Source organism: Euleptes europaea, chromosome 6 (assembly GCF_029931775.1).
Source record: "Euleptes europaea isolate rEulEur1 chromosome 6, rEulEur1.hap1, whole genome shotgun sequence".
NCBI lineage: Eukaryota > Metazoa > Chordata > Lepidosauria > Squamata > Sphaerodactylidae > Euleptes > Euleptes europaea.
The window spans coordinates 19,592,791-19,808,667 of record NC_079317.1 but is presented as its reverse complement, the minus strand read 5'-3'; the positions used below and the strand labels follow the sequence as shown (position 1 = coordinate 19,808,667).

Here is a 215,877-nt window from a genome sequence, read left to right as displayed (position 1 = left end):
GGAGGTCAGACAGGCTATATAGGTTCCTTCCCCTTAGTTTTGTCCTTAAAATAATAGAGTTGGAAGGGGCCATACAGGCCATCTAGTCCAACCCACTGCTCAGTGCAGGATCAGCCTAAAACATCCCTGACAAGTGTTTGTCCAGCCGCTGCTTGAAGACTGCCCGTGAGGGGGAGCTCACCACCTCCCTAGGCAGCCAATTCCACTGCTGAACTACTCTCACTGTAAAAAATATTTTCCTAATGTCCAGCTGGTACTTTTCTGCCTGTAATTTATACCCATTATTACAGGTCCTATCCTCTGCTGCCAACAGGAACAGCTCCCTGCCCTCTAAGTGACAGCCTTTCAAGTACTTAAAAAGAGCAATCAAGTCCCCACTCAATCACAGTCCTGTGAAGTAGGAATTCCAGAAGGGGTTGGGCCTAAAATGAAAGAGTACCTTGACCAAGATCCCTCACAGAGCTTCAAGAGTGATCAGGAATTTTAAACCTGGTCATTAAAACCCAGCCATTGGTGCTTCTCAAAAGATCTCCATAAGTTTTCTTGAGGATGTTCTCCTTTGATAATGACATTTTTCTTATCTTGGACACACGCATGAAGCTGCTGTATACTGAATCAGACCATTGGTCCATCAAAGTCAGTACTGTCAACTCAAATTGGCATCAGCTCTCCCAGGTCTCTGGTGGATGTCTTTCACATCACCGACTACCTCATCCTTTGAACTGGATATGCCAGGGATTGAACCTGGGACCTTCTGCATAGCAAGCAGATGCTCTACCAGTGAGCCATTCTTGACAACTGTTGTGGTCTGAGGACCTGGATCGGACTCAGATGTCAACAATTTATCTGCAACCAGAAACTCTTCAAGGACTATATTCAAGTCCAGTAACACCTTAGAGACCAAGAAGATTTTTGGGGTATAAGCTTTTGTAAGTCAATGCTCCCTTCATCAGGAGTTTTGACTCTTAAAAGCTCATATCCCAAAAATCTTCTTGGTCTCTAAACTGCTACTGGGGTCTAATCTAGCTCTTTTACTGCAGACTAACAGCCACCCTTCCCAAACCATCTTCAAGGACTGATTAACCAGGAGCCAGAGGCAATATTATTGTGGCATTGTCTTTCTATTTCCAGTTACAGGACATTTGTGGGCTGTTGGGATGAAGGCAGCTGCTGTGACTTGCTAAATGTGAGCAAAGGCAAAGGCCTCCCTTGCATTGCTGGATTTAATAAAGTACAAAGAGGGACACTTGGTCTGCTCTGGTTAGAACTTGGAGAACACTAAGGAAGACCAGGGTCACTATGCAAAGTCAGGCAATGGCAAGCCACCTCTGAAGTCTCTTGCCCTGAAAACTCCTGAAAAGTGCCATAAGTAGGGTTGCCAATCTCCAGGTACTAGCTGGAGATTTGTTATTACAACTGACCTCCACCTGATAGAGATCAGTTCACCTGGAGAAAAGGGCAGCTTTGGCAATTGGACTCTATGACATTGAAGTTCCTCCCCCCCAAACCACGCCCTTCTCAGGCTCTGCCGGTGGCGAAGAGGGACCTGGCAACCCTACCCATAAGCCAGCTGCAACTTGACGGCACCTCACACACACACATACACACATAGCATACACACATGCAGGGACCAATTAATTCATTACAGCACATCTCTTTTTAAGTTCAAATTTTTAAACATCTTTCCTAATAACCACTGCACCAGTTGCCTTAGAAGAATTTGGTGCAGTCTTTCACTGTCTCAGGCACAGCCATATAAGCAGTTCCTCTTTTGAAACTGGTTTTGTTACTTTGAGAAGGAGTCTTTTAACTCTGATCATATCTGAGCTTATTAGGTATACACACATAACACATATCCTTGATCAAGATTTCCTCTTCCTCGTTCTAAGCCATGCCGTGTTTGCACAAATGGGGTTGATGGTGCCGCCGAGTCAGCGATACACCAAATGTTTCTTAGGATAAGAAGGATCTGGCAAAATCCCTGGTCTTCATGAGACCTCACCAGACAAATATGGAAGACTTTTGATTGATGGCCCACAGTGTAATTGAACCCAGGGGCTCTCTTGCACACACACACATATGTAGGGTTGCCAACAACCTGGAGGGGAAAAAAATGTCCTGTCCGTTTAATACAGGTTTCATGTGTGGAAATGGGCAGCTGAAGCTTTTCATGACATGGAGGTAAGCAAGATCCCAATGAGCCTATGTTAAGAGAGCAGGACAGCTTTTTCTCAAGGTGTTTGTAACCCTACACACTTGCATGTTCTAGTGCAGTCCCCAACATGGTGCCCGCAGGCACCGACTGATGTGAGCCTGAGGAGGGAGGGGTTTGGGGAGGGGAGGGGCTTCCATGCCATAGAGTCCAATGGCCAAAGCGGCCATTTTCTCCAGGGGAAATGATCTCTATCAGCTGGAGATCTCCAGCTAGGATCTGGAGGTTGGCAACCCTATGTGCAAAACAAGGAGCCATTCCTGCTGAGAGCCAGCTTGGTGTAGTGGTTAAGAGAAGTGGTTTGGAGCGTTGGAGTCTGATCTGGAGAAACGGGTTTGATTCCCCACTTTTCCACACAAAGCCAGCTGGGTGACCTTGGGCAAGTCACACTCTCTCAGCTCCACCTACCTGACAGGGTGCCTGTTGTGGGGAGGGGAAGGGAAGGTGATTGTAAGCCGGTTAGAGTCTCCCTTAAGTGATAGAGAAAGTAGGCATATAAAAACCAACTCTTCTTCTTGTTGATAGGGAAAATGAGTTAATTTCGAGCTTACATAGAAGAGCGTAGTGTGCAGTAGTGGACGGTGGCTTGGCAAGGCTTTGGCCAGAGTTATATAAGTGGACAATAATAATTTTAAAACTGTTCTGTTTCTTCTCTGTGTGTGACAAATTGTGGAAAGTATCAAGAACAGCTTCACAGAATAAAGCTTAACCACAAGAACATAGGTGCAATCTAGCGTTCCATGCAAAACCACAAGGCAGGTTGCTTAGCGTTACCAAGAATCAGCAGGATGCTTGCTGAACCACAAGTGCTGAACCAATGCAAGTAAGAAAATTCTAAGAAGTGATTGCACTTTGCTTATGCTTAAAGTAAAAATAACCTCGCTTAATACTTATACTGGTGGGAGGGAGATACGTGGGGTTAAATGTGATAAGTTCTATCTTTGCGTCGTGATAGGTAGATTGTAAGCCTTTCGCGTGGCCTGATTGGCCAAAGGGAGAGAGAGGGAACCCGCGTCGGAAGCCTTAAAAATGAGCTGTCTGCGTACAGACTCTTCAGAAAGAGACACCTAGGTGTTTCTTTCTCCATCTCTGCAGACATGTTTAAATAAAATCACTTGCTGCTTAGCTGCCTTGGTCTGAGTGGTCTATTGATCGTTCATATCATTGTTGTTCTGATGGATTGCTGGATCTAACCCATTGTTTTTCACACCCTTGACTTCCCTCTATCAGTGGATATCCCTTTAAGAGTTTGCACCAAACTAGTCCATTTAATTTCCCTACTTTGCAGTGGACATTACTGCTAGCATCTGCTGAAAGCCCCTGCACCCCAGATAAACAGTAAGTCTAAAAGAGGCCATTGGGTTTCTTTGAAAAATTATTTTTTGCCAAGATTGCACACAGCCATACTTGAACAAGTCCCCCCCACCCGAAACTCTCACACTAAAGGTGCTTCCAAAACAGCCCCCAAACAGCCCCACCAACATGTTAATTTGTCTTCTTCCTGATTCTGAAGCCTTTGAATGTTAAGATGCTGTAGGGTTGAGATGCTGGTAGACCTATGACTGGATCTTCCCAGAAAATTTTTAAGGAAGTTACATAGCAAGAGGCATGTAGGCATGGCATGGGCGGGGGAGGAGATTACATGAATCCTGCCATCTTGTCACAGCTTTGCCAATATATTATAATAGGGCTTGTTGATGCTCTGACCTGCATAGCCCAGGCTAGCCTGATCTTGTCCGATCTGGGAAGATAAGCAGTGTCAGCCCTGGTTAGTATTTGGATAGGAGATCACCAAGGAAGCCCAGGGTTTCTATACCGAGGCAGGCAATGGCAAACCAGCTCTGAATGGCCCATGCCTTGAAAACCCCATGCCCCCCCCCATAAGTCAGCTGTGGCTTGACGGTACTTTAGACACACACATAGGCTTGTTGATAGCTTTGAAGAGGAAAAGACAAGCACCCTTGCTGTCTTTCTTTTTCCCCCTTCTTGGTAGGTTTGCCAACTTCCACCTGGGGCTTGGAAATCTGGAATTACAGTTTGTCTCCAGACCACAGAGATCAGTGCCCCTGGAGAAAATGGCAGCTTTGGAGGGTGGATTCTATGGTATTATACCCCACTGAGGTCCCTCCCCAAAACCTGCCCTCTCCAGGCTCCACCTGGGGATCTCCAGGAATTTCCCAACTCAAAGTTGGAGACCCTGGTTCTAGGGCTACCCTAATAACCTGGAAAGAGGGAGGTCAGTTTCAATTAGCAAAGACCTGCAAGAATGGCACAGAAGAATATAATCAGGGATCCTGATTCCTAGCTTGTTTTGTACATCTTGGTAATCCAGACATTGACTGGCTGGTGAGGAACTCTGACGTTGGTTCTACCATAGAAAGTCCAGGATCCCCAAAATGATGATGCAGAAACTGCTCAAAAAAGGAGACACAAAACTTCATTCCTTTTCTTCTTTAAAGATCATAGAGAAAGTTTACTAGCAGCCTGAAGAACTAGATTTATGGAGTTCAAAGTACCTAGTTATTAAAATGTGATTAAAGTTTTCTATTCCTTCAAATGCATCAATATGCAGATGAAAGGAGGCACATGGCTTGGCAGGAGGCCATCCTTGCTACAGGCCTCTGGCTTAATTATATGTTGCCAGATCTGCTGTTTTTGTGGCGGTGAGAATGATTGAAGGGGTGAGGGCAAAAGGAGGAAAACACAGCGGGTCAGTTTCATAGAAGGGATCTCTGCTACCAGTTTGCTTGGCCTGGCGAGGCCTAACAAAGAATAAATGTGAAGAAGGAAGAGGAGTAGTAGTTGGTTTTTATACCCCACTTTTCCTCTACCTTTAAGAGTTGGGGTTGGGGAGGGACTTCAATGCCATAGAGTCCAAATGCCAAAGTGGCCATTTTCTCCAGGTGAACTGATCTCTATTGGCTGGAGATCAGTTGTAATAGCAAGAGATCTCCAGCTAGTGCCTGGAGGTTGGCAACCCTGTCCTTGGGGGTTCTTGCTTTTCCACCTCTTGCCTTTTCCTTTCAAACTGTGGGCAATGTTAAGTCTGCTCTGAATTTAATGTCGTATTCACAGACAGATTTAAACAGGAGTCTGGAGTAACTCCATTTTTTAAACTATCTGTGGGTAGCTGTCAAACTAGAGCAGACAAAAACCCTTAGCCTAGTTAACACTGAAAAGGAAAAGGAAATTTTGAGAAAGAAGGGGAGACGTCTGTGAGCCCGGGGAAGGGGGGGGGGGAGGAAAAAAACATGCAATGTTGAGGGGCATTCCTGATGGTTGAGAGGTCAGCCTGAATCAGAAATAATGCAGATGGGAGTTCATCTGCCAGTTGGACCCGTTTTACTGGTTGAAAAGCAGAATTGCACTGGTAACAAATCAGACAGCTTCACTTTAATGGCCTCTGAATTTGGAGTCTGGTGTCTGTGAATGGCTTTACCCTTTAGGCTTGGGCTAAAAGAGAGGGTAGAGAATTTGGGGATTGTAACAAAAGAATGGTAACCTTTCTTAATGATTGTAGATATGTCTTCAATGGCCCTTAATTGTTAGGAAGTGGCTCTGTCCATTTACTCATCAAAGTTTGGAAGAGATGACCTCCCAGCTGAAGGTAGGGGTGTGTGTCTGTGTGTGAACAAAAAGAAGATTGTGGAGGGGAGAGAGAGAAGCAGTCCACCACTGATAGTGAGTTGGCTGACACCTTGGGAAGGTTGCAGGATCTCTCTCTCCGGGGATCTGCTGCCCTGTACGTTTGTGCCTCTGCTTGTACACAACTGTATATTTGTAAATAAAGCAAATTTTGCCACACACACACACAAAAAAACCCTCTACAAGACATCAGTGCTCTCTGCCTAGGGTTGCCAGCTCCATGTTGGGAAATACCTGGAGATTTTGGGGGTGGAGCCTGAGGAGGGCAGGGTTTGGAGAGGAGAGGGACTTCAATGCCATAGAGTCCAGTTACCAAAGCAGTCATTTTCTCCAGGGGAACTGATCTCTGTTGCTTGAAGATCAGTAGTAATAGCCGAAGATCTCCAGTCACCACCTGGAGGTTGGCAACCATATCTCTGTCTCAGAAGGAACTCAACACAGGGTGGGGACTCCAACTGGACCTGCGTATTTTGTAACATATGTAGATGGGTGTCAGATGTTCATACAAGGTGGAAGAACACGGCATATAAGTATCACACCATTAATGTACATGGTGCATTATAAGCAAAAAAGAAGACGAAGAAAAAGGCAGGTCCCTGCCCCAAGAAACAGGCAAACTAAATACAGACTACAGTGTAAACCACAAATGTGGAGAGGGGAAGAACACCAAGGAAGAGCAAGATAGTAAGGTATGAAGGAGTAAAATGTAGTTACCACACTTTAGCCACAAAGCTGAGGTGGATCCTTTTCACTTCTTATGTCCAAACGCTAATTCCCTCGCTTAGTTTCAAGTAAAAAATTCCTAAACAACTCAAGGGATAAACTGCTGAGTTGGAACTTATGTGCACATTTGATACTATCAGTCTTAGACTGAACGGGGACTTGGCATGACTAGCTCATTAGAAAAAGAAATGGTTCCTCCTTACAGATTTATGTACATGATTTAGATTCATCCTACTTTGTCAATTAATCAACAGCCGTGAGTGGTCCCTACTACCTCTGAGTTGCTTGTCTGCTCTTTAGTGGATCTTGTTGAATGGGTCTGAGGAACTGGACCTTCTGAACTCTCTTTGTAATAGCTTTCTCCCCCCGCCCCCAATTCTGCTGTTTGTTACTGGGGCTTAGAAAATTCTCTGCCACCTGAATGTAACACTTCTGACTTTTACAGACTTTTATGCAGCAATGAGTGTGTTGGTTTGTGAGGTGCCAGAAGAGAATCTCAATTGTAACAAAGGTGAAGAGCCTTGCCTCTGGTCTCATCCTGCCGTTGCCCTGTGCTTGTTTACTGTAGCATTCAGCTGAGGGGAGGGGCTGTGGCTCAGTGGTAGAGCATCTGCTTGGCATGCAGAAGGTCCCAGGTTCAATCCCCGGCATCTCCAGTTAAAGGGACCAGGCAAGTAGGTGATGTTAAAGACCTCTGCCTAAAGGACCAAGGGTCTGATTCAGTACAAGGCAGCTTCATGTGTCATGTGGCAGAATCTCATAGGAGGGCTGAAGGGCAAAATCCTGGCAGTGAGGAAAAGGAGGGAGAAAAAAATCCAGTTAGCATTTAATTTTGAAGCAGACCTGCAGATAGGCCTGGAGAAAAATGTAATGTCCCTATCTCCTCAGTTGTTTATATACTCATCCTGTCTCAGTGATCTCAATAATCTCCTTGTGCACCACAAAACTTACCTTATGGCAGCAAACCCAAAGCCTATACATTTGCTACCTTTAGAAGACCTGGTAACTAGGGTTGCCAACCTCCAGGTACTAGCTGGAGATCTTCTGCTATTTCAACTGATCTCCACTTGATAGAGATCAGTTCAAAGGGTTGCCAACCCTGCCCCCCTCAGGCTCTGGCCCCAAAAACCTCCCACCGGTGGCGAAGAGGGACCTGGCAACCCTACTGGTAACTGAGGGGGAGATTTATAGTTTAAAACAAGTATGGCAGAGTGGAGCTGTGGACCTGGTTCTCCTAGATCCAAGTCCAGCACTCTTAACTATTTCACCACACACTGTGCAAGAAGGGGATGGGGGAAACCTACTGTGTTTGCATTCTCAGTTTGGCTGGCATCGATTTCCTGCTTCTTCTTCCCAGAAGACAAACTGGGTGCAATCTGATACCAACCACACCCTGCACCTATGAGAGGGTTGCCAGGCATGGAGATCCCCTGCCTTTAGCAAGAAGATGGCACCCTTAACCTGTTGGAGTCAGCAGCGCATTCTGTCCAGGGTGCAAACAATGCCTTAGGATCATGGCCTGAGATATCTCTCTCCCTGCCCCTGCCCCTTTTGGCCTTTATATAATTCATTACATTGTTTTCAGATTTTGCTAGACCAACAGGGTAATCTACATCTTTTGCATGGTACTTGTGTGTTTTTTCCCTACTAGAGCAAATAAGCTTGGCGTGGTTTCTGTTGGGGAAACAGCCTTGAAGAAACATCACCCCAGCCCCAAAGCTCTGTCCCTGATCATTAAAGTAAAAATTGGGAGATCCACTTATGAATCTCTTACCTATGGTGTCTTTTGACCCACAATGCTCAGCCATTATAACAGCAGGCTCTCACATTAACAAACGCATACCCTTGGTGTCCATAAACAATAATTCTTGAGTTTTAGACATGCACCTCCGGAGTGATATCAGAAACTCCTTTCCTGAACATAACCACAGGTTACTGATCAGAAATTTCTCTTTGATTTTTTTTCCAGCAGCGACACTCCTCTCTATGTAAATCTATTTCATAAGACTGTATTTATTTCCCATAGCAAAGCTAAGAAGAAGAGTTGGTTTTTTTATGCTGACTTTCTCTACCACTTAAGGGAAACTCAACCCAGCTTACAATCACCTTCCCCTCCCTACAACAGACACCCTGTGAGGTAGGTGGGGCTGAGAGAGCTGCGACTAGCCCAAGGTCACCCAGCTGGCTTCATGTATAGGAGTGGGGAAACAAATCCAGTTCACCAGATTAGCCTCCGCTGCTCATGTGGAGGAGTGGGGAAATCAAACCCGGTTCTCCAGAGTCCACCGCTCCAAACTACCACTCTTAACCACTACACCACTCTGGGAGCAGCTTTGGGGAGGGGGCAGTGGTTCACACTGGGAAACAAGTTGAGGAAGAAGAGGGTTTAACGCCGCTGCCACCCCTTTCCAAGGCTGCCTCTATGATCTCATTTGCTGCTCCCAGCGGCTGCTTTTAAGATAAAAATCAAAAGATCCTGTTCACCTGCATCTTGTCTGTGTGCAATCCCAGCAACAGCCGATTGTCAGGGCATGCCTTCTGTTTATCCATTACATGGATCTCTTGCCTTTCATCTGCAGAGTTCAAGTACGTAGGATTTCTGGGCAGGCTCCCATCAAAGCAGTGGCCAGTTCCAAACCTGCTTGAATTCAAGAGGGGGGATTGCACCATTTCATACCTTCAAACTGTGCCTTCCTTCCAAAAGTTAATTTATTAGGGCAGCTCCACAGCCTCCTTTCCTGATGCTTGTTCACAGAATCTGGTATTTAGAGGCTGTGCTTGAATTATTGGGAGAGGGAGGTAAAGGGAAGACCTGGCCCCCATTCTGCAGATGAGACTCTTGGACATGGTATAGGGCCAAGGTGGCTTGACCTCCCACTTCCTTCCTCCATGTATTCATTTGTCCCGAGGATCAAAAATCCCTGGACTGGGCTAGGTAGAACTGGTGGCAAGAAGTGCCATCAAGTCACAGACAACTTAGGCCCAACTCCATAGTGGTTGCCAGGTAGGGTTTCCAGGTCCCTCTTCTCCACTGGCAGAAGGTTTTTGGGAAGAACCTGAAAAGGGTGGGGTTTGGGGAAGGGAGGGACTTCAATGCCATAGAGTTCAATTGCCAAAGCGGCCATTTTCTCCAGGTGAACTGATCTCTATCAGCTGGAGATCGTAATAGCAGGCGATCTCCAGCTACTACCTGCATATTGTGAGGCAAGAATAATAGTAGTTAGCAATCCAGTGTGGTGCAGTGGTTAGAGGGTCAGATGAGGATCTGGGAGAACCAGGTTCAAATCCCTGCTCTGCCATGGAAGCTCTCTGGCTGACCTTGGGGCTGCCAATCCTCCATGGGGGCAGGGCACCCCCCACCCTGGCCCCTTTTCCACCTCTGATCAGCTGGCCAGAAGGGGGACTTATGTGCAACAGGGGAAGGTCTAAGCTGGCAACACAGCAGCCTCGCCAACATCACCAGCCCCCTCTGCTCCCTGCTGGTTGCCAGGAAGGACCTGGCAACTCTAGGCCAGCCACTCTTTCTCTTTCTTGGCGACCCCGGTTCAAATCCCAAGTCTGCCATGGAATAATGTTGTAAGTCACTTTGGGCCCTCACTGGAGTAGGGTTGCCAGCTCCAGTTTGGAAAATACCTGGAGATTTTGGGGGCGGAGCCTGAGGAGGGCAGGGTTTGGAGAAGGGATGGACTTCAATGCCATGGAGTTTTATATTACCTTGTAGTGCTGTTTGGATCTTTTCCACCACCTGGAGGTTGGCAATCCTACACTGGGAAGAAATGTAGGGTATAAATATCTAAATAATAAATGTAAGTGGTGTCGAGTGAGTTATCTGAGGAAGGGAGCTTTGACTCTTGAAAGCTTATACCCTGGATATCTTATTGGTCTTCAAAGTGCTAGTGGTTTCTAATCTTGCTCTTCTACTGTAGACTAACACAGCCACCCATCTGAAATTATTTTCACATTTTTTGTCACTTATCTGTGTATGGTTTTTATGTAGATAGGTGGATGGATTGCTTTACCCCTGTGAATTATTCACTACCAGCGTGTTGTAGAGGTTAGGAAAGGTGGACTTTGATCTGGAGAACCAGGTTTGATTCCCTGCTCCTCCAAATGAGCTGCAGACTGGTGAACCCAGCTGGTTTCCCCACTCCTACACATGAAGCCAGCTGGGTGACCTTGAGCTAGTCACAGTTCTCTTCAAGCTCTCTCAGCCTCACCTACCTCACAAGGTCTCTGTTGTGCAGAGAGGAAGGGAAAGAGATTGTAAGCTGGTTTGATTCTCCTTAAAAGGTAGAGAAAATCGGCATATAAAAACCAACTCTTCTTCTTCTACTTTAGTGGAAATGTATTGCCATTTTATGCGTGTTATCTTTTTGTGCCAAACACAAACACTATATATATATGTGAATGATAGATGGCTTTAACCGCGTGAGGTATTCATCATTTGAATTGAAATGTGTTCATTTCCCCCCTTTGGTAAAATTATTATATGAACGGATTTTCTCATTGCAGTCGTGTCAAATAGATTAAGATTCACATCTTTATTTTAAATTAGACCTGTGCAATAGATGAGATAAGGTATTGTAACAGCGGGGCTTATCAGTCCACTGAAATGTATTAATCATGGAAACAAGACAAGCTTCTGCCCAGGGAGCGCTGCAAATTGGGCGTTTGCTGAGTGACAGGAGGTGAGACGGATGGCCCTCCTGTTTAGCATCACTATTGACAATTACTCTGCAGGCAGCCGTCAAATATCTACATTCATTTCTCACCACCCATCACTCATAGAGCTTTCTGAATTCAGAGGCAGGAGCTGATCAATGCCATTTTCAATTAAGATAATTGTGCATTGACTTGTGTCCCTTCCAGCTGAAGTCCTGCATTGCTGTAGGCCTCACTGTGCCATGATGAAATGGGGGGTTTGGACCATTCCCAGAAATGAGGAGTGTTCTACAAGCGACCAATCCATGCATTGTAGAGTTGCGATATTGTACATAGTTAACAGCACAATAATTTTGATGGCGTGTGAGAGGGTTACTTTAAGTTTTTGAGAATTTCCTACCCTTTTGCTTATCAGTAAATGGGTTAGGAGAGGGAATGTGTCCTGATTTCAGCAGATCTCAGAAGCTAAGCATGGTTGGTACTTTGTTGAGGAAGACGCTGCAGAGGAAGGCAATGGCAAACCTGCTCTGCTTCTCCCTTGCCTTAAAAGCCCCTAGCTGGCATCTCCATAAGTCGGTTGCAACTTGGCAGAACGTATGTAAGCATATAGGTTGGATCCAGCCAGATCCTCCACTCAGTCTTGCACAATTTGCCTTACTGCAGCCTCTGTCCCATGCAGGGAGGGTTGCCAACAGCTTGGAGAAATCATCCTATCCCTGTAATAGAGGCTTAATGGGATATTGTTTGCCAGGTGATGTTACTTGACTGCATTCCATGAACAGCTTCACCGGCCCATTTCCACACATTAAGCATCTGTTAAAGAGACAGGGGGATGTATAGCCTGATCTTGTCAGATCTAGAAAGCTAAGCAGTGTCAGTACTTGGATGAGAGACCACCAAGGCTGTGAGGAGGCAGGCAATGGCAAACCATCTTTGCTTGCCTTGAAAACCCTATGAAGCCGCCATTAGTCAGCTGCAACTTGACAGCATTCTACAAACACAATGAGACAGGCCGTCCTTTTATCCTGCTTGTTTGCAACCCTACAAGCAGGTCCTACAATTTCTAGCATGGCCTTTTTGGGTTGCCGAGGCAGGACCCTTCCTTTCTTCCTTTTTCACCATCGGGAAAGCCACCTCTGTCTACATATTGATAATAAGGTAATAGGTAAGTGATAATTCAAACATCACTGGAATTATCCTTGGGGAGTTGGGTCAATAGTTGAAAAACATGGGGGGTGAGATGCTGTGCACCTCTTCAGCCTCTAAATTCAGTTTTTTTGGAGGAGGAGGGAACTCTGAATCAGTCCACTGACCCTCTGTTAATGTTGTGAAAACATACAAAGTTTTAGATGTCTCTGGTATATGGCAGACTCACACCTATGGTCCATCTTTCTCAATCTTATCTACTCTGATTAACAGCAGCTCTCCAGGGTCTTAAAATAGAGAAAGGTTTTTCCAAACTCCTGTTATCTGAGGTGTTTTAAGTCAAGGTGCCAATTTTTGAGTTTCCCCCAAGGCATATGCAAAGTGCCCTGACCTGGATAGCCCAGGCTAGCCTGATCTCATCAGATCTCTGAAGCTAAGCAGGGTCATCCCCCCAAAATACTTGGATGGGAGACCACCAAGGAAGATGGGGGTTGCTACGTAGAGGCAAGCAATGGCAAGCCACCTCCGTTTGTCTCTTGCCTTGAAAACCCTACTGGGGTCGCTATAAGCTGGCTACGGCTTAATGGCACTTTCTACCACCATGTGTAAGGCTAAGGGTGCAATCCTAAACAGGTTTACTCAGAAGTCAGTCCCATTTTATCCATTGGGTCTTACTCCCAGTGTTACTAGGCTTGCAGTTTAAATTAATGTAATCTGCCAGATCTGCTTTAGCATGATCATTCTCAATGGATTCTGGTTTTACATTTTATCTAAACTAAAAATAAGAAATAGTAAGAATAATCTTGCCTCTCAGGCCCTGAGTCAGAGAACATGCAGGCAGACAGGGAGGCAGAGGTCAGTTTCACAGCAGGCGGTCAGTTTCAGCCTGATCTAACAGGGGTTTTTTTGTTGGCCAGTAGCAAGAATGCTGAAATAATCACAAATTACCTATTTGGTCAGTTTCACAGCGAGTGTTGGTCAGTTTCAGCTCCCTGTGCAGAGTGATTTTAACATTCAACTGCAAATACTGTGCATCAAGAGAGCAGCATATCCAATGGAAACAACCCCTGCATAGGAATTCAACAGCTAGTTAAAGGTTTCATGGAAAATAAATCAAGACTGTCAATTTCCTTTCAACTTGCTTTATTTTATAAAGCGCAAAGTAGCTTTTTTATCTCCTTAAATTTAATGCGCTAAAATGATGCTTAAAGTGATCTATGGGCAGCAGTTGGATGCTCGCATAGATTCGGCAACAATAGGCTCAATCAGACCCAGATAATGAGGATTAATGAAGCACTACAGTTCTTGTTTAGGCACAGAAAATACTGCTTGGTCAGATCATTGGGGCATAAATGACGTTGCTGAAAACGGTTCATGGGCAAGCCCTTCAACTCAAGGAGCGTCCCTGATCAGTCAGTCTTAATGAACATAACATTTGCAGGGAAGGGAAAAGGCAGCCCTGCTCAGCCACTCATCTGGCTGGCTCAGGTAGCTTTGCAAAATTGTATTATCTAATAAGCCTCTCACCTGCTGCCGAATAGTGGTTGGCCATGAGAAAATGAAATGGCTGTGTTATCATTTATGCTTTTCTTTTCACCTTGATATTCACCGACAGGGTTGTCAACAAACTGGAGCAAAAAGTCTTCCTGCCCCTTGAATAGAGGCTGAATGTGAAATGGGTCGCTGAAGCTCTCCCTGTCATGGAAGTAAATAACATTACTTGGTAAATAACATCCCATCCAGTTTCCAAGGGGCCGGGCATTTTTTCCCCTCCAGGTTGCTGGTGACTCTACAGCTTTGAATGCATGAATATTTATTTATTTATTCATTCATTTAATCAAATTTCTGCCCCACCCTCCCTGGCAAAAGCAGGGCTCAGAGTGGCTGACAGGACAATAAATAAGGATACAATTTAAACAACATAGAAGCATTTAAAACAGCAATTTAAAACCAGCCCTATAAAATCAATAAATGGATCACAACATGTGTCCAATGGCACCTTAAGTGCAATATATGGCTACAGCAGGGCCTACCGGGGAACGGAACCCCATAAGATGACATAGAGTGGGGGGTGAGTAGGGAGGCCAGCATTTATATTAGGATACCATTGCAGGCCTCAATCACAAATGGGATTTAGACTTTCTCATTCACAATCATCCACATTAAATAGTTGCTTTCCCGTGCTTCTAGTCCACATGGTTGCATGGTTTTTTATGTGCATACTGCAGCTACATGGGCAGGGCTAACCACATGGGTCTTTCAGCAACCTCAGTCATGGTAGGAGACACAATGGTACTGTTGCTAACTGTGAGTTGGGAGTTGGGAAATTCCTGGAGATTTGGGAGCGAAGCTTGGGGGGGGTGTTTGAGGAGGGGAGAAACCTCAGGGGGGTATAATGCCATAGAGTACGCCCTCCAAAGCAGCCATTTCCTCCAGGGGAACTGATCTCTGTAGTCTGGAGGTCTGTTGTAATTCCAGGGGATTGCCAGAGTCCCACCCGAAGGTTGGCAACCCATTGCCTAAGAAGGAATCATGTTCTAACCCCACTTAGATGGCTGCAGGAAAGACCCAAGCATTATGGGATAACACTCCTCCATCGCAATCCCATCCTATCTATATAATTTCATGAGTCATGAAATAACTTAAATAGACCATATGATAGAAATGGATTTGCAGCTCAGGTCAGGATCCCCTGGAACCCCAGTAAATTGTACCTATTTCCCCCTCACCTTGGTTGCAGTATTTACATGTACATTTACATTTGTATGGAATAGAAGTGGCAGAGGTTCCCATGTAATTCCATGCATTTATGCTTATGAAGGGCCTTGCATAAACCACTGGAAACAGGATGCTGGACTAGCTGGACCATTGGTCCGATACCACGTGGTTGCTTTTATTTTTATTGAGTGAAAGGGCCTTTAAGTTGCTGCTAATTTTTGCAGAGTTGCATCTAGCATCAGATCAGAGCGTTATGAGGTAAGAACATTTGTCTTCTCTGAACATAACACACACACACACACACAAATGTAGGAAACAATGTAATGGTTGTTCCAAGGGAGATGAATCCAAATCCGATTTTAGTGTATCATTTTCCTGGCTGAGAAAAGAAGCCATTTCCTTCACTGCCCCCTAGTGCATTTATGAGGAACACTCCCAATAGAAAAGAAGCTTGTTTATGCAAGGCCCTACATAAGCAAATCCAGGCAGGGGAGGGGCATTGTATGTGGTCTTGTGTTGGGGGGGGGGTGTAATCTGCATTTCATTCCATGATCTATATCAGTGGTACTCACCTTGTGGCTCGCGGAGAACTACACAAGCAATTTCCATCAACCAAAAGAGTAGGGCTGCCAACCTCCAGGTATTAGCAGGAGATCTCCTGCTATTACAACTGATCTCCAGCCGATAGAGATCAGTTCACCTGGAGAAAATGGCTGCTTTGGCAATTGGACTCTATGGCATTGAAGTCCCTCCCCTCCCCAAACCCCTCCCTCCTCAGGCTCCACCCCCCAAATCCCCAGGTAATTCCCAACCCGGAGCTGGCAATCCTAGAAGAGCCAAAGGTGTCATGTCAAAGTAGGGTTGCCAGACTCCAGGCGGTGGCTGGAGATCTCCCATTATTACAACTGATCTTCAGGTGACAGAGATCAGTTTACCTGGAGAAAATGGCTGCTTTGGAAGGTGGACTCTGTAGCCTTTATACCCCATTGAAGTCCCTCCCCTTCCCAAACCCCACCCTCCTCAGGTTCCACCCCCCACCCCCCAATCTCCAGGTATTTCCCAACCCGGAGCTGGCAACCCTAGTCTGATGCTATCCCCCTTCCCCAACCCCTGCTTTCCCACCTCCTCCTGCATCATTGGTGCCTTCAAATAAGAGTTGAATCTAAATGTGTGCCATTACCTGCATGTATCCGTTCAATGGTTTCTCTTAACAGAAGTTAAACCTGCATTTACCATGTTGTCATTTAACAGGGAAGGATGCAATCATCTAAATACGCCCTCTGTTGTATGTATCCTTTCATTTCATGCCTGAGGTATCCACCATAGCCCTGTAGAATACAAGGCAGTGATGAGATGAGTAATGTAAGAGTAGAAACAGGACCTTCCCACAGGGATCAGTTCACTCGAAGACCAACCCTCTAAATGATTCATGGCTTGCTTTATTATTCATGTCTGTGTCCTTTGGCTCCTTGGAAAGCACTCCAGAGGGCTAGCTGTCGTTAGTCTGTTGCAAGGAAAACAAACTGGAGTCTCGGGGCACCGTGTAGACCAGGGATGGGGAACCTCAGGCCCGGGGGCCGTATGCGGCCCCCAAGGACATTTTTTGTGGCCCTCGGGAGCTCTGGGTCCCCGCCGCGGAGGCTTGGCATAGGGCGGCCCTCCCTGAGGGTGTTCCTGGGGCCATGGCTTGCAGGGGTGCTGTGGTGCCCTTTGGACCTCCTCTCGCCGTCTGACAGCTGTTGGCCGGCGAGAGGAGGGAGAGGGACGCTTCCCCCAAGGTTGCCCCCTATAGCCGCAGCGTGCAGGAACGCAGTGGCACACTGTAAGCCCCTCTTGCTGTCTGTCGGCTGTTGAGCAGCGAGGGGGGGGGGAAGAGGCCCGCGGCTCCCAGCGGCAGAGCATGCACGCAGGAGCCGATCGGGCTTCAGGGGGCCTTTTGTGGACTCTGGGGTGGGGATGGCATGGAGCCTGGGGCCAGGTTGCGTGGGGCCGGCGGGTGTGTGTGTGTGTGGGGAAGCTTTTCTCTCCCCTCTCTTTCTGTCTCTTTCTTTGTCTGTCTCCCTCCGTCCTTTTCTTTCTCCCCCTCTTTCCATTTCTTTCTCCCTCTCTCCCTTTTCCTCTTTCTCTGTTTTCCTTCCTTCCTCCCTTGCCGATCGACCGTGGGCTGCGCCTCCCTGGCGCCTCGTTTGTTTGGGCCCACCTTCCAGCCCATCTGTGTTTACATCTAGCTGGACCAATCAGTAGGGTTGCCAACCTCCAGGTACTAGCTGGAGATCTGCTATTACAACTGATCTCCAGCCGAATAAGATCAGTTCACCTGAAGAAAATGGACGCTTTGGCAATTGGACTCTATGGCATTGAAGTCCCTCTCCTCCCCAAACCCCTCCCTCCTCAGGCTCCGCCCCAAAAAATACATTGGCAGCACCATTCGCCCCGTGAGGACCAGGAACTCTGAACATTCCTCTAGAATTCGCTCCAGAAATTTTGAAGCCCCGCTCACGGCCCATTTTTTAGAAAAAGGACATGGAGACAGGGATTTCTCCTTTTGTGTGTTATGGCAATTCCGCGGTCGACCCTATGACTCGCAAAATATCCAAAAAACACTGCACCAAATGGAGACCAAACTTATTTTCCTTATGGGAACATTGTCTCCCAATGGTCTAAACAATGAACTAGATTATTCCTGTTTTTTAGGATAGTATCACTTTAAGAGCCCTTTTTTTCTGAGTCTGTCTGCTACAGCTGCGATCATTTAAGAGCCAAATCCTTTTACTTTTAAATTCCATCCTTATCCTTCCTTGACTATTCCGTCCTTTTGGAGACCTGGATACAAATCTTTGCGGTCCCTATGAGACAACACCTACTAAGGCACTTATACATATATTTATTATTGGTAAGAATATTTATGCTTGCATAGTCTTTTTATTATTAAATAATGTTTTAATGTATATTATAAATGTTGATTTATTAGTTGAATACATGCATTTGTGATACACAGATACAGGTCACCGAAGAAGCCATATGCGAAACGTGGTCCCGATCTAGACGACACGTCTGACATCTTTTTCCTGTGGCTTTGTTCCAATAACTGCAACCTAAAAAGAATTTGAAAGACTCAAAAAAATTCTAATATCAAATGATACCTTAATTGGTTGAATACTTGAACTTACCTGTTGAATTAGGATCTTTGGCATCCTCTTGATAAGTCATATTTATTGGATTGTTAGTGTAAATTTTGTATCTGTTTGTACTCCCTTTGTATATGCTGTATATATTTATTCACTTTGCACTTTATAAAATTCACTTATTTGCTTTATAGTGTTATAGTGCTGTTTTGGGTTGCTCCAACCTCCAGGTACTAGCTGGAGATCTGCTATTACAACTGATCTCCAGCCGAATAAGATCAGTTCACCTGAAGAAAATGGATGCTTTGGCAATTGGACTCTATGGCATTGAAGTCCCTCTCCTCCCCAAACCCCTCCCTCCTCAGGCTCCGCCCCAAAAACCGGTGGCGAAAAGTGTCCGGTTTTCGGATCAGTCTGAATATGGGATGTCCAGATAAGGGATACTCTACTGTATATATTCTGCTGTCAGCCCTGTCCAGGTGGATAAAAATGAAATAAAATTTAAAGAAGAAATGATGTATCCATCTTGCACCATGTTTTGGCATGAAATGTGTTGCCCCAGAATATCCTTTTTTAAAAAAATATATTTTTATTATTTTTCAACAATTATAACATATTCAATTGACATTACCTTACCTATAATGTAAAGAAAGGACTTTAACAAAATCTTAGGCATTTGTCTTCAACATTAAATCAAATATAATATAATGAACTTCCCCACCGACCACCTCTATCCCATCATTAAACTGGTATCTCCTTTGTAGTAATATCTTCTAATCCTGATACTTTGTTATTTTAATATTATAATTTCCCCTTATATTATTCTTCTTCGTAAATGATAATAACACAATAATATTAATAAACAGGGGGAAAAGCTAAAAAACCATTAAAAAAACTACACATAGTATATTTAGTACAATACAATATTTTCCAAGCCTTCATCTCTGTCAGTTATAGTGGATTAGATTTTATAAAACTTTATAATCTAAGAAAAAAACTAATTTAATATTGTAATGGTTTTACTCCCCCCCCTTCCCTTTATAGAAAAACAAGTTAGTATTCTTCCGGCTTTCTAGCCCTTCTTTTTGAACTTTTTCTTCTGACTGGAATTTCTGCTGTTGTTTGCAGACTTTCTCAAGTTGGTGTCTTGTCTATGGCAATCTTTACCCCTTGGTCCTTGGGCTGTCTGTTCTTCTTTTTGTAATCCTGTAGTAAGGTCCATCATCTCATTGTTTCTTGTTAAGAAGTTTTTTGCATCTTCAGTTGAGTTGATAGAATGTTTAATCTGTAGGTGAAGGTGAGTCCTTTTGGCAGCAACCAGGAGTATTTTATTCCTCTTTTCCTCAAAATCTCAGTGAAATCTTTGTAGATGCTTCTCTTTTCAATCAAATGGCGTGGAATGTCTTTAAGAATTATTAGTGGTGTACCATCTACAGAGAACTGGTTTTCCATTTGGAGTTTCATGATGTTATTTTTCATCCTGATGTCATAAAAGGAGATCAGGATCTCTCTGGCTTTTGCATTCTGTACTTGAGTTGATTCTGTATGTATTATTTATTGCATAGTCCAATTCTGATTCATTTAGTTGAAATATATTAGCAAGTGACTTGATGATAGTCTGTCTGGTACCCCCCCAGTCTTTCAGGTAAATTTTGTATGCGTAAATTAGATTGTCTCTGTTGCAAGTCCAAAACTGCCAGTTGGTCCTTCACTTGCTTTTCCTGGGATTGTAAATCTTCAATTTGTTGAGCCTGAAGTTTCATATTGGTTTAACTTCTTCCAAATCTTCAGTGATATTTTTGACTGTAAATTCCATCTTATTCATGCCATTTTTTATTGCTGTGATTTGGTCTTTTGTTTCCTTAATTTCATTTATCAATCCATCTAGTTTTTGAGTGATAAACAAAGTCATTTGATTAGCTGATTGCTCCTGTTGCTTTAAAATCCTTTCAAAGTGCTCCTGAATTAGTTGAGTCTAATTAGCAAACATTTCTTGTGTCCTTTGGCAGTTAGTTTCCATGTTGTCGTATTCTGGTATTTTCCAGACTAATGAGTCAAGTACAAGCAGGCAATACAGTGTAGAATAGTTACTGAGTGGTTGGAAGTCTCTGGTTTGGCTTTAAATCTTTTTTCAGGAAGCTTACAGGGAGCTATAGGGCAGTGGACTTTCTGTCGCTCCGACTCTATGATCCAAGTAGGTAGGATTTATTTTGAAGCTACACCGAGTAAGGCACATCTGGTCCATCCACCCACTGCAATTTCCTGTATTCCTGGAAGGATATCTTCCTGGTTAAAAGCGCAGCTGGAGGCCACCTCATATTGGGATAAGTTGGCAAAAATGGACTTTACTTTATTAATTAATGAGATATAGAAATCAATTTTTTAACAATTGTGATTTATAATATTAATGGATAAAATAAAACTGTTAAGACACTTCTGCAGAGGTCGGGTGAAGGGTTACTCTTTAGGTGGGTGGGGGGGAAAGGGTATCTTTGCTTAACATTATAAATTAGTAATTATGAATGTATTAATTATGGTATATGAATACCCTTTTATAATTTCTTGTATTCTTTTTTGTAATTTTTTTTAAAAAATTCTTGTTGTATTTGTTTGTTTTTCATGTTTTTCTTAAAGAAAAAAAATCTAATAAAAATTAAAAAAAACGCAGCTGGAGGGCTATCTTGAGGCAAAAGAACAGAGAAACGAAAGTGAAGAGCTCCTCCTCCTCCCCTCTACGCCACAACCTCCGGTTGGTAGCTTTTCATGTCAATCAATTCTTTAAGGTTGTTTTGTTTGCCTGCTAATTCGCTTTAAAAGTTAATTAAGTAACTTTTTTAGTTGGAAGATCAATTACAGTCCTAGGCGGAGGGGTATAGAATCCTCAGTCTTTCCAAATTTCAGTAGTTGAGAATAGATTTGTAAACAAAGAGAGTTCTTGTAAGTTACACAGGTTTCGGAGGTCGGGGTTCTTTGTAATTATCTTGTTCAATATTCGGCATTAGATAGAAGAGATCAGAGCCTGGTCCCGCGAGGCGTTCATGGAGATGGAGTCCTCCTCAGCCGGCGGGGCTGCGACCAGCCCTCCCCCGTGCAAGCAGCTCTTGTGGGGGAAGGATTGAGAGTCAACCGCTCTTCTTCGGCAGCAGGGGGTTGCCTGCTTCCCGATCCACTGTTCAGGATCGGTATTGGGGCTACCTGACGGGCACCCCGGCTCAAAACGCCTCTCGGTTCCCCCGAGCGAGCTCGAGGGACATCTTACTCGGATCAGCTTCTACCGGAAGTTTCTTGCCCCAGAATATCCTTGAGGGGAGACTATAATTCTACCACTATCGAATACCAGATACAATCTCCCATTTCCCACATACATTTTATTTTTTACAGGCTCAGGTTTGTGCTTTCATTCCTGTCGTGATTATATGCCTGAGGTTTGTGGGGGAAAGAACACACTCACGTACCCTAAAATATTACATTTAATTACTCCTCTCATGATGCCCTCCCACAGTGATGGAGAAGGTATGCATGAGGGAATCGAAGACAAGGCCTCTCTAGGAGTATTCATTTTATTGTAGGACAAGGTAATTATTCTTGCCATCAAACAAGGGAGAGACTAATAAGATGCTGAAGGGTGTTTCATCTCTCCTCCATTCTGTGGCTTCAAAAGCAACTTTAAAAAAAAAGGAAAATTAAAGAGCTTCAGTGATAAACCTGCCTTTTGTTTTTTAAAAAAAACTAATTTCTTTCTAATAGGAAGGCATAAAGTGGACAATAATCTCCCAGCAGCCATACATATTTTTCTCCAATTAGGTAATAGAATGTAGCTTCTATGTCCTCTTAATGTCCTCGCAAGCTTCACATTTACCTTATGGCAAAGCAGCGATAAAAACCTTGTGGTTAATGATGCATTCCCTTTAATTACGAAACTAACAGAGTCTTATAGAGTGTGGCTAATGAGGAAATTCAACTTGGATTGAGACTCCAGAGAGGCTGTTATACATTAATGTGACCAAATAAAAACACCCTCCCAACCAAATCGGCCACACTTTAACAATAGCAGGATACAAGCAGAGGACCACATTCAAGTGAGAGTTGCTTCATTCACACATCGCTCCTGGTTCAATCTCCAGCTAAAAGGATCAGGTAGTAATGGATGAGAAAGACCTCTTCCTAAGACCCTGAGACAAGGCCGGAACTTGGGGGGGGGGTCTGGAGGGGGTAGTTGCCCCGGGCTCAAGGAGAGGGAGGGAGCCAGCACAGGCATGGGGAGTGCAGGCATGGGGAGAAGGAGCAATGCTCACCGGCCCACCGCTGGTACCGGCTGCTGCTCTCCCTCTCTTTTTTTCTGTGGGGGCGGCCACCACGTGCCCCACCTGGTGTGTTTCTCTCCACCCCTGGGGCCATCCGTGCCTGGCACCAGTGTGCACGGCCCACCCCCTTCCTCCCCCCCTGCCTCAAGCGCTCCTTCCTCCAGTTCTGTGCCTGCTCTGAGAACTGCTGCCAGTTTGAGTAAACAAGACCGACGGTGATAGACCAATGGTCTATAGTGGCAGCCTACCCACTAGGCAGACCTCGGCAACTGCCTAGGCGCCAGAGAGCAGGGGTGTGCTGGGGCACGAAAATACGCTTTTTGGTGGCATCTCCTGTCTTTTGGAATGGCGTATCTCAGGCAGTACGACCCAGCCCATTTTATTGTCATCCTTTTGTACAGCTGGTTCGATAATCAGTGCACACATTTGGTTTTAGTTGTATATTCTGAGTTGTGATTTTCACGTTCTGATTCAGACAACAACAACAAAATGCAGTTAGCAGATCCAAAACTGAAAGCCACAGAAAACCTTTAATTAAGACCAGCTATGATTATTGTGCTTGGTCTAAATATTTGGAAAAAAGTATTAGATTGTTTTTGTTTTGGGAAATCTGATTTTTGTTTGATTTGGACTATAATTGATCTACAGTAAAAGTTTTGTTATCCGGCACTTGATTATCCAGAACGTTTAGGTAACTAGCATTGCTCAGAGGCCAACATCCAACCCTTCAGCCACCCAGCATCTTGAAGCATGCACACACCCCACTTCCACCCCCCAGCTGGCCAGCTTGATGCCCCCTGACATTGCTTGACTCTTTCCCACTATGCTTGACTCGAGCTCTTGGAATCCAGCTCCCAGGCAGCTGTCCTGCTTGTCTGCTTGCTGCATAGGTAGAGTTGCCAACCTCCAGGTCCTAGCTGGAGATCTCCTGCTATTACAACTGATCTCCAGCCGATAGAGGTCAGTTCACCTGGAGAAAATGGCTGCTTTGGCAATTGGACTCTATGGCATTGAAGTCCCTCCCCTCCCCAAACCCTGCCCTCCTCAGGCTCTGCCCCAAAAATCTCCAGGTATTTCCCAGCCCGGAGCTGGCAACCCTATGCATAGGATGGCTCTGTAGCTGGAGAGGGTCCTACCAGACACAGAGGCTGTTGCCATGCTGTTTATAATGGGCATGGTTTGGTTGCTGTGGATTCTTCTGGGCAGGGGGCTAGGCAGAGCAATAAACTTGAGTGTCCAGCACATTTGGTTAACCATCAACCCCCATTCCCCATGAGTGCTGGATCACAAAAAATTTAGTGTATATGGTCCCTTTAATGAACTGTATGCCCAAGTGGTGCTATAGAAGAAGCAGTGTAGATTTTAAAACAAATAGATACTTCTGCTCACGATTATGGGCACACAATTGACTTGAATTCCAAAGTGACTCTCATACGCAGAGGTTTGCGCTGGATCGCTATTTCTCTGAAAAAGCACTGTATATGTCCCTAGAGCATGCAAAATCAGAAAGAACATCTATGGGAGGAGAAATCAAATGGAATGAAAGACACAATCTGCATTTGATAGCAGATGGTTTATGTCATTATAATAATATGAAGATCATTACTGAAAATGTAGTTAATTGAAAGTGCTTTAGGATGTTTGCTGCAATCATGTAATTCTTTAGCTCCCCTAGAAATCATTAAGGTTCTTGAATTCTTACATTCTCCACAAAATGATTTCAGTTTGTTGAAGTGGAAAATTCTGTGCAGGGGCAGCACCCGCAGTATCTCCAGGATATGCCGGTATAGAGCTTTGTCATCACCTCAACGTCGGCCAGGGCTTAGAGAGGGCCTTCAGACACATTTATGGAGAAATTAAGGGAGGGAATAGGTTTGAAAGGTCATGGTGCAACTCTGTTCTTCTTCAGGCCCCATTTTTCGTTTCCACCTCTTCCTCCTGGAACCATTCTTGGAGCTGAAGAAAAAGGAACTTGTGAAGTCATGAAGAAGTAGGGTTCCATCAGTGGAGGATAAGAATAGAAAAGGACTTTTATCTGGGGTTTTGATTTGTTAATCTCGTGTTGAAATGTTTTGTAACACCTAGAGACAGATTCATAGATATTAATGGGTGTCTGTAAGTGTGTGCTTACACACATGAACACCCGAAGCTGCCTTATACTGAATGAGACCCTTGGTTCATCAGGGTCAGTATTGTCTACTCAGACTGGCAGTGGCTCTACAGGGTCTCAGGCAGAAGTCTTTCACATCAACTACCACCTAGTAATTTTAAGTGGAGATGCCAGGAATTGAACCTGGGACCTCCTGCATACCAAGCAGATGCTCCACCACTGAGCCGTAGCACCACATGATAGCCAGTATGGTGCAGTGGCAGAGGTGTAGGGCTAGAATCTGGAAGACATCCAACTTGGAATACCTGGTCTACCGTGGAAGCTTGCTGGGTGACCTTGGGTCAGTCACACACTCTCAGCCTAACCTACCTTACAGGGCTGCTGTTAGGATAACATGGGGGAGAGGAGAATGATGTAAGTCACTTTGGGTCCCCATTGGGAACAATGGTGGAGTACAATTAAGTAAATAAAATGCATTTTATAGTATATTAATCAAAACACTAAAGAATCCAACAGCTATGCCTTTTTCTATTATGGTATAAACAGTACACACACACACACAAGATTTATACTGACTCTCGGTGAGAAAGACGAACTATAAAGCAAACAAATTATTAATATTTATGGCTTATGTTTCCATTACGGTTTTTAAAGGACTAGAGAGCAATAGAATAGGATTTCAGAAGAGATTTTCATGACCATTGGATTTTTATGTTGCAGGAGATGTTTTTGAAATGCAAGTTGACCCCAGCCTGCCAAGTTAAGGTTGGAGTATATGATATGATAAATAAACTGTTGTCAGTAGCGAATCTGTTTATTATTCCCCTTTGAACAGCAGCTTCTCCTGCCATGCCATAACCGACTTTTGAAAAATCCCTGGTGATTTCAGATGTAGTTCGCCAGGCAATTAGGGTGAGAGGGAAAGTGGGAGCTTGTATTCTAAAAAAAAGAATAGTTTGAGCCCCGTAGGGCTTTGCACTTTCATGCAGTTCTCTGAACTGTGGCTTCTGTCTGCAAATGTAATAACGGGGAGGGGAGTAAATCCACTGAATTTATGTTTAAGTACATGCCTTCTTTCCCTTACACAAGAGACTCATTATCCCAGTCAGATATCTTCATTCTGCAGTCAGAACTAGGGCACAATTTTTTTTTTTAAATCACGTGGCTCTACCCTGCCTTTGGATATAACTTAAGAAGCGGAGGAACTCTTCGCAGCTCTGGCGTTGCTTGGTGCGCTTAGCTGTGGGGGCTTGCAAGCATCCTTGTAATATAAACGAGATTCTTCAGTTTTGAATTCTTCAGAGACCAAAACGGCAAGACTGCTGCAGCTGAAGTAAAACCTGGATTGATTTACCACTTTGCCTTTATATGCAGTGGTGGATCTACTGTAAAACTAATGAAGATTAAGCTTCAGGGCCCCTAATCCTGGAGGGGGCCCCCTGAAGCAACCTTTTTTTTTTTTAATGAGTGAATTTTTCAACAAAAATTGATGGAGTTTTTTAAAGGGTTTGTTATTAAAAATAAGGCTATTTTAGTGATAGAATCATAAGCCAATGGGTTGAAGTACTTAATATTGACCTTAGAATATGCCATAATACCCATTTTGTATGGCTTCAAAATGTCCTTATAATTGGTCAAATTTCAAAATTTTCTTGGGGGCTTGCAGTGCCCGAACCCCGAGCTTGCTGAGCTCACCAGAATCTATTCATAACCTACTTTTTGGCAGCTGGATCCTCAAATCCTTCATTGGTGCACGGATTAATAGTTCTATAGCTCAGCCCTTAGGCTAGAGTCAATCGGAACCCTAAAAAGATATCTGAATTCTCAATTCAGGCTGCACTCATCTCGCTTGTGCATTTTAACACCAAAAATCAGATTTTCACCTATTTTATCCTAACGAGCCCCCTCTGATGACCTTCTACCTCTCTATTAGAGAATGAACCAATACATCTGCCATAGAACAACCCCAATGAAGAAGATAACGGGGGTTACCCAGACCTCGTTGCTGGTTGTGAAGAGGCCCCCATAAAAGTTCAAACTTCAGAGTCCCAAAAATGTAGGTCCACCACTGTTTATATGAGAGAACTGGAGGGTATAAATGAAAAGCTCATGTTGTTATTTCAGGTTTTTGTGGTGCTTAAAAAAAATTTTTTTTTACAAGGTGATTATATAGTCAACAAAATTTATTGCCAATCCAAGACTAAAAATACAAGTCTCATAAGGGTTAGATGAATTAATTAGACTAGTTTTTGCCATTTAATCAAATGCTCCAGAGAAACAAGAACTGCACCCTTGTGATAGGTGATGTCAGGTCTTGCTTGTGTGTCCGTGTCCTGTTCTTTTTTTCCTCCTGAAAGGAATATGCTGTAGTTTGTGAATAGCAAATTATTCTGCTCATAGGAAAGAATGGGGAAACCCCTCCATTTACAGAGTCCAGTGCTGAATGCACAGTGAAGATACATCTGTTCTTGAACTATGAAGGTTTGCTTTTAGACCCAGTTTATGCAACTGCTTAAGAACATAAGAGGTGCTATGCTGGATCAGACCAGTGGGCGATCTAGTACAGCATTACAAAGTGACCACCCAGTAGTCCTGGAGATCTTACAAACAGGGCATAGAGACCATGGTCTTCTTCTGATGTTGCCCGCTGGTTTTGGTATTCAGAGGCTTACTACTTCTGAATATGAAGTGCCCTTTAGCCATCATGGCTAGTAGCCACCAATGGGCCTACCTTCCATTACTGTCTTCCCCTTTAAAAACTATCTAGGCTCATGGCCATCATTATATGAACTGGGAGTGCATTCCAGAATTCAATTCCTTGTTGAGTGTAATAGTGCTTCCCTTTGTCTGTCCTGAATCTATTGCACATTCTATTTATTTGTTGAACCTATCCAGCTGTCCTATACTGCCTCAGACCATTGGTTCATCTGCTTCAGTATTGTCCTCTCTGGCTAGCAGTGACTATCCAGGGTCTCCAGCAGAGACATGTCTTTTCTGCTTCCTGAGATTTTTTCAAATTATAGATGCCAGGGACTGAACATGAGACTTTCTTCATGCAAAGCATAATCACTGTATTTGATACATAAGTCCTGGGTTCCGTGCGGACAGGAAATCCAAACAATAAGGCCAGACTCAGAGGGGAGAGGGGATTCTACTAATCCAGGGGAATCCTAGTTATGTCGAAAAACCCAACTGCCCACCTTTCCAAAAATTGGAGCAAAATACTCCCCCCCCCGGAGTTAGTCTTCACATGTGCCTAGAATGTATCACAGACCCAAAAAGTGATGTTCTCAAGATGCCAGGTTCCCTTTGAGGGTGCTTCAGCAACCCTGCTGTAAGCCAAGGCTTCTCTCCAAAAATAGAACAAAGGAGAGGGAAATGATTCTGTAAACTCTTTTGGGTCCCCATTGGGGAGAAAAGCAAGGTGCAGAAATCTAAATTAATAAAGGCATAATACTTTCTTTAATATTCCATCATCACCAATACATCAAATTCTCAATGTAGCCAAATCTGTGGCTGGAACCAAGCAGAGTGTTCCAGTAGGAGGCTGCCAGGGAGAGGGAAGGCTAGAAAGCTGAAGACAAGGAGGCGGATAAATGTAGGTTGGCCTGTGGGTGGGAAGGAGAGAAGGAGGCAGGGATAGGGTTGCCAACTGCCAGGTAGTAGTAGATCTCCTGCTAATTCAACTGATCTCCAGCCGATAGAGATCAGATCACCTGGAGAAAAATGGCCACTTTGGCAATTGAACTCTATGGCATTGAAACCCCTCCCCTCCCCTCCCCAAACCCCTCCCTCTTCAGGCTCCGCCCCCAAAATCTCCCACCGGTTGAGAAGAGGGATCTGGCAACCCTGGGCAGGGAAAGGGGAGAGGAAAAGGAAAAAATGGGGGATAAATGAGATGCCCCCGTGAGTCCCTGCATGTCCTCCACTAATTTCTTATAATAGTAGCATACCAAAACCAAAATGGCCTCAACAGTTTCTTAATGTGCAGATCTGAAGCTGGCTTTCATCTGTCGAACCTGGGGGGACTGTATGAAATACCATAGTATCTATGAAAGCCCTAGAGCTCCCTGCTGAGCTTCCTCCCCTCTCCAAACTCCACCCCCCCCAGGATCCACCCCCAAATCTCCAGGCATTTTCCAACCCAGAGTTGGCAATAGGATTGCCAGCTCCGGGTTGGGAAATACCTGGAGAGTTTTGAGGCGGATCCTGAGGAGGGTGGGGTTTGGGGAGGGGAGGGACTTCAATGCCATAGATTCCAATTGCTAAAGCAGCCATTTTCTCCAGGGGAACTGATCTCTATCGGCTGGAGATCAGTTGTAATAGCAGGAGATCTCCAGCTAGGGCCTGGAGATTGGCAACCATAGGGCCACAACAGAAAAACTGTGACAAGCAGCAATGGGGAAATCTGTAGCCATGCTAGTGCAGCCAGATAACTAGTAGGGGAATCTTGGTTCCAATTATAAAATCACTGTACATTGCAGAAATGTAATAACAGCAAATGCATGATTCTGTTGCTCCAGCTGAGCTTGATAGGAAGAAACCAATGGTAGTTCTTGCATATTCCAACAGAGGGCAGTCATATGCGTGGATAAGGCCTCTAGACTTATAAAAACTTTATTTATATGTATATGTGGGTACGTAAAATAACTGATTAGAGCAGATAGAGAAAAGAGTATTTAAATAAACCATAAGAAACTATAAGAAAACTTTACGACTTTCTTGTGGCTATAGCTTCAGACATAAAATGTTTTATTTCAACAATATTTTATTTGTAAAACCAGGATTTGACTTGCAAACAATCCTCCAACTCCTGGTTTTCAATACTTTGGCGCCTGCCCTGGCTTTTGATCAGCTTCCAGTGCCAATTCAAAGTGCTAGTTTTGATCTATAAAGCCCTAAAATGGTCTGGGACCGTCTTACCTACATGACCGCCTCTCCCAATGTGATCCCCCATCGCCTCCTTCAATCATCATCATAGGGCCTTCTACAGGTGCCTGGCCTGTGAATTACCCGCCTGTCAACCACCAGGGGAAGGGCCTTTTCGGTGGCTGCCCCCTCTCTCTGGAGCCAGCTCCCTGGGGAAGTTCATGCCCTGCTGGAACTTTCAGCATTCCGTAGGACATGCAAGGTTGGTTTGTTTTGTGCGGCTTTGGGTTAGTGCTATGAACCGGGGAGATGTTTTAATCCTTCAGATTGGCTTGTTGTTTTAAATTGATGTTTTAATTGGGTTTTTTATACTTATCGTATTTATTTGTATTGTATTTCTATTTATTGTATTTCAGATCTAAGCCGCCCTGAGTCTATTGTGGGGAGAGGGTGTGGGGTATAAATTAAATAGATAAATTCAACATCTGAACTGAGCCTATATATTATAATTAAGGGGATAAATAAATGTCTAATTTTAGATTACAGGAACCTGTACTCCAACTGTCCCTATTTGTCAGAGATGATCTATTTTCTCTGGCGCCTGTTCCTGCTAACACACTGTGGCCATTTATGCCTGGGAGTTTTACCTGAGGTTCGTTGCTCACTGGACCCACTCAATTTATTTCTCTGGGATAATTATCTTATTCTCTTCCCCGCATTGTAGAGTGCATGGTTGCTCCAGATTTGGTTATAAGTTATTTTGTTATTGCTCTAGTACTGAGCTAGAAGACTACCTTTTCAGCGGGTCAGTATAGATGTTCTCAGGAGGTCCTGAGTGGTGGCAGCTGGTTACCAAGGTACTGTTCAGGGAACCCTTTGTCTAAGGATGTTTCCCAGCAAAGAAAGTCTTTGTTATCCTTTTCCTAATGTAATACACACAAGGGTCGCTTATGCTTGGGAGTTTTACCTGAGGTTCATTGCTCGCCGGAGCCACACTTTCTTCTCGCAAAGCTGTGCACCAGCAGTCTCCAAGCTCAAAACAAGAAGATTGTGAGTCCCCGCCCCTTGAAATACTGCTTTGTAATTCGCTGTAGTGCTTAGAAGTCCCCCGCCCCCCAGAAAGCCAAGTGCCAGGTCAAAAAGCATTTTAAAAACCAAAAACAAAATGGAGCTTCCTAAAAGGAATGGGGCGGGGGGGGGGGAACCCAAGCTTTGTTTCTAAATGCCTCTCTTCAGCTCAGAAAGAACTCCCAGGAAGCAGGAAGCATTTGAATCCCCACCTCTTGACACACTTGGTAATTGGCCATAGTTCTTTCTGTGAGAGAAACGTCCCTCCCACAAGCTTCTTCATCCCACGCTTTGCCTTATGCAAATTTCGAGTGGGCTGAGCTCAGGGGAGATGGAAGAATTGGGTTAATGGAGGACCAGGAAGTCCCAGGATTTGTGAGGGCTGGCAGCGAGGTCATCTCTAATGGAGGGAAAACTCACGCATAACTCCAAGGAACAACCAAGACAAACTGGGGGCGAACGTGAGTGAAAGTACCCATGCATAAATGACCAATCTCTAAGTTGTTCCTGTCTTTGAAGGAAAACGTTTAAGTATGCCTTCTCATAATGTTCTTAGGGCCCATTCCTGAAAATTTGGCCCAAAGCCCTTAGGAGGCCGACTACAGCCTCCGCCGGTGCAGGGGCCCACATCAACGGCGCCTGGAAGGTGCACGTCGGCGTTAGTGGCCCCAGCGCCAGCGTGCAGGGCAGGGCGCTGCTCCCCAACCGCTGCTACCGACCGCCGGCTTCTGGCCACCGGCAGAGGCCGCGGCGGCAAGCCAGGAGATGTTCCGGCGCCCCGGGAAGCATTCCCGGGGTGTAACAGCGCCGGTCGCGGGGCAGGGCCGACATTAGTTGGCCTCCCGAGCACTTTCGGCTCGGGAATGCCCCCCCCTTTTTTTTTGCAAAGATACGCCAGCTGGCAAAGATATGCCAGCTGGCGTATCTCCCGTGCAACCCTATGAGGGTTGCACGGGTTTTTGGCGCCAGGCAGTGGTTTCGGCTGTGCCGAAACCTCTTTAGGAGGCAACGCCGGCAGTTTGCCTCCTAAACCCGTCGCGGGCATTCCTTAAGGAATGCGTTGTCTGTGTATGTTAATATACACTAGAATTCTTAGGCTGTGAGACACATATACTGAACATAAATTTCAGTCTAGTAGCACCTTCAAGACCAAGAAGATTTCCAGGGTACAAGCTTTCGAGAGTCAAAACTCCCTGGAGCCAGCACTGTGTAGAGATTAAGAGCAGCGGACTCTAATCTGGGGAACCAAGTTTGATTCCCCACTCCTCCACATGAGCGACGGACTCTAATCTGGTGAAGTGGGTTGGTTTCCCCACTCCTCCACATGCAGCCTGCTGGGTGACCTTGGGCCAGTCACAGTTCTGTCCGTACTCTCTCACCCCCACCTACCTCACAAGGTGTCTGTTGTGAGGAGGGGAAGGGAAGGTGATTGTAAACTGCTTTGAGACTCCTTAAAGGTAGAGAAAGGCAGGGTATAAAAACCAACTCTTCTCTTCTTCTTTGTCTTCATCTTTAATTGCTACTGGACTCCAGTCTTGCTCTTCTATTACTGACCAACATGGCTACCCACCTGAAACTATGAACATAAATTTGTTCTGTTTGCAGAGGTACTATTTTCCCTGCGCACATCCTATCTTCTTCAAATATTCTTGTGGCAAAAACCAGTGCGACTGGGGTACGACTGCATTTGCATCACTTAGAATAATTTGAAAAGGTGTTTATGACTTTCTTTTGTCATGCTAATCAGAGGTGAAAGTTAACACAAATATTAATTGCAGACCCATTTAGCAGACTTGCATTGAACTGAGCAATCATCCGGCTTCATCTTCCATATGCACCACAAAAGATTAATTAATGCCACAAGATAGGGAATTTAAATTAAATGTTTTCAGTCTTGATTCCCAATGATAATCAGCACCTAATTATCTTTAATGACACTCACATTATTATTTGTCTTCTCCTTTATTATGATTGTTTTCCAGGGATACAAGCTCATGCATGATGTGGCATCCCTGAAGAGAACATATGACCTGCTGTGTTGACTGAGAAAAACAGTAATGCTGCCTCTTCATGCTGTCATTCCAGGGTAGGGTTGCCAACTCCAGGTTGGGAAACTCCTGGAGATTTGGGGTGGAACCTCAGTAGAGTACAATGCCATTGAGTCCACCCTCCAAAGCAGCCATTTTTCCCCAGAGAATCTGACCTCTGTAGCCTGGAGATCACTAGGAATTCTGGGAGATCTCCAGGCTCCACCTTGAAGTTGGCGACCCTATCCATAGCTATCTACAAATTACTTGCCACTATATGTAACGGTGCTCCAGTTCTTTATAATTTGTATTTGTTTGTTTGTTTATTGCGCTTGTATCCCACCCTCTCTCCGCATAGCAGGGCTCAGAGCGGCTGTCAACAAAATATATAATCAACACTTAAAACAGCCTTTGTTAAAATACCGCAGTTGAAAACATTATATCTAAAAGCAAACATAGTGATGGTGCTTAAAATCGGAAATCAAAACAAACCTCCCTGGCGAAAAATATAATATTAACAGAGACCAAGGAACATAGCAACCAGCAACAACCAGGTCACAATTGGGAAGAGCTGGTGTGGGGTAGTGCGGGGGGGAGATTGGGTGACAGAAACGGTGTGTGTGTGACCACAGTCCAGGCCAGCAGTTGGTTTTAGCCAATTTAAATAGTAGCTTCCCTCTGCTATAGGTCTGGCAGAACAACTCTGTCTTGCAGGCCTGGCGAAACTGATCCATATCTTTTATGGGCTGGGCCTCCTTTGACAGAGAGTTCCACCAGGTAGCCAGTTTGGCCTTGGCCCTGGCGTAGTGGCAGCAGAACCCTCCTCCGAAGGCCAACAGCGAAGCAATCCGAGTCGGCAGCCGAGAAGGCATTTTGGAAGCTGAGGAGACACGTTGGCCTTGGCTCCCTACTCCTCCTCCGCTGCTGCTGCTGTGTCTGCTGCCGCCTCTCACTGATTCGTTCTTGGGGCATTTGGATGTAGGGTTGCCAGGTCCCTCTTCGCGACCAGCAGGAGGCCTAAAGAGGTTGGGATTTGGGGAGGGGAGGAACTTCAATGCCATAAATTGCCAAAGCAGCCATTTTTTCCAGGTAAACTGATCTTTATCGGCTGGAGATCAATTCTAATAGCAGGAGATCTCCAGCTGGTACCTGGAGGTTGGCTGCATGAATGGAGGTTGAAGTGCGGCGACTCTGAGTCCTTCACTGAGCCCATCTCAGCGGAGTGTCTATGGTGTGAGACAGACAAGAGGCAGTGGCAGCATTGCCAGCTCTGCCTCTGAGGTAAAACGAGCGAGGGCAATGCTGTCTTTTTAGGTGAATTTAGAGCACAGAAACAGCAGAAACAGAAAATCCCCAGCATCTCCAGTTAAAAGGATCAGGTAGTAGATGATGTGAAAGACCTCGGGTTAAGACCTTAGAGAGCCGCTGCCCGTCAAAGTAGACAATACTGCCCTTGATAGGCCAATGGTCTGATTCAGTATAAGGCAGCTTAATTTATTCCAGATCACATCCAATTTTGGAGTTGGTAATATCTCACAATACTTGTTTACGGATATTTTGTGGTTGCCAACATAACATAACTGTGGCCCAAGCCCCATAGATCCTCTAAAATTATATGTATTGCAATGCGCTGTGAAAGCAACATGAGCTGTGTTCCAGTTCAGGTGGTGTTCAGCGCTCTCCAATAAACTACGTTTGATATCATGGGGTTTTTGCAGCCCCTGATTGAATCGGCCCCCGTTGTTTAATTCAGGTGCCATTCCGTTTGCATTAGTGCTGGTGATTTCACACAGCATGGCTTAGATATGGAAACAGAAGCGCTCTGTTCACGCCATGCTGCGAGTGTCCCGTTGCATCACCTTCTTCCGTCTCAGAGAAATTACACACTTCAGCAGTAGCCGAGCAGAAGATTTGTCGATGGAGGGAGAATGTAAAGAAAGCCTGGCATCTGTTCTTTCATGTCAAGAACTGATTGAAGAGCAGAAGGGGACTTTCCTTGAAGAAGTTGTAATCAAGAGCTTCACGCAGAAGCACGAACCCTGCCTTGGGGACAACATGTCAAAGGGATCTCTGACTGTCATTAATCACGTTTTCAACAAAGTGAAGATAGAATGCATTAACATTGGCTTTCCGCTTACACCCTTCCCTGGGTTGGTCATGATTGAGATCCAGTGAGGTATGGTACAGAAGAAGGATAACTTCAGACTTGTGTGGTTTCACTTTAAAAAAAAAATAGAATTCTTGTGGTCATCTGATGGGTGTTTAACTCACAAGCCAAAACTGTGTACCAGAGATCTCTTAACAAATGAATCACAACTGATTCAGGCGGTGTACTTATGCTTAAGAATATCAGTATCACCTTGCTGGATCAAGCCAAGATCCACCTTTCCCATCATTCTTTGCAAGAATCCCAATACTCAGCAGGCTCTAGGAGATCCACCAGAAATTAGCCTGTGATCTAGTATTTGACTGCAGTCTACCTTCTGCTTACCTATGGTGGTAGAACACTAGGCAGAACATAAGAATGTAAGAAGACCCCGGCTGGATCAGACCAGTGGTTCATCCAGTCCAGCATACCATCTCACACATTGGCTAACTAGTTCCTCTGGAGGTCCAACAACAGAGTATAGAGACCGAGGCCTTCCCCTAATGTTGTCTCTTGGCCCTGGTATTTAGAGGTTGACCACCTCTGAAAGTGGAGATTCCCTTTAGTCATTATGGCTAGTAGCCACTGATAGACCTATCCTCTATGAATCTGTCTAATCCCCTATTAAAGCTATCTATGTCTGTGGCCATCACAACATTTTATGGCAGTGAATTCCACATTTAAATCACTCATGGTCTTTTATGCATGACAGTTTTACCTGGGTTTTGATGCACACTCGACCCACACTTTTCTCTTGTGAATCCTAAAAATGCTATGCACCAGAAAAATCACCAGCAAAAACCAGGAAGCGTCTGAGTCCCCGCCCCTTGAAAATGCTGTTTTGTAATTGGCTGTAGTGTTTACTGTGAGAAAAAATGTCCAGTTCCCCTCTTCCCTCGGCAGAAACCCAAGTACTATTTTAAAAACCATTTCAAAAAATGGATCTCTTTAAAAGGAATGTGGGGGGGGGGAGAAACCCAAGCATCGTTTTAAAACCCATTTTTATGTGAGACAAATGTCTGCCCAGAAAGAACTCCGGGTGGGAGACAAAAATAAGGAAGCATTTGAGTCCCCGCCCCCTGAAACACTGCTTTGTAATTGGCTGTAGTGCTTAGTATGTGAAAACCATCAACCCCTCCCCCGCAAGCTCTCCTGTCTTGCGCTTTGTCTTATGCATGGAGATGAGGACGATTTGACCCAAGCTGATCTCAGGGGAGATCAAAGAATGGGCATTTAACAGGATCGGGAAGACCTGAACATTGCGAAGGCTGGGTGTAAGGTCATCTTTAAGGGACGGAAAACTCATGCGTAACCCCAACGAAAAACCGAGTCAGACCAGCAGAAAAAGTAGGTCAAAGTGCCCATGCGTAAAAGACCATTGTGTAAAGAAGTATTTCCTTTTGTCTGTCCTGAATCTACTGCCCAAAAGCTTCACTGGATGCCCTCAAGTTCTAGTATTTTGGGAGAGAGATAAAAAGTTCTCTTTTTCAACTGCTTCCACCCTGTGCATAGTTTTATAAACCCATATCATGTCTCCCTTTAGTGGTCTCTTTTCTGAAAAGTTGCAGACTCCTCAGCCTTTCTTCATAGGAAATGACAGACATGAAATTCCCTCAGTGACTTTGAACCAGCCAGTAACCCAATCTACCTCACTGGAGTGATGTCAAGATAAAATGGGAACATTTCCCTGTGAACCACCGTGAAGTGTTTTCTTAACGAAAAATCACCTATAAATTGTGCACACACCTGCACAGATGCACGCACACTAGACTGGGCTGGGTCGAGTCATAAAACATTGGTAGATTCAACAAACTATTAAGAGATTCAAAACCAAATATTTTAGAATGGGGATAAGATAGTCAAAAGTCTGTAAGACTTTCTCTGCCAGTGACAGCTGGCTGAAAATAGTTTGTATCCTTGCTTCTAAAAGCCCAGATGTTGCTTAATCCACTTCCCAATCATATACAGTCTCTAGAATTCATGAGAAACTAAAATTTAAGAAGTTTGCTTTCCTGTTTGCCTCGGGACCCTGAGGAACAGAGTTTCAGAGGACATGTCAGGCTATTGCAGGAGGAGGAGGTGGGAAAATTGTGCTCCATGGGCGTAAATCCTTTCATCCGCAAAAATATCTACTCTAGATCCAAACCAATGTCTGAATCTTTGGGTCAGCATTTTTGGGGGTTTTTTTGGGCCACACACAATGAATTGCCTTTGGCTTGAAAATGAAAACAGCATCTTCTCATCACAGGTCTGTTTGCAGAAAGAAGTACAATTTAATAGATGGAAGAACGACAGTGCAGTAACAGCAGAAAAGAAATAGCAGCCCTTCTGAAACGAAGATCAGATCTTTGCACTACTAGGTATTCCTGCATTGAAGCTCTCTTTTTAAAAAACCTACCAGCCTTATTGTAAGGAATGCTCTAATGCAGCAGGGAAATGCAACTGGCACATTTTTTTATTGATTGATTTAGTTCCTTTATTTATAGTCTGACATTCTCACTGAGACTCAAGGCAGATTATAAAATTCAGCAGGGCAGTAGACATTGTGGAAGAATGCTGAAGAATTAGCATGTCACATTTCTATCAATTGATGGGTGATCTCTTGCTGCTTTCTCCATTGTTCTTCTCTGCAGTTTACCAAAATAGGTTGATGGAAATACTGTCCTTGATTGCTCTTTCAGTTTTTTATTTAAACCTCTCCATGACATTTTAGAGTGCTTTCATGCATCTCCCTAGAGATTTTAGCTCCGGCACACTGGGGTTGCAACCTGACATATGTCACTGCTTTATTCTAAACCAAGTCATCAATCTTCTGATTCAGTACTGCCTACCCATACTAGTAGCAGCTCTCCAGGAAATCATGCAGATGGCTTTACCAGCCATGACATCTAAGATTCTTTAACTGTAGAGGTTAGCATGCTAGCTCTGGGAAACGCAGCTTCGAATCCCCACTCCGCCATAGAAGCTTGCTAGGTCACCTTGGGCCAGTCACACCCTCCCAGTCTAACTCAGGGGTGTCAAACATAAGGCCTGCGGGCTGGATCCGGCCCCTTGAGAGCTCTTATCTGCCCCGCAAGTCAATCGAGGCAGCCACCCCTCCCACTCTCGATCTGGGTTGGCAAAGCATGGCCTGGCCCAACCAAGTGGCATTTATGTCATATCAGCCCTCATAACAATTGAGTTAGACACCCCTGGTCTAACTTACCTCACAGGGTTGCTGAGGGGATGTAATGGAAGAGAGAAGAATAATGTAAGCTGCTTTGGGGGGAATGGTGGGGTGTGAATTAAATACAAATTTAAAAATAACTGGAAATGCAAGGAATCAAATCTGGGAGCTTCTAGAAGCAACACATTTATTTATTTTGAAAAAAAATGTATATACCATTTCTCCAGAGAGCTGCTCAAGACGGCTTACAACTAAAACAATAAAACAAAACCATTAAATAACAGACAGGGGAAAAACAAAGGCATTCAGATGAGCTAAAAGCCATTAAAAACAAGCTAGGGAATAAAACCAGCATGAATAAAACTTAAGCAGCCTAAAATGATATTGATAAAATAGTCCTCCGGCTAGAGAAGCAAGACCAAAAAACAGTTAAAAGAGATTTTAAAACAGCTTATTGAAAAGCCTAGATAAAAAGGAATGTTTTGGCCTAGTGCCTGAAGTGGTGCCGTCAGTGAAGAATCCCTTTCTCTACTGAACACCCATCTCACTGCTGCAGGCGGAGGCAAAGAGAGTAGAACTTGTGAGGTCTTTACTGGCAAGCTGGACAACACAGGTGTGGTCCTTCAAAACGACCACTGTAAATAAGGCATGCACGGCACACTAATAGATGAGGTGGAAAAGTAAGAGACATCTCTGGCGCCTACATGTGGCCTGGCCAGTTTGAAAAAGGATCCATTCTGCTCGCATCTGGCAATGTTCAAAGGGTGACATGAGCAGAGGTGCTGCTGCCAAAATCAGCTTTGAAATAAGGAGTGCTGAGACAGGGGGAAAAGAGAGGGAAAAGTGTCCACAGAAACTTCAGCATCTTTTTTAAAAAAGTATCTGCGATACACTGGAAATCTAATACAGTTCCTGATACTACAGAGTGTTTCAACAAACTTTTAGACTTTGCTGTGATGGCCAAATTAATGCAACTGGTTAATATGAAACCAACGGAAGAATTCGAGTCGAAATGGCAGCCTTTTGTTGACTATTATTTAGGTGGTTAATAAACAATTTCATAAGAACATAAGAACATAAGAAAGGCCCTGCTGGATCAGACCAAGGCCCATCAAGTCCAGCAGTCTGTTCACACAGTGGCCAACCAGGTGCCTCTAGGAAGCCACTAACAAGATGAGTGCAGCAGCACCATCCTGCCTGTGTTCCACCGCACCCAAAATAATAGACATGCTCCTCTGATACTAGAGAGAATAGGTATGCAGCATGACTAGTATCCATTCTAACTAACAGCCATGAATACCCCTCTCCTCCATGAATATGTCCACTCCCCTCTTAAAGCCCTCCAGGCTGGCAGCCATCACCACATCCTGGGGCAAAGAGTTCCACAATTTAACTATGTGTTGTGTGAAAAAATACTTCCTTCACCCTCCAGCTTTAGCAGATGACCCCATGTTCTAGTATTATGGGAGAGGGAGAAAAACTTCTCCCTGTCCACTCTCTCCAACCATGCATAATTTTATAGACCTCTATCATTTCTCCCCTCAGCCGCCTTCTTTCCAAGCTAAACAGCCCCAAGCGTCTTAACCGCTCCCCATAGGACAGTTGCTCCAGTCCCCTAATCATTTTGGTTGCTCTTTTTTGCACCTTCTCAAGCTCTGCAATATCCTTTTTTAGGTGTGGTGACCAGAACTGTACACAGTATTCCAAGTGTGGTCTCACCATAGATTTGTACAAGGGCAGTATGATATCAGCAGTTTTATTCTCTATTCCTTGTCTAATTATGGCCAGCATGGAATTTGCCTTTTTTACAGCAGCCGCACACTGGGTTGACATCTTCATTGAGCTATCCACTACCACCCCAAGATCCCTTTCTTGGTCTGTTGCTGCCAGCACAGATCCCATCAGTGTATATGTGAAGTTGGGATTTTTTGTCCCAATATGCATCACTTTACACTTACTCACATTGAATCTCATTTGCCATTTTAATGCCCATTCTTCCAGTATGCAGAGATCCTTCTGGAGCTCTTCACAGTCCGATTTTGTTTTAACCACCCTAAATAATTTGGTGTCATCTGCAAACTTGGCTACTTCACTGTTTAACCCCAACTCCAGGTCATTGATGAACAGGTTGAAAAGCACCGGTCCCAACACAGATCCCTGAGGGACCCCACTGCTCACATCCTGCCATTGGGAGAACTGACCATTGATTCCTACTCTCTGCTTCCTATTTTTCAGCCAGCTCTCAATCCATAAGAGGACTTGTCCTCTTATCCCGTGACTATGAAGTTTGCTTAGCAGTCTTTGGTGGGGGACTTTGTCAAAAGCTTTTTGGAAATCCAAATACACAATATCCACAGGCTCATTCCTGTCCACATGCTTATTGACGCTTTCAAAAAACTCTAATAGGTTAGTGAGTCAGGACCTACCCTTCCAGAAGCCATGTTGGGTTTTGCCCAGCAGACCTTGCCCTTCTATATGCTATTAGAACTAGATTTAATGTACTAGAACTAGATAGTATCTGAGTAGAGAATTTGCAGTGATACACAAAGTGCAGGTATGTTTAAGATACTTGATAGAGAGGATGTATTGTGATTTTTAAGATGTTCTGGAGTTTAGGATTATGGATAGAATATCTGGTAATATTCCTTTCTTTCCTTTTAAATATAAACTATGTTAAGGCTCGGAGGATGAAACATGTTCTATTTTATTTCTCCCTTTCCCCTTTCCTTTTCTCTTTGGTACCCCAATATATAAAATAAAAAATAAAATAAAAAAAGTATCTGGGACAGGAGGTTAATAAGGTTGAGCCTGAGGGTCTCCTCCCCAACCAATATTTTTTGTTGTAACCCAGACGGCATCCAAAGCAGACCTGTGCCTGCAGCTATCTTCTTGGATTTAACAGTCAATCCATTTCTTGCCCATTTTTCTGACCTCTAACTCTGGTTAGGATTATTAATAAGGATTATTAATAAAAGTAGAGACAGGAGACAAACTCTTAAGATTGAAAACAGTGGTCTGAACTGCTTGGTGCCAGTGGGAAAATGCAGAATAACTGTGTATTCAGATGGCGAGGATTCTCTGTTTCCCTCTCATTGCTACACAAATGCAGAGGCTTTTGCACATGCTTTGTCAGCTGCCATTTTTATGCATATTTCCTCTGCTTCACCGCCAGAAGACTTTTTGAGGGCTTTATGGATTTTATAGCCTGGATAGCCCAGGCTAGCCCGATCTCTTCAGATCTCAGAAGCTAAGCAGGGTCGGCCCTGGTCAGTATTTGGATGGAAGACGCCAAGGAAGTCCAGGGTCTCTACGCAGAGGCAGGCAATGGCAAACCACCTCTGAATATCTCTTGCCTTGAAAACCCTATGGGGTTTCTGTAAGTCAGCTTTTATCAATAATTGCTATTGCGCTATATCTAGCTGTAGCACAATAATATTATAAAGTTATACTGTCATGACCACGTCTTCCTCCCAGTGTCCTGAGGACCAGTCACACCACCCAGGGACATGCCCTCCCTCGGTGATACTCCCTTGTTTTCTATCCTTATGCCTTCAAAATTACAATTTCTGCTGGAAAATGCTGGCTTCGTTAGAATCATGACCTGATTGTGTTTTCAGCAGACTCACAAAAGAATTAACCCTTAGTAAAATTAACCCTTAGTATCTTGGCAGCTTTTCCTTTCCATGTGCATTTTTTTCTTTTCTCTCTCTTCATTATTGAACTTTCTGTCATTATTACGGTAACCAGAAAAAAAATGCACATGAAAAATACCCACATGAAAATTGCCCACAGGAAAAAAAACCACGGTCATAAATGCGCACAAGAAAAAAGTCCACATGGAAAAAAGCCCACACAGGCTTTTTTCCATGTGGGCTTTTTTCTTGTGTGCATTTATGACCATGGTTTTTTTTTTTCCTGTGGGCAATTTTCTTGTGGGCTTTTTTCATGTGCGTTTTTTTCATAGAACCCATTATTACTTATCAATGTATGGAAGAGTGTATTTTTTTTCTTATTTGGAAGCGGGAAGGCTAATGGCTATCTTGCTGAATAAAACTACTTTTTAAAAACGACAATAACATGGAGTCTTGCTCATGCAACGGGATTTGCATTATCCTATTTGGCCTCAGATATAATTGTTCTGATTCAACGGGTGTCAGAAGGTGGTGCTGCAAGGAAATCCTTTAACCCACTGCAAGGACAGGGATATGATGTTCCTCATCCAAGTTTTAATTTATCCTGTTTGGGCCCATAATTCATGGATGCTGTATCTCACTTCCTTTTATTACCAAATGGAAATGCTTGGTCAGAGTCACCGGCAATTACCCTCTGACTTACAGTCTGTAACCAAAGCTGTGTCTGAAGGCTGCTGAAAGAATAACATCTTAATTCCTCTAAGGAATTCCTGCTCTTCAGCCCTTTGCCTGTTAACCTTGCTGATCCAAGCTATCTAGAGGGGTTATTGATTCTTTCCCTGGTCCCCGCCTTTCTGTCCATTCTGGCTGATTTACAGGATTTTTGGCAAAGGTTAGTGACAAACCTTGCAGAGTTCACTCTCTTTGGAATCTGCTGAACTGCACTAAGCATCCTGCAAATGCAATCTTATCCCTCCCCTAGGCTGCCGGTCAGGGTTGCCAACTTTTTAAATAGACACTGGCCCTTACACCTATGTCTTTAACCAAAGCTTAAACTCAGACAAAGTTTTTTGGGGGAAGGGGGAGGGAGAGAAAAGGCAGGCTGGAGATATTCTTATTTATTTATAAGAGCTAGCGTGGTGTAGTGGTTGAGAGCGGTGGTTTGGAGCAGTGGAGTCTGATCTGGAGAACCGGGTTTGATTCCCCACTCCTCCACATGAGCGGCGGAGGCTAATCTGGTGAACTGGATTGGTTTCCCCACTCCTACACACAAAGCCAGCTGGGTGTCCTTGGGCTAGTCACAGCTCTTAGTTCTCTCTCAGCCCCACCTACCTCACAGGGTGTCTGTTGTGGGGAGGGGAAGGTAAGGTGATTGTAAGCCTGTGTGATTCTCCCTTAAGTGGTAGAGAAAGTCGGCATATAAAAACCAACTTTTTTTCTTCTTCTTCATTTATTGCCTGCCTTTCTCTCTTGAGACTCAAGGCACCTCACAGAGGAAGACAATGTAGTCAAATAACACGAGACATCCAACAAATAGGAATGGAAAGACAAGATGCTCAAATATGCAAATATAGCCAAAATGACTTTTACAATGAATCCAATTAACAATGAGTCCTCCGTGGAACAGTTTAATGAGAAATGGCAGCCATTCTATACTTATATATCAGCCAACCTATATATAAATATAGTATAAGAAATTAGAAATCAGACAATATAGACAGTTATATGATAATGCAAAATGTTTTTGTTCTTTTTCTTTTTTGACAAATAAGAAAGCTTGTCTATTGTTGTATGAAAATCTAAAATGTTAAATGTTTTTTAATTTTTCTGACCAACAAGAATGTTTGCCTATTATATATCAGCCAACTTATAGATAAATATAGTATAAGAAATTAGAAACTAGACAATGTAACCAGTTATATGATAATGCAAAATGGTTTTGTCTTTTTCTCTTCTCCGACTAATAAGAAAGTTTGTCTATTGTTGTATGAAAATGTAAAATGTTTTTGAACTCTTTTGACCAATCAGAAGGCCCGTCTATTGCAGATGGATTGCCTTTACCCCTCCCTCTTTTTCCTTTTCTGTACCCCATACTTACAATAAAAAAATTATTTTTAAAAAAAAACAAAAACAAAACATTGCAAAAGGACTAGGATCACAAACATTAGAAAGAATTTTTTTTTTAAGTATCAGACATGATACATCATACAAAAGAGAATGGACCAAACACCTCCTGCTAGAAACCCAGCCTGTCTTTTGAAATATTGGTTGCATGGATACTTCATTTCACCATGAAACATGATTCCACTTCAGAAGGAACAATGAGCAGTAAACAGATAATGCCCCTGCATCTCTCTGATGAGACACTTGTTCCTTTTAACAGACAAATCTCCTTCCGAGTCTTTGATCTCATTTGATTTGCCGCACATCAACCCACTTAAATGTTTGCATGAAATATTTTGTTTGTGATCCCGCTGCATGACTCGTGAGATAAACTGTTCCTTGAGGTGGCTGGCGTTTCTGTTGTCTCTCTCTCTTTGAATGGGCATATTTAAATCCTATGCGATGGAATTGTCATATGGAAAAGATAATCTTCCCTTAAGCATGGGACATCAGAGGAACGGATGCTAAAGTGCTGCCTGTCTTATTCGGAAGCTATTAGCGTGGTTCTGAAAAGCAAAAGTGATATGTTCCTTTCCTCCACCACCACCCCTCCCCGGCATATCTAATGCTTTGATTTTGCAGTCACAAAAGAGCAATGAACTCTTCTTTCTCTATCTTGTGAGATATTTGTTACACTTCAGTTTCCTAAGGCAAAAAAAAAAAGCTTATGCACAAAGTGAGGACATGATCCCATAAACATAGCCTCTGAGTAACACCCCCTCGCGCGCATTTTAAGGAACAATATTAGGTATTAGGCAGGAATTAGGGTTGTGCATATCGATATACCCGAACCAAAAATAAACCCGAAATTAACTGTTTCAGCAATATTCGAGTTTCAGGTTGACTTACCAAAACCTGGGAATCTGCCCGGCTTTTTCTGATTTAGTTATTCGCAATATATTGTCGAAGGCTTTCACGGTCAGAGTTCATTGGTTCTTGTAGGTTATCCGGGCTGTGTAACCGTGGTCTTGGAATTTTCTTTCCTGACGTTTCGCCAGCAACTGTGGCAGACATCTTCAGAGTAGTAACACTGAAGGACAGTGTCTCTCAGTGTCAAGGGTGTAGGAAGAGTAATATATAGTCAGAAAGGGGTTGGGTTTGAGCTGAGTATTGTCCTGCAAAAGTAATGTGCTAATCATTGTCCTGTAAGTATCAAGATAATGTGCTAATGATGGTATGGTATGTTAATATGGAACCATTGTATCCTGAAGTGATCTGTTAATGTGTGTAATCCAAAGCTAATCTGCATGGCTATTGTTGAATGTTGTCTTTGTTAGTCTGGAGGTTTTTTAGAACAGGAAGCCAAGCCTTATTCATTCTTAAACTCTCCTCTTTTCTGTTAAAGTTGTGCTGATGTTTATGAATTTCATTGGCTTCTCTGTGCAATCTGACAAAATAGTTGGTAGAATTGTCCAGTCTTTCAGTGTCTTGGAATAAGACCCTGTGTCCTGTTTGTGTCAGTCCATGTTCAGCCACTGCTGATTTCTCAGGTTGGCCAAGTCTGCAGTATCTTTCATGTTCTTTTATCCTTGTTTGTATGCTGCGTTTTGTGGTCCCGATGTAAACTTCTCCACAGCTGCAAGGTATACGATATACTCCTGCAGAGGTGAGGGGGTCTCTTTTGTCTTTTGCTGATCGTAGCATTTGTTGTATTTTCTTGGTGGGTTTAAACACTGTTTGTAGGTTATGTTTTTTCAAAAGTTTCTCCATCCTATCAGTGACTCCTTTAATAAATGGCAAGAATACCTTTCCTATGGGAGACTGTTTTTCCTGAGTTTTCTGATTTTTGTTTGGTTTAATGGCCCTTCTGATTTCATTCTTGGAGTAGCCGTTTGCTAGCAGTGCGTGATTTAGATGGTTAGTTTCTTCCTTGAGAAACTGTGGTTCACAGATCCGTCTTGCACGGTCCATTAATGTTTTGATTATTCCTCTTTTCTGTCGGGGGTGGTGGTTGGAGTTTTTGTGTAAGTAGCGATCTGTGTGAGTTGGTTTCCGGTAGACCTTGTGACCTAACTGAAAGTTTGTTTTACGGATGACAAGGGTATCAAGAAATGGGAGTTTACCCTCAATTTCCTTTTCCATGGTAAACTGAATGTTTGGATGGATATTATTAAGATGGTTTAGAAAGTCCATTAATTTTTCTTCACCATGGCTCCAAATAGTAAATGTATCATCTACGAACCTGAACCAGACTGTAGGTTTGTAAGGTGCTGATTCTAATGCTGTCTTTTCAAAATATTCCATGTAAAAGTTTGCTATTACTGGACTGAGTGGACTTCCCATAGCTACTCCATCAATCTGTTCAATCTTCCTATTCAATCAATCTTCCTATGGGATCAAGAATTTTATGAACAGATTGATGGAGTAGCTATGGGAAGTCCAGGACAATAAGCTCAAACCCAACCCCTTTCTGACTATATATTACTCTTCCTACATCCTTGACACTGAGAGACACTGTCCTTCAGTGTTACTACTCTGAAGATGCCTGCCACAGTTGCTGGCGAAACGTCAGGAAAGAAAATTCCAAGACCACGGTTAGTTATTCGCCTTTGCTCAAATGTACGGCTCTGTGCTTTCTTCCATTTTTCTATCTTTTGACTGGTTTTGTTAGGTCCCTTTTGAGGTTGGGGCCGTGTAATGGGAGCCAACTTGGTCTGACCAACCATCATCTTTCAGTGGATTAATTTGGATCAAGGATAAGGGTTATTTAAAAGATGGGGCTCACCCAGTCCTGTCTGGAGGGATATACCATCCAATTAAAAAGAACCACCTTCAACAGCTGCTCACACCACCAGGCTTCCAAAGGAGACTTCCTCATCTGCGCAGATGAACAGTCTTCTTCAGAACAGCCCCCATGGTCGAGATTTTGGCTGGCTCCGATATCACCCAGCCAAAAAACCTGCTCTCAAACTGCAAGTCACCCTGAGTAGAAATGTTTTCTGTGCCTTATTTTTCTTGCATTTAAGCCATTTTCCTCAGATTGGAAGCTAATTTTCATGGACATCATGCTATGCCCCCCAGATATGAGGGGAGCCACCAGACCTTGAGGCACCAGCCTGCCAATCGGCTCTTTCCATCAGTCCTCGGCAATGCTGAACTTTTGAACCTGAAAACCGATAGACAGCTCAGCTTGCAAATGCCTAGAGGATGGGGGTGATCCCTTTGCTGGCCCATAAAATTGGACCTCCTATCTCAAAGTTCACCAAACTTCAGTGACCATCTAAGGAGAGTCCCTTGCAGCCACGCTGCAAATTTGGTGACTCTACCTCCAAAAATGTCCCCACAGGAGCTTCAAAAAATCCCCATAGACTATAACGGACCCAATTTTTTTCAGTAAACCTGGAAATAAGCCGAATACCCATATTTACTGCTATGGGTATTCGGCTTATTCCAGGTTTACTGAAAAAAATCAGGCCCAATAAAATCTGAACCCAAAATTTACTGATTTTTTTTCCCACGACCCTAGGCAGGATGCTGCTGCAGTAGTCTTGTTTGTGGGCTTCCTAGAGGCACCTGGTTGGCCAATGGGTGAACAGACTGCTAGACTTGATGGGCCTTGGTCTGATCCAGCATGGCTTTTCTTATGTTCTCATGTTCTTAATATTCAGTAGGCTATTTCATTTTATTATTTAAAATTTGTCTAGGTTATAGCATGGCAACAGTGCTTGCTGCCGAGGAGTTCAGGGGTTTTAATTTTTTGCAGCATTCATCTCATCTAGAGCACAGAAAGATGGATAGAAATGCAGTGCATACTTTAATTGAACAACCTGCATATGCTTCTCTGATTTGATATGAACTATTCATCTTTAAAAAATACTAATGTGCATGTGATAATATGTACCAGGTTGAAGAGTGGCAGTTTTTCAAACTTCATCAGAACAAAACAAAAAAAACAGTACCTGGGGTAGGGCTATGCAAATGAAAGGGTGGGGTTATGCAGACAGGATCAGCCTTGGTTATTACAAGGTATAATCATCAGGAGCAGAGATTGGGCGTAGCAACTGCCTTTCTCCTCTTTTTTGTTGTTGTCAAGTTCACAGCTGACTTATGGCGATCCCGTAGGGGTTTCAAGGCAAGAGACATTCAGAGGTGGTTTGCCATTGCCTGCCTCCATGTCACACCACTGGTAGTCCTTGGAGGTCATCCATCCAGCTACTAACCAGGGCTGACCCTACTTAGCTTCTGAGATCTGACGAGATCAGGCTAGCCTGGGGCTATCCAGGTCAGGGCACCTAAACTTAGGGTATCTATAAAAAGACATTTACAACATTATGTCATTGTGTCTATCATTTTCCTGCCCTCATGCAGGAAACAATCAGTTGGTACAAGGGTGGGTAAATGCGGAGTGAGATGACATTAGGGTATGTGGGAAGTTGTTTGTTTGTTTAGATTGTTTATTTATTTATTTCGCTAGACATTATGTGCAGGGGTGGCCTGACCATATAGGCAAAGTAGGCAGTTGCCTAGGGCAGCGGGCCAAATTATACTAGGATTAATGAACAGTAAAGCAAAATCAATACAAATATCGATTTTTTAATTTTTACATTATTCTTTTTGAATGCCAAGTCAATAAAGGTTCATTCATTTCACTTTTTTTCTCTATATTGAATGTGTGTGCAGGGAGTTATGCAGTCATAGTTTGCCTAGGGCACCAGAGTCCTTGGGCCAGGGATGCCAGCATCCAGGTGGGACCTGGGGATCACCTGGAATGACACAGCTCATCTCTGGACTACAGAGGTCAGTTCCCCTGCAGAAAATGGATGCTTTGGAGGATGGACTCTATGGCATTGTACCCCGCTGAGGTCCCGGTCGTCCCCAGGTTCCATCCCCAAATCTCCAGGAGTTTCCCAAGCTGGATCTGGCAACTCTATCCCCCATCCCCCACAGGTGGCCAGGGGAGACCTGGCAACCCTAAGGACATGGAAGCAGGGAGATGTGAGATAACAGCACCTAACTATCTCATGTAATATGTACTTAAAACCCTTAGTTAGTTCTCAGAAGAATTCTCAGATATTCTCCTTGTAACCAGGATAGCCCAATAATGTTGCCCCCAGGTCACATGAACACATGAAGCTGCTTTAAACTGAATCAGATCATCAAGGTCCATCAAAGTCAGTATTGTCTACTCAGACCAGCACTGGCTCTCCAGGGTCTCAGGCATAGGTCTCCCTTTAACTGGAGTTGCTGGGGATTGAACCTGGGACCTTCTGCCTGCCAAGCAGATGGTCTACAAACTGAGCCACAATCCCTCCCCAGGTCTCTGCACATTCAGTCAGGGATGTGACCAAGCAATAATGATGCTTCACAGATTCTCAGGCACAAGTCAAGAGAAGTTCAAGGAATCATGGCGTGTCCTTTCCATCTGCCCTCTTTCCCTCTTTTGAGATAGCATTACTGCCTATTGGTGCATGTATGTTTTAAGAGTGGTTTAGAAGTGGCGGTAAAGGTAAGCCAGCTGTAGAAGTGATGAAATAGCATAACTATAGGTTGTTAGAAGAACAATTACATTAATGCATGTTAAAGGGATTGTGTTTATGTAATTAGAGTACAAATTGTAAGGAAGGAGGAGTTTATACATACAGCAATTTGTTGGCTGAGAGGTACCAGGAAAAAACTTCAGCAGGGGAGAAGGAAAGCCCCAGGCCAGCCGGACCAACTAGTCACAAGCCTTCTTTGAATTTTGGGGTGGTGTTCAAGCATACAGCCTGAAAGAGATTGATGTTGATATGCTGTCTGAGGAGTTAGGCATTGTGGAAAGACTTACATCCTCTGAGATGAAAGACAGCCAGAGAGGTACTAGAAACCTTTCACCAAAGACAAGAGAAAATGGAAGGACATGAAGAACATGAGGAAAGTCAGCTCCTACCTATTTTCTGTGCCATGCAGCAAAGTTCACACAGGCCCCATCCTCGGAAATCTTGTGTCAATCTTGTGTTAGGATTATGAGTTTGTACAGCTTTATCCAAGCAGCCAACTGGGCACATAGAAGGAAAAAGATACATGTTTTAAGAATACATTGTGATTATAAGAAGAAACATCCTGAGGCTTTTGGCTGAGGAAGCTGTCTTTTGACAGTGAAAACTTTGAAACCATCCAGAGGGTGCTTCCAGCTTTGATGTGTCTCTATCTGCTCCAGGCTCCATCTTCTTCCCTGGAAAGAAATATATAGAATAAGTCATTGTACTTACCTTTGAAAGACAATTGTTGAAACTGTTGAAATTGTTGAAACTGACCATCTTGTTTGGTAGCTTGCTAGCTACATTCTATTTTTGTATATATGTTCATGTATGTATCCTTATCATTGTTGGCTCCTTGCACATGTAAATAATATAATCACACTTTTGCATATAACTTAGTGAGCTTGATACTATTATTTTACACAGCTTGTCTATTTAGTATCGGTGCTTTATTTTTGCTAAGTACCTGGAGGTTGGCAACCCTAAACACGCGCTACCGGTATGTGTGTGATTCTAACATCTGAAAAGGACGTGTTTGTGATATGTAAAGATGAAAAGACTTCTGGTCTTATGGAGGCAAATAGGTGCATATACTGGACTTACCTGATGTACAAGCTTCCTTCACAGCAAGCAAAGATATTAACTGTACTTTTTATTTTCATTATAGCCCTGAGTGCTGCTTATACATTTATGTAAATAGGGTCATTTGAAGCAGATGCCGGCTCTCCTCTCCTCTCCGCACCGTCTTTTGATTTACTATCTGCTCCTAATGGCTTCCAGCGGCTAACATCTTACTATCCCTTAGCCTCAAGGAATGGGGAAGAGCAGCAACCCACAGCAACTGAATTTGCATACATTTCTTTATTGACTTAGGACATTTTATGTCAGGGAAAAGAAAATAGATTCCAATCAAATTCTGCTTAAGCGTGCAGCATTTCCAATTGGGCAAGATGATGATACCACTCGAACCGGACAGCCGAGCACTCGCTCTAATCAAAGCAAAAATGACACACAATAATCGGGCCCCGGCTGATTAAAAAAGGCAATCATTTCTGGGCGCCCTCTTCTCCAGCAGATAAATGGAGGTGGAATGAGAACAATTCAGCTGTACTGTTAGGTCGGTGACGGCTGTATTCTAAAACGAATCTCACTCTCACATCCTAATCAGAGCCAAGAAAATGGCAGGCCCATCCTCGGAAATCTTGTGTCAATCTTGTGTTAGGATTATGAGTTTGTACCGCTCCATTGCCTTAGGCGGTAGGGCGGGGGAGGGGTGGACAAACCGTGGCCTATCTTTACCGTACTGCTGCTAGACCCCTGGTGTGTTTAATTATTTTCATGAAGTCTTACTTGACCCATTGCAACAGCAGTACCAGTCGGCAGTTGTTCAAACGATGGAGCAAAATGCAGCACCTGTGTTTATACTGCCAAAGCAACGCAATTTAAAACAATCGCTCACAAGGCAAATGAGACTATACATGAGGGGGGAAAGGTAAGGTTGCCAAATTCCAGGTGGTGGCTGGAGATCTGCTATTACAGCTGATCTCCAGCCAATAGAGATCAGTTCCACTGCAGAAAATGGCCACTTTGGCAATTGGACTCTATGGCATTGAAGTCCCGCCCTTCCCCAAACCCCACCTTCCTCAGTCTCCGCCCCAAAAATCTCCAGGTATTTCCCAACCTGAAGCTGGCAACCCTATGCATGCAAAGCTAATTTCATATTTACATCATAGAACAGGCATGTAAGGAAAGGTTTAAACTTCTTCTTTTCCCCTGAGCATTCTTTCCCTGATGTTCAAAACCTTCACCTGGGACAGATCATAAACTTGGAGCTTTTATGAGCTGCTACAAAGACTTGTAAACAGAACCTTTCCTATGACCCTTGGTTAGCAATAACCATAGATAGCATTGATGTGCACATAATAATTAACCATGGGCAAAGGCATTGTGTGTGGGGGGGGGAGGTGTAATTGGGGCAGGAAGCAGGAAGGGCTGGGGGGCAGGTGACCCCATGGCTTTCTCCCAGTCCTTGGGAAGGCACCAAGGAGTGTGATGTCTCTACCAGCCCTGACCTGGCTGGATCCAGTATAGGAACTGAACAGGTATGATTGGCTAGTGTTACATGCTGGACGGTGGGTTGGTTTTGGCTACAGGAGACCTAAGTCAAAAATCCCGTTTAGTCTTGTAGAAGTCATGGACCATTATAATCCAGCACACAGTGAAATGCAATAAAATCAATGAACCCAAACCTGTTTCACTTTGGTGTTGGCTCATCGCCATTAACCTTCTATCTATCAGCCATGAAGTGCTGTAGGAAGGATAAATGAGATGAGAATCGTAAAGCACTTTGGATGCTGGGCAGTGCTAAATAAATTACCCCTTATTAATCACAGGTCTATTCTACCTTGTCTCTAAGGAGCTGAAGGCAGCCTACAAACACGCCGTTGTTCCTGTTCCCCCCCATTCACAGAAATCCTGTCAGATTATTGATTGGTTTGAGGATTTGTGCCCTTTCTTTCCTTGCACCCAAATGGCTTGTATCATAGCAGAACAATACATGCTGTTGTTTTATTACTTTATTGATATTCTAATTTACTTTTGTTTTAATTGTGCTATGGCCTTTGTCTAAAAGTGTCAAAAAGTGTCACCATAAGTCAGATGGGACTTGACGGCAAAAACACACACGAGTGTAATCCTCCTGGTTAGGAGGCACAACTATTTCCCCCCCACCAACCAAGGTCCTATCATTTCTTCCTTCAACTGGGATCGGACTCATGAAATTAGCCATTAATCTATATGGGAGGGGGGAAAGGGGTATATTTGGGCACTCTGTTGGCATTCTTCTTTATTCGTGTGTGTGTAAAGCGCCTTCAAGTCGCAGCCGACTTATGGCAATCCTTTTGGGGGTTTTCATGGCAAGAGACTAACAGAGGTGGTTTGCCAGTGCCTTCCTCTGCACAGCGACCCTGGTATTCCTTGGTGGTCTCCCAACCAAATACTAACCAGGGCTAACCCTGCTTAGCTTCTGAGATCTGACGAGATCAGGCTAGCCTGGGCCATCCAGGTCAGGGCTTATTCTAGTATAAGGGGCTTAAATTGTGTCCCAAACTGCCACCATTTGCTTTGTCCCACAGAATTCAATGGGAGCCATGAACATCTAAGAAATAAAATAACCAGGCTGCATTAAAGATGCGGAAAAAGTCTTGGGTTGCCAACCTCCATGTGGAGCCTGGAGATTTCCCAGAATTCTAACTGATCTCCAGACTACAGAGATCAGTTCCCCTGGAGAAAATGGCTGCTTTGGAGAGCGAAGCATGCTATTGACTTTTCATCTCTGCATCAAAGCTGCTATTTGCCTCTTCTAGAGAAAGGATAGAGGTTACTGTTTTCCCTGACAGGTCAAGTTACAATTATGGGTGATGCTTAGGGTTGTCATCTGCCAGGTGGGGACTAGAGATCTTCCAGCTTTACAATTGATCTCCAGGCAACATAAATCAATTCCCCTGAAGAAAATGGCTGCTTTGGAGGGTGGCATCTATACTCCACTGAGGTCCCCTCCTCCCCAAACCTCATCTGTCCCAAGCTCCTCCCCAAATCTCCAGGAATTTGCCAACTCGAAATTGGCAACCGTAGAATTAGGGTTGCCAACTTCCAGGTAGCGGCTGGTATTACAACTGACCTCCAGCCAATAGAGATCAGTTCACCTGGAGAAAATGGCCGCTTGGGCAATTGGATTCTATGGCATTGAAGTCCCTCCCCTCCCCAAACCCCATCCTCCTCAGGCTCCATCCCAAAAACCTCCTGCCGGTGGTGAAGAAGGACCTGGCAACCCTACATAGAATGCTGGTAATTTGCACTAGGGAAAGATTTCCCTACCTGAGCACTGCAGACCTGCTCTGAAATGCTGTAATGTTAGTACAAGCTGCCATTTTGTGACTGGCTCCACCTACAAAGCTGCCATGTTGTAGCTGGTTTCTCCCACTTAGCTACCCCTTTGCTCCCAAATCTCTTGAAAACATTAAGTAGCTGCCAGAAATTTAAACCATCCCCTCCCTTGCTTGAGAAGTAAATTGGCTCCATTCACTTTTATGGCAGAAATTACAAGTCAGGTTAAGAAAACCAGCTACCCTGTTATGAAAGGCCTCCTGTTTCCCCACAAAGAGGTTTTTAAGCAGAGGCTAGATAGCCATCTGATAGCAAGGCTGATTCTGTGAATTTAGCCAGATCATGAGAGGGAGGGCAGGAACAGGAAGGAATAAGTCAGCATTCAGTTCTCGTGGCCCTTTCTTCCATGCCCAGAGTAGTGCCGATTGCCATGTTGGGATCAGGAAGCAATTTTCCACCAGGCCAGATTGGCCAGGGATCCTGGAGGTTTTTTGCCTTCCTCTGGGCATAGAGCAGTGGTCACTGGTGAGTGAGGGGGGGAGGTAGTTGTGAATTTCCTGTGTTGTGCCGGGGAGCTGGACTAGATGACCCTTGAGGTCCCTTCCAGCTCTATGTTTCTGTTTCTATGGTGTTCTCTTTACAACTTTTGTGAGAAGCCCTGCTTCCCACCCTTTGAGGGTGCTTGGATTTTCTGCATTTGACAGCTTTCAAGCTGCTCAGCTGCTGAATGGAGGGACATAAGTCAGGGAGACTCAAGACCAGTCTGAAGAAAATCTTCCTCTCTCAAGGACAGTAAGAGCCTTTGGACAGAGTACCCCCTCACACAAATCTAACTGTTGAGAGAGAACGGACCTGGGGTGGAATTTCCCCTGCTTTAGGGAGGGTGTTGAGACCAGTAGTTCATTCATGAGCACGAAAAGAATTAGCTGCTCTCACCTCTCTAAATAACTGTGCATATCTTTTGGTCACACTGGAGTGTGACTACACTGGGTTTTTGTTTCTATATGATTTTTGTATGTATGGCAGCTGGTAGAATGGCTAGAAGAATAATTTTTGGACCTTTAGTGAGAACACATGTTGAAAAGTGGCCCTCAGTTTGTTTGTTTTTGAAAGTCCCTCCCCATATCAGATATGTCCGCAAGCCACAAATGGCTTAATTTCTCTCAAGTACAGAAATACCGACAAGCTCTTGTGACATAACCAGGAATGCCCTGGGACTGCGATCCCTGTGGCAAACTTTACCACATCATAATTATTTCAGTGGACATCTGAGTACGGATTCCCAGCGTAATTCTTAAAAGCTTTTTTCATAAATATTCCATGGCCTTTCCGAGAGTGTAATGTGTCTGCTGTGACATTAAATGAGGAAGCTGTTGGAAGGGGTGGGATGTCAACAATTTTATCCACCAATAGCACGCTCCTTTGGCACAAAAGCACATTCTTATCTTTACATCCCATAATGAGAAGGCAGAGCCAGGATTTGTTCCTGTAACTCCCTGGGTGGGTAGATGTACAGTTGCGAAGAAGAGGAGGAGGAAGAGGAAGGAGAGCCATTCATGCTTTCCTTACATTTCTTCTGCTTTCCCTGCCAGAGAAACTTGAGTTCTGTATTTTTCCCCCTGTGGTTTTCCTAAGCAGCGTTAAAGGAAACTTCTTTTTGCATGATGTCAGACTGCGAAGGAATGGCTGTGGGTAAGTGCCAGATTTATATTTACCGCACTGTCCAGAAATCCAGTTCACATTCTAAGATTGCAAAGGCGACGCATGAGAAACCTGCTTAGTTTTGAAGCAAATGTTCACTTGGAGTAGAGGAAGAAACAGCATTTAATGAGATTTTCCCTCTGTATTTTGCATAGCCATTATTGAAAATAGGTTTCAGAGGTTACTTGTTTATATTTTTCTTTATGTAAAGCTAAGGGTAATAGATGTATTTAAAAATTTAGCCTCTCTGGCACTGAAGTTTCTGGGTATGTAGTGATGATTATAAATGGAAAGATGGCTTCTCCTGCATAGAAAAATGGCAGTGCCCAAATTTGTCCTTTGGAGCACTCAGAAAAGAATGTCTGGGAATGGGACCAGAAACAAGCATCTTGCTGTAACCTACTTAGATCGCTTCGCAGTTACAAAACGCGTGCAGAGAAGGTGGCACAAAGTAATATTAAAAATAGATGCATTGCAGAAAATAGATGTACTAAATATATTTCTGCTTGAAAATGGCTCATTTGTTTCATTCCATTGTGGGACCCAGTGTATTGGGTGGGGGGTGGCTCTGGGCTAGAATATCTGCCTGGCATTCAGAAGATCCCTGGTTCAAGGCCTGGAATCTTCAGTTAAAAAAGGAATATTGAGTAATGATGTGAAAAACTCATGTCTGTAGGGTTGCCAGTTCTCTCTTCACCACTGGCGGGAGGTTTTTGAGGTGGAGCCTGAGGAGGGTGGGGTGTGGAGAGGGGAGGGACTTCAATGCCATAGAGTCCAATTGCCAAAGCGGCCATTTTCTCCAGGTGAACTTATCTCTATCGGCTGGAGATCAGTTGTAATAGCAGGAGATCTCCAGCTACTACCTGGAGGTTGGCAACCCTATGTGCCTGAGACCCTGGAAAGACCCTGCCAGCCAGAGTAGACAATATTGAATTTTATAGACCAATGATCTGACTCAGTGTAAGGCAGCTTCGTACACACATGGTTTTCCTATGAAGGGTCCCATCAAGGCACTGACTAGCAAGGTTGCTGCATCTTGTGCCTTTTAATAATGGCTCTGGACCAGAATACCAAAGTGTACTCCTTTACCACATCCTCATCTGTATAAGAGGTCAAGCCCTTTGATGTCCAGTACACACTTTCCAAGCCTAGGGTTGCCATCCTCCTGGGATTACAACTGATCTCCGGGTGACAGAGATCAGTTCAGCCTTAGAAAATGGCTGCTTTAGAAGGTGGACTCTATGGCATTATACCCTGCTGAAGTCCCTCCCTGCCCCAAACCCCACCCTCCTCAGGCTCCACCCCCAAAATCTTCAGGTATTTCCCAACCCAGAGCTGGCAACCCTATCCAAGCCCCTTAAGACAGCTTAGTAGGGTTGCCAACCTCCAGGTGGTGTAGGGTTGCCAACCTCCAGGTAGTTGAGATAAATATGCACAAGTACTAACAAAGTATGGCTGAGTAAACAATAGTACAAGGCTCAAACACTCAAATAGCAAAGATGTATATTTGAAGGTTACAATAGTGAAAGTGCAGGAAGTGACAAAAAGGAAACTTAACACAAAATCTATACACTAAGATCTAAAGGTCGATAAATATGATAAAGTCGAGACATAATTATTGACTTTATCATATTTATCGACCTTTAGATCTTAGTGTATAGATTTTGTGTTAAGTTTCCTTTTTGTCACTTCCTGCACTTTCACTATTGTAACCTTCAAATATACATCTTTGCTATTTGAGTGTTTGAGCCTTGTACTATTGTTTACTCAACCTCCAGGTAGTAGCTGGAGAGCTCCCACTATTACAACTGATCTCCAGCCGATAGAGATCACTTCACCTGGAGAAAATGGCTAGTTTGGTTATTGCACTCTATGGCATCGAAGTCCCTCCCCTCTCCAAACCCCGCCCTCCTCAGGCTCTGCCCCCAAAACCTCCCGCCGGTGGTGAAGAGGGACCTGGCAAGCCTAAGGTGGTGGCTAGAGATCTCCTGGGATTACAACTGATCTCCATCCAACAGAGATAAGTTCATCTGGAGAAAATGGCCACTTTGGAAGGTGGACTCTATGGCATTATATCCCATTGAAATCGCTCCCCTCCCCAAACCCCACCCTCCTCAGGCTTCACCCCCAACATCTCCAGGTATTTCCCAGCCTGGAGCTGGCAACCCTATTTAAGCTTGGGGGGGGGCAGATCTGCAGTAACAGACAACTAAAACTGAAAAAGACCATAACAACACAATGATGCAACTTTCTCTGCAAATAATACCCTGTTTATGATATCAGTTGCAAAATGCCCACCTAAAGAGAACGGCCTCGCGCTTCTCACAGAAGGTGAGTCCTGTACCACACTAACTTAGGGTGGCATTCCTTAATGGAGGAGCCACGCAGGGGGGGAAAAAAAGGCAGGCCCATACTGTGGCCAGATGTCCAACTGCTGTGGCAGGGGGGGATATAAATTTAAAGAATAAATAAACTTGAAGGGAGGTGCTGAAAAACCTCGTGACAATAAACAAGTAAAAATGTAGTACACAAAAAGCACCGTTCCAGATAAATCAATTGTATTTACATAGATTTCATGCCTTTATCCAATAAAACCATTGTGCTACTAGCTATAGAGGTTTAGAAACTGCAGCCTCTGTTTAATGCTAGTTTCCCCCCTCTTTGGTTAATTGTTCTGACAGGGAAAGGAATGAAACTGCAAAGTTAGCCTTTTTTTCTGCAGTTATGAATGGTTCTGTGCTTCAGAACACTTCACTCCCACTATAAAGAAATGCAAATAGGTATTTATATTTTTCTCTTTTCTAATGCAAAGATTGCCAGTGCTCAGATCTACGATAAAACCAGGTCTATTCTGTATCACAGAAAAGCAGATTCTGAGTTCAGAATACATTGTGCAAGTTAAGTTTATATTTGTGCATCGTTGCAGTAGAAAAGAAGAGGAAAATAGAAAGGGATATTTCTGCATGCCCCATCAAAAACACATCCTATGCTACAGCAGATTGTCTTGCCAGCAGAACCAGCCTCACTTTACAAGCTGGAACCATGGTCACTTATTAAGTACAGTGAACTATACCAAGGATGTAGGAGAGGACAGCCCGGTGGGAATCCAGTGACAGAGCCAGTATTTAGTCATATCTGGATGGCCGTTTTTATGTTCCATTTCCTTTTCCGGAAGGAAATGGCTTTGGATATAAACTTGAAAACAATTGGTGATGTGAATGTCTGTTTTACAGTGGGCGAAACTGCATCAGAAACTAATTTAACTACCACAAATTCTCCTGAATTTGGGGAGGGGCCATGGCTCAGTAGTAGAGCATCTGCTTTGCCTGTAGAAGGTTGCTAGTCCAATCCTCGACATATCCAATTTAAAGGAACAGACTGTAGGTGATGTGACAAACTTCCACCCGAGACCCTGGAGAGCCGTTGACAGTCAGAGTAAACAACATTGATAAGGCAGATTCAAGTGTATTCCTTTATTTTGATAATGTATTTAAATTCTAGGTATCCTTGCAAAACCACAATTCCAGGTTTGTTTGGAAGGAACTAAATATTAAACATGGAGCAAACCAAATAATACGTTGAATAAAGTTATTATATGCAGTCTTTCTGTTTAGGGGCTTCCTAGAGGCACCTGGTTGGCCACTGTGTGAACAGAATGCTGGACTTGATGGACCTTGGTCTGATCCAGCATGGCTCTTCTTATGTTCTTACCAAATTCCTTGCAAAAGCAAGAGTACATTTTCTCATATATTGTGGTAAGAGATAATGGAAATATTCCTATACTGTAAATGTATTTTATCAGAGCATTGGATGAAAGCCTTGCTCAGGTCAAAGGTTGCACTTCCTATTCAAGATCATTCTGTCCTTTCTTCCTAAACATGCTCAGTGGTACAAAAACTCTTGTACCCTCTTCCTTCCCTTTTGGCTGAGTATTGAGCTGCTGTTATGCCATCCATGATGATGGCTTCTAGAATAGAATAATAGAATCATAGAGTTGGAAGGGACCACCAGGGCCATCAAGTCCAACCCCCTGCACAATGCAGGAAATTCACAACTACCTCCCCCCTCCACACCCCTAGTGACCAGAAGATGGCCAAGATGCCCTCCCTCTCATCATCTGCCTAAGGTCACAGAATCAGCATTGCTGACAGATGGCCATCTAACCTCTTCTTAAAAACCTCCAGGGAAGGAGAGCTTGCTTACCACCTCCCGAGGAAGCCTGTTCCACTGAGGAACCGCTCTAACTGTTAGAAAATTCTTCCTAAGGTGGCTAATTACATTCTTGGCTAGGGTTGCTAAGCCCCCTCCCCACCCCCGCAGCTTCCAGAAGGGCACAGGGGGAGGTAGGGTTGCCAGATCGAGGTTGGGAAACTCCTGGTGATTTGGGTGAAGGAGCCTGAGGAGGACAGGGACATCAGTTGGGTTCAATGCCATAGAATCCAGCCATTTGGCATAATGCATTCCTGGGAAGAGTATTATTGTACATCCTTTTAAGCAACTTCTGATGCAACTGATGAAGAAGCATGAAACGGTCTTTACTGGAACACCGTTTCACGTTTATTTTAGTTGCATACCTTCTATTATTTGGGTGCTCGCTTTTTGAAGCCTCAGGCTAATTGCTCCACAGCATGTTTCAGTGAAGCTGCCAGCTTATCAGATGGCACAATGGCATCCTTTCTGCTGCTACTCCCACACTCTAAAGTTTGGGCAAACCATCGACCTTTCATCATAATCAAGGACTCTAGCTGTGTTTGGGGAAAGCTGCAGCTGTATTTCTTACTTTGGGCTGCTGTGTTGTATTGTTGTTCTCTGTATTGTATCTCTAGCGAGTGCTCTTTGTTAGAAGTATAACATACACTATTACAATTTATTTACAACATTTACATAATATCAGTTTATGTTATTATTTTGGCTATACGTGCTGTGATTTCTGTTGTTGATCAGTCTACAGCATTGTCCCTTCGTTGTTTAGCATACAGTTTCACAAACAACAGAAATGCAGTATAAAATAATTTTCCAAAAAATGGAGGAAGAGAGTGCCGAAATGAAAACCATAATAATTATGGTCATGTGCTTATATGCTTCCCTTTCAGATGTTTAAAAAATGTGTTATTATTTTGTTACATGTGAAGCGGCTCTCAGAGCAACAAGCGTTAATGCTGCAATCCTATGTAACGTTTACCTGGGAGTAAGTCCTATTGAACAAAGTTGGACTTCTGAATAAACATGCATAGGATTGCACCATGGACCACTCAAAACCAAGTATGCATCTTGACAGATGTCAAGTAACCTTATTCTGAAATATCACTGTTCTGATTGGAGAATTAGGATCTGGTGTATGCTGTGTTTTTGGTATGGACTTCTCAAGGCCTTGTTTGTACGTTGACCAATTTCCGTGTGTTTATGTGGATGTGGCTACATATATTTGTTTGGATTCAGCAAAGCGCAAGCAGAGGCTGGGATTCAGTTCAGTTCCTCTTATGCAAGCAATAGCGCTAGACGTATGGCACCAGAAACCAGGAGGAACCAGTCGATAATTACTTGGACAATTGTGCAAATAGAAATGCAAGCTTGGATACAATATCTTAGCGCAGTGGTTCCCAACCTGGGAATATTTCAAGGGGTCTGCGCATCCATATGTTCATTAAGCATTGTTATCTTGATCTTTTTGTCATTATGCATTTTTTCAATTGCCCTGACCTGGATGGCCCAGGCTAACCTGATCTCGTCAGAATCTTGGAAACTAAGCTGGGTTGGCCATAGTTAGTATTTATATGGGAGACCATCAAGGAAGTCCAGGGTCCCTGTGCCTAGGCAGGCAATGGCAAACCACCTCTGAACATCTCTTGCCTTGAAGAACTCTAGGAGGTTAAGGTCATCATAAGTCAACTGCAACTTGACAGCACTTTCCTCCACCACCATCATTTTCTCCATCAATAGATACTAGGGGTACTAGGTTTTTTTTTTTTTACCTTATCAGCTTTTTAAATGGTCTTCTTCTGTTTTATAGATAGTTTTTAAGCTGCTTACATACAATGGCTTGTGCTTTAATGGCTTGTGGTTTTTAACTGCAAGCCGCCTCAAGCAAGGCTCTGAAGAGATGGCATGGAAATAATTCAATCAAACAAACAAATACTAATAGTACAGCTTCTAACATGTGGGGAGGGGCTGCAAAATTTCTTGATGTTAAAAAGAGGTCCTCATATTTGACAGGCTTCCTCAGGAGGTGGTGAGCACGTTTTCCCTGGAGGTTTTTAAGAAGAGGTTAGATGGCCATCTGTCAGCAATGCTGATTTTATGACCTTAAGCAGATGATGAGAGGGAGGGCATCTTGGTCATCTTCTGGGCATGGAGTAGGGGTCACTGGGTGTGTGTGTGGGGGGAGGTAGTCGTGAATTTCCTGCATTGTGTAGGGGGTTGGACTAGATGACCCTGGTGGTCCCTTACAACTCTATGATTCTATGATCCTTCATCACTCCAGGAAAATAAGTATGAAAGAACCGTACAGGCAGATACAGTTATGTAGCTATGTCCCATAGGAATGTTGTCTGACCAAACAGGAAAGCTGTGTTTACTGAACCAGAAGGCCAACCCATCGAGCTCAGTGTTCTCTCCTCTGGCTAGCTGTGCCTCTCCAATGTCCCTTCGAGAAGCCTGCTTACCAATGATGAGACTCTGGATGTTGAAGGTGGGACATTGTATCTGCTTTCTATGAGCTTCAACCATTGTGCAGGGGCTTCTGCATCAAGCCTTAAATATAACAAGGTTTTTCAGAGTTCGGGAAACTGTACCAACGCACAAATCTGGCACCAATATAAGTAAAGCAAGGGCAAGCGTAATGTGATCGCAGCTGCACAAAACAACCGGTATACAAACATGCTGCGGCATTCAAAATAAGTTGCAAGCAAAGGGGAAAGACTGTACTACTGTCGGTAACATAGACCTTAGCATTAGCAGGGAAGGGGATACGGCGGCAAGGTCAGGCCAAGGCAGACATAGGCTTAATTCACTCTTTTTAGCCCCAGGTTCTTGGCTTCAGTAATGAAAGTGGAATATATTTTCCCTCCTGGGATTCCCATAGTGTTATACCAATATTTCAAGATAAGTGAAGCATGCACATGAAAGGTTTTGCCTGTTCTCCATTTGTTTTCCAGTATTCTGCATGCATGAAGAGCCAGCAGGGTGTAATGGTTAAGAGCAGCAGACTCTAATCTGGAGAACCCGGTTCAATTCCCGCTCTTCCACATGAGGAATGCTAGGTGACCTTGGTCTAGTCACAGTTCTCTCAGAGCTCTCTCACCCCACGCGGAGGCAGGCAATGGCAAGCCACCTCCGAATGTCTCTTGCCTTGAAAACCCTTCGGGGTCACCCCAAGTCAGAGGCTTGCAGTCTCTGTCTCTCTTTCTCACTCTCTTTGAATGGTGTGTTGAGCCTCGCACGTGCTCTCTCTGTTGCTCGCTGTCTGTCTGTCTCTCTCTGGGCAGCTCACGTGGAGCAAGTCCAGGCAGGTGCACTGAGCTTTCCCCCACACCCTCCTTCTTGGTGGCAACAGGGAACACCGAGACCCCTGCCGGGAGCCACCACCAACAGGCTGGGGTAAGTGCATTCTCTGCACTTGCGCAGAGAACGCTTTTTTATTGGGGGAGAATTTACCCCCCTATTTAAAAAAAATGTCAGATTTTTCTACAGAAACATCTGTTTGGGGTGAATGAGCCCCTTATCTGTGGATTTAAGTATCCGCTGGCATGGGGTACATGTGAGAATTAGATATATATTAGATATATGTGTCGGTCCTCTAAAAATCACAGCAATTTCCCCTCCTTGTTTCTCCTTCCAAAATCCAAATGATCCTAGAGGTAAAGAGAATTTTAAAAATCCCCAGCATCCATTTGCCAGGAACACCCGTGACACTAGTTGATGATTGAAAAAGAATTATCAGTCTCTTTGGGAGAAGGGGCTTGCTTTGGCTGTCTTCCTCAGTAGCAATTAGATTGGCACGCTGGTGCTATCCATTAGCTGTAAGTACATAGATGTTCCGCCATCTCTACAAGTAGATAAAAGCATAACACATCAATTATTTAAGTGCTTTCCCCACTGTGTATTATTTCCTTTTGTAAAGCTGTGATGTTCAGTCCCTACAGGGCCAACACTGCCTTTTATGCAGTCGGCATTTTGATTAGACGTGAGCTGCGCAATCATTACCATTCCGATGGCCGCCTCTTTGACAAACCTGTGAAGTTGAGCAAAAGGGTCTGGAAGTGTTGTTTTCCTTTCCCCCTTTCCTCTACCTCCTCTTCCAGGAAAATAAATGATAATTGGACTCTTTGAATGGCACGATGAGGAATATTTGTTCATAGACCTTTCCTTGCGCTACAGGGTATGGTGAATTCAGACGTGACAAGATACAGATTACTTTGCTGAAAAGGGCACTACGTTCTTGTTCATTTAGTGAGATGCTGTTGAAAAACTGAACGTTGAATTGGATTTTTAGCTTTGTGCCAGGTTGGGTATGGCTTGCTGGTATTTCTTTAAGTATTTGAACAGCTGTCACTTAGAGGAGGGCAAGGAGCTGTTCCTGGTGGCAGCAGAGGATAGGACTCGTGTGACGGATAAGGGGTCAATCTGCAGCAAGAGCTGACAGACCAAGAGTGGGCGGAGCCAGAGAGCTGACACTCTGAGCTCTGAGAAACAGAAAAGCATTCAAAGCTTGGGACCCAGCCTGAGAGGAGGCTGTGAAAGTAGTCAAAGCTTGGGACCAGCCAGAGAAGGCTGTGATAGATTGGAAGCTTGGTAGCGAGACTGAGCGGAGGCCAGACTGTACTCTGTGAACCTGAGGGGTTCTGTTAAAGCCAAAGCTATTGAAACACACAACCTGTGGGAGTGACAGGAGTGAGAATTGGGTTAGAGAGGGCCCATTCTCAAGTCACAAAGGGGAATTAGTCTCTGAGTTAGAGCTATTCCGGTAGCAGGGAGGTGTGGAGGATTAAAGCCACTAAGGTGGGGTAGTCAGAGAGAGCTAGGCTGGGGACAGAGTCCGAGAGTCTGCGTCTGAATCATAGTTCTGAGGGATAGAACTAAGCTTGAAACTAAGAACGAAAGGAACTTGAGTGAATAAAACATCTAAGCTATTTCTCTGAAGTAATCTTGCGTATATAAATCTGTCTCTGAGTTTTCCCTCCAAATTCTACCTTTTTCTTGAAAATCAACCTCTGTGAGTTCTGTTCAATAAACTTCCCTGTTTTGTCTGTTTAAGTTAAAAAGCCTCTTGTCTCCTATTTCTCATTGAGGTACCGTATTTTTCACTCCATAGGACGCACCTGACCATAAGACACACCTAGTTTTTAGAGGAGGAAAACAAGAAAAAATCCTCTAAAAACTTGTCTTATGGAGTGAATGCTGGCTGGGCGCATGCGTGTCTGGACGGTGCGAGCCGGCCTTCCCTGCCCTGACAACCAGCTGGGAGGCGGGCGGGGCCGCACAGAGCCGGCTGGGTGCATGCGCGTTGGGACGGCGCAAGCCAGCGCACGTGCCGAGCCGGCTCTGTGCGGCCCCACCCGCTCCCAGCTGGCCATCAGGGGGGAACGCCGGCTCGCGCCGTCCATGGTACAGAAAGTCGGCATATAAAAACCAACTCTTCTTCTAATTAGAATTGGGCCTCTGCACTTCTCATAAGTGATTTTAAAAACAAAACAATAAAAGCTCCTATCATGGAAAGAAGGCCAGAGTTCATCTGGCTTGGCCCTGCTACAGCGTCAGAATTTGGGGTGCTGAAGATGTGGCAACCCTAAACAGGTATAAAACACATGTGACTTTTTAGCGAGAGAGCACTGAGCACCACTTCTTTCGCAGCTAAAGGCAGTTTCATCAGAAGTGGTGAGTTCTTTCGCATTTCCCTCCCTTACCGCACCAAGACAGAATTCTGTAAGGCACTGGTCACCCAACCTCGCCTTTTAAAATTGCCAGGAATTTAAAGTGACAGCGACCCCCTGGGCAGCAGGCCTGTGGATGATTTTAAAAAAATCAGGTAAGAATGCTTGGACAAAGGAATGTGTGTGCAGGAATAACGTTATCCAAATGGGGCTTGCAACAGTGTTAAGAATGATCTTGCTGAGACACATCAATGAGAGCTTGTCAGGAAATATACCCTGGCTGTGCACAAAGCATTTTCAAGAGCAACCTCCCCCCCACCCATGAGCCATGGATGTTGCAAACAACAAAAGATCACAGCGCATCCAGATTCATGCTATGTTGCCTACATCTACCCCAGGAGGCCTTACATGTTGCCTACATCTTCCTCCCAGGAGGAGTTAATACACACACACACACACACACACAAGTAAAGCAGCTCCATAGTGCTACCTGATTGAAGATTTCCAAACACTGGATGTTCAAAGATACGAAGCTGCTGGAGTTCCTTTCTTTAACCGTAGGGAAAGGGTAACGTTTCGGGTCATGTGAAAATCCGAGAGCATCTTGATCAATGAAAAGGCCGTCTCCTAAGAAGTTTTCAGCTGGAATAAATTTTGTTAGTCTTTAAAGTGCCACCGGAGTCCTGTTTTCTTTTTCTCTTAAGAAAGGAAAGGAGATTGGGGGGTTGAAATCCATCCCAGAGTTTTGCGACACAGCATCATAGAGGGGCACATAAGTTTTAGTGGGGTTGGATCCACTCATAGTAGTGGCTGAAACACTGTTGGGACAGTTGGGGGCAGGAAGGACTGAAACAGCACACCTGACCTCTGAAATTACAGCTGTCTGTCCATATCCTTAATGGTACATAATGTACACGCACGTCCATCCATAATACCATAAAGGATTTGGGCTTATTTCAGATGCTGGATTAAGAGAAACCTGGCATCAGATTCTCTTTTGAGTCAGAGCCAAGCCACGCTGAGTGATTTTGTAAAAGCGTGATTGCTTTTTTTTTTAATGGTAGCAATCACATTTGTGCTCCAGCATCTTTAACAATCAAGACAGGGAGGGTTACTTGGGAAAATACACCAGCATAATTTTTTGCATCAATAACTCTACAGGCTCTGTGCCTTAAGTTCAGAGATTCCTTATGAAGATTTTGCTGTCTTGAGCTAAGAAAAAAATGGCATTAAAATAAAATAGCAACAAGAGACCCAAGTCTGTCATAATAACTGAAAAACAGAATTCGATCACTATGAAAGCAATGGAAAGAAGAAGAGTTGGTTTTTATATGCCGACTTTCTCTACCACTTAAGGGAGACTCAAACCGGCTTACAATCACCTTCCCCCCCCCCACAACAGACACCCTGTGAGGTAAGCGAGGCTGAGAGAAGGTGACTTGCCCAAGGTCACCCAGCTGGCCTTATGTGTAGGAGTGGGGAAACAAATCCAGTTCACCAGATTAGTCTCCGCCGCTCATGTGGAGGAGTGGGGAATCAAACCTGGTTCTCTAGATCAGACTCCACAGCTCCACAACTAGTATTAGAAGTTACTTGGTGTGCTTTATTCAGCCACTAGATGTCTCTGCATGCTACAATGACATTCAAAGCAGGGTGAGGTCCTGGTGTGGACCCCAGTGAGAGATGGAGACCATGCCAGCGATTGAGCTGAGTGGCATATTTTTGAGTGGTTATTCCTTGTAGAGGTTTGCTTTGTTTTGGTAAGCCATGTCCTCTTTCTCAATTGCATTCTGCAAAGCAGCCCGTCCTTATATACCAGCTGTGGTGAATGAGTCACTGCGCTGTTTCTTTCCATTCTCTTGGGTGACTGTAGTGTGTGAAACCGACTGGTTTAAGACAGCAAGGAGTCCTGACAATCCCTTCGAGAAATGAGACCTTGTTTACACTCATGAGAACTTGTTTCTGCGAGGTGTGGTGGTTTGCAGTTTCTGTTTTGATAGTAAATTTGCAGTGCAGGCTCATCTGCTACATAACATAATGGAATTGTATCTTGCGCCTGCAAACACAGTTGGGTGGTTCATAGACCAATGAGTTCTCCTTCTTTCTCTCTATGCATCAATGTGCATGGTACTTACAAAATACAAGAAGACAGGTCTGCGTCCTGAGTTGTAATAGTGGGAGATCTCCAGCCACCACCTAGAGGTTGGCAACCCTATATATGAACTGGATCTGGGTTGGCCAGGAGTACCTGATGAGTTCAATTCATAATTAAGCAGAGACTTGTGCCCAGGCGGTTGAGACCCATGCTCAGTGTTGTGGCTACCAAGCCGTAGTCTGTACATTCCCTGAAGACCATCAAGGTTGGTGGTCCTCAGGGTCTTGGGTAGAGGTCTGTCGCACCATATACTACCTGACCCTTTTAAAGTGGAGATGGCAGGGATTGAACCTGGGACCATCTGCGTGCAAAGCAGATGCTCTGCCAATAACTCAGGACCCATCCCCCAAGGCAGACAGGCCGTCACAGCCTAAGAGCAGCTTGCCTGGCTTGCAGAACAAGGTGCTGGCAATGGCCATTTATGTGTGGGAGCTTTTGCCTTGGATTTGCCGCTTTCTAGACGCACATTTTTCCCATCTGAGTTCTCAAAACTCAAAAATAACCCCTCAGGCAGAGTTTTGAGAATTCTGATGGGGAAAATGTGCATCTAGAGAGCGGCAAATCCAAGGCAAAAGCTCCCACGCATAAATGGCCACTGAGACGACGTGCCCAAATCTGAGCCAACTCCATTGGCTTGCTGTGTCAGCTGACAGTTGCTGAACTAGTTGCTGCACTGCCCCTTTCTGGCCACAAATAGTGCCAGACCCTCAATTCAACAGCCCAGCAGGTTATTCTTCTGGCAGGCTTCAAAAGGGGAGGTTTTTTTCCCCTGCACCCCAATTGTATGGTTGCCAGCCTCCAGGTGGGGTCCGAGGATCCCTCAGAATTGTACACCACATGAAGCTGCCTTATACTGAGAGCCAGTGTGGTGTAGTGGTTAAGAGCCATGTTTTGGAGCGGTGGACTCTGATCTGGAGAACCAGGTTTGATTCCTCACTCCTACACACACAGCCAGCTGGATGACCTTGGGCTAGTCACACTCCCTCAGCCTCACCTACCTCACAGGATGTCTGTTGTGGGGAGGGGAAGGGAAGGTGATTGTAAGCCGGTTTGATTCTTCCTTAAGTGGTAGAGAAAGTTGGAGTATAAAAGACTTCTTCTTGTTCACGATAGAATCTGGTGCTTGGATCACTACTATCAAATACTGGTTACGCTCTCATTTTCGATCCCCCCCAAGTAGTTTATTGGCAGCTTTACATACTGACTCAACTGTTTCTAGATGGTCTCGGCTTATCTTAAATAGGATCAGATCACTAGGGATTGATCTTGATTCCTTGTCCAATTCCAGTGAATTATATATTTTTAGGTCAATCCAAAAAAGGATATGGGACAGTGATTCCCAAATAATAAAAGCCGGTGCTGAAGGTATCTGCTCCCCTCGTTTTTTAGGCCTTTCTTATCAAACAAACTCTATGGCCCAGTATTTTTTTAACTTAACTATACCCTCTCACCGTAGAGCATTTTTTATGGCCAGATTTAATATATTCCCTTCAGCTGTTGTTAGTGGTAGATACAAGGGAATACCACGCGAAGCAAGATATTGTAGGTGTCAATGCAAAGAACCTGACACAATACAACATATTCTCTTGTACTGTCCACTTTTCACACAGCTTCGATGCAGCTTAATTAGCTCCCTTCCTCAATTTACTATTGCAATGACTACTGGAAACATAGCCCATTTATTGGATGACAAAAGCTTTGAAGTTACCACTCAAGTAGCCGAGTTCCTGGCCAAGGTCCTAAAGGAGGGAGAAAGAAGGAGGGGAACCCTCATTTAATTGTTTATTATAATATTTACCGATGAACTGTGTATTTATTCTTTTTTAGATCCATATCTAGCTGCTTTACATGTTTGTTTTGTTACTGTTAATGCCAATAAAGGTTCTGTTTTCTGTTTTCTGAAACCAGTCAACTTTCAACACCATTGGTCCATCAAGGTCAGTGTTATCTACTCAAACTGGTCGTGTCCCTCCAGAATCTCAGTTATAATTGATCTCCAGACAACAAACATCAGTTCCCCTAAAAAAAAGAGGCTGCTTTGGAGGAAGGATGCTATGACATTATACCTTACTGAGGTCCCTCCCCTCCCCAAACCCTGTCCTCCTCAGGCTCTACCCCCAAGTCTCCAGAAATGTTCCAATGTGGAGTTGGCAACCCTAAGTAATTGTTAGTGTCCCGGGTTCAACACCCTGCCTATCTCTTACAGAAAAGCCCTGGGTTGTAAGAGGGACTTTTGTAACAGACAATGGGCAAAAAAATGTGATATTTCTTGATGCCTTTATGAATGAGCACAATGTAACACAATGGCAAGTATTAGAACACAGAAGCTTAATAGTAACCTTGCTGATTGTATCCAGACTGAGATGTCTGAACATTCATGAGAAGTGAGTGCAAAAATAGCTTTCAGCTGTGAATGAATACCAGAGAAAAAATTTCCACCCATTACAGTCTTTCTCGACTATTAACTCTGCTCCTAGAGGAGCTAATGTTTCTCTGACGGTATATTATAAACCTATAATTCTATCAAGGGATCTGGTGACAACCGAAAAACCCACAATAGTGAAATGAAAGTGGGTTCTTTATTTCACTCGTACTTCCCAAGAGGGAAACGGAGCTCTCTAATTATGCTCATTTAAGGTATATTATTTAATGTTATTGGGAGGAGAACTCTCATTAGGCCTAATTTCCAAGCTCTATCAATTGTGGGTTCAAAAGTCCACCTGGAAGTGTATAATTTAGAACAGAGTCTGTGGGAAAAGAAATGGAAAGAAAAGAGTTTGTGACGGGGAAAAGCTCAAGTGTGTATAATAAGCGCCCGGTTGGATCAGCTTGCCTTGACAGAAAGGTTCCTCTCTCTGACAGGCTTGTGTATGAAATGAATCACACTTTGACTCATCTGTGTATGTATTTTATGTATTTCAGGAACATGTACATGCTTTTCTGCTAGCTCAGGGCAGTCTGAAGTAATGCCTCAACAAAAGAAAAGCATAAATAAAGAAACAAACAAATAAATAAATACATTAAGCAGGAATTGTGTCACGTTCTGCTAATTGCTTCACAGCCAGCTCAAGTCCACACTGTGACAAGATCCCCTCATGAAAAAGCCCTTAAAGAGAGGGGTGGCTGTCTATCCGTCTACCCATCCATTAATTTTTTATCCCATCCTTCTTCCAAGGGGTTCATGATGGCATACATAAGTTCTATTTATTCTCATAACCCAGTGAGATAGGGTGAGCTCTGAAAGAGAGCGAGAGAAGCCTGTTCACGTGGTACTGTGAACGAGGGTTGCCAACTGCCAGGTACTAGCTGGAGATCTCCAGCTGTTACTACTGATCTCCAACCAATAGAGATCAGTTCACCTGGAGAAAATGGCCGCTTTGGCAATTGGACTCTATGGCTTTGAAGCCCCTCCCCTCCCCAAACCCTGCCCTCCTCAGGCTCCACCCCAAAAAACTCCCGCCGGTGGCAAAGAGGGACCTGGCAACCCTACTGTGAACACATGTACAACTTGCATAGCGTACTCTTGATTTTTCTTTACACATGCACGGAGTGATTCTCACATTCCATTCCATTGTAACTGGGGGGGGGGCGTTTGCCCACCACTGCTTGAAGTGGTGTTGGGAGAATTTTCTTTTAATGCAGCATCACATACTTACCAGAAGTGACAAAGGCTAGCTCTTGGAATTAGTAGAAACTCTGTGGTTTTACCTAGAGCTACCCTTTGTCACTTCAAGTAAGTACATAAGGCTGCATTTAAATATATATATATATCCCGTGATGCTGTCCTCCCAACTCTCCCACTGGTTGTCAGGCAGTGTTTGGCAACTCTGTGCAACATGTACAGCTGGATGTGTGAGTCAAACCCCACATTTATCCAGATACTTGTCCCCAGTGGAAGCAGCAGCCCTCAGTTTTAAAGTTATCGATAAACAACAATAAAAACCACCAGAGATAAAACACAGACTGGACCTGGATGGCCCAGGCTAGCCTGATCTTGTCAGATCTTGGAAGCTCAGCAGGGTTGGCTGTGGTTAGTACTTGGATGGAAGACCACCAAGGATGTCCAGGGTTGTGACACAGAGGCAGGCAAAGGCTAAGCCACCTCTGAATGTATTTTGCCTTGGTGGTGGGGAGATGCACTTGCCACTGCATCATGTTTAAAAAGTGTTTTATGGGATGTTCAAAAGATGTTTTATGGGATCAGCTGTGGGGCTTTTTCATGCCATGCGACTGGAGGGTTGCCAGATAAATCCTTGGCCCTGCTCCTATGCCTGAAATAAACACTGAAAATCCTATGGGGTTGCCATAAGTCAGCTGTGACTTGACAGCAGTTTCCACCACCACCAGAAAAATACTTTTGTCCTTGTGTGGCCCTGATATGAAAATTGTATTTCCTTCCTTCCTTATTTTATGGGTAGTCATCTTTCTCGCAGAAAGTTACATACGAAAGGCCCTGCTGAATCAGACAAAGGTCCAGCAGTCTGTTCACCCAGTGGCCAACCAGGTGCCTCCAGGAAGCCCACAAACAAGATGACTGCAGCAGCACCATCCTGCCCGTGTTCCAAAGCACCTAATAGTTTAAATGCATTACAAAAATTAAAGCGAACAATAAATATAATAAAGCATTTACAGACTTTCAACAAACATAAAAAATTATAGTAATATCTCCTTCACAGCAATGGCCTCCTGGAAAGTTCATTTTTATACATTCCATGGAATGAATTTAGTGAGGCAGCCTTCCTAACCTTGTCGGGTGAGGCCCCCAACAGTGAATTCTGAGGTATGGACTGCTGCTGATTGCCAGTGTGGTGTAGTGGTTAAGAGTGTAGACTAATATTTGGAGGACCCAGGTTTGAATCCCCACTCATGCCATGGAAGCTTGCTGGGTGACCTTGGGCCAGCAGCCACACTCTCTCAGCCTAAACTACCACGCAGGGTTGCTGTGAGGGTAAAATGGAGGAGGGGAGAATGATGTAAGATGCTTTGGATCTTCATTGGGGAGAAAGGTGGGGTACAAATGAATTAAAAGATAAATAAATAATAAACCTGCTGGCACGTTAGGACCGTGCACATTTGCACAGTTTGCCTTTTACAAGAAGAAGAAGAAGAAGAAGAAGAAAGAAGAAGAAGAAGAAGAAGAGTTGGTTTTTATATGCCGACTTTGTCTGCCACTTAAGGGAGACTCAAGCCAACTTACAATCACCTTCCCTTCCCCTCCCCACAACAGACACCCTTTGAGGTAGATGAGGCTGAGAGAGAGTGACTAGCCCAAGGTCACCCAGCTGGCTTCATGTGTAGGAGTGGGGAAGCCTCCGCCGCTCATGTGGAGGAGTGGGGAATCAAACCCTGTTCTCCAGAGTCCACTGCTCCAAACCACAGCTGTTAACCACTACACCACACTGTTGTGACTTTTTCAGGCTTGTTCTGGCCCTCAAACTCAGGTTGCTCTGCTCCAAATGTGCAGAGCCCACAGAGAGGGTTTCACGACAGTTAGCAATATGGTGATAGATTCGCAAATCTATATTTACAAGTGTAAAATTGATGGCAGAGTGGTTTGACTGGTGTCTCTTGCGAGCAAGTAGAAAAACAGTAGTTTTGTCAAGTTGCAAAAAGAAAACTTTCAGATTGGGATGTTTAGAATGTCTGGGAATGATGTTCAGTTACAGTTAGTAGACATGCCCTAAGATGGTTATAAAAGAGAGGGATACATTCCTAGTCTAATTCAAATAATAACTGGCCAAAGTGGAGTTAAAGAACTTACACCGGCAGCAGGCATGAAAAATCAATTTGTTTTCATAAGGATTTATACAGAATTTTTCAGGTCATTTGGATAAATTCTTTTGCAGACTGACAATGTCCTTTAAAACCTGTATAAGCCTGTTAGAAGCCTCTGAGTCTTAGCAGATTGATTACAATTGCCAAATGTCAGTAGTTAGGGACTGTTTGAAGACATTTGTTCCCTATATTCCTTTCTGGTGCACTTAAAGGTACCTACACTGCTTCTTCCACAGCAACAATGCTGGGATCGAAGAAAAGGAAAGGAGCCAAAGCAAGTAGTTTTGGTCGCAACTCTGAAACAAATGTTATCTCCAAACGTTTGTAACTGCAGATCATAGCTAAAACAAAACAAAACAAAACCCTCTCCCTGACATTTTGCCTTTTTGCAATGTCTCTAAAACTTCTGATGGCTGAGATACATTTTGGGTGAAATCAAGCAAGGCTCTTTGCTGTCTTTCCCCAGCAGGCCCAATGGCACCTTGGCAAACCCACTTTGGAAAATGGTGCAGAAAGCTAATATTAAATCCTCCCTCTTGTGTTGGGGCTGCGCTTCTGTTCACAGATTTCCCAGCATCTTGTTCAGCTTGAATTAAAACTGTAGGCAGATTTTTCTTGGATACCTCATACTTTGAAAGCTGCAGTACTGCAGTCGAAGCTCCGCTCACAACCTGAGTTTGATCGTGAAGGTTTCAGGTAGCCGGCTCAAGGCTGACTTCCGAGGTCGGTAAAATGAGTTCCCAGCTTGCTGGGGGTAAAGCGTAGACGACTGGGGAAGGCAGTGGCAAAACACCCCATAAACATAGTCTGACCAGTAGACGTGATGATGTGATGTCACCCCATGGGCCAGTAATGACCCGGTGCTTGCACAGGGGACTACCTTTACATTAATAATAATTATTTAAGGAGGGGCCACCTTAGCTCATCTGCTTTGCATACAGAAGGTCTCAATTTCAATCCCTACCACCTGCAGTTAAAAAGGGATCAGATGGTAGGTGATATGAAAGATCTCCACCTGAGACCTGGGAGAGCTGCTGCCAGTCAGAGTAGACAAGACTGACCTTGTTAGACCACTGCTCTGACTCAATACAAGGCAGCTTCTTGTACGTGCTCAGAGAACTCCACCCCCTGTGTTTCAAAGAGTTATACCCTTCTAAGCCTATTGACTTCAGTGGAATTAGGAGGATGCTGTGGATTGCACTGTATGTGAAGCACTGATCTGGACATTCCTGTTGACTGGAAAGGGGGAAAGCTTTCAGTAGTGACTCATACAGGGATGCAATGGGCTGCCTCCTCAGTGAGCTGCTCTGTAGCAGGTTGATTTAAAGATCCAATCTCACCCAGCAGAGAGACGTGACAGAATTATTTGCTCCAGAGGAGGCCAATTGGAGGAAGGCATGCCAAAGCAATGAATCAGGCAGAGATACATTGGGCAGCCTGCTTTGTGGTCCTCTCTAGAGCCTTTCCTCGTTTAGTTTGCCCCTTTTTCACAGTGCTTGCTGTTTGGGAACGTCTGCCGTGAGTCTTCTCTTTGCAGGTAGAGTGCTCCCCTTCCACATGCACTGTACAGCACAATGTCCGGCATTTAGCAATAATTCAGAAAGATGAGAGGAAGATGGGTTATTCACCCACCCATCCATTATGTATGGTTTGGATGCTTTGTCTATTGCCTTTTGAACTGGGACTTGCAGGGCTATTCCACAGAGTCTGAAATGCGGGAGAGGGGGATGTTTTGAACTGAACGAGCTGGGCTTTGTAGCGGGGAGCTTTCAAGGGTTCGCTCCAGTGCTTTGCATTTAAGGCTGTGCTTCCGAATAAGGATGTCAGAGGCTGACTGTGAAATATGCCAAGCTTGTCTATGATTTTATCATGAGGCCCGTATTAAATTCATTGCTCCCCTGATCAGTGGATTCCCCGATAAGCCAGTAGAGTTCCTGATTAAGCGGTTCCTGATGGGTGAAACTCCACACTTTTGCTCCCAACTGCCAAATTTTGTGCCATCACAATTAAAACTTGCAAAAATAAGATGGGGAAAATTATTAAACGTTGCTATACTTTTAGAAATATTAAGATGTTACGTTAATTCCTGTGACATGTTTTAACATTCAACATTTTAATATCCTTAGTCTTTTATCTAATTTTGTGATTTATATTAGTTTTGCAGTTCTGTTAAGTCAGATAATTTTATGTATGAACATTTGGCTGGTCAAACAGACCATATCAATAAATACATACAAGTCTGTCTACGAATCAGTAACAGTCAGGTTCATGTAAATAAAAAAAATTGTCATTTTCCATGAGCCAAAAAAAGAAGCAATCTTCTTACATATGATACACTTTTAAATAGGGCCAGCCCAAGGGCTTTTCATGCCCTAAGCAAATTATGGCTTGGGTGCCCTCTACCGCATTTAATATAGAGGGAAAAATGAAAAGTCTCATAATAACACACAAATAAAGACACATACATAGAGGCCATTTATGCAGGGCTGTTTCCCCGCGGTCACCCCTGCTGACTGCTCCGGTGGTTCGCTTTGATTATGCATGACTACACAGATCTCAGGCATGTATTTGATGAGTTCCTTGTATCTGATGCTCCCCTTGCAGCTATTAAGTATAATCTTTTTGTTATGCATAGCTTTTTATTGTGTTGAATAAATATGGAAGGAAGGAAGGAAGGAAGGAAGGAAGGAAGGAAGGAAGGAAGGAAGGAAGGAAGGAAGGAAGGAAGGAAGGAAGGAAGGAAGGAGAAGGTCTAAAATCCCCAGTGTCCCCTATGTTCTCCTGAACATTCTGAATACTTGCCATGATTTGTTGATGGTTTCCTGTAGGGTTGCCAGCCTCCAGGTGAGGCCCAAAGATCTCCTGGAATTATACCTGATCTCCAGACTGCACTTATCAGTTCCCTTGCAAAAAATGGCTGCTTTGAAGGGTGGATGCTCTGCTGAGGTTTTTTCCCCCACCCTCCCCAAGCTCCACTTCCAGATATCCAGAAATTGGCCAACCCAAAATGGGGCAGCAATCCTAGTTTCCTGGCTGGTCTCGTGGCTCTAATTAAGAAACAATGCTCTGGCCACTACACCATACTGTCTTTCATGTTGCAGAACCACTCCACATGTCTAGCTTGTTTGTGAACTGAGCTTCAGAGCTGAAAACATTTGCACCTCCTTCATTTAAAGCATAACAACTGGCCAGTGAAATAAAAGTCTTGATGCAGCAGGAAAGCAGTGTTTCCTCATTCGGTTCTGGAAAACAGGCTACAGAAATACCTTGGAATTACTGTGGCTATTGCTACGGTAAGTATTATGAACAGAGAATGAAACTTAATCAATCTTCCTTGCAAGGTGTTTTTTTAAAAAAACTGCATCCAGAAGAGGATACTTGCCAATTTACATACAATATTTGCTAAGAACGTCATTTTATCTTACAACACAGGTGTTTCTGTTTGGAGGGAGGGAGCTTATGGGACAAATCTCAAATGAATTCTTGTTCTTGCTATGCAAAGAAATGTCTTTGTCTTGAACGTGCACCTGGCATCAGTAATCCAGAAGTATTTGAATGCACACACGGTACTCTTTCCAGCCACTAGGTAGTACAGTTTAACATTTACAAACCCAATAAACCTTGTTTGTTTAGGGTATTTTTATGCTACCACCTCCCATGAGAAAAGTTCTCAAGATGGCATGCAAGAAGAACAAAAATACAATGAAAACAATCCTATAAGAGATGTTAAAGGCCAAGCAGCCATTTAAAAACTAAGAACATAGAAAACAATAATGATGGGAGCACATCCATCAAGAAGGTGACAGCAGAAGAGGAATCAGAAGCAATCTAGTTTCATCACATATGAGAGGAGAATGACACATGGAATGAATGGTTGCTGCCAGAACTGACAGCCTGGTCTTTTTTCTTCCCACTCACTCTGATGACCTGACATCATTATAGGATGCAACGGTAAAGAGCTGGACCCCCTCCCCCGGTGATACAGCCCTGATCAAATAACTTCATAGCTGCTTCTAAATAAAGTCAAACATGTTGGGAACCCCACCTGCAGATCTCCTGCATCTTGCCCAGTTGTGCCCTGAATCTAGGATTGCCAACCTCCAGATACTAGCTGGAGATCTCCTGCTATTACAACTGATCTCCAGCCGATAGAGATCAGTTCCCCTGGAGAAAAGGGCTGCATTGGCAATTGGACTCTATGGCATTGAAGTCCCTCCCCTCCCCAAGCCCCACCCTTCTCACACTCTACCCCAAAAGCCTCCTGCCTGTGGCGAAGAGAGACCTGGCAACCCTACCTGAATCTCTCACTGTTTATGGTGGGACTTCCTTCCAAGTTTAGGTTTATATGGTGAGCAGTGAAGTACAGGCAGCGGATGATAGATTTCAAGTCTTTTACTGTTCACTGCTTTGGGATGAAAGTAAGAGTAAAAAAAAGGTAAATAAAGTTGAAGAGAGAAGGTTGAACAACTAAGAAGTATTCAAGGTTGAGCCCAAATAACAACAGCAGGGCAGAAGAGCAGCTCAGAAGTTCACTTTAACTTCTGAACAGAATAGAGATGGATTCTTTTATCTTAAGGGGAAAGTAGCCATCCATGGGCCAAAGAACATGTCATGGTGTGGCCATGTGAAACTGCCTGATGGCTGCTTCGCTCCTCTAGAGAATCCTTGGGATCCACTTTGAATCCCACTGGGGTTACATGCCCATGCTTGCCTTGCCAAAATAGGTCGTAAGAAGAGTCTAGCTGTGTTAGGCCAGTGGACTCTCTAGCATCCTGTCTCACACATTGGCCAACCAGTCACTCTGGAGGACCAACAGCAGGGCTATAGAGGTCAAGTCCTTCCCCGATATTGTCTCCTGGCTCTGGGATTCAAAGGCTGACTGACTCTGAACGTGGAGGTTCCCTTTAGTCACCATGGCTAGTAGCCACTGATAGATCTATCCTCCATGAATCTGTCTAGTCCCCTTTTAAAGCTGTGTATGCCTGTGGCCATCACTACATCCTCCGGCAGTGAATCCCACATTTTAATCACTCATTGTGTAAAGAAGTATTTCCTTTTGTCTGTCTGGAATCTACTACCCATCAGCTTCATTGGATGCCCTCAAGTTCTAGTATTTTGGGACAGAAGAAAAAAGTACTCAGTATTCATCACCTCATGAATAATTTTATAAATCTCTGTCATGTCCGTCCACCCCCTCAACTTTGACATCACTTTGATATGCAGACCTTTACAGGAAATAATGTGTGTTTCCATGCTGTGAAAAGGTTAATCTGTTGATTCCTATCCATCAAGCTGTACAAGGGTAGGCCAGATTATTTCCCCCCCCTTGTGGTTGGGCAACCTACTAATCTAGCAGGAAAAAAACCAAATGCCTTTTATGCATGGCTGTTTCCCTCGCGGTCACCCCTCTTTGTTTTGATTATGCATGCCGTTTCTGACCATCAGAAGTTGCCTCGCTCTCCCCCTACGTGTCCACGCATTTTGTCCGCGTTTTCAAATTCGTGATAAAATAAGTCCTTGGAAATGTGAGCAAAACACGTGAGAACTCGGGGAGAGCGAGGCGACCTCTGACAGTCGGAAATGGCATGCATAATCAAAACAAAGACCTGAAGTCATTGGAGGGGTGACCGCGAGGGAAACAGCCATGCATAAAAGTCCAAAGTGGCATGATAGCTTTTTGTTAACCATTTGCTCTTTCATTGTGAGAATGAATGAGATCAAAGATTCCAAAGGTGCTGTGCCCTGTTACTGAAAGTAGAATGTTCCAAATGGGGAAACTGGGATCTGTCATCACTAGGAACCGGTATGTCCTGTAAAATGAAAGATCCCATTGTAGACCTTTTCTCGGCATTGGCGAACATGATACGGCTCACTCAAATTACCCTATTTAGCTACCCCTACTATTACAGATTGTTGGGGCTTACTCATTTGCTCTAATAGAAGGAGAAGATGGAGGGATAAAGCTTCTTTTCTTAAAGCTTTTTATCCCCGTGGAATGTTTGGACTTGCATCATGTCACATGGGACTGATTCCTTCGGAAAAACCCATCTCACCATCTTTTCTCTGCCCCCTACTCTCAACCACCCATACCTCCGTAGGATATGCACAGTATGACTCATGCCAGCTGACTCGGCTCAGGCTGAAACCACAGAGGCTTAAGATTTATTCCCTGCTAGTGTTGCTCAGTGGGCCTTTACTGAAAGTTCATAGACTAGCTCAGATGTTCAGAGCTGGTGGTGGAAATCCTCCACTTATAAATGAACCTTTTGCATTTCTTTCTTTTCTTTTCTTTTTTCTTTCTTTTTTCTTTTTTTGGCAAAGCTGAGCATTTGTGGGATGAAATTCTCATTAGTCTCTGAGGTATCACTATATTCCTGTTTCTTCTTGTTGTTGCAATAGCAGATTGTTTAACTATTTCTTGTGATTTAGTAAAGGTTTTTTCCCCCGCCCCTGACTTCCCTCTGGAACATCTGGGACAATCATGAAAATGTCAGCCCCTAGAGAAGATTCAGGATTCCTCCAGATGGTGTGCACGGGTATGCAGTGGCAAAACCAACCAGATGAAGCACTGCCATAGTCACTGTTAACCAGCTGTGTAAAAAAAAATCCTGGAAAAGAATGATTCTTCCTTGTTATTAGTAAATAGGGTTGCCAGCATACCTGCAGAATAATGTCCTGTCCCATTAATAGAGGCTTAATGTGTGGAAATCAACAGTTACAGCTTTTCATGGCATGGAGGTAAATCACCTGGTAAATAATATCCCATTAAGCCTCTAGAAAAAAAGATAGGACATTTTTCTGCAGGCTTGTTGGCAACCCCACTTAAAATTGTATGGGCTTGGGGGTTTTATGGGAGAGGAGGAGGAAATGATGTAGCACCAGTCTGTCTATGTTCCTGAAATACTTAGAACCGCATGAAAGTTTTTGATCAGATGCTTATTCGTGCACTTTTCTGAAAGATAATTCTGAGAAGCAGATATACTTGGGAACCAGTGTCTGCTCGTGGGGGTCTCTGACGAGCCAGCTCCTGTGAAATGTAACCACACAGCCTTCCAAAAACATACCGATCTGTTAAATCTGCACACAGAGAGCATTAGGGCTGCAACTGGCAGCTCCTAAGAAGATGATATCATTCTACTTCCACTATAAACACCACTGACAGCTTTTCCTGCTGTACCAAAAATGGTATCCTCATGTTAGAGATGGCAATGAGTAAAGTCTGATTCATCTGTTCTAACTGGCCCATTTTTGATAATTTAACAGCTAGCAGTAATCGTCTGCTCATGGAAACAATGTAAGATAGGAGAAGATAATTCACATAATGCTCCAGCAACACCTTCTATTAATACGAGAGATTAGGGTTGTGCATATCAATAAACCTGATCTGAAAACAAACCCAAAATTAGCCGTTTCGGCAATATTTGGGTTTCAGTTTTACCGAATACTGAACCTGGGAATAAAGCCAAAGTTGGATAGCCGATAGGTATTCGGATTTTTTTTTTTTTTTTTGCTATCCCCAGGCTATTATCTAAGGGATTTTTTTTTAATGAGCTCTGAGGGAGGCATTTTTGGAGGTATGCATGAACCCCAAAGTTTGGTGAAGATTGGGTCAGGGAGTCTGATTTTATGGGGTCCAGAAGGGGTCCTCCATAGAGAAGCATTGTAAACTTTACCATACTGCTCGATGGAGGAGGGGGCGACCTCTTCCAGACCCCATAAAATCGAACTCCCTGTCCCAGTCTTCACCAAACTTTGGGGTCCATGCAAGGAGAGTCCCTTGAAGCTACCCTGAAAATTTGGGAACTCTACCTCCAAAAATGCCCCCACAGGAGCTTCAAAAAAAATCCTCATAGAGTATAATGGACCCAGATTTTTTTGGTAAACCCAGAAATAAAGCCGAAATACCCCTTTAACGGTATGGGTTATTCTGGGTTTACTGGAAAAATCGGGCCAAATAAACCGAAATCCAAAATTTACTGATTTGGGAGGGGGCACAACCCTACAAGTGATTCTTGGTATTCAAGTTCCCAATGCTCAAGGAGATTCCTCCTGTGATTCTGCTGGGTTCCATCCCCTCAGACAGGCCATCTAGTCCAACCCCCTGCTCAGTGCAGGATCATCCTAGAGCATAGTGCAAGGTTAGTTTGAACCAACACAATGTTGCACGAAACAACAGCTAGCATTCTGGGGAAGGGAGCGTAATCCAGAACTGGCATTGTCTACATTCTCAGTGTTTTGTGGGCTGCCTTATTTATAGCTAATGGGTAACATTCTGGTTCTCAGTGCAAGCAGTCCTATGTAAAGTTACTCCAGTCTAAACGCATTGATTTCAATGTGTGTAGAGTGCAGTAAATGTGCAGAGGGTTTCACTGTTAATCACACTACATTAAAGAGGGCAAAAACCACATCTTAGAGTCAAGCAAAAAAGGCTGTGATCTAGAAGACCTCCGTATGTGCTGTAATTTGCATGCCAGATTTCCCCCCCCAAAAAAAATTCTAGTCTGCAGCAGCTTCCCTCACACAAACACACAAAACCATCTTTTGAACTAGAGAGAGAGATAAAAGGAAGCAGCTTTGGGACTAATTGCCAGCAACGCGTAGGAAAAAAAAAAGCTGTGTCCCTATAATAAAGGCTGAATGTGTGGAAATTGAAGCTTTTCATGGCATGGAGGCAAATATCATCACTAGGTAAATAGCATGCTGTTAAGACTCTAGTAGTGTGGTGTAGTGGTTAAGGCATCAGATTAAGATCTGGGAAACCCAAGTACAAATCCCCACCACTATGCCATGGAAACTTGCTGGGTAACCTTGAGCCAGTCACACACTCTCAGCCTCGACCCTGGAAATTATTTGGATGGGAGACCTCCAAAGAATACCATGGAGACATGACATGGAGGCACCTCTGAACATCTCTTGCCTTGAAAACCCTATGGGGTTGCCATAAATCAGCTGTGGCTTGATGGCAAAAATATATATAAAAGTACTAGGACATTGTTTTTCTCCAAGCAGTTGGCAACCTGACAATTTGGGACATAGAAAGGGGGAGTCTGCAAAATAGGAGAAGAAGAAGAGTTGGTTTTTATATGCCAACTTTCTCTACCACTTAAGAGAAAATCAAACCAGTTTACAATCATCTTCCCTTCCCCTCCCCACAACAGACACCCTGTGAGGTAGGTGGGGCTGAGAGAGCTGTGGCTTGCCCAAGGTCACCCAGCTGGCTTCATGGGTAGGAGTGGGGAAACAAATCCAGTTCACCAGATTAGCCTCTGCCACTCATGTGGAGGAGTGGGGTATCAAACGCGGTTCTCCAGATCAGAGTCCACCACTCCAAACCACTGCTCCAAACCACCACTGCCCCCCAGTGCAGTATGTAGAGTTGCCCAGAGGAAACAGAAGTCCTGTTCCTTTATTAGAAGCTTAATTGGATGTTGTTTATCTGGTGATGTTATTTACCTCTATGTCGTGAAAAGCTTCATCTGCTCATTTCTACACATTCAGACTCTAGTAAATGGACAGGATTTGTTTTTTTCTCCAGGCCTGTTGGCAACCCTAGGTGAAATCTGTAATTCGAGAAAAAGATGCTGGGAATGTAGCTATGTCTGGAAACAACCATTTCCACCACTCATCTGGGAGTTGTGGGGATTCTCTGTAATTGCTCAACAGTGAGGGGAATTTATTTTATGTATGTATTTCACTTTATTTTTTTTTTTAACCCTGCCTTTTGGCTTTTATAAGAGCCACCAAGGCAGCTAACGAATTAAAATATACAAAATAAAATATCTTCTTAAATACAGAGAAAAGCCTTGAATCCCGCCAGCAGTTTTAAGAGTTAAGTACCTAGAGGTCAAGCAAAAAACAGCTAACGATGCCAACAATATCATTAAAAGCTAAACCATTAAAAAGTTGTCTAAGTACATATAAATTTAATACACGTTAAAACCAAATGATGCTAATGACTCCTATACGGCCTTGCAAGGAGCCTTACAAACACATGTATTAAAAAACAAAATTGGCATAATATACAATAAGACATCCAGTCATACACAAACCATAACATACAATCACATGTAGACCATATGTGTTTCGGTGTATTTGCCTTCTTCAGGGGGTCTAAAAGAAACTAGCACACCAAACTGTAAATTATATATCAAATTTCTACAAATCTTTGTGACTTTTGGGCGTAGTACTAGCAAGGTCTCAATAAATATAGAACTGCAGAGCTTCTTTGTCTGTTAAAGGCATCCTTACAAATGAAACGTACAGCCTATCTTTTAAGAGTTAACCAAGGCAGGCCAGCCAATGAAATGTCCTTGAGCCTACAAATTGGTTTATGGTAGGAGGGCTATGAGGATAAGTGTTCTCCCTTTCCAATGACCTTGGCATCCTAAGCTCTTCTTACGACATCTACTTAACGCTGTGGCTTAAAGAAGGCTCAGTTAATCTAGAGTGTGCATGTTTTCAGCCTGTTATCATCGCTACCTTTACATAACTATCACGAAGGAAAAGGGAGCCGCTGGTCTCTCATGCAAACTTCTTCAGATCTTGAGCAACCCCCACCTCCAGCCTCGGAAGTGTTGGGAATGAATATGAGATCCATTCCTGAAGAGCCGGTCCAGGTGGATCACGCTGGAGCTCCTGAATTCTGCCCAGGTCTCTCTTTTCTTAGTTTTGCTGTTATTTCAACTCTCCATGAATGTGTTAGTTGTGACTCATAGCCATGGGATAAGAGGACAAAAGAGGACATAGTCGTGGGATAAGAGGCACCTGTTTGGCCACTGTGTGATGAACAGACTGCTGGACTTGATGGACCTTGGTCTGATCCAGCATGTTCTTTCTTATGTTCGTATGAATCTTTGGGAGCAAGCCTTAGCTGGTCTACTCAGAAGGAAGTCTCATTTTAGACTATGGTGCTTACTCCCAGGAAAGTGTTCTGAGGATTGCAGCCTTCAGACTCTTAATTAGGATGCTTTTTAAGTTTGGTAATGCTTGGATGATAACATTGTGTAGTTCAGATCCTGCATGGGAAGTTTGTTTCCAAGTGAATGTCTTGCAGCATTTGAATATAGAGTGAACTGAAGAGAGAGACATAAAATAGGATTGTGTGTGTGTAAAGTGCAAGCTGCAGCCAATTTATGGTGACTCCATAGTGTTTTCAAGGCAAGATGCATTCGGAGGTGATTTGCCATGGCCAGCCTCTGCATAGTGACCCTAGACTTCCTTGTTGATCTCCCATCGAAGTACTAACTAGGGCTGTCCCTGCTTAGCTTCTGAGACCTGGTGAGATCGAGCTAGACGGGGCCATCCAGGTCAAGGAAAACAGGATTGTAGGGTACTTTAAAGTTGGAAAAACCCATTATTTTAGCATAGGTTCAGAGAGTGTCTGTTGCTATCGAACAATTATTTCCATATGTCAAAATACATACAAAAAAGTTTTGCTTGAATGGGTCACCTGTGCCATTTGCTCAAGGATAATCTCCAGAACTAGAACTCTCTACGAATTAGGGTTGTCAGGTCCCCCCTGGCCACCAGCACGGGGGTGGGGATGGGGGGTTGGGTTGCCATATCCAGGTTGGGAAGCTCTTTGAGATTTGGGGATGGAGTCTGGGGAGGACAGGGAACTCAGTGAGGTACAATGCCATAGAGTCTACCCTCCAAAGCAGTGGTTCCCAAAGTGGGCAGTACCACCCCCTGGGGGATGGGATTACCTGGGGGGCACTAAGAGGCAAGAGGGCAGCAGGGGGGCACTAGAGGTGGGCCCCTTCAACTGTGTTGTTCACTACAATAGATCAAGCTATGGCACCATGCTGGCAAATTTGGTGGAAACTATCATAATTTTTTCCCCCAGACTTTGAAGAGCTGTTACCACTGGATCAAATTCATCAGTTTTGTTGAATACATTTCAACTAAAAAGTTTAAATTTGATTTTGAATTAATGTGCAATTAATTGTTACTGTTTAGAAATTTTATTGTTCTTCTTTAGCGTGTCATGCAACCCCCTATTTTGAATAATGCTTTTTATAGGATAGGGTAGGGGGTGCTTGGGTTGAGTTTGTGGAACCAAGGGAGCGGTGGCCCAAAATGTTTGGGAACCACTGCTCCAAAGCATACTTTTTTTTTTTTACCAAAGTACAGACTTTATTTGTAGTCATAGACCATCAAATATCTCAAAAAATAATTAAATATATACATAAATAGTTATGAACTGATAATACAAAAGGTAAAGATGTAGAGGAGATTAAAAACTGGAATAAAGGGATAAAATCCTCCAAAGTCCTCTACATAAAACAGTAGAAATTCTAATCATAGATTGGTTATTCCAGAGCCTTAAGTACATCTTGTCTTATTTTAGTTGCAGGCAAATCTAGCCATACTAACAGATAAATTTGGTATTGTGTCTGACAAAAGGAGCTCTAGACGATGTTTTCTGAGAGGTCTGGGACAAACCACTAACAAGTTTTTCCAGGGGAAATGATCTCTATAGTCTGGAGTTGAACTGTAATCCCTGGGGATCTCCAGGTCCCACCTGGAGGATGGCATCCCTATTAGAAATCCAGCCGCAGCTCACAGGATCCTCCTGGAGCAAGCAGTGTGGATGAAAACATCCTTTAAAACGACTGTGCATGCAGGCATCTGTGGGAATCGTTCCAAATTCCACCCCCGGACTGCAAACCATCACATCAGAGCTGACTTAGATGCGGAGAGGGAGAGCCGGAAAGGGGGTGGGGAGGTATTTAATACCATTTTCTAATCTTTACCATTATGTTGAGGCCTGAATGCTCTTTCCTTTCAAGTATTATCATTTCAGTTGAAGGAGCCCCCCCCCCCCCTTTTAAGCTGGAACTAAAGACAAGAAGCAGCTTTCCCGCTCCTTCAGGATAATTAGAAAAGTTGGACAGGTGGCTTGTAGGGAAAAAAAGGGCAGATAAATCCCAGCTGAGCTCTAATGCCATTAAATGGCTTTAATGCTGCTTAATAAGATGGACTTGTTTCAGTACTGGCAGGGTTGTAAACAGCTGTAACTTTAAGCGGGAACAAACAGAGCGCCAGTTGTCCTCTTTTCTTTAGAGCGCACCTGATTTCTGTTTGACCCGTGAGTGTGCCATTTTGGAAAGCTCCTGTGTGTGTTTGAGCGGTTAGTTAAAGAAATCTAATCTTGAGCCTTCAGTCTGGACAACCCTAAAGGCAGGGGTTTCGTGCAGGGAGCGATCTGTGCAAATTAAAGAGCTTCATTGTCTCCCCCTCTACCCTATAAACCGATAGGCATGGAAAGGTAAAAGCCCCCACGACCCTGTCTGTAATACAGGAGCAGATTTCCAAGGCAGAGCTTACGGCCATCACCTTGCTGTTGCTATTTTGGCAATGCTAGACTTTCCTTGCAAGCAACGTGGGGGGGGGGTTTGATTTGGACATGGAAAGTTAGTGTGATTGATGAAGACGAGCTAATACGACGAGCAGTCGTCTTGTTTGTGGCTTCCTAGAGGCATCTGGTTGGCCATTGTGTGAACAGACTCCTGGACTTGATGGGCCTTGGTCTGATCCAGCAGGGCCTTTCTTATGTTCTTATGTTCAAAGGGTTCTTATGTTCTAAGGGTCAGGTAAAAGTAAAGGTCTTCTGTGCAAGCACCAGGTCATTCCTGACCCATGGGGTGACATCACATCCCGACGTTTACTAGGCAGACGTTGTTTACGGGGTGGTTTGCCAGTGCCTTCCCCAGTCATCTTCCCTTTACCCCCAGCAAGCTGGGTACTCATTTGACCGACCTCGGAAGGATGGAAGGCTGAGTCAACCTTGAGCCGGCTACCTGAAACTGACTTCTGTTGGGATCGAACTCAGGCCGGGAGCAGAGCTTGGACTGCAGTACTGCAGCTTACCACTCTGCGCCACGGGGCTCCTCCTAAGGGTCAGAGCAGGTGACATTTTGTTCAGCCTTACGGCAGTCCTGCAACCAAAATTATTTCTTCTATGGAGGTGGGGAATGTCTTTCCAGAGGAAAACAAGGAGTCCTGTGGCACCGTAAACACTAACAAAAGTTTATCTCGGCATAACCTTTAGTGGACTAGAGCTCACTTCTTCGGAGGCTATGAATCGATTCTGTCCTCAGTCCACTCAGCGGACCAAATGCTGTTTCCTTCTGTTTCGAATCTTGCTGGGTTTGTATTTAAATATTTAAAGTAGCGAGCGGCACCGAGGGCATAGCTAGATTTGACAGTAATATATAACTCTTGGTGATATAAATGTGTGATGGAGACATATTTACAGACGATTGTGCTCATTGGGCAATTGAGGGCCTTGTAGCTTTCCTGCCTTTTCTTTACACCACGTACTATTCGTGAATACATGAATTCTCCCAAGGAATTCCGCTGAAGAAGTAATTCAGAGAGTGCTGACTCATAAGCTGGCAGAGGTTTCTTGAAACTCATATGTCAGCAGATCCTGTCTGAGTTTGGAGCAAAATCCCAAACCAGGGCTGCTTCCACATGGAGATGATTCTCTGTGTAACTCTCAATGGCTACTGAGAATGCAGAGGCATTCACAGAGGCAACAGAACATCCACACAAGAGTTTTCTCCATGCTGTGGTGGCCACCGCCCTGGAGGTGAAAGTCCTGCCTTTTTAATAGAGGATTAATGTGTGGAAATGGACAGCTGCTTTTTTTAAGGGATGGAGGTAAATAACATCACGCCTGATAAATGACATCCCATTAAGCCTCTATTAAAGGAACAGGACCTTTTCTATTTGAGTGGAAAGGCTCTGTGTGTTTGTGTGTGTGTGTATAAAGGGTATGTCTCTAGTTATTTTTGTTGTGGAGTTATAAGGGGAAAGGTGCAGGCTGCACATTTGCTGCCCCCTACCATGCATGGATTTTTGGCTCCAGAAAAATCTCTGTGGGGGGGGGGCTGTGAGGTGGGGAGGGGGATGTAAGGAAAATCTGTGTCTGGCATCACCTTCTGCTGGCAGTTGGTTGGATCTGAGTAATTACCTGGTGGCCAAAGGCCTCTTGCTGCTGCTGCTCCTCCATAAGTATATCTGCTAAAGTCTACTAATAAAAATGCATAATATGGTGTCATTATGAAATATTTCCCCTTCCTTCAATAAGTTGGCAGCTTTTTGTTTCCATTCAGCATTTTCCATCATATTTCAATGTGACTCTTTTAATAGGAGTTCATGTATGTGGGGGAGGCACATGGGAATGATGAGGGTCATTGAGGGTTGTTGTTGTTTTTGCCATCTTCTGGGCATAGAGTAGAGGTCACTGGGGCTGTAGCGGGAGGTAGTTGTGAATCTCCTGCATTGTGCAGGGGGTTGGACTAGATGACCCTGGTGAACCTTTTCAACTCTATGATTCTATGATAGCTGCATGTGCATAGTCACAGTGATTAGATGATCCTTAGTAGACAGCTCGTATATCTATAGTCTCTGTCTGTTAGTGTGTTATGCTTTTGGGTCACGGAGGTCACGCATGCGCCACAAGTTCCATGCTTGGAACTCAGTTCTTAAGCACACAAGAGCTACTGTGGGGCAGGACTGTGGTACGTGTGAAGATGGGGCTTGATCCTCCCCCCTGCACAGTTTTCCAATCTTCAGTGGGCCCTGGTGGGGCACTCTTGGCCCCATTGGGGAAACTACTGTTATTGATAGACTGTAGTAATTTTCACAGTGAAGACAATGAAGAAATGGACAATAAAGAAAGCTCATAGGAAGAAAGTAGATTCCTTTGAAAGGTGGTGTTGGAGGAGAGTGTAACGATACCGTGGACAGCCAAAAAAACCAAATCAGTGGGTTATAGATCAAATCAAGCCTTAACTGACCCTAGAAGCTAAAATGACTAAACTGAGGCTATCGTATTTTGGTCACATTATAAGAAGACAAGAGTCACTGGAAAAGACAGTCATGCTAGGAAAAGGTGAGGGCAGCAGGAAAAGAGGAAGACCCAACAAGAGATGGATTGAATCTATGAAGGAAGCCATGGCCCTCAGTCTGAAAGACCTGAGCAAGGCTGTTAAAGACAGGACATTTTGGAGGACATTGATTCATATGGTCGCCATGAGTCGGAAGCGACTTGACGGCACTTAACACACACACACACAATTTTCACCTATGGGACAAACATCACTCTCCTTCCCAGGACTGTTTCAGGGGGAGAAAACAATGTGTGAGGGAGCTTAAGCGCCCTCTCCCCTCACACTGGTTAAGGTTGCGAGCTCTGGATTAGGAAATACATGGAGATTTTGGGGGTGGAGCCTGAGTAGATTAGATCTTTATTACAGTCAATGATCAGCACAGGTAAACATATAAATGGGGGTGGAGCCTGAGTAGGGTGTGGTTTGGAGAGGAGAGGGACTTCAGTGGGGTATAATGCCATAGAGTTAGGGTTGCCAACTGCCAGGTAGTCATTGTAAATACTATAATCTGGAGGTGTACTGATACAAAGCTAGTAAATCCCTAAGGAAATAATTTCAGTACACAGCCACTGATCATTTTAACTTATGCAAATTTACTTATATTTTTTCACAATATGCACATGTATATGCGTAGCACTCTTCTCACTAAAGTTCTGAGCTGCAAATAGCCTAAACGTGTTGAAAATTATAGGCTTAAAACTCTATGTACATAAACAATTTTCTTCAAATAATACATTCATCTCAGAACATACAAACCCCCGGGGGAATCATTCTTACAACCAGCAGTCGGGTCGCAAAGTCTTATTGGATATATTTCAGTTCGCCACAACTCAGGCAGTATAAATCAAGATTGTTTCCAATCGCGGTCAGCTGATCCCGCGTAAACCAATCCGGTGGCTCCAATCCCGTTCCTGCTGGTAAGCCGGTTTCAAACGCTAGCTTCTGTAACTTTGCGTTGTTGTTGTTATGGTAATTATGGCACAAAATATGGTTACAAGTTCCCGGTTGTCTTATCCTTGTTTCGCAGAGTAAACTTCGCTTCATCAGACTGTGCCCTTATTCATTTCTAAAACATTAACAACATATGAGTATATACTATTGCCTAACACCCCCACCCTTGTGTAAATACAATTGTGAATAATAGTGAACTTATCCTACCTGACTGCAGCCTTGCAGTTCACAGGCATGACCCATAGTCTCTATTTCTTAGTAACATGCACTGTGGCCTTTCTTTAAATAACATCTACCAGGTGTTGATACTCAAGTCTGCTGGGATAAGTATCCTGTGTAAACTTCTATGACAATGTAATTAATTGTATAAATATTTTTTTTTATTTTTAAGATATAAATATTTTAAACAGACTTTTAAGACAAATTACAGAACATGATTCCTATAAATACATAAAAGGATGTCAAGACCAAGTTTAATGGGTAAATGTGATGAATTAAAATGCAATAAATATGATTAATAATTTAATTGTAATTAATTTTATAAATAACTAGACAGATCCAAAGCTGAATTTAACCCATAGGGATGGATAGAGTGAAACAAATGAATGAACCTTGCCTCTTGCTGGCATAGGATTCTTTCAGCATTGACATAGGGGCCTTTTTGTATTTGCCAAATGGCAAAAAATTGTAAATCAATATCTCTATGTCCTTTTTCTATGAAGTGGGGTACCATGGGAGCCTCTAATACCTTGTTGCGAATTCTAGACCGATGTTCCCCTATCCTATACTTTAATGATCTAAGGGTTTTACCAATGTAAATTAAATTACAAACACATTTGATGATATAAATTATTCCCTTTGAATCACAATTAGTAAAAGATTTAAGTACAAAACGAAATCCTGTTTGTTGGCAAACAAATTCTTTCACTGGTAGTGATAGATGACATTGAACACATCTTCCACATGAAAAATGGCCTCTAATAATAGGCTGGACCTGCTTTTTTGCACTAAAATCCGATCGTATAAGGTGGTCCCTAATCGCTTGATTTTTTTTTAAACCTATTTTAGGTAAAGAATTGCACCCAGGGATATCCCCAATTATGTGCCAATTATTGTAAATTATTGCTTTTATTGCTGGAGCTAAGTGTGTATAAGTTAAAGAAAAGGATAATGATTTACTCTCATTGATTTTTTTATCTTTTAATAGCTGTTCTCGATTCATGTTCCTAGCCCTATGAAATGCTCTTTCCACTATGCATTCAGGATAACCCCTAGTTACTAAAGATCCCCTTAGTTCACTGGCTGCTGTCAAAAAGTCTTGTTCTCTTGTGGAATTTCTTTTAAGGCAGATGAATTGGCTGTAGGGGAGGCTATTTTTTAAATGAGAAGGATGGAAGGAACCATAATTAAGAAGTGAATTTTTATCAGTATTTTTCTTATACGCACGTACAGCTATTTTACCTTCTGCATTGATGAAAACTTCTGTGTCCAAAAATGGAATCATAATGGGTGAAATCTTACCTGTAAATTTAATGTTGTTGTGGCTATTATTAATGCTTTGTATGAACTGTGTGTATGTTTCTTGATTGCGTACTATAATAAAAATGTCATCGATAAATCTAATAAATGTGTGAATGTGCTGTGTGTATATGGAATTGCTGTAAATAAACTGCTTTTCAAAATAAATCATAAATATATTGCCTATAGAAGGGGCACATGCTGAGCCCATGGACACTCCCCTGGTTTGTAAATAATACTGCTGGTCAAATCTGAAATAATTCCTTTCAAAAATTAAATCTAATAATTCCAACAGAAAATGGGTAGGTGGTACATCAGTCTCTCTTGTAAATAACAATTCTGCAATTATTGCCCGCACCTCTTCTAAAGGGATGCTAGTGTACAGGGCACTGACATCTATAGAAGCTACCATAAACCCCTTGGGGACTGGGATGCCTTCTACTTTTTGAATAAAATGTTTAGTATCTTGTATATAGAGATATTGATTTACAATTTTTTGCCATTTGGCAAATACAAAAAGGCCCCTATGTCAATGCTGAAAGAATCCTATGCCAGCAAGAGGCAAGGTTCATTCATTTGTTTCACTCTATCCATCCCTATGGGTTAAATTCAGCTTTGGATCTGTCTAGTTATTTATAAAATTAATTACAATTAAATTATTAATCATATTTATTGCATTTTAATTCATCACATTTACCCATTAAACTTGGTCTTGACATCCTTTTATGTATTTATAGGAATCATGTTCTGTAATTTGTCTTAAAAGTCTGTTTAAAATATTTATATCTTAAAAATAAAAAAAAATATTTATACAATTAATTACATTGTCATAGAAGTTTACACAGGATACTTATCCCAGCAGACTTGAGTATCAACACCTGGTAGATGTTATTTAAAGAAAGGCCACAGTGCATGTTACTAAGAAATAGAGACTATGGGTCATGCCTGTGAACTGCAAGGCTGCAGTCAGGTAGGATAAGTTCACTATTATTCACAATTGTATTTACACAAGGGTGGGGGTGTTAGGCAATAGTATATACTCATATGTTGTTAATGTTTTAGAAATGAATAAGGGCACAGTCTGATGAAGCGAAGTTTACTCTGCGAAACAAGGATAAGACAACCGGGAACTTGTAACCATATTTTGTGCCATAATTACCATAACAACAACAACGCAAAGTTACAGAAGCTAGCGTTTGAAACCGGCTTACCAGCAGGAACGGGATTGGAGCCACCGGATTGGTTTACGCGGGATCAGCTGACCGCGATTGGAAACAATCTTGATTTATACTGCCTGAGTTGTGGCGAATTGAAATATATCCAATAAGACTTTGCGACCCAACTGCTGGTTGTAAGAATGATTCCCCTGGGGGTTTGTATGTTCTGAGATGAATGTATTATTTGAAGAAAATTGTTTATGTACATAGAGTTTTAAGCCTATAATTTTCAACACGTTTAGGCTATTTGCAGCTCAGAACTTTAGTGAGAAGAGTGCTACGCATATACATGTACATATTGTGAAAAAATATAAGTAAATTTGCATAAGTTAAAATGATCAGTGGCTGTGTACTGAAATTATTTCCTTAGGGATTTACTAACTGCCAGGTAGTAGCAGGAGATCTCCTGCTAATTCAACTGATCTCCAGCTGATAGAGATCAGATCACCTGGAGAAAAATGGCTGCTTTGGCACTTGAACTCTATGGCATTGAAGTCCCTCCCCTCCCCAAAACCCGCCCATCTTAGGCTCCGCCCCCAAAATCTCCCACAGGTGGTGAAGAGGGACCTGGCAACCCTATATAGAGTCCACCTTCCAAAAGCAGCCATTTTCTCCTGGGGAACTGATCTTTATCGGCTGGAGATCAGTTGTAATCCCAGGAGATCTCCAGCCATCACCTGGAGGTTGGCAACCCTAACTGCCATTCCAATCTGAATTGGACCCCACATTCCTGAGAATTGCATGCAGAATTTGCAACGTGCATCTGACTGCCGTGGCCCTAGGAGGAATGAGGTAACCATAACGTACCGTTAAGTTCCCCCACCCTCCCTGTGTAGATAAAGAGTACATCTATGTTCCTCTCAATGCTGTTATCCTCTGCCGTTCGTTTTCGCCACCTTCTGAATATTCTCCTTCAGCAGTGCTGTTCCGGGACTGCCTTGCCAAGCAGCAAAGATGATGAATATGCATAACTGCCTTGCCTCATCCATTATTTACAAGACCTTCAAATATTTTAAGAAGTAGGCCAACCTGCTTGCAGATTTGAAAGGCAGAGAACGGGGAAGCGAATCTGGCAAACCAGACTTTCGGAAGGCAAATCAGGTTTGATCTGAACATGCCCCCTCTAGACTCTCACACGCACTTCCATAGGAGCAGTTGCCTGTGTAAAGTCCCCTATTTTTCTTTCCTTCTGCAAATGAAATGGCCTGATTTCTTGGCTATGTTTCTCCCAGTTATCTGCCTCGTTTTTCAGACACTGTACTTTGGCTTCTCTAACATCAGTTGCTATGTTGTTTCAACAACAAGCGATAATCGCAGAGGGAGAAGAGGAACTACCTGCATGCAGCGGCTGCCGATGGTTATAACCTAGCTGTGAGCCTGAATTACCTTACATTAATTGGTACCTGTGCCTGCAGTGCAATTCTCTAGGTGCATAATAACACACTGGACTGCTACCTGATTTCCCCCCAAACATCACAAAAAGAAAACTGAGCCCTTTTAAAAATTGGAATAGGAAAGTCCCCCAGTTTAAAAGCAACCACTGAGCTTGAATGGCATCAGAATGACTTTCTCTGCCATGAATATGATAATTCAGATTAATGAAAATGAGTGTTCTTGTGACAATTACATTCTCCAGCTAATTGACTCCAGAAGATTGCCTGAAAAAAGAAATCTAATGAGAAATGACAGGCTGTTTTGCATTTTTCATTGTGAGATTATCCAGATCCTAAAAATAGTTCGGGGGCATTCCTGGAAATGTGATTCACTCTTTGCTGCAATCAAAGCAAGTTACCTCTGTCTGCATGAAAGAGCTATCTCTTTGAAATTTAAAGTTCTAGTAAATATTGGCATCCATTGTGAGTTGGGGGATGGGGAAGAGAAATAAGCATCTGGAGGTAGTTGACGGAGCCACTTAGGGGGCTTAGACTCCCCCCCCCCGTGCCATTTTCCCAACCTGAAACAGTCCTGGTGGGTGCTACATGTAGGGCTGCCAGGTCCCTCTTCACCACAGATGGGAGGTTTTTGGGGCAGAGCCTGAAGAGGGCAGGGTTTGGGGAGGGGAGGGACTTCAGTGCCATAGAGTCCTATTGCCAATGTGGCCATTTTCTCCAGCTGAACTGATCTCTATCGGCTGGAGATCAGTTGTAATAGCAGGAGATCTCCAGCTAGTACCTGGAGGTTGGCAACCCTAGCTACATGAGGAAACCCACATGTTCCCTGGGATATATTTGGAGTTGCCCAGTAATACCTCTTGAGACTGCTTCAGGCTGGGCAAATGGCACCAGGGGGTGGTGGAGAATGATGGAGCTACTTCTCCACCTGTGCTGTGGCCTGGATCTAATCGGGCACCACACATGTGGGAATTGACGAGAACCCACAGATAACATGTGATTGTATTTAATTGGCTGACACAAGGTGGGAACCTCAGACCCAACCCTTGTTCTTCTAATGTCTGAAGAAGCATTTATAGATAGGTACTGTGGCACAGATTCTCTGGGATGATCAGGGAAAAAAACCAAACACATTTCCAGCTGTGATACTTTTGATTGTTGAGGATTGCACTTATCATCCAAGGGATTCTTCTTGCCAGATCTCAGAGAGACCGAAGAGAAACTCCTACTCTATTACAGTCTTAGCCCTCTGTCTTGGACTCTGATCTGGAGAACCAGGTTTGAGTCCCCACTCCTCCACATGAGTGGCGGATGCTAACCTGGTGAACTGGATTTGTGTCCCCACTCCTCCACATGAACTGACCCTAGAAGCTAAAATGACTAAACTGAGGCTGTCATACTGGTCACATTATGAGAAGACAAGAGTCACTGGAAAAGACCATCATGCTAGGAAAAGCTGAGGGCAGCAGGAAAAGAGGAAGACCCAACAAGAGATGGATGGACTCAATAAAGGAAGTCACAGCCCTCAATTTGCAAGATCTGAGCAAGGCTGTCAAGATAGGACATTTTGGAGGACTTTGATTCATAAGGTCGCCATGAGTCAGAAGCGACTTGATGGCATTTAACACACACACACACACACACACACACACACACGAAGTCAGCTGGGTGACCTTGGGCTAGTCACACTCTCTCAGCCCCACCTACCTCACAGGGTGTCTGTTGTGGGGAGGGGAAGGGAAGGTGATTGTAAGTTAGTTTGATTCTTCCTTAAGTGGCAGAAAAAGTCAGCATATAAAAACCAACCCTTCTTCTTCTCTTCCAGGAAGTGGGCATTTGAGGGCATTTGGCAATTCCAGAGGTCAGACTGAAGGGCAGAGCAGACAATGAATAAGTTCCACAGAAAATTGTCTCCACCTATAAGCAATATTTGTTTATGTTCCACTTTGTTTCTTTAGGCTCAAGGCAGCCTGAACAATACGACTTCACTATTTAATCAATAAAGGACTGTTGCCTTTTTGGAGGGACCTTAAAATGTCCCATTTCCCCCCATATTTCATTTTCACCCACTTATTTACCAAATAAATAAATGGGTTATTTATAAGTGGGTTCAAAGTGAAGCTGCCAAATTGAAGTCAAAACTCGGGTTTTACCCATTAAATTGAAACGCCAGGGGACATACTAGACGTATGCCCAAATTGGCCTTCATTATTTATGAGTTAGCAAGGCAAACTATTTTGAAAGATTAATGAAGTTGTGCTAGAGTTTCATGTTGCCGGGTAACTATCCTGATGACTGCATGTTTTTCGGTGGAAGAATATCGTATAATCATTTGGATGCTAAAGGGCCCTGTGTTATACCTTCTGCCATCAAGCCATGCAGGAGAGGGGAACAGAGACTCCAGGAGGGTCTCTTGGTGACTGTCTGATGAAAGACTTCTCTAGGGAGAAAGAAACGTATACTTGCTGGGGTTGGAGAGCTCCCAGGTTCTCCACAGGAGAAACATGCGAAGTCTCACCTTTCCAACAGGGAGTGTTTCTTGTGCATGACAGGAGGAGGAGGAGGAGGAGGAGGAGGAGGAGAAGTAGAAGAAGAGTTGGTTTTTATATGCCAACTTTCTCTACCACTTAAGGAAGAATCAAACCAGCCTACAATCACCTTCCCTCTCCCTCCCCACAACAGATACCCTGTGAGGTTGGTGGGGCTGATAGAGCTCTAAAAGACTAGACAGGAGGCACAAAGATGAGAAACACACACACACACACACTTTCTCCCAGGAGTTCAGGGTGACATACACAGCTAACTCATCCCATTCCATCCTAGGGATGCCAGTCTCCAGATAGGGCCTGGGGATCCCCCAGAATTACAGCTCATCTCCAGACTACAGGGATCAGTTTCTCTCGAGAAAATTGATGCTTTGGAGGGTGGACTCTGTGTCAGACGTCCCTGACCTCCCCAGGCTCCATCCCCAAATTTCCAAGAGTTTCTCAACCTGGATCTGGCGAACCTATCCCTCATCCCCCACAGGTGACCAGGGGGGACCTGGCAACCCTGTTCCATCCTTACAACAAGACTGTGAGGTAGCTTAGGCTGAAAGTTGGTAGCTGCTCAGAGTTTACCCTGTGAACTTCATGGTAGAGTAAATGTTTGAACTCAGGTCTCCCTCTCTCATAATATTGGAGCACGGGATCAGCTGCTGAAGCAGGAGGGTGAGAGATTCAAAACAGATAAAAGGAAGTATTTCTTCACACAACACATAGTTAAACTGTGGGACTCCCTGCCCCAGGATGTGGTGATGGCTGCCAACCTGGAAGGCTTTAAGAGGGGAGTGGACATGTTCATGGAGAAGAAGGGTATTCATGGCTACTAGAAAAAATGGATACTAGTCATGATGCCTATTCTCTCCAGGATCAGAGGAGCATGCCTAATATATTAGGTGCTTTGGAACACAGGCAGAATAATGCTGCTGCAATCATCTTGCTTTTGGGCTTCCCAGAGGCACCTGGTTGGCCACTGTGTGAACAGACTGCTGGACTTGATGGGCCTTGGCCTGATCTAGTATGGCCTTTCTTATGTTCTTATGTTCCCTGAATCTAATCCAACACTGTGACCACTATGATACAAACTGCTGTGTCTTTAAGTATAAATCTTACATTTTGATCAAAACAGGGAATTAATGTTTTTATGGCTTTAGATGCCATATTTGTTAGCTGTAGGTTCTTATGTTCCTTGCTTTCCTATCTGACATCAACATTGAAAATACGAATGCCTTAATTTTGGGACTAAATTATATTGCTACTGGGCTTCAGAGAACATGTAGACAGTTGTGTACTTTTATAGCATCTTCTTTTCTCTCTCTAGAGGAACAAGAGGAAGAGTGATTGATGCTGTAGAGCTCCCAGTTAAAGGGTTCTCGAGTATCCCAAAGACAGTACTGAACTAGGAGGACACATGAAGCTGCCTTATACTGAATCAGACCCTTTGTCCACCAAAGTCAGTATTGTCTACTCAGTCTGGCAGCGGCTCTCCAGGGTCTCAGGCAGAGGTCTTTCACATCACCTACTTGCCTAGTCCCTTTAAATGGAGATGCCAGGGGTTGATCCTGGGACCTTCTGCATGCCAAGCAGATGCTCTACCGCTGAGCCACAGCCCCTCCCAGGACCCATGGTCTCTCTCACTGTAAAGCAGCTTTATATAGATAGTCATCCTCTTTGAACTGTATGCACCTCCTTTCATTACCAATGAAGCATACTTATGCATATATGTTTAATAGGGGAGGGGCCGTGGCTCAGTGGTAGAGCATCTGCTTGGCATGCAGAAGGTCCCAGGTTCAACCCCCGGCATCTCCAGTTAAAGGGACTAGGCAAGTAGGTGATGTGAAAGACCTCAGCTTGAGATCCCGGAGAGCCGCTGCCGGTCTGAGTAGACAATACCGACTTCGGTGGACCAAGGGTCTGATTCAGTAGAAGTCAGCTTCATGTGTTCATGTGTTCAAAAGCATACTATTTGCCCAATGGGAATTAAGGTTTTAAATGCCCTCTTTCTGTTCTTTCTGAGTCATGGTTCCATCATTCTTAAACATCACAATATTTTTTCATTGCCATAGTGACTGCTTGGTTTTAAAAAAAGAAGAGGTGAAGTGGAGTTTCAGTGAAGCCAGATCATCTACTTCCAAGGGCTGGAGTCTGGCTAATTTTATTTTTATTTATGCCAAGCTATGATTCTCAGCCATAGCGCTTCTTCCATCACCTTTCTTAACGAGTCTGATAGTTTATTGGAGCACTCTCAGCAAGCTTCACATCAGTCACTTTTCAAAGGATTTCTCTCACTCACTGGAACTAGAAGAAGAAGAGCTGGTTTTTATATGCCGACTTTCTCTGCCAATTAAGGGAGACTCAAACCGGCTTACAATCACCTTCCCTTCCCCTCCCCACAACAGACACCCTGTGAGGTAGGTGGGGCTGAGAGAGCTCTAACAGAGCTGTAACTTGCCCAAGGTCACCCAGCTGGCTTCATATGTAGGAGTGGGGAAACAAATCCGGTTCACCAGATTAGCCTCCGCCGCTCATGTGGAGGAGGGGGGAATCAAACCCGGTTCTCCAGATCAGACTCCACCGCTCCAAACCACTGCTCTTAACCACTACACCATGCTGGCTCTCTAAGAGGAATGTTTTTGCCATCCTAATGTTTTGGCTATGTACTCTAGATAGGGCTGCTAAACAAGAAACGGTGTGTGTGTGTGGGGGAAGAAACCCAACCTGAAAAACCAAAACCTGGGTACCGAAGGTTGGGGGGAGAAAAGTAAAATGATGTAATAGAGAAACATAGTCATTTTAAGGTGCTTATATCAGGGTTCAAAACATTAAAAATGACAAAACAAAGCACAATTGCAATTGATAAGGTTGATAAACTTTAACCACACACCAAACGCATTTCGGCCAACAGGCCTTCATCAGTGGTCAGATAAAAACCTATACAATGCGCACAAAACAATATACAAATGTAACTCAATATATAAACAAAATTATAAAAGTCCAGGTATGTAGGTAGGGTGTCTGAAAAGAATGAAAGATAATGGCTAGTTAGTCTTAATTCAATATAGGCGGATTTTATAATTCTTAATAGAGTTATTAGGATTACTCACATAACAAATTCCAACTTTGAAAGCCCACTAGATGAAAAACCTGCAAGTTGTTCTACTCTGTAAAACAAGGTCAAATAATAGGTTGGCATACCTAATTCATACCTAATTCACTATCAATTTATCTAAGACAATGTATTAAACGTACAAATATAAGGTCTACATACCTGGGCTATATTAGTCTGCCATACAGAGTGTGCCTGCTAATGTCAACCTGGTAAAACGGTGCTAGCTGATGATCCACACAGCCTCTAGATAGGGCTGCCCATGGCCCGTTTTGTACCGCTGTGGCCAGCAGGAGAAAAATAATCTTGAAAAATGACTGTCAGGTGACATATGTTCCCTCTTCGAATCACTGGAAACTCTATGGAATTCTGGTGATTGCTAGAAAAGTGTAACATAACCTCCAAGTTTTTTTCCTGGAAATGACGTCATGCCATCCCAGATCACACCCCCCACCATGACCCCACCCTATGTTCTGGGCCTCGAACGACAGCCCCCAGAGTGGAATGATGGTCCCTAAGAGTAGCAGAAGTGTTCTGGGACTGGCATGATGGTCCCCACAGTAGAATGACAGCCCCTGGCAGTAGCAGAAGTGCTCCGGGACTGGAATGACAGCCTCCAGATTGGAATTGTGGCCCCTGTGATTCAAATCAGTGTAAGGTGCTTCATTCCAATCTAAGGTTTGTGATTACAGGTGCAGAGCACTGATTTCAGTCACAGAAACTGCCGTTCCACCCTTAGACTTGTCATTCCAGTCCCACAACACTTCTCCTACTCCCAGGGGCTTCCATTCCTCTCTAGGTCTTGTCATTCCAGTTGCAGAACACTTCTGCTGCTCCCAGGGTTTTTAAAAAGAATGAATCCCCTCCACAATCACATACACTTTCCTCTTTCTTCCTCCTCACATTTTCTCCGGTATTTAGAGTTGCCAATCTCCAGGTACTGAGACGTCTTATCCAGCCGTCCGTATATATATTGGAAAGGTACATTCCTTTGTCTTTTGAATGAAGCTACATGCACATGGAGGAATTTAAAGCTTGAAAAAAATCTCTCTATGAAATGGGAATTTTACCGGAAGCCCATTGCGCTATATTCTCGCCCTGTGCTTTTTGTTCTATATATGGACTTTCATGATTTGTGAGCATTTTTACGCCTTTAATACTAATTGACGCCTCACGTTTCTATTTATTGTAGAGTTTGGACTTGTATCCTCTTGTTCTTAACAACTGCGGTTGTCGTTTTGAGGTTTTCCTCACAATATATTTATTATCAGCATCTCTACTGTGAATATTATTTATTTGCCTATTGGGGCTTGTTTGTACTGGTGCTTTGCTTTGATTTCTAACCTCCTATTTAAGCACTTGTGGCCAATTTTTGATTACTAACCTCCAGGTACTAGCTGGAGATCTCCTGCTATTACAACTGATCTCCAACCGATAGAGATCAGTTCATCTGGAGAAAATGGCCACTTTGGCAATTGGACTCTATGGTATTGAAGTCCCTTCCCTCCCCAAACCCCCCCTTCTCAGGCTCCGCGTCAAAAACCTCCCACCAGTGGCAAAGAGGGATCTGGCAACTCTAGCTATATTCCATTTCATGGCTCTTCTTTCGCTCTCTTTTTGATTCTACCTATTGCTAAGATAAAACATTTCTTTCAAGAATATTAAACAAGCCCCATAGCCAACCATTATACGACAAATTGAGAATAAGCTTATCTGTGAAAATAAATGGCGAATCCTTTGAGGCTTCCAAATCAGCTCTTTTGATGGATGCAGTAAGGATCCCGGTGCAGTTTCAGGGAAGGTAGGGGCGAGAAGCTCTGAATACAAATGGGCAAGATTGACAACAAGGTTCAAAGGCCTTCTTATGGATGTATTCAAGACTGCAATTGCAAAAGAAAAAAAATAATCCCAGTGTATTTGAATTGCATTAGTTATGGATACTTTTGAAATCTCATTATAAGTAGGGCAGTGTTATCAACTACAGGCCAGTCACTTAATTTTGTGTTGTGTTTTTTAAAGCAAAGGCATCTGTGTCTTTGGCATGCGTAGCTAGTGCACATGCTTATTGTTTGGTTGTGTGTAAAACTGGTGAGCTAGCAGGAAAGATAGATGCTCAGTGGAATCATGGTATGTTGTCTGAAATTTAAGAAAGGCATAGGATGGTATCTTGTTCTCTCTTTACATCACCCATGTTTTAAGATGGTGTCAGTTGAATAAGTTACTACACATGACATTTTAGAAGTCCAAACCCTGTAATTTATCTGATTCTGAAACTATGTGTGTTTTCCACTAACAACTAAAGAACCAGTTTTTCTTGAAAGCCTTCCCAATTGGTCCTAGATTAATTCCACTGATGTGTGTGTGTGTGTGTATGTGCACCGTCAAGTCACAGCTGACTTATGGTGACTTATGACTTAAGGCAAGAGACGTTCGGAGGTGGTTATCCATTGCCTTCCTCTGCATGGGCTGAGAGAGTTCTGAAAGTACTGTGACTGGCCCAAGGTCACCCCACAGGCTTCATGTGGAGGAGGGGGAAATCGAACCCGGTATGACAGATTAGAGTCTGCCGCTCCTAACCACTACACCATGCTGGCTCTCGATTCCATTGATACTGCATTTTTATTGTTTAACCTCCCTCAGGCCATAAAGGGCTAGGGCAGGCCTAGTGCCATCTCTCATAGGCCATGTGGGCTCTGGCGAGCTGGGTGCAGCCCTTAGTCTACCGGGCTGGCCCAGCCTAGGTACCAGGGTTGGGTTGCCAGCTCTGGGTTGAGAAATACTTGGCAATTTTGTGGGTGGAGCTTGAGGAGGGTGGGGTTTGGGGAGGGGAGGAACTTCAATGCCGTAGAGTCCAATTGCCAAAGTGGCCATTTTCTCCAGGATAACTGATTTATATCACAAGTTCACACACACAAGGTTGGAAGAGACCACAAGGGCCATCCAGTCCAACCACCTGCCATGCAGGATCCCACAATCAAAGCACTCTTGACAGATGGCCATCCAGCCTCTGCTTAAAGACCTCCAAAGACGGGGACTCCACCACCCTCTGAGGCAGCACATTCCACCATCAAACAGCCCTGGGGATCAGTTGTAATAGTGGGAGATCTCCAGCCACCACCTGGAGGTTAGCAACCCTATACAGGGGAGGCCTTTAACTCACCGGGAGAAGTCCAGGCGGCCATAATGGCCAATCCACCCTTGAATACATGTTTGATAACTAATTACTGATAATGTAGCTCTTTCAGTCCTCCCTCTCATCTTTTGACTTTATCTGTTCAAGGCCTGCTTTGAAAGGCAAGTTGTTTTTCATGTCCAATGCCTTCACATTCAGCTTGCGCTTCCCTTTCTTCCACTGTTCTGCTGCCCGAGCTACATGTTGTTCTCCGCTCCTGGCATTTCGAGCACCCCCTCCTGTGAATTAACACACCGTTTCTGTTCTTCTGCTTGTGTTTAGCTCGTTTTCCTGCCTAATTGTATTTATTACTGCTTATATTCATATATTCCTGAAACCTGTTTTGGGAGATCACAGCAGGCCTATGCAAACACCTGTTTGCAAATTATTACGGTTACTCATTAAACATTAATGAGTGGGATATTTTCTGTAAACTTCCTAATTTGTGTCGTCAGAAATGAGCGTAAAGTGTATGTTGTGTTGCTCCACTCCCCCTAATTGTATCGTTTCCGTCAAGGTCACGGGCTGTGACATTTGCAGATTGTGACTTGTGTTGCCGCTTCCTCATACGAGTTTACTCTAGTCCTCATTTTTGGACAGCAGCCAAGTGGAATGAAAAACAGCGTGACTGGGGGAAAATGTCTTTCACTGGAGTCCTCTGATGGATGACCTTTGAGACCTAACGGGGTGGATCCAACAGGCTTTTCCACTGATGAAAAAGGGAGGTCCCCGTTGATCACACAAAAAGGTTTTGCTGAGAGTCATGAGACCTGTGTAGGTAAAAAACATGTGAGACGCTGGGTTGTCAGGTCCCTCTTCACCACTGGCGGGAGATTTTGGGGGCAGAGCTTGAGGAGGGCAGGGCTTGGGGAGGGGAGGGACTTCAGTGCCATAGAGTCCAATTGTCAAAGCAGCCATTTTCTCCAGGGGAACTGATCTCCATTCGCTGGAGATCAGTTGTAATATCAGGAGATCTCCTGCTACTACCTGCAGGTTGGCAATCCTAGGCTGAAGTTAAGAGTGGAGTGGTTGAGACTGAGTGGGAAAGTTGGTTAGATCCAACCAGTAGTTGGGGAGCTGGGATGGGTGGAAAATTGGAGTTATCTCCTTGTCCGAAAACAGATTTATGCTTATTACTCTAGTGATGTATATTTCTGTTTGTTGCCGTCTGGTTTGTTTTGTGCTGAATGGCTTGGAAGTATGAAAAGCAATATTCACTGTTGGGTGACTGAAAGAAAAAAATTGGACCAGAGATGGGACCAGGGTGGAAAAGGAACAGATGAGATCATTAAGACTACTTTCAGATTGCTACAAGGTCCAATCTGCACCAGTGTTTGAAAGTGTTATTCAGATCCAGCTGAATTTCTTATCCTGGTTTAAATGCATGCATGGTATCTTATGCGTACATTTGTTTCATGTTCAAAGACCAGAAGAGCCCAGTAAGCATATGGGTGTAATAATTTACTGCACATTTTAAAACTCAGGTTTGGTTCTCTTGCATAAAGTTGGGGATTGGAATGATCCCTTTCTGTTCTTTGCTAGAACTCTGGAGTGGACTCCATAATCCTCTCCAGAATTTTGGCAGCTCTCCCTTCCTGCATCTGAACCTTCAGCCATGCAAATACTCCATGGCCCAGAAACATTGGTATTTTATGCATGGCTGTTTCACTTGCCATCACCCCTCTGAGGACTTTGGGTCTTTGTTTTGATGATGCATGCCGTTTCCAATTGTCAGAGGTCACCTCGCTCTCCCCCTGCATTTCCACGCATTTTGCCCACGTGGGGAAAGGCAGGGGGAGAGCGAGGAGACCTCTGACTGTCAGGAAATGGCACGCATAATCAAAACACAGCCCTGAAGTCCTCAGAGCGGTGAACTTGAGGGAAACAGCCATGCACAAAAGGCCAATCTCATTCTGTATTAGACTCACATGTCATGTAGTGGTTTAAAGTGGGAGACCCATATTAGGGTCTACATGTGTAAATTTCTTCACATGTGCAGGTCTCAGGCCCTGGCTTCAGCGATCTTTTAGTCTTTACATGCACAGACTTGATACCCCTCCTGGAAAGAAAGAGGCATAGATACCGAACCAGTTTAAATTTATTGACTTAACAGAGAGTATAAAGCAGGAATGAAGATCAAAAGCAGGAATAATTTCAAAGTCAGTTCTAATCAAGCAAAATGGGAGTGCATTTATTGAAAAGGCCAATCCTGAGCCACCCAACAGTAAAACACGAAAGCAGTATACTCATAGCAGTTCTGAGAATGCAGCAGCATTGTTCAATTACAAAATCCCTAGAGTCCAATTTACTTTAAAGTGCCCAGATGTGTTCTACCTCTGGCTGGTTCAGCAGAACCCACCCTGGGGAAGGGAGATCTTGTATGCACATCCCAAATGGAATAGGGATGATTGGACGGTAATATGAAGAGGAGGAGAAGACTAAGAAGACTTTGAGTGGGCAGAGAGGAAGTGAAATGGAAGATGAGGCTGAAATGAGAGAAATATTGTGAGGGAAAGGCGGGGGGAGGAAAGGAGCAAAGAGTATAAAGGGGAGCATGCCTGTTGGGTGACAGCATAGGCAGGTTTGGACACATGGGCACATGAAGCTGCCTTATATCTTAAAAATCTCATTGGTCACTAAAGTGTTACTGGATTCACATCTTGGTCTTCTAATACACGTCAAAGTGGCTACTCACCTGAAACAGTTGAATAATAAAATCCTTTGCAAATGTCATTTTGTAAAAAATAACTCAAGTTTAGAGCTGTCTCATTGTTTTAATTTTCCCTTTCTTTACACTATAAATTCTCAGTTGTGCAATAGAATTTAAGACAATATACCACAAGCAATATTCTGAACAATGCAGCCAATGTTTGTCAACGTTTTGGTTTTTGTTTCAGTTCAATGGATCACTGTTTTGGTTTTGGTTCAGTTGCTACAAGGCAGATATCAGAGTCTGGACAGCTGTACAGTGTTTTGAATTGCCATTGTCACAAGCTCTGTTACTTTTTCAGATCAGCAGATGCCCTCTTTCTATTTTGTCATTGTTCCATGGGGTGTTGGCTCTCGCCTGTGTTTGACTCTGCTTGCCTCCCAGTTTAAACCTGGTAAATTTTGAAACTGCTCCCACTTTCAGTTCAGGTCCTTTTTTTTTGTCTTACAAGTTACCAATGTGCACAAGTACAAAAGCATATGGATTAAAACACTGCACAAAAAGGAATGTGAATGAGAATGCATGACTGCACCAAGGTTCCTTTTCAGTGAGGTGCTAGAATAAATGCACATATGCAGCCTGAGCAAAATGCAGCAATTAAACAAAATGAATGAACGGCACACTTGGCAATGCATTACCTGATTCTACACAAACAGCGGTTCCCCAATGGAGCAGGCTTCCTCGGAAGGTGGTGAGCTCGCCTTCCCTGGAGGTTTTTAAGAAGAGGCTAGATGGCCATCTGTCAGCAGTGCTGATTCTATGATCTTAGGCAGATCATGAGAGGGAGGGCACCTTGGCCATCTTCTGGGCATGGAGTAGGGGTCACCGGGGGTGCGGGGGGTAAGGTAGTTTGGAATTTCCTGCACTGTGCAGAGGGTTGGACTAAATGACCCTGGTGGTCCCTTCCAACGCTATGATTCTATTATTCTATGATTCTAGGTAATGGAGGATCCCCAAAATGTGGGAAGAGATTTGGATGGAGATAATTTCATAAACTTCTATAGTCAAATCTGCACTGGTTCACCCTAGAGCAAATGACATCTCTGGGAAATAAAGAAAGTGATTCATTTTATACTCCTAATCCAAGTCCCTTGAAAGAAATTGGGGGACCCGGTGGCACAGGATCTGCTTTGCAAGCAGAAGGTCTCAGGTTCAATCCCTGGCATCTCCAGTGAAACAACCAACCAAAAAAGTATCAGACAGTAGGTGATGTGAAGGATCTCTCCCTGAGACTCTAGAGAGCCACTGCCCGTTACAGTAGGCAAGAATGATCTTGATGGGCTGATGGGCTGCATTCACGAGAAGCGGCATTCATACTCAGGAAGCGATATGCACTGCTGCTGTTTTTCTTTGTTGGTGGTACCCCAGCAATCCCTTTTGCCGAAGGAAACTGCTGTTCAGTGCACAAGCTCTTCTTTGGCAGGGAGACCAGCTGCGGGCACAACATCAAACAAAGCTCTGGCTTGTGTGTGCACATTGCTTCTCTGGACTTCAGCCAAAGTGTGAAAGAAATCCATTCCTTGGCCACATGTTAACCACCCCGACAGAGTGAGTAAAACAGTGGCTGAAGTACAAGAGAGGGTTAACTAATCCACATTAATTCATTTTGCAAATGCATGCTAATGCAGGGGAAGACTGATTCTAATCCTTGTTTATAAATTGCAAAGGTAGAGAGGAAAGGAAGATGGCATCCTTTCTGGAATCATTTAATTATGAGTAAATAAAATCTAAAAGGTGGGGTGCTTTCAACAGCTGTACCGGCGCAACATTACAAAATGTGGCAAGCAAGGCAGTGTATGTGTGCAATTCCAGCTTTGCAGGCAGATGCATAAATATTTAGGATTTGGGTGCCAGTAAAGAGGGAGAACTCAGTTAATGTTCCTGGCACAAGTTACTGAAATCAAACACAATATTGGGATTTTTTCTTCTTCTTAACAGTTCCCCAAATGACAGAAAGCTTCAAGAGGACAGCCTTTTACAGGGTCTGTTAGCTTAGAAGGAGAAATTAAAGGAATCTGATTTTGTGATACATTTATTTATTCACATACAAGGGACCAGATATGCACTCAGACAGACAATAGTGGTGGTATGTAAAACTGTGCCAATTCTTCCCAAAGCAGTGATCGTTCTCTTGGAGGTCCTTCTCTAACACGGATTCAACAAATCAAATCTGTCTCCTTCTGTGGCTTGTAACTTGTGTTGTTTGGTTTTGAAAAGCAGCTGGGGGGAAAGGGACTCTAGATCAGGGCCACACAAAATGGGGAAAGGGTGGGTTAATAATAATGTCCTCGTGCTGTTTTCCCTGATAGAAAACCCCCCTCCCCTGTTGCCCTGGGCTGCTTTTACTCCACCAGTAAAGAAAATTATGGCCCTGACGTGGATGGCCCAGGCTAGTCTGATCTCATCAGATCTCAGAAGCTAAGCAGGGCTGCCCTTGGTTACTACTTGGTAGGGTTTCCCGGTCCCTCTTCACCATTGGCAGGAGATTTTGGGGGTGGGGCCTGAGGAGGGCAGGGTTTGGGGAGGGGAGGGATTTCAATGGCATTGAGTTCGATTGCCAAAGCGGCCATTTTCTTCAGGTGAACTGATCTCTATTGACTGGAGATCAGTTGTAATAGCAGGAGATCTCAGCTACTACCTGGAGGTTGGCAACCCTACTACTTGGATGGGAGACCACCAGGGAATACCAGGGTCATTATGCAGAGGAAGGCAATGACAAACCACCTCTGTTCATCTCTTGCCTTGAAAAACCTATAGGGTCATCATAAGTCAGCAACTTGACGGCACTTTACATACACGCAAAGAAAATTGTAGATGCATTCTTAAAGGCCCGATTACACAACTGGACTCATAGTATTGAACCCCACATGAGATTTGTCCGACAGTGGCGACACACTGGTCTCAGCCAATGCAACACAGGCTTCATTTCTTTCTGCCTTGATGGTGTCTACGACAGCAGTAGTAGACAGCAGAGGAAGTATCAAAGAAAGGGATGAAGAAGAAAAAGAAGGAGAGTTGGTTTTTATATACTGACGTTCTCTGCCCTTTTAAAAGGAGAATCAAACCTGCTTATAATCTCCTTCCCTTCCTCTTCCCACAACAGACACCTTGTGAGGTAGGTGGGGCTGAGAGAGTTCTGAGAGAACTGTGACTGGCTCAAAGTCACCCAGCTGGCTTCATGTGTAGGAGCGGGGAAACCAACTGGGTGCACCAGATTAGCAGCCATCGCTCATGTGGAGGAGTGAGGAATCAAACCCGGTTCTCCAGATTAGAGTCCACCGCTCTTAACCACTACACCACACTGGATCTGGTAGGCACCAAGGGAATCAAAGGGTGAACTCTCAGGAGCCATTTGTCTTGTAACTTTTTGTGTGTGACATAGAAGCAATGACATGTTTTGGGGGTACACCCGCAGTACACATCTGTTTCCTTGTAGCAATTCCCAAGACATGACTTAATCCAGTGACTGTATTTTATGGGTTGCCTTTAGGGGAGTCTATGCCCATGGAAGAAGTATCTGATGTTCTCATTCCTCCAAAGTTGGAGGGAACCATCGAGAAGCAGCTGGATACCCATTGGCATATTATACAATTCTTGGAATACTAACAACAAAGAGCCCTGTGGCACCTTAGAAGCCATGCAGATGAGTCTCTCTCCAAGAGCAGTTGCAGGTCTTTCTGCTGTGCAGTTTGCTTCCATCTCCCTGCCTCCATTTCTCTACTTTTGCACATGGGCAGTTCCAATTTAGCCCTGGTTAGTACTTGGATGGGAGACCACCAAGGAAGTCCAGGGTTGCTATGCAGAGGCAGTCAATGGCAAACCACCTCTTGCCTTAAAAACTCTATGGAGTTGCCACAGGTCACCTTTGACTTGACGGCACTCTCTACCACCACCAAGCCTACTGACTTAGATAGCACACAGATGAGCTCTGCATTATGGTAGACACTTAATTCTTCTTCTTCCATCATCATCATCATCATCACCACCACCACCACCACCACCACTACCACCACCACCACCATATTATTATCATTGACCAGTATTACAGAAAAAAAGGAAAACAGCAGTTCAGTCAGTCATTTATTAATACGGCACATAGCCAGTCATATACAAAAGAACAGAACTGTCAACAGTTGACTAAAATCCCATCGATATTAAAAGCAGAAATTCCAAATATAAAAATATAAAATACATAAATACAAGTATAAAAAGTATAAAATACATAAAATCCTAAGAGGGTGCTACTATATAGACAGGTAGTAAGGCATGTCATCCCAGCAATTTATGCCTAATTTTGGACGCGGCAGTACAAAATTTAGCAGTGTCTGTGATAACCCTTGGATTTTCATCCAAGAGGAGCTTCCTTGCCCTCTCTGCCTCCGAATTATCAGCAGTTCAATCCAATGACAACATAATTCGAGACTTAAAACTTTTTAAAATGCAACCTTCAATCCTTTAAGACCGTTTAACCTACAATGGTTTTATTTTCTCCCCCCCCACCCGAATCCTGCTTATCAAAAGCAGAATTTGGCTACTTGGTGACACTTAACTCAAACAGCAAAGCTAAACACTTCCTAGCAAGGATAACACGCTTCTGGTTCTCAAATGGGGTCTTCCTCATTGACAATCATAAATCACTGGTAGACATCCCTGATTTCCACGAGAAAATCTACTAAATGTTGGATTCCACACCATATGGCTGTATGTGCTGCCAATTTAGAACTGGAGACTGAATAGATAAAATAAGATTGGATAGGTTTTTTTTCTATAAAAATAATAGCTTGCTGTCATGAAGAGGTGAATTTACAGCTTCCAAATGTATTCATGTTGTGTTATTTATGGGGAAGGGGGCAACTGCTAATTTAACCCAATGTACAGCTTAGTCCTTAGGGATGTCCCTATTTTCCTTAATTGTGTTATCTTCTGATGAGAGAAATTATTTCACAATAATTCAAGGAAGATGAAAAAAAGTACTCGTCGGGGAGTGTAAGACTTTATATTGAGCTTCTGGTGCCTGATAGTCAGGCTTAATCACTGGTCACGGGCATGTCATTCTAGTTTTATTTTGTCGTTTAGTTTCGGATGGAATGGAGCCACATAAAACATTTTCTTGAGGTTACCAGCACAGCCACACAATTACGGTAGCCCTGAAAAATCAGCCACGCGGCCAAGGTGACTGTACTGTGACTGTTAATTTCATTAGTGGGTCAACTACATCCACAGTAGTAACAGAATGATGCGTTTGCAGAGTGCTGAGGAAACAGAGTTAGGAGTATACAGCTGCTTTTCAGCATGCCGACACCCCCTGTAACGTATTGATGTGGTGCGTGTTTTTTGCTCCCAGTGCAAATATTTAGGGAATATGATTTGAATGAATGCAAATTTCAAAATACGATTCATGCACTTTAGCAGAGGCCAGTGAATGATCCATGTGACAGTGTGGCAATTGTCTAGGATCCTGACACTGCTGTTGTTTCGGTAGTTGAGTTTCATTTTTTAAAGGGCTACACTGCATTTCTGTTTTATTTTAAAAGCTCTAAGTGAAGGATGAAATTTAAAAATAAAATACGAAGAAGAAGAGGAAGAGGAAGAGGAAGAAGAAGAAGAAGAAGAAGAGCTGGTTTTTATATGCCAACTTTCTCTACCACTTAAGAGAGACTCAAACAGGCTTACAATCACCTTCCCTTCCCCTCCCCACAACAGACACCCTGTGAGGTCAGTGGGGCTGAGAGAGCTTTAACAGAGCTGTAACTTGCCCAAGGTCACCCAGATGGCTTCGTGTGTAGGAGTTGGGAAACCAACCCGGTTCACCAGATTAGCTTCCGCTGCTCATGTGGAGGAGTGGGGAATCAAACCCAGTTCTCCAGATCAGACTCCACTGCTCCAAACCACTTCTGTTAACCACTACACCACGCCAAGAATGAAGCAGCAAAACCAAATAAACACAGCCTGCTCTATACACAGACAAGTTTTTCACTTTGAAAGCCAGTGTGGTGCAGCGGTTAAGAGCGGCGGACTCTAATCTAGAAAACCGGGTTTGATTCCCCACTCCTCCACATGAAGCCTGCTATGTGACCTTGGGTTATTCACAGTTCTCTCAGAACTCTCTCTGCCTCATCTACCTCACACTGTGCCTGTTGTGGTGAGGGGAAGGGAAGGTGATAGTAAGCCACTTTGAGCCTCTTTAAAGGTAGAGAAAAGTGAAGTATAAAAACCAACTCTTCTTCAACTGTGAGCATTTTTTAAAAAATTAAATAATGGCGGTGTATTAGATGATTTAACCCAGTCATTGCAATTGGTGAGAAAGGTGCAATAAAAATAGTTTAAATGCAGACATGTGACCAACCCAGACTGGTTTTTACAAATGAGTTGCAATGCTATTAATTATGAGTGATATAATATTAACTGCATGCATTTAAGCATTTTTTTTTAAAAAAAAATATTCAACTCGCACTTACAACATCCTACATCATTAATGGAGCTCCCTGCTCTTGAACTGAAATTACATATTTGTCACAATTTCACATTACAATGCCTATAGGGGGCTCCGTGGTTACGAATTACCATGCTTTTGATGTGGGAAATGCTAAAAGTGTATCTTTTGATATGCAAGGCGTAGTAGTTTTGATAATCAGTCATCTTGCAACAAGGTTAGGAATAATGAGGGGAAGCTGCACGCTCCCCAATGATGCGGGGTGGGGGGTGGAATAGCAGGAGGAAAATCTCTTTGCCTTAAAATCAGAATCAATTATGCGCTCGCGCTAAGCCACGGAGACAATTCTTAATCACGCTGCTACAGACTTTGTGGGCCGCTCTTTGTATGGAGAAAACAGCATCTGCGTTATTCACATTCCGGCACTATGCACTCCAAAGATATTCAAACTTTTAAGCTGTGATACTGTACTGCTCTTTATTGGAGAGGTTTCAATCAGAGACACAGGCTGGAGACGTATTGGAGCTCTAGGACAAAGAGGGTATTCCTAAGCAGGTCTGTTTAGAATCCTATTCAAGTCTATTCACTGGGGCTCATTCCCAGGTTCTCAGGACTGCATGGAGATTTCTCAAAATGCATTATTTCTTGGAGGTAATGAATTGGATCCAGTGAGCTTTTCCAGTCAATTCTGCCCAATTCACCTCCTCACCACAGCCAAATTTATCTCATATAAATTTTGTCCACGTGGGTCTCATGGTCCCAAGCACAGGGGACCTTTTTCACCAACAAAAGAGCCGGCTGGATCCGACCCAATAACCTCACATTTTATATTATCCTGAAGTACATATTTCCAGTGAAGTGGTTTACGTTTTTTTCCCCAGAATGATTAATTTCGGTTTGTAAAAATCTGTCTGCTGTGTAGTTTATTGAACAATGAGTCATTCAAAGGTGTCATTACCATCCCTTTCCCAGTTCTGAGAAATCCATTGCAGAAACTTTTAAATCTATTTATTCTGCTGGGCACACTGGCAAAGCATATAATTTTCTTTTTTCATTTTGTGCTTCAGTAGCCTAACAAGATTGTAATGCATCAAGCAATCCCTGCAATGAAATCATAAGAGAGTTTCTCCTTTTCTAACCTTTGATCCCAGAATATAATATCATCAAGGACCAGCATTCAGAGACTTAAACCAAAATTGTTCCGTGATTTGCACAACATAGCTGATAGGTCTCTTTCAGGTTTCCTTTCCTCTACACAAAGCTTCTAAGGTAATTGGTTTAATTTTTTCCACCTCAGACTGGTCTCATTCAATAGAATAGCCTTGACTGAAATGCTGTTTTTTCTTGAAGCCATCTGGTATTCTGCCTGGGCCCCGGTAGCCCTATTAAATTTTAACTGAAGGAAAAGTTTCACTCCTAAAACAAAATATTTTAAAGGTGGTAATAATAGAGATCAAGGGCCTTTGATGTTATATTTTGCTTCTTTATTTTATATGAAACATCGGCAAATTTGTTATGAACATTATTATTTACTTCATTTATAGTCCACCTTTCTCTTTGACACTCAAGTCAGATTACACAAACAGATGTTCAGAGGTGGTTTGCCATTCATATCACAACCCTGATATTCCTTAGAGGTCTCCCATCCAAATACTTGCCAGGGTCAACCCTGCTTAGCTTCTGAGATCTGACGAGATCAGGCTATCCAGGTCAAGGCAAGAGTACACATGAACACATGAAGCTGCTTTATACTGAATCAGATCCTTGGTCCATCCAAGTCAGTATTGTCTACTCAGACCGGCAGCAGCTCTCCAGGGTTTCAGGCTGAGTTCTTTCATATCACCTACTTGCCTAGTCCCTTTAACTGGAGATGCCAGGGGTTGAACCTGGGACCTTCTGAATGCCAAGCAGATGCTCTACCACTGAGCCACAGCCCCTCCCTGCATTTAAGCCACATGCTTAAATGTTCAGGCCTTATTGCTGGGTGGTACCAACTTATGGGCTCTGTACACTTATGAAAGCCCTCACCAGTCTGTGCAACAAAACCAGGTTTCTGGACCAGGTTTGAAGAACTGAGTGGCCCTTCAAAATACAGAACCTGGGCATCCTTGTTCTATCAGGTTTCTAATTATCCTTCTCTGAGCTGGAGCCATGCTGTGTTATCCCCGTTTCTGTGTTTCAAGATATTGTGAAAGGTGCTGTGATCTTATTTGCAAAGCTTCTGTAACCCTGGGATTTTATTGTGGGATATCTCATTACCAAAAAGGTAATGTCTTTAGATGTACTGACTCTTTAACCTCACACTGTAGCGGGATCTTCACTGGCATATACAGAAAATTGTGTTGGCATCAGAATTAGACATGATAATTAGATTTTCATGGATTTATACAGAAAGTGTTTGACGTCTTCATGAAGTATAGATTACACATGCATCGACACCTCACAGAGCGTGCTATAATTATATTAAATCTTGCTCTACTTAGTGAGAAATTATCCCACTTAACCATTTTGCAGGTCATCAGAAATCCCCCTCATCCAGATATAGTTATGTTTTTTTGTAAAGGTGCTTACATTTTTCTAGTTGCTCCAGAATGTGGACGTGCATCCAAATGTGCATTTGAATATGCATCACATTGCAGCCAATGTGCAGGTAGATGGTATTCACGTGCAGATGCACATCTGATCTGCACATGCCACTTCTGATCCAGCAAGTGATAGGATTCAGCAGGAAGTCTGCTTTTTCATGAAGGCATCCTTAGCTGGATTGGGGCACACATTTTCAAACGAGGTGTTTCCAAAGAACTACATTGTCAAAACTTTGTATATACGGTGCAATTCAGAAAATTTATAGCAAATTAAATAATTGGTCCATCTAGACTGGCAGTATCTCTACAACGACTGGCAGTGTCTCTAACAGTCCTATGATGAGGTTTTTCCTGCCCTGCTATTTAAATAGAATCTTTCATTTTGATCAACAGGTCAAGTCCCTCCCCTCCCCAAAGCCTGCCCTCCTCAGGCTATGCCCAAAAATGTCCAGGAATTTCCTAACCTGGAGCTGGTCACCCTATACAACAATTACCATTGTTGTTGTTTTTAATTTCAAAAAGCCCTGCTTTGCAGGCAGAAGATCCCAGGTTCAGTAAAGGGAACCATCTAATTCAGAGGCAGTAAACCTCTGAATACCGGTGCCAGGAGGCAACATGAATGGAAGGCCTTGGCCTCTATGCCCTGTTGTTGGCTCTCCGTAGTAACTGGTTGGCCGTGGTGTCTGATCCAGAGGGCCCTTCATATGTTCCTATGAGACCCTGGTGAGCTACTGCCAGTCATAGTAGACAACTGTGAACTAGAGAGTCTAACTCAGTATCAGGCAGATTTGTGTGTTCAAAATACGGCCCGTTTCCTCAATGAGTAAAAAATCATGGCGTGCATATTGTACTTTGGCAAGAATCATATGACTAAACAAAACAGTGGGGAAATTTGTCTGCACCTATTTGCACTTGCAAATATTATGTTGTTTGCAAAGTCCAGAAACCAACTGATTAGAATAAGGAGCAAACGGGAATTGTATTCACTGACATGCTTTCTAGCTGAATCCTAAGCATATGTCCCAGCAGTGTTACAAAAATAGTCACGACACCATGTCGGTATATCAGTGTTGTCCACACTAAGAGCGTATTTACAAGTCTAGCAAAACTTCAAGAACGTAAGAAGAGCCCTGTTGGATCAGACCACTGTTCTGTATAGTCCAGCATCCTGTTTCTAATATTTATTTATTTATTTGCTTGCTTGCTTACTTACTTACTTATTTGCATGTTTACCCAGCCCACAGGCTGGGCTCAGGGCAGCTCACAGAAGATCAGATCTAATAAAAACAGAATAAAACATTAAAAATACAGTTAAAATAGCCCAGTCCAATCTAATAAATGAGAGCAGTAATGCCCAATGATGCCAAAAAACAAAATATCTGGCTGCAGCCAGGCGAATTTGATTGACAGCACCAGGATGGTATAAAAGGAGACTCAGCAGCAGGGGAGGGAAGGGATTAGGGAGGCCAGTATTTATAGGGAGGGCCGTAGCTGGCCTCAACCATAAGCCTGGCGGAATAGTTTCGTCTTGCAGGCTCTGTGGAATTCTTTGGGATCCCACAGGGCCCTGATATCAGTAGGGAGACTATTCCACCAGGCAGGGGCCAGGGTAGAGAAAGCTCTGACCCTGGTCAAGGCAAGCCGGATGCTCCTTGGGCTGGGAACCACCAGTAGATTGTTGTTACATGAATGCAAATTTCTCTGGGGAACATACCAGGAGAGGCTGTCCCATAGACACGAAGGCCCCGTAGATACAAATAAGACAAGAATGATCAGGGGCCTGGAGGCCAAGTCCTACGAGGAAAGGCTGAGGGAGTTGGGAATGTTTAGTCTGGAGAAGAGGAGCTTGATGGGGGACATGATTGCTCTCTTTAAGTATTTGAAGGGCTGTTACTGAGAGGAGGGCAGGGAGCTGTTCCTGTTGGCAGCAGAGGATAGGACTTGCAATGATGGGTTTAAATTGCGGGAGGAAAGGTACCAGATGGATATTAGGAAAAACATTTTTACAGTAAGAGTTGTTCGACAGTGGAATTGGCTACCTAGGGAGGTGTGAGCTCCCTTGCGACGCGGTACTTCTAGGTATAAATAGATACCCACGTTGCGATGCAGCACTTCTGGGTGTAAACTGGAAGTGCCGCGATCACGTCTGCACGTCTGCATGCGCAAGCGATTGCACCTCACCCCCACCCCAAAAACCTCCCGCTGGAGGAGAGGAGGGACCTGGTAAGCCTAGTCTGGGCCATGCCTCGTCAGCCCAGATTGAGAGTGGTGGGGGGGGGGGCGCTGCCTTGGCTGGCTCGAGGGCTGGATAAGAGCTCTCAAGGGGGCAGATCCAGCCTCTAGGCCTTATGTTTGACACCCCTGCTTTAAGCATTTCTTGTACTATTTGCAATACATGCGAACAGTAATACAGGACAGAACTTAGAAAGTTTTCAGATGTGAATTGTAAGCAAGGTTTTACATTCACACCATGCAGAGAGAAATCTGCTTTAGCCTCCCCTTCCCCTCCACCAAAAAAAAGTCTCAGCTGATTAATGGTGAGCCCTGGTGGAATTTTCAAGGCAAGAGATGTTCAGAGGTGGTTTGCCATTCACAACATGACCCTCATATCCCTTAGAGCAGGGGTCGGCAAACTCATTAGTCAAAAGAGCCAAATATTAACAGTACAACGATTGAGATTTCTTTTGAGAGCCAAATTTCTTAAACTTAAACTATATAGGTAGGTACACTGTTTATTAACTTAATAAACTTTAATTAAAGTTTTAAGTCTTAATTAAACTATAGGTACACTGAATAAAACTTGATATCATACTTAATAGTGATCTTATTTATTGATAAAAATTAAATTGTAAGTCCTTGCCATTTCCCCCTCGTCTGGAGGCCTGGTCTACCGCCATAAAAGCCTATTGGTAGACCTGGCCTCCGGCTGAGTCCCATTGGGAGGCCAGGTCTACCCAGTGGCTTTCTTGGCAGTAGACCTGGCCTCCGGAGGCCCATAGAAGCCAATTGGTAGACCTGGCCTCTGAAGGGGGACTTTTTCCCCTCCTCGGAGTCCAGGTCTACCGCCAAGAAAGCCAGTGGGTAGACATGACCTCCCAATGGGACTCAGCCGAAGGCCAGGTTTACCAAAGGAAGCCCGCCCCGCCCAACAGCTGATAGGGGGGGCAGGAACTGCCGAGCCGCCCGCCCAGCAATCGCACGGCTAGAGGGCATTGGGAAACCATTGAGGGCAAGGGAAAGGGGGACCCGGCCATTCTCCATGGCGGGGGGGTGGGGGGGAGACAGCGTGCCTGCTCGCCTGCTCTCTCTCGCTCTCGCTCTCTCTCTCTCAGGCGCGCCAGCTACGCAGCCGGCTGCCGGCGCAAGAGCAGGGGCTCCGAACCAAGTTCGGAGAGCCGCACTCAACGGGCCAAAGAGCTGCATGTGGCTCGGGAGCCGCAGTTTGCAGACCCCTGCCTTAGAGGTCTCCCATCCAAATACTTGCAAGAGTCGACCCTGTTTAGCTTCTTAGATCTGATGAAATCAGGCTAGCCTAGGCTATCCAGGTCAGGGCTTCAGCCCTTACCTGTTGGGGAAAATGTATTTATTTTATTGACTTTATTTATAGTCCGCCTTTCTTGCTGATACTCAGGGCGGGTTATGAAATATAACTACAATGCCCTCAAACAGCATAAGACACTGTTTTCAATAGATTCTATTCCCTCCTGTTCACTTTATAGAAGCAACCTCATGAACCATTACATTAAAGTACAGCCTTATTCCCTTTATAAAAATATCCTTTGATGAAAGATCTAGTGAGTACCTGTAGGAACTACAGTGTGGTTGATTATTATTCTTGGGAGGTGCAACCTGAGTTAAGTCACCACCTCTCTGCCATTTTCTCTTCCTGTAAGATGGATTTTCTGACATCAGTCAACCAGATGGCCTCTATTTGCATTCAAAGTTTTGTTACCCAAATGCCAAACTTCCCCGAACTTCCTCCTCTGAAACACATGAACATATGAAGCTACCTTATACTGAATCAGATCCTTGGTCCATCAAAGTCAGTACTGTCTATTCAGATCAGCCGCGGCTCTCCAGGGTCTCATCACCTACTTGCTTAGTTCCTTTAACAGGAGATGCTGGGGATTGAACCTGGGACCTTCTGCATGCCAAGCAGATGCTCTGCCATTGAACCACGGCCCCTCCCCAAAAACTAGAGTAGCTCTGCTCTGTGTCACAGGTGCTTTATGGAATTAACATTTCATGAATTTTGACATGTACAAACCCTATCTTGTCATGGACTGTCATATTATTTATTTAATCAAACTTATATATCCCGCCTTCCCCTGCCAGGCGGGTTTCAGGGCGGCTTCCATCATAAAATTCAACAATAATTAATAAAATACCAGGGACACAGCACAATTTAAACATCCCAGTAAGGTCCCATGAAAACTGATCTAAAAACAACCAAGAGACTGAAGGATGATGGCATCTCAAAAAGACTTCCATCCCGTACTGAAGATGTCATACAATTAAAATTCCAATGCAAATTATTTCCCTGCAATACTGTTCACACTGCAGAAGGAAACCTACAGGGCAATTTGCATCAGAAAAGAGAGTTAAACTCCTTTTCCCTTCATGGCCCTAATCTGAACTGGATCCCCAGGGCCACTTTTTTTTTTAGCAAAAACATGAGAGATTCTGATCCTAGACCTCTCATGCTATGTTGACCTTGAATGGTCTGTGCAAGCACATGATTTCATCTCCCTGTGCAGCTATAGTTTTTCAATCATTCTACTAAGAATGGAGGAGCTAAAAACCTAATGAAAGTTTGCTTCTTTTGAAGCTAGCCACTCAGGCATAAGGCTGAGAACCGGGTATATAAATATACTGTGAATCAGATGGAAATCTAATACTTGTAACAAATGGGAGCCTAGAAAATTTCACAGACTTGTTTGCATTGGTGAAGCAGGTTTATGAATCAATGTGTTACGTTTATGAATCAACCTCATAAAGAGATTTCTACCCACCTCTCCTGTCGAGAAATGTTAACTGCTTACTCAGAAACACCTGCATTGTGGCTGACATTATCTGTGGTGTAGGAAGGTGAAGTAGTAGTCCTAGCCCCAGAGTAGCCTGATATTGTCAGAGCTTGGAAGCTAAGCAGGGTCGGCCATGGAAAGTACCTGGATGGGAGACCACCAAGGAAGGCTGAGACTGCTATGCAAAGGAAGGAAATGGAAAACCATGTCTTTCCTTGAAAACCCGTAAGCTGGAATTTCATGGGGTTGCCATGAGTTGATTGGAACTCAACGGCACGCTTTACCTGTAGGAAGGAGCAACTGTGATGGTTGCCACAAAGGTAATCTTAACTGTTGACAGTGGCAGAGCCAAACTGGATCAGGCTGAATTTTTGAGAGACCCTGAAACAAGATTTACGGGGCAATCCTATGGAGAATGACTTCAGTCTTTAGATGGGAGAACTCTGCATAGGATTGCACCTTTCATTGCTGAATGACTTTGCAGTGCTTTGGGATGTTATGTGTTCTGGCAGTGTTTGATCCAGAGGCAGAGCTGCTGAAGAGCAGTAGAAAATTTTGTTTTGCTTGTGTTAGTAAGGGAAAGCATGCACACTTAATTCTTCCATCAGAATCAATGGAGCTAAATTTGTGTAATATAAGCTTGTGGGCATACATTGTCAGATCTGGAATAGTAGCACTTGTGTAGGGTCGCCAGCTCTGGGTTGGAAATACCTGGAGATTTTGGGGGTGGAGCCTCAGGAGGGTGGGGTTTGGGGACCTCAGCAGGGTATAATGCCATAGAGCCACCCTCCAAAAGTGCCATTTTCTCCAGGGGAACTGATCTTGGTCACTTGGATATCAATTGTAATAGTGGGAGATCTCCAGGTGCCACCTGGAGGTTGGCAACCCTGCATTTGTGGGAATTGTTAGTTGCTGAGTTGAGGCATCCTAATGTAGAGTCTATGAGACATTTTTGGGCATCAGAAGCAGCTTTCTCATTACGCTCCCATGTGAGTGACCTCTGTGTATCTCTAGTAAAGTATATGAACAGGTTGACTGTGTAGAAATCAAAATTTCCCACTAGGTCACATTCAGTGCAATACAGAAAAAAAAGTTCACCAGCCTCTTATCTGAAGTAATGTATTTTAGTGGGGCTGTGGGGAAAACATGCCCCCTGGAATCAGGATTATCTCATCCATTTGTCTTAAATGTACTCAGAATTGTAGGATCAGCATAACTTGTGAACTGTTTTGGCTGCCATCATTACAAAAGACACTGATCTTACAAGAGTTTATCATTCTCTTCTCATACAGATTTCTGTCTTTTATTAAAAATGAATGTTGCTCTTGCTTTTCCATTAAAATATTGCCTTCGGGCAGCAGCCCAATGTTTTGACTAAGGTCAGCATTAGCACACACTGGCTGGCTTAAACGGTTTCTGGATTGTGTTGTTCAGCTTTGCAATGTACTGCAAATATTCATTTGGATGAAGTAACAAGGCCAGTCATGAATTTTGTGAGAGAAAGGCAGGAAAGCTCCAAGTGGCCTAAAGGTTTTATTTGGAGTCCAGTCTTTTAATCCCAGAGGACTGGGAGCCCACTAGAACAGGGGTTTTAATCCTTTTCAGACCCAGGATCCATTGAACTGCAAACATGTAATATCAGAGTCATGTGACAGGAAGAGGGGATGATCAGTTACGACTTCAAGGACGGCCAAGGCCAGGATGGTGGGCAACAGACCAGGAGAGCGGGACAGGAAGTACAGACCAAACGGCAGGATGTGTACTGTTGTGAGGCCCAAGTCAAGGGGTCAGACGCCCTCCAGATTTGGGTGACTTTAGCTGGCTGTTGTCTGTTTTTCTCCACATCTGTGCAAAGAGAAGTCGAAGTATTTCTTCACGCAACGCATAGTTAAATTGTGGAACTCCCTGCCCCAGGATGTGGTGATGGCTGCCAACTTGGAAGGCTTTAAGAAGGGAGTGGACATGTTCATGGAGGAGACTATCCATGGCTACTAGTAAAAATGGATACTAGTCATGATGCATACCTATTCTCTCCAGGATCAAAGGAGCAGGCCTATTATATTAGGTGCTGTGGAACACAGGCAGGATAATGCTGCTGCAGTCATCTTGTTTGGGGGCTTCCTTAGAGGCACCTGGTTGGCCACTGTGTAAACGGACTGCTGGACTTGATGGGCCTTGGTCTGATCCAGCATGGCCTTTCTTATGTTCTTATGAGGCTGTGGCATCCTTTCACTTTCTGCTCATGCTTACTATCAGCAGATCCTTCCAAAAGGGAGAAATTGTGGCTCTAGAGGGGCTGTGTGATCCACCTATTGGTTCCGACCCATGGACTGAAGACCACTGTATTAAAAGTCAAGGAAATGCTTAGTGCATGTTTGGAAGCATTCTTAATTATTGTTACATATCCCAATGTCAAGACTGGCATTCAAAAGAAGATAAGGGCTTTGCTGTGTCCAGGGCTTCGGTTAGCCCCTGCCTCACATGCAGTGTGGCATGCATAAAACCACATCTTCCTATCTGTCCTTACTGTGGAATAACTGCCACACCTTGATCCTCTCCCATGGATCAGTCTACCTTCGACTCAACGTGTCAACTATCACACGCTGCAAAGATGGAATTATTCCTCTCTTCTAATTGTTCCATTGTTGTCAATGTGAGTTGAACAGAGAAATTAAAGTGTATTTGGTGGTAATGAATTCATATAGTATGGGATCCTGTGTCCATACTGAGTTTTAAGTCCTTGCATAAACCAGTGGGGCCAACATCCAAGTAAACATGCATAGGAGGATCCCTGTATATGCGCCTTTTGAAGCTGTGAAGCTCTGGTCCTATGCATTTTGTTCAGTGTGGCTTACACCCCACAGTAAGACTGCTTCCAAAGATTTTCAAAGGTGCTTTCAGCAGTACTGTGAATGAAGAGACGCATGCGAATACAGCTTCCATACTGAGTTTTTTGTGCACTTTCCTCTGTCTTTTTTCTGACTTTTACTCTCCACAAGTGCTTTGCAGTGACTCCGCATTGGCTTTGGGAGGCGTGGTCATCACAGCTGCTGTGCTGACTTGCCACCACTTTTGGGGGTTCTTTTTTCATACATGCATTATAGTGCTATAACGGTGCTATTAAAAGTTAAAATAGGTAGGCATAGGCTGTTATTCTGCTATAACAACTGCTGATTTTTTAAAAAAGATTTCTGGTGGTGTGGCAGGACTTTTAAAAACTTTATTTGTACCCCTCTTTTTTCCACAATGACAACCCAAAGCAGCTTATGGTATTCTCCACTGTATCTTCCCAACAAACCAGGGAAGTGTAACTGGCCCACGGTCATCCAAATGGAGTGAACATCGGAATCTGGGTCTCTCCATTCCTAGCTTGGCACTCTAGTCACCGGACCATGCTAGCTCTCAAATGTGGGGAAATGGTGCTTGTCAAAGGACTGACCGTAGGAACATGCCATGGATGTGGGTGGGAGCTTTGAAGGGCAGGAAAATGCACCCCATTCCTTCTAGAAGGCATGCTGACATGCTTGGTTCTTTCCCAAAAAGACTGGAGAAAAGCGGCTTCGGGAAACAGCAGAAAACCTGGGAACAGGATGGTTATGCTGTATGGAAGTTGTAAACAAAGTGCTAGTTTGGAAGCCAAGGTGGACAAAAACCTCTGAGAGGAAGCGTCTTAAGATTCAAGAGAACCTTCCCAGCATTTCTCTAGTGATGCTCCCCCGGCACTTAACAAGTTGCACAAGTCGGGCCTCTTAGGAGTCGGCCTACGCTTCAGACGAGATATCGGCGTTGGGAACTGAACCCACACCCCCTAACCCGAGAGGGGTGGGGTGGGGTGAGGTTAGGAGAGAGCGAAAAGGAGGGGTGCTTCTAACCTCACCCCACCCCGGTTGTGTGAGCAGGTGCAGATTCCGTTCCCAAAGTCGCCTCGTGTGACTGGCAGGCAATGAAGAAGAATTGGTATTTATACGCTGACTTCCTCTACCCCTTAAGGGAGAATCAAACCAGCTTATAATCACCTTCCCTTCCCCTCCCCACAACAGATACCCTGTAAGATGGGTGGGGCTGAGAGAGCTCTAAGAGAGCTGTGACTGGCCCAAGGTCACCCATCTGGCTTCATGTGTAGGAGTGGGGATCTAAAGCTCAGGCGATCTAAAGCTTTTTTATGATACCAACCAGGCCTCCCTCGCCCAACTCCGCCCAGCTCCTCCTATCTATTTGCATGTACCCAGCTTCCCCGCCTCCAGAACCATCCGGAGCCAGCTGTGTTCTAGATCAGAAATGGCTGCTTTTGCCTGATCGCCCGTTTCTCACCTCTGCCTTGCTGTTTCCCTACCACTTTTGGAAATCCGTCGGATGCAATTTTTCCTATCAGTTTCTCTCCTACTTTTAGGCACCTCTCCAAACAGTCTCCAGAAAACCTCTTGCCCGCTTTCTCCCTAGATATCCTTGGCTCCCCGGCCTGTATTGTAGGTAAAAGGAGGGCTGGGAGCAACTCCAGCCCAGCTGCTCGCAGGACGCCTGGGAAGAGGTTAAGATCCAAGCGGCCTGGGTTTGGGGGCTTAGTTTCATCTTGAAGCAGGGTTGCCAGGTCCCTCTTTGCCACCGGCGGGTGGTTTTTGGGGCGGAGCCTGAAGAGGGCAGGGTTTGGAGAGGGGAGGGACTTCAATGCCATAGAGTCCAATTGCCAAAGTGGCCATTTTCTCCAGGTGAACTGATCTCTATCAGCTGGAGATCAGTTATAATAGCAGGAAATCTCCAGCTACTACCTGGAAGTTGGCAACCCTATCCTGAAGCTAAAAGGACCCCAGGCATCCTAGCTGCAATTCTCCCTCAAAAAGAACCCAGAGGTCCTGACTGTATAACCTGTATAACCATTCCTTACTCCCTCAGAGGGCCATGTGAATAGGGCTGGGTCCGCCTACGTCCCAGAGATGACTGTTTCACTCCTGCAGCATCCCTTTGCCCCAGGAGGCTGACCGGGCTTTGGACCAGGACCCAACACGCACCTCCTCGAAGGGCAAAACCCCCTGAATGTGAGGATGTATGATATGTGGTGGTCCAATACCTTATTTTGGGGTGCAGAGCTTTTAAATTGTCCCAAATATCATTCAGGAACTAGGAGATGTGAATAAGGAACTGGGAACAGGGAACGAATGAACCGGGAACCAACTTCAGCCTCCTCTTCGCCCTTCGATTTACTTTTCTGTGTGTGTGCGTTGAGTGCCGTCAAGTCGCTTCCAACGGACCCTATGAATCAATGTCCTCAATAATGTCCTATCTTTGACAGCCTTGCTCAGGTCTTGCAAACTGCAGGCCGTGGCTTCCTTTATAGAGTCCATCCATCTCTTGTTGGGTCTTCATCTTTTCCTGCCGCCCTCCACTTTTCCTATCGTGATTGTCTTCTCCAGTGACTCTTGTCATAAGAACATAAGAAAGGCCCTGCTGGATCAGACCGAGGTCCATCAAGTCCAGCAGTCTGGTCACACAGTGGCCAACCAGGTGCCTCTAGGACGGTGGTTCTCAACCTTTTTTTGCTCCATCCCCCCCTTTTCACCATTGTTCAGAATGTAATTCCCCCCCTTTCCAAAATAGTCTTATCTCAAAAGGTGCATTCCAAGTAATATGCACTTTGCTGAATAATGGTCCCAATCCCCCCCCCGTCTTTTCATAATGTGACCAAAATTTACTTTTCTAGCAGTGGAGAAAACAGCTCTCCGCCCTGGCCGCCAGAGAACGAGCCTGGCTATATTTCTTAGCCCCGCCAGGGTCTCTCTTTCTCTCTCTCTAGTAGAAAAGGGCAAGAGCCCAGTAGCACCTTAAAGACTAACAAAAATATTTTCTGGTAGGGTATGAGCTTTCGTGAGCTGTGCTCACGAAAGCTCATACCCTACCAGAAAATATTTTTGTTAAGTCTTTAAGGTGCTACTGGACTCTTTCCCTTTTCTACTACTGCAGACAGACTAACACGGCTACCCACTGTGAATTATCTCTCTCTGTGTGTGTGCGCGCGTGGGACACCCATGCATTCCAATGCTGTCATTCTTTTCTTGCTTAAAAAAAAAGAGAGAGGACCTTTTGTGCATGCATGTGCGTTGCTTTGCTTGCTGGTCGACAGATGGATCTCCCGCAACCCCATTGTTCCGAGGGGCGAGGGGCCAGCGGCCTCCCCCCCCCCTCCAAATGCAGGTCGCTCCCTCAGCCCGCCGCCTTTCTCCCGCTTTGGGGAGTGATTAATAGTCTGGTGCGATGAATAAACCTTCAATTCATGACTGGAGAGAGAAATTATGGCTGTATATGAGGATGGCCAAAATAACAGAATTCCTACATGGAAAAGATATGGAAAAATTCAAAAAAACTTGGGTAAAGGCCGTCACATATTGGGATAAACTGGCAAAAATGGATTTTACTATTTTAGTTAGTGAGTTATAGAAACAAGTTTTATTTTTATTTTTTATTATATTGTTAATGGAAATTTTTAAAACTGTTCAGACGCTTCTTCGGAAGTCTGGCGATGGGTCACTTTTTAAGGTGGGTGGAGGGTCAAAAGGGTATTTATTTTGGTTCTTGTAGGTTATCCGGGCTGTGTGACCGTGGTCTTGGTCTTTTGTTTCCTGACGTTTCGCCAGCAGCTGTGGCCGGCATCTTCAGAGGAGTAACACTGAAGGACAGTGTCTCTCAGTGTCAAGTGTGTAGGAAGAGTAATATGTAGTCAGAAAGGGGTTGGGTTTGAGCTGAATCATTGTCCTGCAAAAAGTATCAAAGGTAATGTGCTAATGAGGGTGTGGTATGTTAAAATGGAACCATTGTATCCTGAAGTGATCTGTTAACATGTGAAATCCAAAGCTAATCCGCATGGCTATTGTGGACTGTAGTCTTTGTTAGTCTGGAGGTTTTCAGGACAGGAAGCCAAGCCTTATTCATTCTTAAACTCTCTTCTTTTCTGTTAAAGTTGTGCTGATGTTTATGAATTTATGAAAGCCCAACCCCTGTCTGACTATAATATTACTCTTCCTACACACTTGACACTGAGAGACACTGTCCTTCAGTGTTACTCCTCTGAAGATGCCGGCCACAGCTGCTGGCGAAACGTCAGGAAAGAAAATACCACGACCACGGTCACACAGCCCGGATAACCTACAAGAACCGATGAACTCTGACCGTGAAAGCCTTCGACGGTATTTTTTGTTTCGTTTTATGAACTTTATAATTTTGCAACTAGGAATAATAAGAGCATATAATTGATACTCTTGTGTTTTCTGTTTGTGTTTATTTGTTTATTTTACTATTGTTGTATTTGTTTGTGTTTGTTTTGTTTAATGTTATAATAATAAAAAATAAGTCTGTTGCAGGGGCAAGGCGGTTTCTTATCGCCGCAGCACCATAACCCCTACCTCCCCCCCCCAAAAAAAAACACTAGACTTCTTTCGTAGCCCCCCTCCCCGCTTCCCTGGAGGGTGCGACCCCCCTCCGCCCAGGGCCTCGCCCGCCGCCCTCCTCAATTTAGAGAGCAAAGGCGGTGACATCATCACCCCCCCCCCCGCCATCCGCAGAGAGGAAGGCCTCGCAGCCTCCCCCCACCCAGGACTGAGGGGTGTGTGAGAACTCTCCTCCCACTCCCCAAGACCCTTCTCTCCCCCCCCCACCCCGAGTCTCAGAGGGAAGCAGCCCCCCGCCCCTCTTCCCAGCTCCCCTTTCGAGGAGGAGGCGAGGCGGCGGCCCAGGCCGCGGCGGAGTGAGTGCGTTGCCATGGCAACTGGCCCAGTGCAGGCAGGCAGGCAGGCCGGCCCCAGCTCGGCTCGACTCAGTGCGTGTGGGTTGCGACCGAGGGAAGCAGGCGGGAGAGGGGAGCCGCCGGAGCGGGTGGGCAACGGGCTAGGCTAGAGTGGGACGAGGGGTGGAAAGAAACCCGGGAGGGAAGGGGAAGGGGAAGGGGGAGGCGCGGGCTCCGGGATGATGGAGGACGGGTTCTCCAGCTACAGCAGCCTCTACGACACCTCCTCGCTCCTGCAGTTCTGCAATGGTAAGGAGAGCAAAGTCGGTGGGTCTCTGCCTCCCCCCCCCCCAACCCACTTCCACCCCCGACACGCTGGGGGGTGCCGTGGAGGTTGGGAGTTGGGTGCCTTTTGCAAGCGGCGGCGGCGGCTTGTTTGCACGCGGGGTGCGCGAGCTGGGGAAGGGGAAAGCCGCCTTCTCCTGCCCGGGTGGAAGCGTGGACGAGGCAAAGGGCCTTTTGCAGGCTCCTCCAGCGAAGAAGGCTCTGAACCTTGGGCGGTGGGGGGTGGAAACACACACCACGTTGGCTTGTTCTGTAGGCTTCTGGGCTGCCCTGGAGAACTTTCCCCCCCTGCCTCTGGTTTGCAGGAATGCATAACCCTTTCTCTCTCTCTGTGTGCAATAAAAGATGCCCTGGGAGTGGAAAGTGAAAACTCCCTGGCTCTGGTGTGCGTGGGTGCAAATGCTGTTTTCTGGTTTCTGGGTTGAAGCCTAGAGACCACCACCCCTTGGTTGCTGGAAGCCTGGCTTTTCTCATTTTACAGGCTTTGGGTTTTGAATGAGCGGAGAAAGGGAAGCCTTGGCAGTTTCTCAGGAATGTGGATTTGTGAACAGTTTTTTTTCTTAATGGATATCTGACTTTTCGTGTATTTCTGGTAATGCTTCTGACACAGCGTAGTGCGGAAAATTTATGGTTCCTAGGGAGGCTGTTTTTAAAATAAACTGAAAGTCTGTTTTGGAAGATGGAGGGGGGAGAAAAACGGCCTCTTTCCTAGTTCTTCAGTGTCTGGCCTGTTTCTTCGGGATTAGGTTGACTCACCTGATGTGTTTGGATGACGGTGTGACAAAGTGATGCTTGACTGACGGTAAAGTTTGATAATAAAAGTTAAGGCAGGGAGGGTCGTTCCTTTAACAAGGATTGATATTGGTTAGCTGGGGATATAGTAACGTGACCTAAGGGTGTGTGTTGCCACTTGGACAACATGAAGGGGATACTTTTTTTTTCCTTAAAGGAAACTTCAAGGAAATTGTATTCAGTCTAATAAAATCTCAGCTTTCTAATATAGAGTATTGGATTTATGTTTTGATTGGTGTAATTATTCTAACTGTAAATTGTAGCACGTACCTCAAAACTTTTAATGCAATGTGGCAAAGCTTTTATCCTTCAATATAATTTTACTACCAAGGGTAGGGTAGTGTCAAGTGTAAAATGCTGTGTTTGTGTTCTACTTTATTAGATTTCTGAATTTTGCATTAAATTAGAGAAGAGGGAGGCAGTTATTCTCCTAAATCAGAGACAAAGGATGGGTTCTATCAATCAATGTTTATATTATAGGCAAGACAGTTCTGTCTGTAATGTGACTCTCTGTAATGTTGCTCTGTGACTGAACAGAATTTCTGGATTACATCCCTTTTATCATTACTGATGGAGATATATTATGAGAAGTAATGGTTGGGGATCCAATTGTCTGCTTTTCTGCAAGATTTGTAGGCATTTTGCAATGATAATAGCAGACTTAGTGAAGCACATTAGCTAATGAGCGTTTCTGATGTATCATTCTTCATGTCTGTGGCTTTCTTTGCTCACAGACAGCTGGAGTAGCTCTGTTCAAGCACACCCTTCTCACATGTGTTTGTTTCAACAGGATTAGCTTGCTTGATAAGATGTTGTAGAACTGGACTCACGGTTACTGCCCTAAGGAGATCAGATAATAGAGATGTACAGTTTCTGGCCCACGAGGAAACAAATTAAGGAGAACGTGTCACAGAGCTGGTTTTGAGAGAAAGGAGGTTGATTCACATCCGTGTAGGAACTTTTGGAATGTGTTCCAAGCATAGAGATTGGTGTGAAAGAAGGTGAAAAGATAGGAATGGAGACCAGTTTAAGATGTTTTTTGGGGAAGTGAAAACAAATTTGACTGGAGGCTCTGTGAAGGATGGAAAAGTTTTGGGCAATTTCTTTAGCGTATATATTTAGCTTAGCTGGCGGAGGAAATGAAATTGAAATGTACCAGGATGAACCGGATAGACAGAGATGTAGACCTGGTTTAATGCTGGTGACAAAAAAAAGAGAATAGGTTAATCTCTACCTAGGGCAGGTATCTGGAGAAGCAGCATATAACTTTTGAAATAAATAATCTGGAGTGCCAAGACAAGGAAGAAAAGGAAGAAAAGAGAGCAATACATGTTGGAATGTGCTTTAATGGCAAGGATTTGGGATTCTGGAATTACCAGAACTATTGGATAAGGAAGGAAGAATTTGTTTTTAAGCTTTACAATTTTGGGCATTCAAAAATCTTCTTGCATGCTCGAGTGCAGTGATTCCCAAAATTTCTGGGCCACCCCCCCTTGGTTCTACAAACTCAACCCCAGCGCCCCCTACCCTATCCAACAACACAGTTGAAGGGGCCCACCTCTAGTGCCCCCCTTTCGCCCTCCTGCCTCTTAGTGCCCCCCTAGGTAATCCCACTACCTCCCCAGGGGGTGGTACTGCCCACTTTGGGAACCACTGCTATAGTGGGACAAGGGTGCATTCTTAATATTATGTGTGTAGCCTCCTATTAGTATCGCAGTGGTGTCTGATAGCTTTTCAAAAATACTTCTTTCATGGAAGACTCTGCCACATTTTAAAAAAACAACAATGTTATGCCATTAAAGGTCTATGATGATGAAAAAAACAACTGTAATCTGGGGACTCTCTTTTTCTGCTTCTTCTTTCAATCTTGCTTAACAGGTTTCCATTTGTCAGATTGGTTTGAGTCATACTGTCCTGCTTATACAATCAACAGCAATGTGACTACCATGTTTTTATGCCACCCTTCTTCCCAATGAGTACAGGTCAGCATACATGGTTCTTCCATCCATCCCTTTATCTCCAGAGCAACCCCAGGAAACCGTCTAGGCTGAGAGTGACTGGTCTAAGGTCACCCAGTGACTGGTCCAAGGTCACCCAGCGAGCTTCCCCACATAGCAGGAATTTGAATAGGGGAGGGGTTGTGGCTCAGTGGTAGAGCATCTGCTTGGCATGCAGAAGGTCCCAGGTTCAATACCCGGCATCTCCAGTTAAAGGGACTAGGCAAGTAGGCGATGTGAAAGTCCTCCACCTGAGACCCTGGAGAGCCGCTGCCAGTCTGAGTAGACAATACTGACTTTGATAGACCAAGGGTCTGATTCAGTATAAGGCAGCTTCATATGTTTATGTGAACCCAGGTCTTCCCAACCCCAAGTTCCACATTTTAACCACTGCACCATTCTGTCTCGCAGACACCTGATTTTTTTTGGAGGGGTGGGGCGGGCAGACAGAAAAACTTAACTGAAATTGCAACAGTTCCGTCTGATGGATAGGTCTGTAGGATCTTCATCCTTAATGGTTCTCGGTACAAAAAAGAGAAAAAAGGCTACTGAAACACCTAATTTATTGGAGTGAATTCCATTATTGGGTACTGCCAGTGTTGGCCTTCTGTCAGCATCAACTCACAGCTATCCAGCAGAAGCAGTACTTCTTTGCTTTATTACTGGAAGGACATAATAAGATGACTGTTCTGTAGGGGAGGAGATGCATATATTTTAATACCTCGGATTCATTTCTCATAGCCTGCAATCTCTGGTACTTGACTCCTTGCCAGTTCCCTTCCCATTCCACTCTGGAGTCTGAGTGGAGATACTATAACAAAAATATTACTTGCATCTGTAGGTGCCTGTCCGTTTACTAGTGTTCTGGTTAATCCTTTGGGTATGATGAGGGTCAGTTTGAAAGTGCCTTATGTCTGTTTCCAACATAGTGTATCCTAACTGTTGGTGGCTGTCCAAGTAAGAGATGCAGTAGGAATACTGAGTGCTTCTGCATGCAAAATATCTTTGGCCCCTTTGTATTCCAGATTATATGCCTAATTTGCAAAAACAACGCTAACAACACTATATAAACCAAAGAAATAAAGATACCACATTATCAAAACATACTAATAATAAAACAAACAATTCCAGTTCCATATATAAATGAAGTTTCTAGGAATCCTGAGTTCTTTTGTAGCACATGGAAATCATCTTCTGGAGTTCTGTGGGCCATGGGAGGTCTTGCCCGTTAAATGCTCTTTTTAAATTTCTGTACATATTATGAGTTTTGATGAATGCTACTATCACGTCAAGGAGTCAGCTGGTAGTCTGCAATAACCTCTGATGCCCTGAGCTGGAAAGACTTTGATGTAATGCCTCCTCGAGCCCATGCCTGCCCACCCCATGACAGGGAACTTAATTATGTTGTTCATGAGCAGTTGAGGGAGCCAGCGTGCTGTAGTGGTTAAGAGCGGTGGTTTGGAGTGATGGACTCTGATCTGGAGAACCGGGTTTGATTCCCCACTCCTCTACATGAGTGGCAGATGCTAATCTGATGAACTGGATTTGTTTCTCCACTCCTACACATGAAGCCAGCTGGGTGACCTTGGGCTAGTCACACTCTTTCAGCTACGCCTACCTCACAGGGTGTCTGTTGTGGGGAGGGGGAAGGTGATTGTAAGCCGGTTCAATTCTTCCTTAAGTGGTTGAGAAAGTCGGCATATAAAAACCAACTCTTCTTCTTCTACCTCTGCTGCTACAGCATAAAGAAATCCTAGAACTCAGCAATGCTTAGTCTTCGGTATGAGTTCATCCTCTGGAGGAAGGGAGGGTGCTTGCAATTGTAAACAATTATACTCAATGAAATGGGGGTGGAGAGAATAACAGAAAGGGGAAAGACAGAATAACCTGAAGTACCTAACTTCTGACAGAGAGGTAAGCGTGCACAGGATTTCATCCGTTAACTGAGAATGAATCCCATTGGCTTCATTAAGGTATACTACTGAGTTAACATGCAAAGGATCAGATTTTCAGCAACTCCCAAATCCTTAATAAAGATGTCTGCACAGATACTCCAAGACCAGCATACTAGTCAGGATGAAAGTGACAAATCCAAGCATTTCCGTGTGCCCCACAGCAAGATATGATAGATGGGATGAATGGTCCAGCCATTTTGAGGGACCACAGTGAATTTCTTAGCCTGGTGAAAATGTTGTTTTTGGCTCCCATGTACCCTACTCTGAGATCTGGAAGGAATGAAGTGAATAGGATAAAAAATTAATGTGCTACCAAAGGGATAATGGGGGAAAACAAACCGAAACATTCATTCTCACTAACAGGTCAGGGCCTGAACAACTTCCAAGCCTCTTATTCTCCTTGTGCTTCCTCTGTGAAATAAGAGAATTAAAAAAAACCCACCACTAAATCCCTCAATCACAGATACAAGAGCTGATTTATAACCACGTCTCCCCAACTCCTCAAACAGCATCTTTCCCCTGAGCTCTGATCATCTATTTGTCATATTCTCTCTGGGCCTGCAGATGGTTATTAGTTTTCTCCCTGGTTTACATTCTTTCGTGTGAAGAAAGAGTCAGACATCTGTTATCATTGCCTGTGTGGCTTTGCCAGTTTGTTTTGTTTTGGGTAGAAAGTTTTCATTGATAAGAACTATAAACTGTGCATGTACTAGAGATGCTGAAGGTTGAGGAACTCTAAGGCCTGTTCCTTCCAACAGGAGGGGACGCAGCATGTGTTTAACTCTCCTATTGAATTCAGTGGAGTTTTAAAATAATTTGCATCATGACTCCATGTTCTTAGGCGTCCTTTGACATTTGTGGATATTTAATTTTGCATATTTTATTCAAACTGTTGTACACAGAGGGGCAATTTTGGGGTCTTTATCAAAAAGTTTTGATGTTAAAGGAATGGCTTTCTTTGGAACCAAGGCTCTTTATTACAGCCACTGGGGTGCATTCCTGCTTTTCAAAGCTCTGCATATTTCAAGAACCCAGAAGAAGAGCTGAAATGAGAATCCTCATTGGGCAGACCCTCTTGTGTACTCTGAGGAAGAGAGTGAAAAATGTGGTCTGGTGATGATACACTATTGTGTAACGTTTTGATTTAAAGGATAGCTTTCTGAGCCTTTAGCAAGTAGGCCAGTAGCAAGGTTTGTTTTTGTAGACCTAGGCCATTTTGTAATTGACCAGAGAAAACATTTTGCAGTGTCCTACATAATGTTGATTAAAAAAAACACGCACGCACACCACTTTATTTGTCTTGAAGAGTTCGAACTCTTTTTCTGTAGACCAAACATGTACAGGTTGTGGCCCCAAGTCACTGTGACACCTGAGACAACCCTCCTTCTTCCATAATAACTTGGAAGCACCTGATGAAGTTGATGGGTAATGAATTCAAAATGGACAAAAGGAAGTACTGCTTCACTCAGTGAATCATTATTTTGTGGAATTTACTGCTAGTGGATAGAATTATGGATGCCTGTCAAAGGAGATTAGACAGATTCATGGAGAATAGATATATCAGTGGTTATTTGTCATGATGACTACATGACATTTTCCATGTACAGTATATCAGTTTTTGTTGGGGTTGAACAATGGGAGGGAATTCTTTGGCCTCTTGGCTCCTGCTTGTGGTCCTTCTGGAGTATTGGATGCTATGAGAAAGAGGATGTTGGACTAGATGAGCCATTGGTCTGATGAAGCAGGGCTCTTATTAGAAAGATGTTTTAGGGAATGATGGGAAAGCCCCATCCCCGTAGTTCCTAGCTATTTTAAAGTGAACAACAAGAGGATATAAATGTGATAAGCATTCTGGGTACAAAACCAAAAAGAGAAAGGCCCATGTCTGATGTCTGTTCCGGCTATCTAAGTGAAGGGATTGTGTTTACCCAGTGGAGAGAAAATTGGCAGATAAAAACCAACTCTTCCTCTTCTTCCTCTTCTTCCTCCTCTTTTTAATTTTTATCCACAGTATGATCACATCCCCCCACCCTTTTGTCCCTGTTTCTGCCCGTCAATCAGCTGAGCGTAGGGAGCAAGGGCTACAGTTGCCTGGAGATCTCCTGCCATAAGTGAGCAAAGGGGAACTTTAATTATAAAGCCCTAGCACTGAGAACAGAGGTCAGGGTTGCCTCACCTTGACAGCTTATAGAACTGGCCCTGCCAACCATACATAATCTATTACCTGTGTATGATGGACTACCAAGGATTCAATAAACCCATTTCCGCTACTTGTCTGAGACTCCAAAGTTGGTGCTGAGTGTGAGTGAAGCTTGTGTACGACCAAAATGCATGGCTGTTGAGGTGCGTGGGGTTTGGTGGGCCACAAAGTGTACAAGCTAGCTATGGGCAAAAAAAGTTGCATTTATCATTTACTATTTCTGTGAGGTTAATATTCAGGGAAGTCCACTGTATTTGCTTTTACGTACATTGCTTCTGCCAATAAAATGAGGCCACCTCCATGGAAGGAGCTATTCTAACTCATTTCCTACACATTGACTGCATTATGTTCAGAGTTCATTGTAGCTTTCCAAAAACAAACACTCTCTTCTCTGTTAATACTTTAGGCTAATATTGCACATCCAAATATGGGAATTTTTTTCCACAGAAGTTAGTCTGCACTAGGGAACCTGGTGTTGAAGCTTGTAGCATGAAGGGGAAATCAGTATTTCAGTTATTAATAAAACAACATTCAGAATTGTAAATTAAAGCCTTTGGATCCTTGCTAGGAAGTCACATTTTTGTCTGATCTTCAATGAGTTATTTAAATATTAATCACTTCATTATGCTGAGAAATAGAAAATACACCACATTCCCTCCCAAAAATAATAAGTGTGAATCTCTAAAGCAGTATATTTTACACTTTTATACTTTCTAAATTCATTAGGGACTAGCCTGCCATTGCCAATATTTCTCAAGTGTGTGGTGTGGGCAGACACAAAGCAGTACTAAATATCTTGCATGCCTTATTGGTAGTAGGTGTACAAAAAGCCAAGGTTCATGGTTCCCCACAAATACCGTAAAGAGAATGGAAACATTGAACGAAGTGAAAAAAATTTAAGCTTGATTTTGAAATGAAACAGCTGTTATTTAGAGTTATGCTAGTTTATATGATCTCAGTGAGTACCGTAAAGCAGGACTCAGACTATGGGCAAAGGAGAGATTGAGACTACGATATATCTGGTGGTCATACATATTACAGAACTTACAGAATTAAATGTGAAATGTGCATATAATATACAGCTAATAAGTTGGATCCAGTGAAAAGTTCCCTCTTGTGTTAAGGCTCTTGCTTGAACAGAAATGCAAGAAAAAGAAAGTAGTAGCTGCTTGTGCTAAGTCAAACTTATTGTATCCCCACTTGCATTTCTGCTTGTGCAAGACCTTTACATCCAATTACTGGGCCCTGTAATATGTCGGGAGTAAAGCACAGGGTGTGTCACACAAGATCTTGTTCAAGTGGAACGGTGCTAAGTCCATTTATGTTTTCGCTTGTGCGTTGGTGGATCCAAGCCAATGTGTATGTGTAGCTCTTCTGTCTTTTAAATAGGGCAAGGAATTATAATGTATTAGTAATATTAATAATATTACTAATTTAATATTAAAGGTAAAGGTCCCCTGTACAAGCACCAGGTCATTCCTGACCCATGGGGTGACATCACATCCTGACGTTTCCTAGGCAGACTTTGTTTATGGGGTGGTTTGCCAGTGCCTTCCCCAGTCATCTTCCCTTTACCCCCAGCAAATGACCCTGTTCAGATGAACAGAGATGACTCAGCAGAGAATAATGGGAGAGATTGTCCTATGGGTATGTGGGTCCCAGGCCATGGGGGGCTTTATAGGTAAAAAGCAACACCTGGAATTGAACCTGGAAACCGCAAGGTTTATTTATTTAAAACATTTTTAGCAGTGTCATCAAAACATTTGAATTCGGTGTCATATGGTAATTTTGCTTTTTTCTGACAATAATTGAGCTTCAGGATTTTGCACAAGTTTATGGATTGGCTTTGAGGACAGTCCCATGTTGAGTGCGTTATAATAATCTAGTCTTGGGGGTACTATAGCATCGATCCAAACAGGCAGAATGACTTGGTCAAGGTGGGGAGCCCACCTCCACTCTAGATGAGATGGACGGAGGCATTTTTCGCAGCTGAAACACGAGGTGGCTGCTAAACATAGCAGACCAGTGGAGTTCTTTCTGCTTTAATGTCCATGAGAGCCAGTGTGGTGTAGTGGTTAAGAGCGGTGGTTTGGAGCGGTGGACTCTGATCTGGAGAACCGAGTTTGATTCCCCACCCCTCCACATGAGTGGCGGAGGCTAACCTGGTGAATTTGATTTGTTTCCCCACTCATAAACGTGAAGCCAGCTGGGTGACCTTGAGCTAGTCACAGCTCTCTCAGCTCCACCTAACTCATAGGGTGTCTGTTGTGGGGAGGGTAAGGGAAGGTGATTGTAAGCCGATTTGATTGAACATGTGAACACATGAAGCTGCCTTATATTGAATCAGACCCTTGGTCCATCAAAGCGAGTATTGTCTATTCAGACCGGCAGCGGCTCTCCAGGGTCTCAGGCTGAGGTCTTTCACATTACCTACTTGCCTAGTCTCTTCAACTGGAGATGCTGGGGATTGAACCTGGGACCTTCTGCATGCCAAGCAGATGTTCTACCACTGAGCCACGGCCCCTCCCTTCCTTTTTCCTGAAGTGGTAGAGAAAGTCGTCATATAAAAACCAACTCTTCTTCTTCATTACAACTTACCCTTGTCTGTGGCTGTGACAGTGCAGCCTATCCCCTCTTCCACAAGTGGTGTTTTTGCATATGCCATATAGGTACCAGCTAAGCTTGAGTAGAGTCCAGATTTCATACGGCTGCTTTCCATCTCACCCTAAATGTGAAGAGACCTTGATGCCCTGTGCTGTGTGTTGTCACTCTGAAGCCCACTGCATTTTGGGAGAGGTTACCAAAACAAAAAGAAGAAACACAGACAGGAACTGGAGACCCCACCCCCTTACCTGAAAAAAGACTAGGCACTGTTTGGGGAAGAGTACTCATTCCATTCCTTCGTGTCTGAAAACTTGCAATGCTTATCCGTTGACTTGGAGTGCTGCAACACAGCTACATGCCATGAAAGGGTGGGCCTTGTGATCGTCTATAACACAATTTGTATGATGGTATCACAAGCTGCAAGGAATAGTGTCTGCTACCCTACATTTGGCACAGCATAGACTATTTTGTCCTGGTCTGTCCGCACTGCTGTTTGAGCGACGTAGTGACTCTTGACCTTCGTCTCTCATGTTCTTGCATTAATTGTTCAACTTCTGATCTGTCCTGGAACACTGTAGATTTCACCTGGTTTTCCATTGGCCTGTAGGTATTCCCTAATGCAAGTATTGTATTCCCTAATGCAAATGTCAAAAGTCTGCTCAGAACTTTTTTTAAAAAATTTTTTTTGCTTTAAAAGATTCTTCCATTGTCCTTTCTGCAGTTAAAATTAATTCAGTTTGAATAGAACTGGCAGATGTTTCTTCTTAAACAGCTTTCCTTGAAAGCCTTGATGTGGATCTCTATCGTATGCTAACAGGGCATATCTATACGGTACATATCCTTCGTTAGTCTCTTATTTCTGGCCTATTGTGTCTTACTCTGTGCAGCGGTGAGATGCTTTCAGACTGAAAGGTTCTGTGGGGGGGATGGATTAATCACTCTGCATTGTCCTGAAGACTGCCACGAGGAATCTTTCCAGTATATGAGATCATGGATTAATTAGCAGGGAAATAAAAGGAGCAGGGTGATGAACGCCGCAGCTTATTCAGAGCACTCTTTGGGAACATATGGACCTCAGCGATGAGCTAAATGTTAAGAGTGTTTGCTTTCGGTCGGTAACACAAAAGCCAATAAAGACTCGTTCTACATTATTCCAGGGTACATCTGAGTCATAGACTATTTATATGAGGACACTTCAGGATGGATTCTTGACAAAGTCTTTATAACAGTCAGAGATATGGGTAACTTCTCCCAAGTGGGATCTTTCCCCTGCTCTCGCTGAGCAGTGAATATACCTGCCTCCTTCCCAGAATCACTGTGAAAGTATATTTCTTGTGGTGGTGGTTGTGACTTCTAAAAATAAGATGCGTAGTTACAATGAAAACACTCTCCTTGGAGAAATTTTGCATTTGGTCATGGGTAAATCCTGGGCTGAACAAGATTTGGGCAGCTGTAGATTTGAGATGTGGTAGAGGGGCTGTGTCCTGACCTGGATGGCCCAGGCTAGCCCAATTTCATTAGATCTCAAAAGCTAAGTAGGGTCAGCCCTGGTTAGTCTTGACAGGGGACAGCGGGGGTAGTAAGTTGAAATAAATAGTATTTGGGTGAGAGGCTACCAAGGAAATCTACTGTCGCTATGCAGAGGGAAGCAACGACAAACCACTTCTGAACATCTCTTGCCTAGAAAACACCATGATGGGTTGCCATAAATTGGCTGATGGCACTTTCCACCACCAGAGGAGCTGTAGAGCAGAAGCTTGGGAATGATTTTGAGGAGGGGTCCCAAAAAAAGGAGGTCGCCTTGACGTTGCCCTCTAGCCAGGCTTATTTTTCTAGGTTGAAAGCCAGGCTGATAGGAGATTATGCAAGTCAATTTAGTGCCTTGAATAGGCTCCCAGGTGGAATGTATTGCTGTACTCCAATCCTATAGGGTTCCAAGTCATGTATCTAGTCATATATTGTCCAGGAGATAAGAAGCATGGATGGTGGTGGAGGAAATATTCCTCCTGGTTGTAGATGGTGGTGGTGGAAAGTGCCGTCAAGTCACAGCTGTCTTATGGCGACCCCATAGGGTTTTCGAGGAAGAGACGTTCGGAGGTGGTTGCCATTGCCTGCCTCCACGTGGGCTGAGAGAGTAATGAGAGAACTGTTAGTAACCCAGCAGTCTTCAGGTGGAGGTTCTGCAGGTTAGAGTCTGCTGCTCTTAACCACTACACCAAGCTGGCTCTCGGTCGTAGATACTTCTTGTGAATTAAGCCAAAGCCTTGGATGTAGGGGCATCTTCAAATTGTGAATCTAATTCTGTGTATATGTGTGTGTGGGGTGACCCTGTCCATAACTGACCTCTTGCCAACTCCCACTTCCACCCACTCTAGATTTTCATTTTATTAGAGCCTCATCCAGCCCATTACAGACTCCAGGCACCTCTTCCACTGCCTAACAAGACTAAGGAGAAGGAGAGAAAACTGAATGTCAACAGTATACAGATAACTTTAAATTACAAATCATGGGAAGGCTTCACCCAAGGGCTTTATGTAGATGCTGAACAGCATGGGGGGAGAGATAGAATCTTGCTGAACACCCCGCAATTTAATTCTCATGGGCTGGAACAACACCACCTTCTGGAACAGGCTTCTTAGGTAGGAGGCAATCACTGAGAAACAGTGCCTCCACCCCTTTTCTTGGCAAGAGGCAACTTAAATTACTGGGGTTGGACCAGCTTATAGATATAAATGTTCCAATTCAGTGGGAGGGGGGGTTAGGCAGCAGGAACCCTAAAGGAGGCTTCTGTCTATGGATCCTGCATCATTTCTGGATCAAGGATCACCTTTCAGATCTACATTTTAAGGGGACCGCAGCAATGGCTTACTGATTATAAGGGGTGGGGGCAGTATGAGATTGGGGATATCAAGCCATATATTTCCCCTGTTTTCCCCTGTTTTCCCCTTCACCCTTCCTGCAACAGATCTCTAACTCAGGGGTCCCCAGCATTTTTGAGCCTGCAGGCAATTATGGAATTTTGAGAGGGGTGGTGAGTGCAGTTCAAAATGGCTGACACGGAAGGCGGAGCCAAACCCAAAATGGCTGCCAAAGGAGGTGGAGCCAAATACAAAACCTTTCTTCTTGCTTTGCGAAGGAATCACAGCAGGGGGATAAAGGGGAATAAAAAGGAATGAGGGAGAAAGAGAAGAAAGAATACAAAGAAGGGAAACCTGAAGGAGAAATAGACCACACACTGACTAAGAAAACCTGGGTGCTTACCAGTCCTCCTGATCCTCAAGTGGCTACCTGTGGCTGTTACTATAGCTGTGGAAAACCCTTCTCTTTGAACAAGTGCAGCCAATAACAGTGGTCGTTTATGCATGGGTACTTTCATTCATGTTCGCCCCTGGTCTAAATCGGTTGTTCTTTGGAGTTTATGCATAAGTTTTCTGTCCATTAGAGATTACCTCATGCCCGCTCTCGCAATGTCCGGGTCTTCCCATTCCTCTGTTAACCTGACTCTTCCATCTCCCCTGAGCAAAGCCCGGTTGAAATCCCCCTGCATAAGGCAAAGTGTGGGACACGCAAGCTTGGTTTCGCTTACAGCCAATTACAAAGCAGGATGTCCAGAGGCGGAGATTCAAATTCTTCCTGCTTCCTCGGAGCTCTTTCTGAGCACAAGAAAGGCTTTTAAAAACAGGCTTGGATTTCTACCCCTCTTCCTTCCAGATTGTTCTGGGGTTTTTTGTTGTTGTTCTTAAAATGCTTTTTTATTTGGCAATTATGTTTGGGGAGGGAGAATTTTCTCTCACAGTAAGCACTACAAGTAAGCCAATTACAAAGCAGCATTTAAAGGGATGGGGACTTGATTTGAGCTTGGAGACTGCTGGTGCAGAGATTCCCAGCTTGAAAGTGTGGGTCCAGCCAGCAATGAACCTCAGGTAAAACTCCCGTGCATAAATGACCAGTGTCTTACAATGGCCCCACCTACTGTCTGAAAAGCTCGGTAGGCTCCAGGTCATGTGCTGGTGGGCACCATGGCACCATGCTGGGGATCCCTGCTCTAATTGCTGTAATCATGACAGTGACAAAAAAGGCTGTTGTACCAAAGTACTCCCTGTAAGTGGACTGCACTATGATTAGAAGAAGAGTTGGTTTTTATATGCTGACTTTCTCTCCCACTTAAGGGAGACTCAGTCACCTTCCCTTCCCCTCCCCAATCAGCTTACAATCACCTTCCCTTCCCCTCCCCACAACAGACACCTTGTGAAGTAGGTGCGGCTGAGAGAGCTCTAACAGAATTGTAACTTGCCCAGGGTCACTCAGCTGGCTTCGTGTGTAGGAGTGGGGAAACAAATCCAGTTCACCAGATTAGCCTCCACCGCTCATGTGGAGGAGTAGGGAATCAAACCCGGTTCTCCAGATCAGAGTCCGCTGCTACAAACCACCGCTCTTAACCACTACACCACGCTGGCTCAACTCAACCTAATGTTCTCTCTTCCCCATTATTACTTATATAGATTCTCAGACATTAATGGCTTTTTGGGGGGTATTTTGACTACTTTAAATCAGGGTTATGATCTATCTGGAGATTGAAGTGAAGGTTGTGTCATATCCCAGGAGGACCAAAAGAAACGAATAGTTCTACAAGGTGTTTTTGTTGCAGCAATGGGGTAAGGGTGAGATAATAAAATACAGCGCTGGATAATAAAGTACAGTCCTTGTGCCAAGAAGCGGTTGATGCAAATGTAGTTTTAGAAATATTCAGAACCTTGGGATAGAACTATTTAAAGTCCTGTCGAATTCTACAGAGCGTTGGTACAGTTGGATTTGTTTTATGTTGCTTTGCATCAAACCTTTTGTGGGATTGTCTGTCCGATATGCTAATTTGCATTACTCCCCGCTGAGATGAAGGACAAAATTATTAGAATGGCACGGACCTTGCATCTGTTCTGTAGACATACAGCTGCCAAGGTGCCTGCTAATCTGAATTTTAGGATTAATACCTTGTATCGCTACAAGAAGCTGTTGCTGAGCACAATAGTGCTTTCACAAAAAGTAATTAGTTTTGGCTGTCCAGTTTTCCCCACATGTCATTTCATGAAACAGATTCCTGCTTCCCTGTAAGATCCTAATAACTAATTGCGACTTGAATCCAGTGGAGCATTTCTGCCCAGAATTTTTTGCCTTCCTCACTCCTCTTTCTCCAGCCCAAAATGTAGGGGGCTTCCGGGAGGGGCATTTGGGGCTGTAGGAAGGAGGTGAGAAGGTCATGATTTGTGGGTGAAAATCTTTCTGCTTGTGGAAATGCTCCATGTCTGTATTTGCTTAGCTTGGATGCTTATGGGGTTGTTTTCTATTATTAAAAAATGAGCATTTTTAGAAGCCCTTAGAACAAAACTGTCAGTCACATGGAGAGTAGTGGTTAAGAGTGGCGAACTATAATCTGGAGAACCGGGTTTGATTCCTTGCTCCTCCACATGAGCAGCAGATTTAGATTAAAGTCTGCTGCTCATGTGGAGGAGTGGAGAATCAAACCAACTTTGATTCCCCACTCCTCCACATGCAGCCTGCAAGGGTGATTTTGGGCCAGTCACAGTTCTCTCCAAACTCTTTCAGCCCCATCTACCTCACAAGGTGCCTCTGGTGGGGAGAGGAAGGGATTGTGATTATAAGACGCTTTGAGACTCCTTATTGTAGAGAAAACCATTTCTTTTTCCTTCATTTAATGTTTTGCTGGCATTTGTGTGTGGGATTCTGGGGCATGCTTAGTTTTGTACTAAGATTCTCCCTCTACAATAGCATAACTTCCATTTTGCCATGTCATACATGGTGTCACACATATGTGAAAGCAGCCTGAATAGCCCAGGCTAGCCCGATCTCATCAGATCTGAGAAGCTAAGCAGGGTCAGCTCTGGTTAGTACTTAGATGGGAAACCACCAAGGAAGTCCAGGGTTGCTATGCATAGGCCAGGCAATGGCAAACCACCTTTGTTAGTCTTTTGCCTTGAGAACCCCTTGAGGGGTTGCCATAAGTCAATTGCGACTTGATGGCACTTTATTATTATTATTATACCTACGTGAACATAGGAAGCTGCTTTATACTCGTCCATTGAGCCTACTCTGATTCGCAGCAGTTTTCCTGGGTATAAGGTAGCAGGACCTCATCTCAAAGGACTTCTGCTTGTGATCCTTTGAACATGCAATCTTATGCAAGCCAAGTTTATAAGCTGCTGTCAAGCTACAATAGCTGCTTCTAAAACGGCAGCTGCCTAGCAGAGGATTGGTTCCTGTGGTCAGACCTTGGGGGAAGAGAGGATGCTATCAGAAAAGGGAGGGAAGCAAGTTTGCCTTCTGGATGGATTATATTCAGACATATGCATAAAGATGTTGGCTGGAAAAATAATGAAAGGTCACTGGACAGAGAATACAGTAATGCTTCCTTTAGCGCTCCTGAAAAGAGTGTCAAAGGTGCTGTGGCTCAGTGGTAGAGTGACTCCTTGGTAAGCCGAAGGTCCCAGGTTCAATGCCTGGTGTCTCCAGTTAAAGGGATCAGGTAGTAAATGATGTGAAAGACCTCTACCTTAGACGCTGGGGAGCTTTTGCTAATCTGAGTAGACAATACTGATCTGGATGGACCAGAATGTCTGATTCAGCTTCATGTGTTCATGTAGAATGCTAAATGGAAAAAGATCTATGGTGCTGATAACACTGGTTCTAATGGTTCATGGTGGACTTATGGCTACCCTGCGGTTTTCAAGGCAAGAGGCAAACAGAGGGTGGTTTGCCATTGCCTGCCTCTGTGTAACGACCCTGGACTTCCTTAGTGACCTCCCACCCAAATATTAACCAAGGCCAACTCTTCTTAGCTTCCGAGTTCTGACGAGATTGGGCTAGCCTGAGTCATCCAGGTCAGGGCATTCCACCCATTACTGTATAGAATGAAGGAAGGTCTGGGTTTGCATTTGTTTTTAAGTTTGGGTTGTTGGGCCCAGTTCTCCCAGTGTTCTAAATCTTGAATCCTAAAATTGATCACGGGGGCGGAGGGGGGGGACCTTTCTGCCTATTCACACTCTAAAATTATGTCTTTCAAAAAAACCAGATGACAGCGCTTCTGCAGCAAGCAGCATGGAAGTGACAGACCGCATTGCTTCACTAGAGCAGCGTGTCCAGTTGCAGGAAGATGACATTCAGCTGCTCAAGTCAGCTCTGGCGGATGTCGTGAGGCGCTTGAACATTACTGAGGAGCAGCAGGCCATGCAGAACAAGAAAGGACCTACCAAAGGTATCAGTTTTCGAATATACCCACTCAAATGTGTCAGATGCTGATTGCCACTGAATTTGAGCGATGTCATAATAGCCTTGATAATTTCTCAGAGTGGTTGGTCGGTTGAGGATGGGGAACAGTTTGGCAGCAGTTTGTGAATCTTAGGTTTGACTTCAGCAGGGATTTTTCTGGCCTTTATTATACCAATGAGAGGGCTCTCGCCGTTGTTATTTACTTGTTCTTCCCAGGGTTCAAGCACTGTAATCTGACACCAGCAGCAATTCAGAAGGCTGCACTGAATCTCCCGCCAAATTCTGCCTGAATCAAGACCTGATCAAGGCCTGAAAAGTCTGCTTTTTTTGCTTCTTCTCGAAGCATTTTAAAATTTAAACAGATGGCTTGGCGAGCTCAAAAGCTTGCACAATGTTAGGGGATAATGGTAAAAAACTTTAGGGGATGTCCCCTAAGGTTTTCTTGTTGAATTGTGCAGATTTCCTTCCAAAAGAAGTCCATTAATTTGTGCTTAATGCAGTTAACATTGGCAAGGTTAATACTTGCCCAAAATTGGAGGAAATATATAATCCCAAGGAAGGAGGAGTGGTTGGAGAAGCTGACAGAGTGCATTCGTCTATCTATTACATGACCCAAAGTCCGAAAAGTTTGAAAAATTGAATTTTTTTTGTCCAGAATGTGCAGTTGTTGTTGACATATTTAGTAATTTGTGTTTTAGACCCCTGTTTTTATTTGGTTTGTTTTAATAAAGGTTTCTGACAAGCCAAGCGTGTGGGTGTTACTCTTCTGTCGAGATAAGTTTTAATTGCTATTTAAAGGCTTTTAGTCTGCTTCAATAAAGGTTTCTGAGGTGCGTACCCTCCTCCGAAAGCTTGTACAATTCCCCCCCCCCATTTTGGTTGGCCCTAACAAAAAGCGTGACCTGGATTTGGGGGTTGTTGTTTTGGATTCAACATGTTCAGTCTACCTTATGTTACAGAGGTGCGAGAGACGCCATCGAGGGCAGAGCTCCTCATACCTGCTCTGCCCTTCTCTTCCAGCCCCTGGAAGGTGAAAGCAAAGCTGTTTCTTGGGAGGGAGGGAGGAAGGAAGTGCCTGCCTGGGTAGAGAGACTGTTGCCATCCAGGGCAGAGCTGTTACCACTTGCTCTCACCCCTCCCCTCCTCTTTGTACATAAATTTGCTGGTGGTAGTTAACTTGGGTTTAAATGGGTTTTTTTTGTTTTCTGGTGTGTGTGTGTGTGTGTGTGTGTGTGTGCAGAGCAGGAGGAACATCCCTGCTACCAGCTTTGTCACCTAGGCTGTGCTCCCTCCCTGTTCTTCCTGTTTCCAGGTGTAAATGGGCGTGACCAGAGGTACAATATGAAGGCAAGAGCCGAAGGGCTCATAGCCATTGCCTCTTAGCTTGTGGCTCATCCCCTTGAATGATCTGGACCACAGAAGTCAAGACCAGCCTGTGGGGGGGTTTTCTGTTGTATTTACTGATGTTGTTAGAAGAAGAGTTGGTTTTTATATGCCGACTTTCTCTACCACTTAAGGAAGAATCAAACCAGCTTACAATCACCTTCCCCTCCCCACAACAGACACCCTGTGAGGTAGGTGGGGCTGAGAGAGCTCCTACGAGAGCTGTGACTAGCCCAAGGTCACCCAGCTGGCTTCATGTGTAGGAGTGGGGAAAACAACCCGGTTCACCAGATTAGCGTCCCCCACTCATGTGGAGGAGTGGGGAATCAAACCTGGTTCTCTAGATCAAAGCTTCTTAAACTGTGGGCCACGACCCCATATGTGATCGTGTAACTGATTGTGAAGGTCGCAAAAAATTTGGCAACAGTAAAAGGTTTGCATACCTGTTTTATATACCTATATACCCAGGGTTGCGTAAAAAGTTCTTGGGCGAAAAGGGGTAGTGAGTGGAAAAAAGTTTAAAATATCCTGCTCTAGATCAGAGTCCATGGCTCCAAACCACCACTCTTAACCACTACACCACGCTGGCTCCCAGCTTTGGGTTCCTTTACTAACCCCTTTCTATGCCCTAAATAACAGACAATTCACTACATGGTGAGTGAAGCATACTTTTTGAACATTTCATATATAGGCAGGCTGTTTATTTGTGACTTCCACCTGCATTTACCATGTGATCGTCCTTCTGCCCATGAAACCAGAAGCTGAGGCTTTCACTGCTTAGCTTGCTTATAAACCAGAGATAGTACCTTCTAAAATTAGTTATTTTGCTGGATGGATCAGATCCCAGTATTTCGCAGCAGACAGCAGCTTTTGTTTTATGCACAACCAAAATTAGATACTATTTCATGCAGGCGTGTTTAGTTGAAGGGATAATTAATTCAGTGTGTGATCTTTGATTCCATTACCGCTTTAAATGTTTCTATGTTTTTTATTGTTATATAAAGTTATGATGGCTCTGCCTGAGACAATAAAAACAAGAAGCTTCAAGCTTCATTCGGATTATCTACTGAAAATCAAATCACAGCTAAATTGTGAAACAGTTTAAAATTTTAATGTGCTTTTAGTAGTAGTCTTTTCAAATGCAATCGTTTAAATGTGGAGGATAGGTCTGTTGGTGGCCATGGTAGCTGAAGGGCTCTGATTGTCAGACTTGTGAGCAAGTGAGAGTTGCGGCCGAGGAGGCCATGCTCGTATTCTTCACTGAGGCATCTGACTGGCTGCTGTTGGAAACAGGATGCCAGACCAGCTTGGATCGTTGGTCTGATGCAGCATGGCTACTCTGATGGCCTCATGTATTCAGTTCATATTCTCAGTATTCACCTGTTGTATTTATACAAGGGTCTTCTCAGAAGATAAGCAGGGTTGGCCCTGGGTAGTACTTGGATGGGAGACCACCAAGAAATACCAGGATCACTATGCAGAGGAAGGCAGAGATGCAGAAAAGTGAAGAGTTAGTTCGTAAGACCAACTCATTGGTCAATGATTGGAAAGATACCGCAGTTCATCAGCATTCTGCTTTTATATTCTCCTTCCAGCCTTTAGGCAGAGTGTTTCTTTTCAGCACTTCTGCATGAAAATCTACTGTTTTGCTGCCCCTTTAAAACAAGACCTTCCACCAACCTATTTCCCCCCCTCATTTCTGAAAGCTTCCGACCTTTCTAAAGTTAGATACAAGTTCTATTTAGCTACAACTAACTTAGGTTTCTGTGGGGATGTATCGAGAGTAGCTGTAGTTAGAATGGGGCTATGGTTAGAAATCATATTATTTGAGGTGGGAAAGTAAACGCTCAAATAATTGTGCAATCACTTTTTTGGGTTACAGCCAATCACCGAGGCATTGTAAGGAAATAATTCCATGTATACAGTTTTCCTCTTCAGTTTTCACAAGCTATCTGTGAGCTACTGCTGGGTGAGCTGATCACTTGGAACTCAAAGAAAGATGGCCTGCAGACACCAAGTACCAAGTTTCCCTTGGCTTCTGATTTTCATGAGCAGTACAGCTTACTAAGTAAGGCAATTGTCTGTTCTCTCTCCCTCTGACAGTATTGTTTGTGAAACTAGCTGAGTTTTCAGAGATTATAGTAAAATGTAGATGCCCCTCATTCAAATAGAGTCTTCCTCCTTGGCAGTTTACAGATCCTATGTATCTGTTACCACAGTTAGGCTTTAAAAAAGCGTTTGTTTTAGTTTTATAATGTAGCTTCCCTTTTTGGGGGGCCTCCTTTGCAGTTATCACTTTATTTCTAATCTTGGCAGACCTATTAATCCATAGATCAGCATTGCATGAAAACAAACAAACAGCTGTTTCTGAGCTTCATAAACATGTTTATGCTGCTGCCACAGCTTAAGACCCTGGAACAGCCCCTCCCACTCCCCAAAAACCCACTCTTCCAAAATGTACATCTGACAAAAAAGTATGATTTATCTGAACTGTTGCTTTCAGCAATGTTTGGGTTTGTTTCTGTAGTTACCAGCATTAAGATTTACATTCACTCCAGCAACAAAAATTCGGTAGCAGCAGAAGGCACTGAAGAATTTAAGCGGTATTAATCATTCTTGGTTGATACCTCCATCAGCTCTGTTGGTGGAAATGAAAAATCTTTTTTTTTAACTTCTTTTGTATGGAGCCAGTGAATGCCTCATTGCTATTGGCTGTTTAGCAGCGTAGTCCTAAGCAGAATTTACACGCTTCTAAGCTCATTGACTGCAGTAGATTTAGGAGGGGTTAACTTTACTTAGGATTTTGCTGTAAATTGCTTGTTGTTGTTTAAGTAGCCAGGAGAAATCCAGGAGGTGCCCAAATGTACCACAATGCTGTGGGGAGGTGGCCCCCTCCCTCCTGCTTCCTGGCAGCACTGGTTCTGGGGCAAATAACCCCTGTGGAAAAGCAGTGAAAGGGCATATGGAGTTCTCTATGTATAGGACTTTCTCCTTTCCCTTCAGCCTTGAGAACTGTACAATATGTGCAAGACTTTGCTTTTCCTAGCTCAAAAAAATAATCTGAATGCCTCACACCTTCTTGTGTATATTAGGGCTCGGGGCCACACAGTCTATATTCTTAGTTAGCATGTTTTGTTCTGTGTCAGAGTTCACATGAGTAGTTTTCTTACATAGCATATCAATGCTCTTTTGTTGAAATGGCATCATCAAGATTTCTACAGTCCACTTCCTGTCTGTTCAATCTTCCTATGGGTATAGATTAGGGTTGCCAGGTCCCTCTTCACCACCAGCGGGAGATTTTTGGGGCGGAGCCTGAGGAGGGCAGGGTTTGGGGAGGGGAGGGACTTTGATGCCATAGAGTTCAATTGCCAAAGCGGCCATTTTTCTCCAGGTGATCTGATCTCTATCGGCTGGAGATCAGTTGAATTAGCAGGAGATCTCCTGCTACTACCTGGCAGTTGGCAACCCTAGTATAGATATAAAGGTGAAGAGTTCTTTTTGTGCCAGTTTATTGTCTGAGGATGTGGACAGGAGCCTTGGAGGTTTGAGGTCTGCCACCTGCTTGTATGACCCTTGTCCTTCCTGGCTACTTAAATCAGCTGTGAGGGGGGCTGGCTGGCTGGCTGACTGGGTCCGAAAGGTACTTAATGGCTCCTTGAGAAGGGGTGTTCTCAGCCTTGAACTGTCTGTGGTGCATCCACCGCTAAAGAAGCCTGCCCTGGACCCAGGAGGTTTCAGTAACTGTAGACTAATGTCAAATGTTCCATTCTTGAGCTAGGTGATTAAATAGGTGACAACTTCAATCATTCCTGGATGAAGCAGATTGTTTGTATCCTTTCCAGTCTGGTTTCAGGCCTGGTTATATGACGGAAACAGCCTTGATTGCCCTGGTAGATGAGCTGAGCTGGGAGATGGACAGGGGGAGTGTGACTCGTTAATTCTCCTGGACCTCTTAGTGGCTTTTGATACCACTGATTATGGCATCCTTCTAGATCACCTTTCAGGACTGGGACTGGGAGGCACTGTTCTGCAGGGGTTCCAGGCCTACCTGGAGGGTAGGTTTCAGAAGATGGTTCTGGGGGACTGCTGCATAGCCCTTTGGCCTGTGGGGTTCCGCAACATTCCATCTTGTCCCCTATGCTTTGCAACATCTACATGAAACTGCTCGTTGAAGTCATTCAAAGATTTGGGCTGGGTTGTCACCAATATGCGGATGATGCTCACCTCTATCTTGTACTTCTGGCTGATCCCAGAGAGGCTGTAGTAACCCTGAACTGGTGTCTGCGGGCAGTTTTGGAGTGGATGCAAACGAGTAAACTGAAGCTTAATCCCAATGAAGAAAGTGTTACTGGTGAGTGAAATGCCTGACCTGGGACTTCAGTTGTGTCACCTTTTCTGTATGGGGCTGTACTCCCCTTGAGGGAACAGGTCTCTTGGATCCAGGCCTATTGCTTGATAAGCAGGTGGCAACTGTGGCCAGGAGTGCCTTTTACTAGCTTTGACTGATTAGCTAGCTATAGCTTTTCCTGGGCCAATGTGGTGCAAGCCCTGGTTACATCTAGATTAGATTACTGCACTGCACTCGGCATGGGGCTACCCTGGAAAGGTGTTCAGAAACCTCAATTGGAGCAGAATGCAGCCAGGATGTTGACTGGAATGGGTTGTAGAGGTCATATAACTCTACTCCTAGCCCATCTACACTGGCTCCAAATCGATTTCCAGGCACAATTCAAGGTGCTAGTGTTGACCTTCAAAGCCCTCTATGGCTTGGGAACAGCGTTCCTGAAGGACTGCCTGCTCCCTTATGAACCTGCTCACCTGCTACATTCATGCTCTGAGGCCCTGCTTTGGGTGCCCTGCCTTGTGTGAATTGGCAAGTGGCGATCCGGGAGAGAGCCTTCTCAGTTGTGGCACCAAAACTCTGGGACTCTCTCCCGAGAGAGACTCACCTATTCCCTTCTGTTGCTGTATTCTGTTGCTGTATGCAAATGATAACTAATTTGTTTCATCTGATATTCCCTTAATTATCCCTCCTTCCTGGCCTATGTTTTCATTATTGTTTTTATGGTTTTGTATGTGAATTTTTCCACTGGTTTTAATTGTTTGAATGATGTGTTTTTGAATAATGGTTTTTAATATGTGTTTTTATTATGTATTTGTTTAATCTGTCGTCCACCTTGGTGGCCCCGATGAGGAAGAAACACAGGATATAAATTTTGTAAATAAATAAATATAAAAATGCCAAGAAAGAATCTGATGTTCAATCCAACCATTATCACATCTTGAAGGATAAGCTATGAACAACAACAAAATACTCTGTGAAATGATTAAGCTGCTGGTGGAAAACCGAACGTACTATACTTGTATGAGGTGCTGCTGAACAGAATTAATGCTTTGTTTTTAACTTTTTGGACCCATTTAGGAGTAGAGTGGCTTTTTGGTAGCTAGTGTAGCCCTCACCAATCTATGGTCTCTTTTGCTTTCCCTTTCTTCCTCTCACAAGTGAACTCAAGGTGGTTTACGTAAACGTTTCTTATACTACCTTTATAAAAATAATACTTCAGTATACCTGAATTTTTAAAATGTCAGTAGCATCAAAGCCAATATCTGAAAACCAGAAAACCTGAACGCACCCCAAACTGACCAATTCCTTGAAGTGAATGCTCTGGCAGTGACTCAGGGTAGAAAGAGAGGCATTATGAGGAGGGAGGTAAGACTAGGCTGGTCTCCTGGAAAGCCTGCTCAGTATCTTAACCTCTGTATACAGAGAAAGCAGGGGTTGCGCCTTTAAAACACTGCCTTTTAGTCATCTTTGTATCGATGGTTAGAGTCAATTAAGCCCTTGTTTACTGTGGTTTGAAAATATAAAACAGAACAGAAAATTGCGAACTGCATTTGATTCTTGCTATCAAGCAGTTCTGCATGAGGTTCATAAGGACGGGTTCCCATTTTGCCTTCTCTTCGTTTTACAGCAAGACCCCTAGTACAAACACTGCCTCTGAAGACTACTGTTAATAATGGAACTGTTCTACCAAAGAAACCCAGTGGCTCTCTGCCTTCCCCATCAGGAACCAGGAAAGAGATTGTATCGCCAGCAGCGAAAAGGTATTAAATATCGACCTTGTGTATAATATCGCCTTTCTTCAGTTTCTCAGACTTTTTTTTTTTTGCTTTCAAGGTGATACGTTCGAGATAAATTTCTAGATAAGCAAACTAAAGTACTTTGGAGCCTTGTAGCAAAACCTTTAATGTTATTTATGCTAGATTAATTAGGGTAAATGTAGTTGCAAGAAATTCTCATTCTAAAGGATCGCATAATTATGTGGTTATTTTCTTTCCTCTGTAATTTGAGGTTAAGTTTAGGTGTCCTCTTAGGTCTTTTATGAATGGCTGTTTCACTCGCTCTCACCCCTCCGACACTTTGGGTCTTTGTGTTGATTATGCATGCCATTTCCAACCGTCGGAGGTCGCCTCGCTCTCCTCCTGCGTTTCCTCACATTTTGCTTGAGTTTTCAAATTTGAGATAAAACAGGTCCCTGAAAACGTGGGCAAGGCGACCTCCGACGGTCGGAAATGGCATGCATAATTCAAACAAAGACCCCAAGTTGTAGAAGGGGTGACCGCGAGGGAAACAGCCATTCATAAAAGGCTTAGGTTTGTTGTTGTTGCTGCGGATCTAATCGACAAAGGAGCCTTTGTGCTATGGATTGGGGTGGGAAAGCTGTCCAGGAGGGAAAGAGATACCTGTTTGAAAATAATAATAAAAAGAACAAGTACTTTAAATGAATTTAAATTAGAGAAACAAGAGGGGCCTTGATAAGTTGCTGGGCTTCCTTCCTTCTCCCTATATGCAGCATGGAGAAAAGGTCATGCTTTATTTCTCCCCCTGCCCCTAAAGGCTATGTCTGCTCTGCCTTGGATATCCCCAGATGCCCACACTTTGCTGTCTTGTTGGAATTGGGTGGATGCGCATAAAATCCTGTTAGGCTCGAAGAAGCATAATTCAATTTGTTTGGGGCCTGTGCGTAGGAAGGACGAGTATTACCTGAACGGTGCCTGAGTGACGGAAAGGGAGGGAGAAGGTAAAGGGGTGGGGACTCAGTTTTAGCCCTGACGCGATAGCTATTTCGGACAACCTGAAAAATACCGTGAACTCAAGAACATAATATAAAGCTTTATGGTATTTTTCAATAAGAAAGGAAAGATCGTGTCAAGGCAATTTTAAAAGTGCAAATTACTCGTTCATATATTTATAGGAGGTAAATCCCCACCAGTGTATGTGCGCTAATCTATATATATAAAAACACATTAACAGGGCACTGGTGGTCCCCTCTCATAGGTCAGCCACCTACCTTACATACACACACACACTAATTACTACAGCAGAAGGGGGGGGTCATACATTCCTAGAATATAGCAGTATCACCGGTCCCTTGACATGGGCTCTGCTGACTGTGCAGAAGTATTCACTCAAGGTAGAGCAAATTTCCCCCTCTCCCTGTGTGCTGCTGAAACTTGTTCCTACATATGATTGTATCCCCTCCCCTTTACAAGGACCTGTATTCTATTAATAGATAGAATGACTCAAGAGTTTACATTTCTTGCCTTCATATATTGTAAAGGTGGTTTGTTTGGGTTTTTTATTTGGTTGTTTGTTTTTGGCTATCTGGCATTTCAAATGGTTATGTACCATCATCCATTATTTGTGTGTCTCTAACATGCTCTTATCTTCTCCCCTCCCCCTTGTTGCTGTAGAATTGAGTGTTCGGTTAGTCTCCTGTGGCTTACAGTTTTGCTTTTTGTGTTTATTTATTAAAATATTTACATGCTGTCTTTTTCCCCCCCTGCCAACCGTGGGAAATTCATGAATGTCTTAAGAACAAAAACATCCTGAGACATCTGCCTATGGAGAGCTTCAGACTGAGAATGTGTTTGTTCTTTGCAAACTTCTTTAAAGCCCTCGGTGTGTTTGTGCCATGTGCCATACATAAGCTGTTTGCTCGAATGGCCAAAATAGCTGATCGGGGAATCCGTTAAAACTTTGGGGTTCCTTAATCCTGCTGCACATAACATGCAGGATTGTCTGTTGATTGCATGAAATCGTATGTCTTGTATTTGTAACTTTTAGTTAATGTTCCTTGTTCTTACATTCTTATTTTACTGCATTCACTTTTATTCTGCTTTGTTTATGCACTTCTCATTCATGGATTAAGCAGGTCTGTGAGTCTTCTCAATGCATGTAAACTGAAAAAAACTGCTCTAAGGTGAGGGGTTCTTTCTAGTATTGTAATGTCATGTCATATCTCTTAGTCTCTCTTTTCCTCTTGCTCCCTCTCCCTCACTCTCTGTCTTGCGATTCATGATGAAAACCGCGTCTTGCATTATTGTGAATAATTGTAGTAATTATAAAAGGGGAAAAGAACCCCAACTGAAACAAATTATCATAATTAGCCCTCTCAAATTCGCTTTAAGTGTTATGAAATATTAACTTTTATTTCCTCTCTTTCCATACTAACATCTCCTGCTTCTTAGTGAGGATTTCTTAATTAGGTTTCTTATTAATTCAAATACCTTTGCATATATGCCACTTTGTAGTGTGATTGCAATGAAAGTGTATGTATGTGCTTAAGAATACTTACGTGAGGAGACAACTAATGGTCTCACTTACTTTGGTGACATTTCTCAATGGTCTGCAGAAGAGCGTTTATGTTGGCTAGGCTGAAGGTGTTTCTGTGAGTAGTTACCGAAGGACGCTTTGCAAACATTCCCTATTCAGACAGACGCTGTGTATGTGGGGACGGCTATATAGACACACTGGAACATAATGGCCATTTGTTCATGGGAGGTTTTGCATTGGATTTGCTGCTCTGTAGATGCACGTTTTCCCCATCTGAATTCTCAGAACTCAAAAATAAACCCCCATGCAGAGTTTTGAGAGTTCAGATGGGGGAAATGTTCGTACAGAAAGCGGCAAATCCAAGGCAAAACCTCCCATGCATAAATGGCCTATACTTTGCTGTACTGCTGTTGTTGGGATGATTTGAGGCTGAAATATTGAGGGCAACTTTTGCTTTATAAATTTTATCTCTCCCCGCAAAGCTTAATTCAGTAGTTGCTATTTGGCACAGGTAAAAGAATTACATAATTAGTGGATGAATTTTTGAGGGCGGTAATTAAATGTAAAAAGGGTTAATTTGGGGGATCATATTAGTGTGATGCTGCTTGTGGCCTTTTGGCTGTTTAGGTGATATTACTTAAGAATGATAAGTATATGCCCTTCCCCAATCACAGGACCCTAGGCTGTTATTCCCCCAGCGAGCACTTTGACTGTTTCTGCTTCTTACAAGAGCAGACCCCCTAAGGCCTGTATTGCAAGTTACTTTTTTTTTTTAATCCTCCTCCTGTGGCTGTTTGCAAGGAGCCTGCTGTTTAAAACCAAAACACAGAGCCCTGCTGGGCATGCTCATTTTCACGGGTCACTGAACTGTGGCATAAACAGCTCTAATGAGAGCTGACCAAAGTGTTGATCCCTTTTTGGTATTACTTTGGTGCCGTGCAGCAGTGACTGAGACCAGAATACAGAAAGCAAGAACTCAAGTTTTAAGAATTTAGATTTATATTCCAGCCATTTCAATTTTGGGAAGACTTATAAGATGCATGCTTATTTCAGCATGAAGAGCCCCGTGGCGCAGAGTGGTAAGCTGCAGTACTGCAGTCCAAGCTTTGCTCACGACCTGAGTTCGATCCCGACGGAAGTTGGTTTCAGGTAGCCGGCTCGAGGTTGACTCAGCCTTCCATCCTTCTGAGGTCGGTAAAATGAGGACCCAGATTGCTGGGGGTAAAGGGAAGATGACTGGGGAAGGCAATGGCAAACCACCCCATAAACAAAGTCTGCCTAGTAAACGTCGGGATGTGACGTCACCCCATGGGTCAGGAATGACCCGGTGCTTGCACAGGGGACCTTTACCTTTACCTTTTATTTCAGCATGCTTCCAAAAGCTGGGTCCAGTTAGTTTGGCTCCCTATAAATCAGATTACTGTTGTGGCATCACGTTTTTGTTTTGTTCTTGTTTTAGAGCTTTACGTGTGGGTTTCCATGAGCATTGACGGATTTTTTCCCCAATTCCAATAGCACTGTCAAAAGAACAAACTCGACTGAACGTGTGTCTCCTGGGGGTCGAAGGGAAAGCTACGGAGATTCCAAAGGCAGCCGCAACAGAGCTGGATCCACAAGCAGTTCATCAAGTGGCAAAAAGAACAGTGAAAGGTATGGGAAAGTTCTTTACATTCCTTTCATTTTGCCCCACTTCACTCTTAATGTCAGCCGCAGATTTTTAGGCTTTTTGATGTTATCATGGGCATTTTACAGAGTAACATAAGAAGGTTACACTTTTGACAGTGGAGGAGATATCAAAGGGGGCGGGATGATGAAGAGGGAGTGAATAGGAAAGGCAAGGCAGGAGTAAGAAGGAAATAATTAAACACTTTTAAGTTAACCAGTAGCAGTTTCTTTAATATAGCCCAGGGTAAGAAGAAAAAGAAGAGTTCATTTTTATATGCCGACTTTCTCTACCATTTAAGGGAGACTCAAACCAGCTTACAATCACCTTCCCTTTCGTTGGTTCTTGTAGGTTATCCGGGCTGTGTAACCGTGGTCTTGGAATTTTCTTTCCTGACGTTTCGCCAGCAACTGTGGCAGGCATCTTCAGAGTAGTAACACTGAAGGACAGTGTCTCTCAGTGTCAAGGGTGTAGAAAGAGTAATATATAGTCAGAAAGGGGTTGGGTTTGAGCTGAGTATTGTCCTGCAAAAGTATTGTCCTGTAAGTATCAAGATAATGTGCTAATGAGGGTATGGTATGTTAATATGGAACCATTGTATCCTGAAGTGATCTGTTAATGTGTGTAATCCAAAACTAATCTGTATGGCTATTGTTGAATGTTGTCTTTGTCTGGAGGTGTTTCAGGGCAGGAAGCCAAGCCTTATTCATTCTTAAACTCTCCTCTTTTCTGTTAAAGTTGTGCTGATGTTTGTGAATTTCAATGGCTTCTCTGTGCAATCTGACAAAATAGTTGGTAGAATTGTCCAGTCTTTCAGTGTCTTGGAATAAGACCCTGTGTCCTGTTTGTGTCAGTCCATGTTCAGCCACTGCTGATTTCTCAGGTTGGCCAAGTCTGCAGTATCTTTCATGTTCTTTTATCCTTGTTTGTATGCTGCGTTTTGTGGTCCCGATGTAAACTTCTCCACAGCTGCAAGTTTACATCGGGACCACAAAACGCAGCATACAAACAAGGATAAAAGAACATGAAAGATACTGCAGACTTGGCCAACCTGAGAAATCAGCAGTGGCTGAACATGGACTGACACAAACAGGACACAGGGTCTTATTCCAAGACACTGAAAGACTGGACAATTCTACCAACTATTTTGTCAGATTGCACAGAGAAGCCATTGAAATTCACAAACATCAGCACAACTTTAACAGAAAAGAGGAGAGTTTAAGAATGAATAAGGCTTGGCTTCCTGCCCTGAAACACCTCCAGACAAAGACAACATTCAACAATAGCCATACAGATTAGTTTTGGATTACACACATTAACAGATCACTTCAGGATACAATGGTTCCATATTAACATACCATACCCTCATTAGCACATTATCTTGATACTTACAGGACAATACTTTTGCAGGACAATACTCAGCTCAAACCCAACCCCTTTCTGACTATATATTACTCTTTCTACACCCTTGACACTGAGAGACACTGTCCTTCAGTGTTACTACTCTGAAGATGCCTGCCACAGTTGCTGGCGAAACGTCAGGAAAGAAAATTCCAAGACCACGGTTACACAGCCCGGATAACCTACAAGAACCAATGAACTCTGACCGTGAAAGCCTTCGACAATACCTTCCCTTTCCCTCACCACAACAGACACCTTGTGAGGTAGGTGGAGCTGAGAGAGAGTGACTAGCCCAAGGTCACCCAGCTGGCTTCATGTGTAGGAGTGGGGAAACAAATCCAATTCACCAGATTAGCCTCTGCTGCTCATGTGGAGGAGTGGGGAATCAAACCCGGTTCTCCAGATCAGAGTCGACCGCTCCAAACCACTGCTCTTAACCACTGTAGCATGCTGGCTCCCTGTGAAAACTGAAAAGGATGTCAAATCCATGAAAGCTAGAGTTGCTAGATTTCATTTCCATGGAGATGAAGTCTAAGATGGAGAAGGAAGGAAGACAGAGAAGAGGTGGTTAAGGAAGTGAGTTCCCGCTAGGGATGCCAGCCTGCAGGTGGGAGATGGGGATCCACCGGAATTACAGCTCCCCTTCAGACTACAGAGATCAGTTCCCCTGGAGAAAATGGATACTTTGGAGGGTGAACTCCATGGCATTGTACCCCACTGAGGTCCCTGTCCTCCCCAAGCTCCATCTCCAAATTTGCAGGAGTTTCTCAACCTGGATCTGGCAACCCTAATCACCACCCCCATCCCTATCTGGTGGCCAGGGGGGACCTGGCAACCCTAGTTTCCACCTTAAGAATTAGCAAGGGTAAGATTTCAAGATTATTTTTGGCAACTGAAGATGGTGGAGTTGGGAGGAGCCAACGTCCCAGTAAAGACACAGAAAGCTTCAAAAGTAAGGATGATGACCCACAGTCGAGGGGAAAGGTCTTGGCTCAGCGGTGGAGCATCTGCTTTGCATGCAGAAGGCCCCATGTTCAATCCCTGATATCTCCAGTTAAAAGGATCTGGCAGTAGGTGATGGGAAGGACATCCACCGGAGACCCTGGAGTGTCGCTGTCAGTCTGAGTAGACAGTACTGACCTTGATGGACCAAAGGCAGCTTCTTATGTGTGAGATAGCCTGGCCATCTCAGGAGGGATCATGCCACCTTCCACTCTGGTAGCAGCAAAAGGGAACGGCACACATGGCAACCATGGACATAAGCCAATCTTCCTTGCCTAGGATTTTCCCCAGCTTTTACAAAAATAGGTTGGTTATGTCTGTGGCCCACATGTCTGTTAACAACAACACCATTTTCTGGGAGCTGCAGCCCTGGCTGGGATAGAGAGCAGGATATAAGTCTAAAAACAAATAAAGTTGTGGCCCTGTCTTACTGAAGCTGAAAGTGCTGCCTCCTCCTCCTCCCCCTCTACTCTTGGGACTCCATCCACCCGCCAAGGTGGACAGAAGGCATTTATACTGAGTGTGGATGGAAAGTCCATGTAGGGATCAAGGAGGCTTAAAGCAAAGATCAGAGGAAACTGTAGTAATCAAGGTGGGAGAACACAAAGGTTTTCAGTGGCAAGAGGAAGGGACAGATTTGGGCAGTTCTGTATCGGGAGAAGTACCGTAGCTTGTTGGGAGTATGGATCAGAGGAAATGGAAGAATGAAAGGGGAGAGGCTTTGGGTTGACTATGGCTGCTTCCACACAGTGATGATTCTTCTTGTGAGCCAGTGTGGGTGTGGTGGTTAAGAGGTAGTCTGGAGAACCGTGTTTGATTCCCCACTCCTCCACATGAAGCCTGCTGGGTGACCTTGGGCTAGTCCCAGTTCTCTCAGAACTCTCTCAGCCCCACCTACCTCACAAGGTGTCTGCTGTGGGGGAGGGGGAAGGAAGGCGATTGTAAGCCACTTTGAGACTCCTTAAAAGGTAGAGAGAAAGCGGGGTATAAAAACAAGCGCTTCTTCTTTTCCCTGTCATTGCCATCACTAATGGAGACATTTGCATTGGGAATGGAGTATCCATGTGGGAGTTTTGTGTGCGCTTTCCCCCATCAACCACCATTTCCGCTGCGTTTTTCCCCAGCTGCACCACTGGACGGCTTTTTTTTCAAACTTAAAAACAAAAACAAACAAGCAAAAAATCCAGGAATTGCTAGATCGGTATAGCATTGTTACATTATAATGATCCAATGCCACACACTACTAGTTCCTCTAAATTCTGAGCTTTTATTTTAAAAAATCAAGTCTCTAGCCCATTTGTTGGGGAGACATTGGAAAGGGCTGGAGACTTATTCTTTTTTTCAAACGAAAGCTGGAAATTCAGTGAAACTCACAGACTGTGGCAATAGATCATCGTAATGCTGTAGCAATCAAGCTGCTAGCAATTTTTAGGACCTCCCATGGTGTGGGAGTAAAAGGGGGCTGTGGGGGGCAGAGGTAAGGAAAATGTTACAAATGTACATGGGACTTTAAAAAGTCCTAAAACATGCTTTGCAAATGTGCTTTGACTAATGGCTTGTTTTTTTTTTTAATATTGTGGTTTTTAATTGTAAGCCGTTTCAAGCAGAACTCCGAAGAGGCAGCGTAGAAATATTCTAAAAAATAAAATCTTTCCCAAGAGGATGTATCAAACCAGGTTTGGGGAAGACTGGAGCAAAACAGAGGAGAACGTGGAAATTTGACAGTTAGGGGATGAGGTTGTGTGAATGTACTTAAAAAACCAAAACCAAAAACCATTCCAGGCTTGATGCCAAACCAGAGCAAAATCTCCCTGTGGAAGCAGTCTAGGTGGGTGGTGATACCGGTAATAGATATGAGGAGTACATAAGAAAAAGAGGGTTTGGGAGGGGAAATGAGAAGCTCAGATTAATTAAAAACTCCCCCCCCCTTGATTATTTTCACAGCAAGCCCAAGGAACCAATGTTCAGCGCAGGTAACTGTTTTGCTTTCTCTATCCTTGCATGAAAGATGTATTTTTGATACTGCAACCTTCCCACCCCCCCACCCCAATCATGGGTTTGACTGTATGAAGATATTGGTTTGGTATCATCTAGGTTTTCAGTAGAGATAACTGGTCATCAGTGATATTATAACTTGGTTCCTAAATCAAAGCATATGTGAAATAGGTTTTATTTTTAAGCCTTCTTAGTAGGGGGTAATGGAATGGGAATAAACAGTTTTCACATTTTAAAAAAATTGCACCTGTATACCAAGCTTACCAGGTTGTGCTTTTCTTATTTGTTTATTACGAAAGGCATTTACAAAACCATTAATCCCCGGTCATGTGGGATTTAGGGAAGATTCAGGATTCACTTGCCATGCCTCGAGGATTGTGCGTGATGCCGTTCCATTTCAAGTGAAGCAATACTTAGCCGAGACCAGCAGGGACCTCATTCAAAGGTCTCTCAACTCCTTGGAGGAAAAGCACGATAAAGCTGGGGAATTCCAATTTTTCCCAATCAAAATTATGTTATCTCACCTTCGCATACCTTCGGCTGTAATAAGCTTCTTCAGGCAAAATTCTGAATGGATCTGCATAATTATTGCTTTATTATATTTCATTTTTGCACAGTTAGCACTCCACAGACCTCTGCCGTAAATTGGTCACCGGTTCCAACTAAAATAATTTTGGCTTGAATCCTAAGCTTTGTTTGCCCTGTGCTGCCTTCCACTACAGGGGCCAGTCCTTCACCATGGAGCATGTTCCTCCAGTGCTAGATGTTTCCACTCGTTCAGGATTAGCATCTCACAACGAGCCTGGAAACACTTCACAATGAAGGGCTGCCTTGGCAAAAGATGATATGTAGTACAAAGGGAGCAAGCTTTAGGAGCCAAGCTTTGGCTGATAATTCCTGGACCAATATTTTGGTTTTGCAGAGGCATGCTAAAATTCAGTGGGTTAGAGCCAAACTAAACAGGTTCTCCCCCTCCTCCCCCCGGCTGTTTTGGCACTTGAAAAGGCACAGGGTGGGGATGAAAAAGAGCTCCATGATGTGGATCCAATCAGGATCAGGCCCTTGCAGCATTTTAAAATCACTAAAATGGTGATGCCAAACTTGTGGCAGCCATGAGTTTGCCATCCCATTTAGTTTGGCCCTTAGATTCAGACCTTCTGTGAATGATGAAGGGGCACTTTCTCAGTGCAGCTCCTGGAAAAGTTGCTCCTGAGGGTTAAGCAACCCGGAGCATCTGTGTGAGATGTAGCATGGGGGTCCGTGTATGTGAAGGGTCAAAATGGGGAAATTGGCAGAACCCCCCCCCCCAATACATATACTGCTTTTGCGGTATTTATTTAGAAGATTTGCAGACTGCCTTTCTATCAACAATACTCAAAAGAAGTTGACGACTAAAAACAAAACATGACAATATATTTAAAAACAAAACAATCACTAAAAACCAGACGCTGCATATTAAGAGTTGTTGAAAAGCCAAGGTAGATCCATGAAATTCCTTCAACAGGCTCTGGGAACAAAATGGTTTTTGACCAGCACTGGAAGGCTCAACTCCATTTGTAGAGCTCGTGTGAGAGGGGTGTGTGTGTGGGAGGACTCTGCTGATTTTTCTCTTCTGACCAGCCCTGAGGATTCCCCAACCCCAAGGAATGGTTTTTCAGGGGGTGCTGGGAGTGGGTTCAAAAGAGTAAAGTGGCAAAAATTGAACTCGATCTGCACAGAATTCTGGGTGGTCCTTGGCTTTATGTACCAAGGGTATAGCTGCCCCACAGAAGAGGGTCATGTAAGTGAAAGATAGAAAAATGTGGAGGATAGGTCGGGTCATCCTAATGCAGTGTCAATGACTGGAAAAACAAACACCCGAGGTCCTAAACCTCAGTTTCAGTGATTTAAGCACAGTGTTTTAACCAGAATACACAACCTATTTAGGGTTCTTTTCCTTTGGCTTGTTCAGTTGCCAAGTGTTATTTCCTTTAAAGTCATGCATTGAATTTAGACTCAGTAACTCATCGTATCAGTGATCTTTTCTGTGCGCTCAGAGCCTTTAGAGTTAAAAAAAAGTTTGTCACATAATAAGGAGTTGTATAGTCTTGTTACACTTTCTGTTCTGTTTCCCAGTTCTAATGGTAAATGTATTTATCTGAAAATCTCTACCCTGTGTATATCTTGTACCTTTATTGTGTGTGTATGTTGGGTGGGGGGAGGAATCATTAACAAGGGAGAATGAGAGGAGGGGTGATTAATCCTTTCCTGACCACTGATTCTACCTTGTAAATTATCTGTTGTAAAAATCCCTTGAATTTTTAAATTTTATTTTTTTACCTCTGCTAGGTTCTAAAATTGCAATTGAGCCAACCTTGGGAGGGATGTGGGTGGATTGTCTTGTGAGAAAGTATTTGTAGGTGGAATTTACCTATACACATCCCTCCTTCCTGCCCATCTTTCCTAGGTGTTCCTCCACGCAGTTCCTATCAGCATGGCAAACCAGTATTTCTGCGAGCTCAAGGACTTCCACCATGATTTTTCTGCCGCCTCCCACAGCAGCCCCAAATCCTCCTGATCATCTTGTTTCTGAGGGAGAGGGTACCTTGGGAATAAGGTTTTGACAAGTGCTTTGAGCTTTTGTGGAAAGGGGATGTGGGAAAGCTGTACTCTAAAGGGCAGAAGTCCTTGTGCCTGCAGAAATCTGGATCCAAGCCAAGTGAGCTTCTAATTTGGTGCTCAGTTTTCCAGAATGGGTGAATTTAAAAATCAGGATCTTTTGTTTGTTTTTAATCTCAAGCGAGCCTGACCATAATTTGGGCAGCAGCTAACTGTTTAACTTAAACTTTTTTAAAAAAAATTAAATAAAAGTTAACCTTCCTAGCAAAAACGTGGTCTTGTTTTTGCCATGTCCATTCAAATGATATACTTTAAATCATGCCTAAATAAATGCTACTTTCAAAAGAGGGGATGCGTTCTTTTGTTGATGGAAAAGAAGCATAGAATATCGAGTGTAATTCAGTGAGTTGTTTAGCCAGTGAATCCAGATGGGTTGAGCGTTTTCCCTTCATACATTCTAGTCACGGATCTTACCATGCCTAATGTGTGGTTTAATGTTCCGTGCCGCTTGGCAAGATGATGCGGATGGCCAAAGCCACATCAGAGTTGGGAGAGAGCACCCCAGCTTAGCTTGAACTGTAAGGGCTCAATGCTTTCTTAGCCAGCAAGTAGGCTTCTAAAGGCCAGTTCTCAAAATCGGTTTGTTTGTTTTTTGCCTGTACCTGCTGTCTTGTCTGTCCCCCAGTTGTGAATACCTTACGTGGGTAGTCACCGATCAGTTCAGCAGCAAAACCTGCGCACCTCTGCTTTTCGGCTGCTTCCATGAGAATTGCTGCCTATTCCGTGCGTGATTGTTTTGTTCTCGTGATGTTCACCAAAATCCAGGGACAGATTAGACAGCTTGTACGGGCAAAAAAAAAATGTATTAGTGGAAGAGGCCATATGGAGAATCCAAAGAACAGGGAATTAGGTAAGCCTGACTGTTCTCGAATACATCTTTATCTAGCACTTCTGTCTCTGTCTCTGTAACCACAAGGGAAGCGTCGTGTGACCCATTGCCAAGGTAGGTTGGCCTCGCTTCTGAAACCTCATAGCTCTCTAAGCAAGCCGGTCCTTGCACTCATTGCATCTGCACTAAGTCAGTTCAGCTTCTTTTTTTAAACCAAAAGTTCTCGTGGAGCATCTACTGGGTTCGAAGCCCAGTAGTGTTTTCCTGTTCGTGGATTTCCATTTAGGCTTCAGGCTGATCTTGTCAAATGAATGACAAGAGATAACAGCAGAAATGTTAAGAGAGCTATATGGCGACCTGTGAATGTCTCACCGTGTGATAATAGTTGCTTGGCACCTGGGCTGTGAAACAGTTTGTGATAGCAGCAGCTCCTGCTCGGTAGTGTGGTCGGTTAGCGTCCTAATGTATGCCTAAAAACAGCATTTTGTTCTAGAGTGGTTACTGCGGCGCTTGTTCATTTTTCCTGAGTGGTCCCTGGTAGATGATAGCTTTAACCCGAGTTGCCAACAGCTAAATTGTCGCAGCTAACATTATTCCCCAGTGTTTTGTAATACATTACGCTAATGCCAACTTCGCTTCGGTGAAAGTACCATGTCGGGCTTGCTCGTAAATTATTAACATCTAAGCAAATTGCAGTCTGTGTGCACTCGAGGTGTGTGTGGGTATAGTAGCTTGTGTGGGTAAATTGTGAGTTGCAGATTGCACAGATGGTTTATTCCCACACAGTTGCTCATTGTCCTGCACTTTAGCTTTATATCAATTATAAGGTGTGTGTTTTTTAGTCATTGATAGTTCTGTTCTTGCAGACCAAATTGTCTATCACATGTAACTTTAATCCTGCAATCCCTCATGCAAGTGAGGAGTTTAGCGTTAAGCTTTCTGTTCTCCTAATAGTATTAGATGCTATCTTTTCAATGCCATTTGCAAGCTGTTGGTGCAGTGTTGTAAGAATGCTGTGGGTTGCATTAACTAATGTTGCTTTAACTATTGGTCTTTCATCTTTGTATCTAGTGGCTTCACTTCCTTAAATCCGTATCTTTTTTATTGCAATCTGTTGTTCTGAAATACAGGTAGAATGTCTGCGTAACTTTCTGCTTTGGTATTCAAAGTGATACAGGTCATGCAAAACGTTAAGATAAGTTTTTTAAAAGACATTCATTATTTCCCTAGTTCCTCATGCCTGTTATGTGGGCTAAACAGTAAAATGGCAGTCCTAAGCAAAGTTACACCCTTCTAAGTCCATGGACCTCTGTTTAGGATTGTCAGGATATTTTATTTACCTGGGAATAATTATTATCCTAGTCATGTGACTGAATAGAAAAATGGTTTAGGTAAATGAGGGGAGGGTGTCCCTGGGCTAGAATGTATACAGCTTAACATTATGCTCCTAAACATTTTTGTACTAGAGTAATAGCATGTAGCAAACTACTGGTTCAGTAATTACTATTCCCCACCCATAACATTTATTTACTTGTATAACAAAACTTAGAATTAGGCCAGAAATCTGTCAGCTTTTTGAAAGCCAACTGTCTCACAAACACCTGGATTCAATTAACATATTTTCAGTCTAACTATGTGTCCAACAAATTGCAGAACAATAATACACTTGGGGCGGGGGGGGGGGGGAATCAGTAGTAAAAATTAGCTTTAAAATCCTCAAATCACAATTAATTTCAGTATAGACATAATGCTGATGTTCTCTTCCTCCTCCTTCTGTTGCTTGTTGCCAGTTCTCACCTCTCTCCCTTGCTGGTTTTAGCCATGGTTTACAGTTACCTAACCGTGGTTAATGCAAATCAGGTTTTCCCTTAATCAGGGTGTCTGGTCTCGCATCAAACTGTATGTTTAAACCCTGGTTAAGATTCATAACCTGGTGTCCTTTAACTAGAACTAGAAGAGGGAGGAAATGTATGAACTTGCTAACCAGTCCCAGAGTCCATAGTTAGGAAAATGGTAGTGTTATGGCTTTAATGTTGGCTAATCCCATAGATTAACAGTGAAATGGTACAATCCTAAAGAGAGTTGCATCCTTTTAAATTTATTGAAACTAGTGGGCTTAGAAGGTTGTAACTCTGTTTAGTACTTCACTGTTAGCCTGTTGAACTTTTCAAATATGCTGCAAAGTCTATCTTTTTTTTTTTTTAATTGTGAAGCGTGTTTTTGTTTCTTGACATAAGGGCTAGAAATGAAGCCACTTGTAATGTAACTAACAGTATATCTCTGTTTTCTCAAGTGTCTAGCTGTTCATTATGTTCCTTGTTTTTGTTACTTTCATGCACGGCAATAAAGTACTTTAGTAGCTATTAGTGCTTTCATAGTATCCCTGATATCGTGTATCTAGTGCAGAGTACGTCTTTGCACTATGATTCGGCTATTAAGCCTTTATATATTCCGTTTTAACAATTTTTTTTCTTCCTTTTACAAAATTAGAATTACAAGATACCTAGTTAAACTCTTGAAATATTTCATGGCAAAACTGCATTTTAAAAAAAATCAGAGCTTTTTAATTGCAGCAATTTATAAGTTGTTACACTGTGGTGGCTGATCAGTGTGCATCGTGTGATTTTATTTTTTTAGTGGATTCTGATTACAGGTGTAACAGTACTTGGCAATGTTTATTTATTCCATTAAAACAAAGCCTTAAACTTTGGCTTTTATTTAATGGTGTTTGGGAAATCTTTTAGCGATACTTTTAGTCAATCTAAATTTTGTCACTGTTTTACGCAATGTTGTTCCTTCTGCCCTTCCGTTTTCCTCTGCGCCCACGATTATCCCATCTAGTAACTCTGCTGATGTCACTGGCTCCAAAACTACCTGGTTTGGATGAAATCAAGGCTGGATCCCTTGATCTGCCGATGGAGCAACGGGCGGCAACGAGCTCTCAGTCTCGAAAAGCTTCATCCACTGTTCGCAAGAAACCTCCTTTGGCATTGTCAGTTCCTAAAAGTCCTAGTCAGACTATGTCATTTCCTAGGTCACCCAGTTTTTTAAGCCCCATGAAGTCCCCGAGTCAGTATTTCCAGATCTGTTATTAAATCCATGATTCTTCTCCATCCAGATAATCTTGCTTAAAACAGCACCGACTGGATTTGTTCCGGTGTTAATCATGTTTACTTACTGTCGTCAGAGGATCTGTATTTTTGTATGTTTTTTCCTTTATCTGTGTAGCTGCGATTACTGTTTAAACATCTAGCTGGGCTTTTATTTTTTTTGCATGTACATCACCCCAGTTCCTTTAACTCATCGTGCTTCAGTGTATCTCTAACAATATATTCTGAGTGTGAAGTTCACTTTTGCACCAACATGCAGTAAATGTTGAAAACTTGCAGATGCTAATACTCAGATATGTAAAGATCAAATCAAATGAAATAAAAGATTTTAAAGTGGCATCTCTGTGTTAATTGTAATCTTTACTTGGGGGTTTCTCCCTCAGCTGGGTATGAAAATAAGATCAGTTCTTACCTCCGGGCAGTTGAGCTTTCTCTCCCCGCCCCTCTTGCCCCCCACCCCCAGCTTGTAGCATAAATTGTATATAGTCTGATTGTACAGTTGCTGGGATTTCTGTTTTTAGAGATTCAAATCAGAATGGGGTGCCATGCAAATAACTGATCATATGAACCTTTTTAAAAATCAACTTCCCCTACTATAACTTTACAATGTTGTCAGGCAAGGGTTTTAACCAAATAAAAAGTATATGCGGGTTGGGATGGAAGAGTCCTGGGATATATGAGTTTTACTGTGTGTAATTTCACCCCCTATTTCTGACCTTTTTATAGAGGAAGGATATGTTAAAATGTTTCTGCGCGGACGTCCTGTTACCATGTACATGCCCAAAGATCAAGTGGAATCTTATAGTTTGGAAGCGAAAGCGGAACTACCAGCCAAGAGGCTTAAACTGGAATGGGTGTATCCTTTTCTCTAAACAAAAAAAAAATTGGTCATACGGAAGTGGTTGATTCTTTGCAGCTGTTTAGATAATGGAGCACGGGACATTCTGAAACAAAATCAGGCCTCTTTTATTTTTGGGAATGAGTGCAGTTTCGCCAATAAAACAATCAAGTTGGTATTAATGGTACGAAACTTCTGCTCCACATCTTTATGAAAATTGGTTTAAGCAGCTGCAGGAAAGGTTCAGCTGAATTTAGCCTGAAGGTTATGTTTAAAACAAGTTAATTATCGCAACATTAAATTAGGCACATGGTGGAAAAGTAGGACACCATGGTTACTAATCCTAATGTACCAATAAGACGTTTGTTCTCTTTACTAACAAATTAATGTATTTATAGCATTTGCACAGTTTCTTAAGATGCATGCAATTCTTATTAGGGAAAAAGAATCACAGCCAGCTGGATCACTTTTTGTAAAATGCAGACATCACTCGGGGTCTTGTTCTAGTTGGAAAGACAGGTCACGTGAGAGTTTGTTGTGGCTTCTATTCTTCTGCCACTGGTGGTCAACCTGTTTAGCACAAATATGGTTGCCAGGTTCCTTTGCTCCACAGGGCAGGAGCGTTCAAGGGGCGTGCAATACTTGCACATGCCCTGCACAGCATGCTGACCTTACTTCCGGGTTTACCCAGAAGCAATGCGGATGCTCTAGCAATCTCCACCGAAACTCTATGGTTTTCATAGAGTTTCACCGGAGGTTGCTAGAGCGTCCGTGTCACTTCCGGGTAAACCTAGAAGCAATGTCGGCACAGTGCATGGGTCATGCGTGCGCACTTCGCGGGCCTCCCCCTCTACCTAGCTCTTTTTTGCCCACTGACCCTCAGCTGGTCGGTGGGCAGCCCGGTGGATTGGCTCGGCTTTTGCCCGCCACCACCGAGCAATTGGTAAGACTAAGCACAAATCAAGCCCACGGAATGAATTAGTGCTGCACAGCTTGTATGTAGCCTGTTGTGCCTACATTGTTCCTATTGTGCTTTTCCTCTAGTCTACTGAGCTAGGGATTAGGCAGCTAAGTACGATGGGAGCAGAAGGTCGGAGAAGTCCTGCCCCATACCAGAACCATGCCTACAGGACTTTCTGCTTATGTTCAAGGGCCACAGGAGCCCTGTGGCGCAGAGTGGTAAAGCTGCAGTACCACAGTCAAAAGCTCTGCTCATGACCTGAGTTCGATCCCGACGGAAGTCAGTTTCAGGCAGCTGGCTCAAGCTTGATTCAGCCTTCAGTACCCAACTTGCTGGGGGTAAAGCGTAGATGACTGAGGGAGGCAATGGCAAATCACCCGGTAAACATAGTCTGCCTAGTAAACGTTGTGATGTGACGTCACCCCACGGGTCAGTAATGATCCGGTCCTTTCACAGGGGACTGCCTTTATCTTTTCAAGAGCCACAGATTCTCATTACTCCTGGGCCCTAGACTTGTCATCCCTGAAATAAGAAAGAAGGCCTGGCTTTTAAAAAAAAATGTCAAGAGGGCACATTACTGGCCGTGATCCAAACTCTGCACCACTGAAGTTGGCAAGCGAGTTGACACTGAAGAAAATGGGGCTCTCTCTCTCCTGATAATGAGCTCAGTGTTCATACCAGTGTTCCTGCATGAGGTCTGGATTCGGCTCCCCCCACAGAGTTTGGATATTGCACAGTCATTGTTCTATAGCAGTCGTTTTCAACTGGATTGGTTCATCCACACAGTTGCAAATGATTGCTATAGCGCAGTGGTTCCCAAAGTGGGCAGTACCACCCCCTGGGGGGGATTACCTAGGAGGGCACTAAGAAGCAAGGGGGCAGCAGGGGGGTGCTTGAGGTGCCCCCCTTCAACTGTGGTGTTCACTAATTTAAAAATCAAGCTATGGCACCATGCTGGCAAATTTGGTGGAAACTATAAAAAAAAAAATCCAGACTTTGAAGAGCTGGTACCACTGGATCAAGTTCATCAGTTTTGTTAAATAAATTTCAACTAAAAAGTTTTAATTTGATTTTGAATAGATTAATTGTTAATTAATTGTTAATTAATTGTTACTGTTTTGAAATTTTCTTGTTCTTTTGGGTAGGGGGCGCTGGGGTTGAGTTTGTAGAACCAAGGGGGCGGTGGCCCAGAAAGTTTTGGAACCACTGGTATAGCATAACATTAACACAAAATCCGACTGTGTGTGCATACTGCCTTAGATAGCAGCTCTGCTGTACCTGATTCCGCTCTGATCTCCAATCCTAATCTTGTTTACCTAATTTATACTGTCATTCCTGTAAACAGCAACTGTTGTCATTTCTATATTCTGTATGGCACCTAGCACACTCTTGGTGTTAAGTGTGCAGAAACAATATTGTAGAAATGGCTTGCAGTGCTTTTTCTGCACTGAATACTGGCATACATAAATGGTTCTCAGAAGCCTGGGATACTGCCATCTACATGTGCATCTGAGTAAGAAGCTAATCATGCTGGATAGGTGGGAGTTATGTGGCAACTTTGGAAAATCCTTCAGAATTTAATTAGGTGCCTTTGCCATCATGTGTCTGAAATTACTTTCCCCAGCAGTTGTGTTTAACTAAAATGTTATCGGTTTTATAGTATTGAAATGGGTGTGTAAAGGAAATTTTTAAAACTACATGTTTGGTCAACGACACCGCAATACTAAATGATGATGAGGGTAAGCGTTTCATACCACAATAAGGTGCTTGCCAGATCCTTTTCATTTCCATATTTCCTATTTGCGTTCGTTCAAAGAGTGCTGAGAAGTGGCTGTGGGCAAGCATCTTCTCAGATTATTCTTGTGGTTACAAACACCAACGATCCTTAACTATTTTCCACTTGCTTCCCTGCAGCCGTTTTCAAAGCTCAAAGTAGGAAAACATAATACCGAAAACTGCCACGGATATAATTAAGGCATCTAGATTTTTTAGACTGCTTTGGTGTGTCTTCATAATTCATACCAGCTAGAAGCAACAGATGAACTGAGCGAGGTCGATTAATCTTTGTTGGTAATAAGCAAGACACTCCGTGCATCATAGAGAGAGGCTCTTTGTGTTCAGTGGGAGATAATAGGGACACGTACTGCTATCTTACCTATAGATTATCTCCCATCATGATTTGGTTAGATTTGCCTAGGGTTTGCACTGATGGCAATGGAATGAGATTCTGGCTCGTTGCTAAAAACACACACAGTGCAACCCCCTTGCAATCTTGTTTCCATCTGGTTAGTTAACACAAAGTTAATGAAAGCAATCATCCTGAACACGGGAAAGGAAATCAATCCTGGCATGGGGGATGTATCGGCTGACCTAGTGGAGGTGACCTCCATCCAGACAATACTTATTTAAATAGCAAGTGCGCTTAAAACTTTTTTTTAATGCTGTAGACTCCCACACATGCTTAAAATATTTTAAGGCATTGGGTTGGCACAATACAGAGGACGTAGAGTGAGGCATGCCTTGTAAAAGCATTAAAATGGAGCTATATTCACCCATATCAGAACTTTGGAGCAAGGAGTGCGGTCATAATGGTTCAGACAATAATGGATTGTATCCAAAGCCAGTTTTCTATCAGTGGAAGGGTAGGACATTTCTACTGATTTCCCCCTTTTTTTGCAGACCTCCTGTTTGCCCCTTGTGGGTTAGGAAGCAACATTTTCAGGGAGCTCAGTAGGCTGAAGAAGAAGGAGAAGGCAGGAAAGTTCCATTCTGTGAATGGAAATGCCTTCTGCTAGTGGAAGCTTACCTCTGTAGCCAGTCCCCTCTGTTCCCAGTCCACCAAAGGATGGCTTTGAAGGATTGGGGATATGTTGTGGGCTTTTGCTCTCTCTGAGGGGAAGGGAATGGGATTGTAAACCGCTTTGAGACTCCTTAAAGGTAGAGAAAAAGTGGGGCATAAAAACCAACTCTTCTTACTTTCCTCTGTCCCCATCTTCCCCCCAGCTCTGTTTCATTCTCTTCTGTTTCTTGGCAAACCGTAATTTGCTATCATATGAGAACCAGGCTAGCTGTGGTTTGACAAACCAAAATTTTCCTGGAAACCAAAGATGCAAACCAGAATATCCCTTTTCATGGCAAATTGCAGTTTGTGGAAACCAAAGCGTGTCTAGTTCACAAGTAAAAATAAACCATGGTTTCCCAAGAAGAAGTGGGTAGTAGTGGATCTGAGGACATGGAAGGAGAAGCATGGAAGCTTACCACTTGGGGAAAGCATGTGAACAGAGCCTGTGTGTTCACCACACCAATCCTTTCCAGAAACAAGGGTCTTTCTTTCTTCTTGGGATGTTTCTTTCTTCTTGGAATGTTTGCTGCTTCTCTTTATGAGTATGGAGTGGGTACCTGTGAACATTAACTGCAGAATATTTGCGGCCTGGCTTGCTTACTCATTATTTAATTTATCACTAGATAGATTAGTTTCCAGTCTTTAGCTTGCTGTATAGCCCTCCCTAGTTAGTACTTTAGCAGATCTTACATCTTGGTGGAGCAATCCGTTTCAAGAGAAATGCTCTTCTGCCACTTGGAACAGAGCTTATCCCAGCCAACAGGGAGGAGAGGTCCATTCAGTTCCAAGTCTAAAGTCCTAATCAGCCAGCAGATCTGATTTTCTGAGTTACACCATCACTCAAAATGTTTCAGGAAAACGTTTGTTCATCTTCAAAGAATATACCGTTCCCCCAAATTATCCTGTCAGTGGCTCCATTCCAAGTCTAGTGCCAGCAACTCCAGCTATTCCTGAGAGGGAAACTGATGAACTTTCTTGAGACTCTTTCCCCTCTGGAGTGCTTTTAACCATTTAAACATCCCATTTAAAGTCACCTTTGTTGTATCTTAACTGAGGCACCCAGCTATGGCTACAGGGGTCGGGACTGTCGCAGCAACCTGTACCTTCTTCCGACGGGTGAAACGGTCTATTTCATTGCATCGGTTGTCGTATTGTACAACGTTGAGGAGCAACTGCAAAGACATTACACCGGCCACAATGATGATGTGAAGTGGTAAGTCTGGCCACATCAGTGCCTTTAACACTGATCAGGACCCCAAAACAAACAGAACAGCTACTCTATTGAGAGCTTTTATCCGGTTCGTGAGGCAGCTCCCCCCCCCCCCCGTCCCGGTCTGGGCTGGTGAGGCATGGCCTAGCCCAATTAAGTGACAGCTATGTCATATCCGGACCACATAACAAATGAGTTCGACACCACTGATTTAGAGTAAAGGGGGATTTTTTTTTTTTTACTTCTGAAAACAAAGTTCTAGTGCTACATGAGCCCAGGTGGAAACTTTCCAATATGGCGCACACCAACTAATTCATTCTAAATATTTGTGCCCCGATTTGTGCCCTCAGGGATCAAATTCAGTCAAGAAAGGGTGGGATAAAAATCTAATAAAATTAATAAAATTAAATGGCTATCATTAGCAAAAATATAATAATCCAACAAACAATGTCTTGGACTTGTCCCAGATTCTGTGGCTGCCTTCTTCAAAGGCGCCAGCCGCTAGCCACAGGATAAGAGCTAAAGGACCAAGAGCCCTTTGCCTTTTGCCCCCTGCCTGTGCCCAAGGGCTTGCACCTCTGGTCACACACAAGCATTATCAGTACCTGCAACAGGAAGGAGTGGAAAGAGCTGAGATGCTCTGCAGCTGGCTAGATGTTCCCAGGCTATCCCGACGTCATCAGATCTCGGAAGCTAAGCATGGTTGGCCCTGGTTAGTACATGGGTGGGACACTGCCAGGGAAGTCCAGGGATGTGACGCAGAGGCAGGCAGTGGCAAGCCACCTCTGAATGTCTCTTGACTTGAAAATGCAATCTTGACGGCACTTTCCACCACCAGCAGAGAGCCAGCGTGGTGTAGTGGTTAAGAGCGGTGGACTCTGACCTGGACAACCGGGTTTGATTCCCCACTCTGCCACCTGAGCGGCGGGCACTAATCTGGTGAATGGGGTTGGTTTCCCCACTCTTACACATGAAGCCAGCTGAGTGACTTTGGGCAGTTCTATTAAGAGCTCCCTCAGCCTCACCTACCTCACAGGGTGTCTGTTGTGGGGAGGGGAGGGGAAGGGAAGGTGATGGTAAGCCAGTTTGAGTCTCCCTTAAGTGGTAGAGAAAGTCTTCTTCTTCCTCTTCTCTCCTGTGTTCTGCTGAACTGTGCTTCAGTTCTCTTGCTAAGACTATATTAAATACAGAAGCAAATATATGTATAATATTAATTTATAGCGTATCATGCACATTTCCCCCTCTAATTATTAGAGCTGGGGTGCTCTACCCAGATGGAGTTGAGAGTCCCATGCCGAAGGCAAGTTCATGGCTGAAGTGACATTTCAATTGGGGTGGCGGTGGTATTCCTGGCTCTCAGCCTGTTTTAGAAAATATCAAGCCTAAAGAGTTCTGCATTCCTTTTTTTTTTGGCTCACACTGTTGATGGGTCTTGTAAAATCTGAGCTTGACAAAGCTTTCTTTTGCAGCCTAGCTGTCCACCCCGACAGGATCACCATAGCAACTGGCCAGGTCGCAGGAACATCTAAGGATGGAAAAGTGAGTCAGCCTGGTCGTTCGGAATCAGAGTTTTGGTTGATGGAAAAATTCCACGTTTGATCAGAAGCCCCGTGGTAGCCCCCTGTGGCATGTGACCCTCGGCAGAAAGTTTTGTGCTGACTTTGGCAGCTCATATACTAAAACTGGAGTGATCCAGAGAAGAGTGGCACATGGTTTGGGGGTTACGTGGGGGAGGAGGGATCTGCTTGGGAAAAATGGAAGGGGGGGGGAGAGTCCTCTCATGAGTGCTTCTTCTACTGATATATCTGTAGGATCCAGCCTCTATTTCTTAATCCTTGTTGCTTCAAATGGGAACCCGTAATTCTCAGTTTCTTGCTTATTTCAGTAGAACTTAAATCCTCGAGTATAGGAAGATTTTGTTTTAAAACCTTCCTACAGCTTCTTCCTACGCTGCAGGCTGCACCCTCTGCTGCAGCTTCTTTGTGAAATTCTTCTCAAAACACAGAGAATAAGGCTTGGTACTCGTTTTTTATAAAACATCTTTTAGGTAACTAGGACTGCGACTGTCTTACTTGTAGACAAACCAGCCCTCTTCATTGCCTGCAGTTGTCTGTAGGCAAAACACCTGTGTGCTTTGCTGTGTTTCCAAAGATTGCTCTCTAGTGGCTCCTAAAATGTATTGCAGTCTTCATAATAGAGTATCAAACCTGTTTGTTTTCTCAGACCCATCTGTTGCCACAGAATGCAAGCGGGAAATGCAGTTTGTTAGTCGTCTTTTGGAAGCACCGTTTTAAGTGGATTTTTTTTTTAAAGGTCAGGGTTAAGATGTCAGGAGGCTGCATTTTTTAAACTGTGTCTTACCATTTTGCTCACTTGTTAGTGAATTGCATGTAATCTTTCATTCAGCATCCGTAATAAAAATAACTGTGTTTCAGAATTTCTTACATACACTGGCCAGGAACCCTTAGAACAATTATGTATTTTAGGTGGTGTTGGTCTGCAGTAGAAGATCAAGATTCGAGTCCAGTAGCACCTTAAAGATCAACAAGATTGCCAGGATATAAGCTTTCGAGAGTCAAAGCTTATACCATGGAAACCATGTTGGTCTTTAAATTGCTACTGGACTTGAATATTTTAGGTTGGTGCTATTATGTCCATGGTGTAAGTGGAAGGGAAGGGAAACATGAGGGTGGAGGTGGGGTCATGAGATTTTAATCATTAAGTTGTTGGTTCACAGCTTGTTCTCTTAGCCACATCACTATTCCTGCTGTTCTCTGCATCTTGAGCCTTTGCTATATGATGGGCTATCCATTTAAGTCAGGTGCTTGCTGTATGTTGAATCAATCACTTTAATTTACACTGCACAAAAGCAGGTTTTATGTGACCTTTTGTAGAAAAGATTTTCCCTGCTGTTTAACATTATGGAAGCTGCCTTATACTGAATCTGACTGTCAAGGTCCATCGAAGTCAGTATTGTCTAAGACTGGCAGCGGCTCACCAGGATCTCAGGCAGAGGTCTTTCACATTACCTTCCTAGTCCCTTTAACTGGAGATGCCGGGGATTGAATCTGGGACCTTCTGCATGCCAAGCAGATGCTCTACCACTGAGCCACGGCATCTCCCTAACTGGGCCTCCCATTGCACTTGATCATGAATGCATGAAGAGAAGATGTCCCTCTTGTTCACTGATTCATTAAATAGTGCTCAAAAATTGCATTTTCAGTATGCTCAAAAGTGCATTTCACATTCCCTTGTCTCTAAGTGCATGGTTGTCATTTTCCCAGCTTGACTTCTTTTCGTTTTATTTGTTCACTTCCTTCAGCAATTACTGCCCCACGTCCGTGTTTGGGACTCCGTCACCTTAAACACTCTGCACGTCATTGGAATGGGGTTCTTTGACAGGGCTGTCACCTGCATTGCGTTTTCAAAGTCTGTGAGTAATATTTTATCTCTTGCTAAGTTGCCATGGGAGCTTTCGGACACGGGTATATATATGCTTCTAAAAATCAAGATCAGTGGACTGGATCCAGACTACATTTTCCATCTGCAGAAGATAACTGTCCTACCTCCACCCTCCACCCTCGATCCCCGCCACATGCCGCTCCTGGGGAACACGGGACCCCAAGGAGTGACTGGAGGCGGGGTCTGCAGCAGGAAAGATTAACCTTGGGGATCCTATTTGGGTGGAAAGCCTGCCTAGAAATGTTTTAAATAAATATGTAAAAAATAAATTGGTGGAAATTGCCAGTGTAGTTTGGATCCTGCCCAGTGGGCCCAACTCAGTGGGAAGCTTCCTCTGCAAGCAAGAGTGTTTTTTGAGAAATTCTTAGTGTAGTTTGTGCAGGAAGCTTTATGGCGGATTGCATCAAATACTGCTTTTACTTTATCCAAGCAAAACTCTGTGTGATCAAATGGGTTCTGTTTCAATGAAATGTTATCTTTAATTAAGAAGCGTTTAAACCAGATGATGTTTCCAAGCAGTTCCTAGCGGAGGAGCTGCCCTCCTCCCCCTCCCTCACCCAGCTACGGTCCTGCTACACCAGTGATGGCGAACCTTTTAGAGACCGAGTGCCCAAACTGCAACCCAAAACCCACTTATTTATCGCCGAGTGCCAATGTGGCAATTTAACCTGAATACTGAGGTTTTAGTTTAGAAAAAACAACGCATACATTAACATCTTTTGCCTTAAAAGAAAAACACAATAACAGAGCTTTCAATGATACAAACAACTTTTTATTGAAAGGTAAAAGTTTGCATTTGGCATGCTTTTGAACAATTAATGTGATTTTTGCTGTTGTGTCCTTGCTGATAACCACAGCCCCTCCCCAGGCAAATTGCAATAACCATACTACGGAGCCTCAATGTAACAAATGGTAAGGCCCCCCCACCTCCAGTGACCCCTGCTTCACGCCCAGAACATGGCTAACCACCCCCAAGGACCTCCTGCACTTCTTGCTACTTCCAATACAAGCTCCTCTACCTTCCCAACCCATCCCTCCCCATTGCTCTGATATCGGCTCCCTATTTCCAGGACAGCAAGGAGGGGGACCCAAATCCAGCCACCCCACCCGACCCCCTGCCCCAGGGGGCAGCTCCCACCCTAGCGAGGCCTGCTCCCCACCCCAACCCCTCCCGAAGCAGACCCTTCCCTCTCCCACCTGCAAACTCCACCGGCAAACAACACCCCCCCCCAAAACCCAGACTCTGCAAATGGAGGCTGATCCCCCCCCTGCAAGCCATTTGAGCTTTACCACTCAAACTTGAGCCGCCGCTCTCCACTCGCCCACCAACCCGGTTTGGGCGGAGCTGGATTGATGCCGCTGCGGCAGCTCGCTCGCTCTCGAGGCGGGCGGACGCCCTGGTGGGAGTGCTCGGGGAGGCGCATGCACGCTCCGCGGGGCAGGCAATTCACGAGTAGGGAGGCGACTTCATCCTCCTCCCCCGCACCGCTCCTCCGCCCACCGCCCCCAAGGCGGTCTCGGCAGCAGCCAGCGTGGTCCCTTTAACTGGAGAGGCCGGGCATTGAACCTGGAGTCTTCTGCATGCCAAGCAGACGCTCTGCCGCTGAGCCACAGCTCTGCCGGGCCGTTGCAACGGCCCCAGTTCTGCTGTCCCAGTTCCCCCCCCCCGCCGCCGCCCAATTCTCCCTGTCCTCCCCGGCTGCCCAATCCCAGTTCCGCTGCACCAGCCCATGGAGCTGGACCCACCGCTCCGCTTGCCGCTCCTTCTGCTCAGCCCCGGCGCCCTGTTCCCTGCCACCCAGCCTCCGCTTCCTCCCGGTTCCCTGGCACCGGCCTGGCCCCAAACTGGCACCAAGGCTCCCCCCCCCCCCGCGGACCCGGCCTCCCGTGAAGCGCTACCGGTTCAGTTGGGCCGGTCCTGCTCGCCGGGGCAGCACTCCATGAAGCCGCAGTAGAAGCCGGGGTAGGAGAGGTAGCCAGTGAGCGCCGAGTTTCGCCAAGTTCAGCCGAGCTGCTGCTGCCGGGTGTGGGAGGGCCTCCGGGGGCAGCAGGCAGGCAGGCAGCTCCTGCCTCGGACCAGAAAAACTGCTGGGAACCACGAGGCACCCGGGAACCGCTAGGCACACCGGGAACCGCTACTAGGCTACAGTGGAGGTGGGCAGGGCAAAGCCGGAAAGGCCAGCGACTGGGAGGAAGAGCTGAGTCACAGCCTCAGCTCAGCTGAGAGAGGGAGGGGTGAGGAACAGCTGAGCCGCGGCGAGCTGGGCGTGCCGGCGGAAAGGGCGACCCGTGCCGGAAACGGTACGTGTTCCATAGGTTCGCCAACACGGTGCTACACCCACTTTCATGAGAAGTTGCCATGCCGTTCTGATAGGTTCAGAACTCCTTGTTGGGAATGGATGCTATTGGTCGTTTGCTGGTGATCAGTAAATTAATTACCTGTGTAAGTGGTTGTGTTGTTATGGAAGCATTGGTGTTTTATTTCAGAATGGAGGAAGTAACCTTTGTTCAGTGGATGATTCCAATGATCATGTGCTTTCAGTGTGGGACTGGCAGAGAGAAGAAAAACTTGCAGATGTCAAGGTACTGTATGAAAAGATGTTTAGAGTATTACTTAATATATAAAGGCTTTCTTTGAGTAATTGCTTCCAGTTCTCTTGCATTCACAGCATTCATGAATTAAGGTTAATCATCAGTTCTTGTTTTCATGGTGGGTCGATTAAGTACAGCTTTTCACTTTGCATCCAGCCCAAATAAGTGCTTGTTATTTTTATTTTATTGTTCATGATAATATTAGTGCAATTACAAAATATCAATTTTTTAAAAAAATTAAAAGCTTCCCACTTCTCCCCCCCCCCCATTCATGATTCGTGAATGCTTTGAGAATCCCATCAGCTGGTAGAAAAACTGGAAATTATTAATTAAACGAAGGAGAAGGATAGGAGGAAAATTTAAAGGGGCAGTACCCCTAAAAAACTTGAATAGTACTTTGACTGCCATATTGGATAGCCTGGCACTGCAATTGCTTTTTAAGTTTTTAGAAAATCACCACAAATGAGATCTGAAAAAAGACAAAACAAATGAGATCTGAAAAGCAAACACTGGAATGAAAAGAGAGTCTCTAATGACATTGTTAACAGGGAGGGAATAAGTAATGGCAATTTCAGACTAAGAAGAAGAGTTGGTTTTTATATGCCGACTTTTCTCTACCACTTAAAGAAGAATGAAACCGGCTTACAATCACCTCCCTTCCCCTCCCCACAACAGACACCCTGTGAGGTAGGTGGGGCTGAGAGAGCTCCAAGAGAGCTGTGACTAGCCCAAGGTCACCCAGCTGGCTTCATGTGTAGGAGTGGGGAAACGAACCCAGTTCACCAGATTAGCCTCTGCTACTCATGTGGAGGAGTGGGGAATCAAACCCCACTGCTCCAAACCACCACTCTTAACCCCTACACCAAGCTGGCTCTAAATAGCTAGTGTGGAAAGAAATCCAGCTTATCAGACTCTGGGCTGAACAAGGAAGCAAACACTGATGAACGTCACACTCTTGTATCAACTATTTGGTTGGGATAAAAGCAGATTAGCAGGAGCTCGGTGAATGACTGAAAAACTGTTTCAGCTTGATTGGACCAGGAGTATGGAGAGTGGTTAGGCTGGATGTGGAGCAAATGGGACTCACTAGAGACTCTTTCCTCTTTATACTTGCAGATCTCTTCTGAAGTTCTAGTCACAGTAGGATACGGAGCCTGCCAGTGTGTGGATGCTAGAAAAAGGCATATAATTAGCAGTGCAATCCGAAGCGGAGTTACACCCTTCCAAGTCCATTGACTTCAGTGGACTTAGAAAGGTGAAAACACTACTTAGGCCCCCATTGAAAATCGAGAAGCTGGTTATTCACATGCAGGACATCAAGTGCAGGATGAGCCCATGTACCAGTAATTAAGAAAAAAAATCAAATCTTCTAATAAAACCTTCTAATGATCATAAACATGTGTTTTTTTCTTGGTGAGTAAAGTTACTGAATAAATTTAAAACTTACAGACCAAAATTTGTTCCCAAAACACCTGAAGTTATTCTTGGTGCCCCTTTTAAGTTGTACATTAGCATTTTCTCATGTTGTTACCAAAATCCTGACCTAATTTTTATCATCTTCCAGTGCTCTAACGAAGCAGTGTTTGCCGCTGATTTTCACCCTACGGACACGAATATAATTGTTACTTGTGGAAAATCGCATCTTCATTTTTGGACACTGGAAGGGAACTGCCTTATTAAAAAGCAAGGATTATTTGAGGTAAAAATGCTATGTTCTCAGTGGCCTTTTCTAGGAATGGTATGGAAGTGCTACTAGCCTGCAGCCAAATAACTGGCTGATCAGTTTAAATCAATTTGTGAAATTCAGTCCCCTCCCCCTGCTTTTTGGGCTCCCTAAGGATTGCCAAGTCACACATCTCCAATGAAGCCATAGTTGATAGAATTCATCTGCTAGCGTCTAGACTATAGATGCCAGCTACCTCTTTCATGAAGTACCCTGTCTCCCTCATAGCATGCAGTCCCTCCTGAATTTGAAGATCTGTCACATTTCTTCAGAGTCCTTACTGCTGTTAGTCCCTTCTCTACTTTTTCCACATCTCCTGTGCTACTTTTCTCAAACCTTCTCTCCCTTGAGGTTTCTTTTTCTCTGTCCATTCCCTTACATTGGCACTGTATGTCAGCACCCTTGTCTCTGGGCTCTTAGCTCCAAGTCCTCAGCCAAGCAAATAGTTTTCCCTCACAGAAGCTGACAAAGTTGTCCATTTAGTTGCCTTAGCATCTGAACATTCCCTGCAGAATGACTGGTTGGCCACTTTGTAAGACAGGATGGTGGACTAGATGGACCACTACTCTGATCCAGCAGGGCTCTTTATATGTTCTTGTGTTCTCATGCTAAGCGTGTGGAATTTGGCCATTTTCACTACATGATTTAAAAGCCTCCCCCCAGTTGAGGTTTCTGAGCATCACTCCATGTTAGTGTGATATTGCACAATGGGGACATTGTTTGGGGCATGGATCAATGATACAGTGCATGCTTTGCATCCAGCAGCTCCGAGGTCCCAAGCCTGGCAAAAGATAGTAGATATTGAGAAAGACGTTTTTTCTCAATGAGATCTTGAAAGGCTGCTTCTAGTCTGAGTAGACAAACCTGAGCAGGGTAGACGAACGGGCCCATATTTTCATATGTAATTCATTTGTACAATGCATTTCATTTCACATAGTTTTCTTGAGATGTTTCTTACTCTTTTGCTAACGTTAAAACTTTCGTGCCACTTTCCTCATTTAAAAATTCTTGAACTGTGCTTGCAAGATCTGTACTCTCTTGAACAATACTTATTTTTCCTGATTTTAACCTGTGGGTGGTGTTGGGGGGAGAAAATGTGCAAACTTAGTATTGTTAACAACACTACTAAATTCTAAAACGTAAATAAAATTGTGTGTGTGTGTGTGTGTGTGTGTAAAGGGGCCGTCAAGTTGCACCCGGCTTATGGCGGCCCTATAGGGTTTTCAAGGCAAGAGACTTACAGAGGTGGTTTGCCATTGCCTTCCTCTGCATAGTAACTCCAAAATTCCTTGTTGGTCTCCATTCAAATACTTACCAGGGCCAACTCTGCTTAGCCTCTGAGATCTGATGAGATCGGGCTAGCCTGAGCCAAAAATATGGGAGAAAGACACATTTACTATATGGTTTGATAAGTGTGCTAAATCTCCTTTCTTGCAGAAACAAGAGAAGCCAAAGTTTGTCCTTTGTGTAACCTTCTCTGAAAGTGGTGATACAATCACAGGAGACTCAAGTGGAAACATCTTAGTTTGGGGAAAAGGTAAGAAGACTATGCGCTTCCAACTGTATGCTATACTTTGTTGCAATGTGAAAACACTTTTCTCTATGGCTACAATTTTCGTATTTTCTGCAACAGTAATTACAATACATCTGTTGTCTCTCCTTGAAATAACTGAGAACAAAAGTTCTTAATCCCAGACTTAAGCAAGTGCTTATATAGTTTTCCTGAGAAAGTGGCAGCAAGAGAGCGGAACTAAAACAGGAGAGTGGGAAAAGCGCTTTCCATGAACACTTTCATCCCTTGCCGAAAGGTGGTGATTGTGAACAGGGAGGCAAACAAAGGGTGAAAGTGTTTGCCCGTTCTGAGCGATTGCAGGAAATAATGTTCTTTCTTGGAAGTGGTTTTGTGATGCCATCATAATTGCTAAATTGGATTGTCTATCTAAAGCCCTGGTGGTGTCATCCTGGGTATGCGATTCCTGATTAGCTGGAATAAATTAATGTTTAGGGGAAAGAACAGTGCCAGTGTTTCTGAAGCTGCTACTGCAATGGGAAACAGTCATGTGCAAAACAGAGCAAGGAAGGCAAGTCCTGAGGAAGAAAGGAAGCAGAATATTCCCAGGTTTCCAGGGTCCTTTCACTTTTGCACCAATGCTGTTCACTTGCCAACACTCAGTGAAGCCTAAACTGAAATAGCGGTATGTTCTGGTGTTAAATTGCCGTGTACAGGTATGAACAATTAAGCTTCTAGGTATGGGGCTTTGAATGTACCTGATGATTGGGAGAGAGACCCCCATGCAAAAAGACACTAACTGTACAGAATGCAGTACCTATGACTAGTTTAATTACGGTAATATAGCTCAAGATCAGTTATTTTGTTTCTGTGAACCAAGGATGTCAGGCATATTGAAGCACAGAAAGAACTGCAGTAGATAAACCACAAATACGATAGAAGAAGAATTGGTTTTTATACCCCGCTTTTTCTCTACCTTTAAGGAGTTTCAATGTGGTTTACAAACACCTTCCCTCCCCTTCCCCACAACAGACACCTTGTGAAGTAGGTGGGGCTGAGAGAGTTCTGATAGAACCCAAGGTCCCCCAGCAGGCTTCAAGTGTAAGAATGGGGAAACCTACCCGGTTCACCAGATTAGGGTCTGCCGCTCATGTGGAGGAGTGGGGAATCAAACCTTCTTCTCCAGATTAGAGTCCACCGCTCTTAACCACTACACCATGCTAGCAATAGTGCTGCTTTATTATTAACTTTTTTTCTCCCCATGTCTAGGAACCAACAGAATAAGCTCTGCAGTTCAAGGGGCCCATGAAGGTGGCATTTTTGCACTTTGTATGCTGCGGGATGGTACACTTGTGTCTGGAGGCGGAAAAGACAGAAAGCTCATATCCTGGAATGGGAATTACCAAAAACTTCACAAAACTGAGGTACCGCTCATGTCTTTTGAAAACAGATCTCTTAGTGTCTGCTATTAGAGCAATATTTTTGCAGCTTGAGTTCCAGAGTTTCTTCCCATCTTAAAAAGCACAATAATAAGGGGAAGGGCCGTAGCTCAGTGGTAGAGCATCTGCTTGGCATGCAGAAGGCCCAGGTTCAATCCCCGGTGTCTCCAGTTAAAGGGACTAGGCAAGTAGGTGTTGTGAAAAACCTTTGCCTAAGACTCTGTGGAGCCGCTGCCAGTCTGAGTAGACAATACTGAATTGGATGGACCAAGGATCTCATTCAGTATAAGGCAGTTTCATGTGGTGTAGTGGTTAAGAGCAGTAGTTTGGAGCGGTGGACTCAGATCTGGAGAACCGGATTTGATTCCCAGCTCCTCCACATGAGCGGTGGAGGCAAATCTGGTGAACTGCATTTGTTTCCCCACTCCTACACACGAAGCCAGCTGGGTGACCTTGGGCAAGTTTCAGCTCTGTTAGAGCTCTCTCAGCCCCACCTACCTCACAGGGTGTCTGTTGTCTACATTTTACCCCCAGCAAGCTGGGTACTCATTAGAATACCGGTTACTCATTTTAGAGTACTGGGTACTCATTAGCCCTTTTCACACATCTGGTTTTGACACGGCAGCTGTGCGTAACAGGAGGAGATCCTGCTGATGTGCACCATAGCCATTTTATGTAAATGGGGTGTGCACGTACAGCTTCCCTCAAAGGTTTGGAGTCCTGTTCATTCTTACCGAAGCTCTGTGCACGTGGAAAATACATGCATTGTCCTATTTGCATAAAATGTTGATCACACATATAGGTAACATATGCTTCTTTTATGCATGTTTGGAGTACCAAAATCAAGTGTCTGAAAAGGGCTAAGATTTTGGGAGCATCCTGAGAGTTACCCCAATTTGAAAAGCTTTAGCTTTTGGCTGCTTTTCAGAATTCTGTCTGGCCTTAGTGCCGCATAGTTTGTTGTCTCGTGGTACTGTTACAAACACTTCAGCAGCCTCAGTTGCTTCATCCAGAAATGGCCATTTGATATGAACTTAAAGCTTATCTATGGGAAATGCATACCTCCAGACCAGCGCTGCAGAAAATGTACACTTGAGAAGTAATCTTGTGCCAATTTGTTATTTCTGAAAATAGATTCCAGAACAGTTTGGACCCATAAGAACAATAGCCGAGGGGAAAGGTGAGGTCGTGTTGATAGGCACTACTCGAAATTTCGTTCTACAAGGCTCTCTATCAGGAGATTTTTCTCCAATTACACAGGTAAAATATTTTGTGGGGTGCACCCCCCTCTTTAAGACCTGAAGTTATTTTTTTGTAATCTATAGGACTGGATCCAAACATCTGCAATTGGAAGGAGTTTGTAGGAGCAGATTTCCCTTCCTTGAGCAGCCCCCATTCCCCCTTAAAAGCCAAAGTTAATGGTTAGGGGGACCCTCCTGAACCAAATTCCAATCCAACATGGAACGCTTTAAGAATCTGGTGAAATAACCCCCCTGCTTCTCAGATGGAGGGGGGCTCAGTGCTGAGTTTGTCCTCTTACACAATCATGAGCAGAGTTCTGTTTGTGGAATGTGGCTTTAGTCTCTTTATTGCGCTCCCCCCCACCCCCCAGGCAGGTCACAGGACTGTTGGAACACCACAGAATATAACTTGGAGGGATGCAGAGGGAACTGGAAAAAATCACACTGCTTTGTGGATCATTCCACTCGCAGAAGTGATCCAAAAGAATCTGCATCAAAGGCACTATTGATAATCTACTGAAAAAAACCCATCTTTGCTGTGTTTATTCAGGGACATACTGATGAGCTCTGGGGACTAGCCGCACATCCTTCCAAATCTCAGTTCTTCACGTGTGGGCAAGACAAACACATCACGCTCTGGGACGCTATCAGTCACAGCCCAATCTGGACCAAAATTATAGAGGTATGATCATTGTTATTTTTTTCATGAACTTTTAAAACCATTTTGCCTGAAAAAAATACACATCTTCTCCAGCCATGAACTGGTATTGACTGACAAAAATAAATAAGATCTTGATCTACATTTTTAGAAATGTTAAAGAGGTTCCAATATTAGCATTAAGGTGTTTGGGAGGGGAAAACATGACAAACTGAAAATGAGTACGGCAGTAGGCTAGCAGGCCTGTGTTTTCTTGGGCTTGTTTGATCTAGGAGCCAATTCCAGTTTCAGTGTTTTGTATCTACAGAGGCTGACTTGTGGAGCGAATCCCATGGAATGTGAGGAATGTTTCCTTGTCATGGGTCATGACAGAAAAACTGTCCAAATCTGAACAGCTGGGGGTGGGGGATGCGTATTTTATGAGAATGCCTTTGGGCAATACCAGGGAAGAGCCATTTGGGTAAAAGTACAGTCCCTGCACTGAAGTCACTCTGGAAGCTAATTTCTGAAAGTTAAATGGCTTTTTCCTCCCACGGGTCTCTGTCGTTGCTTCCTTCTACGTCAGTTCACCAGTATCAGAGCCATATTGTTAAACTCTTGGGGGTTGGATCCAAAGTCCTGGGAGCAGAGCAAACCTTTGTCAGAATGGGACTCCCTTGCCTCCCCCATCCTGCTGCAGACCACTGCCCCCTCCCCAGCATTCTGCTTCTGGGCATCTCATGACCCACATAAGAAGGGGATAAAAAGTGGAAGTTTGCAGTGGGAGAGGGGAAATTGGCAAAAATCGACTCCCCTTCCTCTACTAGCCAAAGTGCCGTTGTGCTGGCACTTTTTCAACTTTCCCCACAGTGGGGACTCAGAGCATCTTACCTCAATGTTACCTGAAACCGACTTCCATTGCTTCTATTACCCCCCCCCCACATTTTTAATTTCAGATTTTCTACAATCCTGTGGCTTTTCTCAGTTTTGTAGAAAGATCTGTCTTGAACACATGAAGCTGCCCTATACTGAGTCAGACCCTCAGTCCATCAAAGTCAGTATTGTCTACTCAGACCGGCAGCGGCTCTCCGGGATCTCAAGCTGAGGTCTTTCACATCACCTCCTTGCCTAGACCCTTTAACTGGAGATGCCGGGGATTGAACCTGGGACCTTCTGCACGCCAAGCAGAGGCTCTACCACTGAGCTACAGCCCCTCTCCAGTCTTGTCTGTTCATGGCTTCAGTCTCCGGATTTAATTATCCACAGATGGGGCCATATTGAGAATTAGATATACTGATGAACATGTGTAAATACACAGTGGCTTACTTCCATTTGACAGTGAGAATTCTAAATTATTCCAGTTCTGCACTTCAGATGCCTGTGTTATGCTCCTGCCATCTAGACACATACATCATTTATGTAATATCTTTTTTTTAAAAAAAAACCCTAATAGGAACCATCTGTGGGTACTTTGAAAGCTATTTTTACCGCTTGCTTTTCTGGGACATATCTACAAACTTTTATACCAGTTTCATTGACATGGCTTTACTCAAAGCATCCTTGGAAATGTGGTTTGGTGAGTGAGCTAAATAATTGTGGGGGGGGGGGAGATTCCTAAGCAATAGTACAGTATTTCAACTTGTCAGGGTTTCTCTAGGAGAAGGGAATGACTTTGAAAGTCCACAGCACAGATGGCTATTCAGAGAGGTTGCTTGGAGGTATAGATCAAGACAAGATTCATTCAGCAACGAGCAATTCCAGCAATAATGGCTTTCAAGTCAGCCTTAACTCGTGTTGTCTACTTGACCCTCGTTGTAGCGCATAAGCAGATATCTTCTTACACGAAGTGATTCTGATGACGCGTCGACTATTTATTTCAAGAGTGGCATGCTTCAACTTGAGAGACTCTTAACATTTGAAATCCCATCCAGAGCTACACCGCATTGGCGTACGTCCAAACTGTATATACCTTGGACAGTTCTTGGAGTTACCTTTCAGTTTGAACGATTGTGAAATTTCAGTTCAGCGAATTTCGGTGTATGCTGATAAAGAGTGATCTTCTGGATTCTATGGAAGGGACCATTACCACGAATGTTCCTGCAGCTGGGGGAAAAAAACCTGCAGAACATTTACAGTTCAGTGCCTGAGTAATGATGACAAATTGGTCTGTAGCGCATCAAGAGGAAGATAGCAAATTATGGTTTCTGTTGTAAAACAACTGTGTGCATAACTAGGAGAGTTTTCCAGACAATGTTTTAGGTGGCTGAGGCTGCAGTTCTAAAAACTGTTTCCTGGGAGTAAGCCACAGTGAATAAAATGGGACTTACTTCTGAGTAGACCTGCTTGGTAGACCCCCGCTTGGTATGACTTCATCCACACCGCAATGATTCTCCATCTTGAATTTATCGCTTCTTTGATTCAGAAGCATTCGCAGTGGAAACCGAGCATCTACATGCGGGTTTTCTACACACTTTCCTTGGTTATCCCCTTGCAGCTGCTGTTCCTAAGGGCTTCTTTTTAAAGGTAGTTGGTATATCCTAATAGAGGCATTTCACACATCCCCCCCCCCGTCAAATCACAGCCCACTTATGGTAACCCCTGTTGGGGTTTTCAAGGCAAGAAACTAACAGGTGGTTTGCCATTGCCTGCCTCCGCGTCATGCCCTTGGTATTCCTTGGAGGTCTCCTATCCAAGTACTAGCCAAGGTCAAGGCTGAGAGTGTGTGATCAGCCCAAGGTCACCCAGCATGTTTCCATGGCAGAGTGGAGATTCGAACCTGGGTTTCCCCGAACCTAGACTGAGACCTTAACCACTACACCATTCTGGCTCTGTGATAGAGCACTTACTGTTTTACAAAACAAAACCTGGGGACACAGTAAGAAAAAATGTCTGGCAAGAAAAGATGACTATAAAATGATGTCAATGTAAGACAACAGGTTAAAAAATATGAACTTGCAGGTGGCGTGTGAATGTGTTTAGGCTGCCTTCTTTCCAGGCAGATCAGTTCAGTCCTAAGCAGAGTTGCATCCTTCTAAGCCCAATGACTTCAGGATATACCTTTGCTTAGGGTTGCACTGAACGTACCAGTTACCATGTTAGTGTAAGACAAAACTTTTATTTCTCAAAGGCTGGACTGCATCAAGCCATCGAAGAAAAAAATTAGTTATGCACCTGGAGCGTTTATACCCAGCCTGCCTCCCTGCCTCCATTGGCATGCCAACCAGCTTCCGATGCTATACTAATTTTAAAAAGATGAGGATTACAGTTTTAGAAATGAGCCCAAGACTGCAGGAGGACTTTGGGGGACAAAGCTGCCAGAAGCCCTTTCCTGAGCCCCCCAATGGTCCCGCCGCTACAGGTATAGGCTGTGCTGTACCTGGTGGCTGTAATCCCTCCCTCAGATGTAGTTGCTGAACAACCTTATGGGCTTGAGCCTTCTGGGAAAGTGCTATGTGTTATGTGTTTCGTGCTAAAACTCGCTGGGTGACCTTGGGCTGGTCACACACAGCCTGTTGGCGAATTCCAAAGACAAATCAGTTCACCGTAGACCTCTGTTTCTTCAACCTGCTAATAATACCTCAGGCTAGATTACTGTAATGTACTCTACATGGGTTGCCCTCGAAGTCAGGTCAGAAACTCCTATTGATACAGAATGCTGCAGCCAGGTTACTGTCGGGTGCCAGGCAGAACATGCATACAACACCCATACCGCAGTCATTGCAGTGGTTACTGATCAATTACCCGGCTCAAACCAAAGTACTGTTTGTACCTACGAAGGCCTTAAGTCCCTGGGACCCACGTATATGCAGAGCTGGCTCCCCTGCTATGCTCTACCGCAGTAGTTTCGCTCGTTTGAACAAAGCCTGCTGAAGGTACCACCCTGCAAACAGGTCAGGTCCGCAGTTGCCTGTTTACGCGTGTTCTATATGGTGGCTTCCACACTTCTGTCATTCTGCAGAATGTGTAAAGCAGAAATGTTAAGGAGGATGTTTTAATAAAGGGATTAGAATGGAACAGTCCAGGAGGGTTCCATCATAGTCAAACAGGGTCCACTGCAAAGAAACCCCTGCAATTATTATTCTAGGTATCACCGTGCTTTTACTGCATCATAACTCCACTATCCACTCTTCTGCCTGTGCAACTCCACTATCCTTTGCCTAGGCTATTGTAGTTGATGTTATCTACTAATTCAGTAATCCTAGTCCAATTGTATTGTTCACTGGATGTCTTGGGCTGTACAACCGCATTGTTTTTTTCTTAATTCTATCATCCTCCTTGAGTCTCAGTGAGAAAGGTGGGCTATAAATGAAGTAAATAAATATCTTTTCAGGGAATAAGAATCCTCCCATTAAAAAAAAAGACTTTTATCTTTCCCACTTTCTCTCCAGATGAGTTCACATGTTATTCATACAGTAAGGGGATTGGACAGTGTTCCCACCCCCGAATGCCATCTCTAGCTAGGGTTGCCAACTCCAGGTTGGGAAATTCCTGGAGATTTTTGGGGATGGGGTGGGGCCAGGGGAGAGAGATTAGTGGGGTATAGGGAGTCCACCCTCCAAAGCAACCATTTCCTCCAAGGGGACTGATCTCTTCTGCCTGGAGATCAGTTGTCATTCCTGGAGATTTCCAGGCCATGCCTGGAGGTTGGAAGCCCTGACTCTGGTGGTTCTCTTAACTGTGAGCACCAAACTGGTGTGGTGACAGATAACACTGAGGAAGAGCTGCTGCTTATGTTCAGTGTTCAAACTGGCTCCCGCATGAGGCGGGCTCCCTTGGCCGCTTGGAAGAGCCACCAGGGGGCGCCCAGGGCTGTTGGGCTGGCTCTGGTGTTCAAAAGAGCTTTTTAAAATCCTTCCCGAGGGGCAGCTGGGTTAGCGTGTTGCACCCAAAATAAACAGAACTCTTGTGGCACCTGAAACCTTCAAAGCCACTATAGCTAACAAAACCTTAGGCTAGCATCAAAGTGAGCCCCACCTACCTCACAAGGTGTCTGCTATAGGGGAGAGGAAGGGGATTGTAAGCCGGCTTGATTCTCTTTAAAAGATAGAGAAAGTTGGCATGTAAAAAGCCAACTCTTCTTTTTCTTCTTAGTTTTGAAGGCGCTGCAAGATGCCCACTTGCATTTTCTTTATAAGCACTCGGAGGCCGGCTTTTGAACCACTAGCAGCCCTCCCCCCCTCATGCATTCTTGTACTCGCCTCCATCTTTAAAAGGAGAACATATTGCTCTTGCCGCACAATTTTCTGAAAAGCATCTTCATTTTGATCCCTCCCCCAGTGTGTCGAGGGTATTGGGAAATACCTGGAGGTCAGGGGGTGGAGCCTGGGGAGGGTTGGGTTGGGGGAGGGGAGGGACCTCAGTGGGGTATAAAGCCATAGAGTCTAATTGCAAAAGCAGCCATTTTCTCCAGGGGAACTGGTCTCGGTGGTCTGGAGATCAGCTGTAATTCTGGGAGATCTCCAGCCCCCACCTGGAGGTTGGCAACCTTATTACTGAAATTATTGTTTCCTTCACTGCCATATCAGCACTAGTATCAGCACTAATACTAGCACTAGTATCAGCACTAATACTAGTTCCCATGTGTGTTTGATCTTAATGTTTCTTATCCAAAAGGGAAAATGGTCTTTGGGGTGATTAGCAGGGTAGAAGAAGAATAACAGTTGGTTTTTATATGCCAACTTTCTCTATCACTTAAGGGAGACTCAAACCAGCTTACAATCACCTTCCCTTCCCCTCCCCACATCAGACACCCTGTGAGGTAGGTGGGGCTGAGAGAGCTCTAACAGAGCTGTAACTTGCCCAAGGTCACAAAGCTGGTTTCATGTGGAGGAGTGGAGAAACAAATCCAGTTCTCCAGATTAGCCTTCGCCACTCATGTGGAGGAGTGGGGAATCAAACCTGGTTCCCCAAATCAGAGCCCACTGCTCCAAACCACCGCTCTTAACCACTACACCACGCTGGCCACACATCAAGGAAAGTGATGCTGCTACTGGACATTGCCTGGGGTACAGTCCATCCCTACTCTTTTGCAGAGCAGGTTTACAGGCAAACTGCCTGATAGATTAATTCCTTGACAGTTTGTAGTAGCTCTTTCAAACTTAATACTCAGAGTGTAAATCAACATGTGCTACACCAAGCTATCTGTATACTGAGTACACTGTTATGGCTGATACTGTTGTTAATTCCAATTTTGTAGGATCCAGCACAATCTGCTGGTTTTCATCCTTCAGGGTCTGTCGTCGCAGTCGGGACACTAACTGGAAGGTAAGATGTTAAAAATGTTCTTTATCTATGTAAAGTGTTTACACTCCACACTCTTAGTGTTGTTCGGGGAGGCAGTTTAAAAAAAAACAAATGTAATGCAAACACTAAAAGTAAAATCAAATATAAAACCAGAGGCCAAAGTAAAGTTAAAAGCTCTTTAAGCAATTAAGACTAGACCCAGTGGCATCCTTTTTCTGGCCCAATGTAACCATCCTCAGAAGCAGAATCAAAAAGGCGTGGGGAAATAAAATTTAAAAAGTGTTTCCTTGGCAAGCTCAAGAAGTTTGGCATTGAGCAAGTTGCTGTAAGAAGCTCCATCTTGATTTCTCACAGATTCCCCCAAATTATTGCTGTATCAAATAGTAAACCGTGATGATTTGTGCCAGTCATAAAAAGAGTAAAATCCCCCACCAAAAATGTTGTGACGTATTTATTTATTACTTCATTAGGAAAACTTCTGTGCTGGCTCTCCTGGCAACCTGCCCAGGGGAACTTACAATATAAAACATGATAAAAACCTCACAATTCATAGAAGTTATTAAAACCCAGCGTTCAAAAACACAGCCAGAGAATAAACCAACATAACATTGAAAATGATGTGTTGTTGTTTTTAAGTACTTGGAGGACTTCAAAAATTAATGAGGAAGAAATTTAAAAAAACAAGAAGAGTTGGTTTTTGTTTGCCGACTTTCTCTACTTTTCCTCTACCTTTTAAGGAGAATCAGTATATCATTTTCAAAGGCTGGGTTCAGGAAGGATTATTAGGCACTGTACAGATGAGTAAAGCAAGAAGTGTAATCCCAATATTTAAGGTGCTTTATAATATTTCTTCTGCTTATTATTGGAGCACATGGAGTAGTCCGTATTTCTTTTCATTAGGTGTGTGAACAAAAGAAAAATGAGTGCTACGCGGTGATAATCTCTTTTGTTGCATCACGTTCGGTGCAGTCCTAAACAGAGTTACATTCTTGTAAGCCTGTTGAGTTCAGTGGACTTTGAAGGGTATAACTGTTTTGGACCACGTTCCTTCCTGCGCATTGTTTTTATGTTTTTGCATGTACTTTAGCTCTGGTTTTAATTGTTTTATTGATCTGTGTTTTATTTTTTGTTGGTTTTTAAGATGTGATTTTATTGTGTATGTTTTAATTTGTTAGCAACCTTACAGCCCATTCCTGAAGGGGGGGTAGTTAGGGCATGGCCGGGAATTGTGCAGCCTTCTGAGAGACTTTCTGGTCAGGAAAAAAAATAGATAAAACAGCATTAAAAAAAAAAAAAAAGTGAAACTCACCCGTTGAGTTTCACGGGGCTGCGCAGGCGTAACTGGATGTCTGCAAAATGGTGCCTTTCTGGGCCAAAAGGGAACGCCCTCCCCCCGGGACACTGACATAAGCTCACCCACCAGAAAAATGCTGCTGGGGAGGCAGTGACGGCACACAGCGCTCACACTGCTGTGCTGCTTCTTGACACCGGCGTAAGTCTCCCTGCACCAGAGAGGCATGGTGCAGAGAGGCATGGACGCTGGTGCTGGGGTCCTGCCAGCTCTTATACAACTCCTGGGGGCCCTTCAGGATTGCACGGTGAGTAGCCCTTATGAGGGCAGAAAACAAGGGTATACATTTTGTAAAATAAAGAAAATGAATATAGCGTTAATTAATTAAGACAGTGTATTGCCATGGGCTAAAAGGGGTTATTTATTTGTTAACTGGCTTTTCTGAAGCCTAACCTGTAAAAGGGAAAAATATCTCCAGGCGAAATGATATATTGTGTTGCATTTTCCCGCTTGTATGATTGGTGTGGAAAGCTCAACCATTCTGCACACATAGGGTATCTCTCAATTGCTTATCTTTGAAAAGAACACTAAATTTCAGCAGTCATAATATTTGACTACAGGCTTTGATATTAAAATGTTCTCAGCCCTTCTGGTAAATATTTGTTACAGCCAAGCCAATCTCATCTCCATTGTTCACTGCTTTATTGTCAACATACGTGGTTCCTGTTCTGACACTGGGAATGACCGGGGGGGGGAGCTGATTACCCCTGCCCCCCACTTCTGCCAAACAACTTGTTGACTTTTCCTCCCTTTGTTTTCGACAGGTGGTTTGTATTTGACACCGAAACAAAAGATTTGGTCACTGTGCACACAGATGGAAATGAACAGCTGTCCACAATGCGTTACTCACCAGGTTTGGCATAGTTTGCTCAGTTGTTTAAACAAAAAAGAAGGGTCTGAATGCTGTAGTGAGCATACTTGTTAATATCACGGTCTTAAATTTTATGCTTAAGTTGCTTGGTGTATCATTGGAGGGTTTTTTTTAAAGTTTGAATCTTGATATATTAAATATATTTTTATTTTGTTAATGGGAAACACTTAAAACTTAAAAAAGGGGGGCAGCTAATGTGAACAGTGGCTGTCTTAATTTTGTTTCGCCAACTGGCTGTCTCTCACAGCCAATTCACATTATTGAGGTTTTTTTTATGTTGTAAAGCCACAGTGAATTTGACCTTTTATGTTCAGTTGATTTGGTTTGGGCATGCTGTGTGTGTGTGTTAAGTGCCGTCAAGTCGCTTCCGACTCATGGCGACCCTATGAATGAAAGTCCTCCAAAATGTCCTATCTTTGCTCAGATCTTGCAAATTGAAGGCTGTGGCTTCCTTTATTGAGTCAATCCATCTCTTGTTGGGTCTTCCTCTTTTCCTCCTGCCCTCAACTTTTCCTATCATGACGGTCTTTTCCAGGGCATGCTAACAGGCCTTTTAAAAAGTTCCAAGTGCTGAACTCCTACCTGATTGACTGTGTTCAAGAGTGTCTTTCAAAAGCAGGCTAAATTACAGTGTCATCTGATACCTGATTGTTCGTAAGGCCAGCTGAAGCCCCCCTACCATAAATAAATAAACAAACTTGAAGTACCTTGGCCAAGTAAACACATCATGAAATAAGGATCAATGAAGTAGCTTTCAAAGTAAGGGGTGTTTTTTTTTTGCGGGAGGGGACCCATAAAATTAGGATGTGTAGCAACAATCACTCTTCTGCGTGTCCCTCCCTTCTTTGCCCTGTGCCAGCGCCAGGATGTGGAACTGTGTAAAGTCCAGCCATACTTGGGGTCTTGAAAGCAGCAAGGCTAAACTGCTGTGCAAGGAACAGAGTATTTACCATGTGTGTACAATCTCTGTATGCGTCAACGTGAACCCTGAAAAATCCAGTTGTCAGGTTGCATGCTCTGGAGCTGAAGCAGCATAATATTATCCCTGTTTGCACAGCATGGCGGCCACACCTGTCAGAAGGATCTGTGCATAGTTTTACATGCAATTGTACCCAGAGTATTAGAAGCAGCTTTCACGTTGGAAAGCAGGGGGTGGGAGCTGTGTTCCTCTGTCATCTTGCTGTGCTCTCACCCATCACAGTAGCATCACAGGTTGTCATGCAGCACTGACTCCTTACCTGCGATGAGGCTGAAGTTGACTGAGCAGACAGTCCTGCTTGCCACTGTGCAGGGAAGTGGATTTGGCTCATTTATTTTATTCAATTTTCCCCGCCCTCCCCCGGCACAAGCCGGGCTCAGGGCGACTTCCAGCAACAATCACACAATAATGTAATTTCAAAATCAGGCATCACACATTCATAATACAATTCCTTCTAAATAGATGAAACACTTCCCATTTAAAACGTAAGATTCTATTCCATTATCCCTTTGGTGGCCCCAATGATTTCAGTCAGATGTGGTTGGGAGGGGGGGCATAAAAGTGGGAGACCCAAGGGTAGGAGGAAGAAAGAAGGGAGGCCAGCTTAAGTGTGTAGACTGCTGAGCACATCTTCTCTGCAAGTTGTGTTGGCAAGATCTTGTCGTTCTTATGCACATGTGGAAAGTGTTTCCACTTGACCAAGGGAGACTTCTGCTGACATTGGTTTCCACCGGCCAGTTCTTGTGTCTCATAGGGTGCTGCTCGGAAAAGGTCGAGGGCCTTTCAGGGAGCGGGGGGGGGGGGCTGCCCCTTGAAGAGGGAGTTCCAGGGCTGCCTGTGTCCAAGCAGAGCACACACCTCCAACTGTAGATGCCAACCACTGTAGATATGAACACAGCATGTGCAGAGGCCACGTATTTGCCCTCTTGAGTATCCTAGCGATTAGAGAGTTGGAGTGGTAATGGAGATGTCAATATATGCTTGCACTGAACAGTGTTATCAAAAAGCGATTGCCCATAACGCGTCATGATTTCATGAATTAATGTCATTGCAGCATTGAACCACATTGTTGTTTTATTTTTTCTTGTGTGCATACAGATGGCAACTTCTTGGCAATAGGCTCTCACGATAATTGTATTTACATATACAGTGTTAACGACAATGGGAGAAAATACAGTAGAACAGGCAAATGCTCAGTAAGTCATCACTGTATTACTTGTTTCTTAAAATACTCAGAAGGTTCGAACAGTGTTTTAAAAAACTGGGCACAAATTAGAGCTTAAAAGCGATTTTATCTCATTTCCCAACCACTCACAGTTTTGCAAACAAACAAAAAGTATTAAATTACTTCCAGACATTCCTCAGAATCTTGTTTCAACAATATTCTCAAGAAAATATGTACTTTTCCTCCAGTCACTCACAGTCAAAACATTTTTACCACCTCAGATCAGTTTTGTTTCCATGAGAAACAAATATTTCCAGGATCTGTTAGAAGCGCCATCTCCATAATTAACTAGCGTGTGTGGCTTAAACAACAAAGGTGGTTAGAGGAAGGAGCATGCTTTTAGAAATCTTCCTTTAATGTAATCAGAGTCACCATGTGATGGGCAAAAAAAGGCACACCTTGGAATTCAAAAGTAAGGTAACAGGTGAGATAATTTCAGTCGGTACACATGAACACATGAAGCTGCCTCATACTGAATCAGACCCTTGGTCCATCAAAGTCAGTATTGTCTGTTCTGACCAGCAGCAGCTCTCCAGGGTCTCAGGCAGAGGTCTTTCACAACACCTACTTGCCTAGTCCCTTTAACTGGAGATGCCGGGGGATTGAACCTGGGACCTTCTGCATGCCAAGCAGATGCTCTACCACTGAGCCACAGCCCTTCCCCAAGGGTAGCCTTGTTGGTCTGCAGTAGAACAGCTAGATTTGAGTCCAGTACGACCTTAGAGACCAACCAGATTTGGGGGGGGGGGGTAATGAGCTTTCGAGAGTCAAAGCTCCCTTTGTCAGATACGGTGAGAATTATTATTTTTTATTGCACTTTATACTCCACCTTTCTCCCCAAACGGGGACCCCAAGCGACTTACGTCATTCTCTTCTGCTATCCTCACAATGATGCTGCGAGGTAGGACTTGAGAGTGTGCGACTGGCCCAAGGTCCTCCAGTAAGCTTCCATGGCAGAGCTGGGTCTCCCAGATCCTAGTCTGACACTCCAACCGCATCCCCTGATTAAAGAATATTGGGCGGGCGGGGGGGCGGCAGCATGAAGCTTTCACCCCAGGCAGGCTTCTCATCAAAGATAGCTGTTTTTAAAGTCAAGATGGTTATGAAATGTGCAGTGCATGCAAATAACACTTTTCTTTGCATGAAAAGATGGAGCCCAGAAAAAAAGCAGAGCTCCCAGTCCTTGCAGTAGTTCAAGGACACCCTGGTAGGGATGCAGAGCCGTCTTGAATACTGGTATTACTTGCGAAGACGTGATGGTGTTAGACAAGAACCTGCCCATCTGGTGGTGCACGCATTCAGTGGCTCACAGAAACTGCTCCCTCATCTACTACATGTGCCGTGTTAACACGCCAGAGGTCCACAGCCCAGCTGAACACTGCTCTGGTGCGTGAATGTTGCACATGTAGCATGATTAGTCTCTGGGATAAAGGGCAGACATACAAAGGTTTTGAATCAATAGATCAGTAGACCTTTATTTTATTTTATTTATTTATTTTGTGATTTCTAGCTCACCTTCCCTGGCCATTTAAAATATACATCACTAATGCTAAAAACAATAATAATTATCCATAAATCCTATATCTAAAACAGCAGAACCTCATTAAAATCAAATAAAATCCCAAGATGATGCTCAGATTCTAATATTAACCGCGACAAAACAGGCAGGTTACCCCCTTCAGATTGATACCATATATGCTATAGGCAAGGAAGAAGAACAGTTGGTTTTTATATGCAGACTTTCTCTACCACTTAAGGAAGAATCAAACTGGCTTGCAATCACCTTCCCTTCCCCTCCCCACAACAGACACCTTGTGACGTAAGTGAGGCTGAGAGAGTGTGACTAGCCCAAGGTCACCCAGCTGGCTTCGTGTGTAGGAGTGGGGAAACAAATCCAGTTCACCAGATTAGCGTCCGCTGCGCCTGTGGAGGAGTGGGGAATCAAACCTGGTTCTCCAGATCAGAGTCCACTTCTCCAAACCACCACTAGGGTAGGGAGGCCAGCAAATTTAATACCCATGGCTGCCCTCAACTACAGGCCTGGCAGAAAAACTCTGTCTTACAGGCCCTGCGGAACTCTTTAAGGTCCCACAGGGCCCTGATGTCACCAGACAGAGCATTCCACATCTTTTTTTAAAAAAAATTAACCCAGGCTTTTAATTAGGGCGGTTTATTTTACTAGGTTATTTAATGGTCTGTTTCTGGTTTGTGGAAAGTTTTAAGCTGTTTATGTCCAGTGGCTTATCTTAAATATTGTGACGTTGTTTTACTTGTAAGCCACCTCGATCAGGATTCTGAAGAGGTGTCATAGGGATACCCTAAATAAATAAATAGACCTGTTGTAACGAGATGCTGGATGTGAATAGTGTGACATGGGTAAAGTTCTCCTTGCCCTCTAGCATCAGGTTTAAATTGGGCCTTAGCAGATGTGCCTTGGATTCAGCCAGACGTGCGCCACTATTTTTCTCCCACATCAAAAGAGCACATGGAACTTTGGACAGGAGCCTGTGGTTCCAATGTGGAGCCCCAGGTTGCTACCCAAACACCCGTCACCAACTTGGTACCCCAGGTTGCTACCCAAACACAGGCCGCCCACTGTTCATAATGTAAACAAGGCTTCAGTGTACCTTTCACTATAGCTTTTTATATGTACTGGTGTAATTCTGTTGGGGAAATGTTACATTGCTGGAATTAATATAATGTCTCTCTCTCCTCGTAGGGTCATTCCAGCTTCATTACTCACTTGGACTGGTCCGTTAATTCTCAGTACCTCGTGTCTAATTCAGGGGACTATGAAATCCTATACTGTGAGTAACAAATAGTGTTTTGTCCTCAGCACGGAGTTCGTTCTTGGCTAGTAAAGCATTTCTGAGATGGAAAAAGAAACCACAACTGATCAGGGACATGTGTTTTAGACTCCGAAGCGTCACTGTATACCCTTATAACTGATATCCGCCTCTCATGTTTTTTCTGCAGGGGTTCCTTCAGCTTGTAAGCAAGTAGTAAGCGTGGAAACCACTAGAGATATAGAATGGATGACTTATACGTGTACTTTAGGGTTCCATGTTTTTGGTAAGATCTTCAGCCAACTTTTTGTGCCTCAGCAATTAGCTAACTTTCAGCATGTCAGCCTTTTAATTGAGACCCTTAATCTCCATCTCTGTGTGACCCCTGAAAAGTTGCTCATAAGAGTCAGGGGACCCTCAAGAACAGAATGGGTTGCAGCTGAGGGAGGGAGGGATCAGCAGAAATCCACAACTGGAGCAGGAGATCGTGCAAGGTTTCTGCTTATTCTCTCCCCCCAAAAATCCTTTAACTGTGATGCCCTGATCCTAGGACATGTGGCACCAGAGAAAGGGGCACACAGCCCCCTCCCCCCCCAGCCCTTTCCACTCAGGAAAGCGGCATGGTAGGGAAGCCTGAAGCCCCTCCTCCTGTCTCACAGCCCTCATGGGCCTCTGCAAGCAATTGGTCCTTCGGTCAGTGAGTCTCCTGGTAGGACATGTGACTAGGAGCCGGGTTGGCAGGGCCCTGACTCGGCTCACGCCCCATGTCTCATTTAACTAGATCTGCATTATCAGGTTTGGAGGAAGGGGTGCAGGATACCAAAGAGGGCCATGGCGGTAAAGGGGGAATATCCCTTCTGTGAATTAATTCCAGTCATGGTTCGTTGTATCTAACCCATTATCTGTAAAATGTACAGAATTTAACAGGGTATGCTGAGTCCTCTCTAAAGGTCATAAAGCCGCAGTTTCCAGGATACCTTGGGAGTAACAGACAAGGGTCATGGGTTTTGAAAGGAGGCAGTTGATTTAGTCCGTTCACATTTTCTTTGCTTCTAGAATAAAATTACCTAGCAAAGTAGCCTCCGGCCTGGATATCGTTAGATTGTTAGAGTGGGATCTGGGAGACCCAGGATCAGATCCCCACTCTGCTAGAGAAACTTGCTGGCTGACCTTGTGCCAGTCATACATTCTCAGCCTAGCCTACCTCTCAGGATTGTTGTGAGAGTAAAGTGGAAAGGGGGAGAATACAATGTATAGTCCCCTGAGCTCCTTGGAAGAAAATCAGGATTTTAAAAAATGTACTAAGTAAATAAATAATATTTCATTCAACACCTTGGAAGGAAGAAGAAGAGTTGGGTTTTATATGCCAATTTTCCCTACCTTTTAAGGAGAATCAAACCGGCTTACCATCTTCTTCCCTTCCTCTCCCCACAACACACACCTTGTGAGGTAGGTGAGGCTGAGAGAGCTCAGAGAGAACAGTGACTGGCCCAAGGTCACCTAGATGGCTTCATGTGTAGGAGTGGGGAAACCAACCCAGTTCTCCAGATTAGAGTCCACCGCTCAAGTGGAGGAGGAGGGAAATCAAACCTGGTTCTCCAGATAAGAGTCCACTGCTCCTGACCACTACACCATGCTAGTACTGCCTCTTTCAAAGAGAATTTGAAAGCCTGCAACTCTGTCATAGACTAATTTTGCCCTTCCTTGCTTCATCAAATCAGAGCAGCAACTTTTATCACCTAAACCGCCTCATACATTTCAAACCTGGCCAAGTAAGATGGTGCATTTAAGTGTGTGTTGTAATATTTTGGCCCACAAGCTCCTCGTATATGCCTATGAATGCGTTTGTAGCTTATGCATTGTTTTCAGAGAAGGACACGAATTCGTAGATAGCAGACTGCGGACGAGTTGTCTGGTTCCAATTAAAAGGCAGGGCATATAGAGCAGCTTAATAAAAGAAACGCTAAAATGCTTGCTTTCTCTTTTCAGGTGTCTGGCCAGAAGGCTCAGATGGTACAGATATCAATGCTGTCTGCCGTTCACAGGGGAGGAAATTGTTGTCAACCGGTGATGACTTCGGCAAAGTACATCTCTTCTCGTATCCATGTTCACAGTTCAGGGTGAGCACAAGATGCATTGCAGAGTATCATTTTAGATTTGCTTGCCACTCACTCGCTTCCCCAGTTCTTCCGTTGGAAGACCCCTTTTGTGTGCAGAGGCTAGGCTGGTTATTCTCTGCCTCCCATTTTTTGGGGAGGGGGGAGGGAGTCTATGCAACCCAAGCTGAGTTCGGTTACAGCAGTCAAAGCAAGTGACATAGCCAATTGGCTTGGGAGAACAGCAGGGTACTTGGAAATAAATAACCATTAACATTGATTATTCTCCACGTGTGCACACCCCCAAACCCAAACCAATCCCCACCCCCTACAGCTGAGGGATTTGGGTAGGCACTTTAGCCAATAGGAACCTACACGATAAAAAGAAGAGCCAATGGATAACCTGCTCTCAAGATTTGTAAAGGTAAAGGCAGTCCCCTGTGAAAGCACCAGGTCATTCCTGATCCATGGGGTGACATCAAATCCCAAGGTTTACTAGGCAGACTATGTTTATGGGGTGATTTGCCATTTGCCTTCCCCAGTCAACTACACTTTATCCCCAGCAAGCTGGGTACTCATTTTACCGACCTCAGAAGGATGGAAGGCTGAGTCAACCTCAAGATTTGTACAGTTTATAAAAAGGCCATGAGGATCTTTTGTTTTGCTGAAGGGCAGCCCATTTCAGTTGTACAGTTGTTGGCTTCCTAGAGGCACCGGGTTGGCCACTGTGCAAACAGACTGCTGGACTTCTTGGGCCTTGGTCTGATCCAGCAGGGCTTTTCTTACTTTCTTATGTGGAGAAGTGGCTGTAAAGGGATTAAAAGCACATTCTCAAGCAGAGTTACTCCCTTCTAAGGCCACTGAAGTTGGTCAGCTTGGGCCCAAACGAGACAAGACATTGTGCCGTGAGACAGGCAGGGTTCTTCTGAGACCCAACGGGCCTTCCCCGCAGCTGGATGGAAACTGAGTTTGAAGCAAAGGTATACTTTGAACTGGAGAGTTCAGGACTCATTCTCTTAGCTGTTACGGGACACCAGGCCCCCTATTTAGATGAAATGACACCTTAATAAAATGAGGGCTGAGCTCTGCCCTGTCTTTATTGAGTGGTTTGATACACAGGTTGGCCTGAGGTTGGCCCGAGATTGGCCTAGCACTCAGTACTCCGGCTAGTGCTGGGTTAAGCTAGCAACAGAGAGAGACAACTCCCTTTCTTTGCCTTGAGAATAACTTTGCTAAGCAGCCCCTGAGTGTGTGCAGAGCATTGGACCCCCGTAGCCAGACCAGTCAAAATACAAAGAAAATAAGTTTGTTCAGATGTAAAAAAGGGAATGGCGATTGGAATGAGCAACAGTGGCTTTGAACCTTTCATGCAAAGTCGACCAAGGATAAAAGAAAAGCATTACTCATCCTCTTAACTTTGTGTGTGTAAAGTGCCGTCAAGTCGCAGCCCCCTTTTTGGGGGTTTTCATGGCAAGAGACTAACGGAGGTGGTTTGCCAGTGCCTTCCTCTGCACAGCAACCCTGGTATTCCTTGGTGGTCTCCCATCCAAATACTAACCAGGGCCAACACTGCTTAGCTTCTAAGATCTGACGAGATCAGGCTAGCCTGGGCCATCCAGGTCAGGGCCCCATCCTCTTAACTAGGTGCACTCTAATCTGGTCTCCTGAGTTCCTCTCTGGGGTTCAGCTGGATCCAAGGCGCAGCACATAACTGAACTAGGCTGCCCTTCAGCAAAACAAAAGAGCCTTGCGTCTTTTATAAACTGTACACATCTTGAGAGTAGGTTATCCATTAGCTCTTCTTTTTACAGTATGGGTTCCTATTGAGTAAAATTCCTACCCAAATCTCTCAACTGTAGGGGGTGGGGTGGGGATTGGTTTTTTTTGGGGGGGGGTGAATAATCAATGAATGTTAATGGTTATAATGGATATATGTGGCTTATATCATTCTCCTCACCTCCATAAGAACATTTTCCTTTATGCTCACACATTGCTTGATCCCATCCCATTATTTCTTTGTAGTCTGGCACGTAACTTGTTCGTTACCGTAAATGAAAGCAGTTGTTTTGGCAGCGGCACCTATTACCAATGTTTACATTTTCGTTATTGATGGTCCTCTCTCTTCATTTCAGGCTCCCAGCCACGTATATGGCGGGCACAGTAGTCATGTAACCAATGTCGATTTTCTATATGAAGACACTCATCTCATCTCAACAGGTGGAAAAGATACCAGTATTATGCAGTGGCGAGTCATTTAGAGGAAATCTTGTATGAACAGATGTGTAACCAAGAGCCAGCCCTGCCCAGAAGTTCTGTACAAAACTGTATATTTAAATTTAACAGTATGGTTGCCGTCTAGCCTAGTCACTGTGATTTTTAAGTTAAAAAAAATCCTTACAAACCTCAGGAAAGCAAAGTCCTCAGCCAGCTGCCGTACTTATTTCAGTAACTTGTTAAGCATCATGGGTTGGGGGGGAAAACAGCAACAAAAAGAGACCTTCCCATTTTTTGTTGTACACAACCTATGAAGCAGTACCACTTTAAAATGAAGTCATGGCTTCAACATTTATGCAATACATATGAACAGGACTGTTTTCTATTAATAGCCAGAGAGAAAGCTTATCCTAATATAACATATATGTGCTTCAAAGTTCCATTATTTACACTTTTGTACCGTCTGGCCGCGTAGTTAGAAGGTCCAACGGCTGCTAAAATGGTGGCGCTCTGTCTTCTGATGGATGGTGAGGAATGGATGCGAAAGTTGCAACATGAGTTGGGAGAAGCCCATCAGTACTGCGATATTCTTTCTTTTCAAGAGGAGCTGCCTTTGGCCTCAGATCTGAGATGAAATAGACAGCTCACAGCAGCGGAACTTGCCGAGTTTCTTCCAAAGTAAAGAACTTGTTTAAATAAGAAAACATGACTGACAATTCATTAATTTTTCATTTTTACTTCCTCGCATAGCAAACATTAAAGCAAAAGGATACAATCCCACAGAGGTGGTCTCTGACCAGTTTTCACCGGTGTGGGGTTTAGTCACAACAAAATAAAGTTTCACTGAATTTTTCAGCGGGACTGATTGTGAAATTAGCAGGCGCTACCCCGGTTTTAATTTGAGTAACTCAGCAGGGATTACAGGTTCAGGTAATCTGGTTCAAGATAAAATCATTAAAAAAAAACTTGTACATGAACCATTTGTTTAAAAATAATGAAACCAATTTGACCACATCTCCATTGTTCCCTTGATAGAATAAACAAATTTGTAAGTCGATCATCATGAATGCTACTGCCTTACGCTTATGTAAGGTTATTTTTTTTTTTAGCAGTTCATAAAGAACAGTAAGGCATTCTAAGCTTTACTGGTCGGTTGCTTATGGATATTGTATATTCGTATGTTAAGGCCGAGGAGACCAAGTATAAAGCGATCTTTTTAAAGCGCGCCATAAACCTGCAAAGGAAATGCAGAAGTAAATGTATATAAACCATTATATAGGGCCAGCTAGACTGCATGCAGCCTGAGTTGGTCTTTAGGATGGCAATTCTGGGCACAGCCCGAGAGATGGATGCCCCGGGGGGGTGGGGGACCTTGTAATGTCTTGGAAGACGTTAATGAATTAAAGTCCCCGGCCCAACGTCTTTGGATGGACGAAAATTTATACTAAGAAGTAAAGATTGTTGTTTTGCAACCAAGTGAAGTGGAGGGACGGCGCGTGAGGGTTCAGAAGGCCTTACCAGTTTTGATTGTGACACAGACTGAAAAAATAATGTTTACATTGGGGGAATGTATCTAAAAAAACATTGTAAAGGAACAGCATTGTTATAAGCAGGCTCCGAAATGCTTAAGTTGTAAACATTTTTGGGGGGGGGGGTTGTGTAATGGTCAGGAAACGTGAATTAACTGAGCTCTGAAGCACAGGTTGTTTAGAGTATTTCAATGAAAATTTAATAAGTTTTGAAGCTTTTTTTTTTTTAAGTTACATCCCCAACCTGCTACACTAAAAGTGCAGGACACCAATAAACATCATGTTATCAAGGTGGACTGTTGTGATGTGGTTGTGTTACACTGTTCAACAATTTATCTACTGTTGCTTAACATCCCAAAAGCGAACATCCCTTAGTATAACCGGGGTCAGCTTAAACTTTTTTTTGTATCTTCACTTTGGTTAGAGGAACAAAAGTTGTACCTGCTGCTCTGGATTTTTGCCTTCCCCCTTTCAGTTAGTTATTTATAGAAAATTCTTGTCTGCTTCAGGGGGCTTTGGGGTTGCCGGGTCCCTCTTTGCCACCGGCGGGAGGTTTTTGGGGCGGAGTCTGAGGAGGGTGGGGTTTGGGGGAGGGACTTCAATGCTATAGATTCCAATTGCCAAAGAGGCCATTTTCTCCAGGTGAACTGATCTCTATCGGCTGGAGATCAGCTGTAATAGCAGATTTCCAGCTAGTACCTGGAGGTTGGCAACCCTAACTCTAAGCCTCTATTAAAGAGACAGGATGTTTCTCTCCAAGCTTGTTGGCAATCCTGCCTCTTGTTGCTAGCTTGCAACCTGTTCTGCTTTCTATTCCTGGTTTTTCTCCCCACCCCCACAACTCCACCTGAGCTCCCTTTCAGGCCCAATTTGCTGCAGCTTCCCTTTCAGCCTTGCTTCTGTCTCCCATCTATGTAAGGCATCGGTTCCTGACCTGTCCTGGCTCTTCTTTTGGTTTTCATCAGCATTCCCCCCATCCCCCACCCTCAACCATACGAGAAAGGAGTTGAGCAAACTCTGCAGCAGAACAGATGGACTGGCAGGGATGTAGGGGCTGGTAGAGGAAGGGCTGTGGCTCAGTGGTAGAGCATCTGCTTTGCACACAGAAGGTCCCAAGTCCCAATCCGTGGCATCTCCAGTTAAAAGGATCTGGCAGCAGGTGATTTGAGACACTGGAGAGCTGCTGCCAGTCTGAGTAGACAGCACTGGCGTTGATGGACCAATTGTCTGATTCAGTAGAAGGCAGCTTCATGTGTTCCAGTGACTTGTTCCGCCTCTGCCACCCAGAGATTGAAAGACCCAAGAAAAAATGTCGACATCTGTCCTTCGTAGCCTCCCTGATCTGAAGGTTGATTTTATAATCCAGTGGTCTCTATAGAGAAGTGCTTGTTTCTAGGAAAGAAGTAGGCAAAGACAGTGAGTAACAACAAGAAGAAGAGTTGGTTTTTATATGCTGACTTTCTCTGCCACTTAAGGCAGAATCAAACCGGCTTACAATCACCTTCCCTTCCCCTCCCCACATCAGACACCGTGTGAGGTAGGTGGAGCTGAGAGGGCTCTTAATAGAACAGTGACTAGCCCAAGGTCACCCAGCTGGCTTCAAGTGTAGGAGTGGGGAAACCAACCCGGTTCACCAGATTAGCATCTGCCGCTCATGTGGAGGAGTGGGGAATCGAACCTGGTTCTCCAGAGTCCACGAAATTCCAGGTAAGCAGTGGATAATCGAACAAATGGTTTGCAAATCCCACTACCCAAGTCAAGGGTGTGTGAATCGGCCACACATTCAAACCTGTCTCTCATGGATGTGAAATGCCATTACCTAAAGCAGGGCTCGAAAAGCTTCTATAACGACAGGGCCAAATAGTGTCAATGTTCACAGCGAGGGATCAGCAAAGCCAATGTAAGAAAGCACATTTGGACAACAGAAACTGTACAACTTATCAACATCACTGTTAAATAACCTATAATATTTCTGCACCCCAAACACGTGGTTTTGAGCCCTTTATTTGGAAACAGTGCACACAAGGTCTCAGAAAAATGCACGGGAGCAAACCAGATGATTATTTTAGTGCACGGGCATAAAGCTGCATAGGATTGGCACCGCGAACCACTCACTGCTATCATTTCTCTCTGCAAAACATCTCTGAGAAGCCCTTTCGTCTCATGAAGATCTTTGCCTGCCGTTCCCTGCATGCAATGGTTATTCTAGTATCCCACCTGTTCCTCCAATATACCTTTCATTTTACTTTTTTAAAAAGTCATATTTGGATCCGCACTAAGCCCCATTTGGCTCTGTAGGCCGGGGACCCGAAAGATCCTATACCTAACTTGGAAAATTCTATTGATGTGGGTCTGTTTTGCTGGCAGTAGCCATTACCCACCAGATGTTTTACAGAGAATAATCTTCCCATCCCGCACAGCTGTACAGGCAGCAAATCTCCTTTCCTGATCGTGTGTTGTTAGGGCTGCCAACCTCCAGGTGGTGGCTGGAGATCTCCAGGGATTACGACTGATCTCCAGGTGACGGAGATCAGTACGACTGATCTCCAGGTGACAGAGATCAGTTCACCTGGAAAAAATGGCAGCTTTGGAAAGTGGGTTCTATGGCAGTATGCCCCATTGAGGTCCCACTCCTCCCCCAAACCCATCCTCCCCAGGCTCCATCTCCAGAAATTTCCCAACCTGGAGCTGGCAACCCTATGTGGTGTAATGGTTAAAATGTCAGACTAGGAGCTGGGAGACCCAGGATCGAATCCACACGTGCCTTGGCAGCTTGGTGGGAGACCTTGCCCAAACCAAATACACTCAGCCTAACCTTCCTCACAGTGTAGTTGTGAAGGTATAATGAAGGAAAGGAAGAAGAAGAAGGTTGGTTTTTATATGCCAACTTTCTCTACCACTTAAGGCAGAATCAAACCGGCTTACAATCACCTTCCTTCCCCCTCCCCACAACAGACACCCTGCGAGGTAGGTGGGGCTGAGAGAGCTGTGACTAGCCCAAGGTCACCCAGCTGGCTTCATGTGTAGGAGTGGGGTAACAAATCCAGTTCACCAGATTAGAGTCCACCACGCATGTGGAGGAGTGGGGAATCAAACCCAGTTCTCCAGATCAGAGTCCACCGCTCCAAACCACCACTCTTAACCACTACACCACAGAGGAGAACAGTATAAGATGCTTTGGATCCCAACTGGGGAGAAAGGTAGGGCGTACATAAATAAATAAGCAAATTATAGGGCAATATAGTTGAGCAGGATGGGTACAAGGCCTTCCCATCTCTGGTACAGCATTATCTCATTAACTGGATATTTAATAGTTACACACCAAGAATGAAAACAATGAAAACTGAGAGCCAGCATATAGTAGTTAGTGTCGGACTAGGATCTGGGAGACTGAGGTTCGAATCCCCACTCTGCCATGGAAGCTTCCTGGGTGACCTTGGGCCAATCGGACTTTCTCAGCCTAACCTACCTCACAGTATTGTTGTGAGGATAAAGTGGAAGGGAGAGAACGATGTAAGCTGCCTTGGGCCCCCATTGGCGAGAAAGGATATAAATAAAGTAAAATAATAATAATATCTCTTTCTAAAAGAAAGCAGTAACGCCAGCATGGAGACACCCAGTCCCAGCAAAGCATTCAAAGCTTTGGAACAATGTCAAAATCAGCCAAATGACCTTGCCGGCTGGAAGACTGCCGAGGGTGGGTGGGTATGCAGCCTGTAGTACTGATTCCTGCATAGGTTGACCTGGCTGCAAGGAAACACACTGAACCGGATTGTGTAGCTGTAGAATATGCCATCTCCCCTATTATTTTCCTTTTTAAGGAACTTTAAGTGTTTTCTGTAATTGTCATGTTTGCGATCCAAGGGTGGTTTCTCAGAAGAAGAAACAATATCCCTCATGAAACTGGGGGACCTTACGGTATGATCTAACTAACTGATTAACCTTCGTGCAATATTCTTGCCAGCCCTTCCCCCCCAACGACTGTAGTGCTGCATCCCATAATATGAGCTTGCTGAGGTAAGCATAGCTGTATGGTTATTTTCCCTGCTGAAGAAATTTTGTCAACTACATGCTTCGGAAAGGGGTGCATAGTCCTCAGAAAACAAAATCTGAGCGTTGCTATGGGACAGCCAATCCACATCTATCTAAATATGGTTAGATATGTTAGGAGGAGCAGAGCCTCAAAATAGTAAAAAAATAATTAATATGCATGAGCCTTGGGGAAAATGCTTAGTATAGGGAGGGCTCTACCACCGCTGGACTTTTGAGCATTTGCTTAGGTCTGTGGGACAAACCACTGTGCTGTCTGAACATTGCCAATCCAAAGTTTAGCTATAGATGTATGTGCCATCAATTTGCAGCCGACTTATGGTGACCCCAACAAGGGGCTTGAAGGCAAGAGAGAAGCAGAGGTGGTTTGCCATTGCTGTGCTTGGCAGAATCTTCCTTTTGGGATGGGAGAGATCTCCCATCCAAGTACCGGCCCTGCTTAGCTTCCCAGATCTGATGAGATTGGGCTATACCATACCATTCGACATCCCCACAGTCTATCTAGCTTTAAAAACTAAAACATGTCAACTTTGGAAGAGAATGCGAAGAACTGCAGTATGTTATTGTGCTGGTTTGTATGCTGGTGGTTTCCAGCACTACTGGAGTCTTGGATGTTCAAGTGCTGATTTCCTAGTCCTGCAACCCAAATGGGGATATTCACACATCCCTCATTCCCCTTTTCTTTTTCAGCAATTTCAATTCCGTTACTTTTGCACCAGAAGATTTTTCACAATGTGTATTCTGAACTGGATCAATATTGGAATGTTACCAAAAGCAGAGACATGTTTATTCCAGAACAAATCACTACAGCTGAGGTCTTTCACATCACCTCCTTGCCTAGTCCCTTCAACTGGAGATGCTGGGGATTGAACCTGGGACCCTCTGCATGCAAGCAGATACTCTGCCACTGAGCCACAGCCTCTCCCCATGGGTCATTGGTAGAGTATCTGCTCAAAAAGAAGAGTTGGTTTTTATATGCCGACTTTCTCTGCCACTTAAGGGAGAATCAAACCGGCTTACAATCACCTTCCCTTCCCCTCCCCACAACAGACACCCTGTGAGGTGGGTGGGGCTGAGAGAGTGTGACTTGCCCAAGGTCACCCAGCTGGCTTCGTGTGTAGGAGTGGGGCAACAAATCCAGTTCACCAGATTAGCCTCCGCCACTCATGTGGAGGAGTGGGGAATCAAACCCGGTTCTCCAGATCAGACTCCACCACTCCAAACCACCGTTCTTAACCACTACACCACGCTGGCTCAACATGCAGAAGGTCCCAGGTTCATGTGAAAGACCTCTGCCTGAAACCCTGACGACCCACTGCCAATCTGAACAGACAGTACTGACCTCAATGGACCAAGGGTCTGATTTAGTAGAAGGCAGCTTCATGTGCATTTGTGTATGTGTAGTCTAATGCAGTATGCCCTGATTTGGATAGCCCAGGCTAGCCTGATCTTGTTGCATCTCTGAAGCTAAGTAGGGTCAACCCTGGTTAGTATTTGGATAGGAAAAGAAGTCCAGGGTCTCTACGCCGAGGCTTGCAATGGCAAACCACCTCTGAGCTTCTGTTGCCTTGAAAACACTTTGGAGTCATCATAAATCAGCTGCAGCTTGATGGGGAGGGGGTAGGGTTACCAACCTCCAGGTACTAGCTGGAGATCTCCTGCTATTAGAACTGATCTCCAGCCGACAGAGATCAGTTCACCTGGAGAAAATAGCCGTTTTGGCCATTGGACTCTATGGCATTGAAGACCTTCCCCCAACCCCGCCCTCCTCAGGCTCCGCCCCCAAAATCTCCCACGGATGGCGACGAGGGACCTGGCAACCCTAGGAAGGGGGGGGGAACCCAATCCAGACTTTTCAAAAAAAAAAAATTTATTTGAATTCAGATTTTTCTCTCTCATTGCAACAGTGGATGCGTGGCTGGGGGTGGGATTCTTCTCTGTAAATCTTCCAGTGGGTACTGTGAGTTCCTCCTCACCAGCCCTTCTTTCTGTGTCCTATAGAGACTGGGAGGATTCCTAGAGGCTAACAGGAAGTGATGATGTTAGTCTTCACCTGGAAATGACATCATTCTGTCCCATGATGCTCCCCTCCCCCATTCTTTGCCTCCAAAAGCTCTCTGGGATGCCAGGGGCAGGCCTCTTGGCCCTATCTACCACGCAGCTTGCTGGGTGACCTTGAGCGAGCCACTCTCTCCGCCTAAATCACCACACAGGGGTGTTGTGAGGAAAGGGAGAACACGATGCACGCAGCCTTGAGTTCCTTGGATATCCGGACTATTATCATCTCTGGTGGTTTAGCAATTCTTCCATTACTTGTGGCTTCATTGATTCTCCCCCGTTCTTCTCAGCGGGAACCCAAAGCAGCTCACGTCATTCTCCTCTCCTCTGTTTTATCCTCACAACAACCCTCTGAGGTAACAGTGGGCGCTTTCACACATGTTGAATAATGCACTTTCAATCCACTTTAACGATCATTTGCAAGTGGATCCTGTGGTTTCACATATGCCTTGGAATTGCTGCTCAACAGATGCCTATTTTCCCCACCCGAGTTCTCAGAACTCAACAATAAGCCCCCATGCAGAGTTTTGAGAATTCGGATGGGCTAGATGTGCATCCAGAGAGTGGCAAACCCAAGGCAAAACCTCCCAGGCATCAATGGCCACAGTAAAATCCAGCTGCAAAGTGCCCTGAAAGTGGATTGAAAGTGCCTTTATTAGGGATTCAATGCGAGTTCCATTTCTGTCAGGGCAGTTAAAGAGTTAACTTGTTTATATCAACAGTTTAGATCAGTGGTTCCCAACCTTTTTTTGACCAGGGACCACTAGGAACTTTTTGTTCGGTGCAGGGACCCCAAGGTTCAAAATAAAAATTCTGAGAATTTGAAAATAAACTTTAATCATAATTGTTAGGTAAACAAAAATATTTTCTGGTAGGGTATGAGCTTTCGTGAGCCACAGCTCACTACTTCAGATATCTTCAGGTATCTGAAGAAGTGAGCTGTGGCTCCCGAAAGCTCATACCCTACCAAAAATATTGTTGTTAGTCTTGAAGGTGCTACTGGACTCTTGCCCTTTTCTACTACTGCAGACAGGCTAACACGGCTACCCACTATCTTGTTAGGTAAACATTAAACTTAGAATAATATTTGAAAATATATTTTTATAATAGAGAACTTTTAATTGAAAATATTAATTTATTATGGGTTTATAACTTTGTTTCGCGGACCCCTGGTTTGGTTCTCGTGGACCCCTGGGGGTCCACGGACCCCTGGTTGGGAACCAGTGGTTTAGATAGTCTCAAGGTGATGAAATGGCAAGATGTAAGTATTGTATTGGCTAGGGAATCGCCATCGCAAACGTGCAGAAAGGCAGGGAGTCATAATTGTTTTATTACCCTATTCCTTCCTTAAAGGTGTGAAACTTTGGGGCAGGATGCGTTAGTTACTTTTGAATCTCAGGGAAGCAAGATGCCTGTTCTTAGCTCTCCTGAGCTGGGACACAGACAAAGGGGTTTAAGCCTTAGTACCTGCTAGCATTCCTAGCAAGGTTTATAGGGAACTGGATAGAAAGATTGTTATTTGTTTTTACTCCATGTAAAGGTAAAAGGTAAAGGTCCCCTGTGCAAGCACCGGGTCATTCCTGACCCATGGGGTGACGTCACATCCCGACGTTCCCAAGGCAGACTTTGTTTGCGGGGTGATTTGCCAGTGCCTTCCCCAGTCGTCTTCCCTTTACCCCCAGCAAGCTGGGTACTCATTTCACCGACCTAGGAAGGCTGAGTCCACCTTGAGCCGCCTACCTGAAACCAACTTCCGTCAGGATCGAACTCAGGTCGTGGGCAGAGCTTTGGACTGCAGTACTCTCCATGTAACCCTCCCTATTTTAGGAAAGTAAAGGATTTTTGTTTGATTAAGAGAAAAGCCTTATCGACTCTGTTTTATTGCGTGCTCGACCGGATCCTCTCGAGCCACGATCGCGATCCAACAGCCTTAAATCCGCGAGCGTGCGCCTGACCCAGCCAGCTCCCAGGGCGCATTCGAACCCGGCTCCCCCAGAGCCCGCCCTACTCTAACCACTACGCCACACCGGCTCTCGGCGGCACCGTCCAGGGCCCACCCGGGTCTCGGAGAGCCCAAGGCGTCCCCGCTTGCCGGGAGAGGGAAGACCCCCCCCCACCCCCCTGCAACCCGAGGACGGCTAAAGCGCAGCTCCAGCGCCGGAGCCGCCAAGGGCGCGCGCCCCTCGCCGTCGTGCGCGCGCTCGGCCGGGCCGTGGCGTGTAGGCTCCCCGCCCCTCCCCTCCCCTCCCCGCGCGTGCCTGCACGGGCTCGCCAGGTCCGCGGTGCCGTCGGGAGCCGCGACAGACAGACAGACAGGCCGGGCGGGCGGCGGTGCGTCTCAGCGGCCGCGCCCGGCGGGCTTTGTTGCGCGTCCCCCGGCTGCCCACCCGCGCCGCATCCCGGGACCCCCCCCGGCGGGGAGGATGGCCAGGCCCCTGCAGCCGCGGCCGGGCCCCGCGGGGCGGCCGCAGCGGCCCAGCTAGCTGGCCGGGGAGGATGCGCTTGCTGGCGGGCGAGCCCATGCAGCCGCGCCCGCGCTCGCCGCCGGGCTCCCTCCGCACCGAGGGCGCTCCGCCAGGGAGCCTCTGACGGGCGCCGCTGCCCCAGCCGCCGCCGAGGCCGGGCCCGGGGGGGGGGCTCCCCGCTGCGCAGGAGGGGAGACGCGGGCCGGGGGCGGCTGCGCACAGCCCGACTGCGGGGAAAATGAGGTGAGTCAGCCGAGCGGAGGCGCCTGCCTCCTCCTCCTCCTCCTCGGGCGCGCAAAGTCTAGCAGGCGGGGCGGGCTGCGGGGAGGACGGAGGGAAGGAGCCGGGACGGGACGGGATGGGGGGAGCGCTCTCACCTGGCAGCCCGGCCGGGAGAGCCCCTGCACGGGAGGGAGGCTCCGGCCAGGCTGTGCGCGCTCGGCCGGCCTCTCCGGCCCTCTGCCGCAGCGCGCGCGCGCGCGGGGGGCCGGCCGGCCGGCCGGCCTCGCGCCGGTTGCCAGCGCTCTTGTGCGGCCCCTGCGCCTCTGCTGGGGCCTGCGGGTGACACCCCCCCCCCCGTCCGAAAGCTTTTCCTGCTGGGGTCTTGGCAAGCCGCGGGATTGTTTTAAAGCACGGGCGCGGGCTGGGCCCTTCCCGCCCCCCCGGCCGGTCAGTTGGCCACCCCAGTGGTCATAAACCCGGGGGTGGTTTAGAGAATGGTCGTTAGGAGATTTTACCGTTTCATCCATTTTTAAGGCGGGGATTTTAACCAGGGGTTGTTTTTGTGGACCCGACACCTTTATTTGGATGGGCAGTCTGTGGTTCTGCGGTGTAAAACTATTGAGTCGAAATTTTGATGCGTTGGCGTGTGATTGGTCAGTTGACCGTAATAATACATTTGATTTGAACCCTGGGTTGTCTGAGCATTCGCAGAGTGTCTTGTCCTCTGAGCATGCCTCTTGCGGTGGGCGTCCCTTGCAGCAAAGACCTGTGTTTCCCCTTGGAAGGATACACTTGGCAACACGCCTGCCCTTGGGGGGGGGGAACTCCCCCGAAGTAACCCTAACCACAGCCCCTGTGGCAGCTGAGCTTTGTGGGGCGCACAAGATGAGGCTTTCAGGCCGGTTCCAGCCTCAGCCTCTTTCCCCTTTTCGAAATCTAAGCGCTGCCATTGGGATGGCGTGGGTGCCCTCCCTTCATTTTGTCTTTCTGCCTCTAATGCTCTCTCAGCTAGTAGCTGTATTTATTTTTCCCAGACTGCATCTCTGCAGAGGGAAACACTCGTGTGCAGCCATTCAAACATAGCCTCAATGTCCCTGCCGGAAAAAAAAGAGCAAATGGTGAAGAAGTCTTTGTTGCTAGTCTCCATGATGTATGCGCGCACATGTGTGACCGAAATAACCATTGTTACTCCCCTTGCATTTGGTGTGTGTTTCGAGATGCTGGTTTCCCCTCTCCGTCATTCTGCATGTGGGTTTTTGTTGTCCTTCACGCGGCATCTCTGTTGCCATGTGAAAAGCTGGATGGGTGTGCATGGGCGTTTCGCCAGCCGGCGCTTCCTATTTGTGCAGAGAGTGGAGGGGGAAATGGACACTTTATGTGCCAAACAAATGTGGAGGGTGCAGTGCACCATGTGGAGAGTGTGCATAGCAACAGAGCTGGAGGAAACGCGCAAGGCCTCTCTGTTGTCATGCGTGTGGGTGTGCGCACTCCCCCCCTCCCTACTGCCATGCATAAAATGTGTGTGCACACCCGTTTGCACAGGCCTTTTATTTCTGTTGCTATGCAGAAAATATGCTTCATATTTTCCTGTTTGTTACATACGTACGGTCATTTTTGTGTGATTTTGGCAGGAGAAAGGTCCTTTATGTCCCAGGCACTTCTTCTATAAAATGTGTCCGCGCAAATCTGCCTTGGTCCTCCCACCTCCATCAGGGGTATTTAATATACAGCAATTATTTCTCCCACCCCTCTGCGTTTTCTGGCTATGAACATATTTTCCCTCATTTTCCCTCTGCATGCACACCACAAATATGTGTGTATTTTCCTGGGGTACAGAGATGGAGGGCCTGAGCAGTCCCTTGCTCGCTTTGAAGATAACAACGGGTAACCGTGTTTGTCTGAAGCAGTAGAAAAGAGCAAGAGTCTAGTAGCACCTTGAAGACTAACAAAAGAGGCGAGCTGTGACTCGCAAAAGCTCATACCCTGCCAGAAATTTTGTTAGTCTTTAAGGTGCTACTAGACTCTTCCTCTTTTCAAGATAAGCAATAGTAGTGTGCACTAAATCTCCACTTTGTAGCATCTTGATGAAGTTAAGCTACTGCAGCGTGAATGGTGGTGTCTCTGTCATTTTCACCTCCTCCTCCACCCCCCCAGTGATTTATGAAATGGGTGGCTTTGTCCTG

The 215,877-nt window shown here is 44.3% G+C and overlaps 1 protein-coding gene and 1 non-coding gene across 9 annotated transcripts; one reads left to right on the top strand and one right to left on the bottom strand.

Moving 5' to 3' along the window:
* Nucleotides 1-723: 723 nt before the first annotated feature.
* TRNAS-GCU (transfer RNA serine (anticodon GCU)) lies at nt 724-791 on the bottom strand. The gene has a single exon. It is a non-coding gene; the product is annotated as a tRNA-Ser (tRNA).
* A 54,244-nt stretch (nt 792-55,035) lies between these two features.
* On the top strand, nt 55,036-203,617 carry EML1 (EMAP like 1). Of its 8 annotated transcripts, none has more exons than XM_056850902.1 (24): nt 55,036-55,250; nt 144,296-144,478; nt 151,848-151,980; nt 154,089-154,139; nt 156,008-156,142; nt 160,503-160,531; nt 164,128-164,154; nt 167,877-168,006; nt 172,855-173,004; nt 174,471-174,540; nt 176,324-176,434; nt 178,951-179,046; nt 180,620-180,754; nt 182,216-182,315; nt 183,558-183,712; nt 184,862-184,987; nt 185,519-185,650; nt 191,802-191,869; nt 193,964-194,052; nt 196,148-196,245; nt 198,994-199,081; nt 199,251-199,346; nt 201,050-201,180; nt 203,289-203,617. In XM_056850902.1, the coding sequence occupies exons 1-24, from the start codon at nt 55,220-55,222 to the stop codon at nt 203,412-203,414; spliced, it is 2,490 nt and encodes an 829-aa protein (XP_056706880.1). In that variant the 5' UTR covers nt 55,036-55,219; the 3' UTR covers nt 203,415-203,617. The 8 variants fall into 8 exon arrangements, with proteins under 8 accessions (XP_056706880.1, XP_056706883.1, XP_056706885.1 ...); XM_056850900.1 differs by lacking the exon at nt 55,036-55,250 and adding an exon at nt 127,539-127,627 and having other exon boundaries at nt 154,092-154,139; XM_056850899.1 differs by lacking the exon at nt 55,036-55,250 and adding an exon at nt 127,539-127,627.
* Nucleotides 203,618-215,877: the final 12,260 nt, after the last annotated feature.

Coding starts and splice junctions, on each gene's coding strand:
- EML1 (XM_056850899.1), top strand. CDS start 127,558: ATGATGGAGGACGGGTTCTCCAGCTACAGCAGCCTCTACGACACCTCC. Junction 173,005..174,470: donor CACAATGATGATGTGAAGTG/GTAAGTCTGGCC, acceptor TTTCTTTTGCAG/CCTAGCTGTCCACCCCGACA. Junction 194,053..196,147: donor CACAATGCGTTACTCACCAG/GTTTGGCATAGT, acceptor GTGTGCATACAG/ATGGCAACTTCTTGGCAATA.